Source organism: Prionailurus viverrinus, chromosome B1, assembly GCF_022837055.1.
Source record: "Prionailurus viverrinus isolate Anna chromosome B1, UM_Priviv_1.0, whole genome shotgun sequence".
NCBI classification, from domain to species: Eukaryota; Metazoa; Chordata; class Mammalia; order Carnivora; family Felidae; genus Prionailurus; species Prionailurus viverrinus.
Genome location: NC_062564.1, coordinates 149,625,024 through 149,913,381, shown reverse-complemented (window position 1 = coordinate 149,913,381; position 288,358 = coordinate 149,625,024). Strand labels below are relative to the sequence as shown.

Genomic DNA, 288,358 nt, shown 5'->3' with positions numbered 1-288,358 from the left:
GGTGCTATTCGTCAGTATCATCTTTTCTTAACACCTCTACCAATAAAACTCAGGAGATAAAGCTTCCAACCCGTAAGTTATAAGTCAACCTATTTATAACCCTCATCAACTAAAGTTTAAAAACATATTTTTCCCAAGATATAGCAAAAGAAAACAATTGTCTTATATTTTAGAAACAACAAAATATCTCAATAATACCCTTAATCACTTCTTCAATTTATATTTGTAAACAGACTTACAGTTTATATAAATATATTCAACAACCCTTTAGTGAATGTTTAGCTTGTGACTTTACTATGCTAGCAATTGGGAAAAAAACAGAGGTAGGATACACTGTCATTTATGGACAATTAAAACAAATTATTTATGTATCAATGCATAATCCATAGTGGTAAGAAATACAAAAGGTTAAAAAATGTGCTTTGGTTTTCAACAGAAGAAGACAACATAATGAATACAATAAACAAATAAATACATGAACTTTCATGACTTAAGACTGTGACTTTCCTCTATATTTCCTTCTGTCTATCCAGAAATGTGAATGTATATAATATGTGACATAAAAAAGAAGGGGTTGTTAAATCAGTGGGAAAAGGTAATCTGATCTATGAAATGGTATTGAGAGAACTAGTTAGCTAGTTCATTACTCCGTCAAATTATATGCCTTAGAAATGTGGCTGTAAGTTCTACGTAGGGAAAAGTCAGTAGAAGATGTGGGGATGGTTGTTTAATAGTTGTACCTGGAATAACTGGGAAAATAATATATTTATGGAAACCAGATATTAAGCTCTCTAAATAGATCCCAATATAGAGAATCCCTGCTCTCCATTGAAGTTCTGAGAAAGGACATATGAGGAAAAGATAGAAGCTAAAACAACTTTATTATTGATTGAAACCAAGTTCATGAATTTAATTTTTTTTTTATGAAATTTATTGAAAAATTGGTTTCCATACAACACCCAGTGCTCATCCCAAAAGGTGCCCTCCTCAATACCCATCACCCACCCTCCCCTCCCTCCCACCCTCCATCAACCCTCAGTTCTCGGTTTTTAACAGTCTCTTATGCTTTGGCTCTCTCCCACTCTAACCTCTTTTTTTTTTTTTTCCTTCCCCTCCCCCATGGGTTCCTGGTAAGTTTCTCAGGATCCACATAAGAGTGAAACCATATGGTATCTGTCTTTCTCTGTATGGCTTATTTCACTTAGCATCACACTCTCCAGTTCCATCCACGTTGCTACGAAAGGCCATATTTCATTTTTTCTCATTGCCACGTAATATTCCATTGTGTATATAAACCACAATTTCTTTATCCATTCATCAGTTGATGGACATTTAGGCTCTTTCCATAATTTGGCTATTGTTGAGAGTGCTGCTATGAACATTGGGGTACAAGTGGCCCTATGCATCAGTGCTCCTGTATCCCTTGGATAAATTCCTAGCAGTGCTATTGCTGGGTCATAGGGTAGGTCTATTTTTAATTTTCTGAGGAACCTCCACACTGCTTTCCAGAGCGGCTGCACCAATTTGCATTCCCACCAACAGTGCAAGAGGGTTCCCGTTTCTCCACATCCTCTCCAGCATCTATAGTCTCCTGATTTGTTCATTTTGGCCACTCTGACTGGCGTGAGGTGATACCTGAGTGTGGTTTTGATTTGTATTTCCCTGATAAGGAGCGACGCTGAACATCTTTTCATGTGCCTGTTGGCCATCCGGATGTCTTCTTTAGAGAAGTGTCTATTCATGTTTTCTGCCCATTTCTTCACGGGGTTATTTGTTTTTTGGGTGTGGAGTTTGGTGAGCTCTTTATAGATTTTGGATACTAGCCCTTTGTCCGATATGTCATTTGCAAATATCTTTTCCCATTCCGTTGGTTGCCTTTTAGTTTTGTTGGTTGTTTCCTTGGCTGTGCAGAAGCTTTTTATCTTCATAAGGTCCCAGTAATTCACTTTTGCTTTTAATTCCCTTGCCTTTGGGGATGTGTCGAGTAAGAGATTGCTACGGCTGAGGTCAGAGAGGTCTTTTCCTGCTTTCTCCTCTAAGGTTTTGATGATTTCCTGTCTCACATTTAGGTCCTTTATCCATTTTGAATTTATTTTTGTGAATGGTGTGAGAAAGTGGTCTAGTTTCAACCTTCTGCATGTTGCTGTCCAGTTCTCCCAGCACCATTTGTTAAAGAGGCTGTCTTTTTTCCATTGGATGTTCTTTCCTGCTTTGTCAAAGATGAGTTGGCCATACGTTTGTGGGTCTAGTTCTGAGGTTTCTATTCTATTCCATTGGTCTATGTGTCTGTTTTGGTGCCAATACCATGCTGTCTTGATGATGACAGCTTTGTAGTAGAGGCTAAAGTCTGGGATTGTGATGCCTCCTGCTTTGGTCTTCTTCTTCAAAATTCCTTTGGCTATTCGGGGCCTTTTGTGGTTCCATATGAATTTTAGGATTGCTTGTTCTAGTTTCGAGAAGAATGCTGGTGCAATTTTGATTGGGATTGCATTGAATGTGTAGATAGCTTTGGGTAGGATTGACATTTTGACAATATTTATTTTTCCAATCCATGAGCAGGGAATGTCTTTCCATTTCTTTAAATCTTCTTCAATTTCCTTCATAAGCTTTCTATAATTTTCAGCATACAGATCCTTTACATCTTTGGTTAGATTTATTCCTAGGTATTTTATGCTTCTTGGTGCAATTGTGAATGGGATCAGCTTCTTTATTTGTCTTTCTGTTGCTTCATTGTTAGTGTATAAGAATGCAATTGATTTCTGTATATTGATTTTGTATCCTGCAACTTTGCTGAATTCATGTATCAGTTCTAGCAGACTTTTGGTGGAGTCTATCGGATTTTCCATGTATAATAACATGTCATCTGCAAAAAGCGAAAGCTTGACTTCATCTTTGCCAATTTTGATGCCTTTGATTTCCTTTTGTTGTCTGATTGCTGATGCTAGAACTTCCAGCACTATGTTAAACAGCAGCGGTGAGAGTGGGCATCCTTGTCGTGTTCCTGATCTCAGGGAAAAAGCTCTCAGTTTTTCCCCGTTGAGGATGATGTTAGCTGTGGGCTTTTCATAAATGGCTTTTATGATCTTTAAGTATGTTCCTTCTATCCCGACTTTCTCAAGGGTTTTTATTAAGAAAGGGTGCTGGATTTTGTCGAAGGCCTTTTCTGCATCGATTGACAGGATCATATGGTTCTTCTCTTTTTTTTTGTTAATGTGATGTATCACGTTGATTGATTTGCGAATGTTGAACCAGCCCTGTATCCCAGGAATGAATCCCACTTGATCATGGTGAATAATTCTTTTTATATGCCGTTGAATTCGATTTGCTAGTATCTTATTGAGAATTTTTGCATCCATATTCATCAGGGATATTGGCCTGTAGTTCTCTTTTTTTACTGGGTCTCTGTCTGGTTTAGGAATCAAAGTAATACTGGCTTCATAGAATGAGTCTGGAAGTTTTCCTTCCCTTTCTATTTCTTGGAATAGCTTGAGAAGGATAGGTATTATCTCTGCTTTAAACGTCTGGTAGAACTCCCCTGGGAAGCCATCTGGTCCTGGACTCTTATTTGTTGGGAGATTTTTGATAACCGATTCAATTTCTTCGCTGGTTATGGGTCTGTTCAAGCTTTCTATTTCCTCCTGATTGAGTTTTGGAAGCGTGTGGGTGTTCAGGAATTTGTCCATTTCTTCCAGGTTGTCCAGTTTGTTGGCATATAATTTTTCATAGTATTCCCTGATAATTGCTTGTATCTCTGAGGGATTGGCTGTAATAATTCCATTTTCATTCATGATTTTATCTATTTGGGTCATCTCCCTTTTCTTTTTGAGAAGCCTGGCTAGAGGTTTGTCAATTTTGTTTATTTTTTCAAAAAACCAACTCTTGGTTTCGTTGATCTGCTCTACAGTTTTTTTAGATTCTATATTGTTTATTTCTGCTCTGATCTTTATTATTTCTCTTCTTCTGCTGGGCTTAGGCTGCCTTTGCTGTTCTGCTTCTAGTTCCTTTAGGTGTGCTGTTAGAGTTTGTATTTGGGATTTTTCTTGTTTCTTGAGATAGGACTGGATGGCAATGTATTTTCCTCTCAGGACTGCCTTCGCTGCGTCCCAAAGCGTTTGGATTGTTGTATTTTCATTTTCGTTTGTTTCCATATATTTTTTAATTCCTTCTCTAATTGCCTGGTTGACCCACTCATTCGTTAGTAGGGTGTTCTTTAACCTCCATGCTTTTGGAGGTTTTCCAGACTTTTTTCTGTGGTTGATTTCAAGCTTCATAGCATTGTGGTCTGAAAGTAAGCATGGTATAATTTCAATTCTTGTAAACTTATGAAGGGCTGTTTTGTGACCCAGTATATGATCTATCTTGGAGAATGTTCCATGTGCACTCGAGAAGAAAGTATATTCTGTTGCTTTGGGATGCAGAGTTCTAAATATATCTGTCAAGTCCATCTGATCCAATGTGTCATTCAGGGCCCTTGTTTCTTTATTGACCGTGTGTCTAGATGATCTATCCATTTCTGTAAGTGGGGTGTTAAAGTCCCCTGTAATTACCACATTCTTATCAATAAGGTTGCTTATGTTTATGAGTAATTGTTTTACATATTTGGGGGCTCTGGTGTTCGGCGCATAGACATTTATAATTGTTAGCTCTTCCTGATGGATAGACCCTGTAACTATTATATACTGTCCTTCTTCATCTCTTGTTACAGCCTTTAATTTAAAGTCTAGTTTGTCTGATATAAGTATGGCTACTCCAGCTTTTTTTTGGCTTCCAGTCGCATGATAAATAGTTCTCCATCCCCTCACTCTCAATCTAAAGGTGTCCTCAGGTCTAAAATGAGTCTCTTATAGACAGCAAATAGATGGGTCTTGTTTTTTTATCCATTCTGATACCCTATGTCTTTTGGTTGGCGCATTTAATCCATTTACATTCAGTGTTATTATAGAAAGATACGGGTTTAGAGTCATTGTGATGTCTGTATGTTTTATGCTTGTAGTGATGTCTCTGGGACTTTGTCTCACAGGGTCCCCCTTAGGATCTCTTGTAGGGCTGGTTTAGTGGTGACAAATTCCTTCAGTTTTTGTTTGTTCGGGAAGACCTTTATCTCTCCTTCTATTCTAAATGACAGACTTGCTGGATAAAGGATTCTCGGCTGCATATTTTTTCTGTCTAGCACCCTGAAAATCTCGTGCCAATTCTTTCTGGCCTGCCAAGTTTCAAAAGAGAGATCAGTCACGAGTCTTATAGGTCTCCCTTTATATGTGAGGGCACGTTTACCCCTTGCTGCTTTCAGAATTTTCTCTTTATCCTTGTATTTTGCCAGTTTCACTATGATATGTCGTGCAGAAGATCAATTCAAGTTACGTCTGAAGGGAGTTCTCTGTGCCTCTTGGATTTCAATGCCTTTTTCCTTCCCCAGTTCAGGGAAGTTCTCAGCTATGATTTCTTCAAGTACCCCTTCAGCACCTTTCCCTCTCTCTTCCTCCTCTGGGATACCAATTATGCGTATATTATTTCTCTTTAGTGCATCACTTAGTTCTCTAATTTTCCCCTCATACTCCTGGATTTTTTAATCTCTCTTTTTCTCAGCTTCCTCTTTTTCCATAACTTTATCTTCTAGTTCACCTATTCTCTCCTCTGCCTCTTCAAGCCGAGCTGTGGTGGTTTCCATTTTGTTATGCATTTCGTTTAAACGTTTTTCAGCTCCTCGTGACTGTTCCTTAGTCCCTTGATCTCTGTAGCAAGAGATTCTCTGCTGTCCTGTATACTGTTTTCAAGCCCAGCGATTAATTTTATGACTATTATTCCAAATTCACTTTCTGTTATATTATTTAAATCCTTTTTGATCAGCTCATTAGCTGTTGTTATTTCCTGGAGATTCTTCTGAGGGGAATTCTTCCGCTTGGTCATTTTGGACAGTCCCTGGCGTGGTGAGGACCTGCAGGGCACTTCCCCTGTGCTGTGGTGTATAACTGGAGTTGGTGGGCGGGGCCGCAGTCAGACCTGATGTCTGCCCCCAGCCCACCGCTGGGGCCACAGTCAGACTGGTGTGTGCCTTCTCTTCCCCTCTCCTAGGGGCGGGATTCACTGTGGGGTGGTGTGGCTCGTCTGGGCTACTTGCACCCTGCCAGGCTTGTGATGCTGGGGATCTGGCGTATTAGCTGGGGTGGGTAGGCAAGGTGCACGGGGGGCAGGAGGGGCAGGCTTAGATCGCTTCTCCTTAGGTGATCCACTTCAGGAGGGGCCCTGTGGCAGCGGGAGGGAGTCAGATCCGCTGCCGGAGGTTTGGCTCCGCAGAAGCGCAGAGTTGGGTGTTTGCGCGGAGGGAGCAAGTTCCCTGGCAGGAACTGGTTCTCTTTGGGATTTTGGCTGGGGGATGGGCGGGGGAGATGGCGCTGGCGAGCGCCTTTGTTCCCCACCAAACTGAGCTCTGTTGTCAGGGGGCTCAGCAGCTCTCCCTCCCTTTGTCCTCCAGCCTTCCCGCTTTCCGAGCAGAGCTGTTAACTTATGACCTCCCAGACGCTAAGTCGCGCTTGTTGTGGGAACACAGTCCGTCAGGCCCCTCCGCTTTTGCAAGCCAGACTCGGGGGCTCTGCTTGGCCGGCGAGCCACCCCTCCGCCCCGGCTCCCTCCCGCCAGTCTGTGGAGCGCGCACCGCCTCGCCGCCCTTCCTACCCTCTTCCGCGGGCCTCTCGTCTGCGTTTGGCTCCAGCGACTCCGTTCTGCTAATCCTCTGTTGTTTTCTGGGTTATTTAGGCAGGTGTAGATGGAATCTAAGTGATCAGCAGGACGTGCGGTGAGCCCAGCGTCCTCCTAAGCCGCCATCTTGCCGAAAGTCCCATGAATTTAATTTTATGTTTGTCAGTCAAATAGGCTTGTTAATACTGGTCTCAAAACTAGGCAGACATAGTTGTGAGTAATTCTGAACTGGGGTAGGTCTATAGGTCTATATGGTCTACAGGTCCAATAGGGGGGTGGCCTATACCTGGAGAAGCAGAGCAGAATACCTTAGTGGCCAGAATAACAGTCAGAAGGTGAAGAGTGCAGCAGAACAGTGCTTGCTTAGTTCTTTTCCCCAAATTTACTAGTTTCATGACTTAACCTCAGCTTTAGAATCAGTAGAGGAGAGAGGCCTTGAGTTAAATATCAGAACTCTTTTCACAGAAAGAAAACACAAAGAGGAGGAGATGCTTCCTACTAATACTCTTTCAATATTTGTTCTCTTTATTCCTTTGGCTTAATCAATCAACTATGATCAACTAGGGATAATGTCATTTCTCTTGAATGATATTAGCAGTTTAAATTTTTTTAAGGTTCATTTATTTGTGAGAGAGAGAGACAGAGTGTGAATGAAGTAGGGGCAGAGACAGAGGGAGATACAGAATCTGAAACAGGCTCTAGGCTCTGAGCTGTCAGCACAGAGTCCAACAAGGAGCTTGCACTCATAAACCACGAGATCATGACCTGAGCTGAAGCTGGATGCTTAACCAACTGAACCACCCAGACACCCCGAGATTAGCAGTTTAATCAGGACTGTCCTGGTGACACCTTTCCAAAGCCACTCCTCCAATACCAGTCTATCCTTTGGGACTGCTGGTCAGTAGTTAGATTTTGCCCTTAGAAACCTGTGAAATTATCCAAACAGCACATTAAGTCAACAGAAAGGCCATTCTATAATTTACTCCATATTCTATTTCTCAGCCCAATTATGTCCAACCCTATTGATCATCATCAGGTTATTAGAGATTCTGCAATGAAATTAAATGATACAATTAGGATAAAGCTCCCCAAAAATTCTAAAAACTGCTAACAGCATAAAAATATCCCAAATTGGACTATATTCTCACTTCTTTTGTCAGTTTCCTAAGAGAAGTTAAAGGTTAAACATTAAATCCCATTGCAACTCCAACTCCAAAGAAACAGAATTACCAAAATAAAATTTTCTTTCTTTTCTGAAATAGAAGTACATAATCCAGGGGCAACTGGGTGGCTCAAGACGGTTGAGTGTTAAACTTTGGTTCAGGTCATGATCTCACAGTCTGTGAGTTCGAGCCTCACATTGGGCTCTGTGCTGACAGCTTGGAGCCTGGAGCCTACTTCGGATTCTGTGTCTCTCTTTCTCTCAGCCTCTCCCCCACTCGTGCTTGTTCTCTCTCTCTCTTTCTCTCTCTCTCTCTCAAAAATAAATATTAAAAAAAATTCTTTTAATATTTTTAAAAAAATTTTTTAATGTTTTTATTTATTTTTGAGACAGAGAGAGACAGAGCATGAGCAGGGGAGGGGCAGAGAGAGAGGGAGACACAGAATCTGAAGCAGGCTCAAGGCTCTGAGCTGTCAGCACAGAGCCCAATGCGGGGCTCGAACTCACAGACCGTGAGATCATGACCTCATGAGCTGAGGTCAGACACTTAGCCTACTGAGCCACCCAGGCACCCCTTAATGTTTATTTTTGAGAGAGAGACAGAGCATGAGTGGGGGAGAGGCAGAGAGAGAAGGAGACACAGAATCTGAAGCAGGCTCCAGGCTCTGAGCTGTCAGCACAGAGCTCCACGTGGGGCTTGAACCCACAAACTATTAAAAAGAATAATAAAAAAAAAGAAGTTCATAATCCAAAGCCCAATTTCTCTCAACTTGGAATTCTCCTGAGTCACAGACAGATGGATTCTTAATAATTTAGTAGATTCTGGGGTTCTATTAGCAGTTGCAGCCTAAATTTTGTCATTAGAATGAACCTAATTCCTTCAGGGTCTCAGAAAATCTAAAAAAAGTTTCTGATATGCAGCAGATTAAAAAGTTTGAAGAGTTAGTAACATATAAAATAATATCACGACCCTGCCACCATCTATACCACATTTAGAAAAAAGACTATTCAGCTCACCTGGTTAAGTGTCTGACTTCAGGTCAGGTCATGATCTCAGAGTTCGTGGGTTCAAGCCCCCCATCAAGCCCTGTGCTGACAACTTGGAGCCTGGAGCCTGCTTGAGATTGTGTCTCTCTTTCTCTCTCCCTGCCCCTCCCTCACTCATGCTCTATCTGTCTGTCTCTCTTTCAAAAAAAAAAATAAACATTACATAATATTTAAAGTAAAAAAAAAAAGATAACATTAAAAAAAAGGGGGCACCTGGGTGGCTCAGTCGGTTGGGCGTCCAATTTTGGCTCAGGTCATGACCTCACAGCTTGTGGATTCGAGCCCCACATCAGGCTCTGTGCTGACAGCTCAGAGCCTGGAGCCTGCTTCGTATTCTGTGTCCCTCTCTCGCTCTGCCCCTTACCCGCTCATGCTCTCTCTCTCTTAAGAATAAATAAAACATTAAAAAAAAAAAGGAAAAAAAACTATTCCCTAAGGCAATTATTCCAGGCAATGTTGAGCTACTGAACCTCAATATTGAGTATTCATCAAGACCACAGCAGGAACTCAATGGTATTCAAGGAAAAGAGAAACTATTCCTCGTTTTAACCTTTCCAGGGTGCCAATTACTTTATGCCTGTTGCCCAGATACCATGTGAGGTTTTCAGGATTCTTCAGAGCAACAAAACCAATATATGTATGTAATGTATGTATATATGTCTTTATATTCATACATATACATCCAACGATATATATATATATATATATATATATATATATATACACACACACATTTATGTGGGAGGAAGTTTGGGTGATTGTAGGTATGTGGGTGTGTAAAGAGATTTTTTTTAAGTTTATTATTGTTTTTTAGTAATATCTGCACCCAACGGGGGCTCAAACCCATGACCTTGAGATCAAGAGTTGCATGCTCTTCCAACTGAGCCAAGCAGGCGCCCCTGAAGAGATTTATTTCAAGAAATATGCTCACATGATTTTGGGGGCTGACTAGTCCAAAATCCATAGAGTGGGTTGGCAGACTGAAACTTAGGCAAGAGTTGATGTTGCAGTCCTGAGTCTGAAATCTGTAGGTGGCCTGGGGAACAGTAGGGTAAGGTTTCTATGTATAGTCTTGAGGGCAGATTTTTTCTTTTGGGGGGGGTGGGGAATCTAGCTTTTTGTTCTTAATGCTTTCAACTGATTGAATAAGGCCCACCTACATTGTGAAGATAATCTCCTTTACTTCAAGTCAACTGATTAGAAACATTAATCACATTCCAGAATACCTTCACTGTACCATCTAGACTAGTGTTTGATCAAACAACTGGGCAACATAGCCTAGCTATGTTGACACATAAAATTAACTATCACATCATGCCCTGTATACTTAAATTAAGCTGTGAACAAACTCCCAGAAAGATGTTGGTTTTGACACAAGATTTGGTATATTAGAGAGAGTTGAGTACATGAAGGAATCCTAAGCTTCCTCTTATTAAATAAGTCAATAGCCAACATAAAATCATGCCATGGGAGGAGGGTAGCCCTCAGTTTGTGTTCAGTACCAGATGGGTCCAAAGTTAGCTTTTCTACAGCTCCTCTGTGGCCCTAAGCATGGAATAAAATTTGGGTTAGTGATTCTGTTGTCTAGATCCTGCTAGAACCTGAGTTTTAAAATATCTGCTTTCTAGAAGCTGATTTCTATAATAACAAGGAATATAACTTCTTTGCAGTTTAGAAGCAACAAATACTCTTCTGCCAACCATTGACCAAAAAACATTAAAGGATCTTTTCTCTGTCTGGAATGTTTGTCTCAGCTGCTCCAATTGAGGAAAAGCAGGGCCTGCTAAGAGGTCTCAGAGCCATACTTTATTAAGGTGCTATTGTTGGTGTTCTTGTGTATTTGTGCCTATAACTGAGTCTTTGAGTCTACTGAGACAAAACAGAAAGTTCTGCTGTCATCTGCAAACTCTGTCTCGCAGACCTCCATCCATTCTCTGAGGCTATCCATTTGGCCGCCTTTGGCTTGGATCCTCTTCTGGCTCTTACCGAGGCTGCTCTCAAGGAATATACCACCTTTGCCCAAGACCTGCTTGAAGAAAAAACAAAAAAAACAAAAAAAAAACCACTCATTTAAGGTGAAATCCTACATAAGCTGCAGTTATCTATAAGGCCACTATACCATATGATTGACACCAAAGTTACAGGGGTCAAAACTGGCCCAGTATAACCCTTATTAAAACATCAACTTCAAAAATCTTTCCCTTTATACCAGAGATTAAGGACAGAAACAAATGCCCTTTTTATTCCAAAAACCTCTCCTCATGAGTGTTTTATCTAATATTTTGTTATTTCATTTTTAGTGTTCTCAATCCAAGCACAATTGGGTCCTTTACAGACCATCGAAGGCTACTCTTCTTGGCTCAGCTTCTGTACAATATTAAGAAACAAAATAAATGATTAAAGATGATGCAAGAATATTGCCATTATTATTGACAGAGGAGAAGCTGGAAAATATGACTTTAGGTCTTAGCCAAAGAGAATTACTAAACCACAGATTTAGGCAGAATTTATCTTTAAAGAAAGAGTACATGCCCACTCCCAGAAGAGAGTAGCAATGAGCAAAACATGCCAGCCCTTCTCTCCAAATTACTAGTTAGATAAGACACTTCACCTCTTCAGGAGCAGAATGAATAAGGGAGTAAATAGCAATTCAAAATTAAAACAACGAATCTCCTTTTGCTTTGAGCAAATCTCAGAAGTACCCTCATTATCATGGAGCAATTAATGATCATCTGTTCACATCCCCCCTCCCACACCTGCCCCAGTCGTTCATTTTTTATCATTTTGGGATTTTGGCCAGACCGGCCTGAGAAGGGGCTTCCTGGTGCTTAGCTACAAAGCCTGAGAATCATTATTGTTAGTGGGAATCATGCAGTGGGAGGAGTTCGGCAATTAAGATATATCTTGGTTCCTAGCACTGCTAAATCCTTGGAAGGGTGCTATTTGAACCTAATTCTAACTGCGTAGTTAAAGAAAAATGGATTTTGTGAAGAAAATATCTGCAGAAAAGGATATGGTTAATGAGCTCTATTGGAATAAAATAAAGGGTCAAATAGGTCTTCAGGGACCATCTGCCAAAAAGAACTCACAAAGACCTGAGGCATAAACTGTAAGCACTGTATGACATTCCTCAAATTGTTTGTTTTTGTTGTTATTCTTGTGAGCCCATTGTATTATCAGTAAAAAAGGGCACAGACAAATTGGGTTTCAGGTATCGATTTGAGAAATTGCAGGTAAGTAGTAACAAAAACAATAAAGTGAGAATGTTTGGTACACTCTGCAGGCAGTTACTAGAGACAGATGACAAGGTATATAACAGATGGTGGCAATTTAAAAAATCTGTTATTAGATTTCTTTGATGAAGAATTACTTTGAAGATGATATTTCTCTAACTTCAGACTTTCCTCTAATTCTAAGCCTAAGACTAATTATGAACTATTATTATAAAAGAAAGAAGTAGTGAGAAAGGAGGGTCATGAATTTACTGTGGGTTGGGTAGGTAGAGATTTGTTTAGTAAATAGTTGTTTTCCTCTTCTATATGCAGTCTCCAAATTTTCTTTGGAATAGAAGTCATGTTTTCATTGTGGAAGTGTTAGCTAAGAAAATAACTTCAGGCCTCAAGTGCTTTCAGTACATTTGTTCTATGACAGATTAGTTAAGGAAATAATTATTTCCACATATCTTTGGCAAATAAGAACAAATTCATAAATTGTCATGTGCATGATCATGTGAATCTGAGTTTCCATATCTTAGTTATTTTCTTTCATAGTAGTTCAGAGTTGAAATTTATTCATTTGAACATCTTAATTCTTAGCAGTGGTTGGCCTACCTTCTGTCTGAATGAAATTATTTTACAAATAAGAAAATAGATAAGCCTATGAATTAGAACAAGGCATACTCTTATTATACTAATCATTAGACTTTATTATTACCTGCCAAAACATAATGTGACTATGTATATTTAAAGCTGAAAATATTTTCTTGAATATCTTAGTTTTCTCAGAATTATTTGAATGGGTAGAGGTGGGGGTGTGGTATTATGGAGAGCCAGAAAAAATATTCTCAAACATTCTATTCTGGATATGTCTATGGAGGGAAAACATTTCTGGAGTTCTACCATAAAAGTATTCATTACAGAATGATTAGACTTGTTAAATTAAGCAATAAACCTTTTAGATGAAGAGTAGAACATCTTAATGACCTGATATTAATCAAATATTCTTACATAGGACATAACTATAAGGGAAAAAATGACAAATTAGATTATATCAAGATAATAATACCAAAAGATACCACTAAGAGACCAAAAGTTAAGTCACAGAATCAGGGAAGATATTTGAAGTACATATAATAAAGGAAATATAACCAGTATGTGTATATATACACACATATATATATATATATATATGTACATATACACACACACCTATATACATCTATGTGTAAACATACTCAACACACACTCATAAATATAATAGACACACAGTATCTTTCAAATCAATTTTATTTATTTATTTAGTTTCAAGTTTTTATTTAAATGGTATTTAGTTAACATAGAGTGTAATATTAATTTCAGGAGTAGAATTTAGTGATTCATCACTTATATGCAACACTCAAGTGCTCATCACAAGTGCCCTCCTTAATACCTATGACCAATGAGCACATCCCCTGCCCAACTTCCCTCCAGCAACCCTCAGTTTATTCTCTATATTAAAGGTCTGTTTCTTGGTTTGTCCCTCTCTCTCTCTTCTCTTTTTCTTTCCCCTAGTTTCATCTGTTTTTTTTTTCTTAAATTCCACATATGAGTGAAATCATATGGTATTTGTCTTTCTCTGATTGACTTATTTTGATTAGCATAATACACTCTGTCTTTAGACAGTCAAGACATTGAAAATAAGTAAAAGATTTGAGCATGCATTTCATAAAAAAAAAGGATATTAAAATGACCAGTTAACATAAAAAGTTACTCAACTTCACTAGTCAATAAGGAAGTGTAAATTATAACCACGGCGTGATACAAACTCACCAAAATGACTAAAATGAAAATTACATAAAATAAGTCATGGGGAGAATGTGGGACTGAACACCAGTAATGTAATTGAAAATTAGTATAACTACTTTAGAAAAATCTATGTGGTATTTTTTAAACCTGTGAATATCATATTTAACTCTTAGGTTAAATTCAAGGAAAATACACCAAAAATATGTCTGCCAAAAATATGAACAAGAATGTTCATAGCAGTAGTATTTGTAAAACCAAACAGGAAACTCTTTCAATGCCATCAAGGGCAAATAAATATTGGTATATTTCCACAATGAAATGTCATATAGTAATGAAAATGAAAAAAAAAAACTACTAGTACAAGCAACATGGATAAATCCTCCAATTATAATATTGAGTGAAAATAATCAGAAAGCCAAAGAATCTATATGTATCATTCCAATAGTATAAATTTCAAAAAAAGCAAACCTAACCCGTGGTGTTGGAACTCAGGATTGCAGTGTCATTGTGGGGAATACTGACCGGAAAGGGGTCCAATGGAGGGGAAGGTCGGTATGCTGTTCTTCTGTTTCTTGAGTTGTGGATCTAGTTACCCAGATGCGTTTACTTGGGCATATTTATCTGGATACTTAAGATTTGTACATTCTTCTGAATGCATGTTATGCTTCACAAAATGTAAAACTGTATTGACAGCTGAAAATTCACATATTGCCATAGAACTTCTGTAACACTAAACACTATGCCTTCCCTAGTAGGCTGCATTGAGCTTTATTTTATATCTATTTACTTTATGTCTATTTGTTATGTATTCCTGCCTTTTTCTGATTTACTTTCCTTGGGTATTGGCTTTGTTGTAGAAATCCAGTGTACTTCAAGTATAAGACCTCAAAATATGTCCATAAGGACAATTCAGGCAAAACAATGTAAGAACGGAGTTTTCACACATACCAATCTGTTTAGAAATTTAGCTTTTAACCAATGGAAGGAATAACATTCATGAAATAAGCAAAAATTTTAATGAAATGGAATTTGCACCAATTATTTAAGCTAGTGAATAGGTCACACATTGAGCAAACTGTCCTGGAAAAGTTACTAATTTCTTTTATTTTGAAACAGCGCACATTTGGCTAAAGGTCCAAGGTAGAGCTGTCTAATTCACTAAAATTCCTTCCTCCTTTCCAATTATTTTAAACCACTGGTTTTAAGTTTTATTTGCTGAATTTTTTGCATTTCCAAATAGGAATCCAGTCAGTACAAAAGAGTATCTTGATAGCTGTTATCTCTCTCTTTCTCTCTCTCTCTCTTTCTATCATCTATCATCTATCTATCATCTGTTTATCATCTATCACTACCTGTCTCTATCATCTAATCTATCCATTTATTATCTATTTATATATTATATATCTCTATCTATCTATCATCTATCATCTCTCTTCTATCTTTCATTTATCACTACGTCTTTATGCATCATCTATCTATATCTCTCTATACCTATTATCTATATATCTATTTATCTATTATCTATCTATCTATCTATCTATCCATCTCCATATATACCTATAATCTTTCCATCTGGTATTTACTTGGAAAACACGAATAGCTCTTCATCACTTGGAAATAGCAATAGGTAATATGGCCATTGGTTTACCTTTGACGTTTACATAAAATGTATAATCTGAAACCACTATCCAGGCTATCTTAGAATCTCTAAGGAGAACCACAAGAATTTTACTTTCTTTACAAATGCTTGAATTTCAGTATGCTCAAGAATTTTGGTACTCCTGCTCAATAGCTTAAAAGAAAAGAAGAGATATAGAGGGTACAAGTTGCAAGGAAATATTTTGTCCTTTCTCCTCCTTCTCCTCCCCTATTCAAATTTGCACGAGAAGTTTCTCCACAAGATTTATGACAGCTTGTTTTCTTCCTCCCTCAATAGGAGAGAACAGGACAGGGTACGGTCAGTCCTCATCTTATGAATAGACTGCATTACAAAAACTATCGTATTAGTTATGTATTTGGACTCTTAGTGAGCTTTTAAATCAACACTCAAAGCACACAGTAATTTAGTTGAACTTGAGCTATGCTGATGCCATCTTTTTAAAAATGATAAACAAATGCCAATTATACCATAGTTTATCAGAGAAAAACATTCACAAATCTAACCTTGCCCGGGTTTGCAGGCAGTGTCCCTGCAGCAGTAGGTCTCTGAAAGTGGACAGAGCTTGGAACATTTACATTGTAAGCTCGGACATCTTTACCTGAATACATTTATGTTAGTGCTTTGAGAGGTCATCTCATATCTAATACCTGAAGGAGATTATTTATATATAATTCTATGTAGTGTCATATAATTGTTAAGAATGACATTTTGGAGTAAACCAGACTTAGATCTATTCCTAATTTAAAGTTTCAGGTTTCTCACTTTATTTTCTTCCAGTTTTATTAAGAAATATTTGACATGCATCCTTGTATAAGTTTAAGGCATACAGCATGTTGGTTTGATTTACATACAGTGTGAAATGATTGCAGTGGGTTTAGCTAAGATCCATACTCTCATAAAAAGAAAAGAAAAAGATAAGAAAGGGGGAAAAAAGGAGGAAACATCTCCTTTGATGAGAATTCTTAGGGTATACTTATACTTTTTTTTTGACAACTTCCCTATTTATCACACAGCAGTGTTAGACATAGTTTTCATGCTGCACATTATATCTCTAGCACTTCATTATCTTATAACTAGAAGGTTGCACCTTTGACCACCTTCCTATAATTCCCTTTTCCACTACTCTTTGTCTCTGGTAGCCACCAGTCTCATCTCTTCTGAGTTCCCCCCCCCCCACTTAGATTCTTTTTTAATATGAAATTTATTGTCAAATTGGTTTCATACAATACCCAGTGCTCATCCCAACAGGCGCCCTCCTCAATGCCCATCACCCACTTTCCCCTCCTCCCACCCCCCATCAGCCCTCAGTTTATTCTCAGTTTTTAAGAGTCTCTTATGATTTGGCTCCCTCCCTCTCTTTTTTTTTCCTTCTCTTCCCTCCCCTCATGGTCTTCTGTTAAATTTCTCATGATCCACATAAGAGTGAAAACATATGGTATCTGTCTTTCTCTGTATGGCTTATTTCCCTTAGATTCTTCATATAAATGAGATCACACAGTATTTGTCTTCTCTGTCTGACTTATTTCACTTAGCACAATGCCTTCAAGGTCCATCCATATTGCTACAAGTGGTAGGATTTCCTTATATTTTCTTGTTGAATAATATCCCATTATCTATATATATCTATATATATCTATCTCTATATCCGTATCTCTATCTCTATCTATCATCTATCATCTATCTGTTGCATTTTTTAATTTGTTCATCTGTTGATGGACACTTAGCGTTTTTCCATGTATTGCCTATTGTAAATAATTCTCTCCTATGCTTTCTATGTTTTGGCTATTGTAAATATCGTAAAAAATGTTTATTTTATATACATGTACTATCACCTCTTTATCCGTTAATCTATCAATGGACACTTAGGTCATTCCCACATTTTGGCTATTGTAAATAATGCTGCTTAGAATATGGGGTACAGATATTTTTTCAGGTGAGTTTTTCTTACCTTTGGATATACTCCCAGAAGTGGAATTCTTGGATCATATAGTAGTTCAATTTTAATTAAAAAAATTTTTAACTACTTTAATTTGTGAGAGAGATAAAGAGGGAATGAGCAGGGGAGGACTAGAGAGAGAGGGAGAGAGAGAATACCAAACAAAGGCTCTGAATTGTCTATGCAGAACCTGATGTGGGGTTTGACTTCATGAACCGTTAGATCATGATCTGAGTCGAAATCAAGAGTTGAACACGTAACCAACTTAGCCACCCAGGCACCCCTCTATTTTTAAGTTTTTGAGGATTTTCCATACTGTTTTCTGTAATGGTTTTTTACCAATTTGCAATCTCACCAACAGTGCATAAAGTTTCCCTTTTCTCCACATCAACACCAGAGTTTGTTATCTCATGTCTTTTTGATAATAGCCATTCTAACAGACATGAGGTGATCCCTCATTCTTGTTTTCATTTCCATTTCCTTAATGACTAGTGATGTTAAGTAAATTTTCATGTACCTATTGACATTTTGTGTATCTTCTTTGGATAATGTCTATTCAGGTGCTTTACCCATTTGTTATTTGCATTATTTGGTCTTTGTTTGTCTTTGCTATTGAATTATATGAGGTCTATATATGTTTTGGATATTCATCCTTTATTAGAAAAGTGGTTTGCAAATATTTTTTCCCATTCTGTAGGTTGTCTGTTCACTTTATTATTTCTTTTGTTGTGCAGAAGTTTCTACTGTGATGTATATCCATTTATTTATTTATTTATTTATTTAGTTGCCTGTGCTTTAGGTGTCATGGTCAAAAAATAATTACCAAGACCCATGTCAAGGGTCAAGGGTCTTGTTCTTTTCTTCTAGGAGTTTCATGGTTTCAGTTCTTAATGGAAGATTTAATTTATTTCAAGTTAATTTTGTGAGTGGTGTAAACGTTGGGTCCAGTTTTATTCTTTTATATGTGAATATCTAATTATCTCAGCACCATTTATTGAAGAGACTGCCTTTTGTCCATTGACTATATTTGGCTCCTATGTCAAATATTAGTTGACCATATGTGGTTGGGCTTATTTCTGGGCTGACAATTCTGTTCCATTGGTCTCCTTGTCTGCTTCAATGCCAGTATCATATTGTTTTTGTTTGTTTGCTTTAAGTATTTTGTAAGATTTTCTTTTATTTAAAAGATTATTCACAAACTGCCATACCCATATATTTACTTTCTGACATACAGCTGAACGTGGAATTCCATTCTCACATTTAAAAGTCAGCTGGATTGCACAGTTTAGATGAATTTGTTTTGTTCTTAAGCTTTCCACATTGAAGATGTAAGTAGTCATCTGAAAGCATCAGGTTTGATTACAACCACATAATACATGTCTTTCTTAAGTATTGGTGTTACACAAATGGTTCTTATTTTGGAAGGAAAGGTGGCAGGTAAAGGAGGGAAAGGAGAGAGAGTTCATAGTTGCTGAGACCTCAGGACAGAGACACAGTGAGAGAAGCCAAGGATGCCAGCTAGTGAGGACAACTCCCTAAGCACACTGTTAAGCAGGCTAGGGGACCTTGTAGCACCCTGTTCCCCTCCCACTGTCTGGTCTCTTCCACTGGCTCTAGTTGCTGGCTGGCCCTGAACTACTCTCAATTGGAAGGACTGGTACTCGGTGCAGGACCCAGGTTGTTCACACACAGGCGTTGGAGCTCAGAAGCAACGGCCCAGGCCCTGGCCCTGGGTATGTGCCAAACACAGTGTGTAGGAACAGGCAACCGTGTCCTAAGGAGGAGACCTGGTGACTTATAGCCTCTGAAGGCTCTTGACAGCTCTGCAGAGTAAAATCCTCAATTCATCAAGTGAAACACTAAAGTGCCAGATTTTAGGCCCATTTTCATTATAAAATTCAGGGAGGGTGGTAAGCACAGCATCTCACTGTTACTTACGCCAAGGAACAAACAGATAAATGCAAGGCAGAGACGGGGACACACACATGACAAAGGTCTGAGGAGCGCCCGTGTCCTCACTGCGAGCACAGCCTCTGTCATCCGGTCCACCTTTCCTGAATCCAAAGCCACTTTTATCTTGTTTTGTGTCTTCTGCAATGTCCGCACGAAGTGACTGATCACCCAACCATGCACCATCATGTGTCAAGCCTTCATTATGGGAATCCACCTCATCAAATTCTACATAGCAGAATTTGTCTGTGTTTTTGTCTCTGACTAGCAGTACACTCCTTATTCTGAGATCCTTAAAGATAGCATCTGTGTCGCCCTGAACTGTATTAAAAGGTAGATTTCCTACATATGCTGTGTAGCGGGGCTCTGCGGGCATCTCCTTCTGGCTATGGGAACCATGGCCACAAGCACTGCTGCAGGACCCTCTGCCGTGCCAGAGCTACTGTAGGACCTATCATGGTAGCTATCACCAGAGTCTGCCATTTGCCTTCTCCTCTGGGAGAGGAACCAGTACCATACTGTTTTGATGACTATAGCTTTACAGGATAGCTTGAATCAAGAGGAATGATATCTCCTGCCTTGTTCTTTCTCAAGGTTGCTTTGGCTATTTGGAATCTTTTGCAGTTTCATATAAATCTTATGAGTGCTTTTTCTGACATCTGTAAAAAATACCATTGGAATCTTGATAGAGATTGCATTGAATCTATAGGTGGCTTTTGGTAGTATTGACATTTTAACAATATTAATTCTTCTAATCTATGAATATGGGATGCGTTTCCATTTATTTGTATCTTTGATTTTTTTTCATCAATGACTTATAGTTTTCAGCATAGATATCTTTCATTCTTCCTAGAAATTGAGACTATTATTATAATTACTGGAAAGAAAATTCTTTCAATATCAGATGGACTTCAATTCTTGGCTTTCAACAAATAACAAGGAAGGAGACTCAATAAAGTTGTCATCCAATAGATTATTAACATTTTAATTTTTTTTGATGATTTTTGATATTTGATTTTTGTCAGATAAATCAGAACAAATGGGATGTATATATATACACACACACTACAAATGTACATGCATATATGTGTGTGTTTGCATATACATATATATGTATATATAATGAGATTTATTGCAAAAAGTTGATTTGTATGATTGTAAAGCCTAGTTAGGCAAGTCTGAAATCTGTAAAGCAGAACTTCAGACTAGAAACTCTAAGGCAGGAATTGATATTGCACTTTTTAAGTGGAACTTCTGAATTACTTCTTCCTCAGGTATATCTCAGTTTATCAATGAGAAGCTCCTTTACATAAAATCAACTGATGGTAAAGAAGATATCCAGATGCCCAACAAACACATGAAACGATGCTCAATGTCACTGATCGTCAGGGAAATACAAATCAAAGCCACACTGAGATACCACCTCACCCTGGTCAGAGTGGCTAAAATGAACAAATCAAGACTATAGATGCTGGCAAAGATGTGGAGAAAAGGGAACCCTCTTGCACTGTTGGAAGGGATGCAAACTGGTGCAGCCACTCTGGAAAACACTGTGGATGTTCCTCAAAAAACTAAAAATAGAACTACCCTATGACCCAGCAATAGCACTGCTAAGAATTTATCCAAGGGATACAGGAGTGCTGATGCATAGGGGGCACATGTACTCCAATGTTTATAGTAGTGCTTTCAACAATGGCTACATTGTGGAAAGAACCTAAATGTCCATCAATGGATGAATGGATAAGGAAGATGTGGTTTATATATACAATGGAATACTACTTGGCATTGAGAAAGAATGAAATCTTTCCATTTGCAGCAACATGGATGGAACTGGAGGGTATTATGCTAGGTGAAATAAGTCGGTCAGAGAAAGACAGATACCATATGTTTTCACTCATATGTGGAACTTGAGAAACTTAACAGAAGACCATGGGGGAAAGGAAGGGGAAAAAATATTTACAAATAGAGAGGGAGGTAGGCAAACCATGAGACTCTTAAATACAGAGAACAAACTGAGGGTTGATGGGGGGTGGAGGGAGGGGAAAGGGGGTGATGGGCATTGAGGAAGGGCACTTGTTGGGATGAGCACTGGGTGTTGTATGGAAGTCAATTTGAAATCAGTTACAAAAAATAAAAATAAAAAAAATAAAAGGAGTCCTTATCCCACATAATGAAGATATTTCATTTTGGGACTTCACATAATCTGTGTTCTTTTTTTGTTGTTGTTTGTTTATTTTTGAGAGAAAGAGAGGCAGACAGAGTGCAAGTGGGGAGGGGCAGAGAGAGAGAGAGAGGGAGACACAAAATCTGAAGCAGGCTCCAGGCTGTCAGCACAGAGCCCGACAAGGGGCTTGAACCCCTGAACCGTGAGATCATGACCTGAGCTGAAGTCAGATACTCAACCGACTAAGCCACCCAGGCGCTCTGTCACATAATCTATGTTCTTTTGGGAATATTCTTTTGTAATAAAAATGTTATTTTTATTAAAAATTTCAAAAAAACAGTCAATTGATGGTAGATATTAATCACATGTATAAAATACCTATTCAGCAACACCTATATTCATTTGATGAAGTAGCTGGGTAGCATAGGCCTATCTAAGTTGACATATAAAACCGATCATCGCACATACCAACCTCAGTAAATTAATATTATCAATATAGTGTTGTGTTAAGAAGGTGTCTGAGGCTACAGTTTAATCCAGCAGAGAAAAGTGCCTTAATCTATTAGTGCAATACATATATATGCTATGTTTGTTTAATTTGTGTTATTTAATGTGTATTGAAATAGATTGTGAATTTGCAAAAGAGAGGTTTACAAATAAACCTTATTGGATGAGTTCAAGTGACTCTAATGTCATCATGCAGAACATGGAGCTTGCACTAGGCATTGTGGAAGCACTAAAAGGTGAAAGCCAGTACTTGTCATCAAAGAACATAGCTTAATTTGTTGATAGGTAGGTAGCTCCAAAGGCATAATGGTGTTTAGGAGAATACCTCTTTAGTAACTGTCAGATAAATTATCCAGGGGACAAATACTAGAAGACTCGGATGGAAGGAGAAGTTTCTTTGAGAGAGAACGTGGCAAGAGAAATGTTTATTGAAATGAAATTAGTAAATACACTTTAAAAAAAGAGAAATAAAATTAGAATTGGGCTTTTAATCTAGGGAGGTGGAAATATGGCATCCTGGATGTTTGTGGGAGTGAGGTTGGGAGGAGAAAGGCATGATGTGAACAAAAGCACTGGTGCAGAAACACAAAGAACATTCAGGCACTGATGAAAACAGTTGGATTATGGAAGCATAAGGCCAGGATAGCCATAGTTTTAGAGTTTTAGAATATGGAGGAAACACGAACTGATTAATTTTACAGAATGAGAAACTAAAATCTATTTCTTTTGTTTTCTAAAATTTAAGCATTTCACTAAAGGAAAATCCATGATTAAAACACAGTTCCCTTGGGAGTTTTTGTGGCTCTTTTCTTTTTATCAATAATGGCAGTTTTATAATAGGCACCTACTCTGGACAAGTGCCAGTACTTGCTTTGAATGCCACAGTGAAACAATATTTGTGGACACATTTAGTTTCTTGGAAAACGGTCTTTGATTGATTAGCAAGGGGCCAAGGATATGAAAGTAATCTCATCCTTGCCAGACATCTGCTATCACTATCCCTGAGGTATGTGCTTAGGTAAGAGAAAAATAGAATGAGATTATTCTAATTTTTTTTTTGTTTGAAAATTGTATGGATGATTGTTGAATAGGAAAAATAATGATAAAAGCATTATTTTAGGAAAATTAACTTGATGGCAGTTTTTAAGTGATTTTAAAAGATATCAGGCACTTCTGAAATTGGAATTCTAGTAGGAGTGTTACTCTGTGGTGTGAAGCTTGAGTTGATGAGAGAGTGAACAGAGTTCTGGCATTTGGATCAGAGGCAACACCTGTAAGAAAAGTAAATGAAAATCTAAATTCAATTTGTTTCTCCACTCTATATCCAGTGCCTAATAAAATACCTGGGGCATAGTTAAAGCTTACTTAATTTTTTAAAAATTAAAATCCAGGTACAGAAACTTATTTCCACAAAGGAAAACTAGGGAAAATAGAAACTATCCTATCCTGCTAGTGAAGGCAGTCAGTGTAGCCGATCTATTACCCAGATTAAAGACTAGTTCAGAAAGACACATTTTTTATTCAAAAATAGACCATATAATCCAAAGCATGTATCACATTAACTGATTAATAAAGATAATAAATCAAGTAGATCTGTGATCGGCTTTACTTTTGTGTTGTTAAGCATATTCTAGAAAGCTGAAACTAGTTCACCATATCCCTAGGTATTCAAGATTAACTACTACTAAACATATTTCTAAGGAACATACAAAAATAATTTATAATACATATTATAATAAAACTATCAAAACAACTATTTCCAAAATCATATATATATCACTCCCAGGAGATTTGCAGTTGCCATTAGGTAAACAGTTTGCTGGGGCTAGGGAGGAGAGCAGTTACATGCCTGAGGCTCTATTCCCACTTCAGAGGCTGATGGTAGCCATTTGCCTATGAAGGCAAAACACCATCACCCAAATTATTGGAGCTGTCTCAGTCATGGCTCAGCTCCAGAACTCTTCTCCAGAACAAGTAAGACCCAGGACATTCTCACCAAGCATGAGTTTGGGAGATTGGGCCTGGCATGCAATTTGTCACATGCTGATATTATCTGCAGATAAAAGATCTTGCTGCACATGGAGATATAGATAAGTACATCTAAGGCAAAGCTGGAGTTGAGAAACAAATGTCCCAAGGAAGCATTTTATCAAATAGCCCAAGCTGATGGGCATAGGTGTTGGATGGTACACAGAAGGGAAATGGGGTAAGAAGGGTATAGTGGAAATTCAGAACAGAGTCTCCCTTTGGTACCAGTTTGATAAATGCCACATACACACACCAAAAAAAAAAAAAATCACAAAATGAAGTAACTGAAATTCCTGAATGCTGCCCAGAGCATGGCAATAGACAATTCTCAGCCTTGCAGTAGAGACTGTTGAGGTTGGGGAGGACTTTGCACAGGAAGCAGGTTGCTGCCTCAGTCCAGGCTCTCAGAGCAGAGCTACAGTTCCCATGGAAGGGTCTTAGGGAGACCAGTATAGGCCTTTCACCTATGGAGACCCAGAAATTGGATCCTCATCAATTAAAAATTTGTATGCTTAGAAATTAGGTATAGGAACAACATTTCTGAAATCTGAACCACATCATCTGGGACATGAACTATGTTATCCAAATAGTGGCACTGTGAGAAGATGATCTATGTTGTTCAAGTTGTTCAAGGAACAACTTGAAACCCGGAACACAGCAATGGAACACAGTGTCCTGAGTCAAATTTTCAACAAAGGGAAGCTGGGGCAGAGCTAGAAAATATAGTTTCAGGGTGCAAATAGCACTTCTTGGACCATGTTAATAGGGAGGGGAACGGAATTCTCAGCCACAATATATAGAGATTGAGTAGGATAAGTACTTTGCGGCTCATACTAGTCTAGGAAAAGGCAGGAAGATCCTACAAAAAGGTAACAATTGGACCTAACTTTAGGGAATTTGGAAGCTCAGAGTCAGGAGTGAAACTGAGACCTGATTAATGACGCTAAAAAAAAAAAACCATTTTAAAAGCACATTTTCTCCTTTATAAGTCCATTTGACTGCCCAAGTAAAGTCATAACTGCCCATTTTAACAAATTACAGCTCAGTTCTTCCTCCTTCAGATTGGCAGTGTAGGCTCTTTAAATCTCTGTGCGGAACTGAAGTGCAGTTCCAGACATTTCCTTCTTGTAAATGGCATCAAATTTCTCATTTTGGGCCACTGTGAAGTAATTCTTCCAGTCACCTGCAGTCCCTAAAAATAAATAAGAAAACATGAAGGAGTAATATATTTCCAATATGAGGGAAAAACTAATGTATACTAAAAGAAAAGGTTAGAAAAGAAAGACTTTCCTTGTATTTGGATACTTTAAAATGTCAGGTCTCTTTTATCGGTAATTCCTTCCATCTAAAAAGGTGGCTTACAACTAAACAGAACCTGAATTTTTTTGAAGTATAATTGACATCCAATATTAGACTCGTTTCAGCGTACAATATAGTGGTTCGACATTTCTATCCATTAAGAAATGATCAACATGATAAATGAAGTTATCATGTTATTACAATATAATTCACATTCCCTATGTTGTACTCTGCATCCCTGTCACTTATTTATTTCATAACCAGAAGTTTGTTCCTCTTAATCCCCTTCATTTATTTCGCCTATTCCCCCACTCCCCTCCCCTCTGGCAACCATCAATTTGTTCTTTTATTTATGAGTCTGTTTCTGGTTTGTTTTGTTTAATATATTTTTTTTAATTTCACAGTAAGTGAAATTGTACGGTATTTGTCTTTCTCTGTCTGACTTGTTGCACTTAGCATAATACCTTCTAGGTCCATCCATGCTGTTGCAAATGGCAAGATTTTATTTTATTTTTTATGGCAAGTAGAATTCCATTGTATGTATAAACCACATCTCCTTTATCCCTTCCTCTATTGCTGAACACTTACATTGCTTCTATATCTTAGCTATTGTAAATAATGGTGAAATGAACATAGGGGTGCATATATCTTCTCAAATATATGGTGGTTATATTTTTAATTTTATTTTTAATTTTAACCTCCACACTGTTTTCTGCAGTGGCTACGATTTACATCCCAACAACAGTGTACAAGGTGTTCCCTTTTTTCCACATCCTCGTCAGCACTTGTTATTTCTTGTCTTTTTGATACTAGCCATTCCAACAGGTGTAAGGTGATATCTCATTGTGGTTTTGATTGACTTTTAAAGATACATTCTGAAAATGATTAATTTTCTTGTCTAAATTTACAGGCTGTACAATAGTTTCCCGAACGAGATTCTTTTAGTGTTTCTGTTTGTCATGGGTCATAAGGTTACTACTGGGCATTGGATCAATGGTCAGGGCAGATTTTATCTCATGAATTAGTTTTGGAAACTATACAAAGGACTGGTCATCAGCAAAAACAATCCATGAACTAGAAAGTTGATAAGTATAATTTCCCATGAATTTATAAATGAAGATGGTATGACACCTGGAGGATCCCTGCTTTCCCTGAGTTCATTAGTCTTATACTGTATTTGAAGTTTAGATGAAAAGAATAGCATTTAAAATCAAATATATAACATCTCTGAACCATTTTTACAAAGCTTTTGGGATACAAATTTACATTTATTTCTTATACTTGGATGCTTATAAATATTTATTTGGAAAATAAATTAATTTTTAAATTTTTTTAAAAGTTTAACATTTTTGAGAGACAGAGAAAGAGCACGAGCAGGGGAGGGGTAGAGACAGAGGGGGTCACATATTCTGAAGCAGGCTCCAGGCTCCAAGCTGTCAGCACAGAGCCTGACGCCGGGCTTGAACTCACAAACTGTGAGATCATGACCTGAGCTGGAGTCAGACACTTAATCGACTGAGTCACCCAGGCGCCCCCCAAAATAAATAAATTTTTAATGTACTACAAATGTGCTTGGAGATAAACATCTACTTTTGCTATTTTATAAAATATGAAGTATGTCCTATTGAATTGCAAGCTACATTAACTCATGATGACTTGATGAAGATTTCAAATCCTTTTATTGAAAAACATCCCCCTAAACAAGGTTTTTCCCTGGTTATTATACTTTGTGTTCTATGTTCACTCACTATGCTCTCTAGGGTTAAGAGCTCTTTGAAATGCAAGAGTAGTGTATATTTGGAACAGTACATCTGTAAAGATGCCATTAAAAATAAAAAGCACGGATTAAACAATAAAGAGTTATATATAAAGTATTCCAATGATCTTGTATTTTGAGTATTAATTATATATTATACATAAACACATTTGCTTCACAAGAGTAAGGGAAGTATAAATTTTTTTGACACCATAAATGCTGGTCGAAGCCCAGATTTTTCTGTTTTATTGTGATTTGGGACATAAGTATGAACATTGTAGATCATCTATCCTCTCCATACTACTTTTACTATTGTGTAACTAAATTATGACCTTGACTTAGACAACATGGCATCCTTCAAGACTGAGTGCGCCTGGCCCTTTGTTTATACATCAATCTGAACCCTGTTTAACATCCATTTACATGCATGCCTCTTGCATTGCATTATAAGCCTCTTAAAGCAGATGCATGTGTCATTCATCCATGCATGTTCTAGAGAATACATGCTGCATTCAGGTGTTCATGAAGAGTGTTTCCTATACGCAAACGAATGAATAAATAAGGATTCTTTAAGTGTCTCTTGAGTGCATGAATGAATAAGTGGATAAACTATTTAGACTAATAAGACTTGTTGCTTTTTAATGTATTATTTATGATCAGAAAAAACATTCCAAATGTTTACATGTCATTTACCATAATCCTCCCCCAAAATTTATGACACAGAGCTTGTTACTTTCTCCATATTTTCAGTGATGTAGCCAGACCTTTGGCAGATCGATTCAATGTATTCAAAGTCATAGATTCAGGGAGTGGAATAACCTGGATAAACACCAGATCAATCTGCCCTCAAAGAATATGGTTTTTTGTTTTTTTTTTTTACCACTTCCAGAGCAGATGTAAAGACTGACTCTCCCATTAGACCAGCATGCACTCTTTTCTGTTTGAAGTTGGAGAAACATAGAATCCAGTTATGGAACTTATTTCATCTACCTCAATACCCTAACGAGATATCATGAGGTGGTACCAATTTTCATACGTCTGGGAATAAAACTCTCTTGCAAGTTACATTCAGATAATCCGACAAAATGACAATTTGCCTTATTTAGTAAAGGAGTATTTTTTTCAGATTTTTTTTTTTCCTTTCTGCCAGCAAAATGTGTGTATGTGTGCATGAGTCTTTGTTTAGACACCACTTACAATGAAAATTTTACTTTCTAGAGGTTAGGGTTGAAAAGTTAAATGTAATGCTTTTGAAAATAAAAAATAATTTGAAAACACCAACACTATTTGCTATTTTAATAACTAATAGAGAAAAATGTTTTAGAAAACAATTTAACCATGTAAGTCTTTGAAAATCAAGGGTTTTCAGCCACATGTTCATACGCACAGTACATTTTAGGGTTGTGTTTACTTCCTAGCACACTAACTGTGATTTTACCCCTTTCCCTCCCACTTCAATAAAGAATATTGAAAATAGAAGGTGACGTTATTAGGTGGATAACTTCTCAAATTTGTTTGTTAAAAATTTGTTAAATGCATTATTTTTATCACTAATAAAACATCTTTTGACACAAATCCTGTACAAGAAGCCACAAGCTAAAAGATTTGCTTCATTGGAATCAATAGTGAATGCCATACTCCTCTCTTGTCATCTTTTTAATTTAAATTTAGATTCCATGTTTCCTATAATTCAGATGGTATTTTTAGGGAACAGAATATTCCCATAGGGTAAAAAAAAGTCCTTTCTCCTGGTGGATCCTTAACAAAGTGACCTCCGTTTTCTAAGTGATATGGGGTAGATGGTTCTGTATTGAGTGACGTTAACCAATTACTGAGGAAGAGAGGGAGGCCTATGCCTATTTAGGTAAAGATTCAAGATTTAAGAATAAAAATTTTGGAATGACTCACATGAGAACTGACAAAACTAGTCCCATTTAGTAGCAGAGTAAATAGGAGAAGAAATACACATCAAATACCCAAGGTATTCAGATAACAGGTTTATAAGCATTATTCCCTCTGGTAATTTCTAATCTAGTTCAACAACTTTTTGTGGCAGGTATTTTTAATGTCCTTATATTACAGATAAAGAAATTGGTGCCCAAACTGGCTAAGTAACTTGTTAGAGATCACAAAGTTAATCCTCATTTCAGAGTAATTCATAAGAAAGTGAAAAGGGAAATTCAATTCAGCAAAATACTTACCTTTACGCATAAAAGAGGATTTGCTGTGATCCATCACTGTACTTGGTATGTGTGTGTAATTCACCAGAGGGTTGTCTTTCATCATTTCAAATGAGGTGTGATGGATGATCTTATCCAAGACCTCATCATTCAAATTCTTCTCTAGAAATCTCATAATCTTCTTGACTTCCTGCTTTGGATTCTATCAGTGGGTAAAGAGAGACATACCCAAGAAAATGGTTAACACATCATTAACATAATGTGAAAACTGTAATATTTATAATTTGTTTTCTTAAGTCTTGGTTCTGAATATTCAATCCATATTTTTTTGGGTCATCAATGTTTTTTTAAATTAATCATGAAAATGAAAAAATCAATAATTTATGTTTGGGAAAAATAGGCTAGAAATATTTTGTTTATTCTAAATTTCATATTATATTCATTTATATCAAAAGTAAAATAAGAACAAAGCTTGGCTAAATAGTAACAATATATGGAGGAAAAAAGCAGCTATTTTAAGTCAAGTTGTAATCAGATTTGAACAGTGAAAGTTTGGGGACCCAATAGTATTTTTTTATTCTTCCTGGCTTTATTTATTTGTTCTTAATAGAAATTCCTTTCTTGTTTTTATTTTTATTTAAAAAAAAATTTTAATGTTTATTTGTTTTTGAGAGAGAGAGTGAGCTGGGGAGGGGCAGAGAGAAAGGGAGACAGAATCCGAAGCAGGCTCCAGGCTTTGAGCTGTCAGCGCAGAGCCTGACAGGGGGCTCGAACCCACGAAATGTGAGATCATGACCTGAGCCAAAGTCCGACTCTTGACTGAGCCACCCAGGCACCCCATCCTTTCTTGTTTTTAATAACAATATTTAAAAATAAAAATAATAAATTCATGAACAACTTCAAGTATGTTTGCCTTAAAGTCTTTATACCTTCAACCTTGCTTGGATATAAATTATCAAAAATAAACTCCCATGAAAGCGCAAAGATATCAAAACTTAAGTTATTCGTGAATAATTGAGGATAAAAAGAACAAAATTTGATAAACAGATCACTTTCCGGATTCTAATGACATAAATTTAATATTTGTAAATTTAAGGGAGCTAAACTAAACTCTATATGGGTATGTCTAGAAATACTTTGAGAAGGTGATAGCTAAGCTGAGTTGAAAAAGGGAGTCAGAATTCACCAGGATGTGTGGTCTGCTGAGATGTTGGAGAGTGCATTTCCAGTAGAGAAAACAGTCAAAACTTTTGGGGGTATAGGGTCTCATAATATGTTGAAGGAAGAAAAAAAGGGAAAGAGGTTGAAGTTTGGTCTGAGCTGTTCATAGGAGTGAGAGAGGGCTTTAAAACTGGAAAGATAAATTGGGGTAAAACCGAGAAAGTCCTTGGATGTCCTGCTGAAGGATTTGTACTTTTTCTCTTATGCAGGGAAGCAGCAGCATTTAATAATACGTCATTAACTGTATGTGTGTTCATGTACATACATATGTACATTTTGGCAGGGAATTCCCTACAAGGGAAGGTCTGGCAATGTTTTAGATGTCAGACAATGAGAGCAGAAAGAGATGACTAATTAAGGGATGCTTGGAAGAAGTAAAAGGTCAGAAATGATGATAATGGAAACAGGGCCAAAGAAAAGTTAATAGTGGTGCTAGGAAAACCACAGATGGACAGACAAATAGAAAACAGTTTCTATTAGGGATTCAAAGTGTTTGGAGAATAATCTGGCCACTGCCTAAATATCAATGAGCATGTTAGTTTATAGTGCAGTACAAGTGAAAGCAGGGTGCTGGCTCCTACAGAATCTCCTTCTGCTGTATTACTCTTTCACCTCATTGGTTAAGAATTTATGCAGATGCTCATAAACCTGATGTAAATTACTGGACCTCTCTCTGAATTTTATTACTGATATGCAATTATGATTTTGTTCTATTGTTGATAGAATAAACTTCTTCATATAACATTGTCTAAAAATGACTGGTATGACAGGAGAAAAAGATCATCTATTAGTACTATGATTGTAGCACGTTTGAGTGGAATTAAAAATATGCTTATATTCATATAAGATATAAGATATGCTTATAAAGCTGATTGGGTCGGACCATAAATCAGTATGAACAAGTGGGTTTGAATAACACATTTTAGCTAAATAAGGAGATACATGGTTAACACCAAAATGTCACGTAGAGGACAAAATGCTGTCAGACTCAGAATTTGGATACCAGCCCAGCCCAGAAAATGTACTTCCCCATCCCTATGGAGAAAAAGGACTATATTCAGAAGCTAAAATTGATCCTTTCATAAAGTTATTAAGGGCTACGCTGGGTCTAGGAAGTGAAGAAAGATAGAACAGAAGGACAATTTTCTCTCTTATGAATTCATGACTTAATTCTGGCTAATCAAACATTCATGGGATAGTGTCACTTTTTAAAAGTGTTTTCATCAGACCACTTCAGTTTCACAGCTGCATATTACCAGCAAATTGAAATAAATTGCCTCAAGCCCTGTGTAAGTGGACAATAGTAAAGCTTAGACCATGAATTCTCTATGGGCTGCAAACAGATGTGATGGAAGATGGGAGCCTGGGCAGAGCAGAAAAATTCAAAGGACTCTTTTGGTTAAAATGTGAGAAGTACCCTGAGGCATTTTCAGAAATACTTGGATCAAGGGAAATTTTACATGGGGCAGGATTTCTGTTATAACAAGTAAAGTTTTTGTCTCTAAAAAGCTTGTTATTACTGCTCATTCATTTATTTATTCATTCAAATAATCAATTATCCATACAAGTTATCCTATGAGTCCCTCTGTATATGTAAGGTGCTATATTATGTACTGTGAATGCAGCCATGAAAATGATAGATATTGTACTTTCCATTATGAATCTGAAAGGCTAAAATGTATCCTCATTTTTATGTCCAGGCTTTTTCAAATAGAGAGACTTGGTTTCCACATATTTCTCAGGTGTGTGTGTGTGTGTGTGTGTGTGTGTGTGTGTGTGTGTGTGTTTGCCTAATTTAAGTAAAATAGCCTCAGAATAGGGCTGGAACTATGCAGTATTTGAAGTAATAGTAGTTCATACAGGAGACTACATGAATGCTTATGAGTCTCCAAACTAAGAGGGATATAGTAAGAGAGAAAAGGAGAGGGGTACATTTCAGAGTTATAATAGATAGGTCATATGAACCAATGAGATGCTCACAATAGAGTGGAACCATATCCACTATATGGAAGCCAATGAAGACAATATATTTTCAAACTTGAAAATTAATGGACAAATGACATCATTAACCAAAGAGAGAATAAAAGGAGAAAAGGCTTACGCGTTGGAGAGAGAGAGAAGCAAAATGAGTTTAGTTTTGAATGTGTTAAATTTGAGGGTCATTTTAATTAAAGCATGCATCTGAATTAGGGTGGAAGTTAAAATGGGGTTTTGGGGGGTCATTAGCACATAAATAGTTTTGGCAACAGCGGGCATGGGTATGGTCACCAAAATGTAGCAAGCAGCTTAAAAAACAAAACAAAACAAAACAAAACAAAATTAAGTGATAGAGATCCACAGGAAAACCAGAAGAGTATGATAACTTGTTAAATGTAGGAAAGAATTTCAAAAAGAAAAGGTGCTCAAAATAAACACAGTGGTGAAAAAGTATGAGAAGATAAAAATGTCATGGATTCACAACTAGAAGTCACTAATGATCTTAGAAAGATTTGAGTAAGCAGGCATGGAGAAGAGGCAAAATAATTGTAACATTTTTTTAGTCCATAGATTAAGTTGAAAATATATATTACCCCTTGGCCCCAACCCTTTGGATGTAGTGGGGGAATTATCCAGAATGAATTTCTATTTACCTCTTTCATATCTTCATAGTGCAAGAAAAGTATTGGGTGTTCTTCCTTTTTCTTCCACCAGCTCTTAACATGATTAAACCAGGAACCATAGGCCACTAATACCAGAAAAAACAGTCTATTACCACAAGCATTCATCAAATTAAAGATTTGTTTCTAAACAGTAAGCCAAACTGTACAAATGTTTTGTGGAATTTAGTAATCAAGGGAACTGAATATATAAGGCCAATTAAAAAATAAATAATTATGAATGTACAATTAGATTTTAAAAATAGGAAGTACAAAGTAAATGTAAATTTCAAATGAAAGTGCTTTCAGCTCCAGTGGGTTTTACTTAGCCTCGGGTGGAAGAAAACTATCCTACTAAGTACTCATATTAATTATTTGTCTAAGTACTATTTATGTATAACAGATCTAACTAAAGATATGGGCATGTTAAGCAATTTCTATCATAAGCAGGAAATGAGAATGGATTTCTAACAACTGAAAAGACATTGGAGAAAATTTTCATCAAGCCAATGTAAAACACCAAATCTGTTTATTGATGTCATAGTGTGATATTATATACAGTTGATCTAAGTTTTTTAAATGCTATTTAAATATACTTGTTACTGACTTTGAAAAGTATTTTGATAAGAAAAGCCATACCAGTAATGGTTATTAGTATTATTAAAAATAAAAAAAATTATGTATTAATTTCAAGCCCAAGCCTACCTACCATTTCCAGTCATGAACTTCTCCAGGTATTCTTGCCAGGTGCCAGGGACAGGTTGCAAATTATTCATTAAGTCAAAATGGTAATATGAAACTGCAACATCCTTGGCATTTCGAGCCATATAAATCATCTGTGGGAAAAAAAAGGAAGGAAACCACATGGATTTGAAATCCATGGAAATTAATAACAGGAAAACACCAGGGCAAATTAATGAAACAAAAGTCTGGTTCTTTTTAAAAATCACAAAATTAATGAACATCTAGCGAGGCTAATAAAGAAGAGAAGACACAACTAATATTAAGGAAAAAAACAGGCCGTATCACAACAAATCTTACAGCCATTAAAATTATAAGAGTATGAAAAGATGTTACACATCATATGTCATCAGGGAGATGAAAATTAAAGTGACAATGAGATATCACTCCATACTTATTAGAATGACCAATATCCAGAAAGCTGACACCAAATCCCGATGAGGATGTGGAGTCAGTGACAGGAACTCTCATTCACTGCTGGTGGGATTGAAAAATGGCACCTTTTGGGATGAGCACTGGGTGTTGTATGGAAACCAATTTGTCAATAAACTTCATATATTAAAAATAAATAAATAAATAAAATAAAATAAACCTTTTAAAAATTAAAAATAAATAAATAAATAAAATGTTACTAAAAAAAAAAAAAAGAAAGAAAGAAAAATGGTACCGCTACTTTGGAACACACTTCGGCAGTGTCTTATAAAGCTAAACAATACTCTTACCTGCAAGCCAGCAATTGCACTACATGGTATCTACCCAAAGTTGAAAAATAAGGCCCACACAAAAACCTGCAAGTGGATACACATAGCAGCTGTATTCATAATTACCAAAATGTGGAAGGAACCAAGATGTCTTTTAGTAGGTGAATGAGCGAACTGGAGTATATCCAGACGATGGAATATTATTTGGCACTAAAATGAAATGAGCTATCAAGCCATAAAAAGATATGGAAGAACCTTAAATGCATATTGCTAAGTGAAAGAATACAATGTGGAAAAGCTACAAACTGTATGATTCTGACTATATGACATTTTAGAAAAGGTAAAACCATGGAGGCAATAAAAAAGATCAGTTGTTGCCAGGTTGAGAGGAGAAGGGGATGAACAGGTGGTGTATGGAAGGTTTTTAGGGCAGTGAAACTACCCCATATGATACTATAATGGTATATATATGTATGTCATTATACCTTTGTCCCAATCCATAGAATGTACAACACCAAGAGTGAACCCTAATGTAAACTATGAACTTTAGGTGATAATGATGCATCAATGTAGGTTCATCAGTTGTAACAAATGTCCCACTCTGGTGGGAGCTGTTGAAACTAGGTAGCTATGCATGTGTAGGGGCAAGGGATATATGGGAAGTCTCTTTCCCTTCCACTTAATTTTGCTGTGAACCTACAATTGCTCTAAAAATAAAGTAGCTATAAAAACACAGTCTGTTCAAAGAAAGAATAAGAGAATTATAAAACACTTTTCATTACAAAACTCAACAACTTAGAATTCCTCACACATCACAAACCAGTAAAAATCAGTGAGGTTGAAATAGATACTCAGAATAGCCCCACAATTATTGAAGAAATTGAATTTCAAATTTAAAACTTCCCCGGAATCAAATATTCAGGCACAAATGTTTTACTGGAGAATTTTACCAAATAATCAAATAAGAACTGACATCTTTATGTTGAGTTTTGGGAGTAGGCCAGAACATCTAGAGACCGCTGGGGAATAACAGTAGCAATAGTGTCCTGAGATGGGGATCCTGTTGCTATCTGCCTTTGGCAAACTTGAATACATAGGTTTAGATTGAAATATATGTATTTTTTATTTAACCACTTTCTTATGTAGCTCAGTTCTCATAGTGACAACTAAACAAAACATTTGAGCAATCACTATTTGTGTGATTAAAACAATAAGGTCACATTAAAAAATTGACTTGCATGGGAACCTGGGAGGCTCAGTCAGTTAAGTGACCAATTCTTGGTTTTGACTCAAGCCATGATCTCACAGTTTCGTGAGTTTGAGCCCCACATCAGGCTCTGTGCTGATAGCGTGGAGCCTACATGGGATTCTCTCTCTCCCTCTCTCTCTCTTTCCCTCCCCCACTCACACCATCTCTGTCTCTCTCAAGAATAAATAAATACATTAATTAATTAATTAATTAATTAATTAAAAAATGTTGGCTTGCAATGTGGAATATACCTTGCAGTTGTTCTCCCAGAAAGACTTAGGAAGGAGATCAATTGGTAGATGTGTCTTCACAAGCCGGGGTGAGGGATTCTTCTCTAATTGTTCTATTCCTGGGAAAATTTAGTTTGGTACAGAGATACATTAAAGTCTTCAAGGAGCCTGCATTTCCTGATTTTCTACAACCTGTTAAAATATTTTTGAGAAGTATATAATGCTGCTAGATTTTAAACCAATCACAGATTTTATTTATCTGGATTCTAAGAGGCAATATTGCATCATGGTTAAAGGCATAGTTCTGAGGTGTTGGAATCCTAAGTCTGTCACTGAACTCATCATGAGACATTTGAAAGTATGTTAGTCTCTATGTTTCATTTTCTCCACCTCCAAAACGAGGGGTAATAGTATTGGATTTAGCAATTTGGAGTTTTATCATACCTTGCATTATTATAAATAATTACAAAAATATTTTCTGTATCTCAAAGAGATATCAATAACTAGTAATTCTCACATCAGCTATTATGGTTTAGACAATGTTATTTCTGTAGAGCATCTGCTGTTGCACCTATGTTTTTATTATTTCCTTTATGTGTCATATGTATATATATGCAAAATGAAAATGTTGTGTAATTTTTAGGTGTTAGCTGGACTCACTAAAGTCATACAACTAATATGTGGGAAACCTGGCTTCAAGTCTTTGTATAAGGGGTATGTGAATTTCCCTGAGATGGAAAATATCCATTTATTTTGTATATTCAGAGCTAGGAAGATCTCAGCACCCTGTATCTCACTACTTAAGTGACTTTGGTCAGTCTGAAGTCACTTCTGGGGTAAAGGCACACTCAGAATTCCTGACATAGACTAGGAAAGGCTGGGCTTATACTTTTAACTTACTATTCTTTTAATGCACTCAGTGGCTTTACCATATCCTAGATATATCTGTTAATGATGCTATTTCCTGTTCAGTCACCAACACTTAAAATCTCAATTATTGTTGTCTCCTCCTTCAGGTTTAATATCCAATAAAAAAGTCCTTTGCATTTTTTCACAATATTACTTATACCCAGTCTAACCTCTAGATTACCTGTTAATCCTACATTATCTTCCCACCTTTTGCATACAAGGCACACCTGCTCAAAATTGCAGCTGACTTACTCATTCAAAACAATCTTATGCTTCAGTTGTTTACAAAAAGTTATTACATATGCTAAAAAGCCACTGCATCTCTATTAAAACATCCTTTTAAAATGTTCTGTGTAAGGTTTATTTTTGTTTTATAGTTTATTACTTGTCTATTTATTTATTGTCAGTTCCCATGCCTCTTCCTCATTCCCACCCCAAACACACACACTCTAATGGAGATCCCACAAGAGCAGAGATCTAGCTTGCTTTGTTTACCAATGAATGTTGGTAGAGAAACATGAATGTCTGTAGAGAAAAATGTATAGCACATAGTTGTATTAGGAAGAATCTCTTAATTTTAATGTGGATAGGGTTGGCCAACTTAGGAAACAAAGATCAAGAATCTTAGTTAAATTTGAATTTCATGTAAACAACAGACATCTTTTAGTGTAAGTATCCTCCCTCTAATATTTGGGATATACTTATGCTAAATAAAAGAGCTATTTATCTGAATTTCAGATTAAATTTGGTATCTTGAATTTTATCTGGAAACATTACTTATACACCTACAAAATTCACCAAGTATTTCATTATGCTAATACTGACCTGATAGTGACAGTCACCTTACAAAGCATATAGAAATGAGAAATCATAATCTTCCATAACTCATTATTCCTCAATGCCCATGACATGAACTCTTACGTTTGTTTCTCTTATGAAGTTTTTCCCATAGCTGTTGTTCCTTTTCACTCCCTAACTTCCTTAAAAGATTTCTCAACCTCTAGGTTGTAATTGTTTTACCACGTAAGGTCCTTTAACTGAACCCTTTATTGCACAAATGTGAATGTGGGGAATACGTAATGACATTACACATATTCATATTCAGGCTCCAGAGTCCATCTGAGTGTCATTTTACCCTCTATTACCTGCTGAACCTCACCTACTCACTCTCTGGTGATGCTACAAAGCCTCACTCCCTACTCTTAACCCCCATCTGCCATTAGTCATACCTGAGTCTCCCACCCTGATTATTCTGATTCTATTGCTTTTACATTTCATACTTCTTTATGGCTTTGGAGTCTGATCTCACTCTTGAACTCACTTTGTTTGCTTATCCCAGAATAACTCTTTTAGCACCAAGATTCAGCATTTGCTCTGACTTCAGGCAACCACACAGAAGGAATGACACCTTCCCTATTGGTTCTTCTCTGCTTGTGGAAGTAACTAACTCTGGTAGGATAGAGAATTTGGATTTTGCTCTTTAAACTGATATAAACATTCACCACCATACTTCTGTCTTTCTACGCCAGGTTTCCAGCAGCATTGGAGAGCTAGGTCTCACTTCTTAAGCCCTTCTCACTTGCCCACAGGACATCATACTCCTGAACCTCTCTTAGATCACTGAGCATTTCTTGAAAACTGCAAGCCCTTCTTTCCCCCTTTCATTGTTGTTGTTTAATCCCTGGACTGTACCAAGGTCTTTTCTGCATCTAGGACTTCATACCTACTATTTCATCACCTGAAATGTGTTTTCTCCAACTATGTGCATGACTTTATGTCTCATTTCAAAGTAGAGTTCCTTAAATATCTGAGCTAACATAAACTCTCTTTTATAGAGCCCTATTCTTTGGATACATGAGCCTAATAATATTCACATATTATTATTTACTTTTTTAATAACAGTATTACTATAAACTCCTTGGGAATAGGGTATTGATTAACTAATCATTTTATAGCCCATAGCACAGTGCATAATTCTTTAGAAGCACTCAAAAAATATTTGTGGAATGAAAATGAATTGTATTAATAATAAATTTTGTGTTTGACAGGCATTGGTACTTTACTTATTTAACTACAGCAATATCCTAAATTATGAGCTTATTAATCCAATCTATAAGATTCTATACAACAAAAGTAAAAAAAAGATAAGGAACATTTTTTATGTTATCAACCAAATTTTTAGTTGGTTTCTACAACAAAATTCTTTCATCTTAGGCTATCATACCTGGATATGCAATGTATTAAACTACAGTTTCTCTATATGTATTGGTGATTGTACTGCTTGCAAACTTCCATTTTATGGCACCGAATTGACTCCATTTTCTTTGAATGGAAATTGCAAATATAATATTTAATGTGTTGTATAAATAATACTACCAAAATATAATTCCCAGCTGGTTTAAAATTACCTGAAGTTCTTAGTCCAGGGACGGCCATTTCCAACATTGGAACTTTAACTGTTATAAAATCCCGCTTACATTTTTCAACATCTCCATTATTTACAACCATGTCCACAATTTCACTAACCCAAGTGGTACCTGCGTTGAAAGGCAACATTTTGTATAACTATTATTGAATCTGGAGGGGAAAAGTACATACAGGGAGTTTGCCATCTTAAAGCATTCTATTAGAAACTTAATTCTTCTTTCTGTGCCCCAAATGCTCATCCAAAATATACTCAAAGCCAATGGCCAGACTGACTGACAGGAATAATAATTTTATTTAGGATGATAATGATTTTATTCATTTATTTTTTTAAAGTTTATTTACTTTGAGAGAGAGAGAGAGAGAGAGAACAAGCAGGGGAGGGGCAGAGAGGGAGGGAGAGAGAATCCCAAGCAGTCTCTGCACTGTCAGCATGGAGCCTGATGCAGGGTTCAAACCCACAAACCACAAGATCATGACCTGAGTCAAAACCAAGAGTTGACGCTTAACTGACTGAACCACCCAGGCACCTTTAGGATGATAATGATTTTGTAGAGAAGCCGATTTTCAGGAAACAAAGGCTAAAGTCAGATATGTATTTGTCAGGCTATAAAACTCACCTGATTTGGGGTAAGTGGCTATCACGATGTCATCGGGTCTGCTGTGGAACTGTTCAATCTTTTCCCAGTTGTTTGTAAATGCATAGACCATGGGACAGCCATGAATCATCTTCAGGTTTTTTCTCATGACGTCGTTCGGGGAAGTCATTTTTATACCAGGTTGTACAAATTCTTAAGATATTGCTAAGACAATCCAGTCTTGGGAAAATAAAGAAGATAAAAATTAGAAGTTGAGTAGCCAATGTTATTCTTAAGACACTGTTAGTTGATACAGAGTGAAATTGGCCTTTAACACACTCAGTGTTCAGAGATCTAAATACAAAGGGCATTTTTGTGGGTGTAAAGCTGTAGATTGCAAGAGCAGCAACTGGCTCAGTGACAAGCAGGACAAAGGTCTTCACTGGAAGCCTTGGAAAGAAATGAAACAGCACATCTTAGAACTGGAAATCAGATTTTACAGAAATATACTAAGAATTATCTGGACTTAGGGCAAGATAAATCTAACACTCATCATTACACTTCAGTTGTACCTCATTTTTCCTTGTAGGAAATCCATCATCTTTCTTACCTTTATTCTTCTGTACATAACACCTCTGCTTTTTTGGTCTGCTTCTAAGATTTTCTTTTTTAATTTTTTTTTTTTGAGTATAGTTGACACACAATGTTACATTATTTGCAGGTATGCAACATAATGATTCAACTTCTCTGTACTTATCTATGCTCCCCACAAATGTAGCTACCAGCTATCACTGTACAATGCTATTAAAATATCATAGACTATATTCTCTATGCTGGGCCTTATATCCTCGTGACTATGATTTTCTTTTTTTCTATCACTGGTTTTGAGCAATTGAATGATGATATGCCTTGGTATGGTTATTTTCACAGGGAGTATGTGTGCGTGTGTGTGTGTGTGTGTGTGTGTGTGTGTGTGTGCGTGCATGTTTTAGATTTATTGATCTTCTTGGAATTATGGGTTTACAGTCATTATTTCTCTCGTTCTTCCTTCTGAAACCTCAGGCCATGTAAAGTTATTCATAGCTCACTGATGCCTTATTCATTTTAAAAAATTCTTTTCTCTCCTCGTGTTTCATTTTATTTATTTATTTTGAGAAACAGAAAGCATGAGCAGGGGAGGGGCAGAGAGAGAGGGAGAGAAAGACTCCCAAGAAGGCTCCATGCCTTCACCACAGAGTCCCATCCAAGGCTCTATCTCACAAACCATGAGATCATGACTTGAGCTGAAATCAACAGTCTGATGTTTAACTGACCGAGCCACCCAAGCACCCCTGTGTTTCATTTTAAATAACATCTATTGCTACGCCTTCATGGTCATTGACCTTTTCTTCTGCAATGTGGAGTCGATGTTAATGCCACTTATTGCTTTTTTATCTCAGACATAGTTTTCATCTCCAGAATATCATTTTGGAAATGATTATACTTTTGTTATCTCAATTTCTTGAGCATATTGAATACAGTTAAAATGATTGTTTTAAGGCCATCATTTGCTAATTCTAACATCATGTTAGTTCTAGGTAGTTTTCAATTGAATAAATTTTTTATTATGGTTTCTTTTGTCTGCTTCTTCGCATGCCTTGTTTTTGTTTTGTTTTGTTTTGTTTCATTTTGTTTTGTTTTTGGATGTCTGCTCTTATCTTCTTGTGGCCTGGGGATTCCTTCAAGGCAGTCATCTGGAAATCACAGGGCTCAATTTTTTTCCTGTTACTCCATCTTGCTTAGGAGCTATGATGGTTAACTTTATTGATCAACTTGAGTGTAGCATGAGATGACCAGATATTTGCTGAAATATCATTCTGAGTATTTCTGTGAGGGTGTTTTTGGATGACATTAATATTTAAATTGGTATATTGAATAAAGCAAATTGCCCTTCTTAAAGTTGAAAGCCTGAATAAAACAAAAAGACTGGCCCTCCCCCAACTAAGAGAGAATGCTTCTTGCCTGATAATCTTTGAACTGTGACATCAGCCTTTTTCCTGTCCTCACACTGGAACTAAAACATTTACTTTTCCTGAGTCTGGTAACTGACAGCTTTCAAGCTAAAACACTATCAGCTCTCCTGGTTCTTAGGCCTTCTCCAGTCTCAGACTGGAATTAAATTATCAGCTATGCTGGATCTCCAATTTGCCAATTTATCCTGCAGATCTTGGGACTTGTCTGACTGTAAAACCTCATAAACCAATTAGGTATAATAAATCTATATGTATATGTGTGTGTGTGTGTGTGTGTGTGTGTACATAATGTACATATAAAAAATTCCTTAGTAAACTGTTTGATGTAACTATCCTAATCATAATCATACTAACAATACTAAATCCAAATTAGAATCTCATTGCTCTGTTAAGTCTTCAAAAAAATTTGAATCCTAGGAGCAGATTATATTATTATTCTCTCTTCTCCAGAGAAACAGAACCAATATTTTATATATATAACATATATCTTAATATATATTAAATTATATATAAAATATGAATTATATATATTATAAAAATTAATATTATATATATATAAATTTATTTGTATATAATAAAAATATATTTATATATATTTGGAGAGAGAGAGAGAATTCATTATGAAGAATTGGCTCATGCAATTATAAAGACTGACAAGTTCCAGGACATGTAGATGGCAAACTGAGACTCAGGATAACCAATGGTTTAGTTTCAATCTGAAGGCCAGCAAGCTTGAGACCCAAGAACAACCAACGCTTCAGTTTGAGTGTGAGGGCAGAAAAAAAAAAAAAACAACTGATGCCTCAGCTCCAAGGCATTCAGGTTGTATGAATTGTCCCTGACTCCCTGGAAGAGGAAGCCTTTTTGTTCTATTTAGGCTTTCAACTAATTGGATAAGGCAAATTCACATTAGAAAGGGCAATCTGCTTTATTCAGTCTACCAGTTTAAATGTTAGCCTCATCCACACAAACCTAGTATACCTCATACCCTCACAAACCTAGTATAATGTTGCCCAAATATCTGGGCTCCCTGTGGCCCAATTAAGTTGACACATAAAATTGATCATCGCAGAGAGCTACTCACTAAACTTTGTTGAAGGGTTTTTTTTTTTTTAAAGTATATTTATTTATTTTGAGAGAGTGCAAGTATGTGCATGCAGGTATGGGTAAAGAGAGGGAGACAGAAAGAATCCCAAGCAGGCTCCACACTGTCAGTGCAGAACCTGATACAGGGCCAGAACTCAGGAACCGTGAGATCATGACCTGTGCCAAAGTTGGATGCTTAACTGACTGAGCCACCCAGATGCCCCTTTGCACTGAACTTTGTAAATAAAACTCTAGCTTTGCTTTTACTACTGTTTCTCATTTTACAACCCTCTCACCCCCCATCCCCACAGAATGTAAAAATCCTAGAAATGGAAGGAAATGTAAAACATAGAAGTTATAGGACCCTTGGAACTTATTGTTCCATTTATTTTTGAGACTTGTAATAAAAAAATAATACATAGTATATATTACACATGAATAGAGTTTGAATTAACAATCTGAATTATATAGTATCTTAGAAGAACTCTTATTGTCACTAGCAAAATAACTATAACTAGACTTCAAAGATTGCCAACTAGAGGTTCTTAAATGGATTGATATATACATATATATATATATAATTTTTATCATGTAAATATTTTGTAAATAATTTAGTGATTCCAAAATTCCTTGAAGGAACTTTAGACAGTGATGAAGCTTTCAATATTTACTTGTATAATAGGAGCTACACACAAAATCACTAATTTAAAAGCTACCTGCTGCTTAAACTGTTATGCCTAAAATTAATTTGTATAGCAAGAAGTATGTTTTTGATTAGGAAAAACTTGTTAATACAATAGCCTGGTGTTTTAGAGGTAATTCTTCCACACATCCCTGAAAAATAGTCTAGAAGAGAGAAATCTGGACAAAGATTTCTTCATTTTACATTATAAGACATGTATTATATATCGTAATTTTATATCTTATAATTAATAGGTATGCACACAAAATTAGTGTGTCTTTTTGTCTCCCCATAAAGGTTGTTACTAAATCATGGGCTTGTCTTTAAATATATGGTATCTTGGGGTGCCTGGGTGGCTCAGTCGGTTGAGCGACCAACTTCAGCTCAGGTCATGATCTCATGGTTTGTGAGTTCCAGCCCTGCGTTGGGCTCTGTACTGACAGCTCAGAGCCTGGAGCCTGCTTCTGATTCTGTGTCTCCCTCTCTCTCTGCCCCTCCCCCACTCATGCTCTGTCTCTCTGTGTCTCAGAAATAAATAAACATTAAAAAAATTTTAAACATATGGCATCTTATGCTAGGAAAACAGTAAAAATAATCAGGATTTTTCATCTTTATTACTGCTCATAAAGGAGCTGGGTCCTTTGGAGGCCTGAAGAACAGTATAATGATGGAAAAGCAGAGGTTTAGTATAAGTAGACACATGAATTTAAGGCAGATGAGATCCTAAGATGAGATGCCGATAAAAGCTGAGTGACCAGGGCATTTTAAGAAAACTATATTAAATATTCCATATTAATTTGTTGCCTTCTCTATGCTTCTCAATCATCTTCTATTTTGTGGTAAATATCGATGGTTGCCTTAGCAGTCCCTTGTTAGTGCAGGAACAGAGTCTAGTAGAAGAAATTCTCCAGCATGAATTACTGTGGAATAGGTCAGCAGCCCCAAGAAGGGAACAAATAATGTTGTCGGTCAAGAACCCAGCAGAAGCAGGAAGTAGAAAGGAGTGAAATAGATTCTATAAGCTCTGTACTTGGAGTGAAGTAGATATTGAGTGAACTGAATGAGTTAATGATTAAAGCTGCATGTCCCACTTAGAATCTTCTAAGATCTTGGGGGTACTGATACTTCCTAATTTGGATATACAGGAATGAGTGACAGCAGAAGGCAACATAATATATTTGGATATTAGACCTGAGTTTCACATAATAAATGAAACAGTTTTCCCTAAAACGTTTTGTTCCACTAATTTATTAGCCAATTATTTCTGCCCAGATTATATAAAGGTAACTATTGATCCCAAATATCATTCGAATGCTTATATATTTTGAATTAATTGAGGAAAGTAAGTAAGGCTCTCTTTTTCTTCTTTGGTTCCACAATAGAAAATTCAGTAGCACTATAACCCCGCTACCAGCTCTTATTATGCATATAGATTATTATGGGAAAGCAAATAAATACTGAGGACACAGCACCCCCAATTTTGTACTGTCTGCTACAAATCATGTGGACAAATTCGTTCCCCACTTGGTGGGTGGTTAATGTTATTTCATACGTTTATAATATCATTCCTGGGTCCATTCATGTCTTCACTCATTCTTTTTCATTAAATCATTCATTTTGATTCGTTTGTTCTATTTTTTAAAATATTTATGTAATCAATTCACAATTGCTATTCAAATACAGTTCATGTACAAGCACCATGTACTATAGGCATCACCTAAGAGCTTGTTAGAACTGTAGCATCTCAGGCCTCAACATAGAATCAAATTTATATTTCAACAAAGTTAAATTGTAATTTGTATGCGCAAGGTAATTTGTATGCACAGTAAAATGTGTAAAGCATGACTTTAAACCACTTTTAATCTACTCTCTAACAATATAGGGTAGATATAAATGATATATCAAACTGAATTCACGTCTTGTAGAAAACAAATTGTATCGACTGTGCTACCCACCCCAATGGTGAGTCTCACTTTCATTCTGTGGAAGAGACTAAGTATCAAGTGCAGAGAGTCTGCTCAAAGACATACCACATGCCACTCTGGTGAGTGGCAACCAGAAACAGACTTTGGTTTATCTCATCCAAATGAGGGTGTTCATAATTTGTAAGGAAATTTTTCTCTGACAAAGCAGACTTGCCTCCGACCAGAACCTTAAGCTATTAATGCTGCAAAAATGTTGTCAGAGAAGCATGTATATGAGTAACAAGATGAAAATAAAGCAGCTGATTCTGAATACATACTAGTCACATCTGGAAAGTGGGTGTAACCAATTCAGGAATCTAGGACTAGTAGTCCTGAATTGCACTGCCTTTGTGTGACCCATGGATAATGATGAATTCAGAATTACAGGGGGAGATGGATGCAGTGGGGTCAGGTTGGAAGACATAACGTAACTAATGTCACTGAGCCTGATACCCTGGAAGGTGGTTTATGAATGATATTTAAAATTATAAAAATTAGTTTATAAACATCTTTTAAATCCTATCAGAAAGTGACATACAATTTTATGTGGTTATATATGATAGTCTACATGACATGACAGGTCTTCCTACTTGAGCAATAGGGAGAAAATTACAATATCTAGATTAGCTTTTAAAAAGATCAATGGTAGGGGCTCCCAGATGGCTTAGTTGGTTGAACATCTGACTCTTGATTTCGGCTCAGGTCATGATCTCAGGGTCATGGGATTGAGTCCTGCCTCGGCTCTGAGCTGGGCATGAGCCTGATAAAGATTCTCCCCTCACCCCCTTCTGTCTCTCTCTCTCTCTCTCTCTCTCTCTCTCTTTCTCTCTTCCTCTTGCCCTTCTCCTCTCCTCACCCATGTGCTATCTCTCTATCTCTCCCTGTCTCTCAAGAAACAAAAAAAGAGACCAATGGTAAAAAAGAGAAAAATGAAAAACAACTCCCCTCTTAGGAGAAACTAACTGAGATAATTGACATTAAAACTGAATGGTTCTTTTAATGAGAAAAGAATATTTGTTTCCATTTGTTTCACCCTAATGAAATCCAACTTTATTCCCCTATGAGGCATGCAGTTTCATAAGAAGACCCCCAATCCTGGCATGCTTCAGAAAAGTCCAACTGACCCTAGAAAAAGAAATGTGATCACGGAAAGCCCGAGAGACTGTGCACAGCATCAACAACAATACTGAGTTTCCTGTGGGAAAACTGGAATTAGGCAACAGCATTTAAATTGCAAACATGTGTTCAAAACGGAAATCACTAAAGAAGCCCAATGCTTTATGGCTGCAGGACAAAAACTTCAAGACAAGAAATTTTAAAAAGCAAATTTTACCTCACAATTTAATCTCCTTTTTCAGTGTTTATTTTCAGTCAGTGGTGCTGGCACCGAAAATAACCCTGGGAGCTGATGGTAGTCCCAGGATGGCAGGGCGAGGGAAGCCTGGGGAGGCTCACTTCTGAAGCCAGGACAAAAGCAAGTTCAGGATTGGCTCTGCATATAGTAGTCAGTGACTTTACAGGCAGTTAAGATACAAAAAGTTTGAACTACACACACATTCACACACACAGAGGCGGGCACTGCTGTTTCAACAGCTGACAGAACCAGGAAGTGCGGAGAAGGAAATGGATCAGGGTGGTGACCAGAAGTAAGCACAGTCAGATTGCCTGGATTTGAAGGTTTCCACAGGGTTTCACAGGGTCTGAGAGAAATGCCTAGGGGAAAATCTGAAGCATCAGTGTATGTAAGCCTGTTGCTCCTCTTACAAGAATGTCTTCTAACAATTTTTTAAAATGCTTATTTATTCTTGAGAGATAGAGACAGAGCATGAGCAGGGGAGGGGCAGAGAGAGACACAGAATCCAAAGCAGGCTCCAGGCTCTGAGCTGTCAGCACAGAGCCCGACGTGGGGCTTGAACCCGTGGACTGCGAGATCATGACTGAGCTGAAGTGGGACACCTAAAGGGCTGAGCCACCCAGGCGCCCCATAATAATTTTGATTATGATGAAAAGTTGTGTGTTTGTGTGTGTGCTTCATCTAAAAGCAACGTAAGTTTACAATATCGCAGAAAGGGCAAACATATACAAACATTTACTGACAATGAAATAACTTCGGGAAGCAGAAACAGGGTAGAACTGATGGTTTCTGTCACTCTAATTTCTACAACTTCTCAGCATTTTATTTTTATATGCTGAGTCACTATACACAAAGAAGGATTAAACAAGAAGCCATGTGTGGAGGGAAAGAAACTTTGCCCCAGAAATAGGCTCCTGCTCTCTACCCTTGTTATCTCAACCACTCTGTAAGATTTGCTTATAGTCTGCTTGCTGTAATCAATCCTTTAGTTAAGTCCACTTAACAAGATAGATCCAGCTATAACTGCCAAGCCTTTGTCCTGGAGATTATACCTATGTAGTTCTGGGAAATCAAACAGCCTAGAAGGAAACTAGCACATTTCTTAAGACCCTCCATTTTACTTACAGATTGTTAAGGACATTTCATAATTTTTTTCTTTTTTTCTTTTAGAAAGAGAGACAGAGAGAGAGAGAAGGTGGGGAGGGGCAGAGGGAGAGAGGGGCATTTATATTTGGCCCTAGTCATGATCGCCAAACTAGTAGAAATGATATTTTAATTTTTTACAGATATTTTGATAAACACCTGGATTCTCAAAATATTATAATGCCAAATATGGAAGTTAAATTGGTTGGAAGTTTTAATCTGATATGTATTATTTTCCAGTTTGATTCAGCCAAATTTCTGAAAAAGATTCAACTTGCTGAGTCATATCCCAATACAATGGTATTTCAAACGATTGAAATAGATTGTAGACAATTTTGTCCTTATATTTGTTACTTTAAAGACATTTCTTTTAATTTTAAAATACATATTATGTAGCAATAAAATTTTACATAGGTTTTAAAATGAAATATAATATTTTAAGGAAATTTTATTTTTGATTTGGGTTCTACTTCTGAACCTGTCTGTTTTCCCCTCCCCACACTTAGGATCACATTTACCTTTGTCTTTTGTTAAAGATCTTCAACATTAGCTTTGAGAAGGGATGACAAGTCTGGAGTAGCAAAAGCAAATGTCTATGAATAGGGTGACCTATAATTTATCATCCAAACCAAGACACTTTGGAGACAAAGGTAAGACTATGAATAATTATGTAGGACAAAGGTATAAACTGAGTCTGTCCCAGACAAACTGGAAAAATGAATCGCCCATACATTAATAGACAATTTATTATTTTTTAAAATTATTTTCTTATTTTTTTTTTTTTTATTTTCTTATTTTAAAGAGAGAGAGAGTGCAAGTGGAGGAGAGGGGCAGAGTGGGTAGGAGACAGGGAGAGAGAGAGAGAGACAGAGAAACAGAAAGAGAAAGAGAAAGAGAGAGAGAATCATAAGCAGGCTCCATGCTCAGTGCAGAGCTCAACACAGGGCTCTATCCCATGACTGTGAAATTATGACCTGAGCCAAAATCAAGAGTCAGACGATCAACTGACTGAGTCACCCTGGCGCCCCTCATAGACAACTTATGAAATAGCTTGAGATTAAGAAAAACAACAATTCACGAAAGATAATACTTTGTCTCTGTAGTGGGTGAGTAATGTGATGATGATGCCGGATCCAGCGTATTTTTCCATGCAGAAAACGAGGGCAAAATTTTTAGAGATCTAGATTCTTCTTGTAAAAGTGTCCAAATGATAAATGCTCAAGTATGGACAACTAACCACATGCACCAATTAAAATAAATACAAACACTTTTGTATGACACATGGCAAAGAGTGCAATTTGCAAAGTTTGGCACTAGGTGTTAATTTCAGAAAAACTCTATTCAAATGTGTATGGATTGCCTGGCAACTACATTATCAATGAACTCATCAAACTCTAATCAGTATATATTAATTCAAAAGTAACCTAAGTCAGAGATTCTTAAATAAGAAGCAAATATTGGAGGGCTTCATAAAACACAGATTCTTGAGTCCCAACCCCCAGTCTCCAGGATGGAGCCTGAGAATTTGTAATTCAGACAAACTCCAGGATGATGCTGATGCTACTGGTTTGAAAGCATGCTTTGAGAATCATGAATAGAAATTTGCTCTTGCTTTCAAGGAGACACCAATATTCCAGGGTCAATTCTTCCATTAATCTATCTATCCATTCATTTATTTATTTAGTTTCCAAAACTATCATATTCCAGATACTATAACAGGGAAAGAAGAAAGGTATTGTGTTTGCCTTGCTGATTTATAAATCATTATTGATTTGGGGCATGCTTAACGTCAGTAGCTCAAATTTTACCTATGAAATTCAGAGATTCTAAATGATTTGGCTAAGGGCTTATCAATACTGGGTAACAAATCAGCTTCAGAAAACAACTTATGACTTCCAAGTCATGTAAGCTTAACACATAAAATAATAGAGAAGGAAGAGAGATTAAGAAAGACTTACAGGGTCACCTGTGTGTCTCAGTCGGTTAAGTGCCTGACTTCGGCTTAGGTCATGATCTCATGGCTCGTGAGTTCCAGCCCCACATCAGGCTCTCTGTTGTCAGCATGGAGCCGGCTTTGGATCCTCTGTCTCCCTCTCTCTCTCTGCTGCCCCCAAAATAAAAATACACATTAATTTAAAAACAAGACTTACAGAAAAGATTCACAGTGAATGTATTCCTTTTTCTTTGAAATTGGTCCTTTGTGTACATCAACCAGTCTAAACAGAAGTAATTAAGAAGTTTAGATTCTTTCAATGTCATTCTCCAGTAAAATAAATAAATAAGCAAATAAATAAGCAAATGAATGAATGAATGAATGAATGAATAAATAAATAAATAAATTCTATGAGGTGTTATAGAAATTAGAAAATTAGTTTATGGCAGGTGAGAAAAAAAAAATTGAGAGGAACTTAACATTTTAAAATATTTGCTTTTTGTAGGGTGCCTGGGTGGATCAGTCGGTTAAGCATCTGACTCTTGATTTCAGCTCAGGTCATGACCTCAAAGTCGTGAGATCAAGTCTGGTTTCGGTTCTGGGTCGGGTTCTGTAATGGGCATAGAGCTTGCTTAGTATTCTCTCTCTCCCTCTCCCTCTGTGCCCTGCTGCTTGCATTTTCTCTCTTTCTCTTAAAAGTGATAATAAAATAATAAATAAAATATTTGCTTTTTTCTGTTTATAAAAATAAAGAGGCATATTGTAAAATAATTCTAGAAGATATAAGAAATATGAATTTAAATTTGTTCTAAATTTCACATACAGAAACAACTATTAATATTTGGGTATTTAAAGAACATTCTAAAAGTTTTGCACATTTTACCCCCAAAATAAAATTATATTATATATAACAGTTTTATGCTGAATTTCACTATTAAGTAAAATTATTTCTTCAGAAAAATTTTTAGAAGCAGAATTGCTAATCAGAAGTATGTAATTGTAAAGTCTCTATCAGTTTAAATTCTCATCAACAGAATACCAATGGACCTTTTATTCATTCTAGTGACTTGGAAAAACTTTATGGTACTTTATAATCTTACATTCAAAAATGATCAGTTATCTCATTGTTTTAATTGACATTTTTAAAATTATATCAGAGCTTGACTAAAAAGCTTGACTATACTATCTCGATTTAATGTTGCTTTTAATGGGGTGGGTAAACTATTATTAATCTTTTCCTATTTTTCTATTAAAATATTTATGTTCTTGTCATTTTAAAACTCTGTATATGTTAAGGACAGTAACCATTTTTCTTCCATAAATAGAACAAATATTTCCCAAAGTTGTCATTTTTTGTGGCATGCAATTTGCCTTTGCATAATAGCTTGGCATTTATTAATAAATTTTAGTTTTTTTATTATCTTATAAGAAGATAATTTCCGTGAAGACAGAGAATGTGTCTTATGCTTTTGAAAATAGCAGCTACGTGGATAGAACTGGAGGGTATTATGCTAAGTGAAATTAGTCAGTCAGAAAAAGACAAAAATCATATGACTTCACTCCTATGAGGACTTTAAGAGACAAAACAGATGAACATAAGGCAAGGGAAACAAAAATAATATAAAAACAGGGAGGGGGACAAAACAGAAGAGACTCATAAATATGGAGAACAAACTGAGGGTTGCTGGAGGGATTGTGGGAGGGGGGATGGGCTATATGGGTAAGGGACATTAAGGAATCTACTCCTGAAATCATTGTTTCACTATATGCTGACTAATTTGGATGTAAATTTTAAAAAATAAAAAATAAAATAAAAAAATAGCATATGCAAGGCAAATACAAAGAAATGATAAATACATACTTTCTTTTTATATTTGCATTGGTATGGAAAAGGGTCTCTAAATTTTCACCACAGTCTTATAATGACCACAGTGCATGGTATATCTTACTGCATGTTTATAAAAATAGTAGCCTCAGATTATGAACCTAGTAATACTGAATAAATGCTCTAATTTTTTTAAAGAGCAAGTTCAAAAATGGAAAGTGGGAAGAAATGTTGACACTCGAAATGATATTTTTGTGATATTTAACTCAAGGCAAAAGAGATGACAGTTTTTCTCACATTATGATTTTTTTTAGTTCCCTTCTACACTTTGAGGACATTTGTTTTTATTTTCCTTATACGAGTGTGCAATTTACTATCCTAATATCTATCTATGTTCTCCAAATGTCATTGTTTTTATACCAGTGGTTTCTGCATGCATATTTTTCTCATTTACACTACTTAGGAATGTGTGAGTCCAAAGGAGAAGCCAATCCTTTTAGTAACTTTTGCTTCCCTACAAATTCTTGAGCAAAGGGCCATCTCTCTCTTTCTGTGATAGAAATAATGCTACGAGTCATTTCCTTGAAATTCCTTGTGTCATCATAGCTCATCTACCTAAGAAGGCAGGGACTATGGTGGAGATGAATCTACTTCCCTCTGTGAAGGCAGGTTACACGGACATATGTCACCAAAATGCTTTCTCCTCATTTCCTTCTTCCCTCATCTGAATATTGACATCCCTGTATGCCTCAGTCATCTTTAATGAGGAAGAAGATGACAGTAATGAAGGGTCATTATTGGGTAAAGAAATATCCACAAGAAATATGGGTGCTTGGGTAGCTCAGTTGGTTAAGCACAGGGATCTTGATCTCAGCTCAGGTCATGTCGTGAGATCAAGTCCTGCATGAGAGTCCATGTTGAGAATGGAACCTGCTTAAGATTCTCTCTCTCTCTTTCCCTCTGCCCCTCTTCCCTGCACGTGCTCTGTCTCTCAAAATAAAAAAAGTTAAAAAATTAAAAAAATAAAGAAATGTCTACAAGAAACAAAAATTATTGACATTGAAAACTAAATGAAAATATCCAAAAGTGGGCTGGGAGAATCTGGACCTTCTTTCTTTAGATGTCTTCAAAAGCAAGAGTTCACTTGTTTAACCCTAGTTCAAACTCCTTCGATGACAAAACCTAGAGCTTATTCCTCTTCATAAATGAATTGTCTTTCAAGTACACCACGTTGTGCACTGTAATATGAATGACCTGGAATTGTAGAGTGCACAACATAAAGAACTATATTTGCTGGTGCTATAGACTAGCGACCCTTTGAATGCACTTGCTAAATGTTTTGATGAATGAAAGGCTTTTAGATTTATGTTTATGTTTATGTTTATCGTTAATTTGGCCCAAAGTCCAAGTAATCATCCTTCAATGAGACCATAGTACAGCAATGAGATCATGAACTTCAGTATCTGGAAGATGAACGAGTTCAAATTCTTCCACTTACGTGTTGCTTGTGGGGTATACTCCACTGAAACAAAAGTGAGCACAAAAGTAAATTCTCATATATCACTGCCACCAATCAAATATAGTCTCTTCTTCCTCAAGAAAGGGAAGTTTGTTTAATTAAGCAAGACAAGGTTGGGGCTGTGTGTATGGATACGTATTTTTTTTTCTTTTTCATTGTTAGTAAAAGTGAGTTTACAGAACAATGGAAAGTGAATGTCTCAGCACCAAAGGTTATAATCTTGGGTGCTCCAGGAGTGTTTAGTTTCTTAGTTGCCAAAGAGAAAAGCCGTGTTTGATAACCATGGTTTTTGTACATGATCCTGGCTTTCCCTTGCTCCTGAGAAGGAAATAAAACCTACTACCTGATTTCCAGTCTCTTTCCCATCTAGCCACACTCCATCCCACCCAACTTCAACACACACACACACACACACACACACACACACACACACTCATGCACTCCTCTCTAGGAAGAAATGGAAGACAAGAGAGCTGCTTTCCTGGGAACCAGTCCAAGGCTCATACAGTCTGACTCACAAAAATACAAAGTGGGTAATCCCACTCTTGGGATTAACATCATAATGCTAAGGTATTGAGTTGAAGACTTTCCCTCCTTTTACTCCAAGTGGGGGAGAGAAGCCAGTGGAAACACAGGTTGGCTCTTTACTCCTTCAGGCCTGGGAAAGGTGAGCAGCTGCTTCCACTGTCCATACTTCTGTCTGTGGTTTCCATTTCCTGAAAAAAGAAACAAAAGCTCTCTTAAGGAAATGAGCCTTTGGCCTGAGACCTTACAGCTGTGTCAGCAAAACATAGAAATTATATTTTCTGTTTACATGTAATTTGCACTTCAATATTTCAACCTTTGCCCATCATTTCTCCTTCTCTAATCTCTACAGTGCTGGAGACACCCGCCCTGTATCAGAACCTTGTTCACCCTCAGCCTGAGAAAGTGTGTGGTTGGGCAAGAGTCCCTGTTGAATCACTGATGAATATTTAGTAATGCCTGTTTTAGATTGAGAAGTAGTTCTTTGGATATATGTCAACAACTTTGTCAAAAATCCTATATAACCAATTTTTAAAAACATCTTTAGAAATTATAATTTCATAGCTGAATAAGTTTTTAGAAAAGTTTTCTGCTCCCTCTTAACCACTTACCTTGTAGATTTTTATTCAACTTGCTCTTGCAAATAATTGCTATCATTTACTGCTTTTGAAGAAGTTGTATTGTTAATACTTTTAGGAGTCTTAACTTTCATAACTAGATGAGGTAAACATATGAAAGAGCAACTAGTCTAAGATGTTTGCTTTATGACTCTTTGAAATGCAAAACAAATGGTTGCTTTTATTTTACCTTCATGAAATTATATATATATATATATATATATATATATATATATATTTGTTTTATAGGGTATAATAATGACATTTTCACTTCACTTTTGATAAAATTAAAGTGATCTTATATGCTGTAGTTATTGAACTTTGCAAAGTTCAGATTAGCTTGAGATCTGGGAGACCCTTTTGGGTTTGTATATATCTAAAGAAATAAAGAGCTTAATGTCATGTTATCTGGATATACAGTATTTTAATTGACATAGAAAGTTGAATATACACCTATAAATATCTGAATGTACTCAGAAAATAAAGACATTCCATCAAGAAGTAAATATGGAATGGTGATTCAAATTTCGGTAAATATAGGTGGCTCGTGTATTTGCTATTCTTGGTATCATTTTTAACTTTTCCTGAAGAGCTGTAACTCTCTGGGACAGCCAGACTACACCAAAAATCTGTGAAGGGGAGAAGTATAGAAAGTGTAGATTGGTGAATTACAACTCAAACCCTCACCTTATGCACATTGTCTGTGTGTCCTTTGTCCAGGATGTAATTACCTCTGTTTTGTTGTATCATGACTTTAGTTTTAAATCCCTTTCACTATCTGGTCTACACCATTTTCAGCCAATCATGTTAGAGATTTAGGGCTGAAAGTCAGAACTGAAGATACTTTCTAACCTAGTCTCTGCCCCTTTCTATCAGGAGAGCCTGGAAGCATTTAAAATTTTTCCAGTGCCAATTTTATAATTTATGAAGCACTAACTTTGGTTAGGATGAGGTAGGGTTGTGTAGCAAAGCAGAATTGACTAGATTCAAATACCAGTTCTATTGGACATTAGGGAAGCTACATACTATTTTTGTATTTCAGTCATGTCTTATGTAAAAAGGGGATAATACTGAGCTAAATTCATAAAGATGATGTGCAAATTTCAAAAAGCATTCTTGAAACACTTAGTACCATGCTCCAGTGGTAGTCAGCACTAATGCAAGTATGAACTTATTATTTCTCCTGTGTTCACTTCCTAATTCAATAGCAGGACAGGCTGGAACAATGAATATGGCCTCTGAGCAGTGCCTAGACAGAAATGAGCTATTTTACTGAATTTTTAATAAACCAGATGCAGTTATGCTCAGTTTTGTCCACAACAGGAATAACTTTATTCCCATGGAACTGCCAACCATAGCTGGCTTCCCCCTCAATGATGCTACATCTCCTTTGCTTTAGAGGACAGTTCCTAGAAATTATGTTTTATGTTTTCCATTGTGTTGTCTCAGAAAGCTCCCACTGGACACCCGGTATTGCTACTATGTACCTATATTTGCAACTAAAGTGTCAGTGTGTGTTTGAATTCTTCCCCTTCTCTGGTTTTCTTACTGTCTTCTTTTTAAAAAAAATTTGTTTTTAACATTTAGTTATTTTTGAGACAGAGAGAGACAGAGCATGAACGGGGGGAGGGCCAGAGAGAGAGGGAGACACAGAATCCGAAGCAGGCTCCAGGCTCTGAGCTGTCAACACAGAAACTGATGCGGGACTCCAACTCACGGAGCTCGAGATCATGACCTGAGCCGAAGTCGGACACTCAACCGACTGAGCCACCCAGGCGCCCCTTTACTGTCTTCTTTTATCAGCCCAACCCCCAAAACTCACACGCCACAGGCATCCACAGGAACCATTGCTCCCTACGCTGTTCACATTTGCTCTTAACAAATTTGTTCCCAGGAATTTTGAAACCCCCATAGTGCTTGGGACATAGAAACTCTTACTAAAGAAAGACACTGCTATAAAAATTGTAACTTCTGTTTTATAGATAATTCATTTGCTCTCCGAAGAAAAATCTACCATGGTTTGCTGAGTTAAAATATGGTCTTGATGTACCAGGTCTGTTAAAACCTTTCACAGATCTCTGACAAGGTGATGTAAGTGGAGCGTGCTTAACAACGCAAGTTATTTGACCCTCAGAACTATACAGGCACAGATGTCATTCTTTTTGGAAATTGTCTTAAATGAGGAGTGTTTGTGGTTTGAAAGTGGAACACAGCATATGGCATCATAATTATTAGTAAGAATTCATACTCGTTAGAACTTGGGCTTAATATAAAACCGTTTCTTTTCTTTTCCCAGTTTCTTTCCCATTGCATACTAATGGAGTGTGGTTTCATGGACACATTTTTGGGAGTGTTGTTTGCTGTAAAAGAACCACCACAATCCACCACCAAACTCCACAGTGCCGAAGCCACGGCTGCTTCACATCGCACTTCTAAAGTTTTGCATGGTCCCTGTTTTTCAGTTTTTTGGCCAAGAATGCATAAAATCTTTTACTTGGTGCCATTTTGTAGTAGCCTCCAGTCACCAGCAGCTGTTTGGAATCAGAAGGAGAAAATGAAAACACAAACCAGGGTTTTTAACTGTGGCAAAAGAATATTCAAAGAACCCTCTCTATGATAAAACAGAATTTATTGCAACAAGTATTGCAGAGCTAATGAAATCAGGGAAACCCCACAATGAAAGATGTTTCTCTCTGGTAAGACTGTGAGTTGATAACGTTAATAACACCTCATTAGAATTTGTTACCATAAGCCTTCACCATGTGGGTCCGCAATCAAATGTGCATGATCTACATAGACCTGCAAAGTATTAAAGCTGCAATAATATTATCCCAAGTTAGTAGTGGCCACTGATGCCTGAGAAATGCAAATACAAATGTTCTCTGATGAATACCGTTCTAAATATGGGTCTTAAAGCTGCAATAATATTATCCCAAGTTAGTAGTGGCCACTGATGCCTGAGAAATGCAAATACAAATGTTCTCTGATGAATACCGTTCTAAATATGGGTCTTTCAGGATTCCAATATATAAAGTTCACACAATTATTATCTCCCAATAAAATTCCACAGTACAGGAGGAAATAATCCACTACAAAAAAGAGATTGTGGAAACAAAGTTAATGGGATATAGGTTTTTCAACATATTAAGGGTTGATTTTATCACAGAGAGTTTAAATTAACTATGATAAAATATTTTAAGAAATAAAATAGCAATACAAATTAAACTATCAAAATGATTATGCAGCTAGAAGAAAACACTAAACAAAATTTAAAAAATTAAAATCACAGAAATAAAAAAATTAATAGATGGGCAAGCAACAAAAGAGTAAAACTGAACAACACTAAAAAACTGAACAGTTCTAAAAAAGAATCAAAGCAAGAGACAATGAGAAAGGAAAGAGGAAGAGAACGCACATGTAGAAAATAAGATAAAATGGGAAATTCTAACATATGTGTAATAAAAGTTTGAGAATGAGAAAACAGAAAGAATAGGGGAGATCAGTTCTTTAAAGAAATTATGGGTGAGAATTTCTAGAAATGATGAAATCCGTAACTTCCCAGGTTCGATACACAACATATTGCAGACATGATACATTTTTTAAAAAATTCCAGTTATAAAGCTGCAAATATAAAAATAAAGAAAATATCTTAATTTTCTTAATGTTTATTTGTTTTGAGAGAGACAGAGTGCCAGTGAGGGAGGGGCAGAGTGAGGGAGACACAGAATCGGAAGCAAGCTCCGGGCTCCAAGCTGTCAGCACAGAGCCCAATGGAACACGAGATCATGACCTGAGAGGAAGTGGAATGCTTAAGCGACTGAGCCAGGCAGGCGCCCTGAAGAAAATATCTTAAAAGCAAGAAAAGAGATGATGTGTAAAGAAATAACAATTGGAATGCCAGTCAAATTCAAGAGCAACAATAAAAACTCGAGGCTGTAGAATAATATACTGAAGCACTATGAGAAAATATCTGTGCAATTTGAATTGTGTGTGACAAAATAATTCTTTAGGAGCAAAGCCAAATTAAAGACATTTTATGTCTTTAATTAAAAGCTAGGACTTTACCACCAGTGGAACTTCACTACAAGAAAAGAATAAAAGAAAAAAAATATATATATATATGAAAGAGAATTAAAGAATAAAATTTGAGAAGAAAGAAAGCAATCCTGGTAGAAAGTTCTGAGGTTCAAGAAGGAATGTTGAGAAAGCATGATAGTAAATATAAATAAATTCTAATTGTATAAAACTAAAAAAAATGTGAATCATAGGATTAACAATATATGGGGCAACTTAAATACAAAATTAGCATATTACTTGAAGAGATGAGTAGACTGTTATATAGGAATCTAAGTTCCTTCTATTAATCAGAGGTCAAGTTTTTGATTATTTTTTATGTCTTGTTAATTAAACATGAAAAATTTTGTGAGAAGTTACTAAAATAATAATAATGATAATAAAGCTTCTAAGCCAGTAGAAGTGGAAGCAAGAATAGGGAAAAATCAACCCAAAATGAGCAAGAAATGAGGAAAAAAGAGAAAGGAGACAAGGAAGGAGGAGGAAAAAGAGGATAAATATAAAGTATAAAATAAAATAGCAGAAATAAATCCAAATGGATCTGCAACTGTAGTAAAAAAAAGGATTAAATTTATCATCAAAATACAGATGATACTTGTCATGTTGAGAACTGGGAGTTATATATAAGTAATGAATCACTAGATTCTATTCCTGGAAACAATATTACACTATATGTTGGCAATCTAGAATTTGAATAAAAGTTTGAAGAAGAAAAAATAAGAAATAATAAAATAGTGAAAAAAACAGATTACTAGATCAGGAAAAAAAATTCAGTAAAAGTCTTTTCCAATAAAATACCTAAAGCGTAAAGAAAGAGTAAGACTAAAAGTAAAAGGAAGCTAAAGATATACTTGCAAAATGCTAATCAGAAAAAAATTTTTAGGCACCTTAAGATCAGGTAAAACAGACTTTAAGAACCCTACCATTTCTAAGGAAAAGCAAGTCATTGAATAGTGATATAAATTTTATTTTAAAATTGCAAGTTACTGGACACAGACCTTACTCCCTCTATAAAAATTAACTCAAAATGGATCACAGATCTAAATGTAAAATGCAAAATGGTAAAACTGCTAGAATATAGCATGGGAGTAAATCTAGATGACCTTAGGCATGGTGACAACTTTTTAGGTATGATACAAAAGGCATAATCCATGAAAGAAAGAATTGATAAACTAAAATTTACTAAAACTAAAAATAGAACTACCCTACAACCCAGCAATAGCACTAGCAGGAATTTATCCAAAGGATTCAGGAGTGCTGATTCATGGGGACACATGTACCCCAATGTTTATAGCAGCGCTTTCAACAACAGCCAAATTATGGAAAGAGCCTAAATGTCCATCAACTGATGAATGGATAAAGAAAAATGTGGTTTATATATACAATGGAATACTACCTGGCAATGAGAAAGAATGAAATCATGTCATTTGCAGCAACGTAGATGGAACTGTAAGGTATTATGCTAAGTGAAATAAGTCAGTCAGAGAAGGACAGATACCATATGTTTTCACTCATATATGGAACTTGAGAAACTTAACAGAAGACCATGGGGGAGGGGAAGGGGGAAAATAGTTACAAATAGAGAGGGAGGGAGGCAAACCATGAGACTCTTAAACACAGAGAATAAACTGAGGGTTGATGGGAGATAGGGGGGAGAGGGGAAAATGAGTGATGGGAATTGAGGAGGGTGCTTGTTAGGATGAGCCCTGGACATTGTGTGCAAGTAATGAATCATGGGAATCTACTCCCAAAACCAAGAGCACACTGTATACACTGTATGTTAGCCAGTTTGACATTAAATTATATTTAAAAAAAATTTTTAAATTTTGGTCTTTGAAATACTGTCGAAAGAATGAAAAGACAAACCAGACACTGGAAGAAAATATTTACAAAAGACACATCTAATAAAGGACTATTCTCCAAAATATACCAAAAAACTCTTAAAATCAAAAATAAGTAAACAAACAACACACCCCCACACAAATGGGCCAAAGGCCTTAGCATACACCTCACCAAAGAAATTATACAAGTAGCAAATAAGTATATGAAAAGATGCTCCACATCCTATGTCATCAGGGAAATACAACTTAAAACACCAGTGAGATGCCACTAAAAATGATTAGAATGACCAAAATCTGGAACATTAAGACGTCAAATCCTGGCAACAGGAACTCTCGTTCATTGCTGGTGAGAATGTAAACAGCACAGCCGCTGTAGAAGACAATTTGGCAGTTACTTAGAAACCTAAACATACTCTTATTATATGGCCCACTAATCCACACTCCATGGCATTTTCCCCCCAAAAGTTGAATATTTATGCCTTCACAAAAACATGCACAGGGGTGTTTATAGCAGCTTTATTCATAATAACCCAAAGCTGGAAACAACTAAGATATCCTTTGGTAGGTGAATGGATAATTAAACTCTAAACAATAGAATATTATTCATCTGTCAAAAGAAATGGGTTACCAAGCCACAGAAAGACATTGAGGAAAATTAAATGCTTATTACCTAGTGAAGCGAGGTAATCAGAAAAGGCTACATACCATATGATTCTAATAATCTGACATTCTGAAAATGGTAAAATTCTTGAGACAGTAAAAATATTGGTGGTTGGCAGAGGTTAGTGGGGAAGAAGGGATGAATAGGCAAAACAGGATATTTAGGGTAGCAAAACTACTCTGTGTGATAATGGATACATTAATATGTGTTTACATATAACTATATACATAAATTATGTATGTTTTATATATTTTATATATAAATATTATACCAAGTTTGTATATAAAATACAGTCCATTTTTTCTTATCTTAAAAAAGTAAATCTGGCTGTGATTATATTCGCTAAAAATTTTCAGGAATTCTCCCATACATTTTGTTGAAGGTATAAACCCTTTTATTTTCATAAATGGGGTCTTTCTTAAAGTCCTTGGTTGAGATAAAAAATTTAATATTTTTCCACTTTCTTCAGCATACTATCTATGGGTTTTTTTTTTCCATTTTGAAAAATAGAAATACAGGACATACTAATGGAGAGGATTCATAAGGTTAGTTTATTTTTGGTTTAAACTGTTCAAGGAGTCACATATAATTCTATACTTGCTCAAAAGATAAAACATTTACCTCCCTAAAGAATTGGAAGCAATGCAAGATAAGTTTCCATTTCCCTCTTTGGATGCCGTAGTCTTGGCATATACAAAATGGAATTCTCTCTCTCTCTCATTATCTCTCTCTCTCTCTTCCTCTCTCCTTCTCTTCCTAGCTTACTAATTTTTAAAAACTATCTTAACCATTTCTTTCTTTGTCTTATTTAACATTTAATATGGGGGGCACCTGGGTGGCTCAGTCAGTTAAGCGTCCCGACTTCAGCTCAGGTCATGATCTCATGGTCAGTGAGTTCGAACCCCGCATCCCGCACTGTGCTGACAGCTCAGAGCCTGGAGCCTGCTTCGAATTCTGTGTCTCCCTCTCTCTCTGCCCCTCCCCCGCTCATGTTCTGTCTCTCTGTGTCTCTCAAAAAAATGAATAAACATAAAAAAAAACATTTAATATGGAAATTCTGATCTACATCTATTACTGTTTGATTCTAATAATTCTCGCCACATCTTCCTGGTCCGTATCTTTTGACATATAGACCAGTGATAGTTAATTGCTTAGAAAGTTGTAACTTATAAAATTCTAAAGAAAAATGCCCCTCTTAGGGCACCTGGGTGGGTCAGTCCATTAAACCTCCAACTTCAGCTCTGGTCATCACCTCTCTGCTTGTGAGTTCAAGCCCCGAGTGGGGCTCTGTGCTGACAGCTCAGAGCCTGGAGTCTGCTTCAAATTCTGTGTCTACCTCCCTCTCTGCCCCTCACCCACTTGCACTCTGTCTCTCCCTGTCTCAAAAATAAATACACATTAAAAAATATTTTTAAAAAAGAAAAATGCACCTCTTTCCTTCTAGAGATAAAAACAGTGCTGACAGGCAATTTGTACTCTGTCTCTCACAGCTGAAAGAAATATCTTATCAGAATTTCTGAGATATTTAATGTCTGAACAAGACAATGTAACACTTAATATGTAGTCCCATGTCTCTCTTTGATTTATTCAGTTGTAAGCTCCCCAAAGACAAGAGCCATGTGCTCAGCATTTGTTTGTTTCTAACATGAATAGTGTAGTGATAGAAACATAGATCCATGTGTTCATGAATTGGTTGATGGAAACCAGTGAAAACCAAGCATAGAAAAGTGTGGTTTAAAGAAATAGTCCCATTTAGTGATTCCTTAAAGTTCTGTTTATATATATGGTTTTAATTTTTCTGAATATTGCCATTCTGAATAAGATATGTATGAATTTAAATCATATATGTTTTTATTCATATTCTCCTTCCATAGGAACAGCTCCACTTTTTCCCTTTATTTCTTTGGGCTCTGCATAAGCAATAAACATCCTAAAATATTACCTAGGTTGGTACACACACATATTATTATAACATTGCATAATATAATAATATGGCACTATACTTTTATAGTTAATATAATTATTAACATTATTATATCATAGTATAATATATAATATTATATGGTTACTGAATTTATAAAACAGTTCACACTTTATAAAATTATTTAATCAACTAGAATAGGTCTGTTTATAATTACATATCAGGAGGTTATTAGTTTGCTAAATTAATAGCATAAGGAAAGTGACTACATCTTTCACTGCAACATAAAAGCAACCACCTACAGTCTTAGTCTTGAGTATGCATTCTTTTTCATTTTATTTTTAAAAGTGTCATGTGAGTGTGTCTAGAATAGTATCAGAGCAACTGTCTTATTTGTTTCAGGTGAATGTAAGATACTCAAAGTATAAATACCACATTTTAAAAAAATCTATTCACTTATTTCGAGAGAAAGAAAGAGCACAAGCATGAGCAGGGGAGGGGCAGAGAGAGAGGGGCAGAGAGAAGCCCAAGCAGGCTCTGCACTGTCAGCTCAGAGCCCAACATGGGGCTCAAACGCCATGAACTGTGAGGTCATGCCCTGACCTGAAGTCAAGAGTCGGATGCTTAACCGACTGAGCCACTCAGTCACCCCACTACCACATTTTAAAATAAAACCTAGGAACATGCATGCCAAGTTCAATTACTCAACTGCTAATTTCAATAAATTGAGATCTCCTCTCTTCAAATTAGAGCTCTTGATGGTTATTATAATATTAGAATAATTGAGAGTTGAAAAGGACCTGGTTGATGAAATTATAGTATAGTATTTATCAATAAGAAAACGCTTCACATCATTTGAAAATCAAATGGTTTACATCAAATGTAGATTTTAGGTAAGTGCATTTGAACTCTTCCATTTCAATTGAGTGCTAAAGATAGACAGTATTTACTACCTTTATGCCCAAAGTGTTATTTTTATACTAAGTCAAGAATTACAAGTGCAGTGCTAATGTTTTCTGAATCAAAATACGGGCAACGTGGTCTGAAAATTACCTGTATGTCCATGACAAAAAGAAGGCAAAGTATCTGAAATGAGAGACATTATGAAAATTCAGCTTATGTAGTTACTGTAGTTCATGGTGTGGTTTTCCTTATCAGAGCATGCATGCCATGTTTATAGTTTCAGTACTGCATTGAATAGGAATTACGTTTTGTCTACATTTGCATATCGACTATATTTTTTAGAAATCTGAAGTGTGTCCGATTCTCTGCTGTTTTTCTCCAAAAACAAAATGAAACAAAAATTCCCTGGATGCCAAAGTATTTTTATTTTTCTTAGTGTTTTATTTATTTTTGAGAAAGAGAGAAGGTGAGCAGGGAGGGGCAGAAAGAGAGGGGGACACAGAATATGAAGCAGGCTCCAGGTTCCAGTCTATCAGCACAAAGCCTGATGTGGGGCTCGAACTCACAAACTGTGAGATCACAACCTGAGCCAAAGTTGGACGCCTAACCGACTGAGCTACCCAGACGCCCCTGGATGCTAACATATTTTAAGCCAAAAATAATATCTTGATTCATTCAAAATACAATTTTAAATCTTCATTGAATAAAGGGAGCACAGAACATAGAGGATATTGGCAGAAATTTGAAATGACCACTTGTTCATTTCAATGACATGTATTGGAAAGCCGGTGTTGGTCATTTGTATTATAGAACAAATCTCATTACTTCTTAAATGTATGATTTGGGGAAAATAACTTAAATTCTTTGTGACTTTCTCTATCTTTAAAATAGTCATAATTGGGGCGCCTGGGTGGCTCAGTCGGTTAAGCATCCGACTTCAGCTCAGGTCACGATCTCGCGGTCCCTGAGTTAGAGCCCTGCGTCGGGCTGTGGGCTGATGGCTCAGAACCTGGAGCCTGCTTCCGATTCTGTGTCTCCCTCTCTCTCTCTGCCCCTCCCCTGTTCATGCTCTGTCTCTCTCTGTCTCAAAAAGAAATAAGCGTTAAAAAAAATAAAATAAATAAAATAGTCATAATTATTAAGACTATCTATAATGTGAAGAAAGGTGAGAGGCACTTCAAGATCTAAGGTAAGTCAAAATAGAAAATAAATATGGATTAAAAGAAGTTTGAAAACTCAGTTTGTGGCATCTAATACATATTATTTTATTATTAAATTGCTACTATGTGTATATATCACAGTAAAAAAAGTTAAAAATAAAATCCAAGAATAGCTATTATTTATTCCTACTTGAGGTTTTTTGAAGCAACGCAGTTTTTCTTATTGTTTCACAATGCATGAAATTTGAGAACTTCTGTTATTTTCCTCATCAGAGAAGATTTTCAGTGATCTTGGTAAGTTTAACTACATCTGAAATAGCTGGTGGTCATGAAGTGCGATTAACACACAATGGCAGGGATTTGAAAACATGAAAGAGGGAGAATACAGAATAAGTCAGAGAGGAATGTGGGGATAAGAGTTAATAAAAAAGGATCAGAAACCACATTGGCCTTTCTTTATGCCTTTACAGAATATTTGTTATGTGTGTACTGATAGTTTACTGACTATGAAAATTGGGAAAAATTAGAATACCTATTTTAAAGAATTGAATGAAGATCAATATGTAAGTGATGAATCATTAAATTCTATTCCTGAAACTAATATTACACTACATGTTATCTAACTATAATTTAAATAAAAACTTGAAACAAAAAAATTAAATTAAATAACAATGAAAAATAAAGAATTGAATGCAGATCAGTTAAAGTATAGCCATGTAAATTGTATAGCACAGTGCTTGGTACGTAGTAAGCTGTCAGTAAATATCAACTACTGGTATTGTAGCTATTTCTTATGTTCTTACAATTATTTCTCTGTATTTCCTTCCTTTTTTAATGTTAATTTTCTTATTTATTTATTTATTTATTTATTTATTTATTTTTAATTTACATTCAAGTTAGTTAGCATATAGTACAATAATGATTTCAGGAGTGGAATTCAGTGATTCATCTCCTACATATAACACCCAGTGTTCATCCCAACAAGTGTCTTCCTGTGGCCCCTTGTCCCATCTCCCCACCTACAACCCCTCCAGCAACCCTTAGCTTGTTCTTTATATTTGAGTCTCTTATGTTTGTCCCCCTCCCTGTTTTCATATTATTTTTGCTTCCCTTCCCTTATGTTCATCTGTTTTGTACCTTAAATTCCACATATGTGTGAAGTCATATTATTTGTCTTTGACTGACTAATTTTGCTTAACAAAATAACCTCTAGTTCCATCCACCTTGTTGCAAATGGCAAGATTTCATTCTTTTTGATTTCCAAGTAATACTCCATTGTGTGTGTGTTTGTATGTGTGTGTGTGTGTGTGTGTGTGTGTGTGTGTGTATATATATATATATATACCACATCTTCTTTATCCATTCATCAGTTGATAGACATTTGGACTCTTTCCATATTTTGGCTATTGTCAATAGTGCTTCTATAAACATTGGGGTGCATGTGGCCCCTTTGAAAAAGTACACCCATATCCCTTGGATAAATACCTAGTGGTGCAATTGCTGAGTCTTAGGGTAGTTCTATTTTTAATTTTTTGAGGAACCTTCATACTGTTTTCCAGAGTGGCTGAACCAGTTTGCATTCCCACCAGTAGTGCAGAAGGGTTCCTCTTTCTCTGCATCCTCACCAACATCTGTTGTTGCCTAAGTTGTTAACTTCAGCCATTCTGACTGGTGTGAGGTCATAGCTCATTGTGTATTTTTTTCTTAGTGCTAATCTGGCTTAAATTTCTTTGAACGCATATAAACTATAACAGGAGACTACTACTGATTGATATACTATCCAAAATTTAATCTATAGTAAACCATTCTAGAGTAATACATTTCAGTGAACTCTCTGCACAAAAATGTCATTAAGCTTATATTACACTGGTATCATTCTAAGCATGTAACAAAGAGAAATTAAAGCCTTTTTAAAGTGAATATTTTGGTTCTAATCCATCCATCTTGAAGACTGTCCTAAATATCTTCTTTGCAAGTCCAATGACCCAGAACTTGAATTAAAAAAAAAAAAAGCAATGAGGCATCACCCAGGTCAGTCAGTTAGCACCCAACTCTTGATTGCAGCTCAAGTCATGATTGTACAGTTCATGAGTTCAAGCCCCCCATCAGGCTCTGTGCTGACAGTATGGAGCCTTCTTGGGATTCTCTGTCTCCTTCTCTCTCTGCCCCTCCCTGTTTGCTGTCTATTTATCTCTCTCAAAATAAATAAATAAACTTAAAAAAATAAAGCAGGTATGTTTATAGATTTTAAACTTCATTTTATTATTTTGTCTTTAAGAATAGTAAGAACATTAATTAATTAAATCATAGAGAATTGATTTTTTTATATGTAGACTCCAAAATTCTTTGAATATTCTATTACAAAACACTACTATTAGTAAGTAAAGAAATATTTCATGCAGAATTTTTTTCACTAAATGTTTGAAGGGATTTTTTTTTCTAATTTAAGGGTTAGGTAAAGGAGTTGGAGAAAGAACAGTATTTCTTAAATCTCTGAACGAAACGACAGTGTAGACCCTTTCATTTTCTTATCATATTCTTTTTCAAATCTCTCATACTGGGCTACAGTGAAGTGATTTTTCCAATCTCCCAAAATACCTGAAAAGAAAGATAAAATGACAAATTTGAGACATCTATAAAATTTCCTTCTTAGATCAGTTTTAATTTGAATTACTATATATATATATATATATATATATATTTAATTTAAACTCAAGTTAGTTAGCATATAGTGTAATAGTTATTTCAGGAGTTAAATTCAGTGATTCATCACTTTCATATAACACCCAGTGCTAGTCCCAACAAGTGCTCTCCTCAATGTCCATCACCCATTTAGCCAATAACCCCACCCACTTCCCTTCCAGAAACCCTCAGTTTGTTCTCTGCATTTAAGAGTCTCTGATGGTTTTCCTCTCTCTGTTTTTATCTTATTTTTCCTTCCTTCCCCTATGTTCATATGTTTTGTTTCTTAAATTCCAAATATGAGTGAAATCATGTGATGTTTGTCTGTCTCTGATTTATTTCACTTATTTCACTTATTGTACTCTTTTGTATCCTTTGGATAAATACCTGGTAGTGAAGTTGCTGTGTCATAAGCTAGTTTTATTTTTATTTTTGAGGACCCTCCATACTGTTTTCCAGAGTGGCTGCACAGTTTGCATTCCCACCAACAGCATAAGAGTGTTCCCTTTCTTCACATCCTTGTCAACATCTGCTGTTTCCTGAGTTGTTCATTTTAGCCATTCTGACAGGTCTGGTTTTGATTTGTATTTCCCTGATGGTGAGTGATGTTGAGCATCTTTTCATGTGTCTGTTAGCCATCTGGATGTCTTCTTTAGGAAAGTATCTATTCATGTCTTCTGCCTATTTCTTCACTGGATTATTTCTTTTATGGGTGTTGAGTTTAAGAAGTTATTTATAGATTTTGGATACTAATCCTTAATCAGATATGTCATTTGCAAATATATTTTCACATTATGTGGGTTGCCTTTTAGTTTTGTTGATTGTTTCTTTCACTGTGCAGAAGCTTTTTATCTTGCTGAAGTCCTAATAGGTCATTTTTGCTTTTGTTTCCCTTGCCTATGGCGACATGTTGAGAAGAAGTGGCTCTGGCTGAGGTCAAAGATGTTTCTGCCCATTTTCTCCTCTAAGAATTTGATGTTTCCTGTCTCACGTATAGGTCTTTCATCCATTTTGAATTAAGTTTTGTGTATGGTGTAAGAAAGTGGTCCACTTTCATTCTTCTGCATGTCACTGTACAGTTTTCCCAACACCATTTGCTAAAGAGACTGTCTTTCTTCCATTGGATATTCTTTCCTGCTTTGTTGAAGATTAGTTGGCCATATATTTGTGGGTCCATCTTTGGGTTCTCTGTTCTGTTACACTGACCTATGTTTTTGCACCAATACCATATTGTCTTGATAATTACAGCTTTGTAATACAGCTTAAAGTTCAGAATTGTGATGCCTCCAGCATTTGGGGTCTTTTGTGGTTCCATACAAATTTGAGAATTGTTTGTTCTAGCTCTGTGAGGAATGTTGGTGTTATTTTCAAAAGGTTTGCATTGAATGTGCAGATTGCTTTAGGTAGTTTCGACATTTTAACAATATTTGTTCTTCTGATCCAGGAGTATAGAATGGTTTTCCATTTCTTTGTGTCTTCTTCAATTTCTTTCACAATCTTTCTATAGTTTTCAGTGTAAAAAGCTTTTACCTCTTTGGTTAGGTTTATTCCTAGGTATTTCATGTGTTTTTTTTGATGCAATTGTAAATGTAATCAACTCCTTGATTTCTCTTTCTGCTGCTTCATTACTGGTGTATAGAAATGCAACAGATTTCTGTATGTGGATTTTGTACCCTGAGACTTTGCTGAATTTATATGCCAGGTTCCAGCAGTTTTTTGGTGGAGTTTTTCAAGGTTCTCCACATAGAATATCATGTCATCTGCAAAGAGTGAAAGTTTGACTTCTTCCTTGCCAATGTGGATGCCTTTTTTATATGTCTTTTTGTTGCCTGATTTCTGAGGCTAGGACTTCCAATACTATGTTGAACAACAGTGGTCAGAGTGGACACCCCTGTCATGTTCCTAACCTTAGGGTGAAAGCTCTCAGTTTTTCCCCATAGAAGATAATATTAGCTCTGGGTCTTTTGTATATGGCCTTTATGATGTTGAGGTATGTTCCTTCTATCTCTACTTGGTTGAGGGTTTTTATCAAGAAAGGATGCTGTATTTTGTCAAATGATTTTTCTGCATCTATTGAGAGAATCATATGATTCTTACCCTTTCTTTTATTAATTTGGTGTATCAGGTTGATTTATTTGCAAATATTGAACCAGCCCTGCAGCCCAGGAATAAATACTACTTGGTCATAGTGAATAATTCTCTTAATGGACTTCTGAATTTGATTTGCTACTATCTTGTTGAGAATTTTTACATCCATTTCATTAGGGATATTGGCTTCTAATTCTCCTTTTCAGTGGGGTCTTTGTCTGGTTTTGTAATCAAGACAATTGGTTTCACAGAATGAGTTTGGAAGTTTTCCTTCTGTATCTATTTTTTGGAATTGTTTGAGAAAAATATATACTATTTCTTCTTAAATGTCTGGTGGAATTTTCCTAGGAAGCCATTGGCCCAGGATTCTCGTTTGTTGGGACATTTTTGATTACTGATTCAATTTCTCTGCTGGTTATGGGTGTGTTCAAATTTTCTATTTCTTCTTATTTCAATTTTGGTAGTTTCTATATTTCTAGGAATTTGTCCATATCTTCCAAATTGCCCAGTTTGTTGGCATATAATTTTTCATATTATTAGTCTCACAATTGTATTCTGTGGTGTTGGTTGCAATCTCTCCTCTTTAATTCATGATATATCTATTTGGGTCCTTTCTCTTTTCTTCTGGATAAGTCTAGCCAGGATGTTATCAATTTTGTTAATTCTACCACACTTGTATTTTTAAATCTTTAACTTTAGAACTCCATAACTCCATCCCTCACTCCCAAACTCCCAGGCCTCCTTAGTTTTCCAAAATACCCATGGATTTTTCCAGTACCTTATATAAAGAAATAATCTCTCAAATAGCTTCAAGAAACGTCACTGGAAGAAAATTCAATGTCTCACAATCTTTATTCTTTGCCCTCAAGAGCTTTGTTAGCAAAAAATGATGTCTAACATCATTTAAGCTGGCTACTGACCACAGAAAAAATTGTAAGGCATGTGAAAAATATCTAGAGAGTTCACACAAATGAAAGGCATTCTTCTGACATAGCAATGGATGCCAAGACTCATGTTTATCAATGTATAGGCTCTTGAGTAACCATTTCTCATTAGAAGGTCTGTCTTACACGATAGGCTTACAGGAATTACAGAGTTTATTTGCCACATATTTCCCCTAAGTTTTTGTTGCTGTTGTTGTTCCTAATTTTTTCTTGTCAGCATACTCAATCTCTTTCCATCTCTTACAGTATTGCTCTTAGCTCTCCACCTATCTATAATGTAATTAGCAAACTAGTATATGATTTCTCACCCTTTCTCATGAAGGGAGATATGGAATGATCCATACGAACTCCTGCTACAGTGGTATAATTTGTAAATGGATTCTGCTTCATCACATCAAAAGAGCTGTAATAGAGGATTTTATCCACAGTTTCTTCTGGCAGATCTTTGTCTAGAAACTTTAACAATTTCTGAATTTCACGCTTTGGATCCTAAAAAATTATAAAATAAAAGAATTATTTCAGGTAGACATAGTCATGCAATAGGCAATGTATTTAATAAGGTTCTACATATCTCAATGCAATTGAGAAAATGATTTTACATTTTTATGTGTATGTTTTACTTTGCTTTCCAAAGTACATGTCCTATTCTTGGTTATGCCAGGCAATCACCTGCTACAAGGAAGATTAAATTCTGTTTCAAAAAATGCAAGGGGCGCCTGGGTGGCGCAGTCGGTTAAGCGTCCGACTTCAGCCAGGTCACGATCTCGCGGTCTGTGAGTTCGAGCCCCGCGTCAGGCTCTGGGCTGATGGCTCGGAGCCTGAAGCCTGTTTCTAATTCTGTGTCTCCCTCTCTCTCTGCCCCTCCCCCGTTCATGCTCTGTCTCTCTCTGTCCCAAAAATAAATAAAACGTTAAAAAAAATTTTAAAAAAAATGCAAAAAAAATTGGGTTAATATTCAACCTTTCACACTCAAAAATAAAATTAACCAGTAGAATAACAAATGGTAATAAAGCAAGCTACTATTATCATAAGGTATAATTTTCAAAATTTTGATCTCCTTTTTTAAAGCGTATCTAACATCAAGAATAGATTACCTATCAAAAATTTAGAGAAGAATTAATATCTATCCTTCTCAAACTCTCCCAAAAAAGTAGAAGAGGGAGTAACACTTCCAAACCAATTTCACAAGGTTAGCATCACCCAAATGCCAAAAACAGATAAGAACAGCACAGGAAAATAACAGACTAACATCTCTGGTGAATATCAATGCAAAAATACTGAACAAAATACTAGCAAACAAAATTCAAATGCACATTGAAAGGTTTGTATACCATGATCAAGTGGATTTATTGCAGTGATGGAAAAGTAGTTTGACATTAGCAAATCAATGTGATATACCACATTAACAAAATGAAAGATAAAAATCATATGATCATTTAAAAAGATATGGTAGTAGATGCTATGAAAAAAACAATAGCAAAAGAGACTTTTTAAAAGTTTATTTATTTATTTTAAAAGAGAGAGGGAGCAAACATGCAGGGTAGAGAGAGAGAGAGGCAGAGACAGAATCCCATGCAGGCTCCATGCTGTTAGCACAGAGCCCAACACAGGGCTCAATCCCATGAACCGTGAAATCATGACCTGAACTGAAATCAAGAGTCAGACGCTTAACCGACTAAGCCATCCAGGTGCCCTGCAAAAGATACTTTAATAGATAAGACAAGGTGAAGTATTTGACATTATGGACATGAAAGAACTCTCTGGAGAGTTAACATTTAACTTAAGACATGAAGAATGAGGAAAAGTTAATTTGAAAATAGTGGGGAAAAATATTTCAGGCAAGCTCACTTAGTGAGAAAAAGGTGATTCCAGAAGAGGTTGGAGAGATAGATAGGGACTAAATAATGCTGAACTCAAAATTATCTTAATGATTTTGTATTTCATGTAGGGACAGAAACCACTGAGAGATTTGAAGAAGGGAGTGGGCATAGTCTGAGTTTTCAAGAGGATCATTTTCTCTGAGTGGACAATAGAAGCAAAATGAGGTACTCCAAATAAGTCAAGATAGTTGTCTGATCTAGTGCAGGAGGCAGTAGTGGTAGAAAAATAGGGGATTGAGTAAAATATCAATTTTCAAGGTGTAATTAATAGGATAGTGGATTGGTCATATTTATAGATCAAGAAGAAAGGAAAATGTGATATAAAAAAGATGAATCTTAGTTTTCGTTAAAAAGTAAAAGAGAAATTGTACTGTAGTTGCCTCTTACCTCTTTCATGTCTTCATAGAATAGGTAAAGAATACGATAATCATTCCTCTTCTCCCACCAGCCCTTCACGTGATCATACCACGCACCAAAAGCCACTAAATTGAAAGATACAATGTTTGGAAAATTGAAACCATTTGCATAAAGAACTGTTACATATTATTCCAAGTCATCATTATCAATACAAAAGCACTTATCAGTTCAAGAAATTGGGATGATAGGGTAATTACTTCTGTTTTCACTAAATTTACAATCTACTTGGAAAGGAGTGGCAGGGAACTTCATAGAAGAGAGGGAGAGAAAATGATAGGGGTGGAGAGGTTAAGAAAAGGCTCTGGAGAAAGAAGAATGTATTTGGATCTAAGAGGAAAAATTGGGCTTTGAAAATAGTAAGAATGAGTAGACATTATATGGACAGAGAATCATCCAAGCAGTAGCAGGAGTAAAAATTTGCAAGACACCATTGAGATGTACTTGCCTTGAGAAGAGAGTTTTTATAGAAGAATGTTTGTATGAGAACTATATGTAGAGCTACTACTATTGGCATAAGTATGTTTCCCTGAAAGACAATACACAGGTAGAGAAACAGAGCCTTAAGGATAAAATCTTTACTCAAGAATTTTCAGTCTATGTAATAAAAATAAGGGACTGGTAGAGAAAAGAGAGCCTAAGAAATATGTGTAAAATCAAAACAATACGATGGCTGCACAGCAAGGGATGAAAACAATCGTCACTAAGCACTAATGAAACAAGACTAATAACTGAAAAATCTGTGTTACATATTCCCTAAAAGTTCTTAAAGGGAAGAGATGACTATGTATTCGGCTTCTTCTATAGTCTTTCTAATTCATTAGTAGAGTGCTGGGCACATATTAGTTTTATAATAACAGATTTATATTTGAACTTTCTATCTTCTTGCAAAAAGACTTTTCACTATGGGGAGCCTGGGTGGCTCAGTCAATTGAGCCTCTGACTTCGGCTCAGGTCATGATTTCACGGCTCGACAGTTCAAGCCCCCAGTTGGGTTCTGTGCTGACAGCTCGGAGCCTGAAGAAGCCTGCTTCAGATTCTGTGTTTCCCTCTTTCCCTGCACCTCCTTTGCTCACACTCTGTCTCTCTCTCTTAAAAATAAACATTAAAGGGGCACCTGGGTGGCTCAGTCGGTTGGGCATCTGACTTCAGCTCGAGTCATGATCTCACGGTTTGTGAGTTCGAGCCCGTGTCGGGCTCTGTGCTGACAGCTTGGAGCCTGGAGCCTGCTTTGGATTCTGTGTCTTCCTCTCTGTTCTTCCCCCACTCACACTCTGTCTCTCTCTCTTTCTCTCAAAAATAATACAGATTTTAAAAAATTTAAAAAATGAATAAAAAATAAACATTAAAAAAATTATTTAAAAAAAAAAAAGACTTTTCACTATAGAACACCTTGAGCAAAGTAAGAGTTGAACCCACCCTTTCCAGTCATGAATTTATCCAGGAACTCTTCCCAGGTGCCAGGCTCTGGGTGCAGTTTTGCCATCTGGTAGAAATAATAGTAAGACACAGCCACATCTTTAGCGTTTCGTGCCATGTAGACCATCTGTGGAGAGATATGGCAAATCATCATTTCATTTATATTTTTTAATATTTTGTAAACTTGCTTGTCTTGCGAGAATGCTTATTTTCTCCTATCAATGTCCTGATCTCAGCATTTATATATATATCCTGACATGGAATATTCACAACTATGTATTGTTTAACGCAAAGATTTGGGCCTTCACACCCTATTTCTCCTTAGCTTTTGAAAAGAACATCTCTTAAAACACAGAAAATCAAGTATAATAAGAATTATAGTAAATGTTATATTAACAAAAATGAGCTAATATTGTTCTCAAATTTAAAATATTATTCTATATCACTTACTAAAACATGTAAAAAGAAACAGAAATTATAAAACTTATAGAAAGCTAAAGTAAAATTTTTAAAACTGAAAAAATGCCCTATTTTAAAAATTTTTTTTTCAACGTTTTTTATTTATTTTTGGGACAGAGAGAGACAGAGCATGAACGGGGGAGGGACAGAGAGAGAGGGAGACACAGAATCGGAAACAGGCTCCAGGCTCTGAGCCATCAGCCCAGAGCCCGACGCGGGGCTCGAACTCACGGACCGTGAGATCGTGACCTGGCTGAAGTCGGATGCTTAACCGACTGCGCCACCCAGGAGCCCCTAAAAATGCCCTATTTTTAACTGAAAATAAATTTTTACAAGGATACATTTAATCAATAATGATTAAACATTCTTCATTTTGTTCATGACCATGGATACATAACAATTATTGCTGTTTATAGTGATTTGCTGTGAGATTAAAATTTATTTTATGTATAGAGTCCTAAAGTCTACTTGAAAAAAGAAATTTTGAACATATTCTCCAAAAGAAATGACATTATTATGTCTCAGTGTTAATTGGATTTTCAGGGAAGTCCACTGAAATCCATAATCCTACTTTTCCCCTGAAGTACATCTAATAATCCTGAGGTCCCAGCCACCCATGCAGTAAACATAACTCTAAGGGAAAATGCATTCAGGAAGAAATTTCATTTTCTCTAATTAGAATCAGCTTCCTTCTTCTCTTCCAATTGATGGGAAAAAGAAATGGGAAGTTTTATAATCCCAAGTCACTGATAGTAGTTCTCATATTCTGGGGCAAGGAGAGAGAGAGAGTAAAAAGAGGTTTTTCAAAAGATTGAGTATAGAGTTCTAAGAGTTGAGACTATTGCTGATCCAATTTCTTGAGATAAACATTTCCAATAACTTCCTATTTCAATAGCAGGAGTATATGGTAACAAATCAATCATTTTATTCTATCATCATGTAAGTTCTTTAGTGCGGACTGTTTCCACTTCCCACAGTGTAGATAGAAGGCCATCCTGAAGATATGCCCCAATTCTCTTAATACCAAGACCATGTGTTTCTGGGAACATCTAAGGATTTTTACCTTTGGAATTAAGATGATAAACTATATCCTTGCTTTCTTATCATTTTTTGTTTTAATTAGAGTTTGAATAACAAAGAAAGTCACACATAAATGCATGTACAGACTTATTTGTATAAGCTCAATAGTATTCATAGGAATTAAATAAAATAACATGCTCTTAGATGGCAGAGAATGTCTTATTTGTGTTTGCATTTATAATGACAATTACAATATTGGTACATACACAGTAGCACTTCCATAAATGTTTACTGATTATATGCTTATTGAAGAATTTTGCTTACAGGTAGCTGAATCAGAACTGCAAGGAGAAATTAAAAATTTATAGTCAGATTTCAACATCCTTCTCTCTATAACTGATAGAAAAATATGAAAAGATGAGAAATGTGATTCTACATATATTAAAAGAATGTTAAAGGAATATCATGAGCAACTTCACTACAAAAATTTGACAGCTTATTTTTTAAAAATTTTTTGAAGTTTATTTATTTATTTTGAGAGACATAGAGAGCTAGTTGGAGAGGGGCAGAGAGAGAGGGAGAGAGAGAATCCCAAGAAGACTCTGCACTGTCAATGCAGAGCCCAACAAGGGGCTCGAATCCATGAACTGTGAGATCAAGACCTGAGCCAAAACCAAGAGTTGGACACTTAACCAACTGAGCCACCCAGGTGCCCCCCCCCCAATTTGACAGTTTAAATGACATGGACCAATTCCTTACAATGCATAAGCTACCAAAGATCATGTAAAGAAAAGTATATAATCTGAATAATACTAAGTCTATGAAATACATTCAATTTGCAGTTAAAAATCCTTCCAGAAGAAGAAAATTCCAGGCTTAGATCGCTTCACTGGTGAATTGTACAAAATATTAAGAATGAAATAGTACCAATTCCAACCAAACACTTCAGTAAATTGGAAAAGAATAAATACCTTTCAATTCATCTTATTAGTCCCTATAGTACCATAGGAAGGGGTTATTCCCTAATGATAAAGACATTACAATGAAAAGGAAAGTAGAGTTCAATATCTCCCAAAGATACAAATTATTTTTTAAAAATTAGCAAGTTGTACTCAATAATATGACAACACCAAATTAATACATATCATAAATGAATACAATCAATAATTAAATATAAGATATGCAAGGTTGTTTTAACATTTAAAAAATCAATTGGTGTAATTAATTAATCATAGTAACAGACTAAAATAATGGAAAACTGTATGATTGGTCTTTTTTTTTATGTTTATTTTTGAAAGAGATAGACACAGTATGAGCAGGGGAGTGGCAGAGAGAGAGGGAGACAAAGAATCCAAGGCAGGCTCCAGGATCTGAGCTGTCAGCACAGAGACCTACACAGGGCTCGAACCCATGAACCAGGAGATCATGACCTGAATGAAGTTGGATGCTTAACCAACTGAGCCACCCAGGTGCCTTCATATGATTTGTCTTAATGGGTCCAGAAAAAAATCATTAGACAAAATCTAGCATGCATTCCTGATAAAAACTCAGCAAAGTAAATAGAACAGAACTTCGTCAGCCAGGTAAAGGGCATATACAAAAAACCTACAGGTGACGTCATCATACTTCGAAATGAATTTTCTCTAAGATCAAGAGCAAGACAAGCGCATCTGCTCTCACCACTCTTATTCAGTATTGTATTAGAGGTTTTATCCAGTTCAATAAGGCAAAATTAATAACAATAATAATAAGCAAAAAGCATTCATAAAAAAGAAGTAAGAATATTTTGTATTTTTTATTTACTAACAGCATGAGCATCTACATAGAACAATGAATGGGACCTACAAAAAATCTATTAGATCTATTAAGTGAATTTAATAAGGTTTCAGGATAAAAGATTTATGCCCATATACCAGTAACAAACATTCATAAAATAATGCTAGTGTGTGTTTGTGTGTGTGTGTGCATGAGGAAGACAGAGAGAGAGAATTACTATTATATGAGAAAATTTAAAAAAGAACATCTTTCTTATAGGTATTAGATATTTAGGTCTAAATGTGATAACTGAATCAATAAATCCAATACAATTAAACAGAAGAGAAAATATCTTCATAACTTTGGGGAAGGCATTCTCTTAAACAAATATACACACACCAAAAAATAAAAAAATAAAGAAAAAAACTGATATATTGACCAACTCAAAATTAAGAACTTCTTTAAGACATTATTAAGAAAAAAAAATAGAGTGAATTAGGATATAAAAAAATTCAATGATCTCATCCAAGGACTTGTATCCAGAATATATGGAGAATTTCTACTTTAATAACAAAAAAAAGAAGCACTTATAGGAAGAAAAAGGCCAAGGAACTTGAACAGACACCTCAGGAAAGAAGATATTTAAGCTATGTAAAGGTGTTTCACCTAATTAGTCATTAGGGAAGTAGGAAAACCACAATGAGATGCCACCATACATCTACTAGTAGAGCTAAAATTAAATATTTTTAGGTATATTTTAGGTTGATGAGGATGTAGAGTAACTTTAACTCTTGCACTACTGGTCAAAGTGTGGATTGGTCCATATGTTCGAAATATCTATTGAAGCTGGATACATGTATACACTAGATCCAGCAATTCCATCCCAAGATATAACACCAAGGAGAAATGTGTACACACACGTGTAATGAAAACTTTTGTTAGAATGTGAATTGAAGCGTGCCTGGGGGGCTTGGTAGGTTAAGCATTGGACTTCAGCTCAGGTCATAATCTCCCAGTGAATGAGTTTGAGCTCCGCGTTGAGATCTCTGCTAACAGCTTAGAGCCTGGGGCCTGCTTTGGGTTTGGTGTCTCCCTCTCTCTGCCCTTCCCCTGCTTACACTCTGTCTCTTTCTCTCTCAAAAATAAATAAACATTAAAAAAAATAATAATCTGCATTGAAGGAGTGACTGAGTCTTGATTTTGGCTCAGGTCATGATCTCCCCAGTTGTGAGTTCAAGCCCCACACTGGGCTCTGTGCTGACAGCGTGGAGCCTGCTTGGGATTCTCTCTGTCTCTCTGCTCCACCCCCACTTGCTCACTTTCTCTAAATAAATAAATAAATAAACAAACTTAAAAAAAAAAAGGATGTGCATTGAAGTACTATTTAATTACTGACAACTAACAACCACCAATAATACTGTGGGTGAGTAGGTTATGAAATACTCACATAGATGTAATGGAATGCCTTATATCAGTGGTTCTCAAACATTAGCATGACTCTAATTCACCTTGAGGTCTTATTAAAACTCATATTTCTAGACCTCATCCCTATAGTCTTTGATTCAGTAGGTCTGAGTTGGGCCTGAGATTTGCTTCTCTAACATGTTTCTTTTGTTCAAGGTACCACATTTTGTGACATATGATATAGCAGGCTACATTAAAGAAAACAAAACAAAAACAAGATAACAAACATGATAAGAATTGAACACACAAATATGGTGTTAAATGAAATAAGTCAAATATTCAAGATTACATACGTTCTTATTACAGACAAAACAGGCAAACTAATTTATGGTGAAAACATTTAGGATAGTAGTTACCTTTGAATACAGGGATTGTTGCCCAGAATGTCAAGAAACAGAGTTTTTGGGTGTTAGTAATGTTCAATTTCTTGATTTGGATGCTGATTTCATGGGTATGCTCACTTTGTAAAAATTCATCAAGCAGTATGCCTAGGATTTATGTACTTTTCTAAATGTTATACTTGAGGGGTGCCTGGGTGGCTCAGTCGGTTAGGCTTCCGACTTCAGCTCAGGTCATGATCTCACAGTCCGTGAGTTTGAGCCCCATGTCAGGCTCTGTGCTGACAGCTCAGAGCCTGGAGCCTGCTTCGGATTCTGTGTCTCCCACTCTCCCTGCCCCTCCCCTGCTCATGCTCTGTCTCTCTCTCTCTCAAAAATAAATAAAAACATTAATTTTTTTTTAAATGTTATACTTGAATTAAAATGGTTGTTTAAAAAAGGAAGCTTAACTGAATCCACATCCATATATGTGTGTGTGTGTGTGTGTGTGTATGTATATATATATATATATATACATATACACATATATATGTGTGTGTATGTATATATATATATATACACACACACATACATATGTGTGTATATATATATAATTATAAATCCATATTTTTAAATTATAATTATATTGAATTCATGAATAAACAGTTATTGGGTTATTTAAATATTAAATAGTTGTTTGAGTATTTACATATTAGATATTTATTTGAGTATTTTAAGTATTTATTTAAATACTTAAATATTAAATATTTAAAAGTAGATAGTGAGTGAAGGGATTTAGACAGAAAAACAGGCATTTTAGAGAATAGAAAACCTGAGAGAGTCTCAGTGCTTGGGCACTAAGTCTACGTCTATTTATCTATGGCACTGGTGTCCACTGGTGTTTTTTTCAATCTTTGGGGTATAGGGATCACATTATTATTTTTGCAATTATTTATCCAGGGGTCGCAATCGCCCATCGTAATTTCTGCATGATTAGTAAAAGAAATTTCAACACAAATAAGGATTTGTTTTCTTTAAAATTTGCTACCTTGCAGTTATTCTTCCAAAATGAAGAAGGGAGAAGTTGAACAGGTAGGTGTGTTTTCACTAATCGAGGAGACTGCTTTTTTTTCAAATCCTCCACACCTACAAGCACAAAAGTTAAACTATATTATAAATGTGGAATCATAAAGGTTAATGGCAGTGTAATCTAAGATTTTGTAGACATTAACCCCACTCATTATATGGCTTGAAATGATTATATGGCTATATGGCTTCATATAAAATCTGCAATGAGATCAAAACTGATAAATTCTGGCTACTTATGTGTTTTATTTCACATGTATTACAGTCAATAACTGTCTGTAATATCCTCAGATACAGTACCTCGATGAGGTGGAAACAGCAACAGGTCCATGTCAAGATATCCAAATTTTTCCTTCATTTATCTTTCTCTTTTTCTTATTTACAATATGGGGAAATTGAACTAGAAGATTTCAAATTCCTTTTCCAGCTTTCTTATATTCAAATTACAAGATTAAATTGAACCTTGAGGCTCATAACTAACACAATTTTAATAATGCATTACCATCCATTGTTCTGTTCCTTGAATCTGTAAACATCAGCTAACAAGAAGTAGACATGATTTTATATCTAATCAAACACTGAATTTTCTGTATATAATGATTGTACAACATTTAAATGTTGAAGACTTGCACCTGTGCTATTAAGAAAAAAGTATTCTCATCAAAATCTCCTCTAACACAGATATTATCTTTGGGTGCAAGAGGAGTATAATATTGGTATAGCCGCATTCTTACTCTTCTATTATAGACACTTATGAGTCAACTGTCCAAGTTCTGTCTATATCGATTCTATCATGACTCCTTCAGACACCACAAAACAACAGGGGGATTTATTGCTATGGGGAAAAGAAACATTAAGGGAAAATACCATTATCCAGTCCAGGAATTATCAATTCCATGAATGGCACTCGTTTGTATATTGCATTCTGCTTGCATTTCTCCACATCCCCATTATTATAGATCAAATCCAATATTTCACTGATCCAGGTTGTTCCTAAGGGGGAAAAAAATGGAACAACTTTACACTTCTCTGTCAAAAACAGTATACGAGAGTCAATGGAGGTAGAGGAAACAGAAAGGTGCTCTTCATTCCCATTCCCTTTCTCTCTTCTCCCTTTTATAGGAGACACCACCATCTATTTGAACATATGCATATGTATTGTGTATATGTGTGTGTGATGTGTGTGAGAGAGCAAATATGACTAAAATAATTATAAAGTAAGTTGTTAAAAGTAAGTAAAACATGGATAATGTAAAAGACAGGAGGTAAGTTATGTAGCAAACCCTCCTGAGTGGAATGGAGAGGGAAGTGGCCAATTTCGATTTGTACGTTTCTTATTAATATTAAAAGATATTACTAGGCTTTGGGACTGAAGAATACTTGAGGTAAAAATGTTCAACATTTGGTGGAGGTGTGAAGAGAGGATATAAAGATAACTTTGTGAATTGTGTCTGTGGTGACTAGTGTGCTACTCATAAATAGAAGACAATACATCCTCACTGAGCAGAGTAGATCGAGTCACTCAGATCTTTATGAGACTACAGATGGTCCCCTACTTATCATGGTTTGACTTATGATTTTTTTTTGAGTTTATGATGGTGTGAAACTCAGAGGCATTCAGTAGAAACCCAACATTGAATTTAAAATTTTGATCTCCTGGTCTAGTGGTCAGCAATACAATACTCTTAGATATCTACAGATACTTGCCAGCTGGACAGTGAAGCTTCAGCTCCCATTCTGAATGGGGGTAAAAAACAGATTCCCTTACAACCAGTCTGTACCTAGGCAACCATTCCATTTTTCACTTCCGGTATAGTACTCAATAGATTACATGAGAAATTCAGCACTTTATTACAAAGTAGTTCTTGTGTTGGATGATTTTGTCCAGTTGTGGGCTTTGTAAGTGTTCTGAGCACATTTAATATAGGCTAGGGTAAGCTAGTGGTTTAGGGGTTTAAAATACATTTTCAACTTATGATGCATTTATAGGAAGGTAAAATTATCACAAGTCTGTATGTAAGGATATTTAATCGTCTAAACCATTCAAAGATCAGTTTCTTGAGGCTGTGCTAAAAAAGCAAATACGGAGCGTGTGCATAGCTCAGTCAGTTAAGCGTTAGATTCTTGATTTTGGCTCAGGTCATGATCTCATGGTTCATGAGATCAAACACTGGATCAGGCTCTACATTGACAGCCTGGGGCCTGCTTGAGATTCTCCCTCTCTCTCTCTCTCTCTCCCTCTCTCTCTCTGTCCCTCCCCTGCTCACTCATGCACACACGCTCTTTCTTGAAATAAATAATTTTTTTTAGAAAGTAAATATAAGTTTGGAGAAAAATATCTTCTTAGCTGTTCCCATCCCTTTCCTCTTTACCAAATGTGCAATAAATGATAGTCTTTAAATTGAATAATCATGGTTAGAAACTAAAAATTACATTAAATGATCTATGCACTGCATAGACATTGGAAGTTTGACCTGCACTGTAGCAGAATTCTCGGACAGAGAATCGTGACACCGAGGCATTTCTTTCCAGGAAGCAACTTTATTCGTGCCCGCATGGCTCAGTTCGGTTTTTACCCAAAGAACTGAGCCCCCAAATGCCACGTGGTGTAGTGTTTTGTATATTTTTTATTTCTTTGTCTCCCATATATGGTAACACACTAACATACAGTCTGATGAAGTGATCTCATGCTACAAGGTTGTGAGCGATGTTGTCACCTACGTGTATAGTCAGGTTGTCTTCAGTTTTTGGGTTTTTTTTCTTTCTTTCCTTAGGTAGGGAACCCTACCACATTCCCCCCTTTGATGCTCAGATCCCTCTATTTTGGGTCAAAGAGCATCACCTTGGTTTAGAGGTTTATATTTCCGTAACATCATTACATGAGTGGCTGTCTTTTTTAAAATCGTGGCCTCAGTGAAACGGGAGACAGACTGTACAACAAGAGGAGTTAAGCAAGGTAGGAGTAAGCAACTTCCCAGAATTAGGAGGATAATTTTTATGAGAGTTTTGAATCCCTGGAAAGTTGAAAACCATCCTCCAAATAACTCCCTGGAATTTTAACTGTTCCGGGTCTGGATGGGGACATGAGCCATGCTTCTCATTTGATTTGTGATCTCCTCTATGACTTTTTCCTCCTTATCTGTCTGTAGGCAGCAGTTGCTTAGGTCAAACTTTTTACAAACACCTCCCTCAGAAGCAAGCAGGTCTGGGCAATATTTTGAGTCCGAGCAATATTTGATAGATAACATTGCACATTTTGGTTTGCTGCTTGGCTAGTAACTTAAGAGCTCTGGGAGTTTTACTGGTTATAATTTTTATAACTGCTTGTAGTCTGATTATGTGGTTTAGCATGTAAATGGGAGGGCAGTAGCACCAGGACACATCCTCTCCCTAGTGGCACGGCCATAATAGTGGATTATATGCTCGGGAGGCCATTTATTATATTTTTAATCGCCTATTTGTAAGGCACACCACTTCATTTAAGTCGCCCTGTCCCCATACACTTTGACCACCAAATGTTTCCCTCTGGCAAGTGGGAGCAGGAAGAAAGATGGATGAATAGTTTCCAGCACATATGACCATGCCCAGATTGAGGGAAGTACTATATATAGGCTGTCCTCCCACATATCTAGTATAGTCCACCTGTGGCCCACCATTTGATGGCTGCATGACATTGTCCCAGGTCTCTCAGAGATAAGAGAAGTTAGACAAGGGGTGGGGATCTGGCTCAAGGGGATCTGGGGCCCCCCACTATTGGGTTTTTCAGGCAGTTGAGTTATAAAAGCTTTGGCCTAGGCATGTGAAGTATTGAACAGAGATGACGATGAACTTTTTCCCCACTAAGCAAGACAGTTTTTTTTTCCCAATAATTGAGCTTTTGAGGAGCCAAACCCCGACAGTAGGACTGGGGTACTTTGTTTTACTCTAAGGTTTGTGGGGATCCACTTTTCTAGTCTCTTATGGCCATCGTTTTCCCATGTTGGTACCAACAAAGGATACTATCCACAAAAGGAAGGTGAGTGCTCACAGAAACCTCTCACCACATTTCCAGCCGGCCAGACCAGACTCCGCTGATCCTACAGCACAGAGTAGAGCAAGAATCACAATAATAGTGAGAAGGCATGACAGTGCATCAGAGTAAGGAAACAGATATAGAAAATAAGGACAGTCTTTTGTTCCACTGGACTGTCGATTCCTCAAGCTTCTGCCATGTGTAGATTAGTCAGCTTCCAGAGTGACTAAAGCAGGGCTGCAGTCTCCCAGAGCCTCTAGAGTTGCAGATTGCTTCTTCCATATGGTCAGTTTACATGGCATTGATGGATCAGCTCCCAGGAGATGCTGGCTTCACTCTGCTGTAGTGAATGCAGAGACCCACTTTGGCCACCTTTACTAAAGTAGGGGTGGACAAAATGACAGTGAACGGGACCCTCCAGGGGGCTTTCAGGGGGTGGACAGTTTATTTCTTTATCTATATTGCATCTCCCGGTTTAAAGGGGCCAGTGTCTGTGGTCAGACTCACAGGTAATCGCTCCCTGACCCAGTGGAGTAAGGTGGTTAGGGTACAGCCAAGGGCTCGCATCTGTTGCCTTAGATTGGGTTAGGTTGTCTACCTCATTTAGATCCCTCCATATGCACTGGATAATGGGGAGAGGGTGCCCATAAGGGATTTTATAAGGGGAAAACCGCATCTGGTTCTTCAGCCTCCCATTTGTAGCTGCAGTCTGCCTCCTGAACGTCCCTTATCTCTCCCTGCCTAATGTTAACCCTTTCCCTATTTATTTCTTCCCTGGAATAGGGCCTGTAACTGCTGTTAGAAAACAGGGATGATGACTGCTCTGGCTTCTTCAAGCTGATAAGGGATGGTGTAGGGGTTCAGCAGTTAGAGTCTACCCAAGGGTCAGTCGATTGGCCCACAATATAGTTCTACAGGAAGGATGGCAGGCATGAGGTGGCATAAACATTAGCAGACATAAAGAGAAAAACACACAGTAAAGATTATACTGACCTACAAAATGGCATCTTAAGATAATGTCCCCAGGTCCAAAACCTGTCAAATAATCTAGGAGAGACCCTGACTTTGTAAACAATTTATGTCAGGGAATATCTTATAACCCAGGTGATGGAAAAGCAGGAGCAGTAAGTGATCAATGGTGGATCTATTTCCAAGAATTTGGTCCTAACTAAATCAAAATATTTTTTTAAAGCATCTAATGCTTGTGAGGTGTTATTTAGAGTTTTGCCACATATAAGCAGACAGTTTGCTTTACTTTGAGGTGTAAAACTTTTCCAAGATCCAGAAGTTCTACTAGAGAAAGAGTCAAGGCCACCATTTACCATTATTAATTTACAAATGTTTAGGTAAGCCAAACCTGGGTATTATTTACAAAGCAAAATTTTTATTACTTTTTGTGCCTTTTTTCTCCTGCAGGGGAAGGCCTTTACCCAATTAGTAAAAATATCAACCCATACCAACAGATGTAGGAAGTCCTTTGACCTTGGCAATGAGTGAAACCTAATTGTCAGTGTTTTCTGGATAGCCTCCAGTTCCTTGATTGCCTGGGAGAGCAAGTTTGTGGTTGAAAGGATTGTTTGTAAGACATACTTCACAGGCTGATACTACTTGGTAAACTGTCCTTTACAAATTTTTTCCAGTAAACATCCTTTGGGCCTTTTGATAAGTCCCTCCCTCACTGAAAGGCCTGGTGCTGTGTTTTAATGATCTTTTAGCTCTATGAGCTTCCCTGCTCTGTTTGTAACCATTCCAAGAGCTGGAGACAGTGTCTATGATTCAGACCCCATTTTATTTTCTTGGGAGAGTAGGTAGGGTTGAGTCTCCTTTAATAATTGATATAGCACACAACCTATTTTCCTGACCCCTGGTGTCTATAGTCTACAATATCCAGTAATTCCCCAAAACTCACATAACTGTTTATGTGTTCTGGAGTTAGTACACTATAGTCTGTAGTTTAGTTGTAATGTTTCTTCCAAGCAAGGGAGTAAGGTTCTCTGGTATTATCAAGAAAGAATGAAAAAAAAATTAGTTTTCCCCATATGTATCCCAGAGGCTGAGAGAAAATTTTAGTTATGTTTTCTGGAGATGCTTCTAATCATCATGGTGCATTTCGATAGTGGGCCTGGAGTGGAAAGGAGGACAGAAGAGGTAGCTTTGGTGTCAAGAAGGAAATCGACTAGTTTTCCTTCTATATTCAGAGTTACCCAACATTCTGGGTTTCTGATAGACAGTTGGTTTAGGGGAGCCACCAGGAAGAGCCCCAGACCCCATCAGTCCCTTCCAGGGACATTGGTTATGTGAGCCCTCACAGATAGAGGTCCCTGAGAGCATTCAGATCTCCAGTGATTGTCCCACATAAGGGGCATGGCTTATGGGGTTTTCGTTTTGATTGTCCCCTCTGAGGACATTCTCATTTTTAGTGCTCTGAACAGCCATATAAATGGCACTTGGTGCCAGGACCTCGGGAAGTTCAGTCTGACATAGTATGTAAGGCCACAACTAAGGCCTGGGATTGGTGTTTTCTGTTCTGTTTTGTTTTGTTTTAAGCTTCCTTTTCTGTTTTTTTTTTATTCTCCTCTTGATCTTGGTTGTAATATACCCAATTGGCAGCTCATAAGAGCTCCTTCAGGGTGCCTTCCTGATCAACAGTCAGTTTCTGCAGTTTTCTCCGAATATCTGGGGCCAATCTAGTGACAAATTTGTCTTTTAGAAACGTCTCAGTCTCAGCGGTGTTAGAGCCTCCCTTAACCTTTCCAGGAAGGCCACCAGGGTTTTATCTTGTGTCTGTAAGATAGTGGCTAATTTATCATAATTCCAAGGTTTAACCTTAGACCTCCTGACCATACACAAAAAAAAATTTTTTTAAGATTTTTTCTTCACAAACCTTTTACAACTGTCCTTTGCTTTTAGATTTTGACCTAAGCCCTTTTCTTTCCAAACAACCAGTCTCATTTAACAAAATTACTTTTTTTTACCTTTAACAAAAAATGTATTTTTATTCCTTATATATTTTTATACATCTATTCTTTTACATACAGTGTTGTCTTCCTTATTTTCATCAGTCTTAACTACATTTAGCAGAATTTTAACTCTTAGAAGCCTTAGTCACCAGTGAAAACTAAGTAGTAACCAGTAATGCAGGCTGCCCCCCAGATGGTACAGAAGCAGGAGGGGGATGTGGTGGGAAGGCAGAAGAGGTGAGGAGCTAGCAGAAAGCAGAAAAAGACAATTCCTAGATTTAAATCTTGTCAGCTCAGACAAGGGAGCAGCCTCCAGGTTTCTTTTGTTTTCCACCAGTGGAATAAGGCAATGTCAGTACAGAGAAGACAGGGAATTTCCCCAAAACAAAGGAGTTTTGGCAGCTGCCTGGGAATATTTCTTAAAGTCCCCGTTCTAAGTAGAATAACCAGAGACTGTTGGCTCTAATTATCATAGTCATTGACCCAGGAAACGAAGGAGACACAAGTCCCCATACATAGTCACATGGTGACTCCAACCTGCCACGCCAGCGCCCAAAACCTTAGAGTTGGAGCTTCATTCCTCCTCCCTTGCGGAACTACTAGGGCAAGTCTGGGAGGTGATCAGGCTCCCCTTCTGCCTCTTAGTGGCAGGTCTGCCAAGATGAACCCCAGGTTCTTACCAGTCTGATGGGTGGAGTTCCCCCAACTGGTTCCTGGACCTCACGGGTTCGGTTGTGCTCACACAGGGTCCTGACCCCGGAGCGCCGGGACAGGTTAATCTCCTGTGGATCGAGGTGCACGCTGATGCCAGGGGAGCTCACCTCTCCTGGCGCTCCAAGATTAGCATCCTGGGCAGCAAGGGAGGTGGAAAAGCACCGTCTCCTAATCCCAGGTGAGAGCCCCCAAGAAATGTAGCAGGGTTCTCGCACAGAGTCTTGACGCTGAGGCTTTTCTTTCCAGGAAGCAACTTTATTATTGCCTGAATGGCTCAGTTGGGTTCATACCGAAGAACAGCCCCCAAACGCCACGTGGTGTAGTTTTTTGTATATTTTTTACTTCTTTGTCTGCCATATATGGTAACACACTAACATGCAGTCTGATTAAGTGGTCTCATGTTACAAGGTCTGGAGGGATTCTTGTCATGTACTCCTATAGCCAGGTTGCCTTCAGGTTTTTTTTGTTTTGTTTTTTCTTTCCTTAGGGAGGGGACCCTACCACAGCGCAAGGATGCACCTTTGGGTTGGTTCCATAATTGAGAGTACTTTCGGCCTCCTTTTTAGTTCTTTCTTATAGACAATTCTTTCTGCTTCTTGTCCCTGAATCATGAGTATGAGACTCTCTCATCCATCTAACACAGACAATTACAGTGTTAAGAAAAATGCAGGGCGCCTGGGTGGCGCAGTCGGTTAAGCGTCCGACTTCAGCCAGGTCAGGATCTCGCGGTCCGTGAGTTCGAGCCCTGCGTCAGGCTCTGGGCTGATGGCTCAGAGCCTGGAACCTGTTTCCGATTCTGTGTCTCCCTCTCTCTCTGCCCCTCCCCTGTTCATGCTCTGTCTCTCTCTGTCCCAAAAATAAATTAAAAAAAACGTTGAAAAAAAATTTAAAAAAAAGAAAAATGTGAGTCAAATTAATACTATCCTTGAAAATTTTGTTGCCTGATCTGGGTTAGGCTTAAGCAAAGATTCATGGGGGAAGAAGAGACCTAAATTCCAAAATATAACACATTTTATTTCCTGTCAATGGATGATTCAAACTGTGGCCATTGAGATCTGACGGAAAGTACTATTTTTGCTATGCTTAAAATGGGAAATGTTTATTTTCCATAATTTTTTTTTAAAGCACATGATTTGCCCCATAGAAGGAATAAGTTAGCTTGGCTTCTCAAAATTTACAGGGAACTGATATATTAATAACATTAAGACACATTTTCAACAGCTTGTAAAGGGAAAAAAAATCAAAGACAAAACGTGACCACAGAGTATTCAATTACTTTACATGTAGCCAGCTAGCCACCTAGCTTTCACTACGTCAAAAGAAATCCAGCTTCAAAAAGCACTTTCACAAATGAAGCACTGTATGATGGTGCCTTCCAAAGATCATCCGAATGGTTTTCTGCTTGTGAATATATTTTTTTAAATAGCAAAAACAAAAGATCATGTACATTTTTAGTAATTGCCCTACCTTTTCTAAACTTGTGCCTCAACCAGGAAATGCAAAGTAGTTTTCGTTCCAAACAATTCGGGTCTGCTAAATTGCTTAGAGAGCAATGTAAGTAGTAAGAAGAAAGAAAAAACTAGCTTTTGCCAAAATAGGCTTGTTTTCTATTCCTACAAAGGTCTGTATTGTACATTTGTTTGTTTTCTGATAAGAGCTCTTTGTTCTCATGCAGTGTTTATAATTTTGGCATTAGAATCTCCAAAAACTCAGGTGTTTCCTTCCAGGCTTTTTTACATAGCCCTATGAAGTAATTTCAACATTTATAAAATAAAGAGAGAATTAGTAGTCAATGTAATTATTAAAACCTTCTCATTCTCAATTCCTTTCAGAAATGAAGCAGAAAGGGTTGCCAGGGTGGCTCAGTCAGTTAAGCAACCAACTCTTGATTTGGGCTTAGGTCATGATCTCACAGTTTGTGGGTTCAAGCCCTGTGTCAGACTCTGCTGACATCAGCAAAGAACCTGCTTGGGATTCTCTCTCTGCTCCTCCCTCACAAAAAAATAAATAGATAAAGTTATATATATATATATATATATATATATATATATATATATATAAAGAAATGGAGCAGAAATATAAAGGAAAGTTGACATTAGAGAATTTAGCAATTGGAACACTTGATTGATTATGGGCTCAAGTAAATTAAGTGGATAAAGGCAATAAAAACTCATTCTCTGATATTTCTCTGTATATCTATCACTGGATGAATTGGAAGACTGTCATAAAAACATCTGGAGAAATAAAAATTAGTGATTCTTATTGAGTCATGTTAAGTTCTTTTTTCTGAGATCAGAGAAGGTCAGCAGCTTTTAACACTGAGGTCAGCAGCTGTTTAACATTATAGCAAAACATTTCTAAATGTGTTGAAAATAATAATAAAGTGTTTAAAATAATAAAATATTTTACCAAATATGTTTAAAATACTACAATGAATAATGTAAACATTAAAATGCATAGAAGGAATATAAATATGTAAATAATCTAATGTACCTAAATCATTTTAGATATGCAGTTTTCATCATTTTTGTTTGGATTTAAAAAGGAAAATAAGACATTAATTTTCCCTCCGATTAGCCCCTACTCAGTGGCAGATCTTTCAGAATCGAAAGTGAGTTTTATCTGATTTCAGACAAAACTGTCCCAGCAACTGCTGCTGTGTTCCCTTCACTAGTGATGAGATCAGTGGGCTTACACATACAGATCGATAACCAATCAGCGAGTACAAACAACTAAAAAGATCTTACCGGATTTGGGGTAGGTTGAGATCAGAAGGTCATCTGGTCGGGCCTCAAATGACTCCACCTGGGACCACTCCTCAGCAATACTCCAGAAGAGGGGGACACCCTGAACATCCACTAACTCCCTCCTGAAGATATCCAGCTTCTTGTCCATTTTTCAGAAACTAGATTTTAAACAAAAAGGAACATGTTAAGAAGTATTTGTTTTAATAGCGGTAATCAAAGTAAAATAAATTGGTATTTTATTAAATTAGTATTTCATTACTGTAGATGCAGCAGCTTTAGATCACATTACTGTGCCTTATGAATCAGTGGAAGAAAAAAAGTATTATAAAACCTCATAGGTCTTACACTATTTATTTCATATGTGCTGTTTATACATTAAATACCATCAACATGTTCATTGGACAATTGAGGCCGAGATTTGTGGGATGGATAGTAAAAGTACTGGGCTTTGGAGTAAAGGGAGAGTAACCACACCAACCAGGAGACTCTGACCTGAACTGAAATCAAGAGTCCAATGCTTAATTGACTGAGCCACCCAGGCTGTAAACTAGAAACTGAAGAGTGGCCTTAGGTAGTACTTCCCTCCTTTAAATTACTAGATGAGACTGGCAAATGATTCCATCTAAATTGTGTTTAACAGACCACAAGAATGAAAGTATGTATAGAGGGAGGGCGGGGAAGAAGAAAGGAATGACAACAAAAGACTGGGTGAAAGAAACAAGCTTGGGGTAGGTGTAGCACTGGAGATACATCGTTCCAATGCACTTTGTAACACCAGTGACATCATGTATAGTTTTATATTCTCAGCATGGTTCTAATAAAGGTACTTTTATCTCTCTTTAGCTATCATATATAAGTGGAAGAGCTTGAAATATATCCTAAGCACTACTCTGAAACATATTGTTGTTTTCCCAATTTAGCATGAGCCTAAGGGGTTATTTTTCTTTGTTTAAAGTGCTAGAAAAACAGAGACTATGTAACAAGCGTGGGTTTATCAGGTTTCCTGAGCCCTCCGGCAGCTGCCGAACTTCTCTTCAAGAATCGGATCCGGAGTCAAAGGATATAATTTAACCTGTTCCTTTTCTCATGTGCAATTTCTTATCTTTTTTTCCTTTTCAAATCCTCCTCACTCCACCCCTACCCTGCCTCATGCAAATACTTTTTATTTTAAAAGATTATAAAGTTATAGTATACAAAGTCAATATATAAAAAACACTTGTGTTTCTATATGCTAACAAACTATCAAAAACAAATTAAGAAGACAATCCATTTATAATTGCATCAAAAATAATAAAATATCTAGGAATAAATTTAACCGAAGAGTAAAAGAACTGTGCACTGAAAACTATTAGACATTAATGAAATAAATTTAAGAAGACCCAAATAAATGGAAAGATATTTTGTGTTCATAGATTGTAAAAGTTAATGTTGTTAAAATGTCCATACTACCCAGAGTAATCCCAGCTATGTTCTCCACTCTGTCAAAGTGTAACAAAGGACAAAGTGTACAAGTTCTTGCTTGGCTAGCTACCAGGTTTTTGTTTGATTCCTAGAACAAGGTGTTATTATTTTGTTACTTGTTTTATTTTGATTTTCACTACCCTTGTACATACTAACATAAAGGACAATGTTGTGAGAGCAAAATTAATTAATTCAAAAGTATCGATTGGATATTATTGTTTAATATCTGGGACACACTGCATTGGAGAATCTAACTACTATAAAAACTTTCAGCTATCTTCATGGTGCTTCGAACAGAGTGGGAAAGAAAGACACTGATCAAACAATCATAGCAATAAGTTGAAATTTTCATTGATGGTAAGTGCTATGAAGCAGAGATATATTCCATAAATAGAGGGAAACTGACAGAATCAAGCTGCTGAGAAATGTTTCCCCTGAGAAAGGAGCAAGTGTTAATTTTGAGAAGAGAACTTTCCAACCAGGAAAGAGCACATTGTGCAAAGACCCTAAAATGGGAGAGAGAAGGCTAGAGTGTTAATGAGGTTGGAGTGTGTAAATACTTTGCCAAATTATGTTGTAAGAAACTAGAGACTTCAGGATTTTTTCTGTGTGATTAAATGTGTCTGGGATATAACTGCGTTTCTGTCTGTTCTCCACCAGAATAGGAGAATCCACTGACCCGCCATTATGCACAGAGTTAACAATAGTTCTGACCTAGTTTGAAAGGATGGTAATGTGTTAGTGGTTCTGAGATGTTCCTGAACATCATGGGGGAGGAGTATATACTTAAATATTATTATTATTATTATTATTATTATTATTTTAAATGCTTATTTTTAAGAGAAAGAAAGAGAGTGAGAGCTGGGGAGGGGGACAGAGGATCCAAAGTGGGCTCTGTGTTAAGAGTAAGTAAATATTATTTTTTTATTATTATTTTGGTTTTACCAAAAGTCTTAGGATTTATAAATACCCTAAAGTTCCAATACAATAGATAGTATTAAGTTGATTATTGTGTTTGCTATACCTCAAAAGTAAATTTATGACAGCACTGGGTTATGATTTGATGGTATTGGTACTACTATATTTCCTGTCATTATTTGCAAACTTTTGTGGATATCTGCCTGTGAAAAGAAAGAATAAGAAATGTAAAGTTTTAAAAGCTCATAGTCATTGTCCACCCTCCTCTGTTTCTAAATAACAAATTCTGATTTTTTAAAAAGTAGTATTTGCTGGGAAGTATTGGGTACCTTTGGTACTATTTATAGTTAAGGGCCAGGGCAGAGAAAATGCTATGTGTTCACAATACCTTTACCTCTTTCCAAGCACAGAGAGTATTTTTTAGTCTCCCTTGAAGTTAGATTGGGAAGATGTGACTAAGTTTTGGTTACTGGGCTGTGGGTGACGTAAAACTTTTCCTTGACCCTCCAGTCCTTTCTTCCATGGCCAGGGAGCCTTTCTAGTCTGTGTGTTCAGATGCCTAGTCCTGCCATGATTGAGGTGATCTTCCCACCTTTCTTTAGACCATGACAGGAAAAAATAATTCTTCATTATGTTAAGCCATTGATATTTTAGTGTTGTGGGTTTTTGTTTGTTTTGTTTTGTTTTGTTATGGTTGTTGTTGTTTTCCTATAGTATTGTAGCAGGATTCTCGTACAGAGAGTCATGACACCCAGGGTTTTCTTTCCAGGAAGCAACTTTACTCCTGCCGGCACCACTCAGTTGGGTTCCATACCCAAAGAACTGAGCCCAGAATGCTAGGTGGCGTAGTTTTTTGTGTATTTTTTACTTTTTTGTCTCCCATATATGGTAACACACATACTTGTAGCCTGATTAAGTGATCTCATGTTACAAGGTTGCGAGGGATGTTGTCAGGTAACAAGGTTGCCTTGAGGATTTTTTTTTTCCTTTCCTTAGGGAGGGGACCCTACCACAGTACCCCCTTTGGTGCTCAGACCCCTCTATTTAGGGTCAAAGGGCATCATCTTGGTTTAGAGGTTTATATACACTGTCCTCCCACATATCTAGTATAGTCCACCTGGGGCCTGCCATTTGATAGCTGTGTTGACATTGTCCCAGGTCTCTCAGAGATGAGAGAAGTTAGACAAAGGTTGGGGAATCTGGCTCAAGGTGAACTGGGATCTCCCACCATTGGGTTTTTCAGGCAGTTGACTTATAAAAGCTTTGGCTTAGGCATGTTAAGTATTGAACAGAGACGATGATGAACTTTTTCCCCACTAGGCAAGACAGATATTTTTCCCCCAATAATTGAGCTTTTAAGAAGCCAAACCCCGACAGTAGGACTGGGGTATTTTGTTTTACTCTAAGGTTTTTGGGGATCTACTTTTCTAGTCTCTTATGGCCATTGTTTTCCCATGTTGGTCCAACCAACAAAGTATCCTATCCACAAAAGGAAGGTGAGTGTTCACGGAAATCTCTCATCACATTTTTAGCCAGGCCGGGTCGGCCTCTGCTGATCCTATGGCAAAGAACAGAGCAAGAATCATAATAAAGAAACTAGGTGTGACAGTGCATCACAGTAAGGAAACATATAGAAAATAAGGACAGTCTTTTGTTCCACTGGACTGTCGATTCCTCAAGCTTCTGCCATGTGTAGATTAGTCAGCTTCCAGAGTGACTAAAGCAGGGCTGCAGTCTCCCAGAGCCTCTGGAGTTACAGGTTGCTTCTTCCATATGGTCAGCTTGCATGGCATTGATGGATCAGGAATGCACTCCCAGTTTCGAGATGCTGGCTTCACTCTGCTGTAGTGAATGCAGAGACCCACTTTGGCCACCTTTACTAAAGTAGGGGTAGACAAAATGACAGTGAACGGGACCCTCCAGGGGGCTTTCAGGGGGTGGACAGTTTATTTCTTTATCTATATTGCATCTCCCGGTTTAAAGGGGCCAGTGTCTGTGGTCAGACTCACAGGTAATCGCTCCCTGACCCAGTGGAGTAAGGTGGTTAGGGTACAGCCAAGGGCTCGCATCTGTTGCCTTAGATTGGGTTAGGTTGTCTACCTCATTTAGATCCCTCCATATGCACTGGATAATGGGGAGAGGGTGCCCATAAGGGATTTTATAAGGGGAAAACCGCATCTGGTTCTTCAGCCTCCCATTTGTAGCTGCAGTCAGCCTCCTGAACGTCCCTTATCTCTCCCTGCCTAATGTTAACCCTTTCCCTATTTATTTCTTCCCTGGAATAGGGCCTGTAACTGCTGTTAGAAAACAGGGATGATGACTGCTCTGGCTTCTTCAAGCTGATAAGGGATGGTTTAGAGGTTCAGCAGTTAGAGTCTACTCAAGAGTCGGTCGAGTGGCCCACAGTATAGTTCTACAGGAAGGCTGACAGGCATGAGGTGGCATAAACATTAGTAGACATAAAGAGAAAAACACCCAGTAAAGATCATAGTGACCAACAAGATGGCATCTTAAGATAATGCCCCCAGGGGCGCCTGGGTGGCTCAGTCGGTTGAGCGTCTGACTTCAGCTCAGGTCACGATCTCACGGACCGTGAGTTCGAGCCTCGCGTCGGGCTCTGGACTGATGGCTCAGAGCCTGGAGCCTGCTTCCAGTTCTGTGTCTCCCTCTCTCTCTGCCCCTCCCCCGTTCATGCTCTGTCTCTCTCTGTCTCAAAAATAAATAAACGTTAAAAAAAAAAAAAAAAGATAATGCCCCCAGTTCCCAAACCTGTCAAATAATCTAGGAGAGACCCTGACTTTGTAAACAACATATGTCAGGGAATCAATCTCTTAACCCAGGTGATGGAGAACTGGTGGCAGTAAGTAATCAATGGTGGCTCTATTTCTAAGAGTTTGGCCCTAACTTAATTAAAAAAAATTTAAGGCATCTAATGCTTATCAGGTGTTATTAAGAGTTTTGCTGAGTATAAGCAGACAGTCTGCTTTATTTTGATGTGTAAAACTTCTTTTTTTTTTTTTCAACGTTTATTTATTTCTGGGACAGAGAGAGACAGAGCATGAACGGGGGAGGGGCAGAGAGAGAGGGAGACACAGAATCAGAAACAGACTCCAGGCTCTGAGCCATCAGCCCAGAGCCTGACGCGGGGGTCAAACTCACGGACCTCGAGATCGTGACCTGGCTGAAGTCGGACGCTTAACCGACTGCGCCACCCAGGCGCCCCCATGTGTAAAACTTCTTTAAGAGCCAGGAGTTCTACTAGAGAAAGAGTCAAGGCAGCCATTTACCATTATTAATTTGTAAATTTTTAGGTAAGCTAAACCTGGGTATTATTTTATAAAGCAGAATTTGTATTACTTTATGTGCCTTTTCTGTCTTGTAGGGGAAGGCCTTTACCCAGTTAGTAAAAGCATTAACCCGCACAAACAGATGTTGGAATTTTTTTTTTTTGACTTTGGCAGATGAGTGAAACCTAACTGTTAGCCTTTACTGGATAGTCTCCAGTTCCTTGATTTTCTGGGAAAGCAAGTTTGTGGTTGTGAGGATTGTTTTTAAGACATACTTTACAGCCTGATAGTACTTGCAGAACTGTCCTTGACAATTTTTCTTTTCGTAAACATTCTTTGGGCCATTTGATAAGTTTTGTCCCTTCCGAAATGAAAGTCCTGATGCTGTGTTTTAATAATCTTTCAGCTCTGTGAGCTTGGTAATAGTAATTGCCCTGCTCTGTTTGTAACCATTCCAAGGGCTGGAGACGGTATCTGGAAGTCAGACCCCAGTTTATTTTTGTGGGGGAGACTAGTAGGATTGAGCTCCCTTTAATAACTGATAAATCAGGAAACTATTTTTTTGAACCCTGGGATCTACAGCCTACAATATCCAGTAATTTTCAAAAACTCACGTAATTGTTTATCTGTCCTGGAGTTAGTAGCACATAGTCTCTGATTTAGTCGTAATGTTCCTTTCTAGCAAGGGAGTGAGGCTCTCTGGCATTATCAGTAAAAAATGAGAAAAAATTAGGTTTCCCCATATACATCCCAGGGGCTGAGAGAAAAATTTGGTTAGAAATTTTTCAAAGATGCCTCTAATTATCATGCTGCCTTTGGATAGCTGGCCTGGAGTGGAAAGGAGGACAGAAGAGGTAGCTTTGGTGTCAAGAAGGAAATCAACCAGTTTTCCTTCTATATTCAGAGTTACCCAATGTTCTGGGTTTCTGATAGACAGTTGGGTTAGGGGAGCCACCGCGAAGAGCTCCAGGACCTGGTTAGTTCATTCCAGGGACATTAGTTATCTGAGCTCATAGATAGAGGTCCCTGAGGGCACTCAGATCTCCAGTGATTGTTTCCATACAAGGGGCATGGCTTATGGGGTTTTCATTTTGGTTGTCCCCTCTGAGGATGTTCCCATTTTAGTGTTCTGAAAGCCATATAAACGGCACTTGGTGCCAGGACCTCGGGAAGTTCGGTCTGACATAGTAGGTAAGGCCACAACTAAGGCTTCATATTTCTTTTCTTTTCTTTTTTTTTTTTAAAGTTTCCTTTTCTGTTTTGTTTGTAATATGCCCAATTGGCAGCTCGTAAGAGCTCCTTCAGGGTCCCTTCAAGGCCAACAGCTAATTTTTGCATTTTCTCTGAATACCTAGGGCTGATTGAGTGACAAATTTGTCCTTTAAAATCATCTCAGCCTTAGGGGTGTTGGGGGGATTCCCATATATTTAATGAGAGCCTCCCTCAACTTCTGTAGGAAGGCCATTGATCTCCCCATTTTATGTTTGTAAAATAGTGGCTAATTTAGCATAATTTAAGGGGTAAGTCTTAGATTTCCCTTTTTTTTTTTTTTTTCCAAACCATCTGTCTCATTAAGAGTCTGATTTAACAAAAGAATTATATCTTTCCAGGTCAACTCAAAAACATATGTAATATTCTGAAAAGCCTTTATATACTTACCCAATCAGATCTCCTTTTATCTGTCTTAAACCTTGTAATGTAAAGGGTTCCCCACCCCACCACCCTCTTTCCTGCCTGTAGGACCTTGGGCATATGGACTGTGACCAAGAAAGATTTTCTTGATTGTCATAGGGTGCATTAAGTCTATTATGGCCCAACAATAACTCACATATCGATTATTGCCGTTGAGGGAGGGGCTTAAAGAGCCAAAGTCAAGGTCTATTCCCCTGCCTTTTCCAACAATGCCCACGTAAATATGCTTCAGCCATGTGGATATCCATTTTTGGCATACAATGGGCTAAGTTTAGTAAAATGGCTCCCATGTATCTAAGTAAAAGCCCTTTATATTATCCATGCCTCATATGGCAGAGGCATCCATTCTTCTGCTAAACAGAAACAACACAAATGTGGAGGATTTGGAGGCTGGCACCAAGAGTATTGCCATTATTTCCCCATTCTTTGGATCAAAGGAGGAATTTTAATCTTAACCCTGTGTACTTTCAAAATCCATTTATTTTAACCTTAGTCCATCCTGACCACACAAAAAATTTCTTTTTAAAGATTTTCCTTCACGAGCCTTCTACAACTTTTCTTTGCATTTAGATTTTGTCTCAAGCCATTTTTCTCCAAATAGCCAGTCTCATTTAGGACAAAATTACTTTCTTTTACCTTCAAAAAAAATACATTTTCATTTTTTATATCTTTCTTTTACATCTCTTACTTGTCTACATAGAGTTGCTTGTCTTATTTTTACCAGTTTTAACTACATGTAGCAGAATTTTAACTTCTAGAAACCTTGGTACCAGTGAACTAAGTACTGACCAATTGTGAATTCTATGTTACATCAGAACTTTTTTTTTAAATGACAAACTTATGAATCCATTAAGTAGAAAGCATGCTTTTCAATAGTTCCAAATATCCTTAGTTTTGTTGTTTTTTTTTTTTTTTTTTCTGCAACAAGTCTGAAGCACGAACCTACATCTGGTAATTAGTGCTTTCACCTCTTATCTCATTAGATATCCAATGAATTCAATCTCATTTTATCATGCAAGCAAAGCTTTAAAGTTTTAGGTTACCAAAGACTTTGAAAGCTATCTTAACAATTACCCATGAAAGCTTTGAGACAGACAAAATTAACCATCACTTTAAGTCATCCTTTTGTTAACAAATTGGAACAGAGATAACATGAGCTTATTTGACCTACAGCAAATCTAGGTAGAATAATTTTTTTTTAATGTTGTTAAACATTGTCTATCTCAAACCAACAAACTTAAATTAGCTTAAACACTGAATATGCTTTACTTGAGTCCACTTAAGACAATTTGTTCCCCATCGTTAATTTTTACCTGGAATGTTAGTGGGGAAAACTGTCTTCGGTGGTCTTCACTTCTCAACATTTAGGGTGGGAAGAGGAGTTGATGGTGCCTGAGGTATTGAGGAGCCAGTTATGCAGGCCTCCCCCTAGGTGGTGCAGAAGCAGGAGGGAGGGAAGGGAAGGCAGAAGAGACAAGGTGCCAGCACAAGGCAGAGAAAGAGAATTCCCAGTTTTAAATCTTGTCAACTCAGACAGAGGAGCAGACTCCAGGTTTCTTTTGTTTTGTTTCCCACCAGTAGAATTAGGCAGTCCATGTCAGTCCGGAGAAGACAGGGAACTTCCCCGAAACAAAAGGAGTTTCGGCAGCTGCTTGGGAATATTTCTTAAAGTCTCCGTTCTGAAGTAGACTAACCAGAGACTGTTGGCTCTAATTATCATAGTCATTGACCCAGGAAATGAAGGAGACAACAAGTCCCCATACATAGTCACATGGTGACTCCAACCTGCTGCCCAGCGCCCAAAGCCTTAGAGTTGCAGCTTCATTCCTCCTCCCTTGTGGAACTGCTAGGGCAAGTCTGGGAGGTGATCAGGCTCCCCTTCTGCCTCATAGGGGCAGGTCTGACAAAATGAACCCGGGTTCCTACCAGTCTGACGGGTATTCTCTGAACTGGTTCCTGGGCTACAAGGGTTCCATTGGCACACACAGGGTCCTGGCTTCCGTACGCTGGGAGGGCTAGTGCGCTGGGAGGGCTAGTCTCCTGCGGATCGAGCAGTCCTCTGGTGCCTGGTGAACCCCCTCTCCAGGCGCCCTGAGGTTTGCATCCCTAGTGGCAAAGGAGGTGGAAACGCACCATCTCCAAATCCTGGATGAGAGCCCCCAAGTAATGGAGCAGGATTCTCGCACAGAGCATCATAACACTGAGGCTTTTCTTTCCAGGAAGCAACTTTATTCCTGCCAGCACCACTCAGTTGTGTTCGTACCCGAAGAACTGAGCCCAGAACGCCACGTGGTGTAGTTTTTTTTATATCTTTTTTACTTCTTTGTCTCCCATATATGGAAACACACAAACTTGTAGTCTGATTAAGTGATCTCATGTTACAAGGTCTTGAGGGACTTTGTCAAGTAGCAAGGTTGCCTTGAGGTTTTTTTTTTTTTTTCTTTCCTTAGGGAGGGGGCCCTACCACAGTAGAGTCTGTATTGTACTATCCAACATATTGTGGCTACTACAGGAACATTCTCAATGAAATATCTACTCTTATGGAGCCAATGTGGAGTTTGATAAAATAAGAATAGACATACTATATGGAGATAAGTACCAAGAAGAAAAATAGAACATGGTAAAGTGATAAGGAATGAAGAATTAAGTAGTAAGAGAAAAATGATAACTAGAATTCATACATAAAGGACAGATAAATGAGTGGTCACACCTGAAATGTGATAACTTCAAATCTAGTGTCAGCATTCTTATCTACTCTGTAAACACCCTCGATATGTGACTTACACGTATTAGTGTCAACATCACCAGGCTGACAAAGACTTATATATTCTGAACATTTCTATGAATGTCTTGACTGTTTGACAAATTCAAAACGTTTAAATCTGAGGCCATTTCTTTCCTCCTAAATATGTTTTCCCTACTGTGTTATCTAGGCCCTACCTTAACTATAAATCTTTTTAGAAAACTCACACATAACAACATGAGAAAGCTCCTCTCTACTTGCTATAGATGGGATGCTGCCCAATTCATGAATCATTTAAAAAATTAGATCTTAAAATTTATTCGGTTGAACTTTGTTTCCTAACTGATTTGGTGGTAGCATTGGGATCAAAGTGAACTTCTTATTTTTAAGTTTTTAGTTTTAGTTTTGTAATTTTTTCGTATGTATTTATTTATTTTAAGAGAGAGAAAGAGACAGAACATGAACAGGGGAGAGGCAGACAGAGGGGGAGGGAGAGAATCCAAAGCAGGCTTTGCACTGTTAGCACATAGTCCGATGTGGAGCTCACACCCATGAACCATGAGATCACGACATGAGCGGAAATCAAGAGTCAGATGCTTAACTGACTGAGCCACTCAGGCTCCCCATGGGATCCAGAGTGAACTTCTGATAGCATTTGGGGGGCAACAAGAAACATAGGTATGATGCCCCACAAGCCCTTTGAGTCCACTGTTTTTCTTGTCCTTTCTGAGGGCTCCTGGTAAGTCTTGGTTTTAGCTCTGTTCTTATATTCAAGCTACTTATCTAACTGGATTTCTGACAGGAGGCTCTCACAGAGCAGAACACCAGTTCTTAGCTCTTGGTTCAGTCCACAAGTCCATGTTGGAATCCCTTCCCCAGTTCCAGTCCAAGGTCCTTATTTATTAGAGTTTGCTGGTTGAATCGTTTCCCAATTTCCTGTCCAGAGTCTCCTGAAGGGCATCTGCTGGTTAAGCCCACGTTGGGGTTTGCTTGTGGTATGCACGGGGCCTTCTCTTGACCAGTCCAGAATGACATGTTTTGGTTGCTGCAGGTGTATTAAGGTGCACATGTTTTTTTGTCTTGTTTTATGTAAATAAAAGTTATTGGTAGCATGGATCTTGGAGGCCAAAAAGCTGCAAAAATTAGTGGGCATAGGTTGAGGATTTAAGAGCTGTTAGAGCACTCACTGCCTAACTCAAAGACTCTGTGTTAGGATAAATTTGTCACAGAATGAGTTAGGTTGACACTAGGTCACCAACCAACCTCAAGAAAGTTTCCATGCAATGAGGCACACTGCAAAACACTTCACTAAATCCCAACCCCTTGACAAGTCCCTCTTAAGTATTAGTTTGGCTCCAAGAAACCCAAAACCTAGCTGAAAGAAATGGGATCCTCTGTATATAGAGAATTGAGTGTGCTTCCTTCCAGCTCACCTGCTTATTTTATGTCTAAGAACGATAGTTCCAGAATGTTCCAGATGTCTAGCAAGATGGAAAAATATTACTAAAGAAAATGTGGAAGTAAAGTGGCCATACGTGGATCGTTCCAATCAGATAAGATGATTTAAGAAGCTCACTTGAAAGTAAGGGTTCTCAAACAGAACTGAATACCTCTTTTAATTGGCAAGCAGAAGCCTCCACAAGGCTAAAAAAGTTCAAAATAGTTTCATTAAAAGATTACAAAAGGCTAACAATAAATTAAAGATGTAAGAAGTGCCTGAAACAAAAGATTATATGACTGACTTAACTCCTGCTGCTCCCCCAGTGTGATCCTCTGTCTGAATTGTTTCTCCTGAAGAGACTACGTAACTATAAACAAAAATCTCAGCTGATGGCCTTACAGACACCCCTAGATCTGCCTCCAAAGGATAGCTCCTATATGGGCCCCTCCCAGACAGGACAAAACTGAGAGATTTTTCAGGTATAAATGGTTACTTTTTTCCTTGAAACAACTAAGGGAAGACTCTGGCAAATACCAGAGCCAATAGAGAGGATCTTTGAAAAACCAGTAGAAGCCCGCCAAAGGTAAAAATTCTTACCAAAATCAGTTCTTCCGAGTCTCTGTAGTGCCCGCTAAAGATTGCAAAATGCAGTGTTACATTGACCCTTCCTTTCAAAATCCAAACCCATTGCTTTTGAACCTTTCTGTCCCAGGGACAGCCTTGGCCTTCTCATTGGTCTCATTTTGCATAACTGTGCTTGGCTTTCTGCCTGCCTGTTACATGCAAGGTTTTGTTTTGCTTTGCTTTGCTTTTTTCTTATTTTATAAGTGACTCTGGATTTTGAGAAAGTAATATTTTTTTTCATTCTCTTTAGGGACCCATCTGACACCTGATGGAGGTTATTCAATATTGCCAGAAATATTTAAAATTAAAACTGTGTACGCAGAGGGAAAGAAGCAAATTGAAGATAATATAATTGGATAAGTGAATCAATCCATAATGTCAATTAAGTTACCACCCAATTCTTCGAGGGATTGAGAAAAACTATCCTTAACTCACAAATCCTTTTGCAAAACAAAAGTCAGCTGTGCAGGCGATTCAGAATTCACCTATTCCTTTACCATTGGAAAACTTTCCCTGTTCCTAAGGCTTCTGAGTCCCAGCCCCGGGTTTCTAGTCCTCCCTCATCCTGCAGGGACCTTCCATGACCCTCCAGGTACCTCACTTGAGGTTGAGTGTTGCTGCTTTTACTGCTGCACCAATGCCCTTGGCTGGCCCCTGAACACCTTTGTAGTCTGTTTGCTGAAGGTGGGAGACAACTTGACTTGGCGGCTTGGCTTGACTCACCAGCCTGGGTGTTCCCACCTGCCCCTGCTGCCCAGTTGTGGCTGTAGCCACAGATAAAAACCTTGTTTCCCAGGAAAAAACAAAACAAAACAAAAGCCTTCCCCTTTTTATCTCTAAAGGCTTGTAAAGCATTGGCCTTAAGAAATTAAAGTGCTTCTTGGAAGAATATCGGTTCTTTCTCTGTCTTTTGAAGTTATACCTCTTATTATGCATTTAAAATGTAATGGATGGGTTAAATGGGGAACCAGCATAAAGGAGGGTACTTTTCGGGATGAGCACTGGGTGTCATATGTAAGAGATGAATCACTGGGTTCTACTCCTAAAGCCAAGACTACACTGTACATTAAGTAACTTGAGAATAAAAAAGAAATAAGGTCTACGTGTCTGTGTGTTTGGGTGTATGTCCACTCGTATATGTTGTAAATATGTGATATGTTTCTACCTCTGGATGGTATTGCTAAAACTAATTTCTGAAAGAGTTCTATTTAGTTGGTTTGAAGACAAGTGCTTATAAGGATTTGGTTTTCTAAACCTCTCAGAAAGATAGAAACTAACCTACATGTTTTTTTTTTTTTTTAAGTTCACATGGTCTGGGAAAATATTTGATATAAAAGTTAGTTTAATGTTGATGTTTTAATTGAAACAGACATGTCTTTAGACGTTTCAGCATTAGATATAAAACTTTCATTCCACCTGGGTTTACTAGTGAAATAAGTTCATATTGTCTCTTACAAGGTCTGTCAACTACACCAAAAGAACAGACTGGAATAATGGCTGACTTTGTCTAATATTTAATGAAGTTTTTGTAGGTAATTCAAATGTAATTATTAATTTTAAATGTTTATTTTTGAGAGAGGGAGAGAGGGAGACAGAGCGTGAGTGGGGGAGGGGCAGAGAGAGAAGGAGACACAAAATGTCAAGAAGGTTTCAGGCTCTGAGCTGTCAGCAGAGGGTCTGACTCGGGGCTCAAACCCAGGAGCCCTGAGATCACGACCTGAGCTGAAGTCAGACGTTTAACTGACTGAGCCACCCAGACATAATCTTTTTAAAAAAATTTTTAAATCAAATATAATTACTAATAACAAGTCAATTAAATAGATGTAAACAAAATGTCCCTTGAAATATAACTTCCTCTGGAAGATAATTATAAGTCTTTGGAAACTACTTAATATTCTTCACACTGGTAAAAGTCAATGTTAGTCCATGTTAACCTAAACCAAACATTGGCTTTCATGCCTATTAATGAGTTAAAATAATGAAATATTGTACCTAAGGATATGATGTGTCTTAATCACAAAAAAGTTAATATTAAAATCACAATAATCAATACATTATTCCCCTAGAAAGTAATAATATTTTGATATTCAGATTCTTTTTTAAAAGGCGTTTATTCTGAGACAGAGAGTGGAAACAGAGGAGATGGAAAGAGGGAGAGAGAGAGGGAGAGAGGCAGTATCCCAAGCTGCTCAATGTGGAGCCCAACATGGGGCTGGAACTCAGCAAATGTGAGATCATGACCTGAGCTGAAATCGAGAGTTGGACGCTTAACCAACTGAGTCACCCAGGTGCCCCGATATTCAACACACCTAAACAGGACAGATTTTATGAACTCCTTTTTAAATGTGTAAAGACTAAACTATTTTAGCAATAGAAATGCTGTATTTGTGGGGCTTTTCAAAGCACAGCATTGGGAATCTGAGGTGTGGCATTTGAGCTGTTTCACAAACCAACCGTATAAACCTGAGTTACTTACCTCCTATTTCTGAGCCAAGTTTTACCTGTCTAAAAAATATGGGAAATGCACAAAATGGTCACTCTGGTTTGTTTCACCCCTAACATTCTCCAATTCTAAAAATTTTTTTTTAACGTTTATTTTATTTTTGAGACAGAGAGAGACAGAGCATGAACGGAGGAGGGGCAGAGAGAGAGGGAGACACAGAATCGGAAGCAGGCTCCAGGCTCTGAGCCATCAGCCCAGAGCCCAACGCGGGGCTCGAACTCACAGATCGTGAGATCGTGACCTGAGCTGAAGTCGGACGCCCAACCGACTGAGCCACCCAGGCGCCCCATCACATTCTCCAATTCTAAGTAAAATGAATATTCTCTGGTTACCAACTATATGTTAAAAAAAATTTTTTTTTTGTTTTTATTTTAGTTATGAGAGAGACAGAGTCTAGCAGGGGAGGGGAAGAGAGAGAGGGAGACACAGAATCTGAAGCAGGCTCCAGGCTCTCAGCTGTCAGCACAGAGCCTGACGTGGGGCTTGAACTCACAGGCAGTGAGATCATGAACTGAGCTGAATGAAGTCGGCGGCTTAATCTACTGAGCCACCCAGTGCCCCCCAACTATATGTTTTAGGTCATAACAGTAGAAACAAGAAAGGAACATGTTTACCACAACACTCCTCTACTGCTGAAAAATTCTGTTAGGATACTGCTAGTTAAAATGCTGCTTTGCTTTTATCAAACTTCAAAGTGTACATTTATAAAAGCTTCTTATTTATAAAATCTCAAAAATAATACATACAATATTCTGTATTTTTCATATGACTTTTGGCAGTTTATGTCTGTAATAAATTATCCAATTATGTGCCTTTTGACTGTTGTCTTTTGTTTGTTTGCTGTCTACATAGAAATGAGCCCATGTTCTTTTCCCACACACTGTATCCTATAAATGATCTTAGTTTATGTTATCAAGTTTAGTTGGCTAAGATAGCATGGATTAACACCAAGGCATAATACATGAAAAATACTAATATTTATGAGCATTTATAGTCATTATAATTTTCATATTATATATCTCCACTTGACTTAATAATAGCTTTGAAATTGATATATCATTGGAAATTTTCAGAGTTTATGCAACCTGCCCTATAACACAAAACTTCTAAATGGTAATCAGATTTCACATCCTGGAAATTAACTCATCCAACAGTGAAAGCTCTCAGCTTTGTTGCTGGAAAGGCCACTGCTGGAAAAATCTAGAACTTACCAACTATGTAGCTTTGGGCAAGTGAACTTTTTTGAGGAGAGAATTCTTCATCTGACCAGATAGCATCCATTTCATAGAATCATAGTCATTGTGTCAATGTCATTGTCATAAGCTCATAAATGAAACTAACTGGAATTTAAATAAAAACTTGAAAGAATATCATAAATGAAATAATGTGTATGAAAATGCATCATGCTACTGGGTGTTCTATGTAAATGATGAATCTCCAAATTTTACTCCTGAAACCAATACTACACTATAGGTTAACTAACTTAAATTTAAATAAAAACTTGGAAGAAAAGAAAAAGAAAAAGAAAATGCAGCACACTGTCGGGCATGTATTTCTAAAAGTGTTATCATATGGTCACCATTTATACCATCATAATCTCAAAATTCACGCTTTTTAAAATTTTAACACTGTCTCAAACCAGAAAAAAAATACATTCTCTTTCGTCTAGAGAACTATTCTCTATCTGATTCAGTCCCACAAAAAAGAGATAATGGTCTAAGTTTTTATATTTAATCTCTGCTTTATAATCTCTCTCTTTTTTTAAACGTTTGTTTGTTTGTTTGTTTATTTATTTGTTTATTTATTTATTTATTTATTTATTTTTGAGAGCTGGAGCTGGGGAAGAGTAGGGAGTGAGGGAGAGAGAGAACCCCAAGCAGACTCCATGCTATCAGCACAGAACCCAACGTGGAGGTCCAACTCAAACCGTGAGATCATGACCTGAGCTGAAGCCGAGACTCAGATGCTTAACTGACTGAGCAACTCAGATGCCGCTATAATTTGTCTTAAGCAAGCCATTAGCTTTAAAAATGCTTAACAACTTTAGTATTTAAGTGGAGATAATTGCAATTACCTGTTTCCTCCATCTCATACAGATATTCGCAAGATGAACGTACCCTATTATTTCATATCCTCAGGCAATTCTTTGTACATAGTCAGGAAGTAATGGATGCCATTTGCTACCAGGCACTATTATTGTCAGGGTCTTTTAACGTAGGTATTTTATGGTAAAGAGTTAATTATATTCTTCGTCTGGCATCCCCAGGGCCTTGTTAAATCCAGAAAACAGCTCTCTAATACCTAGCAATGGAAGAGATTGGTGAGATCACTATCTCAGTTCCTGAAAGTATATACAACTCTGCTTTATAATAGGGCCTTCTTGTTTGTAAGTGTAAATGATATACATGTTAGGAATAGTATAACAAGCATGTATCTTCATTGAAAATAGAATTGTGTATGTCTGTGTTTGAATGTGGGTTGTTTTTTTCTTTAACTTGATTTTGTCTTTCTTTCTTTAAAATGTGGCTTTTCTGTCACCATGGTGCTGTATGATTTCACCTAAAAAGTAGGAGCTTTGGATTTCTCCTGCAGAGAAAAAGGCAATATTTGGCAGAGTTGGTTAGAAGGTTGAGCAAATGTTTCCTGTTTTGTACGATCAAAAGTAGGCAAAGGCAGATGGAAGAAGGTGGGGAAATAAACATTTATGGAGCACCCACAATGGATTGGAGCCAGTTTTCAAAAGGCCCTTTCAAGTGTGATTCTGAATAATTTTTGTAAATTTTTTTGACTATATTGTCTTCATCTGTAAAATGGGAATTATTTTATGTCTCATCGCATTGGATACTTGTAAGAATTAAATGAGTAAAGTACTTGGAGCAATGCTTGACATAGAGTAAAGATCAATAAAATATTAACCACAAAAAATTATAATAATAATTTACCTTTCTAGCAATATATGAAATAGATATTATTTACCCCTATTTTCCAGAAAAGGGAACTGAGGGTTGGAGATGTTATGAGAAATTCCCAAAGTCAAACAACATGTACATAACGAAGTGAAGGATCATAACCCCAGGCAGTATTTCTCTGACATCAGCCCTGGTAACATTTTTCTAGATGTATCTCCTTAGGCAAGGAAAATAAATGCAAAAATAAACTATTGGGACAACATCAAAATAAAAAGTGTTTGCTCAATAAAGGAAACCATCAAGAAAACAAAAAGGCAACCTATGGAATGGGAGAAGATATTTGCAAGTGATATATTCAATAAGGGGTTAATATCCAAAATATATAAAGAATGTATACAACTTAATACTTAAAAAAACAAACCAACTGATTAAAAAATGGGCAGAGGACCTGAATGCTTTTCCCAGGAGGACATATAGATGGCCAACAGACACATGAAAGGATACTCAACCTCACTAATCATCAGGGAAATGCAAGTCAAAACCACAAGAGCTATTACTTCACACCAATTAGAATGGCTAAAGCCAAAATGACAAGAAACAACAAGTGTTGGTGAGGATGTGGAGAAAAAAGAACCCTTGTGCACTGCTGGTGCATCCATTGTGGAAAACCATATGGAGTTTCCTCAAAAAATTAAAAATGATCCAATAATTCCACTACTGAGTCTTTTACCAAAGAAAATGAAAACACTAGTTTGAAAAGACATATGCTTATTCCCTCCTATGTTTATTGCAACATTATTTACAACAGCCAAGATATAGAAGCAATCTGTGTCCATCAATAGAAAATGGAATATTTCTAAGCCATAAATAAGGATGAGATTGTGCCATTTGAGACAATATGGATGGACCATACAGTGTTCTATGCTAAGTGAAATATGTCAGAGAAAGACAAATATCATATGATTATACTCAAAAGTGGAATCTAAAATAAAAAAGAAGAAGAAACAACAAAAAGCAGAATCAGATCTATAAATACAGAGAACAAACTGATGGTTGCCAGAGGGGAGAGAGATGCAGGGTTGGGCAAAACGGTGAAGGGGAGGTGAAGATAGAGGCTTCTAGTTATGGAATGAATATATCATGGGAGTAAAAGGCACGGCATAAAGAAAACAGGCAATGACATTTTAATAGAGATGTGATGGGACAGATGGCAGCTACACATGGTGAACATAGCATAATGTGCAAGTTTGTCAAATCACTGAGTTGTACACCTGTGTATAAAGTAATGTAACACTGTGTGTCATCTATACTCAAAAAAATAATACACAGATTTATGGATTCTGGACACCATCCTGTTCCTTCTTTGTTTTTTGTTTTTTTTTGTTTGTTTTTCAGTTGAATAATTAATTGTCTTTAATTTAATATGAAAACATTTAAGGATTTTTAAATAACTTTTTAAATGTTTATTTATTTTGAGAGAGAGAGAGAGAGAGAGAAAGTGAGGGAGAGAGAGAGAGTGGGGGAGGGGCATAGATAGAGAGGGAGAGAGAGAATTTTAAGCAGGCTCCCTGCTGTCAGCACAGAGCCCGATATGGTGTTCAGTCTCACAAACCAAGAGATCATTACCTGAGCTGAAATCAAGAGTTGGTTGCTTAACCAACTGAGCCACTCAGGCACCCCAAAAACATTTAAGGCTTTGAATTTGTCACTGGTCAGTTTTGGCCAAATCCAAGAGGCTCAAATATTTCCAGTTTTCATTATTTACTAAATAATTTGTATTTAATTATATGATTACTAACCCAATAGATTATTATAAAGAAAATGTATTTGATTTGGCTTTAATTTGCAAATTTAACTTGTCTCATTTTACAATTTTTAATTAGATTCTCTATGTTAGTTTGCTGGTTTAGAGAATTCAAACATCATAAATTTTATATTTTACATTTGATTGTGATCAAAATGATCAAAATGATCATTTTGTGGCAAGTTGTATTATCTATTGGTAGTATAAGATACATCTATTGGTATATCTATTAGTGTCCATATTTAGTGTATATATGTGTATGTATAAATCTGTATATATATGTAAATGTGTAAATTTATATATGCGTATATACAAATGTATTCAATGTCAATATATTTTTGAATCTTCAAAATATTTTAATATCTCTCAGATAGATTAATGTTGTGTAAGATTTACCTCTGCATATCTATTTCTATCAATTTCTCTCAAAACTTTTAACATACACAGTAAATGAGTTTTTCTTCTTACTCTGAAAGTATGCTCTCTGAACTATAAAACTGTGATTGTGTTCATTATGGAATATAATATTTATTAACATAGATTTAGCTAACTCTTGATCTTTTTTGTTTTGAATCTATCTTATTAGACAATAACACTACTTTTTCTTAGCCTATATTTTTTCTCTGTTTCTCAATTCATCCTTTTAAAAATCCATATGTGTGTGTATATGTATATATATATATATATATATATATATACATATGCACACATATGTTTATTCCCTTTTAATGTTTAAACCAATTTGAGCACTTTGGCAACAAAAGTATTTCATTATTCTCCTTTAAAATATGTTTCTTTCTTTCTTGTCCATCTATAATTTCTATGGGTACTGTAACTTTTAGCACAACCTTCTTTGGAGAATAAGATACAAAATTCAATGTCTTTGAGAAATAATGATATTTATATAGGCTGAAAACATTGACTTCTGCTAACTTGACAAAACTGGAGTTAGATTAAGCCTTAAACCCACATTGACAAAGGCAAAGTGGCCTATAGTGGGATGAATCAGACCTAAAGAAAATTACCTGGGCAATGTCAGATCTCTTATCACCAAACCTTTTCCAAAACAAAGAATTACTCTTTTCTAGGAAAGATTAGTGTTATTCCACTGTTCCTCCTCTCTAAAATCTATTCTCAGGATGTGGTGCTATGAGATGCAATGAGATGAATGTACCTGTGTATGTTCTGCCAAAGCAAGTGCTAGATGTGTGCATTGTGAAGTTTCATAAAGCTTTAATTTTTCCTAGAAGGAGATGACTTTAACTCAGGTGTGCATCTTCAATTGTGACGTCTTAGATTCTTCCCGGACACACACCCTTGAAAGTATTCTTCAAGTTTTAAAGGCTTTGGATAGCTACTTCCTATTGACTTTTGAAATCAGTTCCAAACTCTTTCAAGTTTATTTCTGTCAAGTTTCAGAACACAACAGGAAGTTGTTCTTAGATGCAATGAAGAAGGATACACTTGCCAACATTCCAGAGAAAACAAAGGGTCTAATTGTTGCTGAAAATACCCTCTGCATACTCTGAGCCATCATGAAACACTAAATGAGTCATGTGGCCCCAAATGAATTTTTTTTTTACCATATAAAATACCTCTTCTAGTATATCTGGAAATTTAGGCATCTCATATGATCATACAGCCTTCAACTATATTATCCCCATTTTCAGTCGGGAATATAGTGATTTTAAAGTTCAGTATAGCTTTATTCATGTTGATAGCTAATAAATCTATTTTAATGGTTTAAAATAAAATATAATTTTGGAACATTTTCAGAACATTGGCTTCTAATTTTCACATCTTGAAGAAAATATTTATATCTTTCTTTTTTAAAAAAAACGTGATTGTAAACATTTATGCATTGAAAAAACCTGTATTGACTGGTCATAGGCATTAGCCCAAATAAATTAACCTGACTTACTAGAATCATTTTAATTTCAAATATTTAGGTTTAAAATGTATTAAGCTCTTTTCATCAGTTGTTAAAATACAATGCTAAATAATCTCATTACTACAATAAACATTTAGTGATATCAAGTGACTTCATTTATTGAGGTTTTCTGTACTAATGTGGGGTTTTTTAAATATTGCTTAAATAATAAATCTAAGGTAAAAGTCAAAGGGATATAGAAGAGACCATTCTGAAGTAGTTTTTCATTAAAGTGACAGTAGGAGAGTGCGCATGAAAAAATAATCGTGTTTCAAAACCTTTAGGAAAGTAATAAATTTGTAGAAACTGAAGAACACATTACTGTAGTGGTTCTCTAATTTAAAGATAAAAAAGATCATATATGCATTGTAGTGAAACACATGCCATATAGTCAAATTATTTTTGAAAAAGGAAATAAAGGCAGTCATCAATGGAAAACGCATTTATCTAACATCTATACAATACAATTCTTTGGTAATTTCAAGAAGTACAAAAAAGCAGACTTGTATCTTTACCTAGATCGGATTTCCATATTCTTACACACAGATTTTTAAAGAATTCAACCAAGTAGTTGAGATGTTCCTTTGAGATAAATATTCCTTCTAGATAAACAGAAATACTGAGGTGGAAGATTAATAACCTTTAAAATTAGTTTTAGCTTTACAAAGTTAAAATTAGTAGAGCAGACTACCTCTGCAGACAATACAATTTTAAATATGAAAAATAATGCTTGGAATTTATGATAGAAAATCTGGACCTAAGAATCCCCAGATAGTTCCCATTTCACAGCAAAACATCCATATGAGAATTTCCATTTCTCATTCTCTAATTTTTCAGTTGTTAAATTTAGTTTTATACAAAATATTGACACTTTAAAGAGAGAGTTGATAAATCACTTACCAGATGGTTGTCTTGAGGAACTGGAGGCCCAGAGTTTGTTTCTACAGAAATTGGTTACTGGAAATTTCCCTCTATATATTGTTCAGTCAACCAAGATAATCTGTCTTATGCATTAGGAAGAAAAGATGAAATCTGTAGGGCTATATGAGGTTGATAATTAGCTGTACAAAGTCTATTTATTACCAGTTTAAGTATTAAATGCTTAAGAGAAGGCTTTTTGTTGTTACTTGTGGTGGTAGATAGATGGAAACAAAGAGCCTGTGGAAATCCATGGAATCTGGAATGAACACTATCCAATAATTATGCGTAGTAAATGGAGGCTCTTTAACTTTCGCTTTTAATTTCAGCTATAAAAGCATAACACGGATGCCATTTCATGGCTCCAGTGTTTTTATTAGAAACCCTCGCTTAAAGGTGATTTATTTGTACCTCTAGAACTGCATGGGCAAATTAGACCAGCAGGAACATGTTCCCTGTGTCAGGCAGGGCAAAGGGAAAAGAACATGAAGCCAAGAAGAGTTGGAATATCTTCTGTTCCTTAAGTGAAGCCCTTACCATCCAGAGCCAGATCTGTATCACTTTTTTAAGCCCTGGGCCAATAGTGGTGACTGTGGTAAAAATTCTGTTTCCAAATAGAAAAAACTGATTTGAAACTCGTCATTTTCCACATGATCACCTATATATGACATGCTTCCTTTTTTGTTTCTAGGTCTTGAAATCATGCTGTTAACACAGGGCAAAGTTATTTAGAGCTCTGAGTTTATCAAACTGTACAGAAATGGAATTTGAAATTGCAACCTCTCATTCAACAAAGTATAAAGATGTTTTTTAAACGTTTATTTAGTTTGGGGGGGGGGGGAAGCACAAGCAGAAGAGGGACAGAGAGAGAGAGAGAGAGAGGGTGAGAGAGAGAATCCTAGGCAAGCTCCACACTGTCAGCACAGAGCGCGTCCGGGACTCGAAACCATGAACCATGACACCATGACCTGAGCTGAAGTCAAGAGTCAGATGCTTACCCGACAGAGCCACTCTGGTGCCCCAAGATATAATTATTCTATATTATCATCCTCTGAACATCCAACCGTTCCTTTGGCTCCAGTGGGAAAATCTTGATTAAGGATTTTATCTTGTAGTCTGCTTCAGGGAAGAAACTAAGAAACAACCTGAATGTCACACTGCTACAGAATTACAGGAAGGCAACACATCTGGAGAAAATTAGATACCATTTATAGATTAATCTGAACAACAGGGGAAAATATTTCTAGTTTGCCTCTCCACAGGTCTTGCAGCTAGAATATGATGCTCAGGCTCTTCTCATGCCTCCCTTGCATGAGATTGAAGATTTATGTTCCAGAAAAATTGCAACTTATGGATTCAGGACCTAGTGTTACTAGATATAGCTGAAGAAAGCATGCCATTAATGAAAACAAGGGAATTCAGGGATGAGACTTTTCAGGTTAGTTTGATTGAAGGATGCATCCCACTTAATTTGACCTCATGAGAAAGGTCCAGGGAAATAATCTGCTTAACTTTATTCTCCTCTCTTCTTCAGATTTCCTGTCAAATAGAAGCCAGAGAGCCCAAAATCCTGTTAATGTAATTCATACACTTTAACCTCCCAAGGCAGAAAACAGGATGGAACCTGGATGGGTAAATGAAAGGTATCCAGCCTAGTAAACTTGCCCCATTACTCAAAGGGTTTACTTTCCCAAGCCGTAATTATTATTGGTCTAAAAAGCATTGTCAAGTTGATTGCTGAAACAGTATTTTAAATATTCTTTTCTGTAGGGATACATTTTATAAATAAATATTGTTTAGAAATAAGTTTTAAAAGTTTGCATGATATTGTGCATATATATATATATATATGCCTCCAAATGTATGTGTATATCTATCTATCTATCTATCTATCTATGAGAGAAAGATAGAGAGAGAGACATACATTAAAGATGAATTATATATAGAATGAGACTATAAGTGTTTGAGGGTTAGCAGCAACACATCAGTAGATTTCATCAATACTACCCTGATCAGATAAGACTGAAACTTAGGGCAAGATATCTCAAAACATAAATCTCTAGTTTCTTATAACTATGTTACTATGTATGTAGTATGTACCCTGAATGATCATTTAGGTATAGATCAGTTCAATGTTTTTGTCACTGTCAAGGAGTCGCCAACAATTCTGACACTTCAGCCCAAACATTGGGACTCTCACAGGCCTTCCTGCGAGATGAGAATGAATAACTGACTGAGTTTTAGGTTATGGCAGGGAGTTAAGAGCAAAATTGGGAGTTCTTGAGCTCTTCATCATACAATTCTTCCTGCAGGATTTCAAATCAATGCCAACAGTTTTGATAATAAAGGGCTGTAAAAAGTTGAGAGAAGGCCATGGGAGTTGATTATACTAATGTGGGCAAATATTCACTGTCCTGTACTTTGCCTTTGAAAGCAGTATATTTTCCTGCCCAATAACTTTGGACTTAAGCCGTGATCTTTGACCAATTACATGTGAGTAGAAGTGAGAAGATGCCAATGATGCTTTAAGAGACATTGTATTTTACCATGGATCTCTTGTTCTTTTTTTGTCTACCTTGAGAGTGAATATGTCCCCTAAAGGAGCTGCTCCTTCAGCCTGGGCCCCAAAATGAAAAACACATGTGTCAAAGTCTCAGCCTGTCTAAAGCCTGAAACCATGTGGCACTCAAAAGCAACACAAACAAGGAATAACCCTTTGTTGTAGTTAACAAGAAGTCTGAGATTGTTTCATTTCTTAGTAAAGCTGACTAATACAATTTCTTTTCATAAAACTTCCCTAAATGGTGGCTAAGTTGGAGACTAGTTTAATATTTTCCCTATAAGCAGTTTCTCTAAAGTGTCTATAATAAATATGGCCCTTTGTAGACAACTTTGGTTTGGATATTCACAGATTTGGACAAAAGTACTAAAAGTTTTAGTTAATGTTCAATGGTTTCAAGAATTGACATAAATGAAAAAAATATTTTCATTGGCAAATGAGTAAGGAGTTTCTTTTTTCAAACTCCTGCTAATAACAAATATATATATGTGCCTAGGTAGACATAAGATGCTTGACTTGCATGGTTGTTGGCAGGATACCTCAGCTCCATTGTAGCCAAAGACAGATGATCTCTTTTTTTTTTTTTTTTTTTTGGCCATAAGGGTCTCCCCATGGAGCTGAGTATATTTATGTCATGGCAGCTTTTTTTTTTAATTAATTTTTTTATTTCCAGATACTAAAAAGACTTTTTTTTTAAAAAATTGAAATATATTTGACATATAACATTATATTAGTTTCAGGTGTACAACATGATGATTTGATATTTGTGTATATTGCAAAATGATCACCACAATAAGCCTACTTAACATCTGTCACCATGCAGAGTTACAAACACAGTTACATACAAAATTTTTTCTTGCGATGAAGACTTTTAAATAACTTTGAAATATGCAATACAGTATTATTATAGTCACCATGTTGTACACTACATCCCCATGACTATATTATAAATGGAAGTTTATACCTTTTGACTACCTTCACCCATTTTGATTACCCCCAGCTCTGCCTCTGGTAATCAGTCTGTTCCCTGTATCTATGACCTTTTGTTTTTGTTTTTGTTTGTTTATTTTTTATTTTATTTTTTTAGGTTTCACATATAACTGAGATCATATGGTATTTGTCTCTGTCTGAGTTCCTTAGCATAATGCCTTTAAATTTCATCCATGTTGTCACAAATGGCAAAATTTCATTTATTGATGAAAAAAATCATCAACAAAATACAGAAAAATAAGATACAAGCCAAGACAACATTGTTTATTTTATTTATTTTATTTTTTTTTAAGTTTTATTTATTTTTGAGACAGAGAGAGACAGAGCATGAACGGGGGAGGGGCAGAGAGAGAGGGAGACACAGAATCGGAAGCAGGCTCCAGGCTCTGAGCCATCAGCCCAGAGCCTGATGGGAGGCTCGAACTCACAGACCCAGAGATCGTGACCTGAGCTGAAGTCTGATGCTTAAGCGACTGAGCCACCCAGGTGCCCCAAGACAACATTGTTTAAATAGCAAATAACAATTCTTCTTCTCTTACTTTTGTTTTTGTTTTGTTTTACTGGCAAATATCACATTCTTTAGAAGTTTTAAAGAGTACAGAGCTTACATTCATTGCATTGTATATATAGGGCAGAAAGACCTCTAGAGCATAAATATTTCAAATTGGCTAAAGACATTCAAGCATAAATAATACTCATTGGGATTATTTATAGACATCTAGAAATCAGTCCAGTTCTTCCCAAAACTTATATTAGACTAAGGTAAATTCCAAAGTAGGCCATTTTTCAGAAAATAAAAGAAAATACAAAAGGTATAGTTATGCCTCCAAATGTATTTATTCTTTAGTTTTTTCTCCCAAGGTCTTCAAAGTCCATGCACAGTTATTAATGTGTATTTTATGCATTAATATGTATTTAAGCATATGCACATACTAAATATACTACTAAATGAAAAAAAAGTAGCCATAAATATAAAGAATTTGAACTGTCTATGTTTTTTGATATTTAACTACTTTTATTTTTTGGGGTTTTTTAAAAAATTTATATATTGTTTAATTTACATCCAAGTTAGTTAGCATATAGTGTAACAATGATTTCAGGAGTAGATTCCTTAATGTCCCTTACCCATTTAGCCCCCCCCCCCCAACCCCTCCGGCAACCTTCTGTTTGTTCTCTATATTTAAGAGTCTTTTATGTTTTGTCCCCTTCCCTGTTTTTATATTCTTTTTGCTTCCTTTCCCTTATGGTCATCTGTTTAGTATCTTAAACTCCTCATATGAGTAAAGTCATATGATATTTGTCCTTCTCTGGCTGACTAATTTCACTTAGCAGAATACCCTCTAGTTCCATCCACGTAGTTGCAAATGGCAAGATTTCATTCTTTTTTATTGATGAGTAATATTACTTGTATATATATACCACATCTTATTTATCCATTCATCCATTGATGGACATTTTTGGTTATTTTTAACTCGACAATTCAAACTGTGTGTTCCTACATCATACACATAGATCATAGATTTGTAGTAATTTATAGGTTATATATTTGTGCAATATTTGTAAAAAAAGGAAGAAAAAGAAAGAAAACAAAAAAGACCATAGCCTGGACAAAAATCTTGTTTTTATATGAACATTTCAATAATCATGTGAATCTAATCATGATCCTTCATATGATTCCTTCTCTACCAATCCAAAATTTGAAAAAAGTGAGGAACAATGAGAAGAAAGCTTTAACCTTAGATATATTAAGAAAACCCTTCTTAGATTTCAGTTCTTAACTTTAGAGTAGACCCTTTCATTTGCTGCTCATAATGTATATCAAATTTCTCATTCAGTGCTACTGTAAAGTGATTCTTCCAGTCTCCTGCAATCCCTGCAACAAAAGAGAAAACATAGTAAATATGTTGTCCAGCCAGAATCATGACATTCTCTAACATTTATTATATTCATTAACACCTAATCAAATTTTATTCTTATAATATTCAATTATAAAAATAAAATATATACCATAAATAGTATATATATATACACACACACACACACACACATTTGAGCAAAGAAATATTTGTCCTGATTATTAAAAAACAAATAAAATCCAGCAAATTTCTTTCTCTGACTCTTCTCTCTTGTGCTACTTTACTTAATTTTTCTTCTACACTTTCCTCTGAAATGACGGTACTTCTAAGACGAGATCCACGTTTTACCGACTCCCAAGATATGAAATATCATCTTCAAACTAAAACTCAAATCCAGGCTTATGTCTCCATATCCAATTGCCTATCTGATATTGCCACTTGGATTCCATATAAGTGTCTCCAATTCAACTAGTTCAAAATTAAATGCATTTTCTTCCCACAAAACTGTGTTTCCTTTGTGTAATTTTCCATAACCCGGTTAATGACAACACTAGGTATCCAAGGCAAAAATTTGTAAGTTGTCCCTCAACTAATTCTAATTCTATACTCTTATTCAGAATTTTTTCATATCCTTTGCTTCCTCTCAATTTTTGCTCCTGCTGATAGTTAAGCTTCTCAACATTTCCCAGCCTTGTGTTATTGCAAGTCTAGCAGGCTCTTTTGTTTTCCATTACATCCAACCCTCCCCTGGGAGAAGGAGTATCTTAAATTAGTAGTTCCCTTGTCCCCTTAGCTCAAGGAGGTCTAAACTTTCATAATTAACCCAAAAAGATAGAAAACATGTGTCCTGAGAATTGAGTAGGGTCTGAGGTTATAGCAGTATGCAGCCCTCTACAAGCATGACTACTATTTTAAGTCCATCATTTTATCTTAAAAATACACATGGACACTATGAAAAAGAAGACTGAGATTATCTGAGAACTAAACAATGAAAATATAATCCATTTGTTAACTCTCTTTTCAGGGGCTCTCTCTTGGTGCCAGTGGCGGGTTTGCTATTCCTATTATTTTAAAAATTCCTGACCCTCTCACTGAAAGTTTCCTTCAAAGAGCAAGATTTTCTCTATTCTGTTCTGCTTCATATATCAGCAAGACCGATGTCCCAATACTCTGCATATTCTATATGCCTTTGGATTTATAAACTGACCATATCTCATCAGATAATTCCTCCTCTCAATAGAATGTCACCTCATTGTATTTTGATATTTTTGGTTAAACAAAGCTGTATGTGCCACAAGTGTTTTGAAACTTAATCTTTTAAAACAACTTTAATAAGGTGAACTGATATACAAAGAACTATACACATTTATTGTGTACAATTTGATGAGTTTGTATATTTGCCACTTGGTCTTGAAAAATGTTTACCACTTCGTGAAGGTAAAGTTCATCGTTCCAGGCTTGTTTCCTCATCTCAAAGTGAGGTAACAAAGAAGTTTTCTTGAGTGTCTAGTTTGAATTTAAAGAGAATTAGAATTTTAAAATCATATACATTTATATAATGTACATGGCGCAGCACCGAGGCCCACAGACTTTATAAAGGATTGCTAGTAGGTCTGGTATTAATGCTGGTACTAAGGTTGGGGTGGCTGCTAGCCTTTCTTAATATGCTGCAGATACTAAGTAATCAATAAGTAGTAGCAATTTAGTAGTAGCAGTAGTAGTAGCAGCAGAAATACTAATGTTTTAATGCCTCTATAGAACTGGTAACTCAATACAAAAATCACTCAAATGTAAAACAGCTCTGAAGAAAACAAGCTGGGTCCACAGGCTAGAATAACTTCAACAGGTGTTTGCCGGTAACTATTTCAACTTGTGACTTCCTATAGCAATCGGGGCAAATTGCAGGACTAGCTCACCCTTTCTCATGAAGGGAGAAACTTTTTGGTTCATGATTTCTTCTGGTAGTGTTGTATAATTGGTAGATGGGTTGTTCTTCATCTCCTGGAATGAAGTATGTTGTATAATCTTGTCCACAAGCTCTTCTGATGGCTTCCTTCCCAGAAATTGTATCACTTTTATCACCTCTTTTCTGATATCCTAGAGAAAAAAAATATTTTGAAACTTTAATTACTAAAGTTAAATATATTGTTATTTGGGTTGAGAGAGAGAGAGAGAGAGAGGTAGAGAGAGAGAGAGAGAGAGAGAAAACCTCTTTTTTCCCACTGACATTGGCTTCAAATTAGGTTTCAAGTGAAAAAAAAAAAAAAAACAAAACACTTCTTGGAGAAGTGGAATTTTTTTCTAACTTCTCTAGGCATTATTATTTTATCCATAATGTAGATATAAAAGATGCTTCAAAGATTGTTAGAATCAACTAAATTAGCTCATGTTTATAAAATATTTTTTATAGTTCTTGATGTTTATTTAGTACATGCTCAATAACTATTATCTAACAGTATGAATATACACTCTCAAAGACTATAGTCTCACCTATAACAGATTAGCTTTTGGGCTAAAAATATGTACACAGTTTTCATTTTTCTCTAATTTATTGATGTACATACTGAGAAGCAAAGTAAGCAAAAAGATTAAGAAAAATTATAAAAACTCAAATAAGATGGAACATCAGATGTATATGAACGAACCATAGCTATAAACATCCCCATTCCTATGTCACTCTTATAGTGTGCCCTACCATCCAGGAAAACCATCCAATGCAACTATTCGCAATACCAACTATAACGCTTATCTCTGGTGTATAGTTCCCTTTACAAAGAATGCAATTTTCAAATTCTCTGTTCTAAATATTACAGCTTGCCTGTCAAGCTTCAGCTCAAGTATCACCTTCTTTGGGATAATTTCTTTGGACTAATCCAATTTGAGTGCGATAACCCTATTTTTGCTCCTATAAATTCCCATATAAGTCTTTATTCTCATAATTTTATTTACTTGTCTATCTTCTACCAAAAAGTTTGTATATATATATATAATATTAATATATCTTATTCTCTTTCTACTTGATACATTGTAGAAACAAAGGAAAACTAACTTATTCATTCTTAGGCACCTTACTGATTCAAATTTGGAGGAGACTTCAACATGGTCATTATCAACCAAAATAGGGAATAAGTGAACATAGACCCTGGGGTGGGAAGGTTGAAATGGTTAGATTGGTTAATAAATTTTTTGTGTGTGAGTTTTAAATTTACTCTTTTCAATATTCTAGTTATAGAGCATAATATTAGGCAATATAATAAACTACATATCATGGTTGTTTCTCTTTTTCAAATTTGTTATACTGTTAAACTCTATAAAGAAATAACACTTCAGTTTCTAAAACATTATGTATGATTTTATTTTAAATTTGTTCTGATCAAAACAACTCTAGAATTTTTGCAACATGGATTTTAATAATTGTACAAAGATGTGAGCAAGAAACAATTATTGATTACTTTCTTGGTGCTAATAAAGAATGAGAGAAGAAAAGACATTTCTCTTAATAAAGAAACCCGGGATTTGTCTATTTTTGCAAAAATTATTTGTGTACATTTGTGCTTCAACCTACTACTCAATTTATGGAATAGAATACTCAAAATTTCTAGAGTTCTTCCATTTGCAAGTTTTGAACTTCATTCATTCCACTTTCCATTTCCATAAACAACAAAAAACATCAACATAAAACCTGCCGTTCTAAAACTGATCTAATCAACCCTGTGCCTTACTTAATAGTTTTCAAACATACACATATTATCCACAGGCAATATATGATTTGGTTTTGCCCAATTGATGTGCATATTTGACGTTTACTCTTTTTCATTCTGATATCATACTTAATTGTAGGACAAGAGCATATATCATGATTCTTGAGCCTATGTATATTTGGGTTGTTTCCAATTTTTATAGTTATGGAGAATGCTGCTTTGAAGATTATTGCACATATAACCTAATGTACACAAACCAGAGTTTCTCAAGAGTATATACGTAGGCATTTGGGAGTGTTAAATCATGTTTGGTTGCCCTTCTTAGATCATGACAAATTGTTTCCCTAGTGTTTCTTATCTTCTGTATCTTCTTATACTTCTATCAGTAATATGGTACTTCTCAATGGTCCACATTAACTGACTTGTTAATTGTCAGTTTGGTGCGTGAAATGCCATCTCATAGTGACTTTTATTTTGTGTTATCCTGATTACTAATGAAGTTGAGAAAAAATACACTATGAGGAAATTTGAGATCATCATACTTTTGCATATTGCTGCTCTGACATTCTGTTTATTTTCTTCTTCTGGAAGTTTGAGTTGATAGATGTGGGATCGTATCACTATCCCACATATCTATCACTCTATTTTTAAAGTATTCTACTCATCTCATTGTAGTACATTCTATGTAATTTCCTCTGCTCCATTTCCACTTCACTAACTCACTATTTAGCCATGTTCTATCTGTTATATGAACCATCTCTTAATTTTTTAATTTTTAAAAATTATTTTAGAAATTCTATTTTGCTATTTTTTTCAAATCTGCTGAGTCAATTTTAGTAACCTTTCTTTGTAAAATATTTTTCTTCTTTTATTTCTTTAAACATATTAAGAATAATTATTTTATAGGGTTTACCTGATAATTCCAACACCTATAGATTTGGAGGCAGTTGACACTTCTTGTTCATCGTGATTCCTTATGTGTTCATACCTGTGTGCGTGCGTGTGTGTGTGTGTGTGTGTGTGTGTGTGTGTGTGTGTCTGTGTTTGCTGTTGTTTTGTGAACTCAAGTTCTTTCAAATTTTATCTTTGGTAATTTTTTGAGCCTCGGTTTAAATATATTTATTCACAGAAAAGTTCTATTTAATAGCTTCAAATCTGTGTTTATGTATCTGAATTATTATAACTTTTGGAGATGCCTGAATCATCTATTTAAAGACATATTTTTGTATCTAGAGTCTTGTCAAGTGTTAATATTTTAGAAACTATTAAGTTGCCCATATGTTTTCTTTTTTAAAAGTGTTTAATTCCAGTTAGCTAACATACAGTGTTATATTAGTCTTAGGTGTACAATAGTCCATAGGTTTTCAATTTCTCACCTCCTTCATGTCTTCATAGAAGAGAAAAAGCACATGTGGATTCTTCCTCTTTTCCCACCAAGATTTTGCGTGTTTATACCAGGAACCATAAGGCACTAAAGTTAGACAGAAAAGCAATGTAAGGGCATAGTATCATCTCTATAAAGCTTGAAAATGAGTATGTAAACAATAGTAACCACAAATAAATATAAATAAATGATCATGGAATGAAAAATAGAGGTCAGTCACAGATCTTAAGCAAATTTCTCTGCAGCAAGAGAGGCAAAGTATGTTGAATAATCCATGTACAGAAATACATTCTAGACTTTCAACATTATGACATGGTTTATGACATGGTTTATGGTTAATTATCTGATTAACGATTCACAGCTTATAAGAGCATTTTTGAAATATGTGCGTGTGTGCGTGCGTGTGTATTTGTGTATGTGTGTGAAATCAAGTTGTCAGTGAAGGGAGTTGAGTTAATGAAACTATTAATGATCTTATAATGAGAATTCAGTCTAGGTTGAAATTTACTATTCATAAAACTAGCTTTTACAATTAAAGCCGGTAACTATATAACTTTTTATTATATTACTAGCAGTTTATATGGTAGGGATGTTTTCTTAGGGACTCTTAGTGTTATTCTCATTTTTAAAAAGTTAGAAGACTTTTTTAATTTATTCTTGAGAGAGACAGAGAGACAGAGAGACAGAGAGACAGAGCACGAGCAAGGGGAGGGGCAGAGAGAGAGAGGGAGACACAGAATCTGAAGCAGGCTCCAGGCTCCTAGCCTAAAGTGGAGCTCCAACCCATGAACCGTGAGATCGTGACCTAAGCCAAAGTTGGATGGCCAACCAACTGAGCCACCCAGGCACCCCCAAAAAGTTAGAACATTTTGAAGATGATGTGATTTGCTCAAAAGTGGTCTCTCTTCCCTTTTCTTTTCTCATGCATATCCCAGTGTTTCACCCAATAAAAAGCTGACCAAATAATATAATGCTGTGTGAGTCAATGCTGTGTGAGACAAGACACTGCTTTGCATTGTCATTGTCCACCACTTCTGTCCTTTGACTCTACTGACAATTGTTCTTAACATAAAATATTGTATATATGTCTTCATATGTATATGTATATGTATATGTATATGTATATGTATATGTATATGTATATGTATATAATTGGATAATTGGATGATCTTTTCATCCAATTTGCAGAGGTACAACATTATCTTTCTCTAACTTACAATATGGGTTTTGACCATCTTTAGACATATGTTTAATTTGTGATGGTTTAGCATAAATTTTTCCAAAATACAGCAACAAACATAAAGTACATATATTCCACTTTTATTGAGTCAATATTACCTTCTATGGATATAAAGACATTATTACCTTTTTTTTTTGCAATTATTACAACAGGATCAGAATGGTCTTCTTTAGAAAATACTAGACTCTCTTGAATCCTTTCTTCCTCAACTTTAAATAGTTGCTATAGTCTGGAGTTAATTAAAAGGTAAAATTTCCCATAATTTCTGCTCTAATAACTCTTGTATGGTTCTGAGAAATCTAGTTAAAACATTCAGACTGTACCCTGGATGAAAAGAAAAAGAACTTTGTAGATACTCAGATTTCTTCGTGAATGCTCCTCCAACAAAGCACTTGAAATTTTCCTTGGAAACGAATGGGCACTCTCCCTTTTCTATTTCCTTGCCTCCTTATTCAATAGAGTTGTAATGCTATGAGATACTTTTTCTAATAAAAAGAAATGATACAGAATTGGACAGTGAATCTCAGTCTTAGAGAGGAAAATGGCTACCTCCAACCTCCAAACACACTTTTATATATTTATTTTTAGGAACTGAACTGGAGTGTCCAGAGTCTGCATTTTCCATCCACATCTGGAAACACTGTGCTTGCTCTAAAATTCAAAGTCTTCTAGAATTTGTTTTAATTAAGGATCAGAGAAGATAGCAGACCACAACAGACAACAAAAATATTTGCTCAGAGACGTCATTTGTCTTGTATCATTTACCTTGAAAGAATTCCAAGTAAAGAAGGTGTCTTACCTTGTCCATCCATGAATCTCTCCACAAACTCTTCAAAAGATCCAGGATCTGGATGGGCATTTACCATTAGAAAGAAATAATAATAGGAAACAGCGACATCTTTGGCGTTCCGGCAAAGATAGATCATCTAAAAGGATGACATTATAGATTACTTCACTTGATTTTTTTCAAACATAGTCTCATCAAGAAGCATTTATCTTTCCAACTACAAACATAATACATATTCATTGTAAAAAGTATATAAAATATATAAAATTATAAAGAAGAAAAATTCAATAACCTGAAGTGAAAGTATCTTTTTATTCAGTGCCTGTTCTCACTTTTCATTTGGTATGCCATTTTCACGTATAATAACTCATTTTAATGTCACAAATGCAGTCTTTCATGCAGTCTTGGAGGGAACAAACGTATTTAATGGGGGTCTATTTAAATGCACATTGATCACAGTGAAAATGTAATCTTCACTAACATCGTGTTGAGTTTCTGTACTACATGCAGAAGAAACACCAATCGGAAAGAGCAGTCAGGAAGCCTTGGTTAATTGCCAGTCTGGCACTAAAAAGTTCTATCATCTTGTGCAAAGCACCAGTTTTGTATATAAATTTTCTATCCAGTAAGCAAGTGAGTTGCGTCTGATCTTTACAGTCTTTTCTAGGTCCAGTACACAGTGCTGCAGGAAAAGATCTGCAAAAGGAAACTTCAGCATTCCTGTGGTCTCCACTTCTGCCCTCAGGAACCTGAGCCTTGCCATCAGGGAAGGCTGTTCATGACTCTCCACTGTTTACTGGATTTGATTGGCCTCACTAACTTTTCTTAACTCTTCAAGTTTCTACATTTGCAAACAATTTTAAAGATTTCTTGTAGTATATTCTAAGAAATATGGCTCTCATTTTTAAAGTCCTGCTATAAAAAACCTCCAATTACTGCAGAAAAAAGGTGAATTTTCTTTTCTTATGAAAGCTATCAATAGCCATATTGAACTTTTCCAATGTAATGTAACACTCTCCTTCTTGCGTTTTGCATACTAGCTGAATAGAACTCATTGCCACTGTATGCATGAATTTACTTCAGATCTTTACCCCTTGCATTTCTTCATGCTGTTCCCTCTGTCTTGAATATTCTCTACATCTCAAAATACTATCCATATTTTAAATCTTGGTTGCAGGTCTTCATGAGGCTTTTTATTTTCTCAGATAGGGGGTGGGGATAACAAAAGCAATCCCTCTTCCCCCTAAACTCCCATTTAGTTTATCTTATCTTCATTTTGACAGATACTATTCTATACCCCAAAGTTTTTGCCATGCATGCTATTCCTGTCTTGGAGGGAAATCTAGATCTTTCTAAAAGATAGGGCTTTGCCTGTATCACTCTCCAGACAAAGTTGCTAGTTTACCCACAATTCTCTTGGGATCATAATCCACTTTAAAATGCTATACTTGAAACACCCCTGTTCCTGTGATACTTCATACCTCTCACAATGAAAGCTTGTGGTGATTCCCTTGCTTTAACTGAAAATATGAACATCTGCCTCATTGTATTACTCTCCATTCCCAATCTTGTCATCATCCAGTGTAACTTTAGTATCTGTATGCATGAACCATCTAATTCACTCAGTTCTAGTATTCATTGATCATTTCCTTTAGTTTACCACAGCTAACCACTTTTATGACCAAATCACAAATAATGTCAGCACCCTAAAGGTTTCACTTCTGAAGACCTATGCTGGAACATCATGTTTTCTTCCAAGAAATTCCTACTCCTTCTTTCTTCCTTATCAGTTTTTCCCAATATATCTGTCCTGAAACAATTCCAAGGTCTGAAATTTATTTTCCTCAATGTTTCTTTTATGTGTCAGTTTGACCCCCTTTCCTCTCACTTTTTAAAATTCTCTTTTAGCTTCTGGTTCATCACTGTAAATACACTTTTACTCATAGTCCCAATCAATCTATCTTCTTGTCCCCCAGTGAATTACCTCAGAAATGCTCAGGACATGATTCTATCTAACTGTTTGATTGATGTCTGAGATGATAGCCAGTTTTGTGAATGCTAAATAGTTTAGTGAAGACTAAGACTATTGTAAATGGATTGTATCTATTTTCATTTGAGACCTGAAGGGGCCACAACCCATTCTCCAAAAGAAAAAGAGGTAACTTGGTCAAATCTCTTGAAAAAATGGTGATTGCACATCTCCCGAAAAATATATAAATGGTCTAATGAGAGAAACTTTATGTAATGAATGATGTCAGCAGGATGTACATGTTCCATCTAGGATTGCTTTTGATGAAAGTTAAACAACAAACAAGAAACTAGAACCTTCAGAATTTTGGACCATGGATCTCCAGAAAAATGTCAAACACACCAGCTATCATTAGAGTACAAAATAGAAATGTTTCCTGACTGTGATAAACCCCCAATTTTGTTATTACAACTGCGCATAGTACTTTGATATCTCATACTTGTAGCATATAGGGTTGTGGTATATCCCAAAGAAAGCTAGAAAGGTGTTGAGAAACAGCATCAATAATCCAAGACGTAATGTTTTAGGGTTATATATCATTCTCTGTAAAAACCAAAACTGATCACGTCAATCATCAACTCAAAATGTCTGTAACTCCTCATTACCACCAAATAGAGTCCAAACTTCCTAACTTAACTTCAGTGTCTGTTGTGATCAAGCCCTAGCTTATCTCCCTTCATTTATCCAGCCAATGTGTATAGTCAACCTAGCAACTGAAATGAACTTGTTTCAGATCATCATTAGGGGTGCCTCTGGGATTGTATAGACTAACTCCAATACATCTTTTAAATATCAGCTGAGATGTTACTTGTTCTTGAATACCTGCCTTACTGTAATATCTGGGCCAGAATTCTCTTACTTGACCTGTGACACCTACTGCATCGTCTGCTTATTTGTCCCTTTCCCCCAGTGGACCATGTGATCATGAAGACAAGGCTTGCACATGTATTATTAATCCTTACATTGCTGGCATGCAATAGATACTCAGTAAATAATTATTATATAATACTTGTCTGGTTTATCTTTTTCTAGTTTGCTTGAATGCCTCAACATGCCAAGTACAATTGTTTGCAAAAAGGAATACACTCAATACAATCATTAGTAACAAATACAAAAGTAGCTACCATTTACCAAATGTTTATAATATACTAGATACCGTGTTAAGCACTTAACAAGTATTATTTCACTTAATTCCTATAACAGCTCCACCAGGAAGATGCTATTATTATCCCCTTGCAGATGAATACCTTGGAGTGGCTTGGAGTTTACCTGTTTTTTCCCAAATAACCTCTAGAGTTGGAGTTGAAATATAGACTCTAACTACACTGACCTTAATCCATATTTATTAAATATCTGTAGGTTCCATGAAAGAACAAATAAATGTGTATAAGACACAAGATGTTACCTGACTTGATCATTGCAAAATTATTTTGAGTTGGATGACTTTTTTTTAATGTTTATTTATTTTTGAGAGAGAGAGCCTGTGCAAGGCAGAGGAGGGACAGAGAGAGAGGGAGACAGAGAATCTGAAATAGGCTCTGCACTGACAGCAGAAAGCCTGATGCGGGGCTCAAACTCATGAACTGTGAGATCATGATCTGAGCCAAAGTCAGATGCTTAACCGACTACAGCCACCCAGGTGCCCCGACTTGGATGAAGTTTTAAGAATACTAGACTCTGGTTACCTTACAGTTATTTTCCCAAAATGAGGCTGGAAGAATGTCAGCTGGCAGATGAGTCTTCACTATTCTAGGAGATGCCATCTGTTTTAATTGTTTTACTCCTGATTTTTAAAAAGTTAAAGGTTATATACAACTTCCAAAATTATAAATATTTATGTGGATTTTACAGATATTTTTAAAATAGAAGTAACTTTAAGATTCTATATTGTATTCATAGTAATAATACATACTCACTATGATAGAAGTTTACATAGAGGAAATTATAGAGAAAACAACAAGATAAGATACAATTTCACCATATTGGAAAAAATAAGTATTAATATTTTGGTGAGCAGCCTTCCATATAAATGCAGTTGACCTTTGAACAACATGTGTTTGAACTTCCCAGGTCCACTTATATATGAATTCTTTTACAGTACAATACTATAAACGTAATTTCTCTTACTTATGCTTTTGTTAGTAACATTTGCTTTTCTCTAGCTTACTTTATTGTAAAAATACAATATATTAATACATGTATAACATACAAAATATGTGTTAATCGACTGTTTAAATTATTGGCAAGGTTTCTGATCCAATAGTGGCCATTAGTAGTTAAATCTGGGGGGAGTCAAAGTTATATGCAGATTTTTTTATTGTGTGAGGGGTGATCATCCCTAACCTCAGCATTGTACAAGGGTCAACTGTATATCTCTATGCCCAGTCTCAGAGCCATCTAAATACCACACATGCAGACAGAATTTTTAGTATCTTCTAACTGATTTTTCTTTAACATATTATATCGAAACTACAAGGAACATAGGCCAACCTAATTTTTTTAATGATTTCATAGTGTTATTGTATCACATTAAGCTATTCCTTTTTTTGATTAACGCTTAAGTTGTTTCTAATTTTTCACAATATTTAAAGAACCTCTGATGAATATCATTTTGTATATATCCTTGAAAATTTACATATATTTTTCTAATGTTTAAAGTATTATCACATTCAGCCATATAGGGATAAATGCTTACATATTACTAGACTACTGAAGGCATGTAAAAGCTATCCTTATTTACTCTATATCAGACAAATGCTATACCATAAACTCTGTCAAGATTTAAATTTAAATTTATGTACTCTCCATGTAGAGGACATCATACTAATTGTCACTCTTGCTTCCTCTCTCTTTTCTTGCACCTGCTATAGCCACACTTTAAAATATATGTAAACAGCTTTAAACATCTACTTAAATATTACCATTCATCAGCTCTTCTCTTCTGCACTCCAAGAAAGGTATTCGATTAAAAATGACATCTTCTTTGCATTTTTCCACATCACCCTCATTGCAGATCATGTATACAATTTCACTAACCCAGGTTGTACCTGTAAAAATTAGACAAACCTTAGTGTCTCACTGACAATGCAGGGCTGATGATGCAGGTAGTGGATTTATAGCTGGATAAAGTAGGAAGGTACCAGTGCAATATTATTTGAAAGATAGAACAGCCACAGAACTTGGGGCATCTGGGTGACTCCATCTGTAAGCATCTGACTCTTGATTTCAGCTCAGATCATGATCTCACGGTTTGTGAGATTGAGGCCCATGTCTGGCCCTGTGCTTGGGATTCTCTCTCTTCCTCTCTCTGCCCACCCTGCTTGTACTCTCTCTCTCTCAAAATAAATAAACTTAAAAAAAAGAAGCATTAAAAAAAAGAATTGCCACAGAATTCAAGAAATATTTCTTCTAATACTTACTGTTGTAAGACCCAAAAATAGTCTCAAGAAATAAGGATGAATATTGTAGGAAGACACGCCTATGGTAGGAGTCCAAATTTGTCCATGATTAATTGGGACATTATGCAAGCTGATAACAATTTGGGATTTAAATTTTTACATCTAAAAAGTAGGGAGGCTTGATTTATCAAAATATTCCTGCAGGGAAAGCATTGTATTTAAACATTATCAGGAAAAACAAAGAAGAATAAGACAGTTCCTTACCTCTAGGACAAGTTAACAAAAAATACGCTTAAGGCAAATAAAGTCATACAAGGGAAAATAATACACAACTGAATGCTGAGCTTAATTCAAAGAAAGAAAAGATGACTATTGGAGTATGGAGAAAGAAAGCTTTCAGGTAAGTTTTGAAGAATGGACTAAATGCAGGTGGGCTAGAAGGAAGAACTGAAAGAATTGAAGAAGCCAGAGAGCATACTCTCAGAGTCTCCCACATCCACATATGTGCTATTCCTTCAGCCTGGAACCCTCTTCTATGAGCTAAACTTCTCATGTCTTTGCTTTGCTCATTCTAAGAAGCCTCTGAAAGGCTCCAAGTGAGGTGCTCCTTCTATATGTTGTCGCAATACCCTACTGGACTTCCTTCACCCAAAGCGGTTTCATACTGTATTGTATCTGCCACTTTATTTATATTTACCATCGGATTATAAACACTGAGAGGGTAGAGATTAGGTGTGTTTTGTTCACCATTATATCTCCAGTGGCTAATATCACACTTGTCACATAGCAGGAACTCAATAAATATTTGCTAAATGAATAAATGAGAAAACAGAAAAGGAAAACTCATGCAAAGAAATAGTGAAGAGGCAGGCCAGTGAGAATAATCAGTCCCTACATTTTTTGGAATAATGTGAGTAAGGAGGTGTCATTCATTCATTCATTCATTCATTGTTTTCAACATATATATTGAGTACAAGGTTGTCACTACGCTAAATGCTAAGAATACACAATTAAATAAGATATGGTCACTATGCTGATGTTACAGGAAGATTTAGACTACCTTTTCTGTCTAATAGATATCTGTAAATACTGTGCCAAAATACAAAACGTTAATTTTGAAAAAAGAAAAAAAAAGTAAAGAGACTTGAATAACAGAAGATACACTGAAGCACGCTTTAGCCACAAACTTTACTGATAGCTTCTTATGCCTCAACTTGAGTCCCCGTTCAGAGGATACACAAAAGAATAGATCGAATCCTTGCCTTCTAGTGCTGAGATGTGCTTTTGAGAGTTGCAAACAATGCTTGATAATTACAACACTTCTTTTTTCTTAAGATGCTGTAATACAGATGGGTACAGGAATTCAAAGGACTGCAAAGGAGGAACATTTAACTCAGTGTGCTGCTGCTGCTGTGATGTTTCAACAAGAAATGCCCTCAAGACAACATGAGAATTGAACTTAGCCTCAACACATTATTGGCATTAGTTCACTGGTTTTGTGAGTCAGAGACTGGTTCTACCAAACAGAGCTGTCTTTTTTTTTTTCAATCAAAGGTCACATACTTAAGAATAATATAGTGGTGAAGAAAAGAATTGGAAATAGATTATAAAGCCTAAATTGAAGAAGAGATAGGTGGGGAGGAGGCTGCCAAGGCAAGCAGACAGCAAGCATAAAATTCCTTGTAGTTCATACTAAAGAGTTTGAGCTTTTGATAAGTTTTAGAACGGCAATGTTGTACACTGAGCAAGAGAGTAAGATTATCAGGATTGTGTTTTGGAAGAATTCCTCTGGTGGAAGGGTAAAATAACAATGGAGTGAGAGATATTTAGTGCTTAACATATGTAAATGTTTAAATGTAGCAACCAGAGAAGTCTGGATCAGATCTTCCTAATTTCTAAAGATCTATGGCTGTAAAACTCCAGAACTATGAGCTAATTTCAGGAAAACAAAAAAAAAAGATGTTGCTTAAAAAAGGAGTTTGGGGGATAGCCTTAAAGAAAAAGAGCTTTAGCTGAAAAAGAATTTTTTAAAAGTTTGCAAAAATTGCTTATACTTTGTTTATGTGATGACAATAATGGCATTAGAAAAACACAGTTGGTAGTTTAAATTTTTAGTTATGATTCTATATTCATCCATTTATATTACATAATTTTCTAAAGTGGCCAACCATACCTATCTCTCAATGTGCTACTCAGGTTATAGGTACAGATTGTGCTCTTAGAATACAGCTATGATATTCCACTTTTTCTATGTCTAAACTACTGTATCTTTCACATGAAAAATGAGTATGGTAGAAGTGAACAGCTTAATATTTACTATTCAAGGTGGGTTTGTCATTTCTAGGTGAAAAGAGAATGACATTGACATACTAAGGAGACTTACCAGATTTAGGATAGGTGGCAATGACAATGTCATCTGGTCTTGCCTGGAATGTCTCCACATCATCCCAATGTTTTATAAAATCTTTATACATTAGAATTCCATGGATTTTGCCAAAGTATTCACAATAGTCAGAAGATTTGGAAGAATCCATCATAAAGCGGTACACTAAAAGAAAAAAAATGTATGTTTTCCACTTTATATATACTTTAAAATATTTTAACATTAATAATAGCTCTAATTGAGGTTCTATTGGGTGTCTAGCATTTCTTAGCTATTGAGCATTTAAGGTAAAAAGCATATTGAAGGAGAATATAATATAGTCTTGGTGCTTTAAGAATCTCTACTATTAAGAAGGTAAGTCTAACATATAAAAAGAGTAAGAAAGTACAAGGCACTATAAAGTGTTTAACTACATTAAAATTATATTTATATACAATATTTGACATAGAAAATTCCATGATGAAGGATAACACAAGAACACTCTATTTCTGTACAAACTGATGGGGTATATAAAGAGATGAATATACTCAAAATACAACAATATTTTGGTAGATAATCACTCTGATTAAATATGTATACATTAAATAACAATAAAGATTGATGGTAACATTCGATAGCTATTGCCATATAGCTTTCTTAGTTCCTGAATATGTTTTATTTAATAAAAAAATTCAAATGCTCAACAAGTGTATATAAAAGAAAATAAAATGAATGAAACTGTAATGGATATTTCTAAGACATGGATTCCTGAGGGAATAGAAGATTCCTCTGGGAACTCTCACATTACTTTTAATTTTCTCTTTCACTTGATTAGTAAAGTAGTGGATATTCCCATTGAATGACTTGTCTGAAACTTAAGGGTAAACAAGATGGTTATCACAGATAATTCATTTCCTGATTCCATGACAACCCATTTTGTGTTCAGGGTTGGTCATAGAATTTTTAATTAAGCAAACTTTCCTTCATTGACTCAACTTCTTCTACTATCTTTTCTTCTCCATTCTGTTTGTGATATAGCATCTCAACAAATTTCGTCCGTCTTTGATATTAGCCACTCTAGATCTCCTTTTTATTCATCTGTGTGAACCAGACTAATGCAAATCCACCATGATGATGTCTCTGTGACCTGAAGCCTTCTTGAGCACATCACCTCCTACCCTTAAGTATACCCTTGGGGCAAAATGTCCTTGATCCACTCTGGAGACATGACTATGACACACACTGATTCTTAAACATTCTCCTCTTGGATGGTCCCCTAGCAGTGCTCCCAGCCTGTAGCGTTACAAAAGCAAATCTTAAGGGAGGTGGGGTTACAGAGAGCTACTTGTCTTGTGCGGCCCAACATACTCTTTTGTCCGTAAGTCCTCTTAATAAGCCATTTCTTTTTTTTTCAATATATGAAGTTTATTGTGAAATTGGTTTCCATACAACACCCAGTGCTCATCCCAAAAGGTGCCCTCCTCAATACCCATCACCCACCCTTCCCTCCCTCCCACCCCCCATCAACCCTCAGTTTGTTCTCAGTTTTGAAGAGTCTCTTATGGTTCGGCTTACTTCCACTCTAACCTCTTTTTTTTTTTTCTTCCCCTCCCCCATGGGTTTCTGTTAAGTTTCTCAGGATCCACATAAGAGTGAAACCATATGGTATCTGTCTTTCTCTGTATGGCTTTAATAAGCCATTTCTTGTCAAGCTGGACTTGGCCTTTTTCTTTGGTTTTATAGTTCCTTCAGTCTTTGGAAGTCATTTTGCATATACCTCCCTCTCATGAATCACTCTTGCTAAAAGCTGCCTGATACACTTATACATTTGTAACTGCTATGGCTTTTATTGTCTTTTTCAGAGAGCTTGTAGTATAACAGGAGCCTTCTGGAGGTAGCAGTTCTTTTAGCCACTCAATGTGTTTCCTTCAATATAGAGAATCCCAATTCATGAGAGATGCATTATAAAGAGAAAACGAGGGTCACCTGGGTGGCTCAGTCTGCTAAGTGTCTGACTCTTGATTTCAGATCAGGTCTTGATCTCATGGTTTGTGAGTTCGAGCCCCACATTTGTCTCAGTGCTGACAGTGCAGAGCCTGCTTGGGATTCCCTCTCTGCCTCCCCCTCACCCCGCTTTCTTTCTCTCTTTCTCAAAATAAACAAATAAACTTAAGAAAAAAATAAAGAGAAAAATGAAATTGCAATTACCATGATAAATGGATTCACCTAAAATAAGAAATACCTGATGGTAAACTTTTAGTAAGAGAAGTCTTACAAACCAAATCAAATGAATAGACCATTGACTTCTAAAGGCTATTTCCAGTCATGTTTTCCCCACTATATTTGTAGCCTGCACATTACAGATGGAGACTTTCAGATGTTGCCTCCTAACTCCCAATCACTAGCACCTGGCACTAATTCCATGGATTCAGTCCCTGTGATTTCCCTCATTTTTTTCCTTTGCACTCACTGCTGTCCTTCAGAACCTATCCAACTATTGATTGAATATGAAACTGGCTTTCCAACTGGCTTTCCTATAAAAAGTGAAAATCTCTTCTTTCTACAACCGCCAGTAAAAGGAAATGGATATTCTTTACTAGGCATTTACTTTGTGCCAGATATGAAAAGTTTTATTTTAAAATCTTATTTATATGCCATAAAATTACATCAAAATTACATCATTACATCATTACATCATTAATTAGGTTAAGTCTGTCCTGCATCAGACTCCTTGAAGACAGAAACCATATTTTTCTTACGCAAGGAAGGGCAAAAGTGCACATTTTTATGTATACATGTAAATGTGCATATTTATTTATTTATTTATTTATTTTGTCAGAGAGAGACAGAGAGCAAGCAAGCAACCTGGGGGAGAAGCAGAGAGAGGTGAGAGAGAATCCCAAGCAGGCTCCACACTGTGAGCATGGAGCTCCATATGAATCTCAATCCCACAAACCATGAGATCATGACCTGACTCAAAATCAAAAGTCAGATGCTTTACAGAGTGAGACACTCTCAGGCACCTGAAATAACCTTATTTTTGATACATAATTGGTGAAAAAAATTAAACAACATGAAGAAAATGAAAGTGCCTTCTTTATCCAAACTAAAGAGATAATCGCTCCTAATACCACGATATTTATGCTTCCAAATATTTAATTTTTTTTAAACGTTTTTATTTATTTTTGGGACAGAGAGAGACAGAGCATGAACGGGGGAGGGGCATAGAGAGAGGGAAACAGAGAATCGGAAACAGGCTCCAGGCTCCGAGCCATCAGCCCAGAGCCTGACGCGGGGCTCGAACTCCCGGACCGCGAGATCAGGACCTGGCTGAAGTCGGACGCTTAACCGACTGCGCCACCCAGGCGCCCCTATGCTTCCAAATATTTAAATGTATATAAAACCTATACACTTATGTACCTAATTTAATTTGTATTATTATTATTTTTTTAATGTTTATTTATTTTTGAGAGAGAGAGAGACAGAGTGTGAGTGGAGTAGGGGTAGATGGAGAGGGAGACACAGAATTCAAAGTAGGTTCCAGGCTCTGAGCTATCAGCGCAGAGCCTGATGAGGGGCTTGAACTCACGAATCTCAAGATTATGACCTGAGTCAAAGTTGGACGCTTAACTGACTGAGCCACTCAGGCACCCCTAATTTGTATTATATTTTACATTCATTTTGTACTCTATTCTTTCACTATATAATGTGAGCATTTTGCTGTTAATATATAAATTCTGTTTTTATTCTTATAAATTATACATAGACGTCCATAGTATGGGTGTAATATAGAAAATAATTCTTTTTTTTAAATGTTTTTTAAGGTTTATTTATTTTTGAGACACAGGGAGAGAGAGCACGAGTGCGGGAGGGGCAGAGAGAGAGGGAGACACAGAATCCGAAACAGGCTCCAGGCTCCCAGCTGCCAGCACAGAGCCCGATGCGGGGCTGGAACCCATGAACTGTGAGGTCATGATCTGAGCCAAGTTGGACACTTAACCGACTGAGCCACCCAGGCACCCCGAAAATAATTATTTAATGATGGAAATTCTTGTTTTTCCCAACTTTTTTTAGATATAAGTAGCACTCTAATGAATGTCTCTATGTTTTTCACAATTATCTTCACAGTGACAATGGAATTGCCAAAATAAAAGGTATATTGTTAAATATTTTTTAATCACTAAAATTATACCAATTTGCACACTATATGAAATTGCTTATATTCTCACGTGCTCACCAGTATTTGCAAATTATTTGTTGTAATCTTTCACAATTGAAAATATATGTTTTTAAAACTGTGTTTCAGGGGTGCCTGGGTGGCGCAGTCGGTTAAGGGTCCAACTTCAGCCAGGTCACGATCTCGCGGTCCGGGAGTTCGAGCCCCGCGTGGGGCTCTGGGCTGATGGCTCGGAGCCTGGAGACTGTTTCCGATTCTGTGTCTCCCTCTCTCTCTGCCCCTCCCCTATTCAAGTTCTGTCTCTCTCTGTCCCAAAAATAAATAAACGTTGAAAAAAAAATTAAAAAAAAAAATAAATAAATAAAACTGTGTTTCAGAGATATTTTATAACTTTTTGTTTTCATCTTTTATAAATTTATTGGTTATTTTAATTATTTTGATCCATCTTGTCTATCCAGGCTGTTACTTTTTCCTAACTGATTTTTTACCTAGTAATTTACTGTTGATTTTATATTGAAAGTATGGCTTATTTTTCTGTTTTATATGCCAGTAATATTTAAACTCTTTTAATAGTGTTGTATAGAAGTTTATTGCTCATAAAATCAAATGTGTCAAATTTTTGCCTTATGTTTGATATGGTGGCGTAAATATTTCAATGTGTTCATATAATGAGAAATACATGTGTTAAAAGTTTATATATTCATTTTAATTTAGATGATTAATATGTACATAACAAAGAATAGAATATAATTTTAAGAGTGTGGGCCCTAAAGTAGACCACACTGCTTATTTTTTTAATTGTTTTTTAAACTTTATTTATTTATTTTTTTAAAGCAACAGAGTATGAGTGTGAGCAGGGGAGGAACAGAAAGAGAGGGAGAGAGAGAATCCCAAACAGGTTCCATGCTGTCAGAGCAGAGCCCAGTGTGGGGTTCAAACTCACTAACTATGAGATCATGACCTTAGCCAAAATCAAGAGTCAGATGCTTAATGGACTGAGCCACCCAGTTGCCCTTAGACCACCTCATTTAAATCCTTGCTGTGCTATTTGAAATTATATAATCTTGGCAAATTATTTCACCTCAACTGAAGTATAAAGTCCCATTATAAATGCTTAATAAGCATGAGTCCGTATTGTTATTGTGTCAAATCCATACTATAATAGAGCGTAGAGAGCAAGATGGAGTCTGTCATGTCACGTAAGAGCCTGTGTCAAGCAATGACAGAAGCGGTTAAGGGTACTGCAGCCCAGCCAAGATACGGCCTGGACCAGCATCAGCTGACACCCAGAACTGATAACAAACAGAAGCAGAGGAGGTCTGCAGGGGGCCCAAGACCCTTTCAAAAGGGGAGGATTTTTGCAACAAACTGTCAGACTCTTCAGACATGACCCTTCTATGTCTGACCACTTAAAAAAGTCAGCTGCCTCTGAGGGCTCTGCCTGACTGATTTCTGAACAGAACTGAGGTCCTTTACCGCTTGAACATAATAGGCAATACGTGTTGGATGCTGACCTGGACTTGACCGAAGCTCAGCTTTGAAGCTTTGACTGATTTTGCGTTTGGTTCATTAACTGACTTCCCACACCCTTCTGTTGCCTTGTTGGTTGTGTAGTGTGTCTTCTATTCTTCTCTGTGTGCTGTGTAAGAAACCAAGCTTAATAATATGGTGAAATGACATTCAGTTTGGAATCCTGAACCTGCTTTATGATTATGATTAACTTTGCCTTATGATTCAATAAAGCTGACAATGTGGAAAGACACAACTTGCATGTGTGCCTTCACAGCCGGCTCATGACAAGGAGCCAGACACTTATGACCTTCTAAGTTAGAAACAGTACACATTACGTGGTAATCTCTCCTTTCAAATCAGGGAAAATATGTGTTGTCAAAATTCCCAAGAATATACTTCGGAAATATAAAATTATCTGGCAAAACTGATGATCAGTTATCTGTTTTCTCACTGGGGAGAGTAAAATCTGTAAATATCCAATGTGACTTTTATACAATGTGACTTCTAGGTGTTTACTCCACTAAAGTTCTTTGGGACAACCCAGTATAGCATTTACTTCATTTCGGCCTCAGATTACACACCAGAAGAGAGACAAAATGAAAATTTTTTTCAATTGTTGTTTCTGACTCAAGAATGGCTTAATGTATGTTTTGGAAACCACAGAATAACACTAGTCCTGCATGTTCTTACTTAAAAGGGAAAAAAGTTCCAGTTCCTATTGGCAAACTCAACTCTTTCGTAGACCTCTCTCTCAAGTATGTTAGATGTAATCTCACCAGAATTATGACATTTTGATTAAAAACCAATTTTGTTAATAAATCACCTTGTTCCTTAAACCTTCTTTGTTGTCAGAAAATAGAACTCTTTCACTAGAAGAGATGTGTATAAAGGTGTTGCTTGCCCAACCTACTGATTTGTTTATTAATGTGAACAACTTTCTCGGTATTCTGCCAAGTTTGCAAAAATTGGCTTACAGTCAATTGGGAGTAGCTGATATATCATTCGGCACTTGGCTGACTTCTAGCTGCCCCTTCATGGTCAATTTTGGTCTCAGGGTTAAGTGAAGAGGCATATAATAATATCTATTTTCTTGTTAACTTCTTTTGGTAAATTATCTCTTATCACAATGTATGGACTTACCCTCTAGATGATCTCTTCTTTCTTAAAAATGTATTTCAGTTAGAAATTGTCAATTTTATTTTCTAACTCAGTATAAAGATTATTGTGGTCTAGAAACACCAACAAAAAATTGTTAAAACTGTGATTTATAAATTCAGTTGAATTCAGAAAGAATTTTTCTTTTTTTTCCTCTTTTTTCTTCTTTTCTTCTTGTTTTCTTTCTCCCTTTTTCTATCCTCCCCTCTTCCATCCCTTAATCTGACTCTCATTCAGCAAATAATCTCTGTGAGTGCCTACCTCATTTCCAGACACAGTGTTAAGTGCTGAGCAAACTGTGGGCAGTGCAGATGTATAGGGCTTGCTCAATCCTCATCATCTTCTGCTTACTTGGATTTAGGTAAAATGGCCAAAAGCAGAGAATATCCTTTTCTCCATCAATCTACCCCAGCCTCAGCACCATGTCACAAAGCAGATGCTGAAAAATACTTGTTAAATTTAATTGCTAGATCAAATCTCTCTGGGCTTTCCAATTTTAATTAAGGACTCTTAGATAAAATAGGTACTATGCTGCCAAAAATCTACCTGTCAACTATTTACTAAGGACTTGGATATATGCTGTATTTTTTCTGACGTATCTCACCTAAAAGTAATGATAATATTTACAAGGCCCATGGTACTATGAGACTGGTTCTGACATATTTCACAGAAGTGATCACCAGACTAGAAGTCACTCTTCATTTTAACTGTTTCTACTCTGCTTGCTCTGTTTCCTTATTAATGAAATGGATAACATGTCCAGCATTCAGGACTTACAAGGTAACTATGATATTGTAGTTTTGTGTTAAAATTATTTAAACAGAAAAGCATTATGTAATGCAAGATTTATTTTTAATGACAAACAAGGGACTTAAAAAGGCTTTAACATGCTTTACATTATAAAGTAACTAAAGTATTAATATAGACTTTATTCTCTCTATATTTCCTTTTTTAACAGTTTTGTGATATATAATTTGCCCCTAAACTTTTTATATCTAAAATGTTAATATTAATATAGGTAATAAAAATAAAAATACAACCTGTCCAGATGATCCTGGGAAGGAAACTGGATGGTCCAATTTAGTTTTGTTTAAACTCCACTCAGGTTTTAGGCTGCCAAAAAAGATGAGAACCACTTATGCATTTGGGATGTTTCCGGTAAGCTTTTATTCTCCATGCCAGAGAAGGAGGCGGAGATAAATTTGGTGGGTTGGTCTTCTGGAGTCTGTGATTCACTGGAGTATCACAAATACGTATACATACCAGCTGATGCACTTAGCCAGAGTCATTCTCATTCATACAGAGATGTTAAAAAGCCTCTGCTGTTATTTTTCATTTTTGGCTCACAATCAAATTCCTAAATTTGCCAATAGCAATCAGTGGGTGGGGGAGAGGGAGGGAGAGGAAGTGACTGGGAAAATGAAGGAGAAAGGGTTTGGAGAAAAAAATATATGAGAACTTGAAAGGGGGGGTCCTTTATTTACTCACTGGCAAATAATAAAATGAGGTTGACCTTCAAAAAAGTAAACTTCCTAGAGGAGTGAGAGAAGAAAAAGAGAAGGAAAAGACAGGAGGGCAGTGAGGACCCTGGATCGGGAGACCCAGCTTCGTTTCCTGAGAACTGTTTAAGAAGGCTTTGTAGTACCTGGTTGCGTTCTAACAAGCCAACTGGAAAACACATCCTGCTTAAGATCTTTGCCTTTTGGGGCGCCTGGGTGGCGCAGTCGGTTAAGCGTCCAACTTCAGCCAGGTCACGATCTCGCGGTCCGGGAGTTCGAGCCCCGCGTCGGGCTCTGGGCTGATGGCTCAGAGCCTGGAGCCTGTTTCCGATTCTGTGTCTCCCTCTCTCTCTGCCCATCCCCCGTTCATGCTCTGTCTCTCTCTGTCCCAAAAATAAATAAACGTTGAAAAAAAAAATAAAAAGAGATCTTTGCCTTTAACTCTGAAGCAGCCCTGAAAACAGATGACAGCTAAGGAAAGAATGTAGACATCACTCACTTTTGAGCTATTATTTTAAAATTCTCTTTACTCCCAAACACACACTTAACGTATACTGTGGAATTTCCACGTAAAGTTAATCATTAATCTCAATGCAATTTAGATAAGAGAATGCAAAAAATAAAAGGTCAAAGGTTTGTGCAGCCCAAGAACCCTTCACCTTTCTTCTTTGCACCTCTCCGCACCTGCTTTGTCTTCAGTTGAGGAGATTCTTCCTTGCTCCTGCCCCTCTACCCTCACCAATACCTTCAAACCAATTAGTTTCAAACCTGATTACTTCTCATTTGTCTCTTGATTTTAATGAGATGGCATATCCTCTGAAAGGCCTTCCGTGACTCTTGCAGAACTGAATATGCTTTAGAGTCACCTTCAAACCCTATACTGTCCTCCGTAACACTTTCTCCACTGTGCTGAAATTAAACTTTATTTGTCCTGCTTCCTTATTAGCACATAACTGATTTAGACACAAGGTTTTCACTATGTCTGGCATTCAGCAGGCTATGCATTGAATACATATTAACTGAATGAAAGTGGCTAATGTGTGCAAGGGACATAACAAGCTAAGAAAACCATAGTCCTTAGTTATAGACGGCATTCATACCTAGCCCTACCAAAGCTAAAAAAGAACAGATGAGTGGTTTCTGAGAAATGAGGCTTTTCATGATAAAAAATCAAGGTACAGCAGGAATAATCAGAGACTCAAATTTAGATTTTATATTACTTGGTTTTGTGTAGTTGGTCATTTTATTTTTTTGTATTTTTTGAGTTAGATAAAATGTATGTGTTAAAACATTTAATTATTAAATATACAAATTTAATATAGACTATAATTTTTAACCTTGTGGCATAGTTTAATTTTTTAATTATTTTTGTTTAAGTTTATTTATTTATTTTGAGAGAGAGAGGGAGAGAGAGAGACAGAGAGAGAGAGAGAGAGCATGAACAGGGCAAGGGCAGAGAACGAAGGAGAGAAAAAATCCCAAGCAGGCTCTGTGCTGTCAGCACAGAGACTAACACAGGGCTCCATCTCATGAACCGTAAGATCATGACCTGAACCGGAATCAAGAGTTGGGCACTAAACTAACTGAGCCACCCAGGTGCCCCTATTATTTTTTAATGATAAAGATCTGTGAGACTTCCTTTATTCTTTGCCAAAAATAATCTTTTATTCAAAAAGTCAAGATACAAATACAAGGTAACCAGAATAGGTTTAACTTTCATGCTCTCTCTCTTATCTTTCACTTGTAAACGAGTGGTTGCAGGGATGTTCAAATGCTTCTAGTCATGTGATATTGGCAAACTCTAAAGGCCAAAACAGACTGAAGCCTTAGAAAATCTTGTAAATAAAAAGAAAACAGAAAGGACATAAATAAATAAAATCACAAATTAAAGAGGAGAGATCATAAACAATACCACAAAATATAAACAATTATAAGAGAATGTTGTTATGAAAAATTATATGCCAACAAATTGGGCAATCTGGAAGAAATGGAAAAATTCCTAGAAACATACAAACTACTAAAATTAAAACAGGAAGAAACAGAAAATTTGAGCAGACCCATAATGAGCAAAAAAAATTGAATCAGTAATCAAAAATCTCCCAACAAACAAAAGTCCAGGGCCAGATGACTTCCCAGGGGAATTTGACCAAACATTAGAAAGAGTTAATACTTATTCTTCTGAAATTTTTCCAAAAAAAAAAAAAAAGAAATAGAAAGAAAACTTCCAAACTCATTCTAATACTCATTCTACAAATCATTACCTGGATTCCAAAACCAGACAAAGACCCCACTAGAAAAGGAGAATTATAGGCTTATATCCCTGATGAATATGGATGCAAAAATTCTCAATAAGGTACCAGCAAATTGAATCCAACAGTACAATAAAAAGAATTATTCACCACTATCAAGTGAGATTTATTCCTGGGCTTCAAGAGTGGTTCAATACTCACAAATCAATCAATGTGATTCACCACATTAATAAAGGGAAAGATAAGAACCATGTGATCCTCTCAATAGATGCAGAAAAAGCTTTTGACACAATACTTTTTGATTCTTGATAAAAACCTTCAACAAGATTGGGATAGAGGGAACATACCTCAACAGCACAATGGTCATATATGAAAGACCCACAGCTAATATCCTCAATGGAGAAAAACTGAGAGCTTTTCTTCTACAGTCAGAAACAAGACAAGGATGTTCACTCTCACCACTATTATTTAACACAGTATGGAATTCCTTGCCTCAGCAATCAGACAAGAAAAAGAAAAGACATCCAAGTTGGCAAGGAATAAGTCAAACTTTCACTATTTGCTGACAACATGATATTCTTTGTGGAAAACTCAAAAGATTCCACCAAAAATTGCTAGAACTAACATATGAATTCAGTAAAGTTAAGGTTATAAAATCAACATACAGAAATCTGTTTCATTTTTATACAACAATAATGAAGCAGCAGGAAGAGAAATCAAGGAATCGATCCCATTTATAATTACACTAAAAAGCATAAGATGCCTGGGAATAAACCTAACCAAAAAGGAAAATGCAGCATTATCAACAATAGTCAAACTATGCAAAGAGCCAAAATGTTCATTGACTGATGGATGGATAAAGAAGATGTGGTACACACACACACACACACACACACACACACACACACACATTCCACACAACGGAATATTATTCTGCCATCAAAAAGAGTGAAATCTTGCCTTTTGCATTGATGTGGATAGTGTTAGAGGGTATTATGCTAAGTGAAATAAGTCAGTCAGAGAGAGATAAATACCATATGATTTCACTCATATGTGGAATTAAGAAATGAAACATGTGAACGTATAGTAAAGGCGAGAGAGAGAGAGAAACCATAAGAGACTTTTAAAGATAAAGAACAAACTGAGGGTTGATGGAAGGATGTGCGTGAGGGATGGGCTAGAAGGGCGATGGGTATTAAGGAGGGTACTTATAGTGAGCACTGGGGGTTGTACATAAGTGATAAATCACTGAATTCTACTCCTAAAGCCAATATTGCTCTGTATGTTAACTAGATAGAATTAATTTTTTTAAAACATTTACTTGTTTTTGAGAGATAGTGACAGACAGAGCATGGACGGGGGAGGGGCAGACAGAGAGGGTGACAGAATCTGAAGCAGGCTCCAGGCTCTGAGCTGTCAATACAGAGTCCCACGTAGGACTCAAACCCATGAACCATAAGATCATGACCTGCACCGAAGTCGGATGCTTAACCAACTGAGCCACCCGGGCTCCCCTTAACTAAATATAATTTAAATAAAAATTTGAAAAGAAAATCTTGTAAATGATGAGGATTTACTTGCTGATCAAAATAAAACAATAGGCAAAATGGCCACCTTAACTAATCTTCATCCTTCTCCATGATCAATGAGTACAGAAGTTACAAAATGATTGAGTCCTTGGCCTAAGCTTTCCTTCTGTGTATACTCATTCTAGAAAAAAAAAAATCCTACATAAGCACCTATTTTTTTCAGTGTTTATCTTGACCATTAGAACTTAGGCACAGTTGATATTATACCACTGTCATTCTCCAAAACACTGAAAACAAATATGAGATTGGCATATCTGTGTGACAAAAAGCTAAGACACCTGTTGTTCCTTATTTGTGACCACTGAGCTTTTTGTTTTCCTTCTGAATCACACACTTATTTCTTCTGGGTGGAGTTTGAGGGTCTGTTTCATAAATGACAAGTTTTCAACACTAATTGTGAGAAAATAGGTGGCAGTGTGACTTTTTTTTTAATTATTATAATTAACAGACTTTATTGAGGGATGCCTGGGTGGTTCAGTCGGTTGAGTGTCCGACTTCGGCTCAGGTCATGATCTCGTGGTCAGTGAGCTTGAGTACCACATCAGGCTCTGTGCTGACAACTCAGAACCCGGAGTCTGCTTTGGATTCTGTCTCCCTCTCTCTCTGTTCCTTTCCCACTCACGCTCTGTTCTCTCTGTCTCTCAAAAATGAATAAACATTAAAAAAATTGAGCAGATTGTACAGAGAGGTCTGATACAACTCTTCTCCCCTGTATAGTTTCCCCTATTTATGAACATCTTGCATTAATGTGGTATGTTTATCAGAATTCATGAACCAATATTGATACATTAGTATTAAATAAGTCCATAGTTTACATTAAGGTTTACTTTTTGTATTATAAATTTCGATGAGTTTTGACAAATGCATAATGTCACATGCCCAGCATTACGGTATCATTTGGAATAGTTTCAAACCCCTAAAACCTCTTGTGCTCTACTTAACAATTCTGTGTCCCCTCCCCTGAACTTCAGACAACATTGACCTTTTTACTCTGTCTGTAATATGTAGTTGGAGATAATCCACAGAATATCATGTAGTTGGAGTTAAACAGTTATGTAGCCTTTTCAAACTGGCTTCTTTGACTTAGCAATATACATTCAAGGTTCTTCCATGTATTTGGTGACTTGACAGCTAATTTCCTTTTATTGTTCAGTATTATCCAATTGTCTGAATGTTACCATAGTTTGTTTATATCCTCACCTATTGAAGAACATCTTGGCTGCTTCCAATTTTGCTATTATGAACAAAACTGCTATTAATTAACATTTATGTGCAAGTTTTTGTATGGACATAAGTATTTACCTCATTTGGTTAAATACTTAGGAGTTCAGTTGGTGGATCATATGGTAAAACTACATTTGTAAGAAACTAGCTTTGTAAGAAACTTTCAGTATAGCTGTACTATTTTGTATTCCCACCAGCAATGAATGAAAATTACCATTGATCCACATTTGTCACCAACATCCAGTGTTCTCAGTTTAGGACATTGTGTGCTATAGTGTCACAGACTTCAATTATCTCTAACATCCTTGTTTTATCTCCACTGTTGTCTCTCCCTCACCTCATTTATGAGACAGGAAGGCCAGAGGGACTGTAGTTGAGTATTTCCCTTCTTCCAGGTTAGATAAGTCTCTGATAATATCTTTTTCCATAGTGCGTAAGACTTTGTGGTGGAGAACACTCTACGTTTATCTTTAAATGGTTATTTCCCCCCTCCCTCTGCCTGAAGCTCAAGGGTATTTTTCTCCATTTATTATTCATGATAAGCTAGTGAGACTCCAAGAAATAAAACTCCCAAAGCATGGAGCCTTTCTAAGATGGAGCTCCCAGGAGTTTTTAAATCTTAAACTAATCCACACTCAGTCTCCAGCATTACATCAGTTGCCATGTAATTTTTCCTATCAGTTACAGGTTCCAGTGGCTTCTACTCTCATTTGCTCTCATTCTATGCATGCTGTCTCTCCAGTTTTGGGAGGTGCAGTCTTCCCTGTGACCTCCTTTCTCTAATAAATCTAAGAAGAATTGTTGATTTCCAGTTCAGTTTTTGTCATTGTTGCAAGGATGAAGGATGGTGTGACTGATGCTCTTTCTACGTCAAAGCTGAAACCAGGGATATGACTGCTTTAATACATTGATGTAGCCTCACTTTTTCATATTCCTCAAGTTTAAAAAAAGTGATTACAATAATCTCTCACTCATGAAAAGTCCCCGGGAATCTTAACACAAAAGAAAGACATAAGCACTAACTTCTTAGTAGCATTTATTTGAGCATACGGGTACTTTGAAATGCTGGATGCTTGAATGTCAGGAATTTTAAAATAATTTGCATCTTTGTTTAATCTTAGTAAAAGAAATCTTGAATTCATATTTTGTCAATATCAAATTTATTAGTTTATCTTTTTATTGTCACTCCCATCAGATATATTCTTGCTATCCAATTATTAGTTAGCTTTAATGCTAAAAACAGGAGTTCTCAGCCTATAAATTACATTGTTAATTCCAAATTAGATTTATCAAATTAACAACCTTGTACATTTTTTTAAATGCTTATTTATTTATTTTGAGAGAGAGAAAGAAAGAGAAGAGAGAGAGCGCATGAGCAGAGGAGAGGCAGAGAGAGAAGGGGGCAAAGAGAGAATCCCAAGCGGGCTCCACATTCACCACAGAGTCCGTCATGGGGCTCACAACTGCGAGACCATGACCTGAGCTGAAATCAGGAGTTGGCTGCCCAACTGACTGAGCAACCCAAGTGCCCCCAAAACCTTGTTCATTTAAAAAATAATAAACTACATGTAAAATAGACTATAATTCATATTCTTTTACTACCTGTGCCATCATCACATAATTAGTATAGTATTACTGTATCTTTTTTTTTGAAATTTTATTTACTTTTGATAGACAGAGACAGAGCACAGGTGGGGGAGGAGCAGAGAGAGAAGGAGACACAGAATCCAAGGCAGGCTCCAGACTCCAGGCTCCGAGCTGTCAGCACAGAGCCCGATGCGGGGCTCGAACTCACAAACTGCGAGGTCGAAGTTGGATGCTCAACCGACTGAGCCACCCAGGCGCCCCTGTATTACTATATCTTTAAAAATGGTACTGACAATTTTGTAAAGACTTTTGAAAATCCTCATATTATGACCTAATTTTTTGTGAATCCCTTTATTTTGTGGGAATTTCTTTCTCTTGAATTCAAGCAAGTATCAGCTGGTGGGAAAATTGTGAAATCCTATTTTTCTCTTATTGTTTTCATTCCTTTCCTCCTCAATGGGTCTAATTCTCGAAAATGATACCGATATGTAGGTTTAAGTTGTTTCATTTTACCCCTTCCTGAACTCTCTACTCCAAATCCTTTGCAAATTAGAAAACATTTTGGAAAACTATTAATAGTATATGTATTTTGTAGTAAGTCAACCTTGTTACTGGTACCATGTTAACCTATGTATAGCAATTGGGCTCTTTCCTTACTCATGCATCTGTGGCAACAACAATGACAGGAGGAAGAAGAAATCGTGAAATATACAGAATACCTACTATATGCCACTCAGTTTATGTGTAGTTATCTGTGATCATCACATTTAGCATATAGATTATGTCTTGGAATTATATTCTGAGACTTGGTCAGCAGGTGGATACTGGAATGATGATACTGTGATACTGGATACTATAAGAAGAAACTTCAGGGTAAAGAGAAGGAGAATATGGGCTAATCATAAACCCTTTCAAGAAAGTATATTCTTCATTTTAAACTGATTTAGATTTGAATTAGATATCTTGATAAAGTAAATGATAATAATGACACATCAGATAGACAGAAGGTGCTAGGACAGTGGAATTGGGAGAGCATGGTGTAATAGGTAATATACATGTGGGTATCAGGAGTCAGGAATTGGAGAATGAGAGAGTTGGTGGTATTCTAAGAGTCAGGCAGTAATCAATAGCCGCCAGACAGGTTAAGAAAGAGCTAAGGAGGTTGGTGAGATGTTACTACCTGCAGCTCAGAAGCAGGACTAATTTCCAGAGTGACAAAAAAAAAGCAAGTCTAGTTTCTATATGAGAGGAAATTAGATGAAGATTCTGATATGTGAAAAAAATGAGAAATCTGGGACATAAGGCAGGTGTTTGGTCATAAGAAAAAGTCACTTACTTGATTTGTTAAGCTGCTAAATCATAGCTAAATAATGATGATAATATCTAATGTTTCACAAGGCTTAATGCATCTCAAAACTATGCTAAGTACTTTACATAGATTATCTCATTTCATCCTTGCAATAACCTTATGAATTAGTACTATTTCCTCATTTTAAGGCAAAAAAAGAAAGAGAAAGAAAGAAAGAAAGAAAGAAAGAAAGAAAGAAAGAAAGAAAAAGAGAGAAAGCCAGTGAGGTTAGTCAAGTTGTACAAATATATAGCCACTAAGTGGCTGACTTGGGTTTTGAACCTAAACCGACTAATCCAAGAATTCATTTATAAACCCCTGTGCCAAAGGACTATAGCAACTGAGTACCCCCAATCTCCCTCACTATCCTTAGCTTTGTCCCTCCACTTCCCACTTCCCCCTTATTCCTGGCAGGATTGGCCTCAGGGAGTTAGAAGATGTCACAGCTATGGAAACCAGAAAGATTTAGGCCAGGTTGCGCCTGGGTGGCTCAGTTGGTTCAGTTACTGACTTCAGCTTAGGTCGTGATGTTTATGAGTTCGAGCCCAACGAGCCCCACATCAGACTCTGTCCTGACAGCTCAGAGCCTGGAGCCCGCTTTGGATTCTGTGCCTCCCTCTCTCTCTCTACCCCTCCCCCACTCACACTCTGTCTCTCTCTCTCTTTCAAAAATAAACAAAACATTTTGTATTCTTATGGGACTTCTATCAGATTCTTGTTGCTGGATTTCTGTGCTGATACATAAGAAATCCTTTTGTGGGGTGGGAGGATATTGTTTTTTAGATTTCTCCCAATTGCTTAGTTTAGTCCAATAATTCTCAAGCCTGGTAGCACCTGGTAACATTTAAAGACATTGACTTGCTGCATCATGTCCTCTTTTTCTTCACTAGTTCTCTCTCTGATGAGATCACCTAGTTAGAATTCAGTCAGTTCTGAAATGGGCAAGATATAGCATCAGAATCATTCTCACCTACCAAGAGGGTTTTGCTTCCATGTGCAGAGACTTGGGTATAATACTTATTTTTGAATTGTCCCTCAGGAATCTTTCTTAGAGTCAACAATACCAGGGGACTGGTACTCAAGGGGCAAGTACTAAAGATCTAAAGTCACAGAAATAGCTTATACTTATGCTTGTCCAGACAGCTGTGGATTTCTGTTCTGTTCTGCACTCTGCGGTCAGCCCACTTTCTACTACTTCAGCCACTTCTTAGGAAAGGATTCCATCTTGAATCTCAACCCATTGTCTACTTCCTCAATTGCTGATAAGTTTTGTAGTTAGACTCTTGAACGGTCAGGGACAGAGCAGAAGGAGGAAAAATGGTGGTAGATTTATAATTTATTTATAAGAAAGTATTCCCCTCTCTACCTGTTATAGGTTTGATTGTGTCACCAAAATAGATATTAAAGTTCTAACTCCTAGTACTTCAGAATGTGACCTTAGGGTCATTACAAATGCAACTAGTCAAGATATCTTACTGTAGTGAAGAGGGGGCCCTCAATCCAATATGAAAATGTCCTTATAAGAATACAATGGTAAAGATAAGAGGGAAGGACTCCATGTGAAGACAAAAGTGGAGACTGGAATTATGGACTACAAGCCAAAGAACACGAAGTCTTGATGGATGTCACCAGAAGGTAGGAAGAATCAAGAAAGATTTTTCCCACAGTTTCAAAGGAAGCATGACCTGTTGACATCTTGATTTTGGACTTCTGGCCTCCAGAACTGGGAGAGAATAAATTTCTGTTCCAGTTTATAGTCCTTTGCTATGGCAGCCCGAGGTAACTAATGTACTGCCATTGCTAGTTGCTGGTAGAATCTTGTCCTCTACTCCAATGATCTTAGAATTGACCATGTAACTTGCATGTCCACTTGAATGTGAGCAGACATAACATAGGCTATGTCTGAACAAAAGCCTGGAATATCTGTATGCGTTTTGGACGTCACTCTTGCTCTAATCTTTTACTATAAGAACATAATATATGTTCATATATATATATATATATATATATATATATATATATACTGGATAGTACTTCTTCTTTCACCTTCATTCCCCCAATGAGAAGACATGTGAAATTTAGCAGAGCACAGCTATGCCATAATTGAGTTGCCAGCCTCAAGCAGCATGAGCAAGAAATTACTTTTTCTCAGTGTAAGTATTGATGTTTTGCAGTTGTCTGTTCTTTCAAAAAAAAAAATGCCAACTAAAAAAGGAATCCTGAAAATAAAGTTAAATTTTTCCAAATGATCCCATCTGATTAAATAAATAATAGTCACATCAACATAGGTCATGTACGTGATGTAGATAAAGGGAAGAACACTGCATGTTAGTTAAATACAGAAGGCCCTAATCTAGTAGTTACGTGTGTTTACACAGATTTGAGAAAGAAAATGTACTTCTATAATACATTGACATTTCTTCTTTTAGCTAAGAAATGTAAGGCATATGTACTTAGAAGTGGGAAGCTATAAAAGGCTATGAAAGTTCAGGACTGATATTTTGAAGATTGGGCAACAGCAATTAATCCAATACTTACAGCTAAGAACATGGGAATATCAAGGTCAGATTAATATTTCAAAAAAAAGCATTTACTCAGGCAGTAACGGGGAGAATGTTCTTTCTCAATTGTAATCATGTAATGTCAAAAAGAATCCCCAAAACCAGAAACAAATCTGGACTTAGTAAGAAGGGACTTTATTTGAAAGAATTATTGTAAGGGGTTAGGAGGTCTGGCGGGGGCAGGGGAGGTACTATTGCAATAGGGAGAACGTTCTGACCATGAGATTAGTAAGCATTTTAAGAGTTAAGTAGGGTAAATACAGTATGATGTTATATGTGGAATTGAAAAGTTGAACTCATTGAAGCAGAAAATAGAATAGTGGTTACGTGGCTGGGGCGGGGAGGGCTGGAAGGTAGGGGCCAATGGGGAGATGTTTGTCAAAGGGTACAAGCTTCCAGTTTTCAAAATGAATGAATTCTGGGATCTAATGTATAGGATGGTGACTATAGTAAATAGTACTGTATTGTATATTTGAAATTCGCTGAAAGAGGAGATCTTCAGTATTCTCACCATACATACACCAAAGGAGGGATAACTATGTGAGGTGATAGAAGTGTCAATTAGCTTGATTGCGGTAATCATTTCACAGTGTTTATTTATATCACATCATCACATTGCACTCCTTAAATATATACAATTTGTATTTGTCAGTTATGCCTCAGTAAAGCTGAGAATGGGGGGAGGAGTCATACAACAGGGTTTTTCTTTCACACAAAAAATCAAGGAGGCTGGAAAGAGTCATGCTTGGTGATATGGGGTGAGAGGGTGGGAATAGAAGATCAGAGAATGTTTAGCCTGAGGCCAGCCTATCTATTCTCAGAGTGAGCTCTTGTTAATTGATTCAGATTGAGGGTAGAAGAAAGTTCAGAGTCCTGGGGGATGGAGGGAATCTTAACCAAAGTCTAGTTAACAACTATTTTGTTCCTACTGATTAGCTGGACAACCAGTTCAGCTGATCATTTACATGGCAAAGAATAGGAAACTGGAGAGTCTGTGTCTGGCCCTGCCCTTAAACAAGAGGGCATCTTTGCATTTTATCTTAGTCCTATGGGGAAGAGTGTCTCTTTGCAATAAGCCCTTCTCCAAGACACAAAACTGTGAGGAGATTCCTTCAGCCTCCCCTCTTTTCCAGAAACTTGGGGTTTAGGTACAGTTCAATATTGTCAGCAATGTCACAAAATTGTAAATACACTGACATAAGGAAAGAAATGTAGTTATCTGTTCAAAAGTTCACGGAGCCCTCCATAGAATACCATACAACACAGGATATTGAATGAGAACAGGCCAGATCCTGGGGCTATGCTTACTATGAACTGAACGATGCAAGGTAATTATTTTCACTAATATTTCTTAGTATAAAATACAATAACACTTATCTCCCCTACTAATGGAAAGGAGCAATTATTATTAAAATTTTTGTAAGCTGAAAAGCATCACACATGTTATTTTAATATGAGTAACATACACATTAACTGAACAAACGAGTGTGGGGAGTATGAGGGGTTGGGAAGAGCTCCATGTTCTCTCTTCCCTAGTTAGAACATACTGCCTTCTCTGCCCTATGCTTGCTTCCACATCTTGCTCAAGTAGAAAACAAATTAAATTTAACCTGTCAAAGATAGTAACTTTGAATTCTCTGCTGTCCAGTATTTATCAAAAGCCTGGGTGTGATAAGCAATATTTATGGAAAGTTGTTTGAAGGGAGTGGATTATATCTGTTCCTTTGGAGATTTAAAATGTTACCCCTGGATTAAGCCAGGCCATCAAAGAGCTATGCACTTAGACTGAATTATTTTAGACTGAATGCTTTATTAGCTAACTTAGGAAAAATTGTCATGTGTCTGAGTTTGTGTCTTCCTGTGTAAAATCATAGAATCCTTCAATTACTCAAGCCTTAATTTGCATCTTTTTGTAGGTTTCATGATTTTTTTTTTCACAAAGTCTTACATTATTCCAGCAGTATGGGTAGGTGTATTTCACCTTTGTTGTTCTTGCCATTATTGTCCTTTTGTGAATAGCTGCTTTATTTCATTATCTCTTCTAATTGGTGGTTCCATGATTATTTACAAGTTCTTGCACTGACAGTTGCATGTCAAAGTCAGACTTTCATCTTGGAAGGTAGAAAGTTGATGGTGGTTACTAAGCAGTCACCAGTGCGTATTCTCCTTGCCCTTCTTCTATTTACTTCCTCACTATCATATTTGGCCAATCTTAAACAAGTTGGCACCAAATGTTATACGGATTTCCCACACATTTACATTTTAATTTAAAAAGGCCTACAGAGTCATTGTATAAAAAATTAGAAACCAAAAATATTTTAATAGATGAAATAAAATAATCAAAAAATAATCTTAGAAATAATCTATTAATTAAGTCTTATTCTTTTGTGATATATTGTAGAAAAAGAAGGCATATGAATACATATAAAAATTTTAAACTTTGAGGTTTTTGTTTGTTTTTGTTTTTTGAGAGAAAAAGAGAGAGAAGGGGAGGGACAGAGTTAGAGGGAGAGAGAGAATATTAAGCAGGCTCCATGCCCAGCACAGAGCCTGATGCAGGGCTCAATCTTATGACCATGAGATCGTGACTTGAGCTGAAATCAAGAGTCAGATGCTTAACCGACTGAGCCACCCAGGCACCCTAAACTTTGAGTATTTAGGATCTTACTTAAGTCTCACTATTTGAGAACTTTTTGAAAAAAATTGATGCAGTGTCACTATAAAAAGAAAAGGTCCCTGGTTAATTAATTATATAAATACCAGCTCTTTGAGTGTAAAATACCAGCTCTTTGAGTGTAAAAACTGTATCTTTTCATTATTTGAATTATTTTTTTTATTCATGTAGTACATTTCTATATGAAGAAGTAGAGAGAGTGCCTGGCTGGCTCAGTCAGTAAAGCATGTGACTCTTGATCTCAGGGTCAAGAGTTCAAGCCCCATATTGGGCATGGGGCCTGAAAGAAAGAAAGAAAGAAAGAAAGAAAGAAAGAAAGAAAGAAAGAAAGAAGAAAGAAAGAAAGAAAGAGGAAGAAAGGAAGAAAGAAGAATTTACTGTTGAAAACTTTGTGCCACCTGATCAACTCCAGAATTTTCTGAGCCTTTAGGCCATGCTAATTTTAAAGAAAAAATTATTCATGAAACTTGCTAAAGACTGTAAGGCAGACACAGACTTTATTCAGGACTATTGCAATGGGTATGGAGATTACTGCACTAGGGTTTTGCAGTAAGGGAGACAGATTGGGCCCAGCTCCCAATACAGCAAGGAAAGACGGGGATTTAAAAGGAGCACTATGGGAGAGGGGGTCAATAGATGGAAAATTACTAAGAGGGTAGAATGCAATTCCTTGCTAAAATGACCAAAGAAAATTCTGGCTGAAGGTAACCAGCACGATCAGATATCACCTTAGTAGATAGACGGTGATAGTTTGGTCAGATATTGAGAATGATCAGATATTGAGGATGGGGGTTTCTTACTAAATTGACTTAGAAGGATTCCTGCCAAGACTAGATGCCACAAGCACTGAGATGAAGCCCAAGACCAGGCCTCGTTGAGCAGAGGGCTCACAGGAGCCTGACTGAAGTTTGGTCAAGGAGAGTCTTTGTTACCGGCAGTACAGGATCATTCTGCTCTCACATACCAGTAACTGCAACTAGATTCACTAGGCAACATTATTTCATTTTTGAATTTCTAGCTGGGGGCACAATAAAAAACAAAAATGATCAGAAAATTTAAAGGTAGTCAATTCTATTAGTTTTCTGTTGTTTTTTGAGAGGGAATGAATCTAAGGTTCATTTGTTGATGCAATTCAAAAGATTATTTAAAAGCTAATTCAAGAAACCATTTATGAGCATCAGCTAAGTACCAGACATCATATTAGTCACTGGACACACATAGTGTGATCAGAGGTAGATACTACCTTCAAGAAACTCACCCTATGATAACACTAGCAGAAAGTGTCATTTATCATAATGGCAAAGTACAAAGGAGTACAGAGAAGAAGAGTAAATGTCTTCACTCTCCTCATCCTTGATCAGTTACACATAAAGATTTTCATCAGCAATGCCTAGTTTTTGAGACGAACTTGCTAGAACTTGGTAGAGGATAAGAGGGTTTTGATTGTTTTCTCATTTCAGGGTATTCCTCATATCAAAAAGGAGATATGAGGCTCAGAATGTAATCATTTGTACTAAACACCACCTCAGCAAACTAAGACTTACTACCTAAGCTAATTGTACTTTCAACCCTGCCCCCTCCCTGGAATGTAACTCTAACCAGTCAACCTGGAATTACCTTGTTAGCACTGGAATTATCACTTGTTAGTAAGGTTACCCACTCCATAGGCCCTCCATTCCTCTTAGGAAGGCAACCTTGCCTGAAACAATACATTATTTGCAAATAGTTTCCTTTTTCTGCCCCTTTTCCACCTTTAAAAAAAAGAGGGAGAAGAACAGATACAAGATGTCTAATGACTTAGTACTAAAAAATAGTGATGTATATATATTGAAATAAATTTTCTTCAGGATATTCTTGAGTGACAAAAATGACAAAAACTGGGGGAAACAATTCATACAATGTGTTCTCCTTATTGAAAAATAAACAAAAACATTATATGTTTCTTAATATATGTATGTGTCTTAGTATATATATACATACAAGTAAATATTTGCAAATTGATCTCTAAAGGCCCTCTGAAAAAAAGATACAAAATTGAGTGGCATCAAAAACTGGCTTTGCTTTGCTTTATCTAATTGTTTGGATTTATATAATGTAATGGTATAGATTTGAATGTGGGGGTGTATATTAGTGTATTCCCTGGGAAATTAAGAAGAACTTGTAGACAAGATGGAATAAAATTACTCAGCAGAAGAAAAGAGAATAGATAAAAAGATGACTAGATGGAAGTACACTAGAGAAAATATTTTTATATTTTGGTTGTATATATTTGGTTACAGCTTTCTGAACAAAGAAATCTTGGACATAGGTCAACAAACAAGGTTTGGAAGTTAAAAGATGGCTGAATAGATAGTTAGAACTGAGATTAACTCTCCCTTGGATTTATGTGTTTACATTTCAAAGTGGAATAGAATCAAAATCTGGAATGGGGAAACTTTCCTGGGTTTGCAAAACTTCAGGACTTTGGGTCTTTTACATTCCAAAGGATAAGTACCTTGAAACCCTCTTCTTCCTTTCCCAGTTATAATTTGTTTAGACTGGGGAGACTAAACTTCTTTTCATCTCTCAGGACCAGAGAAGGTTGACATGTATGTAAACTCCCAAATGCTTACTTTTTGTGGGTTCTTCTCCTGTAGAAGGAGAAATTGCCTTTGCATTTGCAGTCTATCTTGCTCATGTCACATTGCTTCAGGAGAAAGGCAGAGAGAAGGGGCAAAGGGAGAATAGGAAGATTATCACCATAACTAATAGTACCTCTGATCTCTGCTATAGGAATTTCACATTTACTTTCAGATTATATAAACAAATATAGGTATTAAAAATTTATAACAGCACCAATATTCATTCTACTGAGAGTACAACTTTTGTGGCAAGGTTGAAGTGGCTGTCTCCCAGCTGGTTTTTAATATCCCATCATTTTTAGTACACAGATGGAAAGACATTATTTTCACTTGATTCATTTCACATGTACTTATTAAGGGCATAGTGGGCACCCAAAAATAGGCCTAAATCCCCACAATCTGTTGGGATGAGGCAGACAATAGACAAATAAACCAGTAAACATTCAGAAAGTCAAATAGTGATTAGCATTAATTTCTAAACTAAGGAAGGATAGTAGGGTGTAGGGTGAGGAGTTTGTTTTAAATATGGTGGTCAGGTCCTTTTGGAGGAGGTAGCATCTGAACAGAGATCTAAATGAGTTGAGTGAACCAAAAAGGTATTTTGGGGAAGAGCACTCCAGAAAAGAGGTCACAGCTAGTGTAAATGTGCCAAGTCAAGGACGTGCCAAGTATGTCTTAGGGAATAGTGAGGTTACTATGGATCTAGGAGAAAAAGGGACAAGGGGGAAGTGAGGTAAGAGAGACGGGGAGCCAGATGGAAGGTTATGCAGCCCACTGCAACTTCTTGGGCTATTCTGGGAGAACTCATCACAGGGATCTTAACAGAGGACTGAGAGATCTGAAATGCATTTTATTTTATTTTATTTTATTTTATTTTATTTTATTTTATTTTCATTTTATTTTATTTCATTTTTTTACAAATTTTTAAAATTTTGTTTTTAATGTTTATTCATTTTTGAGAGACAGAGAGAGACAGATTGTGAGCAGGGGAGGGGCAGAGAGAGAGCAAGACACAGAATCTGAAGCAGGCTCCAGGCTCTGAGATGTCAGCACAGAGCCAGACGTGGGTTTCAAACCCATGAACTGTGAGATCATGACCTGAGCTGAAGTTGGACACTTAACTGACTGAGCCACCCAGGTGCCCCTCTGTGAAATTTTTCTGTAAACCTAGGAATTCTTTTTAAAACTTGTCTATTAAAAAAAAAAAAAAAGGGGGCGCCTGGGTGGCGCAGTCGGTTAAGCGTCCGACTTCAGCCAGGTCACGATCTCGCGGTCCGGGAGTTCGAGCCCCGCGTCGGGCTCTGGGCTGATGGCTCAGAGCCTGGAGCCTGTTTCTGATTCTGTGTCTCCCTCTCTCTCTGCCCCTCCCCCGTTCATGCTCTGTCTCTCTCTGTCCCAAAAATAAATAAACGTTGAAAAAAAAAAAACAAAAAACTTGTCTATTAAACAAAAAGTAGCTTTGTAGAGATTCAATCACAAGTGATAAATTTTTTGTATTATTTAAATTTATTACCAGTTACTATGGGTGATTTACATATGTTTTTGAAAGTCAGTGTATTTTCCAAATGCAATAATAATAAATATTAAATATCTTTGCTCTCAAAATAGAGATTAACATTGCCAAATTTTGTTCTTCTTTTTTTTATTTAATTTTTTATTTTTTTAAATTTACATCCAAATTAGTTAGTATATAGTGAAGCAATGATTTCAGTAGATTCCTTAATCCCCCTTACCCATTTAGGCCATCCCCCTCCCACAACCCCTCTAGCAACCCTCAGTTTGTTCTCCATATTTATCAGTCTCTTTTGTTTAGTCCCCCTCCCTGTTTTTATATTATTTTTGTTTCCCTTCCTTTATGTTCATCTGTTTTGTCTCTTAAAGTCCTCATATGAGTGAAGTCATATGACTTTTGTCTTTCTCTGACTAATTTCACTTAGCATAATACCCTCCAGTTCCATCCACATAGTTGTAAATGGCAAGATTTCATTCTTTTTTGATTGCCGAGTAATACTCCATTGTGTGTGTATATGTATGTGTGTATATGTATGTGTGTATATGTGTGTGTGTGTGTATATATATATGTCTGTATATATACATATATACATATACATACATACGTATGTATGTATGTATATATATACATATATATACATACATATATATATATATATTTGGGGTCTTTCCATACTTTGGCTATTGTCGATAGTGCTGCAATAAACATTGGGGTACATGTGCCCCTTCGAAACAGCATACCTGTATTCCTTGGATAAATACCTAATAGTGCAATTGCTGGGTCATAGGGTATTTCTATTTTTAATTTTTTTGAAGAACCTCCATGCTGTTTTCCAGAGTGGCTGCACCAGCTTGCATTCCCACCAACAATGCAAAAGAGATCCTCTTTCTCCGGATCCTTGGCAATATCTGTTGTTGCCTGAGTTGTTAATGTTAGCCATTCTGACAGGTGTGAGGTGGTATCTCATTGTGGTTTTGATTTGTATTTCCCTGATGATGAATGATGTGGAGCATTTTTTCATGTGTCGCTTGGCCATTTAGATGTCTTCTTTGGAGAAGTGTCTATTCATGTCTTTTGCCCATTTCCTCACTGGATTATTTGTTTTTTGGGTGTTAAGGTTGATAAGTTCTTTATAGATTTTGGATACTAACCCTTTATCTGATATGTCATTTGCAAATATCTTCTCCCATTCTGTTGGTTGTCTTTTAGTTTTACTGATTGTTTCCTTCGCTGTGCAGAAGCTTTTTATTTTGATGAGGTCCCAGCAGTTCATTTTTGCTTTTGTTTCCCTTGCCTCTGGAGACATGTTGAGTAAGAAGTTGCTGCGGGCAATATCAAAGAGGTTTTTGCCTGCTTTCTCCTCGAGGATTTTGATGGCTTCCTGACTTACATTGAGGTCTTTCATCCACTTTGAGTTTATTTTTGTGTATGCTGTAAGAAAGTGGTCTAGGTTCATTCTTCTGCATGTCGCTGCCCACTTTTCCCAGCACCATTTGCTAAAGAGACTGTCTTTATTCCATTGGATATTTTTTCTGGTTTTGTCAAAGATTAGTTGCTCATACGTTTTTGGGTCCATTTTTGGCTTCTCTATTCTATTCCATTGATCTGAGTGTCTGTTCTTGTGCCAGTACCATACTGTCTTAATGATTACAGCTTTGTAGTATAGCTTGAAGTCTGGGATTGTGATGCCTCCTGTTTTGATTTTCTTTTTCAAGCTTGCTTTGGCTATTCGGGGTCTTTTCTGGTTCCATAGAAATTTTAGGATTGTTTGTTCTAGCTCTGTGAAGAATGCTGGTGTTACTTTGATAGGGATCACGTTGAATATGTAGATTGCTTTGAGTAGTAGCGACATTTTAACAATATTTGTTCTTCCTGTCCAGGAGCATGGAATCTTTTTCCATTTCTTTCTGTCTTCTTCAATTTCTTTCATAAGCTTTCTATAGTTTTCAGTGTATAGATTTTTCACCTCTTTGGTTAGATTTATTCCTAGGTATTTTACGGTTTTTGGTGCAACTGTAAATGGGATCGATTCCTTGATTTCTCTTTCTGTCACTTCATTGTTGGTGTATAGGAATGCAACCAATTTCTGTGCATTGATTTTATATCCTGAAACTTTGCTGAATTCATGAATCAGTTCTAGCAGTTTTTTGGTGGAATCTTTTGGGTTTTCCATATAGAGTATCATGTCATCTGTGAAGAGTGAAAGTTTGACCTCCTCCTGGCCACCTTGGGTGCCTTTTATTTCTTTGTGTTGTCTGATTGCAGAGGCTAAGACTTCCAATACCATGTTGAATAACAGTGGCGAGAGTGGACATCCCTGTCTTGTTCCTGACCTTAGGGGGAAAGCTTTCAGTTTTTCCCCATTGAGGATGATATTAGCATTGGGCCATTCATATATGGCTTTTATGATCTCGAGGTATGCTCCTTCTATCACTACTATCTTGAGGGATTTTATCAAGAAAGGAGGCTGTCTTTTGTCAAATGCTTTCTCTGAATCTATTGAGAGGGCCATATGGTTCTTGTTCTTTCTTTTATTGATGTGATGAATCACGTTGATTGTTTTGTGGATATTGAACCAGCCCTGCATCCCAGGTATAAATCCCACTTGGTTGTGGTGAATAATTTTTTTAATGTATTGTTGGAGCTGGTTGGCTAATATTTTGTTGAGGATTTTTGCATCCATGTTCATCAGGGAAATTGGTCTATATGTCTCCTTTTTAGTGGGGTCTCTGTCTGGTTTTGGAATCAGGCTAATGCTGGCTTCATAGAAAGAGTCTGGAAGTCTTCCTTCCATTTCTATTTTTTGGAACAGTTTCAAGAGAATAGGTGTTAACTCTTCCTTAAATGTTTGGTAGAATTCCCCTGGAAAGCCATCTGGCCCTGGACTCTTGTTTTTTGGCAGATTTTTGATTACTAATTTGATTTCCTTACTGGTTACAGGTCTGTTCAAATTTTTCTATTTCTTCCTGTTTCAGTTTTGGTAGTGTATCTGTTTCTAGGAATTTGTCCATTTCTTCCAGATTGCCCATTTTATTGGCATATAATTGCTCATAATATTCTCTTATTATTGTTTTTATTTCTGTTGTGTTGGTTGTGATTTCTCCTCTTTCATTCTTGATTTTACTTATTTGGGTGCTTTCCTTTTTTTTCTTGATCAAACTGCTTAGTGGTTTATCAATTTTGTTAATTCATTCAAGGAACCAGCTTCTGGTTTCATTGATCTGTTCTGCTCTTTTTTTTTTTCTTTTTGGTTTTGATAGCATTAACTTCTGATCTAATCTTTATTATTTCCTGTCTTCTGCTGGTTTGGGGTTTTATTTATTGTTCTTTTTCCAGCTCCTTAAGGCGTAAGGTTAGGTTGTGTATCTGAGATCTTTCTTCCTTCTTTAGGAAAGCTTGGATTGCTATATACTTTCCTCTTATGACCGCCTTTGCTGCATCCCAGAGGTTTTGGGTTGTGGTGCTATAATTTTCATTGACTTCCATATACTTTTAAATTTCTTCTTTAACAGCTTAGTTAGCCCATTCATTCTTTAGTAGGATGTTCTTCAGTCTCCAAGTATTTATTACCTTTCCAAATTTTATTGTGGTTGATTTAGAGTTTTATAGCATTGTGGTCTGAAAATATGCATGGTATGATCTCCATCTTTTTGTACTTACTTAGGGCTGATTTGTGTCCCAGTATATGGCCTGTTCTAGAGAATGTTCCATGTGCACTGGAGAAGAATGTATATTCTGCTGCTTTAGGATGAAATGTTCTGAATATATCTGTTAAGTCCATCTGGTCCAGTGTGTCCTTCAAAGCCATTGTTTCCTTGTTGATTTTTTGATTAGATGACCTGTCTATTGCTGTGAGTGGGGTGTCTCCTACTATTATGGTATTACCATCCATGAGTTTCTTGATGTTTATAATTAATTGATTTATATATTTGGGTTCTTTCACATTTGGCACATAAATGTTTAAAATTGTTAGGTCTTCTTGGTCTATAGACCCCTTGATAATGATATAATGCCCTTATGCATCTCTTGATACAGTCTTCATTTTAAAGTCTAGATTGTCTGATGTAAGTATGGCTACTCCAGCTTTCTTTTGTTGACCATTAGCATGATAGATGGTTCTCCATCCCCTTATTTTCAATCTGTAGGTGTCTTTAGGTCTAAAGTGGGTCTCTTGTTAACAGCATATAGATGGGTCTTGTTTTCTTATCCATAATGTTACCTTATGTCTTTTGATTGGAGCATTGAGTCCATTGATGTTTAGAGTGAGTACTGAAAGATATGAATTTATTGCCATTATGATGCTTGTAGAGTTGGAGTTTCTGGTGGTGTTCTCTGGTCCTTTATAATCTTTTGTTGCTATATATATATTTATATATATATATATACACATATATTACATATATTACATATATTTATATATATATATATATATATATATATATATATATATTTTTCATCTTTTGTCCCCTCAGAGAGTCCCCCTTAATATTTCTTGCAGGGCTGGTTTAGTGGTCACTAACTCCTTTAATTTTTGTTTGTCTGGGAAACTTTTTATCTCTCCTTCTATTTTGAATGACAGCCTTGCTGGATAAAGAATTCTTGGCTGCATAGTTTTCTGATTCAGCACACTGAATATATCCTGCCACTCCTTTCTGGCCTGCCAGGTTTCTGTGGATAGATCTGCTGCAAACCTGATCTATCTTCCCTTGTAGGTTAGGGACTTTTTCCCCTGCTGCTTTCATGATTCTCTCCTTGCCTGAGTATTTTGCGAATTTGACTATGATATGCTTTGTTCATGGTCGGTTTTTGTTGAATCTAATGCGAATCCTCTGTGCTTCCTGGATTTTGATGCCTGTGTCTTTCCCCAGGTTAGGAAAGTTTTCCACTATGATTTGCTCACATAACCCTTCTACACATATTTCTCTCTCTTCCTCCTCTGGGACCCCTATGATTCTGATGTTGTTCCCTTTTAGTGAGTCACTGATTTCTCTAATTCTTAAATCGTGCTCTTTTGCCTTAATCTCCCTCTTTTTCTCTGCTTCATTATTCTCTATAAGTTTGTCCTCTGTATCGCTCATTCTGTTCTGCCTCGTCCATCCTTGCCGCCACTGCATCCATCCGTTATTGCATCTCATTTATAATATTTTCAATTTCATTCTGGATATTTTTTACTTCTTTTATTTCTGAAGAAAGGGATTCTAATCTATTTCTGACTCCAGCTAGTATTCTTATTTTCATGATTCTAAATTCTAGTTCAGACATCTTGCTTGTGTCTGTGTTAGTTAAATCCCTGGCTGTCATTTTTTTGTGCTCTTTATTTTGGGGTGAATTCCTTCATTTTGTCATTTTGAAGGGAGAAAAGGAATTAATGTGGTAGAGAAATTGAAATTAAAAAATTAAAATGAAAAAATATTAAAATTAAAAATTAAAAACACACCCACACAAAAATTGAACAGATGATGTCAGATCCTAGGTGTGTTTGGTTTGGGTGTAGAAAGTGGTTTGACAGATTAGAGAAACAAACAAACCAAAAAAACGTGGGGGGAGAGAAAAATAAAAAAGGAAATTGTTTGAGAATTTGAAAAAATGAATACACTAAAGTAGACTAAAATACACAAAAGTAGAGAATATGGTAGAAAAAATTATAGAAAATATTTTTAATAAAAATTAAAAAGAAATATGAATTTTTTCATTTTCTGTATTTAAGAAAAAAGAAAAGTAACAAAAAGAGAAAAAAGATAAAAAAAGAAAAAAGGAAAAGACAAAAAAAAGAAATATTTTGAAAATTTGAAAAAGTGAATACACTCTAGTAGACTGAAACAAAATGATGGGAGTAAGATAGAATTTGAAAAAATTTACATAAAAGCAAAAAATAAAGTAATAAAAATTAAATAAAAATATTTTTAAAAGAAATTGAAAGTAAAAATGAAGTTTTTCTCTTTCTGAATTCAAGAAAAAGAAAAAAAATGAAAAAGAAAAAAAGAAAAAGAAAATAAAGGAAATTGTTTGAAATTTTGAAACAGTGAGTACACTGAAGCAGACTAAAATAAAATGATGGAAGTAAAGTAGAATTTGAAAAAATTTACACAAAGTAAAAAATATAGTAATAAAAATTAAAGACATATTTTTAATAAAAATTGAAAATAAAAATGAGTTTTTTCTCTTTCTGTATTCAAGAAAAAGAAAAGAATTTTAAAGAGAAAAGGAGAAAGAAAGAAAAAAAAATTGAATAGATGAACCTGCTAATAGATTGAAGTAGGACTGAAATTGCTTTGTTTTCCCCTAGAGGTCAGTCCTTGTAGCTCTTTATAGTCCATAGATTAAGCCGGCCGTGAGGTTCGTTCTTGAAGAGCAAAGTTGGCCTAGTTGGGCAGGGGTCGGTGTAACAGCTCCGCTCTCCCCTAGATGGCACTGCTAGCCTACTGGGGTGGATTGTTGCAGTGTTCGTCCGTGCGCATGCGCATGCGTGGGAGAGGTGAAAAATGGTGCCATGCAGCCACCCAGTCTGTTCTCCAGGAAGAGCAGTCGTGCACCGGTCCTCCGTCTTAAACTCTCGTCCACTCCCTGCTTTTCCATTCTCTGTGACTAGGCCCCAGACAGTACCTCTCTCCCAAGTTTTGTCTCAGATGCGGCTGTTTTCCCTGGCCCCTTACTTCAGAAGGACTGCGGCTTTGACCCGCTACGCCCCTTTGCGGAGGGTCTCACCGAGCGATGGCTGAATGAGCAATGGCCAAATGTCAGCTGCACCCAGGAACGACTGCTGGATCCTGCTGTTGCTGGTGCCCCGAGACTGCAGCCAGGTGCCAGCCCTCCCCCACAAAAAATCGCGAGACAGTGTAGCCTCAGCGTTTCAGGGGCAATGGAAAATCGCAACAGACATCTGACACCAGGCTTCACCCTCAACAACCTTGACCCAGGACCAGCAAATGTGGCTGCCTTCCGGGGTCTGCTGGGATCAGGTGGCTTCAACAGTCTCTACCAAGTGTCCTTCCAGCAGTGGAACTGCTTTTCCCCGTGTGGCCCAAGAACCTCCCGGACCCCACTCTGTTCCTGGGGATTCACCTTTCCCAACAGAGCACCACCAGGTATCGAGCTGCGGGGTTGCAGCCTTTGTGCTCCCTTTGTTTACAATCTTAATGGAATTTAAACCCTCTCCTTTCTCCTCTCTCCTTTCTCCTTTCTCCTTTCTCCCTTTTTAGTTTAGTCCCTGTGGCTGTTTCCAATTTTCCACTTTCTCTCCAGCTGCTTTTGGGGAGGGGTGCTTTTCCCGTATGCTCCCCCCCTTCCTCAGTCTCAGTCCTCTCTCCTCCCGCAAAGTGGTTCCCTAACTTTTGGGGCTTCTTGCTTCCCCAGTTCAGCTCTTCGTGTCACGTACCTGCTGAATTCTGTGGTTCAGGTTGTGCAGTTTGTTGTGTTAATCTTCCAATTGGTTTTCTAGGTGTGTAGGATGGTTTAGTGTTGGTCTGGGTGTATTTCACAGATGGGAGACACACAGAAAGCTTCCATGCTGTTCCGCCATCTTGGCTCCTCCCCCAAATTTTGTCCTTCTTATTGGAAGGCTTGGTATACACTAGAAGATGTAACTGAATTTTGAAATATTCATAACATGTTATATGAATGTAAAAGAATGTTTCTTAGACATTCTGCCATGATATAACCAATCTTTCATGTAAATTCATTTTAATGCATTAAGATTAATGCAATATAATCTTAAGTAAAGATGTAAAATAGGATTTAAATTACCCTTTATTTTAAGAAAATGGTTTAAAATACAATAAATCAATTTATCATGTTCAGAGCCATTTCTGTGTTTTATTATTAGCATGACTGATTAGAAAGGGAACAGTGTGATTTGTAGAGTTGATGTTATTTTTAAGACATTAGAAATATAAGTGAAACATAATTTTCCTGTTCAATTTTTATTTTTCCATCAAAGATTTCTTGGATTACCTTAGTAAAAATGTGATGAACTGGTTTCATTGAAGATATGTATTTTGTATGATTTATAAATATATTAGTGCTCTATTAGTGGGTGGAAATACATGTTTCCTAAAACTGTTTTGTTTATTTTCATTTCTAGGATACACTAAAACAAACTATTATCAGATCATAAGAAGACTTGAACATAAAAAATAAGTATCTCAATCATGTTATCAAACACAGAGAACTCAGTATTTTTAAGGAAATATTTGTACTGTATGTAATAAAATTATTCTATATAATAAAATATGTAGAATAGGAGCACCTAGGTGGCTCAGTTGGTTAAGCATCTGACTTTGCCTCAGATCACGATCTCTCATTCCATTAAGAGTAGAACCATTGTTAATAATCTGGCCTATCATTTTGCTAGCCCTGATTGTCTTTTAAAAATAAAAAGATATCAGATTTATTCTTTTTCTGAGGTTTACTAGGAAAACATACTCACCTAATAGTTTTCCCTCTCATTTTTATGAGACATTACCACCGATTTATATTACTAGCTAACATAGATTGAATGTTACCATATGCCAAGTACTATCTCAACCCTCGGAAAACTCTATCAAGTAAACAGAATTATCATCTACATTTGGTATGTAAGGAAATAGAGTCACAGAAATGATAGGAATGCACACAACATCCTTCACCTAGAAGGTAAGAGAGCCATGATGATTGTCCCAGAATTCATACTAGTTGTTTTACTAAATAATATTCTAAAATTCTTTTTTATTTTGTTTGTTTAAATCAGGCTTATTGAGGCATAATGTATAGGAAGTAAAATTCACTATCTTTTATGGGCCAGGCTCTGCCCTTAATTCGTTCTTTTCCTTCACAAATTTCTCAAAGTGGGATCCCCCGACTAGCAGTATCAGTGTCAGTGTCACCTGGGAACTTGTTGGTCTTCCCTAGTCTACTGAATCAGAAACTCAGGACGGGATGAGATCCAAAGCATGTTGTCATATTTGCTAAAGTTAACATCAACAGTGATAAATCATGTTAGTAGTGTACATCCTTGAAATGCTGAAATGAAAATAGCACTTGACCTGTGTGCTGCTCCTTCCCAAAACTCATGACTCCACTCTAATGATGAGGAAACATCAGACAAATGCCAATTGAGAGACATTCTACGAATAGCTTGAGAGTTACTCCTCAAAATTATCAAGGTCATCAAAAAGGAAAAAACTGTTACAGCCAAGAAGAGCTATCAGAACAGCTCTTCCATAGACATAGGACATAAGAACTAAATGTAATCTGGTACCTTAGATAGAATTCTGGAACAGAAAAAAACACACTAAGTAAAAACTAAGAAAATCTGAATCAAATGTGGACTTCAGTTAATAATAATGTATCAATACTAGTTTATTCACTGTAACAAATGCATGATACGAACACAAGATGTTAATAGAAGAGAAAATTGGGCACACGGTATATCAGAAATCTATGTTCACAATTTTTCCATAAATATGAATTTTCTGTTCTAAGATTAAAAGGCTATTAGACAATTAATGACATAATAATTCAACTTAAAAGTTAGAAAAAGAATAATATATCAGAATAAACTCTGCATATGCAGAACTCAAATACAAGTAAAAGCAGAAAATAAAAGAGTAGTTAGAGCAGAAAAACAAAAGCAAACAACTTTTTTAAAAAAAATAAAGATTAAAATTGAAGAAATCAAAGCAAAATGAACTAAGATAAAAGTATCACATATATAAACCATATTGCAAATGAGAACAACTGATATATAAAATGAAAGTGATGAAGACATCTACAAACACCTTTGTTTTTGCCAGTAAATTAAAAAATACATGAAATGGAGACATCTCTGACAAATATGATTCTAATCAGCAAGAAATAAAAAGAAAACATCAATAACATGATTTTGACTACATTTCATTAATGATTATTGAATGCTATATAATAACATTAAGAAATGTAATAATTTAATAAGCAATTAAATATGACTATAGTCTTTAAACTTAAGCTATTTAGTATTTTAGAGAAAATAAGTATCAGATTTGACAGTTTCAGAGGTCTATTAAATATTCAAAGAAAAAATAATTGCTAATGTTTTAATTTCTTTTTTAACTTTATTTATTTTTGAGAAAGAGGGAGAGAGTGGAGGAGGGGCAGAGAGAGAGAGAGAGAGAGAGAGAAAGAGAGAGAAAGAATCCTAAGCAAGTTCCATGCTGTCAGCACAGATCCCAATGCAGGACTCAATCCAATGCCTCTGAGATCATGACCTGAGCTGAAACTAAGAGTTCAAGACTTACCTGACTGGGCAACCAGGCACCCTGATGTTTCAATTTCTGAAGGTGTTACAAGTGATATTCTCTTTAGTTCCAGTAGGAGGAGGTAAAACTTAAGGATTCTTAATGGAAGCATCAGAGAAGAAACATTGAAAGCTAAGAGGAAATCCAGACTTCAAGATTTATTTTAACTCCACACACTTTTGTGAAAGATGCTACAAGTCTTGAAGAGGTTCCAAGTTTTGCTTTTCAGGTTAGGTGTTTTCCAACCATTCTAAATGAAAATATTTAAATTTTGTGTCCGGGAAAGAGTTGTGGTAGCAAACCAACGTTAAATAAATGGACTGGGGCACCTGAGTGGCTTAATCAGTTAAGTGTCTGACTCTTGGTTTTGGCTCAGGTCATGATCTCAAGGTTTGTGAGTTTGAGCTTCTCATGGAGCTCTGCACTGATAATGTGGAGCCTGCTTGAGATTCTCTCTCTCTCCTCTCTCTGCCTGTCTTCCACTCATGCTCTAAATAAATAAATAAATAAATAAATAACTTAAAAAAATAAATTAATGGACTAAGGAAACTACAAAGTACTGCCACTTCTCCTTTCCATTTCCTTATCTTCCTCTTCTCTTTCTCTGTCTCTGTCACACACACAGACACACACACACACACACACACACACACACACACACAGCCCAGGGAGACTAAATCCCCTCTCTACCCTATAGATTTGAGAAAGGACAATAGATCTATTTTTATTTTGATTCCTTTCTTTTCAGAAGGATATCACCTTTGATCGTTAGGTGGCACCAAAGAGCAACATAATATGCTTAGATAAATAAATAAAATAAAAGGGAAAAACTGAATAGGTCCTGCAATAAATTATCTTTAATTGGGTAGGCAGGGACTCGATATCTGGACTGAAATAATATTAAGCAGACTTATTAAAATTTTCTGAAAAGTAACCTGTCAAACACTAAAGATCATAGCAAAATACTTTAATACACATAACCCAATACATGAATACATACAATCAAATATATGACCTTATCATAAGAATTATTTTATCTTTTCTGAAAAAAAATATTACTAATTTTATTTGTCTAGACATTTGTATCAATGGATCAGATCCTAGATATTTAAAATCATTAGGTACTAGACCTCAAAATACTCAAATAAATTTATTACCTACATACATGTCCTTATTTGTTTCCTTGAGTTTATGTCAAGGCTATGGAGTTAGGGATGAATAGCTAATTCAATTGCAGTTCCATTTATATTTTAAGTGCTGTAAGTTGCTGATGAAACAATAATGTCTGTCCTTGTCCTCAAATAATTCATAATCGAGAAGGGAAGATAAATGTGTAAGTAGAAATTTAAAACATGGTGCCAATATAATACAATGCTGATTATGTGGAAATTAAACACTGTCCAAAAGACCTCAAAGAAAAGTCACTTAAACAGTTGAGGGGAAGTGGTGACAAAGCAGGGGTAGGCCAGGAAGAGCAGGGATGTATTGAAGTATATAACATGGAAATATTCCAGGTGAAAGAAATAACATTCATAGGGATGGAGGGGTAAGAGCTTCATGCATTCTTGAAAACAAAAGAAGTTTTCAGTGGTTGTATTCTTCAGAAAAGGATGAGTATGCTGGTTGGTGAGAGGTGGGGCTAAAGAAGGCAGCAACACTCATATCATGCAGGGATTTATAGGTGAGTTTAGGTGATTAATGATTTTCCTATAAACAATGGGGAGCCATTGGAAAGAAGGGTTTTAATAAGACACCACGATCAGCTTTGCATTTCTGAGACTTGTTGGGCTAATGTGTGGAACACAGAGCAGATAGAAACAATATTCAAGGCGGTGACAAGAGTGAAGAGATGACTGTTCTAGTGAGATGATGGCAGCTCACCTAGAAATAGAACATTTGGTAGGTAGACTCAAAACCATTTAATGCTAGATTGCTGGCTGGAAAAGAGACAGAGGTGTGTCTGAACTGAGCAATCGAGGGAATGATCCAGAGAAACAAGAGCTAGTATCAGGCAGAAGGTGATACGCTCTTTTTAGACTTACTGGGTTTGACATGCATGTAAGGCTTTCCTGATCTTTTCCACAGAGTTCACGGTGTCAGTGAAGGGCACTAACATCCATGCATGTGTTATTTTCCTTACCCTCTATATCCTTGCTGCAAAGTTCAATACACATAATGAAGTCTCTTTAATCTGTCCAGTTCTTTCCATCTCCACCAACCCTCTTATTTAACATTATCATATCCTATTTGGGTAACTTCTGGTCTACCTGCTTTCACTCTTCCGCTACTGCATTCTCTTCTCTTCTCTGAAGTCAGAGTGAGCTTTTTAGTACATACGTCTGATCTTGTCAACTCCCACCATAATCCTCCTTAAAGCCTTTCAATAGCTTCCTGCTGTTCCCAGGGTTAAGTCCAGATCTTTAAACTGGCCTACAAATCCCTTAATGGCCAAGTTCATATATCATATATCACCTTCCTGTTTCCCATCTCCCCTTCTGCTCCACTTCAACAAACAGCAGGTTGTTTCAGTCCTCAACTGCATCTTGATCTTCCCTCAACAGGTTCTGCATGTCATGCTCTGTTTTTGCCAGAAATGCTCTTCGATACTCATTTCAGCTCTCCCATTCTCTTGACTGCAGCTTTAAAAGTGAGCTCGTCAAGGAAAGATGCTTTTACTGGCCTGTCTACATCAAGCACTTCTTTCACAGCACCCAGAGCACAATGCACTTCTCCTTTGTGGCACTTGTCCAAATTGCACTTTGCCACGTATATGCTGATCATGTCTCCTGATCCACTAAGTGTCAGGTTTCATGAGGACAAGACTGAGTCTGATTTTAACTCATCTTTCAGTTTCTAGAGCCTAGGCTGATGTTGGCATGTGGTGAACACATATTTCTTACTTGTGGAATGAACAAATGAAGCAGAGAGGTACAGAGCATAATTTAGATACAGATATGGAGCTTACGAAACAAGTCTGCATGGTCATATGATTCAGGTGTCTTTAACATAAAAATAAAAATTGCAGTCATGGGATCATTTTAGAGTAATTGCAGGGTGGAAAAGAAAGAAAGAAAGATAGGAAGGGAGGAAAGAAGGAAGAAAGAAAACCAAGACTGTATAGATCACTATTCTCAGTTGCTGACATAAAAACTTATTCTGTGTTTAAACAGGAAAGGGATACAAACACCGAAAGATTTTTTTAAAACTTTTTTAATGTTTATTCATTTCTAAGAGAGAGAGAGAGAGAGAGAGAGAAAGAGACAGAGTGTGAGTGGGGGAGGGGCAGAGAGAGAAGGAGACGCAGACTCTGAAGCAGGTTCCAGGCTCTGAGCTCTCAGCACAGGGCCCGATGCAGGGCTTGAACCCACAAACTATGAGATCATGACCTGAGCTGAAGTCAGAGGCTTAACCGACTGAGCCACCCAAGTACCCTGAAATATTTTTAGTAATTTACAGAATTTGGTTTAGAGATCCAGGCCTGGCACTAGACAGAGCAGTGCTAAAACCTACAATCAAGGTATTTGTAAGGAAATACTGAAGCTTACTCAGATCATGCCAGTCCCCTGAGGACTGGTAGTTAGTATACATGATGCTGGAGAATAAACACCAGAAGGTCTGCCAGCAAAGAACTAGAGCCCTCAGCCATCATATTAAGAAGTTAATTCCCCCAGATACCTGCTTCTTCATGTTCACTGAATTTCCAATTATAGTACTTTGAGAGTGGATGTGATGGGCAGAACCTAGGCCACACGCTTCACTGTAGTAGCAAGGGAGGCTCACAGAGTAAATTTTTAGGTTTAGGTTTCTACCTTCAGAAGATGAAGAGTCATAATATGAGAAATCAGCAAAATACAGAGGTAGCATTCCAAAGAAGTTGAGTACCACTCACACACAAGAAATATCTACTATAATGGCTCAGAAAAAAACCCTGAAAATATCAATATATAAGGGACGGTTAAGGAAATAGAGCTAGCAAAAGAAACCAGCGAGAGAAGAGGAAAATCAAAAGGATGTTTTCTTAAGGATAACATATGAACATTTGAAAATAAGAGAATCAGTGGCATCAAATGTTGCACAGAAAAGTAGCAGGATAGACTAGGAGTATCCACTGGGAATTGGCCAGAAGGAGGTCATTAGTGACCCTGGAGAAGGCAGTTTTGGGGGATAATGAGGCAAAGTGCAAATTATGGTACATAAAAACCTAAGTGGGAGGTAAGAATGTAAACAGAGTAAGTGTAGGACATTATTTCAATAAACTGTTGAAGGCCTAGCAGTAGAATATGGAATAAAGAAACCTTTGTTTTTATTGTTTCTTCCAAAGAATTTACGGTTCTGGAAAAAATAAGTAAATGGCCAACATAGTGAGGTAAGTGTTGTGATAAGGAAGGGATGAGAGATTAAGAATACAGAGGAGAGGCACCTAAATAGCCTTAGGGATTATGGATGGTTTAGGGGTTTAGGCAGGAGAGTGACAGTTTCATATTTAAGATTAGAAACTTCACTGTAGCTGCAGTATGAAAAAGTCAAGGTTAGTCCAGCAAATGGAGGGAGATGGAATGGGTGTGAAGATTACATTGAAGAGAATGGAGAGGAGACTGATTTGCAAGACTAAAAAAGTAGCTCTGATGTAACTTGCACTTAATGGAATGTAAGGGTTACCAAAACATGATGAATCAAATACACCTTGGCCTAGACCCCTGGGAACATTCATTGTTAAGAAGAGTATCATAAAGGGGGCGCCTGACTGGCTCAGTGGGAGTAACATGTGACTCTTGATCTCAGGGACATGAATTCAAACCCCATTGGGTATAGAGACTACTTAAAATAAATAAATAAAAATTTTAATAATAGTATCATAATAGACACAGTTTTGCTAACCCAGTTGATAAATATAATACATTATTTCTTCCTTAAATTCCCATTTATTTAACACTCCATATAGTTGTATTAAGATGCAATTCCCTTTATTTCAAGTGAATAATTTAATATTTGGCAAAATAGTTCCCAGAATGTTTCAAAGTCTGGTATGTTTTTTAGCACAGTCACCCAATAATTCAGGGGGGTTGGGGGGAGTACTATTCATTTCTAAGAAGAATGGTCAATGTCTATTAACAAACTGGATAAGAAAAGTATGTGTCCTTGAGTAGTTCAGTTGTAATAGCTTTGTGTTTGAATATTTTCTCCTTCTACTGATGAAAAAAAGTTGCTACTGAAAATACAGTCATTAAATACCATGGTAGTGTTAGCTCTGAGACTGTGTATCTGGGTCCAAATCCTGGATCTGCCACTTTCTATTTTGTCATGGGCAAATTGTTAAACCTTTCTCAGACTCAAACTCTACATCTATACACTAGACATAATTTCATAAGGTCCTTATAAGGATTAAAAGGCATAATTTAGGGGCACCTGAGTGGCTCAGTCAGTTGAGCTTCCTGCTTCGGCTCAGGTCATGATCTCACGGTTTGTGAATTCGAGCCTCACTTCGGGCTCTGTGCTGACAGCTTGGAGCCTGTTTTAGATACTGTCTCCCTCTTTCTCTGCTCCTCCCCTGCTTACGCTCTTTCTCTCTCTCTCAAAAATAAATACATAAACATTAAAAAAAATTTTAAGACATAATTTGGGTACAGTACTTGGAATTTAATTATTCAACAAATATCTATAATTATTATAGTAAGCAATCTAAGTTTTTTTTTTTTAGGTGCATGGAAGAGAGTATAATATAATTATTAAAAATCTTGGAGTTCTTTCTGGGAGTTAAGATGCTGGAGTAGTAGGAGTGGGTATGCTTGCTTTTTCCCTTGAACACAGCTAGATAAATATAAAATCACTCTGAACACCAGGGAAATCTATCTGAGGACTGAGAGACAAACTGCACAACTAGTGGGAGAAAAGAGGCAGCATAGTAGAAGGTAGGGGGTGCACAGATGTGATTTGGGGGAGAAAAGAATTGCCAGTGTTGCAGAGGGGAGGGAGACTGGATGAGGGAGAGAGAAGAGAGAGAGACAGAGACAGAAATAAAGTGAAAGAGAGAGAGAAAGCAGGGTGCAGGGTGTTGCACAAGAAAAACATCTCTCCAAAATCATCGATGGAGGAGCTGATTATCACAAGTTTTTACATGCAGCAAAGCCCCAAGCCTGGTGGTCATAGAGGTGCTCCTGGGGAGAAGGAGGGCAGAGGCCTGGGAGCATATAGCATGGTCTGAGGATCCTCTGGTTCACACTGGGAGAGACTATTCCCCTTTCTAGAGTGCAGTTGGGAAAAGATACAATTAGAAAAGGGACAAAAGAGATGGTGGGTACCATTGAGCTGCCCCATTCATTAGCATAGGAGCAGAGGCAGCTGCTGAGGGCAGCTACCTGGACTCTGACCTTTTGCCACAGAATAGAGAACCCAGAAATGGGTTCTCAGAATAGAGAAGTCAGAAATGGACCCACAACTTTTTGGTCAACTAATCTTTGACAAAGCAGGAAAGAATATCCAATGGAAAAAAGACAGTCTCTTCAACAAATGGTATTGGGAAAACTGGACAGCTACATGCAGAAGAATGAAACTGGACCACTTTCTTACACCATACACAAAAATTAATTCAAAATGGATTAAATACCTCAATGTGAGACAGGAAACCATCAGAATCCTACAGGAGAACACAGGCAGCAATGTTTTTGACCTTAACCAGAGTGACTTTTTACTAGACATGTCGCCGGAGGCAAGGAAGACAAAAGCAAAAATGAACTATAGAGACCTCATCACAATAAAAAGCTTCTGCACAGTAAAGGGAACAGTCAACAAAACTAAAAAGCAAACTTCAGAATGGGAGGAGATATTTGCAAATGACATATATGATAAAAGATTAGTGTCCAAAATCTATAAAGAACTTACCAAACTGAACACCCCAAAACAAATAATTCGGTGAAGAAATGGGCAGAAGACATGAATAAGCCTTTTTCCAAAGAGGTCATCCAGATGGCTAACAGACATGTGAAAAGATGCTCAACACCACTCATCATCAGGGAAATACCAATCAAAACCACACTGGGATACCTCCTCACACCTGACAGAATAGCTTAAATTAACAACACAGGGAACAAGAGATGTTGATGAGGATGCAGAGAAGGGGATTCCTCTTACGCTGTTGGTGGGAATGCAAACTGGTGCAGCCACTCTGGAGAACAGTATGGAAGTTCCTCAAAAAAGTTAAAAAGAGAACTACCCTATGACCCAGAAATTGCACAACTGGGCATTTACCCAAAGGATACAAAAATACAGATTTGAAGGAGCACATGCACCCCAGTGTTTATAACAGCATTATCAATAACAGTGAAATTATGGAAAGAGCCCAAATGTTCATTGACTGAAGAGTGGATAAATAAGAAGTGGTAAGTGTGTGTGTATATATATATATAGGCATATATACATACACACACACACACACACACACACACACACACACACACAATAATTGAGTATTACTCAGCCATCAAAAAGAATGAAATCTTGCCATTTACACTGATGTGAATGGAGCTAGAGTGTATTATGCTATATGAAATAAGTCAACCAGAGAAAGGCAAATACCATATGATTTCACCATGTGTGAAATTTAAGGAACAAAACATATGAACATAAGGGAAGGGGAAAAAAAGAGAGGGAGGCAAAGTATAAGAGATCTTAACTATAGAGAACAAAGTGAGGGTCGATGGAGGAGATGTGGGTGGGGGGTTGGGCTAAATGGTTGATGGGTATTAAGGAGGGCACTTGCAATGAGTACTGGGTGTTGTAAGTGATGAACCACAAATTCTACTCCTGAAACCAATATTACACTATATGTTAACTAACTAGAATTTAAATAAGAAAAACAACAAAAATAAATAAATAAAAATAAAAATCTCAGGGATTTTGCTAATAAAACTTCTGATACACACACACAAACACAAGTGATTATTATCAATATAATATCTATATCTATAAAGACCATACAAATGTTATATAAATATAACACAGACATACAAATTATATGCATATATATATACATATAAATAAACCTAAATTACTTTAATGCCTAGTACTAACAGTCTTATAGAGACATAAGATTTACCTTCTCAACACAATATAAATATCTACCTACTGATTTGTCAATCAAGTGTCTGTTCTGACTGTACTCTGTTCATCAAGATTTCCTGGATATTCTAACTGGAAATATATTTTCTCTCTTCTATGAAGTGATAACATCTCTTGTAATGCTTATCTTTTTCTACTTTTATTTCAGCTGATGTTGTGCTCATCTACCTCCCTTCCTACACTCTGGTCTTTATAAAGATAAAGCTCATATTTTAAAGTATCTTTGCCTACTCTGTATTAGCTGTATTAGCTAGTATAATATTTTGCACATGCTGGATCGTTAACAAGTATTTTTGAATAGATATTAAGTAAATAACACTTTAGTGGTTGGGCTTTGTGCAGACTCTAATTTCTATGGTGCTAGGCAGTTAACAGCAAAAGGAAATGAATGAAGCAGGCTACATATACTTTAAAAGGGTGTAATGGTAAGTGTGTTAAATCAAAGTGCATATCCTGTATAAAGCACATATAGCCCAATTTCTGTCAATATAGCCCAGTAAAAATGAAGACCAGTTTTGTCAAGTTATCTGATATATCAAGAAAGGCTACAATTACTGAACTATGTATGAAAGTTTTTTTTTTTTTAATGTTGCAAACATTTAAATGTTTCAAGCAAAATAAAATATTCTGCCTTTGGGATACTAGTTGGACATCTCAGATACTGTAAAGTGTGCCAAATAAGCCAGTCTCAAAAATTTATCTTCCTTATTTCCTCTCCTGCTTTTCCTCCTATAAATCTTATTTCTGAGGTTCTTTTCTTCTAAATTCCCAAATCATTTCACATATTAAATTCCCCTCTATTCACATCTTTGAGATTTTTGAGTCTGAGTCCAAAAGGCATATGTAAGCGTATTTAGGAATGTCATCACCATTTAGCTATTCACAAAATCAAATACCCGATCTTTAAACAAGTGGTTACAAAAGGGGAATTTGAGGATGAAGCCTCAAGAGATCAAGGAAGATTTAGGATCATCAGCTGAATTGGGGGGGGGGGGAAGGGGGGGTTGAAGCATAGTACAAATTTCATCTGGATAGTAAGGGGAAAGGGCCAATGAGATCAGAAAAAAAATACATTTTAAGATAGAAGAATTGGGTCCAAAAGCAAAAACTTGGTGAAACTGATTTCTTGTTTTTTTTTTTTAATCTTTTAATGTTTATTTATTTTTGAGAGAGAGAGACAGAGTGTGAATGGGGGAGGGGCAGAGAGCGGGAGACATAGAATCCAAAGCAGGTTCCAGGCTCTGAGCTGTTAGCACAGAGCCTGACTTGGGGCTTGAACTCACAAACTGTGAGATCATAACCTGAGCTGAAGTGGGACACTTAACCAGCTGAGCCACTCAGGTGCCCCAGGTGAAACTGGTTTCTGATTGAGACTGCCAGGGGCCTCAGTAGCTGCTTTGTGGTTCCATGCTAGCCATTTACTTGTCACATACTTACTGGTAAGGTATGATCAATGGTTGCTAATTAGAAATTTCAACCATATTTAACAATCCCATTTGTTTAATAAATATTAAATATAAAAATATCACTTTTAGAATTATGTTTTCAGAATGGAAGTGTTTTTTTCTCATTATGTAAGCAATTGATCAGTGCACGCATTCATATCGTGAGACATCATAGCATTATTAATTATCTATCATGATCAACATTTTTCTGTGCCTCTATTTCTTTTTCAAATATTAAGTAATTAAACATAATTTTTTTTCTGAGCTTAATTTGCCTCAACATCCTGAGAAGGATAAGTATTAATAAGTTTTGCCAAATTATATTTTTAACTGTCAGAACTGATATATCAGTATTAGCTGATGAGTATCAAAATTGAATTCTATTGCACTATATAATTCAATTAGATAATAATTTTCTAGCCCTTTCCTCTCCAATATTTTGATTCCAAATTTAAAGAGCCCATGTGAAGTGATTACTCTGCCTTTAGGCTACAGTTTAATTCATCTATATTTTAGTTTCAAAGAGTGGCATGTTCTTATTCAGATTTACACATTAATCTTGGCTGAAAATAGATATTGACACTGTGGACCTCATGCCACTGAAATGTGCTTAGCAAAGAATTTCCTGGTTCTAAGTCTACCTTTATTTAAATAATCGCCAGTTAGTTAAGAACATTTCCAGGAAATGCATTGTATTTATTTTCCAGGCACTTTATCTGTGACATCTACATTTCCTAATGCCTCATTTTAACCTTTTTTATTATTTCAGACTCATGAATGGTTATATGCCAAAAAAAAAAAATAAACTCTTTTCATCATATCTATATTTTAATGTTTTTAAATAAAACTTATATAATTTATAAAGAAATATCCACAACAACATATTTTGAGATCATAAAGTAATTAATGTACTCCTGAAATTGTACATATTAAACACTAACTTTAATTTCTTAAGTTTTCCTTTAAATTCCAGTTAGTTAACATACAGTGTAATATTAGTTTCAGGTGTACAATAGAGTGATTCAACACATCCACACATCACACAGTGCTAAACACTATTTAAATCAATAGCATAAGTAAGAAAGAGAAAGTTAAATTTGATTTCTTAGGATAAGAATAGTCTTGTAAGGTATGGTGTATCAGTAAAATGCAGTATAACCTCTATATTATTTAAGAATCTCTAAATTAACATTTGGTCAACATGTTTTTTTTCTTTTAACTATTGATATTCTATTTATTGGCTACATACTGTAGGTCAGGCATTTTTTTTTTTTTTTTGGAACTTGGGTTACATTAGTGAACAGCGCTGGCAAAGATGCCTATCTTGTGATATTTCACTTATAAGAATGTAGCAGAACATAAACTTTTAATACACAAAACAAAAATTATATATTACATTAGAATATGGTACAGGCTGCTGAAAAGAAAGGGAAAGAGAAAAGAAAAGGAAAGGAAAGAAAAGCAAAGAAAAGCAAAGAAAAGGGAAGGGGAAGGGGAAGGGAAGAGCACAGCAGGCTGATGGGGACCAGTATGGCGAAGGCCTCGTTGTGAGATTAAGGTGGCTGCCGCAGGGGAAGCATTTGTCAAATGGCAAATGTAATTCTCTTTGCTACCAATTTATTCATTACTTCAGGTAATAAAGTATTTCTGTAAAATTAGGTTTAACACCAGCATAAACAATGTTTTCTGAAAGAATAGATTTGATCACATGAACACATACTTCAAAGGTTATCACTTTTATTTTATTTCTGAGTTTTAGAATTAAGTACACGTATTTGAAATAGTATTTGTTTGGTTTTAGATAAATACTAGTGGGTTATTCCTGTTTGTAAACCACCCTAACAAAATCTGAAACCTAATTCTGAGTGGCAAATTTTTTGGCCAATAGATCAATTAAAATTTTAATTATGATATCATCAGTTGGGTTCATGCCTGTGGTTCCCCTTTTTATAACAAAGTAGTTAAATAGTTTTTATAGAAAGCTGCCTAGAACTTTTAAAGATTATCAGGGATTACTTCTCTTATCTTCTTATTATTTGTTGTATCTCTTCTCATCTTATTTTCCTACTCTGTCTCTTCATTGACTAATACACATACCAAGTTTCAGACTTCATTAAATGATTGAATCATTGAATAATTCTGGTTGATAAGAATGATATGCCCTAGAGGAGGAAAAAGACGTGAATAGCTATTGTTTGCACAGTAATATCATATTTGCTTTACACCTACAAGCTCAAACCCATAATTATAGATTAGAAGTTGCTGTCTCTGATACACAAAAATCATGGTATATCTCAATCCAAGAAATGTAATACTCCGAAGTTTTTAATATATTTATTTCCATATATTTTTTAGAAATATTGTGTCTCTGTTAGATGTAACATACTTTGAGGGTTACAAGCATAAATAATAATGTTTAACCTTTCAGGGAAAGAAAGAGAGAAGAGAAGAAGAAGGAGGAGGAGGAAGAGAGGGAGGGAGGGAGGGAGGAAAGACAAGGGGTATTATGAAGTGAGGCTACATAAAGTATATCATTACAGATGCTACAACTCCTTAAATACCTTAATAGAAGTCCATTGTACTATAAAAGTTGAAAGTGAGAATAAGCTACTTCCTACTGAAGTAATCAGGGACGGTTTTGCAAATGAGAACACTGCATTCTTCAAGAGGAAAGGAGGAGTGAGGAATAATGAATTAAAAGTCACTGAGCACCTCTGAATTGGTGATATATTTCCAGATCTTTCATTTTATTTTATTTCCCTTCATCTTTATAACAACGCTAGGAGTCTTTATCCTTGATCTCTACTTCTCAGTGGAGATTCATGAAATCTAAGTCCCCAAAGTCACATAGTAAGTTTTCTCCTTTCAGAGTCTATTATTTTCTCAAAGTATCTTAAGAAGACACCATAAAATCACAACCTGTGTCACCATAGGAAATTGAGACCCCTCCAGAATATTGCTAATGGTTTTTCTAAACCTTTTTAAATCCTCATTCTGAACTGCTACTCCTGGCATCGACCCTGCTGATTTCATCAAAACTTCTTTACGTTGGATTCTTCTTACTATGTTATTTTTGTCCAAGCACAAACACATGCTTCCTCTGCTCCCCAAGATGTAAATTACACAAGGCTGTTGATTTAGTCAGAATTTCCTCACCACTTAATAATATCAGAGGGGACTACAGTACAGGAGAAAGAAAAACAAACAAAAATGAACCCGACATCCATTAGTAAATGCCAATGGAAAGTCTTTCACAAGACTTCATTCTTCCTGACCCCAACTGTCTGTCATATGTTATAGTTTGCCTCTTTCGAAACCAGAATTGCTGATATCCTATCATATCTAGCTAGATTCAAGGTCCTAAGGGACCTATGTTTTTCACCAGTAACAGATATTCTTTTACATCATTTTACAAAACAATTAAACACCTCTTTAACCTAAACTCTATTATTCAAGATTTTGCTAAGATTTTACAAAACTAAACAAACTAAACATGTTTTTAGGAATGACAAAAAAAAGAAGAAATGTCTGCACTTAATTTATATTAAAGACAACTTTTCAGGGCACCTGGGTGGCTCAGTCGGTTGAGCGCCCTACTCTTGATTTCAGCTCAGCTCATAATCCCAGGATTGTGGAATTGAGCCATTTGTTGGGCTCCATTCTCTCTCTCTCTCTCTCTCTCTCTCTCTCTCTCTCTCTCTCCTTACTTATAACACCAAGATTTGGAGATGAAATTGTATTCTTTTAATTCAGCATAATGTACACAAGAACACAAAAAGTCAGGTTTAACTTTTATACTTTACCCTTTCCAAGTATATGCCAACAATGTGGTCTTTGTCTTAAATACTCAAAACTTCAATGAAGCCTCTGCCATTGCTGCCTATTTTTTTTTGTTAAACTAAAAAAATTATTTATTAAATTCAAGATAGTTAACATACAGTGTAGTATTGGTTTCAGGCGTAGGCTGCTTTGAGAAAAAAGAAAACACTGATAGTATAAAAAAATCCATATTAGATTCAGGTATTGTTAAATTACCTTTCTAATGTATATATGACAATATATCTTTCTAATGTATATATGAGAATATATGTGTGTATATGCGTGTATATATATATATATATTTTTTTTTTTTCCTCAGTGTTCTTTGTGAAAAGGGAAGTATTAGGACTGTACCATCCAGCCTAGACATGTATGCTTTTGGTCCTTGGTTTTCATAAGATTTCCCAATTTCAAGATATTAAAAATTATTAACTAAATTCCAAATTAAAAAAATTAACTAACTCAAAATTTGTGGAGTCTGAATTTTCTAATGGTGCAAAATTTAGTGTTTTGGCAACCCAGGTACATTTGGTAGATCACAAATTTTTTTCTAAGAAAAATATGATCACTATACAATGTTTTTTGTATTGTGTAAGTTTGCAGGTATTACTTTCACAAGGAAGATCAGCATTATCTCTATAATATTTGCCAGAAAACTGTTTTACAAGTTAAAAAATTTTCCATAAAAGGGATTCATAACTTCTAATCTACAATTTTTGTCTATGTAACATAATTTTATTGCTATATTATATAAATATAATGCAGAATAATTATACTACTATGATAATATCATATAAAATTCTATTACTGTTAGAATATTACAGCTGGAATGGTCTTCTGAATACTAAATTTAAGGGACAAAATATGAGTCTTAGGACATTAAATTTCTATAAGCAGTCAATTTTATCAGATATAGTCTTTTGACCTTCTGTTCTCAGGGACTATGATCTGAGTATTTTAACTAGTCGTATATTCAGGTGTTTGTTCATTCAGTCAACAGTAACATATTAGTTGAATCTACTTGTATAGTCATTGACATTTGTTGACCGATTACTGATTTGTTTTTATTACCATCAGAATTACAATTTCTCTCAGCTATGAGATAATACAGTCTATAGACTAAACAGATCCTGGAAAAGTAAAGTTCTAGGCCATATCTTACAAATTCTCAAATTCTCTGTAGTCTATACTACATTTGGATTATAGCATGGCCAAAGAATACTCTATGTCTTGGAAACCCTCAACTTGCTAACTAAAACTTTTTTTAGCCCACTGGGGGATTCATCATTTTATTTCAGAATAGTCAGTGAAAATGTATTTGACCACAGGGGAATGGACAGTGTAAACCACTGAGGAGCTGGGAAATCAGTATAAAAACAGAAGTCTGTGCAGAACTTGTAACAACGGATGAAATGATGTAATAATCAAAGTAAATAATTTATTTTAAAAACTATGATGCATCAACAAGGTCTCTTTCTAACTATTTGTACTGGTATTTCTCCAAATTTTCAAGAACCTGTAATTGGTAGGTCAAAATTAAAAAAAAGAGTTCCTTTCTCAAATATGTTTTGGAAATACTACATTGTATACCTTTTCTCTTTGAGATTTGTAAAGCAGATTAGTGAATTAAAGGATCTGAAAACTTTTTCAGTTAAAAAAAAAAGACTTTGATAGTCATCTTTAACCAACACTTACCAAATATATTTGATCACAGATTTATTTTTAACTTTACCTGGTAACATTTTACAAAGTGTTATTTAGTTTAAAAAGTGTATATTCAGAGTTATCAATTGAATTCTGCAGAGAAAAATAAAAGTAACTTCCTCAAGATGGTTAGAAAACCACTGATTGTTCCACAATTTTAACTTTTTTAAGCAGGATTTTTAGAAATAACCCTGACTACGAGGGAAAGAAGGCCCTTCTTGTGGCAAAACTTATAAGTTTCTTAAAGATTATATTTAGTTTCTCATTTAATCTTCACGGAATTTGAAGAAAACCCCATGTTACAAAAATTACTCTCACAGTTACAAGGATAAGAACAACTTTCCATAATAAATGTAATATATAAATACTGTTTTAAGTGATTTCTTTTCATAGATTTGAAAAGTAGCCACATTTATTCAAATCAAAGCACTTCCTGAGCAATTTTTCTTTTGAAATCAAAAGCCATAGGACACCTGAATGTCTCAGTCGGTTACTCTTCTGAGGCTCAGATCATGATCCCAGGATGATGGGATCAAGCCCTGAATCCAGGCTTGATTTATAGATTACAAATATAAAACCACTAATTATTTTATTTCTTAGTACAGTTGAGATAATCTCTTTCTATGTTTGAGTAGGGCTTATATTGTGTAAACCATCAAACTTCCAGTTTTAAATAGCTCTCTGAATTCCTTTTGGAGATATTTCTTTCCTCTATTATGTGTAGTCTTAGTGTGAAAGCATGTGCACATACTTGATTTTCTCACTATGGAAGCTCAAAGAACAAGATCCTAATTCTTCATGCTTTGTTATAGCCAACATGATCCAAGCTGGATAATCAGAACTTCTTACCTGGAATTGTGAATCTTGACTGAATAACCCAAAAGTGATAAGTTTATACATTTTGGTCCAACTGCTGTACAGGGGTCAGACTATTCCACTAGATGGCCTTGTTGTACTATCTTCCACCTTAGTGCTACTTGATCACTTAACATTAAATTATCCTTTAATTCTGAATCCTCCTCTTCAATAACCTTATTTTCAATGTAGCCAGAGTCAGTTTCAGGGATTTGTAACCAAGAATCAAATCTTCTGGTGTTTGAAAACTTTCTGGCTCCCTAGTTCTATAACAAACACAGGGAAAGTTAGATGCAGAGACCATGACTATGGTCCTGGAATTAGACACAATGATGAAACTTCAAGTTAGACACATTTCTAGTCTTTCTCTGATCACATAGGTGGCATTATTTTGTCAATACCACCCAACACTGACTAACTTCATTATGCCAGGATGTCCCATAACAGTATACCCCCCTACAAACCCACACAATCCAACCACTTCCTTCTGCTACTAACCTGTCAAAACCTTTCCCTGCCCACCACATTCTAGGTGCCCTAAGGCTCTCATTGGCATAATTCTAATCTTTTCTAAATTGCTTATTGTAAAAAACAAAACAAAGTTAACTGCATACAGACAATTAATCTATATCTTGATAGGAGTGATTAGTTGAAACATACTATCTTTACCAAGATACAGAATTTAAAACAGGTAAAGTTGTGAGGCACCTGGGTGGCTCAGTTGGTTAAGTGTCTGACTTTTGGTTTCAGCTCAGGTCATGATCTCACAGTTTGTGACTTTAAGCCCCATGTCAGTCTCCATGCACTGACAGCTCCAAGTCTGCTTGGGATTCTCTCTCTCCCTCTCTCTTTGCCCCTCCACTGCTGTCTTTCTCTCTCTCTCTTTCTGTCTCTCTCTCTCTCTCTCTCTCTGAATAAATAAATACATAATTTTTTTTAAAATTTGAAAAAGACTCTTTCCCTGTCTCTCCCCTGTTCGCATGCTCTCTCTAAAAAAATAATAAAATTAAATTAAATTTAAAAAAAAACAGGTAAAGTTGTGATGGGGGAGGAGGGAGTCCCTTATTATGCCACAAAATCATAGTAACATAGGACTTGCTTATTTAAAATACATCTTTTGTTTGTATCATAAATTTGAGATTTTTATGTATTTTCAGTACTAATCTTAACATTTCTATATTTATAGATTCCTTCATTCAGAATTTTGGATGGAAGAGAGTAAAGTCACAAAATTAAAACAACTGAAAGTAATGCAAAAAAAAAAAAAAGAACAAAAAAAGGACTATAGGCTAACCAAATGTGATGATAGAATAAGAGGGGGAAAAAAAAACAGAACTAAAGAAGGTAAAAAAAAATAAAGGAGAGCCTTTTCACAAATATAAGTTCATTGCCCATTTAATCCTTTTTAAAAAAATCTCCTTTATTTATTTCTATCCCTATTTTCTTTTATCGTTTCTTTCTTCATTTTGGGAATTTTCCTATCTAATTTTTATTCATACTAATGTACAAAACAATTAATGTAAATCCAAAGGCCATGTGGTCCCCCAAAACTTGACTTCTAACTGACCAAAATGTGATAAAATTATCAATAAAACTGAAGACCTTGATTCACAACTTTTTAAGAGTTTTGATGACTTTTTTGAGTGATTTCCTATTTAAACATTTTATTAAATATCATTAAATTGTCAAACTTGCCATGTTGATTTCTAGATGCCAAGAGATTGACAATTTCCTGAATTGTATTGAAAAACCCCCTTAAAGGGTACCTGGGTGGCTTAGTTGGTTAAGTGTCTGACTCTTGATCTCAGCTCAGGTCTTGATTTCAGGATCATGAGTTCAAGCCCTGTGCTGGGCATGAAACCTACTTAAAAAAAAAAAAAAGGAACTAAGAAAGAAAAAAAAAGAAACAGTAAAACCTCTTTACTCCATTATTGATTTGGTGGTGTAATATCAATAATATTTCAAAACACCATAGAAAATTATTTACATGACAGTTAATCATCTTCCAAGGTAAATTTCCTTTAGTCAGTGAAAACGAGCTTTGGCATTCTAGTCAGGTGGTGCCTTCAGTCTTGTGTTTTGCTACTTCTCTCATTATTTTTCCTTTATTTTTTTTTCCAGAGTGGTTCATCAGGGAAAAGCTTGATCTCATTTCTGATGGTTTTTCTGATATTCATCTCCTTCCTTGTTTTCTTCTTTCCCAAAATCAAGAGCCCGAAACAAGATTTACAAAGTTAGCTTGCTTAAAAAGTTTCCCTGAGTGGACTCTTAAGTACTTCAAAAATTTTCAGAAATTTTGAAGGGTCTTATGATTTGATCTTACTTGTAAAATAAGGAGACAGCCAGCTACAGAGATACTGGCAGAAGACTAGACTCCTGTACACACAACAATCACAATAGAGTCTAAACATCTACACTGGGTCTTCCCCAGTTTTTACAGTGCTTTGTGAAGAGGGGCGAGTGATAGCTGCATACACAGTAGGTGTGTTACAGGGGAGGAATTCCAAATTTTAGGAACTCAATGTTTTTTTTATAATGAGCCTGATATTTATCCTGGAAAGAGCTATTATATTTATTATAACTGGACAGTATACAAGCCTGCCCTTTATTCTGAAAGAAGACTTACTAAGATGTTTGCTATAAAAACATTCTTGAAAAGATAGTTCAGAATAAAGGCAGCCAGTGTCTCTATTTGCAAGACATTCAGAAAAGCAAGAGATCCAGGGGGTACTGTCTCTCAGTATTTGGTAAATACCCACAGGGAGTGATCAAATGCTTCTGGGAAGATACTCATTCTGACTTTTCCTCATTTTTTAATTAGTCTTTATTTTTAACTTTATATATTCTTTCCAAAATGAAATCTAAATTTTAATACTGATTGGCGACAAATATTTAAAGGGAATTATTTTGTTATACATATAGCCCTTACTCTCAACCTTTCTTCTATTATATAAGAAGGGTAAAAAAAATAAAAATAAAAAGATAATGTAAAGAAATAAAGAGTGTTGCTTTTTTTTTAAGAGCAAAGAAATGAAAGCATGGAAAAATCATTGTCCTTATATTTGTATAAGTTGGTAAAAAACAAAATTCAACCGAATAGATTTGAAAATCTAATTGACTTAATGAGGTGATTTGTCAATGGGCAGTATTCCTTCTAGCAAGCAGAGACGACCACTGCTGAACTAAACAAAAGAGGTTTTTAAAGGTAAAGAGAGGGCGAAAGAAAGAAAGAAAGAGAGAAAGAAAATAAATTGATTGGCAGTGACAGGAAGGAGTCTATCAGTAAATTTCTTAGTACTGACCAGGAAATTCCATGTTGACTGGTTAGTGGTTACGTTCCTGGTTGACGGTTGAAACTGCAGTTACGTTACATATAAGTCTTGGTTTGTGGACGTGGTGCCTTAACTTAAGTAACCCCATCACCCATCATGGGCCGATGGTTTTTCATTTTTCCACAAAGTTAAGATTACATCCTATATTACCCTCTCCCTAAAATGTGAACATGACATTAAAATAAGCCTTTGGAAACAACTATTATGCTTAAAAAATTAATATTTAATAAGTTTAAATAATATATACAGTTCTAATTTTAAGGTAAAGATTCATATGCCACATGTTGTATATGAATGCTAATTTAGGTAAAAATTGCCCAAAATTTTTTGATGTTTTTTATCAAATTTATATGTTGTGCTAGAGAACTTTGGTAGTTACTGCTTTTCTGAGTTAAAAAAAAAAGACACTATTCTAATTTTATATCATAAAACAGATATTTCATTGTTTTGAAGAACTCTGGCAAACTATGCAACCTATCTGAGATGAAGGCATTTTTAAGACTCATATTGGATGTACCACAGAAGAGCCATGGTTTTTGTTTTTTAACCGAAGTATGATTAACATACAGTGTTTTATTAGTTTCAGGTATACAATATAATGATTCAACCATTCTAGACATTTCTCACTGTTCATCAGAAAAGCCATTGTTTTGTAGATGATGGATGTTTCTCTTATTTTCAGTGACATATCTTAATACTTTCCAAGATGACACAATAATTTCAGGGCAAATGAAATGTCCTTGACCTATGTCTTTAGTGTTAACTGAAACAAAAATAAAGCTGACTATTTTGACTTCCGGTTTTGTCCTCAAAATTAGTAACACAGAATTAAATGTAAAGAAGGAAAACATGGAAAAGAAACTGATATTACAAGCATAAATTTAAAAATAAGAAAGCTAGGATTAGAACTGGGTGTGAGGCCAAACCCACTGCCTCTGAAGGTTTAGGTGCTTAGGATTTTTCCCCTTGGATTCAAGAAAAGGTATGAGTTTTCAACCACAAAAACGTGAGTTTTTTTTAATCCATTACAATAATCTACATTTATTATATAACTCAGTAAATATAACAATATGAAATAAAAATACATATTTTTTAATTTTAAAGACAACAAAATTAGAAAAAAGAAGCACCATTCAACAAAATTTTGATTTGTTTGATTAAGCACTGAAAACATCTCAACATTAAACCTATTGTAACATTAAAAGGCAAATTGTATTTGTGAAAACATGTCCACAAAATTAATGATAAAAGATATAGTTATGATTAAATAAAAACCTACAAAAATATAAAAGTATTCCCCAAGGGAAAGACAAAGGATATGAAATAATTCAAATGAGTAGACATGGACAATATGCATTTGGAAATAGCCAACCTTCCTTATAATAAAAGAAATTCAAATTAATATTAATATACAACTTTTGCCCATCAATTTAATAAATTAGCAAAGTCATTAACCCCAAAATTAAATGAAAAATATTTGATATAAACTCCTGGCCTTGGGGTGCTTGGGTGGCTCAGTTGGTTGAGCATCGGACTCTTGATATTGTCTCAGGTCATGTTCCCAAGGTTATGGGATCAAGCCCAATATAGGGCTCCACGCTGAGCATGGAGCCTGTTTAAGATTCTCTCTCTCTGCCCCTCTCCCCACCTTGCTCTCTCTCTCTCTCAAATGAATGAATGAATGAATGAATGAATAAATTAAATAATAAATAAATAAATAAATAAATAAATAAACTAAAAAAACTCCTGGCCAAACAGGCACTTTCCAACATGAATTCTGCTTTTATAAACTGAAAAGTGTTTCTGAAGAGTATTTGGAAATGTGAATCAAAGATCAGAAATATTTATACTCTTTGATTCAGGAATTTTCAAGTCTTCTTCTAGAAATATATGCTAAAAACATTGCTAGAGAATGTACAGTAAAATTCATGTACATGTATACATGTCACAACCATATGTATAATAGCAGAAAACAAACTTTGAAAATATAAAGCCCCTTTAAGGGTAGCTAAATAAATTGTAACGTATTAATAAGATGGAATATTGTGGAGTCATTATAGAAGATTACATAGAACATGGTTTTTCCATCTGTGGTCCATAGAGCCTTAAAAGAGTCCTAAGGAAAGAAAAGGAAAATATTCCATCATGTGGGGAACAATTCCAACCAACTATATATATATATATATACATACATATACATATATATATATATATATATAGCTACAAATAGCTATTTATAGCTATTTATATATTATATATATTATATATATATTAAATATATAGCTATATAATTAGCTATATATAGCTAAAAACATGCTTCACATTTTTTGCCAATGATTAGGTATCTTTGGCATGTGGGTTAATGAATTGTTTATCTTTTTCTTTTCTCTCTTACTGATTTCTCAAAAATTTTGTAAATATTTTTGTAAATATAGGCTTACAGGTGTAAGCCACCTGGGTGGCTCAGTCAGTTAAGCATCTGACTCTTGGTTTTGGTTCAGGTCATAATCTCACAACTTCCTGGGTTCGTGCCCTGCATCAGGCTCTGTGCTGGCAGCATGGAACCTGCTTGGGATTCTCTCTCGCACTTCCTCTCTGCCCCTCTCCCACTTGTGAAATAAGTGCTGTCTGCCTCTCTCAAAGTAAATAAACTTTAAAAAACAAAATAAAATTTTGTAAATATAGCCACTAAACTCAAATAGCCACTAAACTCAAATCTGCAACTGTCCTACAATAAATGAAGGCTCTGACTCAAACTCTGTATCTCAGCTTACAAGCTGAATATCAGAAACCTGTAAAACTGACTTCAGGGTTTCATTAATCTACTTGCTTATGAGAATTTAAAAAACAAAACACAGAATAACCGTAAAGCTCTTTGTTGGATTCTTATCTAGAGCACAGAAAGTCTTTGGGGGCTATATTTAAAAAAATAAATAGGAGGGGGCACTTTGGAATAAGATAGCCTGGTTCAAGCCAGATACACCATTTTTGTCTTAGCCCAAGTAAGTTGTGTAACTATTGTTATCCCTAGTTCCTCCATCTCTAAAATTGAAATAAAAATAATTACTTCTTTGGGTTGTCATGAAAAAATCTTTATAAGGAGGAAATCTTTAAAAGGTGCTAACACACACTGTATGTTAACTAACTGGAATTTAAATAAAAGATTTAATTTTTTTTTTTAAAGTGCTAACACAGTGCCTGGACCCTGACTTATTAAAAGTGCTCAACAAATGTCAGGCTGTATTACTGTTGGAAGGATCTAACTGCATTAGAAGACTGGCACTACATTTAACAGTACACAGTAGTGAATGTTCTTCCTTGTCTCCTCAGCAACGTGCTTGGAAAGGAAAGAACCTAAAGGCCAGAAACAGGGCATGTGAATTGTTGGAACAGGGAGGCACCCAACTCCTGTGTCCTCAGAGAGCTTGTAGGCAGAGGAAGAGGAAGGCCCCGGAGGCACTTGGGCTGGAACAATCCATAACCATCCTGATCTGAAACAAGAGGAGGTGATGACATCCAGGAAAGAGCTGGGGTGGGTAGGGTGGGCAAAGGTGAAGAACATTACAGAGCTTCATCGCCAGACCCAGGGAGAGAGTGCCAGCCTTTCAGGCTTCTGCCTTCCTCATCAGAAGAAGAATTTCCAGTTCTCAATATCAAATCCAAATTTCTCTTTGTACTACATAGCCTTCCATGTTGTGCTTGCGGCACAGACAGTTCAACACACCTCCCCACCTTCATCTGTAATTCACTCGCCCTCTTTTCTCACTTCCCCACTTCCTCGGCTCATACACTTCTACTCATCTTCCAAGACTCCTTTCCTAATCTTTTCATGTTGAAGGTAGCACCTCCTTTTTTATGCCTTCAAAGTTCTTGTATTCCTCAACAACTGTAGCATTTTTCAATATATAAACTTTATTAATGTATAGATTTAAGGCACCTGGGTGGTTCAGTCGGTTAGGCATCTGACTCTTGATCTTGAGTCAGGTCACGATCTCACCATTCCTGAGTTTGAGCCCCATGTGGGGCTCTGCTCTGGCAGTTTGAAGCCTGCTTGGGATCTGTCTCTATCTGCCCCTCCCCTGCTTGCACTGTCTCTGTCTCTCTCAAAATAAATAAATAAATAAAAATAAACTTAAAAAATATAATAACATTTTAAAAAACGTATAGCTTCGTCGTCCCAACAGAATTATTTTAGAGTTTGAATTCCTGCATCCACTTGTTATTAACACTTCCCTCATCTGTAAACTTCCTTCTCGCTTCTCAACTTTCCAAATCTTACCCAAATGTTAATAGTAATTTCAAATTCTTGACTAGCTCAACCCATTAGGTGCCATCTGTCCTCTGGATTTCTATTGTACTTATTGTATCAGCCGTCTAGAGGTTAATTCCTAAAATAATTTCTACTTCTTAAATTTTAATGACTTTACATGTGCCTCTGTGGATCTTTTCCACTATAGTACATCCTTCATTGTTGTAATTTAATCACTGGCCATGTCAACAATCCCCAGCTTGCTATCTCTTCTTCTTCACTTCCCTCAGAGTTCTCTCTCTTGGAAACGCTCCAGCTCCACAGCCTCCTCACAGTCTCTTTCACTGTGTCTACAAAAATTCAGTAATATTACTAGAAACCCCTTCATCTCCTTTACTTCCAAAAAGACAGAAATTTGAACCTGAATCTTCTCACATAAAAATACCCTCTAACTCCTGCAAGTTGGGGAAGGTGTCCCTTCCCTGTTGCCACCTGTATCTGGAGGTCCACAAGAGGAGAAGGAATGGTCATTCCACCACCACTTCCATTTCCTGAGGACTTTCTGCAGGGACTGTATTCTAGGGGCCTTGTTACCTGGAAGTCCTGTTAGTCTCCAGTTGGACCTCTTCTTCATCTCACTGCTGCCATCTACCGTCCATCAGAGTCCCTAATGCTATCCTTGTGCAGAGGGTTCTTCTTTCCATCTTTAAACCTGTCATGATCCTGGGTGGCCTATATTAGTGCCCACACAAATAGTCCAATCAAACTCCTGACCTCTCTAAAAGACTTTACCTAAAAATAGGTCTGACAGAGAAAGACGAATACCATATGATTTACTTATACTCTTAACAGAGAAACAAACTGGTGGTTGCCAGAGGGGAGGGAAGTAGAGAGATGGATGAAATAGATGAAGGGGATTAAGAAGCACAAACTTTTAGTTATAAGATGAAGTGATGGAGATGAAAAGTACAGCATAGGAAATATAGTCAATAATATCATAATAAGGTTGTATGATGGCAGATGGCGACTATGCTTATGGTGGCGAGCACTGAGTAAGGTGTAGATGTGTCAAAACACGATGTTGTACACCTGAAACTGCTATCACATTATATGTCAACTATATTTCAATAATAAATGATAAAAAATGACTTTACCTCACTTCACTCATTAGCTTCTTATTGTCATTAGCAAGAGCTTCTTTATCTTTAAAATTTTTCAATTCTATGAATATATTCCATTTTACTGATGGATGGCTTACTAATCTGTTTGGGAAATTATGGTTCTGCTAGGTGACAATGTCTGTTAAATACATTATATATCCCCATAAAAACATTGTTAGACAAGGACATACAATGATTAGACCCAGGAAGGTGTATCAATTATGAAAACTGTGTTCTGTCAAGTCAGAGGAAGGTATATTTCTGATAGGCAAAACTCCCTTTACACATCAGATTTCACAGTCTTTTAGAAAGAACTCACTAGGTAGCATTTAGATAAATGTTAGCTTAATTTTCCCATATGTCTTGAGTAAGTAAAATGTCATTAGTGGCAAAATGAATGAATTTCGGTTGGAGGTATCGAGAAGGTGGTAGAATTGGACCACAGAATTGGACACTCAGTTGACTGAGCCACCCCTCCTCAGTGCCCTGGTTGTAATTTTTAATAAATCATTCTTATCATTGTAAAATATAACTGTTTCCTATAACACAGACAAACTGTTGCTAATAGAACATCCTACCTACACAAAGAATCTAGGGTGAGGTGAGAAAATTCTTTATTCTAGACATTGTTATGAAGGTAAAAATCTCATGGAAATACGATTCAGAATTATTTAGCATCTGTTTTTGCTATATATGTTACATGCCTTTACATGATGTTAGGTACTTTTTTATTTTTTTATATGCAAAATTTCATCGTTGGTAAGTTTAAAGGAGGAGACTATATATTACATTTTCAAACCTCCTAGTTCCTTGCTGGTCAAAGTGTATCCCATGGATCACCAGCAAGAACACTACCCGAAAATTTGTAAAGAATACAGGATCTCAGGATCCATTTCAGATCTACTGAGCATGAATTTGAAATTTAACAAGATACCCTAGTGATTCATAAGTACATTAAAAGTTGAGAAGCACCTTCTAATTCACTGTGTTCTGTGAAAATATACAATAGTATACAGCATTTCATTAATAAAAATTCTAAGCTCTCTTCTCTATTCCCTTTTCATATCCATTCCCAAAAGTTCTTTAGTTGTGGTCACTATTAGAAGTTTTGTCTTTACCTTTTCATACATTTTCTACGCACATATAAACATAAAGATGTCATTCATAAATTCACAAAGTTTACAAATCTATGAAGTAAGAGGATAATTTGGGCACAAAATAGTTGAGGCTTTTATAAAATCATATTCTAATAATGATAATTTTAAATGAGCACCTTGCTTCAGGTACTGCAGGTATGTAATCTCATTTTTTTCTCACGTAGGAAGTGGATGTTATTAAACAAATGAGAACATTGAGGCACAATGATTTACCCAAGATAGTAGCAGATTAATGAGTGCCAGGATTTAAATTGACAGTGTGACCCCAGGGCCTTGTTTGCAACCACTGCATTAAAGCACTTTACTCCAGTTGTGTGTTTTATTTCAGAACATACTAAAGAATTAAAAAGGAGATTTTTTCTAGATACGAACCCAAAAGTAAACATTGATTCCATATTCCCAGTAATGTCATATATTCATAATAGACAACAACTCCCTGAAAAGGACTCTTATTTTATTTCTGAATTCCAAGATTCTATTCATACAATACCTGAGAGTAGTTACCAAGCATCCATTGTGAATCTTCTGTTAGGTTCCAAATGACGTGTGGGTTTCCAGAGGAAAAAAAAAAAAGTATCTTTCACATTTCTTGGTAGGTTTCCTTCTGGAAGGTTAGCTGTTAGTCACATAATTAAAGGACACTTTCCTAGAAGAGTCACCAGTCATAAAACCAAACATTCCTGAAAGAATTATGACAAACTAATTTTGAAACTTTATGTTCTGAATTATTGACAGTCTCATACAAAATGAGTCCTTCAAAGAAGGTGTGAGTCTGGACCATGACATGCTGCAACAATATACAAAGCCTTGCATAGTAAAGTTTACCACTTAACTTTAATTTTTCAAAATCTGTGTCATTTAATGGCTACTGACATTTCTCTTCATTTTTATGCTAATTAGTGTTTCTAATAAGTATGAATTCAAGAAGGAAATAATTTTTCCATTATCAAAAAACTAGAAAACAAGAAAGCTTTCTCTTTAGTTGCCCCTCATCTACCTATTTCCATTTTCTTTTGTTTAGGGATTCTGTTGGAATTTCAAAACCAGTTGTGTGATATCGTTAGAGTGGTCATGCCACAGTGTGCCTAAAATAGTCCTAGTTTATGTCTCTTTTTCTATTATAATTACTGAGAGCATAACTTTTCATTATTATGAATGTTCCTTGTTGAATGATCAAATATATGTTCACCGTCCATGTGACTCTATTGCAATAGAAAATTGATAACCAGGTAATAATCTCATTTCTTTACTCGTGGGGCAAAGGCTTATCTGACTATAAATGACCTAAATATGTGTTTCAAATTTGAGCTTTGTTTTAATGGCTGGAACTGAACAAATTTAACTGGTAAAGCAAATGAAAAATATCAATATAAAGCAAATGAACTTAGGCTAAAATTTTGTAGGACTTGGCATTGCACAAATGTACGAAACATGAAACTATCTTTTCTCAAGTTATAGGAAACAGTTATATTTTACAATGATAAGAATGATTTATTAAAAATTACAACCAGGGCACTGAGGAGGGGTGGCTCAGTCAACTGAGTGTCCAACTCTTGATTTTGGCTCAGGTCATGATCTCAGGGTCATGAGATCAAGCTCAGTGTTGGGCTCTGCACTGAGCATGGAACTTGCTTGGGATTCTCTTCTGCCCCTCTCTCTGCCCCTCTGCAACTCATGCTTTCTCTCTCAAAATAAATACACATTTAAAAAATAAAAAATAAAAACTACAACCTAGTAACTTTCTTCAATACCTAATTCAGACAAAGTGGAGATTAATCCTTATCTATAGAGGATTATAGATAGAAAAATTGGGATTTTGAGTTTTTGAGAAATCTCATGATACATACACAAGTTCACTAAGAGATGGCTTGTTTAATGATGCAGATTAGACACTTCTAAAAGCTTGATTGTCTCCTTTTGATGACAAGTCTTATTATTATCAAACATTTCTAAAAAGTATGTTCCCAGTCTCAACTGTTCATAGGTACTCTGGAGATCCTGTTCAAATCTCTATTTTTGGACTATCAAAACTATTAAAATTATTTGCTTTTTGTGTGTTGAGTACCCACCATAGTACTAGGCCAAGGATTTTGTCTTCCTCAACACTTAAAAAAAAAAATTTTTTTTTAAATTATTTTGAGAAAGAGAGAGAGAGAGAACAAGCAGGGGCAGGGGAGGGGCAGAGAGAGAGGGAAAGGGAGGATTTCAGTCAGGCTCCATGAACTCAGAACACAGCCCAAGGTGGGGCTTTATCTCACAAACCATGAGATCATGAGCTGAGCCAAAATTAAGAGTTGGACGCTCAACCAACTGAGCCACCTAGGAGTCCCTTATCTTGCTCAACTTTTATATCCACAGTACCTTGTCCAGTTCCTTCATCTCTGTGAATAAATAAGTGAACAAAAAATAAATAAACAAAAGAAGATACAGTCGTTTTTTTATAAATTACAGTAGATTTTTATATAGTGTAATTCTAAGGGGTAAAATAAGTCATTCTGGATATGCTATCTAGAAAAGACAAAAACAAGGCACTATAATGCAGTTAAAGATGCTTGCATGAATCGGAGTAGAGGCATAGCCATTTTATTGCATTTCACCTTACTGTATGTTGAAGATATTGCATTTTTTTTTAAATATTGAAGGTTTGTGGCACCCCTGACTTGAGCAAGTCTATCAGCGCCATTTTTCAAACAGCATTTGCTCGCTTCATGTCTCTGTGTCACATTTTGGTAATTCTTGCAATATGTCAAACTTTTTCATTATTATTATATTTAATTGCTGCAATTTAGAGATAAAGCTTAAACAGATGAAGAGTCGCTTCTTATGGATAAGCAAAGAAAGTGGTTTCTTGAGATGGGATCTGCTCATGGGGAAGATACTATGAAGATTGTTGAAATGAAAACAAAGGATTTAGAATATTAATAAACTTAGCTGGTGAAACAACAGCAGGGTTTGAGAATATTGATTTCAATTTTGAAAGAAGTTCTACTGTGGATAAAATGCTATCAAACAGCACTACACACTACAGAAAAATCACATATGAAAGCAAGAGTCAATCGAAGTGGCAAATGTCATTGTTTTCTTATTTTGAGAAACTGCTACAGCCACTCGAACCTTTGGCAATCACCACCTTAATACGTCAGCAACCATCACTATCCAGGCAAGACCCTACCCCAGTGAAAGGATGATGATTCACTGAAAGGTCAGGTGATGGTTAGTATTTTTTAGCAATTAAGTATTTTTTTTTAATTAAGGTATGTACATTGGTTTTTAGACATAATGCTATTACACACTTAAAAGACCACAACTTCTATATATACTGTAAAATCAAAAATTCATTTGATTCACTTTTTTACAATACTCAGTTAATTGGGGTGGTTTGGAATCCAACCTATAATATCTCCAAGGTATGCCTGTGAATAGAAAACACTAGTAAGCTGTTAAAATTGATATAATGTAGTCAGCAAGGAAGATACTATGTAGAGAGGTTCAATATGGAAAACCAATCTCTCTGATTCCCATTGTAGAAAGCCTGACCCACTCTGGAATTTCTTTTTAATACAGAATAATGTTCCTGTCACATGATTGTGAATAAGATGTAAATATCATTATAGTATTTAAACATTTTTTAATAAATGGTATGTTTTTTCCTTATAAAAATGCAGTTATAATTAACAGTATTTTTAAAAAACCTTCTCTATGTATGGAAATTTTCTTCAACATATAGTATTTTTTTCTAAAATGTGTGATGCAAGTTCATTCTAGGATTAAAATTGGGGATTGGAGAGAGGGACTTTGTTTGTTTTTAGTTTTATTTACTTTAAAAGATGGAAAATCAGAGGTATGATTTATTTTTTGCAACATTTAAAAATTTAATTCTTCAATAATTATTACTTTTAGTTAAACAATCTAGTAACTAAATTAATGTATGATATCACAACTAGAACTTCCAAAGCAAAGGAAATAAAAAATGATGTGATGAAGTTAACATGCCACCAAAATTTATAGGATAATTACATTTCCTTTTTGGAAAAAGAAATCAGAGCATATACAATGTAAGTACCCCACAAAGTGAATAATTAAAATAACTAATGTATGACAAATTGAGTTTTAAAAGGTGAAGTAAATCATGAATTCTTACCATGACCTAGCATGTTAACAAAAGTTGAAAAATTTTGAAGACTCTAATTCATCCCGAGAACTTTCTTTATAGGCATTGGATTTTTCAAAAGATAAAAAGAGAATTTTACTTATATATTAGTCTTTCCAATTATTCACTTAACAGACAATCATGTTCCTATAATAACCATAAAGTTGGATATGTTTGCATTTTAATTTTGAGTAATGACATTCCATTTCCTCTATAATCTGTTATCGGAGCATGAATCACTCCTTTGTTGGAAGCTCTCCACAGAATTTCTTGGGAGAGAAATTGAACTGAAAATGAATTTCCTATTTGAGAGAATTCTTAGAATTTAAATAATCTATTGGTTGAACTGAAACCACAAAATTAGCATTTTACTAATCACTTGGTTTAAATAGCTGTGGAGCAAAGACATCTGCCATCACCTTGATCATCAACCCAGGTTGCTTCTTCTTCCCAGGCTTGAGCTCAAGGTATTGTGTTTACATATCACAAACTTACTATGATTTCACACTGTCTAATCTTTCTTTCTTTCATTTTCATTAAGATGCATTTGTAACTTTTCTATGTGTTTGCAAATATTGATACCTTCTTATGATTTAATGGTAGTTTAGAATGCATTTGCAAATTTTGACAACATTGATCTCAGAGATTTTGGTGAAAACTTACTATAGCTTTATAAAGATCAAATAATTTTTTTAAGACTTGGTAACTAAAATCTTATATATTGAAAAAGTAGGTACATAATTTCAAGACACTTTTGATGACGCAGTTTGAATTATTTTGTCCAATTCCGTGGAAAGTAGCTATGCAAAATAATTTCTGATCTTTTTAATTACTATAACGTTTCTGGTAGAATGTTTCACGACCATTTTTATTTCATGTCACGTGACTAATAAAACTAATTATATAAAGAATACATCAATGTTAGACACATAAATGACTACTTTTGTAAAGATGTTTAAATTTGGCTGTTTGGAAGGATACAAATGGGTAAAGATAGTAAACTCATTTTGGGCTTATAAATATGCCTTCTTTACTAATGTGTTTAGATTCAACAGTTTGTTTTTAGATTCAACTGAAGCAGTATATATAAAAATGTCAGTATTAGTTTGTTGACTAAGGCATAACATGTATAACATGATTTTTAAAAATAATTTCCCCAGAAACCATTTTTCTACTACATACAAATGTCAGTAGTTACAGATTCTTGCAGTTTGATAGAACTCTGGAAATCAAACATAACAAGACATCTGAATCTTATGAATCTGTCCAATCATCTTCATACAGTCATGTCATGGATAGATCAGTGTAGTCAAACATGAAGTGAAAGCTAGATTTTTTTTAAATAACTGATGGAGATTAATAACTTCTACAAATGCACTGATATCATTTTTCACAAAGATTCCAAAAGAACAGAATGCTCTAAAATAGACTTAAAGGAGAGATTTTCAAAAAAATTCAGATAAAATATGGGGCGCCTGGGTGGCGCAGTCGGTTAAGCGTCCGACTTCAGCCAGGTCACGATCTCACAGTCCGTGAGTTCGAGCCCCGCGTCGGGCTCTGGGCTGATGGCTCAGAGCCTGGAGCCTGTTTCCGATTCTGTGTCTCCCTCTCTCTCTGCCCCTCCCCCGTTCATGCTCTGGCTCTCTCTGTCCCAAAAATAAATAAAAACGTTGAAAAAAAAAAATTTATAAAAAAAAAATTCAGATAAAATAAGTTAGTTTATTACTCATTTAGCAAATCTGATGATCTAAGAGGAAAAGTTTGGGTTTTTTAAAAATTGTATGTAAATATTGATAATCCTTTATTCCTCAGACAAAACCATATACCATACCCAAAAATCAAATTTTTTCTTTTAGAATGTTAGTGGATGAAAATATTGGTCAGAAATTGATATTTCTTAAAATAAGCACTGAGCAAGATAACTAGAATCATAAACTAAATTTATGTTAAATAGCAAAATTAAAGATAATTAAAATACCACTCCTCAAATGGACCTATTTTGTCATAAATTTTCCTTTTTTGGAAAATCAAGGATTTCTTTTTCATGAAACAAATTTTATTATAAGACCTAACTCGTTTTTATTTTGTTCTCTTACCTAGGCCTTGACCACCATGAAGCTCCTCATCCTTACCTGCCTTGTGGCTATTGCTCTTGCCAGACCTGTGAGTACAGTAGAGAATTTAGAAAGTTTCAGATTCTTGTCAGAAAGGATCTTATATCTTATCAAACATGAAATATGGAGAATAATAATCTTAAAGCATGGGATGATCTCTAATTAGTAAAGTCTTGGTATTAAAACTATGGTAATATTTCACAAGTCTTAAGTCCAAATCCAATGTCTGACTTGAAATATAAGCACTACTCAATAAAAAAAAATTAATAAAAAGTAAAAAAAAATAGTTATTGTACAACATAATAAATAGCATCAAAGAATGTAATTAGGCTCTTTCCCTTGGTCCATTATAGAATTAGCGTATTTGTAGACATATAATAGGTGCTGTATTTCCTTATCAAATATAACATAAAGTCACATATTCCAGTGTATTTTACTTTTGGAAATGAAGGCAACCTTCATTTGAGATAGCTGTGGCAACAAATATTTGCCCAAGGTATAGAAAACAAGGCTGATTCTTCTGATTCAGAAATCAAGTTACTGTGGTCGCTGTAGACCATGAAACTAGATAATGTAAATTATTTTTCTTCTCAAAAATAAAAAGAAATGCTATTCTGTTAGTTACGTGAAGCAAATGTTATTCTGTTTTCTTGTGATGTGTAGCTAATGAAGGAGGGAGGAATAAACAAGGATGACCTGGAGGGAAACTCATCAAGTAATGATTTGAGATATTTGGACATCACAACCATCAAATAAATATGGAAGCAAAAGTTTCTGAAGTGCTGGCACATTATTCTATTGATGAGACTCTTATTCTCTAAATCCTTATAAGGATAATGAGTAATCACCAGTAACTCAACTTCTTAACCAAGAGAATTTTGTTTATGCTACACTCTAAGCACCAACAGAAAGAAATCTCTGACTTTGAGTTACAAAAAAAGATCCAAGTCCCAGGAATGTGTCGTGGGAGTAGTTCTTATCTTGTCCTTACAAATGAAATGAATGCAAGTTCCTCAGAAAACAGATTCTACATCTCCATTCCCAAGAAAACATCAGAAATGTTTATGCTATCATTTAATCAAACTTAGCCTTGTCTCCAGAGTCAAGGTTCGGATTGAGAAAATCTTTTGTATAATTAAATTGATGATAAAAATAAAATCCAGACAAACAACATTTAATTAGGAAAGCATACATTTTGCTCCACAAATTTGTAATGCTTTAAAATCACCTTTAGAACGATCGTGTAATAGTAGTTTAGAAAACTAAATAACTTATTTATCATTCTGGATTAATTTAAACTAAGAATTTTTTTTTAGTCTTTTTACATACTTTTCCCAATTTTCTGTCGTATTCCAAAGAGAGAACATAATTAACCTATTTTGTTTTGATATTTGTTAATTAAATAGTTATAGTTACTTTTTTCCCCCATTTTGCTACCAGGGAAACGTGGTTTCAGATAAATTTAGCTATTAAAATAAAAGCCTTGCTTAAGTAGTAATGTTTAAATTCATAGTACATATTTATTGTGAAATTACTATTATTGTATTTTGATTACTTTTTCTTTTGTTTTGTTTACAATTCACTATTGTTTTTCACAGAAACATCCTCATAGACAGCTAGAACTCGTTCGAGTGAGTATTCTATTCTGTATTCCAAGAACTCCCTCTAATTATATAATGTAAGTGATGATGTCTTGATAACACAGACTCTACACCTGTTCTCTTCTCTATAAAACAGTTTCACATTCACTGTGATATAATAAACTCAGTTCAAGTGCTGAGAAATTTTTATTTGTTTTCACAAACTTTCTTAGAGAGGTGGGCACATGAACTTACATAAATATTTATGGTTAATACAAATCTTAATATTCAAGAGAAATAATTAAACAGAATATGTTAACATGATCTATTTTAATGTATTCCTGCTTCTTTCTCTTCTACTTGAACTCCAACATGTGATTTATAAATTGGTCTCATTTACACACTGGATCTTCAATTAGATACCTGTACCTCACGTTTTTGCAAGAGTCATTACACCTCCACTCTGCCCACTAATTGAACTAATAATACCTTTTAATTTATTTTTTTATTCTTTGCAGAATGAACCAGACAGCAGAGAGGTAAGGCTCTTTCTCTACCCCCGGCTCCCAACTTTTTCTGTTAGCTATGATGAATGATGAATGTCTTCCTGCTCCACTTTTCATTTGCCTTCAAATGTATCCAAGTACTCAGCTACTTGGATTACTCTCTCAAATCTCTGTTTTGACTAAATCCTTATTCAATTCTTCCTTCGACATTTTGTTAAGCACAGACTTACTAAGTCTCTAAGCCTAGTAAAAAGAAACAACCAAATAGGGTGTCTCCTTTAGTTTTAAAAATTAGATTATAAAATTAAAACTAATTATCTTTTCTTCTACCTAAGAAATATGCTGGCTTACCTAATTAAAATTGAGAACTTGTGTTCAAATGGACAAACATGCTCCTTTTTTTGGTATGTTTTTCATTTTTTTTAAATCATTCACACTTTAATTCTATAGGAGCTTCTCAAAGAAAGACAGGCTCTCAGGTTCGCTCTCGTAAGTATTATCCATTTATTTTTCTTAAAAGACAAACACATTTTTCTGGGAAATGTATTTTAATTTTAGTTTATAAATGTTTTTTTTTCACTTAGCTTGACCAAATATTTCCTTCATTAAGTCACCCAGGCACCCACAAAGAATATTAAAGCCAGATGTTCAAATATTAAAAAGCTACATTAAATTTTAATTTGTGCTTATGCATTTGCCTCTTTGTAAAACACTTATGCTTTCCTTTGCATAACCTAGGTAGAATATACAATTTCCATACGTATTATGGATGGAACATTCTGTCTCTAAACAATACTTCTTTATGTATTGTATTTTCTATAATTTAGTGACTTAATTGTCAAATAAAACACAAATAGAAATTTGACTTCATGACCACTATTTAAAAAGTTGATAGGCAACCCAACTTTGCCTGACTGGTTTTTAACATGACTTTTCTTCTTTCTCTCTTCCTCCATCCCTCCTTCCCTCCCTCCCTTCCTTCCTTCTTTTCTTTTGTAGCTTACACCAAGAGAATTAAGACAGGTAAGGAGATCTCCACAAGATACATCATAAAGTTAACAAACAGATGCAAGTGTTGTGCTGTCCACTTCTTTATTGCCTCTTATGGAAATAGACACTAGGTTTATTGAACCAGACAGGTAAGATCGAGATAATTCAGAACTATGACTGAAATAAGATAAAAGATAACAATAAAATATAGTGGGACAACTTTTTATTTTTTTTAATTTTTATTTATTTATTTTGAGAGGAGAGAGAGAGGGAGAGAGAGGGAAAGCGTACCCATGAGTGCAAGTAGGGGCAAGGGGGAGAGAGAGAGAGGGAGAGAGAAAATCCCAAGCAGACCCCACACTGTCAGCACAGAGCCCGAAGCAGGGCTTGATCTCACCAAATGCAAGATCATGACCTGAGCTGAAATCAAGAGGTGACTCATTTTTTATTATTTTAAGTGCATATTGCCATACAGCTTAAGCAAAGAAAGCTTAGCAAAAATAAACTGATGTTAAAAATGACATATCAAGAAATATTAGTGCATTCATGAGAAACATATTTATTTTTTAATTTGCAGCAGCACAATGCAAGGTACACTTTCTTACAGATGTTCACTCACTTACATCCCTATTCACTAATGTTGTTTCTCTTTTCTTTTCTATCCCTAAGGAACACCTCAGTGAACTGAGCAGGGTAAGGAACACCAATGGTATTTAAATTATTTTAAAAGTTTGTCCTTTCAAAAATATATTTTACATGCTACCCTTTATTGATTTCAGCAAAGAGAACTTCTGAGAGAAACACAGAATGATGAACCCAAGGTACCAAAATTTTTCTTTAAATAGTGTGGCCAAAAAAAAAAATGTATTCTTGCAGTGGGAAAATTATTTAAGTTTAGAAAAAAGAAGTTTTTCTATGGCATTTATAGTTTCTTAGAACTTTTCAGACATTCAAAATGTGACTTCTGCTGAGAATTCTAAAGAATACTGATTTTATTGATGTTACTTTACACCTATGGGGAGATGAAACATTAGTATGAATGAATGGATGGATGAAGGAAGGAAGGAAGGAATGTGTGCTTGCATGGATGTGATTGTGGACTGGCCAATTGTTTGAACTTATCACCAAAGCTGAAGAAATGCTTCATTCAGGGTACTATATATAGCAATATATCTGCTCCAAGGATGTTTTACATAGTCACAGTTGATGATTTGCTTTATTTAAACATGATTTTTAAAATATGAGTTGTCTACTAGATTTTTAATAGATTTGGTATAAAGAGACCACACAGGTGCTCAAAATTTATGAGATAAATATATCTAACTATCCTTCATACCTGAATGATTATCTTTTCTTGGCAGAATAAATCAACTGATGTATGATCTTTTGTTTTAAAGCTGTTAAAGCTAATATAAGGAAAATTGAAGAAGTAAAAACATTCCTTTTACATACCCACACAAAGTAAATAATTCTAAGTCAAAACAAAGACAGATATTTCTAATTCAAGAAAAAAAAAGATATATCACGCATTGGCCAGAATTAGCTGGATAATTACACCAGCACTCATATTTTCAGCTTAAATTTTATTGATAATGTCACTATATTGCTATGGAATATAGAGGGAGAAAATCCATTTTGCTTAAGTATGTATGTGTCATTGAGCCAATGGTTTGTGCACTTTTATTTACCACATGATCTTTAATCCGGTGCTGCTCTTTACCTTGAAAAAGCCAAATTAAAAAAAAAAGAACATATACTGGTTAAAGTAAAATGTAGAATTATTTACATTGGTTTGTCACAACATATAAGAATCCAAAATAATTTTTATTAAACTCTGAAATGCAGATTTGGGAGGTAAATCCTTTGGTTAACTCAGGCCAGGGTAGGCAGGCCTTTTTATTTTCCTTATAACTTGGCTATTGCCTCAATTTTCTATTTTCTTTGCTGTCTATTTTTATTCAGCAATTGTTATTTTACATTTGAAACATAAAATTAATTCTTTTTTCTTTTCCTAAGGGACATGTTATGGAAGACCTTGAGGTAAGACATTCTACACTTTTATATCACACGTAGTACACACTATATGCTTTGTTTCATGCAAAACTATCTTCTCAAAGTGAGCAAGATTAAACTTCTCAAGTGCAAGAATGTACAATGTCGTGCCAGATAAAGTTAAAATTGGAAGAGGGAATATGTCATTTGTATGATGATCAGTGAAAACATTGCTTATTTATTAAAATAAAGAGTAAAAAGCAAAATGTGCATGACTGTTAACAAATGGAACATGAGGCTCCAACAAAAGTCTTACCTCTGCCATCTTGGGGTATGAGCTTTCTCAATGTTGAGGGCAGTACTTGGGTAGAAAGAATTAATTGCAGCAATCACTGGGGATCACCGGGGATTGGCTCTGCTACCCAATCTAAAAATGTGGGAAAAACATGTAAGTCCCTAATAATCAACTCTCTGAAGAGATGAATAGTCTTTTGAATATTAGAATCAGTCTTTTAAAATTTGCACTTCAATACAAAAGTTATATCCATATATAAATATAAACATACATGCCTTAAAAGGAAACTACATATTTCAAAGGTAGATGTTTTAAAAGCTAATATAATTTTAGGTCCATGCTGAAATTGGTTATTGCATTTTTTTTTATTTAAAAATTTTTTTTTAACATTTGTTCATATATGAGAGACAGAGAGCACAAGCAGGGTAGGGGCAGAGAGAGAGAGGGAGACACAGAATTGAAGCAGGCTCCAGGCTCCGAGCTGTCAGCACAGAGCCCATCATGGGGCATGAACTCACAAGCTGTGAGATCATGACCTGAGCCGAAGTCAAACACCCAACCGACTGAGCCACCTATGTGCCCCAATTGGTCGTTGTATTTTAGTGTTTCCAGTTTATTCACTTCAAAATAGCCCCAAAGGTGCATGAGAATAAATGCTTAACTCTGGGTAGGTCAGCTCAATGGGGCTTTTTCTTCAAATTTCATATTTATCACACACAAAAAATATCCATATACATTTTGCATTCTACTCAATCATATACCTGTGTTTATTTTACTAAAAAATGTTTTTTTTTAAGTTATTGGGTAAGTTATTATCCTCTTCTCTCCATATATTTTAAATAAAATTGACACTTCAGAAAATACATTATATTGGCCCTGAAGCTTTTCATATCACTCATTTCAAATCTGAAACCGGGAGTTAGCAACCCAAGAGGAAAGTGTAGACCTAGTTTCCTTACAACTCTAAAAATACCAGGGTCAATGACACTCGTTTCCTTTCTCTTAGCAAAGGGAAGCTAGCAGCAGTTCATCAAGCGAGGTAAGTGATTTTGATGTTAATTCAATATCCCAATTAGTTAGAAAACATTTATGAAAGCTTGTTGAACCATGAAGGTTACATATTTCATAAGGTCTCATTGTACAAGGTGCCATATATGTAACTCTATTCCAATTTTAAGATGTGAATATCACCCCAACAGATGTAAGAAAACAACTCTTTGTCAGAGACAAAATGACAAGATTGTTGTTGGCAAACAATGGTATCTGGCTATCTGTGGTGCCCAAACATTTTTTCCCTAGTTATTTTGCCCTTTCCAGGTTTCATATTTATTGAAATCTACCCATATTAGTAGAACTCAATCTTGTCATTAAAAATTACAATGGTGGCTATGTTTCTAAATCAATTATGTTAACATGTCATATTCTGTGTAGAAATCAACCCATTCGGGGTTAATTAATTACACATTCTTTGCCCCTTGTTAACCTAAAGAAAGAAAAAATAGCAGGCATAGAAGGTGAGGAGGTCTTTCTCTTAACTTTGGGAGACCTTCATCCAAACTACAAAATAAGACCAACCCAAGTTTCTGTGAATTCACTAAAGGTGAATATTTTATATCCATCTTCAACATTCTGAATAATCTCCCTGCTGAAAGCAGTGAGAAGAAAGGGAATCTTGAATACAGTATATACCTCAAATTATTCACCTTGTCTCAGTTATGCAAAAATTTGTTGTTAAAATCAGTTAACCACAGTTATTTAGTAATAGTGTTTGGTTAATTAGCATTCTTACCTTAAATGTAAATTAATGTCATAAAATTAAAAGTGTGCTTGTTTCTATTTTTTTGAAGGAAGTTGTTCCCAATAACACTCAGGTAAGAGTTATTCGTCAAATTTAAAATATAGTAATATTACCCAAGATATGCTACAATATGCATATACATATATGTGTATGTATACACACACACACACATATATGTTTGTTATTATTTTTGTTTTTTAGCAGAAGCACATTTCAAAGGAAGATATACTCTCTCAACGCTATCTGGTAAAATTTCATTATGAGCTTATCAAAGGCAAATGTACCAAGAAATGAGTAAGAATGTTATATTGATAAATTGTTCTCTTTCTCATTATCTGCTAAAATGTAATCCATAGTAAGTAGTCTGATGGATTCTAGATAATGACTGCTTCCTCTCTGAAAATAAAATTAATGAGTTTTTTAATTCCAGGTTGTTAATACATGCTTTAAGTTGAATATTTGTACTGTATAGTCTGCTTTGGATCTGAATAGCCTAGTATTTAAATGACAGTCCATAGATTTGGCCAGACTTGAGTTTGCCGCTAAGCTTTGCCTTTTACCAGCATGTGATGTTAGTTTATTTATCTGCTATAAGTCTATAATCTAATTTCTAAAATGACAATGATAATAAATATTAAATGATATAAAAGCAGCTAATATAATCCATAGTTCAAAGTAAATGATCACTAAATGTGGCCAATGTCAGAAGCATCATCATTTTTTCCCCCACTTCATCTAATATTTTGATTTCATTTGACCAAGTTTAACAGCTTTGGTCAGAAAGCAGAAATCATTTTTAATTTTCTTAGTATTCTGACACAAGATATTATATAAGTAAAATTGCCTGAGTACTCATATCTGATTGTATTTTAATTTATTTTAACTTAAAAATAAGTTAAGAGGCACTTGGGTGTCTCAGTCAGTTAAGTAGCTGACTTTTGATATCAGCTCAGGTCACGATTCCAGGTCGTGGGATCTCAAAAATAATAATTAATTAATTAATTAAATTAAAAATAAAAATAAGTTAAGAAAGCAGTTTTCTAATATTTTAAAAAGAAATAATTCAATTAGTACAAATTATCTGTTGTAGAAATAACACTAAAGTAAGATTAATAGTTCCTCATTCTTTACTTCTAGAAAAAGCATTTTAGGATTCTAGCTTCATTACTTAAGAATGATGGGGTTGGACTGAATGGTATCCAAGCAACTGAGAATGTTTTTTCTTTTGAATAGGAACAGCTTCATAGACTGAGCAAATACAATCAACTGCAACTGGTAATAGTTTATTTATTATAATACAAAATTGTATTCTGCAGAATTTAAAATACATTAAATTTTATGTTGGGTGCACTTCTAAAGATGTACTCATTTTTTTCTCAGGAAACTATTCTAGCCTTGGTAGTTAACAATAATTGAAAAATTATTCATATGACTGCCTGTATATTTACTATCAAAGCCATTTCTTTCTATTTATGCCTATACTAATGCTGTCTATTTTATCCATAATTACTAACCAAGGAGAAATTTACTTTGAGTAAATTCTACACCAAATCCTCTTATAGTCTCTGATGATACATTATATTTAGGACTTTATCATGTATTTATTTTCCCAAATTCAGTGCTGTATGGAGACTCCAGAGACATTCCTATTCCTGCTCATGAAAGCACAGATATGCCAAATAAACTTTCCATTTAAGGAAACAGTATAAACTCTGTAGGAGGAATCAGGAGTCCTAAACCTTCCAATTGTTTTTGTCAAATCTCTCTAAGAATTGTCAAGTTGAACTTACTGTCCCTGGACCTGTTTCCTTATGTGTGAAATGGAAACATTCTTCCTGGTGTTATTTTGAATATTGGATTATCAATCTCCTACTCAGCGAGCCCTAAATCTGGCTTGTAGCAAGTCCAATTTCCTGCCCTGACCCTTCAGACTCTATAAAATTTGCTTTGTTCATGAGACTTTTAACAACATTATGAAGGTCTCTTATCAAGATGTACGTTCGAACTATAATGCCATAAATTGCTTTTATGCTAAAGCATATCAATAGATCAAAAATATACCCATCAGCACAACCTTCTTAACACTATTTAGTTTTGATCCTTTTGATTTTTATAAAGTCATTCGCTTGGGAGGAAAAAAAAAACCAAAAACCTTTACTTTTAGTTGCAACAAATCAACTTAATTAAGACTTTAGGGAAAAGGCCCTGTCATAATTTAGTAAAATTATATTTTTCGTTTTCTTCTGTTATCGGTGTAGGAAGAGGATAGCCAATAATGAATTTAATTTGGGCCCAATTGTTACTCTTATTTGGTGTCTAAGTTGCTTATGTTTAAAATAAAGTCCAAATAAATTTAAATATATCACTAACCCCCCCCCCCCCGGAATTCACCATTACTGATCTGAGAAATTACAGGAATAATGTTTTATTATTTTAGGTATATGACTAAGCTGTTACCTCCACAAATATTATTACTATATTGGTCTTGCTCATAATGTTCATTGTATTTCATAATGTTCATTGTGTCCTCAGTGGCTAGCATAGTTATCATAAATTAATAAAGTCAATATACTAAAACAAAATATTTTCTCTTTCCTAGGAAGCTCTCCGTGACCAGGTAAGATTATTTATTAAATCTAGACTATTTTAATTTTTTTTAAAGTTTATTTATTTTGAGAGAGACAATACACTTGCTTGTTTGCATGTGCAAGCTGGGAAGGGGCAAAGAGAGAGGGAAGAGAGACTCTCAAGCAGGCTTTGAGCTCTGTGCTGAGCCCTACACAGGGCTCAATCTCATGACTGTGAGATCATGACTTGAGCCAAAATCGAGTTGGATGCTTAACTGACTGAGCCACCCATGCACCATTTGAATATTATTTTTCTAAAGTTACAAATTAAAAAGTGTTTTTATACTTTGTCATCTTTGTCATAATTCTGGCATATAATGCAGTTTATCCTAAATTTCATGGATGATGATATATTCTTGGTACATTGAAAAATGAACGTGTTGTACCAGAAGATGTCTAAGTAATTTAGAATGTACTATATTTCCTTTTATACAGCAACAACTGCGCAGAGTGACTGAAAACAACCACATCCAATTGGTAATATTTTGATTAATAAATTACAGAGTAATGATATACTGTGAAGTTTAAATATTTGTGCTTTTAAATAGCTTCACACTTTGAAGGGGTTGTTTTCTTCTTCAGAAGTTATTTCTCACTCCCAACTTCTGGGACAATTTATATTAATTGACAGGGGAGATTAGCACTACTTGTCACTAGTCTTTGGAAAAGGAGCTGCTTTCTGCTTTTTGTCTCAGCTGATGTGGGCATTGTATTTATAATCATAAGCACTATGAAGTGTTAATCTCCATGGTTACATTAATTTATCTTTTAACATATTTCTTAATTTTATATGTTTATGCCCATAGTCCGATTCTAAAATCCAATTTATATTTAGGAATCTCAAACTCTCAAACTAGTTGACACACTTTTCTTTTGAATAAACCATCTGGAGAGATACTGAATGTCTCTGTAAAAATACTCTCTGATCCTGTTTTCTCATCTGTGAAATGAAGTTGTTAGTAATACATAGCAAATACCAACCTTTCCCCTGCCCTAAATTCCATTGTTCCACAGTTTTCCTAGGGATTCTGATTTCATTTTTAAGGCAGTAACCAGATACTATGAACTATGTGCTGCCATAACAATTCTGATTCTGGTGAACAATAAGGTCAGTTCCATATCAGTCACGAAGCCCCCCAGTCACTACTTGCCATTTAGCGATTCTTAATAAAGATGGTTGAGGATGTTCCATATGTCTTAGAAGAAATTACCTCTAGGAAATACAATGGACAAAATTAGTGTCAGTTCCCAAATCTCTTACATGAAAAGTATTTCAAATAGGTTGTTTCTTCCACCTTTGAAGTTTTATTCAGAATCTGTAATTCACATTCTCTTTTTCTTTCAAAGATCTCACCGAGTAATTATCTCTTGTGTTGCTAACAGCCATGTCTGAAATGATTGGAATGATTCATTTTCAGAGATTCAAAACAGCAATTGTTCATACATTGTTGCTTCTCAATGGGCTTTCCTTCTAGCCTTTCCAACAATTCTACCAACTTGATGCTTATCCCTATGCTGTGTGGTATTACCCTCCACAAGTCATGCAGTATATTGCTTACACACCATTCTATGACGTCACTAAACTTACGGCCCCTGAGAACACTGAAAACGTTGGTGTTGTGCCAGAGTGGTAGGTAAGTTCATTTACCTAAATATTGATGTTCTACCAAAGGAAATAAAAGAAATTCACTTACAGAACCTACCATAGAAACAGGTTTAGAATATTCATGGCAAATCAGTGTTCAGTGACTTATGTGAGAGTTTTCTGAAATGGAAAATTGACAATACTTTCTGGTATCTATGGCTAACAGTCCAACAGTCAGGAACATTTGGAGCAGCGTTATCTATTCTATAAGTGAAACTCATTCTTGATAAGGGTAGAAAAAAACTTTTCTCCAAATTAAAACTATAAAGGGTTCTGATATAGAACTCAGTTTTTTTCTTTTTGCACTTTTACTAATCTTCAAATGCCTTCCTTTGGGTTATACCCATGATACACATAACAATAGAGCACAGATTTTGGTATCCAATAGTTCTAAATTCAAATTCTGACTTTTGATTACTTGAAATAAGTATAAAAATGCTTATTTTAATAACTCTGAATGTGATTAAATATAATCATCTTTGCAAAGTATAGTGCTGGGAAAATAGACACAGCAAATAAGTAGTGGTCATTTTGGGGGCGGGGCTAAGAAAATTTTATTGCTGACAACCTTGATCACATAATTTTAACAATTTTTATTCTTTCAGAAAAATTAAAAATTCTCAGAAACTCCACAATTATGGTACTTGGTAAGTTTGCAAATTACCTGTCTAACCATTAATCCCATTTTCATTTGAAGACAAGGTAAAAAGATATGATTGTAGGCTGTAAGTTTTTTTTTTTTCCGCTGAAGTCTAGTTCCTTCAGAACACATTAGCACTTACAGAATTAAATTGGCTTAGTAATGTGCAAATTTTTGTTTCCTGCTCATACTATATTTAAACAGCAACTTAAAAAGTTACCTAACTTTAACTAATATAATTTATAATATTGGGAATCCTATACAAGTATAGGAGTTTGTATGTTACTAACATTCTATGAAGATGTGACATTGAGACTCAGGTGAACCCAACAGTTGTATCCTATTCCTTGTGCTCACTACAGAAGAAATCCTTAGCAAGTCACCTAGTGAAACCAAATGATTGCTTGTCAATAGGCAAACAGACTGAAAAGTCAACAGATTTGTTTTAATTACCTTCTCCCACTTGATTGGAGCTTTTAAATGTGTGTGTGTATGTGTGTGTGTGCACTTCCCTTCACAATGGTGGCAACTTTCTTTCCAAAAGATCAAACTAAAGAAAATGATAAAACTCTGACCCACATGAAAACTTTTTATTCCAGTTGCCTTGCCATATCTTTTATATTACTTCAAAAGAAAATACTATCTAGTAATAAATTATTTTCAAAACTTAAAAATCAGGAAAAATGGATATATATGTCAGCCACAGGAAAGCACAAATAACATTGTAAGCTTTATCTTAAAATGGAAAAAATGGAAATTAAAATGTGCATACCATAATAGTGTGTCTTCAACTCAAAATATGTAGTATGGCTAACCACATATTTCCTTTTCTCTTTACAGATGTGACTGAAAATTCCATTCTCTAAATTTCGCCTCTATCGTGTAGAACCATCCTAGCCAAAGGATTCGACTGTTATTTTAGAATAGGACAATCCCAAATTGAAGGCAGTCTTTTCTTCTTGAGTTCTCTACTGTGCATTAGATAGAATATCATCATTTTCATTAAGCTAAGTTTTCCTAACAGTTTATTGTCTAAATTTCAGTTACATCATGCTGGTGTGAAGGCCACTGAATCAGAGGGTATTGAAGTCTTTACTAAGTTTCTGTGATGGAAATTTTGTTTAAAAAGTCTTTGAATTGCTTCTTCTGTAAGTGCCATCATTTCATGTAATTGTGTGCAGTGACTGAGATTTTTCTTTTTCTTTTCAATAAATTATACTTTTAAGGCACAGTCCATACTTTCTGTCATTATTCCATTCAGCAACATTTACATAATCCTTTTCAGAGTGTGTATATAATATTTAGTTTTCACTAAATTTTTCTATGATACTTTCAATCACATTTTAATGAAAAAGGTTAAAATGTCACTTCTGATTCTGGCAAATTATAAACGAGGTTCAAAATCTTTCACTTGAAGTCAGTTGTTTATAGAATATTTCCCATGAAGAGTGGCTGCAGAGAGGAACAGCAGTGTGGCATTTATTTGTGTGTCAACTGGGTACTTGAACAACCTGGTGATGCAATTAATTTATGCCACCAGGACCTGTTTGTACTCAACCCACTTGATTATAGCTGAGTTTATATGTAGGTAGATTAGATCATTTAAGAGGTCACCTTAGTACACACTGTCACCTAGTAGCCATGGTGGCCTGTTCAATATCCTTCAGAGCCCAATGAGGAGTTATTTCTTGAAATGACAATTGTTACTTGCTCTGATATCCTAAAAGCCCCAGGTGAGATTTACTTTTCAGGGTATATTTCAGGTTTGCAGCCAACGCAACACGTCATGACCCTTTTAGAACTACTGTATTTATGAGATCCTAACATACAAGAGATAAGGCCTCTTGTGGCATGCCCTAAGCCATCAACTGTTCGGCATCCTACCAATAATATATATATTTTATATGCATAACACCCAAAGATGAATTTTTTGCCTTGAAAATGAAAAGAAAACCAGTTAGCATCGATTCTTCTGACTTCTCTCTGTGTTAAGAAGTACATGATAAAAACACTTTGTTTTTATCTGGAGGTTTGCCAACCTACTCCAACTACTGAACCTGCAAGAAATTAGTGGAGAGTACAGGCCCTTGTGTTTTCATAAAATGTGTCTCCCAGCTTCTTTCGTCATGTTATTTCCCAAGGCTTCAAGGATACTTGATATTTCTCATGTCATGAATCCTATAGAAATAAAGTCATCAATTTAATGAATGCCCAGTGAGCCATGGAATAAGACAATCTTGTTTCCTGCAAGCTAAACTGTAGTACAAAACTAGAGTAGACTTGTCCTTAAAATTGTCCTATGAGATAGAAGCCTCTGTTCTATAAGATTAAAGCAAACTGTTGCTGGTATTGCTTTCTTCTTTGGTTTTAAAGGCAAAATGAAGGGCAAAAATGTGAATATCAAGGATTTATGTGACACCATATTTAAAGTACCACCTATAAGGAAGGTGGAGAGGATGGGAAAATGGGTGAAAGGGAGTGGGATATATAGGCTTCCAGTTATGGAATGAATAAATCAAAGAGTGCAACACAGAGAATATAATAACTGGTACTGTAATAGTGTTGTATGTTGACAGGAGGTAGCTATACTTGCGGTGAGCATAGCATAACATATAAAGTTGCCCAATCACTATGTTGTACACCTGAATAAAATACACTATGTTGTGTACTTCAATAAAAAATAATAATTTAAAAATGAATTGTCACCATCTTGTTAAATTTGCTATAATATATTGTTACTTTCCAAGAAGCTATTGAAAAGGCCAAATGGGAAATCAAATAATGAAACAATCCACTATCCTAACATCTTTTAGTTTGTTTTTTTTTTAGTTCATCTATTTATTTTGAGAGAGAGGGAGAGAGAGAGAGAGAGAGAGAGAGAGCAAGTGGGGCAGGGGCAGAGAGAGAGGGAGAGAGAGAATCCCAAACAGGCTCTGTACCATCAGCGCAGAGCCAGATGCAGGACTCCATCTCACAAACCATTAGATCATGACCTGAGCCAAAATCAAGTCAGACGCTTAGCCAACTGAGCCACCCAGGTGCCCCATCCACATTTTTTACTCTTTAATAGTTGCTGCAATTTCCCCAGAGATGCAAAATCATTATTTTATTATAGAAGAAGTTAGAATGGTTTCTATTCAGTACTTTTTTTACCTTATTACTCTATACATCAGGGAGGTAATATAGGGATTAAACCAGTTTCTAAGTATATCTATTCTAAATATACACTCTGAGCAGAGGACTTACCATTAATGGTTTGGACTAGGTTTGAAGGGAGACAAACTGTGCGGGCAACATCAAGTATTACTTGACTCAAATAAATTTCAATATGAATCACAGATCATCAGGAGATTCTCCATTGTAAGCAATGAGTGGTAAGACACAGAATGGATCTCAGAGTCTGGAAGAAGATCCACTAGTTCCCTTTTTTTATGTAAGTGCCCAAAACTCATAGATCAAAGACAAGGACTAGGATTGGAAATATGATATTATAGTAAAGTCCCTACAGAACTTTGACTTTTCTTACTGCAAGTGTTACAGATCCATGTTAATTCTTATTCAGAAATTGGGGTGGATCATCACTTTCTGTTGGTAGCTTATCCAAAAATCTGTTTACCAGACATATTCTGTTCACCAAAATATTTTTATATTTATATATCAAAAATAACCCTGATGAAATTGCTATTAAGTTTTTCCTAGGGATATATTGATTAGCTTCACACAGCCATCACTCTGGTTTGACCATTTTTCATACAATAATTATCACCACCACCACTTCCTGACTAAATCTCTAAAAATGTTAATTATCTCCTTGCTTCAGGAATTTACCTACTATCACTTTGTTTTGTGACTGGGCTCCTTTCATCTACCTTAAGGTCAGAAATCCAATTTTAATTACTGTGAGCCTCCTAATAGAATGCTCGGTCCACTATAGTTAGGGAAAAAAAGACTTACAAAAGTCCATTCTTTCATTATTATTTTAAATTTATTTTAGAAATAGAGAGCACACACAAGCGGAGGAGAGGGGAAGAGGGCAGAGAGATAGGGAGAGAGAATCTTAAGTGGGCTCCACTCTCAGTGCTGAGCCCAATGTGGGACTTGATCCCACAACTGTGAGATCACGACCTGAGCCAAAATCAAAAGTCAGACACTCAACTAACTGAGCCACCCAGGCACCCCATAACAGTCCATTCTTTAAGAAAAAGGTTAAAAAACAGTCATCTATGCATTGTCTGTAGAAATGGGTAAGTGGTAGGTCCTTAGAATTAAGCATATCTATCTACAGATATTTTTTTAATGTTTCCCTTCGTAATATGGTTACCAAACCTTCTAGAACACTGCAGATAACACAAATAAGTGTGAAAAAAGGTTAGGGGAAAAATGATGCTAATTGTGAACTAAGTATATGTCTTCTTTTGCCACTCCTTCAAATCCATTGTGTGATATATGTCACACAGGCATATATCAAGTGTGACCAGATATTGAGACTCATAAGAGAAACCAGAGATACAAATTTTGTGTAAAATTTTCTGATTTTTAATATGGCCTAGTTTTTTTCTTTTTCTTTTTGGAGAGAGAGAGAGCACAAGTTGGGGAGGGGGTCAGAGAGAGAGTGAAAGAGAAAATCTTAAGCAGACTCCATGCTCAGTGTGAAGCCTGATGTGGGTCTTGATCCCATGACCCTGGGATCATAACCTGAGCCAAAACCTCAGAGTTGGATGTTCAACCAACTGAGACACCTAGGCTCCCTTAGTTTTTTTAAATGCAAAACACACGGTCCCCTTTTCTTTGTTGACCACATCCAGCCCCTACAACACTAGTTTATGTACTCTACTGTACATTAAGGAAAGAACTTGCTAAGTTTTTTTTTTATTCTTACTGACAGGCCATATCAAGGATGAAGCAACAGTGAGAAGCAGAAAATTAAGGCCACCATCAGCTATGGTAAACAAAGAAATCATGATTTTATCATGAAAAAGAAACACAGTGAGATCTTTAGGATCATTTAGGAGTTAGGGGTCTAAATCTTTCATATCTTCCAGTAGATTTCATTTTTTCCTAATAATTGGTATTTCACTTTCCTAAATTTCACATGAGACCTACAAGCTTGTGAATTTGTGTTATTTTAATTACTATAGACTGAATGTTTGTGTTTACCCTAAATCCATATGTTGAAACCCTAATCTCCAATGTGATGGTAGTTGGAGGAGGGGTCTTTGGAGGCAACTGGGTCATGAGGGTGGAAACTTCATGAGTGAGACTAATGCCCTTATAAGAAAAGATGTGAGAGAGATGAGCTCTCTATCTCTCTCTCTGCCATATGAGGATATAGCAAGAAGGTGGCTATCTGCAAGCCAGAAAGACAGCCTTCACCAGATGCAGGATCTGCTAGCACCTTGAACTTGAACTCCCAGCCTCCAGAACTGTGAGCAATTTTTTTTTTAATTTTTTTAAGCCATTCAGTATATGGTATTTTGTTATGAAGACCTGAACTATAAAAGACCCACTATCATAGAACCATGACATACAGGAATTTTGTTCTGTTTGGTCAGGAATATCATGGTGCCAGTGACATATGTAAACATTACCTCAAATTAATGAAAAAAAAAAAGGAATTTATTAGCTCATGTAACTAAAAATTCCAAGAGGGAAGTATAGTTGTATTTAGGAACTTGAAGGTGGTCACTCACCATTTTGTTCATCCTTCACTTTCACTCTTCTTTGGACTGATTTAGTTTGCAGGAGATAAAAAAGACGGTTTGCTCACATCTCAGAGCTTCATGGTTGTTCAGGTCCTACATCTGGAAATGACTACACTGTAGCTTCCCTGAGTATTCACACATCAGCAGAAGAATGTTAATTGGCTCTGCTTGGAACAAGGACCTCTCCCTTTGGGTGTTATGACATTCCTGGCTTGGAATATATCCTCACTTTTTTTTAATGTTTATTTACTTTTGAGTGAGCGCGAGCAGGGGAAATGCAGAGAGAAGGTGACGGAGGATCCAAAGCGGACTCCGCAGTGACAGCAGCAAGCCTGATGTGGGACCCATGAGATCACGACCTAAGCCAAAGTTGGATGCTCAACTGACTGAGACACCAAGACACCCCTATGCTCACTTTTTTTTTTCACTAAAATCTTCTTCCTACACACTAAGATACACCAAATTGCAATTGTAGAAGTTGAGAATTAAGTCTCGAACATTCTTCGGGCTTTCATCGTTTAAAAACTTTTTTCTTCCCTGGGGGGGGCTCGATTCCAAGTCTTCCCATTTGCAAACTTTGCTTTCCATAATTTCAGTAATGCAGAAATTTTTCGGTTCTCCATTTTTGAAATAATTCTGTCAAAGCTTTTCAAATAGTTTCTGAACAGCAGTAACCAAAATCTGTATGCCTCATTATATTAGTTTCCTGCTATATAACAATGGAACACAAACTGGGTGCCTTAAAATAGCAGAAACTTATCCTCTCCTAGTCTGGTGTCTAGAGGTCTGAAATCAATGCGTGTTGGTATGGCCATGCTTCCTCTGAAGGCCCTGGAGATCCTTCCTTGTCTCTTTCCAGCTTCTGGTGGCTGTTGGCAATCCTTGGCATTCCTTAACTTGTGGCTGCATCTTGTAACTATTTAACCCCAATTTCTGTGTTCATCTTCACACAGCTATATTTCCTCTGTGTATGTCTGTGACCAAGTTTGCCTTTTCTTATAAGAAGAGTTTGCTTGGAAGCAATTATAAATTATGTAAATATATGCACCTTAAGTAAATGGAGGTGAATAAAGATGCAAAGCAATTCAAGCACCGCTTCACTACAAGTTGAAGGCTATTCAGCAGGTATGCTTCATCAGCACAAAAGTTTTCTCCAGAAATACTGTGTATAACACTGATTAATCCCAGTTGGTCTGGATGACTGTATGCTTATCTCTAGAGTCACTGGCTGTTGGCCAACACTATGGTATTTAATAACGAAAGGCAAATGATACCATAGAGATATGTCTGTGAGTTGCTTTGGGCAGGATACATCAGCCTGTCAGGATTGTTTAATAATAATTGCATCTGGTTTACACCAGGTTTCAGTGGAATCTAGGAGTTGGGGAGTGAAATGGGGCTGGTTTTCAACAGGTATGACTAGTCATGTAGCCAAAATGTGCCTGCAGGACAAGTTTTTTGTAAAAGACCCTCACGACAAGTGGTTTTGAGCTTCCTGGTACTGAGATGCTTTGCACAGCCTCCATTAGTGGTTTAAGATCTGGAGATAAAGCATATCCTGTATCAAGCAGTGGAAGGACAAATAAGTTGCTCCCCAGATCTTAGCACTTTTTCACTGCACATCCTTTCCCTGTGTTGCTGTCTTCTGTTTTTCCCTGTAATAAATCTGTTTTTATTACAGTGGAAACTGAGTCCTCTAAATCCTTTCAGCAAGCAATAAAAAACTTCACATGATTATTATGTAATTAACAGAGGCTGCAAAGAACCACACCACTGAATAATATACAGAGGGAAAAAAAAGCAGGAATTAATCTGCAAGTTCTCTCCCATCTCCTGCATTCCATTTTTCAAATTTCACCATAGTAGGGTCTAAAACACATTTTACAGTATCATTATGCAGCCACTCCATAGCTTTGGAGGACACCAGGTCTATTGCCATAGAATGGAATGGTATTTAAGTCCAGAGGCAAAGAGGTGATTCTGCACCAGAGAAATCCCCACTTTTAGGGAAAAAGAAGGTAGGCAAGACACTAATAAAGAAATACATGATTTTACATTTAATATACATTTAAATTTTTAAAGCAATAAACAGCCATATAGAAAAGCACACACATCAAAATGTATTATCACAAAGAACTCATCATCCAGATTAAGGAAAAGAATATCACTAAGCATCTGAGAGCACCACTTAATGTTCCCTATCAAGTTCTGCCTCCCCTCAGATAACTACTATCCTAACTTGTTGCACTAGAAATCAATATTTTGTAGATTCCAATATATAATATTTATGGGGTGTCTGTCTACTATCATCCAGTCTTCCTTATATAAAATTCATTCATGTTGTGCCATGTAGTAGTAGTTCATTCATGTTAATTGCAATGTTCCGTTCTTTGTATATCACAATTTATACAAAATAGTGTCGATTCCCATTAGTGTTGATTTGAATTTTGGATATTAAGAACAAGGTGCTAGGAACATTGGGTACATATTTTTAGTGCATATGTATATATATGCATTTTTAGTGTAAATACACACACACACACATATATATGTATTTCTGTTGGGTATATACTTAAGGTTAAAATCTCTAGTCATAAGATATAAAGATGTTTATCTTTGACAAAGACTGACACAGGTTTCCAAGATGCTCATGCCAGTTTACATTTACATCAACATTGCTTAGCATTCCTATAGTTTGTTTTTTGCCAACACTAGATATGGCCAAATTTCTTTTTTCATTTTAATCATTCAGGTGGCTGTATCGTGATATTGCATGGTAGCTTTTAATTTGTATTTTCCTGAGAACTGGTGATTTTGAGTACCTATTAATATGTTTATTGGCTATTAAGAAACCTTCTTTTGGTGAAGTGCTTATTCAAGTAAGTCTGTTTCCTTTGTACTAGTGTATCACTTTTTTTATCTTACTGAAATATGCCCAGTGAAATTTGAGCAAGTCAGAGACTGGATCCAGATGAAGAGTTATGCTTGTCCATGCCAGATTTGAGATATTAATTATATAATTAGGTGTGGAGACCAAAAAGGCAAGTTGAGTGCATGAATTTGGAGCTCAGCAAAGAATGCTTTTGAAGATGTACATTTAGAAGATTTCAACCTATGGATGGACTTAAAGCCATGGAACTAAACATATCAGCCAGACTAAGGCTAACCCTTAGGGTACTCCAACCCTTAAAGTTTGGAAAGAGAAATGCCGGAAAGGAGACTGCAAAAAAAATAAATACATAAATAAAGGCTAGTGAGTTAAGAAAGAAAGCAAGGGTTTGATGAGTTTAAGATTTCAAATGAAGAGAAGTATGATATTTAAAAAAAAAGCAATGATCAACTCTACTAAACACTTCTGCGAGGTTGGGTAAAATGAACACAAGAGTAGCAAGAAGAAAGCTGTTGGCAACCTAGGAAAAAAGTGATTTCTAGAGGGACAAAACCTTGACGGGGGCAGGTTAATGAGACCATAACGTATTCAGTATGGATAGTTCTTCTATCATAATTGTCACAGAGTAGTCTAAAGAACTGGGAGGAATTTGGAGGTATATTGTTACAAGATGGAATTTTCTTTAAAAATGAAAGATATAGCATAAGTTTGACTTACATTTGATCCTTAGGTAAGGAAAACAATTGCTAATGAGTCACTGGGTAAACTAAAAGGGATGGAATTGAGCGTACAAGTGTAGTTGTTGGTAAAGGAAAAATTCATTGCAATGAAACAATTACTCTGCCATCAGAGAAAGTGGATATCAGACCTTCATATAAGTCTTACTTTCTTGGGCATTACTGGCCCAAACCATGTAACCCAGCTCATTCTGACTGTGATACTGGCTCTTGCTTCTCTGGTGTAAATGAAGTCAGTAATGTGGAACCATACAGAACAATTATCCTGTAACAGTGCAGTACACTGATCAGATTAAAACTTCATTAAAAACCTTTGAGTTGCCTATTTTACAGATGTGGAAATTGAAGCTCTGAAGGACTTTCACAGCCCCACTTAGCTACCATTAACAGCAGAGCTGTGAATCAGCTTTCTCATTTGAAGTGTTTTTTTGCTTAGAGTGACTATAACATTTAACATTCGATGTTGGTTACTTTAGATAGTGAAAGTCACAGGTGTACTAGTTTAACTGTGACACTAGGTGTAAACCAAGACTTTCCAGAACCAAAATAGGGTATGATCACCCTATCCTTTCCTCCAGTTTTTGATATTCTTTACCATTCAACTCAAAGCATTCTATTCAATTTCAATTTTCCCACGGCTATTTTTAACACCAATAATCCTTGTTTTGTTGTGTTTTATTTGGTTTTGAGAGAAAGAGAGAGAGGGCATGTGCGCTCATGAGCAGGAAAGGAGCAGAGAGAGAGAGAGAGAAAGAATCCCAAATTGACTCCACTGTCAAGGCAGAGCCTGACAGGGGGCTCAATTTCACAAACCATGAGATCATGACCTGAGCTGAAATCAAGTCTGACACTTAACCAACTGAGCCACCCACTTGCCTCTTAACACCAAAATCTTAAATTAATAACAATCTTAAGGGTAATTAAGGCTTGAAAAATTATAATAAAGACAGGAAAACTTAAATATGCCTAAAGGATTAATTTATTGAAATGACTGGTTAGGAAATAGAGTCTCAAATAACAAGCACAATTCCAGAAACTATTTTTACACATATTTTTCACATACTTATGGTATTTCCAACTCAAAATTAAACTTCTATGGTATTAGTGAATTAAAATTTGGAAAATGTAGAGTTTATGAGCAAATTCAAATTAAGATGAATAACATACAATACATAAATAAATAAAAGAATAAATTTTCATTTTTTCCATGTAGATTCAAAATTATTCACTTTTGGTAACGATGTAAAGATTGAAAGGATGTCACATTTCCAGTTGCAGTCAATTCTGTAGAATATAAAGCAAATATAGAACTAGTTATGTTATATGACATAACTATTCATCCCTCCTCATTTGTAATTTTGGTGTGATTAATTTGTAAGAGAAATTTTGTTACAAGTGCAAAATATTGAGGTCTACCGAGGAGGCATATAAAAATTCCGATATGATTAAATATCAGCCCACTGATACTTAGACTAGACTAGACTAGTCTACCATGATTGCAGAAATATTCATATTTTAAGAATCCCAGAGCTATATTCTCTCCCTTTTTTAAACCTCACACCTGGAAAAATTCATTTTATTTTGATTCATGAATTAAAGGATGATATGTAAATTTTAAGTGAGATAAAAACAATTGAAGTTACAACGCCTAAGTTAGAAATGAGAATGAAAGAGATCTTTAAAAAAATCTCAAATATATTCACATAAAAGTAGAAGCAATTATTTTCAGTTTTTATAAAAATGCTGATAACCAAACATCAGAATATAGGCACTTGAACACAAACCAGTCAAAACTGTCTATAGCACATAATGAAACTTTTAAATTCTTTGAAATAAAAAAGATACAAAATATCAGGTCAGTAGATAATGATCAACCGTTGAGACATCCATGATGCTTTTATCATTAATAAATAAGTAGGCATATTGATAAAGTTTGTCACTATCTTGGACTTATACAGTAGAATGAAATATAAAAAGATATTAATGAAAATAATCAGTCTAATCTGCAAACTCCCAAAACTTACCAAAAGTAAGGAGGGGACATTAACTTTGAAATTCTCTTAGACCTTAAAAATTAAAAAAAAAAATTAAAGAAAGCAAAATAATTAAATAAAAAATTCACATTTATGCAAAGAAACAGATGCTTTTCCTAAGAATTCGGAGTGATAAAATAAGCATCTCAATTATTTACCCTCATATGTACATATATCAAAACAAGATGTGAAAAAATTCTGCACCTGCAGAATAGATGTGCACAAGGAAAACTTCAAAATTGTAGAAAATAATAAACCTTTTTTATTCCAAGCCCAATCAGATTATCAGATTTAATTCCAGCTTTAATAAACCTTAATCCTCTACCTAAATTCTCAACAGATCGATTAAATCAGAATCTCCAAAATAATTTGTTCCCGATGGTATCTTCTACATCGAAGATCAGAACAATTATATCAGAATCTATGTGGGTAGGCCTAGACATTGGGATTTTGGAAAGAAACAGTCCTACAGATAGTACTATTGTGTTGCTAGGGTTGAGAATCATTGATCTAAACAATGTGCAGTTTAGATCTATTCATTATTCATTTATTCTTTCATTGTAGAGCTCTCATTTCCTCTATCACTATATTTAGGTCATAAGTGAGACAGCAGAATTATTAAGTTTGGACTTACAATAACGGGATTGTAAGCTGGGGCAGTCACAGGTTGGGCCTCACGGGTGGCATCCTGGTACAGCAGTAGGGTTTGCACGGGCATGTCTCTCTGGAGGTAGGGCACAATTTGCTGGGGAAAAGGCATGACTTTGGGCTGTGGGATGGACAGCAGTGGCTGAGGAGTTAGCATGGTAGTCTGAGGAAGAGGCTGGGGGATCTGGTGCATCAGGGGCTGGAGTAGAGACAGAGGCAGAGGCAGAGGCAAGTGCAGACTTTCAAGATCAGGGAGATTCACGATTTGGCTGTCCAAAGAGGGCACTACTGGAGATTTCAGAATGGGCATCACTTTGTGCCTGGGAAAGATGGTCTCCTTAACTTTGGGGATTTCCATTATTTCAGGCTGAAGGAAAGGCAGCACCATAGCAGGCTGAGCAAGGGGAAGGATGTTCTGTGGAAGAACAGGGTAAGGAATGGGCTCAGCATAAGGATAGACTAGAGGCTGTGGCTGGAAAACGGGGTGGATTTTATTCTGGCGTTCCTCCTGGAAAGAAGGAAAAGAATCTTTGAGTCCATGATTCAGCTATAACTGTCATTTATGATGAATTAACCTCTTGTCTTTTGAACACTCATAACTGAGTGAAAAGAGAAAGAAAATCTTTTACTGATCTTGGTTAAGAAATTATTTTCAGTCAGGTGAAGACTACTGAGTAAAACGCTCATTGAGGTATTTCTCATTTACTCCCTTTCATAGGTGAATCCACAGATCAAACTGAAATCAAGTTTTGGAGATTTCAAGACCTGTTTCACCTTTTTCTGAATTGCCTAGATAGCTATCCACTTTGGTCTTCATAAGTATGGACTTTTCAACATAATGTGTTCATAATACAGCAAATTGTTTTCACATATGAAAGATCTATTTAAAAAGACTTAGAGGGATAACTCCAACGTTTATTTGCTGTGGTTGTTTTAATGGAAATGAAATCTTAATTTATGGCTTAATTCAAGGAGTTTCTTACACTAGTCACCTTCTAGCACTACTTCCCTTGGTAGAAGGTAGTTATTTTGAGACTTTCAAGAGGCATCAATTTGTGAATTCATTCTGATTTAAAAATATTTGGTGTAAGTTCCAAACAATACAATTTCACTAATAAAATAGAGAAGATGAAATATTATTATTAGATAAATATGTTACCAAATATGTTACCATATGTAATTCAATTAAATGAAGAATTTTATGTTGTCTAAGAAAATCTTTAATTTTAAGCAAGCTCTACTACTTAATAACTGTGTGATATTGTCAGATAATTGTGTACTCAATTGTTCTGTACCTCACTCCTTTCATCTGTGTAATGGAAATTCTTTGAAGAACTTCACCATTCATAAATGTTAATATAAAATGTTAATATAAAATGAAGAACTTCACCATTCATAAATGTTAACATAAATGTTCATAAATGTTAATATAAATGGTGAATGTCATAAACTTCACCATTCATAAATGAACTTCACCATTCATAAATGTTCATAAATTCATTCTGATTTAAAAATATTTGGTGTAAGTTCCAAACAATACAATTTCACTAATAAAATAGAGAAGATGAAATATTATTATTAGATAAATATGTTACCAAATATGTTACCATATGTAATTCAATTAAATGAAGAATTTTATGTTGTCTAAGAAAATCTTTAATTTTAAGCAAGCTCTACTACTTAATAACTGTGTGATATTGTCAGATAATTGTGTACTCAATTGTTCTGTACCTCACTCCTTTCATCTGTGTAATGGAAATTCTTTGAAGAACTTCACCATTCATAAATGTTAATATAAAACATACAAAATATTATATAAAATCACTGAATATTCACTGTGTGTCAGCTCATCAAAACTGTGGGGTTATGAATGTTCTTGGTTTACAAATAAGAAAATTAAGTACAGAGAAACTTGAGGCCAAGGGTATACAACTAATAAATGTGTCATATTGCCTTCTTGTTCTCTTTCATCCGAATATCCATCTTGAGACTAAGGGGAACCTAGTTCCCCACTTGGAAATATGAGTAAACCAATAATTACCCTTAGGTTTTGATTCTATACTCTGCATATTAACTCTGAGTTTGAAAAAATGCATTTATGTCTTAAAAATATATTGACTGTCGGAATTTAATTTCCTCATTGGCATTTATTTTATTATCAGTCTTTAGAGTGAACACATACATATTTTGTGTGTATTAGATTCCATAATAACTTTAGAAATATACTTATCACAAATAAATTACCTGTCTCTGCTGCTGCTCCTCACGTTTAAGATTCTCAAGTTTCTGCTAGAAACCAAATCACATGTAAAGAAATGTTACCACCTATAAAAATTAAATGTAGGAAATTTTGAAAATAAGTACACTTAAATACGAAGGTGTTACCTTGTTGATGTGTGTAATAGATTCCTTCAGAAAGATAAAAATAAAATTAGGTTTAGTTTCATGAATGCTTCTTATTTGTCAATACAAATCAGAAAATGACAACATGTAATAGGTTAACATGTACACCTTGTTTGATAATAGTAAAAACTCAGGATAATTGCTGAAACTTGTATGTTTTGCTGTTCTGCATAAGCTTGTTGTATAAAAGACGGATGAATGCAGTTAAATAAGAAAAGAAAATTAGTGAACATAGTGCAAAAAGAGGTATTTAATAGATGCTAATTTCTCTCTATCACCACACTCCCTTCCTAGGACAACAAATGATCTCTGTCACTCTATCTGAGTCTAAAAGAATCATATTCATTGATAACATGAATTTTATCTTTTAATTGTTTTAATCATTCTTAGTTTACTTACTATGTTTACACTTCAAATTAATCATAAGAAATAAATATCCCCCCTTAAGGGTCCGTTAACCTTGTAGAGAGACCACGTATACTATTTAACTAATAGGTAATGACATATCACGGTAAATACCTACCTGACTCTCCACGCAGATTTAGGACTACACTACCTCTCACTGCCTTTTACTTAATATAGTGACTATTGCATTACAAAATATGTCCATTTGCATGTCTGCTCACACACTATGTTGCAAGCTCTTTTTTATGGACATCCCTGTTTTCAATTTGGACCGCAGCTCCTAGTCAATAAATATCAATAAATATCAGAACAGTGAATAAGGCACTCAATAAATATCAGAACAGTGAATCAGGCCAGTGTAAAAAGAGCTCAAGACAGAAAAAAAAAGTGCACAGTTCATTGAAAAAAAAAGAGGGGGTCACAATGACATAATTTCAAGTAGTCAGCCAACTTAGAAAGTGCTAGTAGGATACTGAATTTTCCAGATATTTATTCTGTCCATAAACATTTACAATGGAAATTTACTTCAAAACTTATGTCAGAACATAGCTGCATTATTAACCTAACTGTCCTAATGTACCAAATAGAAAGATAACACAGCATTTTACTGTTCCAAGACTGGGAAATTGCCTCTGAAAACATTGTCTTACCTCACTGCTTGAAAGACTTTCCACAGTCTGTAAAGGAAAAACAAAAAATAAAACAATCGATAACTATTGCAGAATGTTAATAATTTATGGTTGGAAATTTTTTTTCTGAATAAAAATATCTTACCTCAGTGGATACAGTGAGTTCTTCCTTCTGTAAAGGAAAAATAAAACACTACTTTGGTTTCCATATGTAACTCATCGCTAAACATTTTTCCTATCTAATTTTTATCTTCTTTATGCAGCTATTTCACAAATTTGAGAAATAAAAAATGCTATATTGAGAGACTTAGAAGGCCATTGTTTTTGTATTTTATGTTTAGTAACTTTGTTAACATATTTTTATTTTACATGAATCAACAGTTTTTGATGGGCAACAGAAAAAAGTTATTTTCATTTGTTTTAAACACTTTATTATGATTACAAATACATTTACGATTATGATTATTGCCTGATAGTCCATCCTATCATTGTCTTTGGATAGATACAGGTAGAAGTGGACCCAGTGCCCTAAGATAAGAGCTACACGTATTTTATCACTGGAATAAGATATATTTATCTAGGTTGTACATGCACGCCATCATATTTGTGCAATATTATTATTGTCATTTTTATATCTGGTTCTTTTCATTTTGTCTCTTTGCTAATAAGTCCACTTGCTTTTCCCTAAGGAAGAGGTGGCACAGTGATAAAGAAAGCATTTGGCCCAGATTTGTGCCCCTACTGCACACTGCTGAAATACTGGGTGAATGTCAAAACAAATCTGTTGGAATTCTGCTTTATTCATATTTTAAAAATGTTGTTGATGTTATTCTCTACACATAGGCAGATAGTCCATTGCAATCTTAATTATTTAGACACTTTCTTACCTCTCTTGCAAGAGCAAGAGCCACCAGGCAGGCGAGGATGAGGACCTTCATGGCTATCAAGTCCTGTCAATGGGGAAATGAAGGAATGGTAATAGATTGGTCAATCTATTTTCTTATTTAGCTAGGGTTACTTTCCTGTTAATGAAACTAAAGATAATATGTAATAAAAATCTCTGCATTTTAGGGAAAAATACTAATAAAAACTTTATCAAGGTCAAAATCTCCCATGGCTCCTTACTCTTACATATTATTTTTATACTTCATGGCTAACTGTTCAGATTTTCTCACCTATCACCTCCACCCTTTCTCACTCATTTTCATCTCATTCACAGTACTATGGGTTTCTTGTGGTTTTTTTGAAAGACAGAAAAAAGTTATAAGTACTAGAAAAAAGTTATAAGTAATTACAGAAACATTTATTAATTGATTCATTTGTTCAATGATATTTATTTAACACCTTTTATTGCCAGATACTGTCTAGGTGCTGGGATTGTATCAGTGATCAAAATATTAAGATCTCAACCCTGATAGATCCTCAGTTCCATTGGGAGGAAACTGATCAAAGAAAATATATGCAAAGATCATATTTTAGTTTTTACTTTTTTTTAGTGAACCAAACCATTTCCATGAATATTTGTTTTAATCATATCTCATTTCCAATAAGACTGAGATTTCATTTGAGCATTTCCTTTATTTCCTCCACTCATCCAGATGCCCCACTGATTGGTTTGTTTCTTCTCGATTTATACCCACTATTCAGTCTTCATCCCTACATATCCAATAATGCCTCCTCTCCTTTGTGACGCACAACTTTAGAGACAATACACTATGCTTTTTTTCTCCCTGATTTCTTGATGATTTACCAAAGTATCAGGTCCTCTTGCCCAATCCCCACTCCAGGCTACCTCTTCTTATAGTACAACATATATGTTAACACTTTTAACCAAAATGTACTAAATGCCTGATGTTGTTGCATTTCTATAATTTCTTGTACAAAACAATGTTTGTGCTACTAAGATAGCTTGACATACAATCTTCAATCTCAGTTATTTAAACTAAACTTCTGAACTAAAAACATTTCACGAAAAAATTCCCTAATTTATCTGCAAAATATCCTTTCCAACATTTGAAGGCTGAAAATTATTCTCTTTATTCAGGAAAAATATTTTTTTCTAGATATTGCTCATGGGTACTATATAACTCTTCATAATTTTACTTTGCTAAGAGCACCATAAGTTTCCAAATAATTTTTTTTTAATTTTCAGGACTCAAAAAAAAGAATATGGTACTCCATTAGAGATCGTTATGTATAGGAAGGATCTCATTTCATTTTCTGTATTTTATAATTAACATTTTATATACCAGTTTTTTAGCCAGAACTTCATTTTGACCAATCTTATTCAAATCTTCTCTTTGTTTTTGTTTCCAAGTCATCTCTGTCCCATTTAGAATTTTCTTACAAAATAAAACATTTTCTTTCTTTACTTAATTCTGTATTTCATATGCCTATTTTAATAATATTTTGAACTATTATAGACTAAATGATCAACGGGCAAGTTGACTACTCTACATAAGTTTGAGGAACACCCACTTCTAAAAAAGATTTATAAACATCTCAAGTAGTGCACATCCCGAAACAACTCCTGAAGTTTCTTGACTCAATGTGCCACCTCTAAAATTGCTGTTGGATAAAGGTTACCCATTAATTATTCAGATCCCCCTAAAATAATTTAAATATATTTTCTTTTATTGTTGTGGTTAGAAGATTTATTAATTCAAGAAATAGATTTTTTAATGTAGCCTGTGAACTGGCTTTGGCCCAAAAAAATAGTAATCGTCATTACTACATTTTTTTAGACTCATAGAGCTTATGCAGTCATAATTTTTACCAAATCGTTATAGACATTTCTATTTTTTTAACCTAAGTGTTGTAAATAGTGCCAGTACTACTTTAAATATGCTTATTTTAAAGACTAAATTTTAAGCAATTATTTTCTTCATATATCTCAGCCTACTTTGAAATAAAGGTGAAAAGAGGATATATCAAATTTATATCTGAAATTCTTACCTTTTTCCAAGGTGGAGGACAGGAAGTGAAGGGGAAGCTCAGTGGATGATGGTCTGTCTGCTTCTGTGGTGGCTTATATACTGTATTTAGTGGTATGCTAATTTTGTGGTTTGAGATAAAATCAATAGTGAGCTTCAATTCCAAGTAGTCCACATGATTGGAAAATGATTTCTGCCTATTATCTATACCCAGAAATTCTGGGGATCATCTTAACAAGGGAGCAATTCACAATTCAATAAAGGAAATCTGTCCAGGAAATGTAATTGTCTAATAACTGAAACAATAACTGGAAGACAGTGAGTCTCTGGCCCAATTCACAAGTCATTGTGGATGCAATTAAATCTACTTAGCCCTTGGTAGGTCCTCATGATCTCAATTGTAGGGGAATTCTATATGAACATCAGAGATATTCAGGGTCTTCACAAAGGCCATAATTTCATGCTAACCTGAACAGTTATTAGTGTTTTATGCTGCAGTGGAGAAACTGACAAGATACCAGTCCATGATGATAGCTTGGTCATGTAAGGCAAACTCCAGGACTACTTGATTTGGGAAAAACAAATCATTCACTTGAAACCAATATTCCATACACAAGAGGAATAAAATTTCCTCTGTAATGAAACATCTCAGAAAAAGAATCTATCTGAACAGCTGGTATAGTTAAAATCCTTGGCAAATCTGTTAACAAAAATATTACAAAATGTCATGGAGACTTATTTACCTGATAAATACTGATTACCTTTTTCTATTTCAGGCATAATAATAGCCTTTATTTTTATACGTAGTATCACCTCTAGTCCAGGCACTGTGCATTTTGCAGACATTATCTTGTATAATCTCTACAAAAGCTTCATGGGGTAGTTCTCCTCTTCACATTTTGATTAAAGAAATGGAGACAACAAAAGATTGAGTAACTTTCTCAAAATAATATTGCTTGTTAATGGCAAAGGTATAATTTAAAACTACTAGATCTGTCTGACTACATTTATTTCTATTTGATCATATGCAGTGCCCATGTTTTAACTCCCTTTGTAAATTCTGTTATAAAATTTAGCAATCGGGCTTCCTGGGTGGCTCAGTCTGTTAAAAGTCGGACTTTGGCTCAATTATGATCTTGCGGTTTGTGGGTTCGAGACCAGCATAGGGCTCTGTGCTGATGGTTCAGAGCCTGGAGCCTGCTTCAGATTCTGTGTCTCCCTCTCTCTTTTCCCCTCCCCTGCTTGTGCTCTCTCTCTCTCTCAAAAACAAATAAATATAAAAATTTGAATAAATAAATAAAATTTAGCTATGAATGTAGCATATGTGGTTAAATGTGTAGAATTTATTTATGCCTGAATTGGAGAAATGGGGCACCGGAGCTGAGTGTGGACAGGAGAATCTGGTTACTAAAGAGCTGCTATTTTAGTTAGACCTTAAAAGAATAAGTAGAATTTTAAGAGAGATTAACTAGGAATAGGGGCGCCTGGGTGGCTTGGTCGGTTAAGCGACCGACTTTGGCTCAGGTCATGATCTCACGGTCCGTGAGTTCGAGCCCCGCATCGGGCTCTGTGCTGACAGCTCAGAGCCTGGAGCCTGCTTCCGATTCTGTGTCTCCCTCTCTCTCTGCTCCTCCCCTGTTCATGCTCTGTCTCTCTCTGTCTCAAAAATAAATAAACGTTTAAAAAAATTTAAAAAAAATGGGAATAAAGTATTTTGGCTGAAGGAAAGACAGGAGTTTGAAGAGAAAAATACCAATTTTGGTAAGTTCTGTACTTCAGGTTACACAGAAGGAATAGAATATAAGTTACCATTGAAGGGGTTTGATGGAGTCAGATCACAATGTCTTTGAATTTCAATCATGCAGTGTGACACAATTCACTAGAAATGAGGGAAGACACTAGATATTTGAAACAAGGAAGAATTGTAAAATTTCTTGAATTTTATAACTTTATGACAATATCTCCAGTAACCAGTAAAGGAGGTTATTACAGTAACATGTTATTACCGTAGTATAAGACAGACAGTACGACGATGTCAACTAGAAAGATGGTACTGGGTATCTTAGGCAATGAGAAGACAAAAGTGTTGTTAAAATATGAGAAATGTGAGAAATCAGGCAAATGAATAGAATATGCCTGGTGATTGAAAAGTTAGCTCCGTTGTAAACCAAGATAAGAAACCAAGCTGAAATTAGAGGGTTAAATCTTGTACATGAAGCTTGAAGGTGTCCAGAAGGTATTGACAGTTAAATATGCTCAGAGAAGTCATAGGTATAGTCATAAGTACATGTGTTGCCAAGGAAGGCAATAAATGGAGATGAAACAGAAAAAGAGGAAGAGGTCAGATAAAGAAGGACAAAATATCCTGGGCTCCTAAGGATTATGAATTTTATTCTGTAGACAATGAGGTGGAGAGTAACATTTAGAGAGTAACTACTCCCAGAGTTCAAACACTAACAGCACACATTTATTCAAATAGGACTGCTCAGGTTTTGGGTTCATATTTTTGGCAGTAGGCCAATGTTTGTCAGCTAATGTTTGTGGAAGAACAGAAGATAGAAGGCAGAAAGGAAAGTGAAGCACAGAGAGGAGCAGGGTTTGCACTGCAATAGTCTGAGGCACACCACAAAAGTATTTAATGTGTACCTACTTACAAGAGCAGTCTTCAGATTTCTTTGCCTCTTTAGTGGTTGATGTTCATAATGTAATTGTCTAATTGTATTTAACGCTACTTATTTTTACAGTGTTGTTTTCTTATCATTGCCAACAATAGATATAATCAGGACTTAAGCACAGATAGATGCTTTTTAAAGTGAACAAGTAGAATATAAGCATAACTCTACATGCATTCATATCATGCTACATGTACGAGGGAGGGAAATACTCCTGATTGTCATATATGTTTTATATTGCTTGGAAAACTTAAGTCAACATCTACTGTGTATTGGAATTATTTAGCTAATATTCATTCTAAGATTATGTTCATATTGAACCAGGATGAAGGTGTGGAAAGAAATAATGAAATGTCCCCACTGTCATAGGTCCAAGTGAAAAAGGCCTTGGCTGCCCAGGGTGCCCTTATGTGTTAGTCCTTGGTTGCCAAGGCCATAGGCAAAAATGTGTAATTTCTAAGAAAAGGAATAAAAAAGCAAGCATGCCATACCCACTAAACATTTCCTTTTTATTTTCTCAGCAATATGCTGTACATATTATGCAATAAATACAGCATTTTCTTATAACTCTTCCTCACCAATTTTGAATTACTTTAGTCAGTATAGTTATGGACTCAGATGGACCAGAAAAGTAGGCAAGTGATCAAGGAAATCACTAACAATACACTAGAGAAAGAGGCTTGCCCAAGGGAAAATTGAAAAGCCAGAGATTTAAGATAACACCTGATGCCACTAGCCAGTAAGCATCAGAACACAAGGACAAGTAAGGAGCCAAGTATCATGTGGGCGATCCAAGCCTTCCCAATGCATAATTTAACAATTGCCAGTTACTTAAAGTAAAATGAGAATTTCATCCACTGAAATCTTATGTAGCAATCATGAGCGAAGAGCAAGCTATAATAAAAACAAGATGTTCTAGGACTATTTGTTATAAACAGAATTTGTTCAGCTAAAGTTCTTTCCTATATTGGGCAATGAATCTGAAATATGCAAGCATGAGATCTGGGTGAGGTGCAAAAGTCGATAGCTGAAGCCATGTAAATAACATCCTCAAGAAAGAAAGCAGATCAACAACAACAACAACAACTACAACAAGAGGATAAAGAGTACAGTAAAGGGACCAAAAATGTTCAGAAAGTAAGAACTGGGAGAGACTCTAGATATCATTCATATGATATTTTAAATATATTTTACAAACAAGGATACTTAGGATCTGAGAATTTGCATTATTTGCTGAGGATACTACAGCTATTTAGAGATAGAGCTGGTACTAAAAAACTTTTTCCTGAGTAATATTTGAGAAACTGTTTAATAACTTCCAAAACATGGTCGGGGGGTGGGGGAAGGAAATAAAATAAATAGTGCAGATTTGTATAATGATCCAGGTTTATGCACAATATAACATATAATTGATTAACCCTGACAATTTATTAGGTAAAAATAGATATCTTAGCATTATTTATTTAGATGGAGTATTTTAATTCTCCCCATGAGATTATTCGAATATAACAAAAAACATATTTAATTGAAATATAGTTATTAAAATGTATTTTAAAAAGTTACTCAAGAATCATAAAATAAGAACAATGTTCTCTAAGCTGGCAGACATCATGGAAGCATAAATCCCAAGGTGCTGATTCACAAAACATATCCTTTTTTTTTTACGAAACATATTCTTAATTCTAATCACTCTTAACTTTACATTCTGGGCAGAATAACTCTTTTTTTTTTCCTTAAGTTTATTTATTTATTTTTGAGAGAGAGAGGAGGGGCAGAGTGAAAGGGAGAGAGAGGATCCCAAGCAGGCTCCGCCTTATCAGCTGGAGCCTGACATTGGGGCTGGATCTCAGGAACTATGATATCATGCATGACCTGAGCCGAAATTCAAGTCAGATGCTTAACATACTGAGCTACCGGGGCTCCCCTGTTTGTCTGTTACTCTCGAGTAGTTATTCTTTTTTTTTTTTTTAATTTTTTTTTCAACGTTTATTTTTATTTTTGGGACAGAGAGAGACAGAGCATGAACGGGGGAGGGGCAGAGAGAGAGGGAGACACAGAATCGGAAACAGGCTCCAGGCTCTGAGCCATCAGCCCAGAGCCTGACGTGGGGCTCGAACTCACGGACCGCGAGATCGTGACCTGGCTGAAGTCGGACGCTTAACTGACTGCGCCACCCAGGCGCCCCTCGAGTAGTTATTCTTGCTCTTAGCAAAGCCAAACACTACACTTGCTCAGTAGACCAACCCCTCCTACTAACTCAAGGAAATAGCATTGCATTCCCATTCTCCACTCTTTGATACATCCTTGCCAACCTTCTGCCATTTTTTTCATCTTAAAAAAGAACACACTCCTTCCCTTGACCCCATTCCTTGGTAACGCTACCCGTTTCTTTCCCGCTTCTTTTCAGGGGTTCAGGGTATAATTTTTTTTTTTTAATTTTTCCACACTTGGTATCTCCAGTTGCTCTTCTCCTTCATCTTTTATGTTTCCTTATAATCAGACTTTCACATCTACCAGTCCACAAAGACTCTTAGCGAGGTCAGAATTGACATTTGTTTTTCTAAACCCCATGGCCATTTCTAGGGCTTCCTCTTACATGTGCTATCAACAGCATTTGACATTTGTGACACTTCCTTCATTTGGATACTGGGTCACTACACTCTTCTCATTCTTCTAACTTTTGGCAACCCTTTTTCAGATTTACTGATGGTTCCTTCTCATTTACAGGACACATGATGGACAAAGGCTCTAGGAATCAATTCTTGGACTTCTCTATTGTCTGTACTCACTTCTCTGTTGAACTTATCCAGGCTCCCATTATTAAGCTTATTAAGCTCCCAAATTTAGCTGCAAGCCCAACCTCTCCCTTAAATTCCATACTTGTATATGCAATGGATTAATCACCCATCTCCCTGAATGTCTTAATAGGAAATGTTAAACAACATATCTAAAACTGAGTTATTGACCTTCCAAAAATTTTTCTGCTCTTAAAAGCTTCCCATTCCAAATGCTTCTCTGCCATTCCTCGGTCCAAAAATTGCTAGTCATCTTTTGCTCATCTCTCTTTCTTTTTCACACCTACATTTGATCCATTAGCAGATCCCTTGGGCTCTATTTTCAAATGGTATCCAGAATCTGACACTCTCATGACCTTCATTGTTACCACTATGGTTCAACCCAGCATTATAACTTGCTTTATAGGAGTAACCTTCCAACTGGTCTCACTGCTTCTTCCCTTCTGCTATTTTCAAATGAGAAGTCAGGGTGATGCTCTTAAATGCAATTCATAGTATTTCACTTTATTACCATACATTCTTCCATTGATTTCCTGTCACTCCCAGATTAAAATCCAACATCATTAAAATTTCCTAAGATATCTTACTTCATCAGCCCCCCTGATGCTTCTTTGATCTTACATTCTATATTCCTCATGTACTTCCTGTTCTTGCCCTGTTGGCCTCTTTGCTATTCCTTGAGCTCTCTAAGCGAGCTGCTGTGGGAGATGGAGGAGAGAAGCATCAAAGGAAAAGACTTCAAAAGGGAAGGGCTGGAGAATGTGCAAGGCCTTAGGACATGTTTACACAGTTGAACATGGCTGCGGCTCATAAGGAACTCCTAGAGCCATTAACATTGTCAAGGGCCAGATCCTCCTTCACACATGACCCTTCCTAGTATTATAAAAACCAATTAACTCGAAATTCAACCTTGAAAAGCTAAACCACTAGATTGATTAACACACTTGCTTAGCTGACTTTATGCACGTAGTCTTTAGCAGTCATCCTAATAAAAAGAAGCTTCATTCTGGAGTCAGGGCCTCGTTTCCACTGGAGTATGAGGACCTTCACTTAACTGCACTTTGTTTGCAGACTCATCTTTTGAGACTCTGGCCATACTCCCTGCAACAAGCTGCCACCTAAGAGCTTTCCACCTGCTGTTTTCTCAGCCTGGAATTCTTAACCCAGATGAACACATGGACCACATCTCTTCTCTTTCTGTACCTTAAGTCCTTACTTACCTTTTCCATGAGGCTTTTCTGGCCCTGTTACACAACACTCCTCCTGATACTGCCTACTCCATTTTCTTTACTTATTTTTCTTCTTAGCATACAACGTAAATACTATACATTTTACTCTTTTAATCATGTGGGTTTTTTGCTGCCTGTCTCCAATTATGTGTTTGTGTAAACCTGTACACTTACAAATTTGTATCCCCTTTAAGAAAATGTATTTTCATGAGAGCTCTATCTCAAGAGCCTAGAATAATGTATTTTCATTTGAATATTTAAATAGTTTATGTAATGAATTTAAATATGTATAATTAAATAGTTTAAATAACTGTTACATGAGTGAATGAATGAATAAATCTATGTTAGTGACTAAAATACAGCATCAATGCAAATACTCTGTTAATGAACACACCAAATAAGCAATGACTATACCTTTTTAAGGCTTAGAGGATATTTCCACAGAAATATTGAAATTTCAACTTTGTTTTGGAAATGCAGAAGTTCATTAATCAGAGGATGTGAGCAGAAGGCATTCTCTGTCAGTGGTACATTGCAAGTCTTGAAGACATAAAATTATAGGATGTTTTCAGGAAAATCATGGATGAGGCATGAAGTGAGGTCAGAAGTATCTCCCAGGAAAGATATGGAATGGCTTGAATGCTCTTTCAATATCTTCAATATTATTCTGTATGTAACATAAAGCCACAAATACACACACACACACACACACACACACACACACACACATATATATATATATATACAGTAAAATGACTTGGTATATCTGTTTGTGCAAAATAATTCTGAGAATAATATGATAATGATCTGGCAAATGTTAGGGGAAAAGTGGAAAGGTCAATCAGGAAACAAATGATAATTATCCAAGAGTGACATGAATGAGCAAAAGTCAGTTGAATGCAGAAGTTATAAAGCAGAAATCACCAATGTATTTTTTAATTAATTAATTAATTTTTATTTATTTATTTATTTTTTGTTTGTTTATTTATTTTAATATGAAATTTATTGTCAAATTGGTTTCAATACAACACCCAGTGCTCATCCCAACAGGTGCCCTCCTCAATGCCCATCACCTGCTTTCCCCTCCCTCCCACCCCCCTAATCAATCCTCAGTTTATTCTCAGTTTTTAAGAGTCTCTTATGGTTTGGCTCCCTCCCTCTCTTTTTTTTTCCTTCCCCCCCCACCTTGGTCTTCTGTTAAGTTTCTCAGCTGGGGGCAGACATTGGTCATATTTGGAAGTAAAGGGTGGGAGAAACTAGTGATATAGCTGAAGAAATAGAGAATTATGAGATAGTATTTGTAGAATGTAGGATGAGAGAACTTGATAGTATGTCTTGGGAAAGAAGGACCAATGAAAATTAAGTAGCGATTTAGAAAGAAAGGGGCTAAGACAGAAGACTTAGAGGAGGTATTAAGAGCAAAACTACCCAAGAGAAATGACTGATCCAGACCTTCTCTCAAGTTCCAGAAATGAAGAAGCATGGCTATCAAGCCCCAATATAATTGATGGGGATGAAAATTGAATAAGACCGATTTCTTGCCCTCGAGAGACAATGCTTTTTAAATAGATTCATACAAAACAATATGGACTGATAGGAAGTCATAAAAACTGAAAGGCAAAACAATATGATTTATAGGAGATATAAAAATCAGAGACTATATAAATTACATAAAATTTATATATAATTATATAAGTGATATAAAAAAACAGAAATTTTAGGAACACATGATAAACCACTTTAAATTATTCAATGGCTATAAATAACCTATAGAATAGTAATTGATCTTCAGAATGTAATAATGTGTGGTAAAATTTTAAAATCCTTCTACATAAAATGATTAGGGATTTTTAAACATCTTTATACTTAAAAGTTAATTTTTAGACTAAAGATACCACTTAGCTTGCCAAAATGACCCAGTCTCCAGTAATACAGAGACACAAGCAGTACTTTGGCAAAACCCAGCCCTTCAATATGTTTTGTCGATGCACACTATTTTGAAGCATGTTTTAAGTAGTTGGCAACATGTAAATATCAGAAGTTTCATATTTTTAAAAATCAATACTTTTGATTCATCTCCTAAAAATAATTTCAAGGGTCTAGCAATACAGAGCACTAATTCTTACACGTCAAAAATTGGCTGGAGGTGAATATCAATTGTTACGTTACTTTCAACAAGGCTTGAACTCCAGAAGGTCAAAATCCTTATTTTATCTTACCTTTTGTAGATCTAATTCTGTTTTAAGTTTTTTATTTAAATTTCAGTTTTTTAACATACAGTATAATATTAGTTTCAATTATAGAATTTTATGATTTTTCACTTGCATACAACACCCAGTGCTCATCACAAGTGTTCTCCTTAATGCCCATTACCGCTTTAGCCCATCCCCCTGCCCATCCCCCCCCCCCCCCCCAGCAAACCTGTTTGTTCTCTATAATTAAGAGTCTGTTTTATGGTTTGCCTATTTCTTCTCCCAACCCCTCATTCATTTTTTTTTTATTTTTTTTTTTAATTTTTTTAACATTTATTTACTTTTGAGACAGAGACAGAGCATGAATGGGGGAGGGTCAGAGAGAGAGAGAGGGAGACACAGAATCTGAAACAGGATCTGGGCTCTGAGCAGTCAGCACAGAGCCCGACGCAGGGCTCAAACTCACGAACCGTGAGATCATGACCTGAGCCAAAGTCGGCTGCTTAACCGACTGAGCCACCCAGGCGCCCCTTCATTTGTTTTTTTAAATTCAATATGTGAGTGAAATCATATGGTATTTTTTTCTCTGACTGACTTATTTCACTTAGCGTAATACACTCTAGCTCCATCCATGTTGCTGCAAATGGCAAGATTTTATTCTTTATATGGCTGAGTAACATTCCATTCTGTATATATATATACCACCTCTTCTTATCCATTCACCAGTTGATGGACACTTGACTCCATAATTTATCTCTTGTTGATGCTGCTGCTATAAACATTGGGGTGCATGTGTCCCTTCAAATCTGTATTTTTATAATCTTTGGGTAAATACCTAGTAGTGCAATTGCTGAATTGTAGGATAGTTCTATTTTTAACTTTTTGAAGAACTTCCATATTGTTTTCCAGAGCGGCTGCACCAGTTTGCATTTCCACCAACAGTGTAAGAGGGTTCCCCTTTCTCCACCTCCTCCCCAACATCTGTTGTTTCCTGTGTTGTTAGCCATTCTGACATGTGCGAGGTGATATCTCATAGTTTTTGATTTGTATTACTCTGATAATGAATGATGTTGAGCATCTTTTCATGAGTCTGTTGGCCATCTGGATGTCTTTGGAAAAATGTCTATGTCTTGTTTGGAAAATGTCATGTCTTCTTGACTGGATTATTTGTTTTTTGATTGTTGAGTTTGATTAGTTCTTTATAGATTTTGGATATCTAATTCTGTTTTACTCACTTACCTGGTGTCTACAGTTCCTTGAATTTGTATTTTCTGATTTAGCATCTTTCACCTAAATAATAGTATTTTCTATTATAAACATTATTAGTAAACTTTACAATAACACATACACACATATTGTATATATTGTCAACATCTTACAGATGTAAAACTTGAAGATAAAGATTATTTTTTCAATCTACAGTGCTAATAATAGTGGATAGGAGTCCTATTCTATTATGTGGCTTGTCATTCAGGCAGACAAGTGTTTATAATTGGTAGATGGCTACCAAGCTTTAGTTCTCCATTCATTCAAATAATGAAGTACACTAATATTTTAATAGGGATATAATTTATGACATATCCAAATGTTTTTGAGATACATGTTCAGATAAAATTAGAAAATACGTTTGGGAAATTCATTTTGCCTGTATCCAGCTAAACTTATACACATAAGAAATTGAGGCCAAGAGAGAATTAAGAACTTCTTTGAAACACAGAACTAGATCATGGCAGAGGTGAGTCTACATGAAAACAGAATGTTAATAATCAATATACATATAACATTTTCATTTCCTATTATCATGTTCTGAATCATCCTGCATGAAACACTCCTTAGAATATGTGGGTACACATATTGGGCAGAAAAATAATAGGTGATCATAGTATTTCTTAGAATCCAGATGGGTTACTGGTATTTTAAACCACATAACTACCATATTAATAGAAACAAGGTTTCAACAGTGGTGAGATTATCCACTGCTCAGGCTTTTTGTCTTCCCTTTAGAAAACAAGATATATTTTCATATATCCTTTCTCTCACATTTTTTATCTGTGAAAAATGTATATACAACCAAATAATATTATTTAGCAGAAAAATACAAGCAATATTTTTAAAGGTACTAAAATAAGATATATTTCCAAATGTTTTATTTATTTATTTTGAGAGAAAGAGAGAAAGAGAGCAGGGGGGAGGGTCAGAGAGAGAGAGGGAGAGAGAGAATCCTAAGGGGGCTCTACATCATCAGCTCAGAGCCTGATGCAGGGCTGGATCTCACAAACCATGAAATCCTGACCTGAGCCAAAATCAAGTGTTGGATGCTTAACTGACTGAGCCACCCAGCCACCCCTAAAATAAGATATTTTTAAGAATGTTTTTTTCTAATTAGCACAATACTCTTATTAACCATTCTTTATCAGTTTTTCTTTAACAGGATTGACAAATAGAAACTGGAAGCAGTTTATTGTGTCAGTTTTATTTTATTATTATATTCTAAGGTCTTGCTTTTTGATGGTAGGACATTCAAAATGATTACTTTAGAAGTTTAGGAAACTTCTTATCTCTAAAATAGTGAAAAATAATCCACCTTGCATTATTCTTGTGTAGATAATATACATACATGCCTAGCACAGTGTCTAGAACGAAAGCTGTTAGGGATTAGAAGTTTTGCGTTATTTTTTTTTAAGTTTATTTATTTATTTTTGAGAGTGACAGAGAGTGCACAAATGGGGGAGGGGAAGAGAGAGAGAGAGAGAGAGTGTGAGAGAGACTCCCAAGCAGTCTCTGTGCTGTCAGCCTAGAGCCCACTGGATCACATGAACTGTGAAATCATGACCTGAGCTGAAATCAAGTGTACCTTACTGACGTGAGCTACCCAGTTTCTCCTTGTTTTATTTTTTAAACTGACATTTTGAGAATATTTCTTTCTTACTTAATTTTTTTTCTTTTCTATCTATCATCTATTTATTTAAAATTTTTATTTAAATGCCAGTTAGTCAACATAGAGTGTAATATTACTTTCATGTGTACAACTTAGTTAGTCAATACTTATATACAGCACCCGGCGCTCATCACAACAATGTCACTAAGAAAATATCTGTGAAATACTAAAACAAATAAATTCAAGTGAAATAAATTATATCTATGGCTAATTACCTAGTTAAAAGACATTAGCTCAAAGAATGTTCATCTTAGAAACCAAGAGTTTAGGGGTGCCTAGGTGGCTCAGTTGGTTAGGCATCCAACTCAGGTCATGATCTGAGTTCAAGCCCTGCATCGGGGTCTGTGCTCACAGCTTGGAACCTGGAGCCTGCTTTGGATTCTGTGTGTCCCACTCTCTGCCCCTCCCCCAACTCATGCTCTGTCTCTGTCTGTCTGTCTGTCTCTCTCTCAATATTGAATAAATTTAGAAAAAAAGTAAAAAGAAACCAAAAGTTTAAATTGTGTTTTATTTTTAAAATTAAATAGAATTTAGGTTATGCATAAATAGATAGACACAAGATAGCAATACATGCCAAAGATATAATCTTGCCATGAAAATATCTGAGTGTGTATCAGAATTTTGCAATTTACTAGCCATGTGGCCTAATAAAAATACAATTTATCTGAGCTTCATCTTTCTCAGATGTGAGAAATTCATACAAATTACTGAGTACTTAAGTAGGTAAGAGATATGAAAGTGCTTTATACATAAAAAACTCTATCAATATAATAAATCATTCTATTCATAATCATTCTAAAGATTATAGGAGCAACTCAGTCCCTTAACCAACAGGGAACATGCTTTCCCCTCCCACCTCGGCTGTTCACTCATTTTCCTCACAAGGTCTCATGTTGCTCAGTGCTTTTGCGACCTCATGCATTCTGTATCCATGCATACATTTTGAAGGCCTTTGGCACTTCCTGAAATGTACAGCCAATTCAAAATTAACATTCAGGATTTGAATTCTATATATAAACAATGTGGATAAAAAAAAACAGTATTAGGGGTACTTGGCTGGCTCAGTCAGTAGAGCATCCAACTCTTGGTCTCATGGTCATGAGTTCAAGCCCCACATTGGGTATAGAGATTACTTTAAAAAGAAAAAAGAAAAAAGAAAAATATGTTAGTAATTCATCTTTCACAGAAATCAGTAGGTTTACTCTTCTTTTCTCTCTGTCATACTTTAACCATTCTCTTTTTTCTTTTGATTCCAGTATTGGCCTCCATCATTTCTGTTCATGACATCTTTTTATTCAGCTAAGAACACGATGAAGCCAGTAGCAGTTATAAGATAAGGAGATGTAAGAACAGTTTTTGCCATCATTTTCTAAGAATTTAGTGATAATGTTGGATTTGTTTGTCAAGTATTCACATCAAGAAAATTATTTCAGCTTTCATTTCACTTCTGTACGAGAGGAGATACTTGCTAAAGGTTATTAATTGGAACATAAATGATAAAACACGTTTTTCCCCTTGAAGAAGTTACTATTATGTCTAAAGTAGTTCAGTGCCTTATGGCACATTTGCTCACATACCATTCTCTATTTAAACTATATGACAAGTTAATTAACTTTATTAAAATCCCAAGTGCCCAAGCAGTTGCAAAAAGAAAGAAATAGGATTTACTCCAAATATAGAAGTTTGAATATTTATATAGTAAACAACTTTGGAAGTGAACACACCTCAACTAATGTTCCCCCCGGTCAAGTATTTTGAAGGTCTTTTCCCACTGAATAAAAATAAAGCAAACAGAACAAAACAAAACCCACAGAGATCCAGTTTGGCTTTATGAATGAACAAAAAAATAATTTGTTATCTTTTTTATTTCTATCTAGAAGAACACAGAGGTCCCCTCCTCTACTGAGACAAGGAACTTTATCAGCAAGCCATACAGTATCCTGGCATCGAGTAACAGAGACTACAACCTGTGAGACTCCACACTCCACAGAGCACAGCAAAGAGGGGGAGGGAACACCAACAACACACGCTTCTAAACGTACCAACTTGTGTTCTGTCAGAATCCTCAAAATTTTCCCCTTTAACTTTTTGGAAGTCATTTAATAGTAGTGATGTGTTCATTTGAGCCATCATATTAAATATACCTTGGAAACAGAGACAAAGTGGATTATAAAAAAAGACTCCTGTCTTTCCCGTTCCATTAAAGAGCTAATCCCGATATCACTGATATTGGTATTCACTCACTTTCATACTAAATGCATTATCTCTAAAATAAAGGAAAGCAATTTGAGGAAAAATGTAAAAATTGCTCCCAAACTTGCTGTTGATTTGCAAAAAGAGCTATAATTACTCCCACTAGGACTGAGCCTAAGAAGAGAATGAGTCAGCTATCCAGAATATAACAAGTTAGTTGCCTAGAAGAAATTTCACTTTACACTATTAAAAACATTGAGTTTATAATATAACCAAGTTTACACTAAATAGGCAAAATATTTTACCTTAAACAGCTTTCATTTGTTGTTCTCAATTCTGTACACTTTTGGTTACAATTTTGTGTTTTCCTATCTACTATTTTATTTTATACCAAAGCATACTATTCTGGCATTTCTATATACTACAGTTTGCTCTTAAATCAAGAGTTAAATCAATACTGATTTTTATTTCTTTACAGAAGGACATTCACTTCACATTCCATTAGTTACAACACCTTGACTTGAATAAAATATAACATGAATTAAAAATATTATTCTCACTTTTGGCTGGATTTAAATTAAGGTAAAAGGTAAGAAGTCCATCAACTGATGAATGGATAAAGAAGATGTGGTTTATATATACAATGGAATACTACTTGGCAATGAGAAAGAATGAAATCTGGCCATTTGTAGCAATGTAGATGGAAATGGAGAGTATTATGCTAAGTGAAATAAGTCAGGCAGAGAAAGACAGATACCATACATCTTGACTCATATGTAGATCCTGAGAAACTTAACAGAAGACCAAAGTTACAGAGAGGGAAGGAGACAAACCATAAGAGACTCCTAAATACTGAGAACAAACTGAGGGTTGATGGGGGGTGGGGGAGAGGGGAAAGAGGGCACCTGTTGGGATGAACACTGGGTGTTGTATGGAAACCACTTTGACAATAAATTATATTTAATATAAAAAAAGAAAACAAAAATAAAAAAATTTTAAAGGGTAAAAAGTATAAAAGACAAAGAAAATTCGAAAACCAGGAATTTTTGGCAGGTGACTGGTCACTCAGTTAAGCGTCCGACTTTTGATTTAGGCTCAGGTCATGATCCCAGCGTCATGGGATCAAGCCCTGTTCCAGGCTCCACACTGAGTGTGGAGATTTTCTCTCTCTCCCTCTGCCTCTCTCTCCCACTTGTGCTCTCTTTTACTCTCTCTAAAAATAAATGAAATGAAAAAAATTAAAAAGAAAAGAAGAAAACTGGGAGTTTTTGTCACATTTAATTAATTTATTCATTTTACTTTAGATATTGTCTTTGATTTATAGTCAGAAAGGCTGAGCAACAATATTTCTTCAGTCAAAGATGCTATGCATGTTAGACAGAATTTCTGTAGGCTGGGGTAAGAATCTTGATTCCTCCACGAAACAAATCTTTATTAATAATTTTGTTAATAGGGCCAGAAAATGTATTTCTACAAGGCACACAAATACTTGCCCTTCATTCTTCTTTCCCCTTTTTTCTTCCCACTGCTCCATAGATTTTGTGTTTACTTCTCATACATTTTCCATAATCTGTAAGGCAGTTGTTGGTAGCTATAGCCTGTAGGTCAGAACTAATAATTTTTTAAAAATATATTTAAATGGTTGAAAAATGTCAAAAAAAGGATAAGGTTTTGTGATGCGAAAAGCATATGAAATTCAAAGTTCAGTGCCTATAAACAAAATTTTATTGGCACATAGCCATGCCTATTCTTTTCCATATTGTCTGTAATGACTTGGTTTTTATGCTATGACAGCAGAGTACATGGCAGACACCGTATGTCCTACAGAGTATGAACTATTTGTTATCTAGCCCTTTATAGAAAAAGTTTGCTGACTCTGCTCTAAGACAGTCATATTTTTTTAACTGAGATTTTTCTAATTCTACTTCCGGAGATGAATTTCACTCCAGATGAGTTCCACTCCAGATTTAATAAAAAGCTTTTAAATATTTTACTTTTTGTAAATATCTACATGTTTCCTAAGGGGGGAAAAAAAAACGAAACACTGTGTTCATCAGAACTGCATAGAAGTCTGTGAACTTATATAAGTTTAGCCTGTTGTCTGAAGCTACTCTTCCACGTGGGAAGAACTAAGATGGCATACTTATTTTTGGCAACGGTATATACGTCTGTATTTGCCTAAATTATTGTATGTAGATGTGTGCATAACTTTTTTGCATATAAACATACCAATTGAAAATTAAGGGTTTTTTTCATTAATAGTATAGTCTGGCATCTAAACGATAGGGGTAAACTTAAAACACTTACATTTTTTTAGTTATGAAGACCAAAAAAAACCACTTTTTTTAGGTTTAATTCCTTGAATAAATCAGTTAATGGGGTTTATTCTTGCATGGCTCCACTAATCATCTAACTTCTCAAGTTTTCTAGAGCAATGGAGATCTTGTCATTGAGTGGACTTCATTACTGTAAGCTTCTATTCCTCCAGCTTGGCATTTCAAATGTTTGCCATATGCATTTCCTATCTAGGCTATATTTAATGAGTATTTTTAACTTAACATTATTTAAATGGCTTACTTTCCTTTTTTTTCTCTTATTTTTTAAAGAGAGAAAGTGTGAGCAGGGGAGACGAGCAGAGGGAGAGAAAGAGAATCTCAAGCAGGCTGCATGCTGAGCCATGCAGGATCCAGGGTGAGGAGCCTGACATGGGTCTCAATCACATGACCCTGGGATCATGACCTGAGTCAAAATCTAGAGCCTGGCGCTTAACCAGCTGAGCCACACAGGTGCCCCTAAATGGTTTAAGTACTAACTATATAATTGTAACTCAAGTCACAAATTTACTAGGTAGTTATATGTATAATATTTTAATACACATTAACCTGAACATAAAAATTTTTTAAAATCTTTTTATTCATGTGCTGCCCCAAATCTTCTTGTAGATTTATTTGTTCATGAAACATATATTTATAGAGTATATACTACATGCCAGACATGACTCCAAGCCTCTGAAGATACAACAGTCCACAAACTGACAAGATTTCTGTCATTACAAACAGTAATGAAGTGATTTTTCAAAAAGAATGAATTTATCTTTTTATGATACAAAGATATACTGTATAACAAATGCTACAGGAATAATAGTTCTATTTTTTTTCTTTTTTTTAAAGTAACCCCCAAAGATAGATGATGTAGTAAGACATTTCTATTTATGAAAATATTTTAGAAGTCTACATATAATTTATATATTTAAAATCTATTTGTAATATTTATAGTATTGTTAATAAGGTAGAGAAAGGTTTTTAAATTGCCTTAGAAAGAGAATTACTTCCTGCCCCCTTCCCGCCAAATACATTCCTTTGCAATTGTCCTGAATTCCTTCAGTTACAATCCTTCCACTAAAGGTAAGGTGTTTATTATTTCTTCTCCCTTTCTTTCCAAAAGTAGTTGACAATAGTTAAATAAACAGATTGTATTGATTTTCTGTGCTAAAAGTATAATCCAATCTTCGCTTTTACTTGTTAATCATGAGAGAAATTTCAAGTCCCTATGATATTTAACAAATAATGCTAAGATTTCGATTTCCCCTGGCACCTGATTTTTAACTTAAAAAAATTCTTTAAGGAACCTTCTAGAAGCTCATCTACTGAGGTAAAACTTCTTCAAAGTCAAAGAACCAAAAAATAGAGATATAGTACTTATTCCTGTTGTTGTGTGGTGCTCTGTCGCTAATTTTCAGCTAAACCAAACTTGCAATCAGGAGAAAGTAATGCAGAAGCTATTTAAGCCACAAACACAGAATCAGAGTTGATTGGAAGACTGGAATTAGCTGTCATAGCTATATTCTCAGTATTTCATATTCAATGTTTGTTTTATTCCCTGGTCTTTGGCAATATGTATCTAAACTCTGACTCTGAGCTTGTGCCAATTAATGGCAATTGGCTTCACCACTTTCTTACTATTGAATAAAAGAGTGGGTTAGTGGTTGAGCTGCTTATGCAAACACCTGGAGGAGAAGTCGCCAGGTGGTTGAGCACCATTGGAAAGGGTGTCTCAGGACAGACCAAAGTCTGTGATCTGTGTTTAGAGGCTTCCTGTATAGAAATTAGTGAACACACTTTATCTTTCTTCTAATTTGGAGGCCTTAATCTGAGAATTCATGGCCATAAAAGGCTAACAGTTGTCACCTTCGAAACGACATGCATTTCAGCAGCTCCAGACCTCCTTTTGCTCATTTATTTCACCCTACCTGCCCCTGTGGGTATTAAACATTGTCTGAACACAAATGTAGAATTGATTCTGACTTTAAAACACATTTTTGTGTCATTTTCTAAATCCAGAATAAGGGTTTAGATAATGAAGATTTTAATATGTTTAACTATTAGTAATGTCCATATTGAATAAGTTTGGCTTTTATTTCTGAATGGAGATGGTTTCTGATCATTGATAAGTATTTGGGAGAGTATTTTGTTGCAAGTACTGATATGCCGATGAAGTTAAGTTGTTCCTTATTGTTCTTTACTAAAGAATCTGAAGAAATAGTCACTGAGATAATTATTTTTCATTCAATAAAATCAATTTAATATTGTATAATACCTTTTTGTGTGTTTTTGTAGCATGGGCTTTTTTATTCTTAGCAGAAGCTTGATCTGAGAAAAGCACTACCTAAACCAATAACTTCAGTTAAAAGATTTTACATCTGTTTCCAGATGACCAGTGACCTGTCACTTACTTTTTCCTATATAATCTCTTTAATGTTCATAGTTTTCACTATAATCAATAATCAGATTACTTCTAAATCTTAAAGCCCACTCTTGACCTTTTCTTCCCAAATTTAGAATACCATATTAAACACTCTATCAGCAGTCACCTTTTTCCTTGTCTGTTTCACAAAGATCTCTCATTCTGCTGAGGCTACTATAAAAAATACCATAGACTTGATGGAGCCTGGGAACTTTGATATCAGGGTGCCAGTAGGATTGGGTTCATGATGCAAGTCCTCTTCCTGGCTTCCAGAAAGCTGCCTGTCTCTTCACATGGTGGACAGAAGAAGCTCTTTTTCTTCTTATAAGAGCAATAATCCCATCACGGGGGCTTCACCCTCATGAACTCATCTAAACCTAATTATCTCCCTAGGGCCCTACCTCCTAATACAACATATTCGGGAGTAGGGCTTCAACATATCAATCTGGGAGGAAACAAACATCCATAACATAAGGTGAACCCCCAAAGGCAGCAGTAGGAGATTGTCACTTTGTACTTCCAATGCCCAGGAGGTTTTATGTTATCTAGTAGGCAGTCATACATTGTTCTATATTTCTCAGTTGCAGTATTTTTTATTTTAGTAATTCATACAGGAATATAACAAAAGTTTTTTTTTGAGTTAAATAAGTACACGTCATGGCTTATGTCATAGACTGTTAACCATGTTTTCATTGAAAGGGAAATGAAAGAGGAGGAGGGACAGGAGGAGAAACAACAAGAGAGAAAGGAAGAGAAAGGGAAGGAAAATTCAGCACAAATACCATCATAAATACCAATTCACAGGTTGCATCCTTATGCCACCAATTTAATGCCACACTTGTGATATAGCAATAGCTCTTTATTGATATTTCCCTTGTAAATGTAAACTCTGGCATTTTCAAATGGTATGGTTGGTTATAGAGGAAATTACATCTGTTTTACTTAACTGTAAAATATCAGGACATGTTCTGGTCCATCAGTATTCTAAAATGACCTACTGTCTCTGGAGGGTGGCACCATAACTAACACAAGAAGGCTATTCTGGTGCTTAGAGTCTACCTTCTTGTTTCCCACTGTCACACATAATCCTCACACTTCCTATTACATTAAGGCAGAAAGTGATGGGTGGAATAATGCCTACATTTTGATATCTGAATCTAACATGTGTTTTTAATTGTAGGTTTTAAATGTATATATTTAAATGTGCATAATTATTAGCATCTATTTCTTTTCATTACCTGGCAGTTTGTTGTTGTTTCTGGTGTTGTTTGGTATTGCCTTTGGAACATTAGTTCACTCTTTGTTGATGAGGCCAGGAATTTCATAGGTCTATTAGGTTAGTGCCTCATGACATTGTTTACATGAATCAATAAATACATAAGTGAGGAAAGAAAGTGAGACATGGAGGGAGAGAGAAAGAAAAGAGGAAAAAAGGAAGTCATATGACAATCCCAAAATGAATAAGCAGGGCTTATTTTTAAAAATCAGACTTATTTCAATACTTACTAAACCTTGTATATCTTTTTCCCATTGAGAATATACTAGAGTTGGATGTGTTTGCATTTGACAAGAGACCATGTATCTATGACGCTTAGAAATCGGTGAAAAATATAACAATGATTAATTGAATTTGACTTTAATTCTTTTTTTTTGGTCTTAATAAAACTCATATTTTGTATACTACCCAGAGAATAACAATACTTTCTGACTGAGTTATTCAAATATAGCATACAAGATTTGCATGAAATTTAAATAAATATTTTCTTAAAACACCTGTTAAAAATTAAAAGTTAAGTTTTATTTATGGGATCAAGTCTATAGGAAAATAATACATTTTTATTATTATAAGCCTATCATGCAGTTTTTCAAACTTTATGGTACCAAATAATCTCCCGGAAAAACTGTTAAAATGAGATTCCCAGTGCACCTCTGAGATTCTGAGTCTGGAAAGAGGGACTAAAAAATTTGCATTTCCAACAAGCTCTCAGGTGGTGTCCACACAGTCCCACATACCACACTTTGAGTAATAATAGACTGGGACAAAGAACTTACCTAAACTTTAAAAGTTATTTTCTGATATTCAGTTCTGATTACACTGAATTAATCAACTAGTAGCAAAGAGGTGAATTTTTATAAAGTTTGACTAGAAACTGGTGAAAACAGTTTTTCCTTCTATCTAATGTAATCTTATGAACACATGGCTTCCGTTGAGGAACATGGGCCTCTAGAGAATCAAAGTAAGTAAATCAAATTTCAAAACATATTCCTCTGTTTGCTATGTGAGCTATGTAATACCAAGCTTCTAAGGTAATTTGATTTGAAAATAAGAATTGCTTTATTATACAATTCTCAAAAGACTACTGAATTTTGGCAACATGAATTCAGACTTAAAATATGCCAAAGTCAACAGAATAAAAGCACATTTTAATAATTTGTAGGAAACATACTTGAAATAAATGATGACTCCTATATTATTATGCTGGTTATTACCACTTACTGAAAAACAGATAAACTTTTTTAAAAATTTTTTTTCAACGTTTATTTATTTTTGGGACAGAGAGAGACAGAGCATGAACAGGGGAGGGGCAGAGAGAGAGGGAGACACAGAATTGGAAACAGGCTCCAGGCTCCGAGCCATCAGCCCAGAGCCTGATGCGGGGCTCGAACTCACGGACCGCAAAATCATGACCTGGCTGAAGTCGGACACTTAACCGACTGCACCACCCAGGCGCCCCGAAAAACAGATAAACTTTTAATAAGATGGTATCATTTTTGGCATAGAGTTGTTCCATCTTGGACACGCAATAGTTGAAACAGGGTAGATGGCATTCTACAGAGACATTTTTACCATTTCAATTCATTTCCACACTTGGTTTACTCTTGCATACATTTCCTTTTGTCTTTTTCACATATGCCTAGACTAATACTAGGATTAATATTTGACAGGTCCATTTGTTTCCTGGTCATCTTCTTAACAATCTTCTATTATAAAATCACCATGTTCAGTTTATCTTGGTTTCTGTGGAGACAGATTTTGGGCATTATTTTCAGTACTATAATATGATCTCATATTTGACATGATTTAGAAAAACAAATGGAGGATTTCAGTGTATTTAAATACATCAGTCCTCAGGAAAAGGACATCATACTCTTAATTAAGGCTTGAGAATTTTGGGTTCTCTGACTTTTGAGTCTCATCTTGGATAACAGGTAATATATTCATGGACAATCAAATATCACCTGATTCTAATCTTTTGTTTGTTAGAATAAGCTGAAAACCATTTATAAAATGTATATTACTCATTGATAATTTTTTCAAAAAAAAAATTTAAAGAAGTAATGACCTGATGTTGGGATCTGAAGGTGAGTTCAGGATTTCAGTGCTTCTGAATTAATAGCAATTATTGTACAAAGAGAATGGTGTGGAAAATGGAGAAGATGTGCCCCATCATTTCTGCTGGTGGGATTTTCTAAAATCTATTTTATTTCTTTGACTAAATATATGACATTGACTTTGTTAATAATTACTTTGACCTTTAACTTGAAGTTTAAATGTTATAAGAAAATGTTGTATTGAGTAGCATCAGCTCTCTTTTTTGCAAATGTGTATTATTTCAAAAATTTAAAAATAGACTCTTAATAGTAGAGAACTACCTGATAGTTACCAGAGGGGAGGTAACTGGGGAGATGGATGAAATAGCTGAAGGGGATTAAGTGTACAGTCATCAATGTGAGCACTCAGTGATGTATAGAATTGTTGAATCACTATGCAGCACACTTGAATCTAACATAACACTGTATGTTAACTATATTGGAATTAAAATTTTTTAAAAATAAAAAAAATGAAGCAACCTTTTCAAAGTTACTTTATCCCCAGCACCAATGCATTTTCCATTACCTTTTCATTGTCCAAAATAGTTTCTATTTTTCTGCATAATTAACTCTGTATAATAGGCTATTTTGTTTCAATGATTCATTTTTTATGATATATTTTCATTTTATTTGTAATTTGGCTGAAAAAAATTTGACTGTTTCAAAATTTTATTATTGTGGTTTTAGGGAAATTTTTTTTTCAAAGTCCTTAAATCTATCTATCTATCTATCTATCTGTCTGCCTATGGCATACCAATTACTGTGAATATCTCTCAGTCTTCTACTTTCAATAAAATGCCAGCTCTAAACAACATCAAAAGTTACATTCTATTTTGTATCATCAAATCACTGAACATTTGGTTTAACTAGTAGATGATAGAAAAACTTCACCAAGAAAGATTTAATTTTTATAATTTATCTAATGCCACAGTCCTGAATTAAAGCCAATGTGGCAAAATAAGCAGATAAGAACAAGGAAAATGCCATCAGCCCTGAGTTCTGTTTCATATGTTAAAGATTTGAGGTTATTTATGGGGCACCTGGGTGGCGCAGTCGGTTAAGCGTCCGACTTCAGCCAGGTCACGATCTCGCGGTCCGTGAGTTCGAGCCCCGCGTCAGGCTCTGGGCTGATGGCTCAGAGCCTGGAGCCTGTTTCCATTTCTGTGTCTCCCTCTCTCCCTGCCCCTCCCCCGTTCATGCTCTGTCTCTCTCTGTCCCAAAAATAAATAAACGTTGAAAAAAAAATTAAAAAAAAAGATTGAGGTTATTTAGTAGAACAGTCTCTTCTATCCCTAGACAAAAGTTTTTACCATAATGTTCTACCAAAACTGATGGCCAATAAAAAAAAAGTCTTTGCCCATTATTTACCTTATAGTTTGCAAAATATTTTTACTTATATGTCTTCAATTCAGAAATAAATATCTGCTTTTCAACAGCAAAAGAACTGGGTTCACTTGCATAGAAAGAATTACAAACACATGTCAAATGGTCCCAGATTACATTAATTTGATTGAATAGGATTATTTACAATATTAAATCACTTTTACTGATTCAATTTGTCAAAGTATTTATAAATACTTATCCTGAAACTTCTTTTTAATTATATATTTTTTCTGCCAAGTAACATTCATGTTCTAATACCAGGGTCACAACATCTACACCATTCTCAAGTCAGAAACCTGGCTCACTCTCACTCCTTTATAAAACCAGTCCCTGTTGCTTGTCATTCTACTTTCTAAACATTTCTTTAAACTCTGCCTTAACTCTCCTCATGTCATTCTGTGGGTTCTGTAGTCTCACAACAATCTAAGGGGCCAGTCTGTCTCCATTATCGTCTTCCTTGCATGCTGACCGGTGTCATTTTCAACATGCAAGCCTCTCTCTCATTTGTATTTCTTGGCCAGCTCCCAACATCTCTCCTTACTTATCTTATATAATCTAGCACAGCGTCTGCTTTTGCTTGGTCTGTTCTTCTGGTCTGTTCAAGGTGTCCCTTTTGGGTGTTTCCATAGCACTTACTATTTCCATATCACAGCACTTATCTTTACTTATCAAGGTCCCCACCAGTCTCTAAGTTCCTTGATGTAAGGCAATGTGTTTCAATTGTCTTTGTATTTCCAGTATGTTTCCCAAGGCTTTGGAGCATAGTTTGGTAAACAAATGCTTAACTTGAAAATAAATGAATGATAATTATGCTACTGATTATGCTACTGAAATGCTACTGATTTTCACATACGCTTTCACAGGACTCAGCCAAATATGAAGATCCTTGTCTTTGCCTTTATCATGGCTCTCATGGTTGCCATGATCGTAAGTATATCCAGGAATTTTGAATAATATGGTCTTTGTAGTTATCCAAGGATTCTCCTTATTTCTTGTGTTTTTGCCTGTGTTTGCATTTTCCTTAGCTCAGTTTTATAGATTTTAATGGTTTTATATAGACATTTTCTTTGAATTAACCTAGAAATGTTCATTATGGATTTAAAATAAATCTTGGGTACACACACACAAACATTCTAAACACAGAGAGACACTCAAGTATAATTAGTTTAATGTAAAAATAAAATTTTTAAAAGAACTCCATAAAGTTGTGAGATTGAGAAGCACTTAAATATTATATTATAAAAGACACTTAAATATTATAAGCTCCAGACCAACCAAATGTCCTGCCTATATTGCCATTTACCTGTTTGTCATCAGGTAAATTTGACTTCTCTGAGGCTCTTTCTTCCTCCTCCATCTCCTCCTCATTTCTTTATTTCTTACTCTGTTAACATTAATGGCCTCTTTCACGTTGGTATATTTTGTGTTCAGTTACTGAGAGATTCATTAAGATATGTAATAATACTTCAACTAATCCAACAAGTTCTTATGCATGTTTAAAAAAAATTGGTTAACACAGTTTATCACATAATTTTTAATAAAGGATACAAGTGGGAAAAATAAAAATCTAAGAATAGAGAAAAATATAATACCAGACTCTATGAGCACATAAACATTTGAATGTGAGTAGCTTCTGAGCAACTTAAAACATATCCACATAAAAAATATTTGTTTTGAACAATTCCAAAGCTTAGTTTCTGAATTTCACTCTCATTCACACGTGATAGATTTTCTTCCCTTTTATACACACAAAATAATTTGTACCAGAGTGAATTGATATTAAAATGTAGCAAGTTAATTATAGCAAAAAGTTATTCTTCACTCCTTTAAAGATGGCATTAAACAAAAAAGAAAAAAACTAGTTTAATGTATCAGTTACTAAGGCTTGGCCTCCATGATGTTTAATCATAATTGTGGCAACTAATGCATTTTTATACTCAGAGTTATAAAATGAAGATGTTCACTATTTTTTCTTTTCTTTTCTTTTTTTTCCCCCAAGGGAGCCGATTCATCTGAGGAGGTAAGACACATTTTCATTCACTGGAAAAGTTGATAATTAAGCATATATTAAATTTTTAATTTGTTCTCTATTTTAACAGAAGCATCATTGGCATAAAAAACATCGCCATGTAAGTATTTTCCTGATAATGTGAAAATATGTACAAACATATTTTATATTTTCATCTCCCAGCATTTATTCTATAAGGAGGATCATTACTTATCTCTCAACATATCTATATAACGAATGGCTAAAATACATATTGATTTTATTTTTTTTTTTATGTTGCACTGGTGAAAGACGCAAAAGTCTTGTGCCCTAGTACCATTTAAATGGAAACTCATAATGTCATCCCGAAGAGAGACCAATTATTCCGTCAGAACTTAAGTACCTTAGTCTGGCAAATAATTACTTTGGCTAAAGAAAATTTGAAATTCTGATTCTCTTAAGTATAATATATGCCTACTGGAGAATAGAGGCTGCTAAAAACACATATTATATGGTAAGTTTCCACCTTCTTATTCTTTTGCAAGGTGATGAAGTCTTAAGTTAAATTGACCATGTTAAATAAGTTGAAAAATTTCATTTGTTTAACATTTTCCTTAATGAAATATATCCTTGATATCTCATATTATTTTCACATGTCATATCAATGTGATAAGCTCTCAAAAATTCTTACTAATATAGTAAATAAGTGAATTTACAATAGCACAAAGTAAGACTCCAAAGGAGGGATGAACGATATTTGGACAGAAGTAAATATTAAAGAATATGGGAGTTGTAAGAGACAGCAAGATCACCCAAAGTCAAGAGTGAGAAGTAACAATTCCATCTAACCTCGAACTAGTAAATTCCTCCTTCCTGGAATATTCAAGGATGGTCAAAGTAGGAGGTTGGAGGGTTATTATAAAGAATATGTAAACCTTTTGTGAGTGTTTGGCTGTAAGGAGGGGTCCCATAGTATTATAAAACAACAAAATTATCAACAAACAGTATAAAAAATGTGAATGCTGTATAATTTTTATCTTCTTTTAAATATTTTCTTATAAAAAAGTGAAAACCTGACCAAAAGTTTGAGAAAACAACCATGTGGATGATATATGAGTCCCTACCAAGTTTAACAACCTAAGTTTTTCATCAAAATTATTGTGAAATATTTGCAAGGCCATTGTCTTAATTCTCTGTAATTGTTCCTTTCCTTTTGTTTGTATACAGGGAGTATATTTCCCAAATTGGCAATATTGGCAGCATCCACAATTTCAGAGATATCACAGAGATAAATAACCTTACAATGCTTCCCAGTTGCTCCAGGACAAGATTACAGAGGTAAACTGGGTCTAGTGAAATTCTATATTCCAGAAGTATCAGTGGTGACAGTCTAAATAAGAAAAAACAAAAGCAAGGCATCAAACCCAAAGCACCCCAGTTTAGGAGATGTAGCCTGGTGTAACTCTCCTGAAGGGTAGTTACTTACCTGTTTGCAAAAGAAAACTTCAGTCCTGGGATGGGTAAAGGGCATTTGGGGATGGAAACAGCTGTGTTTGTATCCTGGTCCCGACAACTACTATGTCATGACCTTGAATTATTCCTAATCTTTTCTAAACTTCATTTTCTCATGGATAAACAAGTCTTACAGTGACACTTAACCAGTTTATGGAATTGGTGAGACTATTAAAAGACAAACGACATAAAAGACCTTAATCAGAATTGTCCCAGAATTGTCACTGCAGGCTGCCCTCCCACTAAATCTATGCCTCGATATTGTTTAAACGTTTTCTTCTAAAATGTAGTCTTTGGAGTAGCTGCAACAACAGCGTCTGGGAAATTGTCAGAAATAGAGAGTCTGAAGGCAACCCAGATCTATTGAATCAGAATCTGCATGTTAAAAAGATCCCATTATGATTCAAACACAACAAGTTTCAAAAACTTTGCTGTGGGGATTCTGATAAGCAATTGAAATAGGGACCGATGTTCTAATATAATACCAACAAGGAGAGAAGAAACATTACCAATTTGCTTTTAGAATGACAATTTTATCTAAAATAATATTAAATATTCCAAAATCTATGAAAGATTCAAACTTTCACTATAAAATAAAGCAATGTTTTCTGGAGAAAAATAAGACTGTTCTACATCTCAGAGTTGGAATAGTTCCAAAAGATTTCAATTGTTTTTAAATATACATAGAGACTTCTTTCAAATTGAATTCCCTGTTCCCATTAATGACAGAGCAATGAATCTGAACTAGACTTCTTGAGCATTATTAAGGAATAGCTGAGTAATATTTCAGCAAGGAAGGATATACTAAAAGTATTGTTTGGGAGGGATTAATATGGGTGAAATGAGTAGGCTATAATTAAGCAGAGGGATGGTGGAACTGAAATAGATTGGCAATAGAAAGACTCTAGAGAAATATGAGAAAGGGATCCAAAGAAAGGCAATCAATAGATTTGATGATGGGTTGAATCAAAGACTAAATCAGAGTTTAGATTCCTGGTTCAGGCAAGATGGCGGCTTAGGAGGACGCTGGGCTCACCGCACGTCCTGCTGATCACTTAGATTCCATCTACACCTGCCTAAATAACCCAGAAAACCGCCAGAGGATTAGCAGAACGGAGTCGCCGGAGCCAAACGCAGACGAGAGGCCCACGGAAAAGGGTAGGAAGGGCGGCGAGGCGGTCCGCGCTCCACGGACTGGCGGGAGGGAGCCGGGGCAGAGGGGCGGCTCGCCGGCCAAGCAGAGCCCCCGAGTCTGGAACACGACAAGGATGCCCACTCTCACCGCTGCTGTTTAACATAGTGCTGGAAGTTCTAGCATCAGCAATCAGACAACAAAAGGAAATCAAAGGCATCAAAATTGGCAAAGATGAAGTCAAACTTTCGCTTTTTGCAGATGACATGATATTATACATGGAAAATCCGATAGACTCCACCAAAAGTCTGCTAGAACTGATACAGGAATTCAGCAAAGTTGCAGGATACAAAATCAATGTACAGAAATCAGTTGCATTCTTATACACTAACAATGAAGCAACAGAAAGACAAATAAAGAAACTGATCCCATTCACAATTGCACCAAGAAGCATAAAATACCTAGGAATAAATCTAACCAAAGATGTAAAGGATCTGTATGCTGAAAACTATAGAAAGCTTATGAAGGAAATTGAAGAAGATTTAAAGAAATGGAAAGACATTCCCTGCTCATGGATTGGAAGAATAAATATTGTCAAAATGTCAATCCTACCCAAAGCTATCTACACATTCAATGCAATCCCAATCAAAATTGCACCAGCATTCTTCTCAAAACTAGAACAAGCAATCCTAAAATTCATGTGGAACCACAAAAGGCCCCGAATAGCCAAAGGAATTTTGAAGAAGACCAAAGCAGGAGGCATCACAATCCCAGACTTTAGCCTCTACTACAAAGCTGTCATCATCAAGACAGCATGGTATTGGCACAAAAACAGACACATAGACCAATGGAATAGAATAGAAACCCCAGAACTAGACCCACAAACGTATGGCCAACTCATCTTTGACAAAGCAGGAAAGAACATCCAATGGAAAAAAGACAGCCTCTTTAACAAATGGTGCTGGGAGAAGTGGACAGCAACATGCAGAAGGTTGAAACTAGACCACTTTCTCACACCATTCACAAAAATAAACTCAAAATGGATAAAGGACCTAAATGTGAGACAGGAAACCATCAAAACCTTAGAGGAGAAAGCAGGAAAAGACCTCTCTGACCTCAGCCGTAGCAATCTCTTACTCGACACATCCCCAAAGGCAAGGGAATTAAAAGCAAAAGTGAATTACTGGGACCTTATGAAGATAAAAAGCTTCTGCACAGCAAAGGAAACAACCAACAAAACTAAAAGGCAACCAACGGAATGGGAAAAGATATTCGCAAATGACATATCGGACAAAGGGCTAGTATCCAAAATCTATAAAGAGCTCACCAAACTCCACACCCGAAAAACAAATAACCCAGTGAAGAAATGGGCAGAAAACATGAATAGACACTTCTCTAAAGAAGACATCCGGATGGCCAACAGGCACATGAAAAGATGTTCAGCGTCGCTCCTTATCAGGGAAATACAAATCAAAACCACACTCAGGTATCACCTCACGCCAGTCAGAGTGGCCAAAATGAACAAATCAGGAGACTATAGATGCTGGAGAGGATGTGGAGAAACGGGAACCCTCTTGCACTGTTGGTGGGAATGCAAATTGGTGCAGCCGCTCTGGAAAGCAGTGTGGAGGTTCCTCAGAAAATTAAAAATAGACCTACCCTATGACCCAGCAATAGCACTGCTAGGAATTTATCCAAGGGATACAGGAGTACTGATGCATAGGGCCACTTGTACCCCAATGTTCATAGCAGCACTCTCAACAATAGCCAAATTATGGAAAGAGCCTAAATGTCCATCAACTGATGAATGGATAAAGAAATTGTGGTTTATATACACAATGGAATATTACGTGGCAATGAGAAAAAATGAAATATGGCCTTTTGTAGCAACGTGGATGGAACTGGAGAGTGTGATGCTAAGTGAAATAAGCCATACAGAGAAAGACAGATACCATATGGTTTCACTCTTATGTGGATCCTGAGAAACTTAACAGGAACCCATGGGGGAGGGGAAGGGAAAAAAAAAAAAAAAGAGGTTAGAATGGGAGAGAGCCAAAGCATAAGAGACTGTTAAAAACTGAGAACAAACTGAGGGTTGATGGGGGGTGGGAGGGAGGAGAGGGTGGGTGATGGGTATTGAGGAGGGCACCTTTTGGGATGAGCACTGGGTGTTGTATGGAAACCAATTTGTCAATAAATTTCATAAAAAAAAATAAATAAATAAATAAAAAGACTAAATCAGAGAAGGAAAAAAAAGAAGAAATGGATATAACTTGTCAGAATTGGAGTGGCAAGTAAGAGTGCTGAGCAATATGTCTTTCAGAAAGAGACAGTGCTCTGCTGTTGTCCATCTGTTTCTTGGCTTTTGTTGTTTTCCTTCAGGGAATTTTGCTTTGTGTGTGTCAGTCTCAGTAGGGGATGTTAAAGACAATTTGACTATGTTAAGTTTCTAAGAGAATAGCATCCAAACTGAAAAGACAAGTGGGCTAAAATGTAGAACTAAACCACTGAACTTCAACGGAGAAGTGACAGGAGAGAAAAAAAAACAGACTAGAAATTCATTCAATCAATTTTTCAATATTCATTTTAATTTTTTTTAACTCTCTGAAGTACCAGAAAAAGTATATAAGTAGTTTGGCTAGGAGATTTGAAGACATAGAAATAAAGGAATTCTTTAATAGATTGGAAAGAAACAATTGGAAATAAATACGGTTCCTTGTGTTATTATTGGAGGAAATAAGGGTCCAAACGAAATTCGTGTTCATTCAGGCATGAGCTATTACTTGACCTCATAATGAGTAGCAGTGAGACAGCCACTGGAGATATAAATACAGTTATGCCAGAGTCTCTTCACACCACAGCTCATTATCTAGTTTTAAAGATGGATATGAAAACAAGCAACCATCAGTCACAATATCATTGCATAAAGAAGTGAGGTGATTGGGTGGGTTATTTAGGACTGTTTTACCAGCAGGTCTGTGGCAGCTGGAGTGAGAGGGATCTAGGCAAACAATGAAGATGGCCATCAAGAAACTACCAAAATAATTTAGGATGAGAAATAAGAGCTTGAGGAAAAACAAAGTAATAGAGATAGTAGCAATTTACTCTAAAGCAGAGTCTGACTATATAAATACTTGAGAATAATCTCATCAGCTCTTCCCTGTGGATGATTTTAACTAAGGCACAGTTTTTGGTCAGGGAGCTTGTGTCATGTCAAATCAAACCAAACCCAAACTTAGATAAGGAGGGACTTTATTGGTAACAAATTCCATTGCTTAAATGGGGAGAACACTTATATCTCAGAAATCTGCAAGTGTCTCAAAATCCAACAGAAAAGGCTTTTCTTTCACAGGCTAAAAAGAAGAAAGCAAGGATCAGCAGAAACTTTTGAGGGGAACTTGGGCAAGCAGGGGGAATCCAGTAGGATCTAAGAGAAAGTGTAGTCTATGGTTAGTCAATTCTCAGGATAAGTTGATAAGGGGCACACTCCATCCCTAGCGCTTCTTCAGACTTGGGCCACACAGAGCTCAGAGCGTAGAGGAGGGAGAGAAGCCTGATGAATATGAAATCCAGACCAAGCAAAGGGTAACAAATGGGCTACTGTGAACACCTGCTCATTCACGGAGGAATATATTTAGATACAAATCAAAAAACAAGAAAGCCTAAGGGTATTAGCAATGACTTGGTCTGTCGTTCAAATTTAATAAAAAGAATGTTTCTTTATCCACAGGTTTGGCGGAAAGTCCTATTTTCTCTCTTACTGATGATGATTCTTCTTATTCAAAAGTCCTTTGACCATCTATTTATTAGATAGAACTACCCGCTGTGCTGTTTGTATTATGTTATGTATTATATTGGAATTTTAAAAAATAGTTTGAACCATCAGTAGTTTCTAGCTTCCCCAACAACAACAAAAAGCTATTCTAATCAAATAGTGTTATATGAAATGTACAAACTTGAGGTAAATGATCAATATTTTTAAAAGAGTAGTAATGTTAGTCTCTGAACAATTTGATTTTTCCCTGACTTTGTGCTCTGTATTCATAGCATTATAAAAAAATTTTTAAAAAGGTCATGCATAATAAATTGATTTATCAAGCATATACTGGTTCTCCCATTGTATTTGTTTCTAGGGTGGCCATAACAAATCACCAAAACTGGTGTTAAGAACAACAGAAATTTGTGATCTCACAGTTCTGTTGACAGAGTCTTGCTCTTTCCGACAGCTCTGGGGTACAATCTTTCTTCGCCTCTTCCTAATCTCTGGCATTTGTTGACAATCCCGGAATTCCTTGGTTTGTAAATGCATTATTTCAATTTCTGCCTCTCTTGTCTCAAAGCAATCCTCTCCTGTGCATCTCTCTTCTTATACAGATAATCATCATATGCAGTTAAGGGCTCACTCTGCTCCCTCCAGTAGGACCCCATCATAACTAATCACATCAGCAGTGGCCCATATTTCCAGAGAAGGTCACATTCTGATGTTTTGGGCTTAGGACTTCCACATATCTTTGGGAGAGGGATACAACTGAATCCATACCACCTATTTTTGTTTTGGTTCTCAATAACATTTTTCTGCAATGATTATATGTCAAAACTCATAATATTCTTCACTATGTCAACATTTCTAAAGGAATGACAAGCAATGCTATTTCATAATCTTCTGGGACAATGATTATGGAAGAAAATAGTTTATGACATAGCAATTCACAACAAACCTAGGTGGTTATTTAAGGGGCATGAAAATTGTCTAAGCAATCTCATTTTAGCCTTGAAATCTTCTGTACTAGAAGACATTCCAATTCATGCAATTTGCATGAAATCCCTAGAATACCAATCAAAATCTTTCCTTTAATTTTAATCATATGAATAAGGAAAACTAATGCACATTTAGCAAGTGGCTTGGAAGAAAATCTCAGCTGTGCCCTGGTTGTAAATATTGGCAGCTAAAAGTTTACAAATTATGCTGAATGACAATGTTTATGATAAAATGTTTCGTTCACCAAAATTCATGGAGGCAGCTTCTCTTCCAGAGAAAAGCAGCCCAAACTAAAGGTCAATCCCCAATCCCCACAGGGTTGCACGCAGCAGAGAGAAGTGTGAAGGGCCAAAGACATTTGAAAGGAACAAAAGGAGGGTGCTGGGCCTCAGAGGCTGAGGAAAGAAGGGGAGATAAAGGGAAACTGGTAGAATGCTGAATTGGGTGGGTTGTGTTTGTGTTCTGAACCGCCTTCTGGCCCTCCACCTCACACACTTTGGTATGTAAGGGACTTCTGAAATTTAACAGATCTAGAAGAACTCTTTCTTGTTCTCCTCCTTGAGTCTTAGTGAATTTCACCTTGTCCTTGTACAGATTCTAACCTAAAGAAAACAGTGATTTTTTTTCTCCTCTGCCCTTCACTCTACACACACACACACACACACACACACACACACACTTGCTATTTGTGACCACAATGAAAGTTTTATTTGTCAAATACTTCAAGTACAGTTTGATTCCAATTACATATGTCTCAATGAGGCATTGCTAATAAATTAGGCACTGAGAAATAACTCTGCTTTGTGATTTTCTTTGAAAGGGGCTACTTTCTTTCTTCTTTCTTTAGTTGTAATGTTTATTTATTTTTGAAAGAGAGAAAAGAAGGGGAGGGGCAGAGAATGAGGGAGACACGGAATCTGAAGCAGGATCCAGGCGCTGAGCTGTCAGCAGAGAGACTGACGCGGAATTGAACTCATGAACTGTGAGATCATGAACTGAGCTGAAGTCAGTACCTTAACGGACTGAGCCACCAGGTGCCCCAAAAGGGGCTACTTTCAAGTATGAGCCTTAAAGATTCTGATCAATGGCCTAGCTCTCAAGTAGATTCTCTTGCATGTACATGTTTTTTTCATGTTTTAATTATGACTCTCACTTTCTGGTTACATGATTTTGGCCAAGTAACTAAACCTGTCTGAACCCTATTGTCTCTTGTGTGATGACAACTTAAAGGCATTGCTGGAAAAATTAATGTAATAACATACATAGGCACCTATACAATGCCTGGCAAAGAACAATACTTAAAAGAGTCATTATCACTTTCTATGCTTGAGAACTGAATGCTTTCCCAGAAGTAATTTTATTAAATCTGTACACAATCCTGCTGAAGCAGTATGATTATACACAGAGAAGGAATCCAACACTGAACAGAATTAAGTTATTTGCCCTAAATGACACAATTAGTAAATTGTTAGAGAAAAAAACAATCAATATTCTGGTCCATTAGATTCCAAAGCCCAAGCTATTTATCATACTCCAAGAGTGCCTGTATTAGTTTCCTATTACGGCTGCAACAAATTACCACTAATGTAGAGGTTCAAAACAAAATAAACTTATTTTTTATTTTTAAAACCACTTCATTGGTATTGAAATTGAGATGTAAAAGCTGTACACATTTAATGTATATAACTTGATGAGTTTAGGGATAAGTACACATCCATGAAACCATCACCACTATCAAGACTAGAGACATATGGTTCACCTCCCATTTTCTCCCACCCCCTTCATTATTTATTGTGATTATAATTTTGTGTGCATGTGTGTGGTAGGAACACTTAACATAAGATCGATTCCCTTAGCAAATCAGAATGCTGCATTGCACAGGAGATCTCCAGAACTTGCTTATCAGGCAGGAATACAACAATGCTTTTTGACCATCAGCTTCCCATTGCCCCAACACCACCTCTGGAATCACCATTCTACCCTATGCTTCTATAAGTTTGACTATTTAGATTCTCCAAATAAGTGAAGTCACACAATGTTTATCTTTCTATGACTGGCTTATTTCATTGAGCATAATATCTTTCAGGTCCACCCATGTTCCCCTGAATGGCATGATTTCACTTAAAAAAAAAAAAGGTGAATAATATTCCAGTGTGCATATATACTCCATATTCTTTCTGCATTCATCCATCAAGGCACTTTTATTTGCACATCTTGGCTACTGTGGCTCCTGCTGCACAATCATGCTGCAATGAACATGAGAGTGTAAGTGTCTCTTTGAGATCCTGATTTCGGTTGCTTTGGAAAAATACCCAAAGCGGATTTCCTAGCTCATGTGATAGTTCTAGTTTTTTAAAAGATCAACCACACTGTTTCATTGAGGTATAAATCAAATACTGCATCTTATTAATTTCAAGTCAATCCCAGTAGTATTGCTAGCTCTAATGGCAGTTCTATTTTTAACATTTTGAGGAATCTCCCTATTGTTTTCTGTAACAGCTATACCAACTTGCATTCCCCCAGTGCTCCAAGGTTCCCTTTTCTCCACATCCTCACTGATACTTGTTATCTTTGTTTGTTTGTCTGTTTGTTTGTTTTAATAATAGCCATCCTGACAGAGAACCTTCCAATTATAGCCTTCCCTTTCCATCTCCCACCCTCTGTGATAATGTTGCCTTACATATTCCATTTTATGTGTATTAAAGCATGTACTCTATGTTGTTATTTTTTAGCTAATTTACCTTTTAAAGAATATAAGACATAATTAAGGTGGTTAATATTTAGACCATTTCTGCCACTTCTAATGAGCTTCCTTTGAGTAGTTAGGGGTTTCCAGGGGGTATTACTTCTGCCTGCAAGGATGTCCTTTAATATTTCTTAAAAAGGAAGCCTGCTGGTCATTGATTTCTCATTTCTATGACTATGAAAAAGTTATTTTAACTTCATTTAACAGTTTACTTTCAGGGCACCTGGGTTGCTCAGTCGGCTGAGCTTATGACTCTTGATTTCACTCAAGTTTTGATACCAGGGTCACAGTATCAAACCCACTTATTTGACAGATACTTTTTCATTACTTAATTTTTTTTTACATTCTCTCCTCCTTCAATTTTTTTTCAAAATCAAGTCATTTGTCATTTGCATCTTTGCTGCTCTGGATACTTCAGTAGTTCTGCTTATGACAGTCTTTAAGCAATTTGATTATGATGTTTGATGTAGATTTCTCACGCTCTTACACCACCCATTTTGTTGACCTTCTTAATCTATGGCGTAAAACTTTCCTAATATTTAGAAAATGTCAGCCATTTATTTATTCAAATATTGTTCCTTCCTTTTCCTCTTTGTTACACTTACATATATATTCACAAACGGTTTCCCCAGAGATATTTCAAGGGACTGTTTTTTCTTTTGGCACTCTCTTTTACCATGTTATTTTGGATACTTTTTTGCTATATATTCAAGTTCCTGACTCTTTTCATTTACATATGCTACTACCTACATTCAGTGTACTTTTCATCTTACCATCATGTGTTTCGAATACACTCAGGGTTTCCTCTACTTAAACACATCAGATACAGTTACACTAAGTTTCTTAATAGGCTTGTTTGCTAATTCTATCTTATTTGTCACTGCTGAGTCTGTTTCTATCAATGTAAACTTCTCTTCATTGTGAGTCATATATTTCTTCTTTGCTCCATGCCACGTAAATTTGACTGGATGCCAAGCATTGAATTTTGCCTTTTTGAGAGGGGGTGCTGAATATTTTTTTATTCCCTTGAATGTTATAGATTTATGTTGTGGGTCACAATGAAGCTACCTGTAAACAATTTTTCACTGTAGAGGTTTGCTTTTAAGCTTTATTAGACAATCCAGGCAATTAGAGGCTTTCATTTCCAGATAAATTTACACTTCTATTAAAGCATGTTACCAATGCCAGGTGCTTTACAGGCTATTTCCACCCTGGCTGTAGCTAACCTGGTCTATCTTAGTCCCGTTTGAGTTCAAGGGATTCAAGGGATTGTACAACATGCTCCTTTCTGATGTGCAGCCCCCAGCATCATGGGCTTTCCTCACATGTATTTGTGGTTTTTTCACTATTTACCTGTTTATTTATGTATCTATTTATTTGCTTACTGTGTTAAGCTACTACCTGACTTTTTAATTTTTTTCAATATATGAAGTTTATTGTCAAATTGGTTTCCATATAACACCCAGTGCTCATCCCAAAAGGTGCCCTCCTCAATACCCATCATCCACCCTCCCCTCCCTCCCACCCCCCATCAACCCTCAGTTTGTTCTCAGTTTTTAACAGTCTCTTATGCTTTGGCTCTCTCCCATTCTAACCTCTTTTTTTTTTTTTTCCTTCCCCTCCCCCATGGGTTCCTGTTAAGTTTCTCAGGATCTACATAAGAGTGAAACCATATGGTATCTGTCTTTGTTGGCTTATTTCACTTAGCATCACACTCTCCAGTTCCATCCACGTTGCTACAAAGGGCCATATTTCATTCTTTCTCATTGCCACGTAGTACTCCATTGTGTATATAAACCACAATTTCTTTATCCATTCATCAGTTGATGGACATTTAGGCTCTTTCCATAATTTGGCTGTTGTTGAGAGTGCTGCTATAAACATTGGGGTACAAGTGCCCCTATGCATCAGTACTCCTGTATCCCTTGGGTAGATTCCTAGCTGTAGTATTGCTGGGTCATAGGGTAGGACTATTTTTAATTTTCTGAGGAACCTCCACACTGTTTTCCATAGTGGCTGCACCAATTTGCATTCCCACCAACAGTGCAAGAGGGTTCCCATTTCTCCACATCCTCTCCAGCATCTACAGTCTCCTGATTTGTTCATTTGGGCCACTCTGACTGGTGTGAGGTGATATCTGAGTGTGGTATTGATTTGTATTTCCCTGATGAGTAGCGACATTGAACAACTTTTCATGTGCCTGTTGGCCATCCGGATGTCTTCTTTAGAGAAGTGTCTATTCATGTTTTCTGCCCATTTCTTCACTGGGTTATTTGTTTTTCGGGTGTGGAGTTTGGTGAGCTCTTTATAGATTTTGGATACTAGCCCTTTGTCCGATATGTCATTTGCGAATATCTTTTTCCATTCCATTGGTTGCCTTTTAGTTTTGTTGGTTGTTTCCTTTGCTGTGCAGAATCATTTTAACTTCATAAGATCCCAGTAGTTCATTTTTGCTTTTAATTCCCTTGCCTTTGGGGATGTGTCGAGTAAGAGATTGCTACGGCTGAGGTCAGAGAGGTCTTTTCCTGCTTTCTGCTCTAGGGTTTTGATGGTTTCCTGTCTCACATTTAGGTCCTTTATCCATTTTGAGTTTATTTTTGTGAATGGTGTGAGAAAGTGGTCTAGTTTCAACCTTCTGCATGTTGCTGTCCAGTTCTCCCAGCACCATTTGTTAAAGAGACTGTCTTTTTTCCATTGGATGTTCTTTCCTGCTTTGTCAAAGATGAGTTGGCCATACGTTTGTGGGTCTAGTTCTGGAGTTTCTATTCTATTCCATTGGTCTATGTGTCTGTTTTTGTGCCAATACCATGCTGTCTTGATGATGACAGCTTTGTAGTAGAGGCTAAAGTCTGGGATTGTGATGCCTCCCGCTTTGGTCTTCTTCAATATTACTTTGGCTATTCGGGGTCTTTTGTGGTTCCATACAAATTTTAGGATTGCTTGTTCTAGCTTCGAGAGGAATGCTGGTGCAATTTTGATTGGGATTGCATTGAATGTGTAGATAGCTTTGGGTAGGATTGACATTTTGACAATATTTATTCTTCCAATCCATGAGCAGGGAATGTCTTTCCATTTCTTTATATCTTCTTCAATTTCCTTCATAAGCTTTCTATAGTTTTCAGCATACAGATCTTTTACATCCTTGGTTAGATTTATTCCTAGGTATTTTATGCTTCTTGGTGCAATTGTGAATGGGATCAGTTTCTTTATTTGTCTTTCTGTTGCTTCATCGTTAGTGTACAAGAATGCAACTGATTTCTGTACATTGATTTTGTATCCTGCAACTTTGCTGAATTCATGTATCAGTTCTAGCAGACTTTTGGTGGAGTCTATCAGATTTTCCATGTATAGTATCATGTCATCTGCAAAAAGTGAAAGCTTGACTTCATCTTTGCCAATTTTAATGCCTTTGATTTCCTTTTGTTGTCTGATTGCTGATGCTAGAACTTCCAACACTATGTTAAACAACAGCGGTGAGAGTGGGCATCCCTGTCGTGTTCCCGATCTCAGGGAAAAAGCTCTCAGTTTTTCCACATTGAGGATGATGTTAGCTGTGGGCTTTTCATAAATGGCTTTTATGATCTTTAAGTATGTTCCTTCTATCCCGACTTTCTCAAGGGTTTTTATTAAGAAAGGGTGCTGAATTTTGTCAAATGCCTTTTCTGCATCGATTGACAGGATCATATGGTTCTTATCTTTTCTTTTATTAATGTGATGTATCACGCTGACTGATTTGCGAATGTTGAACCAGCCCTGCATCCCAGGAATGAATCCCACTTGATCATGGTGAATAATTCTTTTTATATGCTGTTGAATTCGATTTGCTAGTATCTTATTGAGAATTTTTGCATCCATATTCATCAGGGATATTGGCCTGTAGTTCTCTTTTTTTACTGGTTCTCTGTCTGGTTTAGGAATCAAAGTAATACAGGCTTCATAGAATGAGTCTGGAAGTTTTCCTTCCCTTTCTATTTCTTGGAATAGCTTGAGAAGGATAGGTATTATCTCTGCTTTAAACGTCTGGTAGAATTCCCCTGGGAAGCCATCTGGTCCTGGACTCTTATTTGTTGGGAGATTTTTGGTAACCGATTCAATTTCTTCTCTGGTTATGGGTCTGTTCAAACTTTCTATTTCCTCCTGATTGAGTTTTGGAAGAGTGTGGGTGTTTAGGAATTTGTCCATTTCTTCCAGGTTGTCCAATTTGTTGGCATATAATTTTTCATAGTATTCCCTGATAATTGTTTGTATCTCTGAGGGATTGGTTGTAATAATTCCATTTTCATTCATGATTTTATCTATTTGGGTCATCTCCCTTTTCTTTTTGAGAAGCCTGGCTAGAGGTTTGCCAATTTTTTATTTTTTCAAAAAACCAACTCTTGGTTTTGTTGATCTGCTCTACAGTTTTTTTTTTAGATTCTATATTGTTTATTTCTGCTCTGATCTTTATTATTTCTCTTCTTCTGCTGGGTTTAGTCTGCCTTTGCTGTTCTGTTTCTATTTCCTTTAGGTGTGCTGTTAGATTTCGTATTTGGGATTTTTCTTGTTTCCTGAGATAGGCCTGGATTGCAATGTACTTTCCTCTCAGGACTGCCTTTGCTGCGTCCAAAGCGTTTGGATTGTTGTATTTTCATTTTCGTTTGTTTCCATATATTTTTTAATTTCTTCTCTAATTGCCTAGTTGACCCACTCATTCTTTGGTAGGGTGTTCTTTAACCTCCATGCTTTTGGAGGTTTTCCAGACTTTTTCCTGTGGTTGATTTCAAGCTTCATAGCTTTGTGGTCTGAAAGTATGCATGGTATAATTTCAATTCTTGTATACTTATGAAGGGCTGTTTTGTGTCCCAGTATATGATCTATCTTGGAGAATGTTCCATGTGCACTCGAGAAGAAAGTATATTCTGTTGCTTTGGGATGCAGAGTTCTAAATATATCTGTCAAGTCCATCTGATCCAACGTGTCGTTCAGGGCCCTTGTTTCTTTATTGACCGTGTGTCTAGATGATCTATCCATTTCTGTAAGTGGAGTGTTAAAGTCCCCTGCAATTACCACATTCTTATCAATAAGTTTGCTTATGTTTATGAGTAATTGTTTTATGTATTTGGGGGCTCCCGTATTCGGAACATAGACATTTATAACTGTTAGCTCTTCCTGATGGATAGACACTGTAATTATTATATAATGCCCTTCTTCATCTCTTGTTACATCCTTTAATTTAAAGTCTAGTTTGTCTGATATAAGTATGGCTACTCCAGCTTTCTTTTGGCTTCCAGTAGCATGATAAATAGTTCTCTATCCCCTTACTCTCAATCTAAAGGTGTCCTCAGGTCTAAAATGAGTCTCTTGTAGACAGCAAATAGATGGGTCTTGTTTTTTTATCCATTCTGATACCCTATGTCTTTTGGTTGGCGCATTTAATCCATTTACATTCAGTGTTATTATAGAAAGATATGGGTTTAGAGTTATTGTGATGTCTGTATGTTTTATGCTTGTAGCGATGTCTCTGGTACTTTGTCTCACAGGATTCCCCTTAGGATCTCTTGTAGGGCTGGTTTAGTGGTGACGAATTCCTTCAGTTTTTGTTTGTTTGGGAAGACCTTTATCTCTCCTTCTATTCTAAATGACAGACTTGCTGGATAAAGGATTCTCGGCTGCATATTTTTTCTATTTATCACATTGAAGATCTTCTGCCATTCCTTTCTGGCCTGCCAAGTTTCAAAAGAGAGATCAGTCCCAAGTCTTATAGGTCTCCCTTTATATGTTAGAGCACGTTTATCCCTTACTGCTTTCAAAATTTTCTCTTTATCCTTGTATTTTGCCAGTTTCACTATGATATGTCATGCAGAAGATCGATTCAAGTTACGTCTGAAGGGAGTTGTCTGTGCCTCTTGGATTTCAATGCCTTTTTCTTTCCCCAGTTCAGGGAAGTTCTCAGCTATGATTTCTTCAAGTACACCTTCAGCACCTTTCCCTCTCTCTTCCTCCTCTGGGATACCAATTATGCGTATATTATTTCTTTTTAGTGTATCACTTAGTTCTCTAATTTTCCCCTCATACTCCTGGATTTTTTTCTCTCTCTTTTTCTCAGCTTCCTCTTTTTCCATAATTTTATCTTCTAGTTCACCTATTCTCTCCTCTGCCTCTTCAATCCGAGCTGTGGACGTTTCTATTTTATTTTGCATCTCGTTTAAAGTGTTTTTCAGCTCCTCGTGACTGTTCCTTAGTCCCTTGATCTCTGTAACAAGAGATTCTCTGCTATCCTCTATACTGTTTTCAAGCCCAGCGATTACTTTTATGACTATTATTCCAAATTCACTTTCTGTTATATTATTTAAATCCTTTTTGATCAGTTCATTAGCTTTTGTTATTTCCTGGGGATTCTTTTGAGGGGAATTCTTCCGTTTGGTCATTTCGGATAGTCCCTGGAGTGGTGGGGACCTGCAGGGCACTTCCCCTGTGCTGTGGTGTATAACTGGAGTTGGTGGTCAGGGCCACAGTCAGACCTGATGTCTGCCTCCAGCCCACCGCTGGGGCCACAGTGAGACTGGTGTGTGTTTTCTCTTCCCCTCTCCTAGGGGTGGGATTCACTGTGGGGTGGCGTGGCCCGTCTGGGCTACTTGCACACTGCCAGGCTTGTGGTGCTGGGGATCTGGCGTATTAGCTGGGGTGGGTAGGCAAGGTGCATGGGGGCAGGAGGGGCAGGCTTAGCTCGCTTCTCCTTAGGTGATCCACTTCAGGAGGGGCCCTGTGGCAGCGGGAGGGAGTCAGACCCACTGCCGGAGGGTGGCTCCGCAGAAGCACAGAGTTGGATGTTTGCGCAGAGCAAGCAAGTTCCCTGGCAGGAATTGGTTCCCTTTGGGATTTTGGCTGGGGGATGGGCGAGGGAGATGGTGCTGGCGAGCATCTTTGTTCCCTGCCAAACTGAGCTCTGTTGTCCTGGGGCTCAGCAACTCTCCGTCCCATTGTTCTCTAGCCTTCCCGCTCTCTGAGCAGAGCTGTTAACTTATGACCTCCCAGATGCTAAGTCCCGCTTGCTGTAGGAACACACTCCATCTGGCCCCTCCGCTTTTGCCAGCCAGACTCAGGGGCTCTGCTTGGCTGGTGGGCTGCCCTTCTGCCCTGGCTTCCTCCCGCCAGTGCGTGTAGCGTGCACCACCTCCACGCTCTTCCTACCCTCTTCCGTGGGCCTCTCGTCTGTGCTTGGCTCTGGAGACTCCGTTCTGCTAGTCTTCTGGCGATTTTCTGGGTTATTTAGGCAGGTGTAGGTGGAATCTAAGTGATCAGCAGGAAGCGCAGTGAGCCCAGCGTCCTCCTATGCCGCCATCCTCCCGCCCATCAGAAACACATTCTTAAAGAACTTCTTTTTTTAACTCCCCACTCTACTTTTTATGTGTATGCTTTCATATTTCACATCTTTTTATTCATATTTTCTTACATCTAATGATCAACATTTCCTTTCCACCTAAAGAACTCCCTTTAATTCTTAGACCTGGTTAGTACTCACAAGCTCCTTTACCTTTTGTTTGCCTGAGAAACTCTTTATGTCTCTTTTGATGGTGAATGTTAACCTTACAGCCTTGAGTATTCTTGGTTGTAGATGTTCTCCTTTCAATACTTTGTGTATTTCATGCAACTCCTTTCTGGCCAGAAAAGTTTCTGCTGAAAAATCAGCCTTATAGACTTTCCCTTGTACGTAACATTTACTTCTCTCTTGGTGCTTTCAATTCTCTCTCACCTTTCATCTTAACATTTCCATTATTATGTGTCCTGCTCAATATCTTGTTCTGTGGGTTTATCTTGTTTGGAATTCCTTGTGCATAGAAACCTGGATATCCATTTCTTTCTCTAGGTTAGGGAAGTTTTCAGGTATTATTACTTCAAATAAGTTTTCTTTCCCTTTCACTCCCAAATTCTTCTTCTGGGACCTTATCATGCAAATGTTCATTTTCTTGATGTTGTTGGTCAAGAGATCCCCTAACCCCTATGCAGATAGGCTTTACTGCTTTTGTGGTTTAGCTGGGCCTCCAGATCTCTCATAACATTCTTCTGCATTTGCTAAGCTACCCTTTTTCCTTCTTCATTTTAGTAATTCACATGAGAATAGACACAAAATAATGTTTTAATGAAATAAGAAAACATCATGGCTTTTGTCACACACTATCAACGATTTCATTGTGAGAGAAATGAAGGACTAGGAAGAAAAATAACATGTGGAAAAGGGAGAGAGAAAATGAATCGAGCAAAATACCAAATCCACAAATACCCATTCATTCTTTGGACACTTATGCCACCAACTGAATGTCACATTTGTGATACAACAATAGCTTTTTTATTTTTCCCTTGGAATTGTAAACTCTGGCATTTTCAAACACAACGATGGTTGGTTATAGAGGAAATGAACACTGTTTTACTTAATTAGAAAGTATCAGGACACATTCTGGTCCATCAATATTCTAAAATGACCTACTGCCCGTGAGGGTGGCACCATAGCAAATATGAGAAAGTTATTCTGGTGTTTAGATTCCACCTTCCTGTTTCCTGCTATTCCACATAATCCCCATGCTTCCTGTCACATTAAAGCAGAAAGTGATGGGTGGAATAATGCCAACATTTTGACGTCCAACCTAAAATATGGGTGAGGCAAGTTTAATTGTAGGTTTGAAATGTGTATGTTAGCATCTATCTATTTGTATTACCTGGCAATTTGTTGTTGGTGGTGTTCTTTGGTATTGCCCTTGGAGAATTTGTTCACTTTTTGTCCATGAAACTATGACACTCACAGATTTGTTAGAATATCGCCTAGTAATATTGCTACATGATGCAATGAAGGGATAAGTCAGGGAAGAAAATACGTGAGACTTAGAAACAGAAAGAAAATACTCAGGAAGGAAGCCATATGACAATTCCAAAAGGAATAAGCAGGGCTTATTTTTAAAAATCATACTTATTTCAATACTTACTAAACCCTATATATCTTCTTTTCTGTTGAGAATATAGCAAATATTAGTTTTGTTTTGCACTTGAGAAGAGGATATATATCTTCAAGGCTTAGAAATCAATGAAGTAGATAAAATAATGTAGATTTAATTCGACTACAATTCATTGACTTAGAAAACATTTGTAATGTTTTGTATACTACCCAGAGAAGAACGGTAATTTCTAATGAGTGGCTCAAATATAGCATAGAAGAGTTAGCTAATGAGTATTTTCTTAAAACACCCGATAAAATTTAAACCTGAAGTTTTCTTTACACGACCTGGTCTACAGATAAATAATATGTCTATTATAATGAGTCTATTACTTGGTGTACTTTCTGGTGCATGAATAGTTTTCTAGAGATACTGTTAACATGAGATTCCCAGGGCACCTCCAAGCTTCTGATGCACTGAGTATGGGAAGAGGGTCTATGAAGTTGCATTTCCACAAGCTCTCAGGTGATGCTAATTCTGATGGCTCCAGGTATCACATGTTTAGTAACGATGGACTAGGACATAAAATCTACAAACCCTAAAATGATTTTCTCATATTCGGCTCTGACTACAGTGAATTATTTAACCAGTAACAAAGAGGTGAATTTTTACACAAATCTACCTAGAGACTAACTGAAGTTTTCCTCCTATCTAGTGTAATCATGTGCACGTGGCTTCCACTGGGGGACATGAGCCTCTAAAAGCTCAGAGGAAGCAAATCAATTTTGGATATACTTTAAAACTTAAAATATTCCAAAGTCAATAGAAGCAAAGCACATTTTAATAATCTGAAGGAAACATAAATAAGTGAAGACTAATTTCATGATGACAGTTGCCACCGTTTAATTAGACAAGGATACAATTTTAATTAGATGGTATCATTTTTCGTATAGTGTTGTTCCATCTTGGACATGCATTTGTTGACATAAGGTAGGTGGCATTCTACAGAAATGTTTTTGCCATTTCAATCATTTCTATGCTTGGTTGACTCTAACATACTTTTCCCTTTGTCTTATTCACAAATGCCTTAACTAACATTGGGATTCTTCTTGAATGGGTCCATTTGTTTCCTGGTCATCTGCTTTACAATCTTCTATTATAAATCATTGTGTTCAGTTTATCTTGGTTTTCTGTGGGGACTGATTTGGGGGTAGTATCGTCAGCTCTATATTGACAGTTCCCTATTTGACACGATTTAGAAAAACAAACGAAGGATTTCAGTGTATTTAAATACACCAGTCCTCAGAAAAAGCACATCATCTCTTACAGCTTCAGAATTTCAGCCACTAACTCTTGAGTCTCATCTTGCATAACAGGTAATATACTCATGTGTAATCCAACATGATGTCTTATTTTAATCTTCTGTGTGCTAGAATAAGTTGAAAAGCATTTATAAAATGTTTATTGCTGACTGATAATTTCTCATAAAGAAACACTTGAAAGACAGAATTAATGACCTGAGTGAGGATTTGAAGGTGGGTTAAGGATTTCAGTGCCTCTGAATTGACAGCAATGATTACAAAGAGAATGATGTGGAAAATGGAAGAGATATGGTCCATCACCTCTACTGGTGGGATTTTCTAAAAGACTTTTAATTTTCTTGGCTACATATGTGACATTGACTTTGTTAATAATGGCTTTTACCTTTCACTTAAAGTTGGAGTTTAAATTTTATGAGAAAATGAACTCTTGAATAGCATCAGCTCTCTTTTTGGAAATGTGTGTATTTCAAAGTTTTAAGTCATCATTTTTAACATTACTTTATTCCCAGTATTGCTTCAATTTTCTACTACCTTTCATTGTCCTTTTCATCATTCAAAATAGTTTGTTTTTCTGCATAATTAACACAGTATAAAGGATTATTTTGTTTTAATGACTCATTTATTTAACCCATCTTACGTTTCTTTGTAATTTGACTGGAAAAAAATTTTGCAATATTTCAGACTTTTATCATTGTGTCCCTTGGGAAATATTTTTCAAAGCCCTGCTCTATCTATCTATCTATCTATCTATCATTTATCTATCTATCAATGCAATACCACTTTCTATGAATGTCTCTCAATCCTCTACTTTCAATAAGATGCCAGGGATACACAACACTAAGACCTACATCCTATTTTGTATCATATAATGACTAAATATTTGGTTAAATCGTACATGATAGAAAAACTACACCAAAAATTTCTTTAATTTTTATCATTTGTCTAAGGCCACAGTCTTGAGTTTAAACCAGTAAGGCAGAAGAAGCAGATAAGGAAGAAGGAAAATTCCATCAGTCCCAAGTTCTGCTTCATATGTTAAAAACGTAGTCATTTAGTGGAAGACTAAATACTAATTTCTTCTCTCACTAGACATACATTCTTAAGGTATGTTCTATCAAAACTGGTGGGTAAAAGAAAAAAGAAAAAGGCTTTACCTATTGTTTACCTTACAGTTTGTAAAATGCCTTTATTTATATATCTTCAATTCAGAAACAAATAACCTATTTCTTTTTCAAGAGAAATAGAACTGAATTTACTTGTATGGAGAGAATTACAAACCTATGACAAATGGTCCCAGATTCCATTACTTTGGTTCAATAAGGTTATTTGCAAGATTACATCATGTTTACTGATTCAATCTGTAAAAGTGTTTACAAATGTTTTCACTGAAACCTTTTAATTAGATTTTTCCCTACCAAGTATCATTCATGCTCTAATATACCAGGGTCACACCATTTACACCATTCTCAAGCCAGGAGCCTGGCTCATCTTCACTCATTCTGTTATAAAACCAGTCCCTGTTGCTTGTCACTCTACTTTCTAAACATTTCTTTAAACTCTGCCCTATCCCTCCTCATGACATTCTGTGGGCCCTGTAATCTCACAGCAATCTAAGGGGCCAGCCTGTCTCCATCACTGTCCTCCTTATGTGCTGAACGAGATCACTTCCCACATGCAATCTTCTCTCTTGGTTGTGTTTCTTGGCTGGCTCCCAACACCTCTCCTTACTTACCCTATAGAATCTACAACTGCTTCTCCTTTTGCTTTACTTTCATGCCCCCATCCTCTTGGTCTTTTCATGCTGTCACTTTTGGGGGGTTCAATAACACTTTACTATTTGCAAATCTCAGCGTTTATCTTTACTTACCAAGGTCCCCACCAGTCTCCAAGTTCCCTGATGTCAGGCAATGTGTTTCAATTGTCTTTGCATTTCCAGTATGTTTCCCAAGGCTTTGGAGCATAGTTTGGTCAAGAAATGTTGGACTTGTAAATAAAGGAATGAATATGCTACTGATTTTCACATATGCTTTCACAGGACTCAGCCAAATATGAAGATCCTTCTTTTTGTTTTTATCATGGCTCTCATGGTTGCCATGACTGTAAGTATATCCAGGAATTTTGAAGAATACGTTTTTAGTGGTTCTCCAAGGAGTCTCCTTATTTGCATTTTCACCTATGTTTTTGCATTTTCCTGAACACGGCTTACTAGATTTTAATGGTTTTATATGGACATTTTCCTTGAATTAATATAGTAAGCTCACTAGGCATTTAGAATAAATCTTGGGTACACAAACACACTAAACTTATATGGACACTCAAACAATTAGCTTGATGTAAAAATAAAAATTTTTAAAAGAGCTCCATAAAGATGTGGGAAGGAGAGGCTAATGAAAAACACTTACATATTATCAGCACTAGACTAACTAATTTTCAGAAGCTCTTACCTACGTTGTCATTTTCTCATGGGTCACCAGTGAAAATTGACTTCTCTGAAGCTTTCTTCTTTCTCCTTCATCTTTCCATCTGCCCCTCTTCTTTATCCTCTTCCTTCCCTCCTCCCTCTCCTCTTCCACTCTCTAACCTCTTTCTTCTCCTCTCTCCCCTCCTCCTTCTCAGCCTCTTCTTTTCCTTCTTCCCCTTCTCTTCTCTCTTGCTTCCTCCTCCTCTACCTACTCCCCCTCCTCATTCCCCTCCTCCTGTTTGCCTTCCTTCCCCTCCTCCTCCACCTCCTAACCTCTTCAGTCTCCTCTCTCACTTCCCTTTCATCAGCCTCCACCTTATGTCCTTCCCTCATCCTCACTCTCTTCTTTCCCTCCTCATTACTTACCTCCTCCTCATTGTTCTAGTCTTACCTTTGTTTCTTAGTCTGTTCAAGTTAAAGTGAGTCCCTTTTGCTTTGGTATTCTTTCTAATTATTGAGAAATTCATTAAGAATTAAGAATACTTCTTCAACTAATCCAACAAGTTCTATTTGATGTTTCTGAAAATGTGTTTATGACATCACAGTGTATCACTTTATATTTATTTGCAAAAGAACAAAAGTGGAAGGAATAAAATTTGAAGAACAAAGAGAAAAACAATACCAGACTCTACTAGCACATAAAATATTTACAGATAAGTAGCTCTTAATCTACATAAAATATATCCATGTGTTTAAAAAAAGCATTTGTTTTTAGGAAATACAAAACTTAGTCTTTCAATTGCTCTCCAAATCTAATTACAGCAAAAATCTACTCATCACTCATTTTATTTATTTTTTACATTCAAGATTTTATTTGAATTCAAATTAGTTAACATACAGCATAAAACATAGTATTGATTTCTGGATTGGAATTTAGTGATTCGGCACTTTCACCTAACACCCAGGGCTCATCCCAGCAAGGGCCCTCCATAATGCCCATCATCAGTTTAGCTCATCCTCCCACTCCCCTCCAGCAACCGTCAGTTTGTTCTTTATATTTCAGAGTCTCTTATGGTTTGCCTTCCTCTCTGCTTCTATCCTATTTTATTTTTCCTTCCCTTCCCCTGATGGTGTTTGTCTCCTCTGATTGACTTATTTCACTTAGCATAATATACTCTAGTTCCATCCTCGTGATTGCAAATGGCAAGACTTAATTCTTTTTGATGGCTGAATAATATTCCATTGCATGGATTTACCACTGTTTCTTTATCCATTCATCAATCAATGGACATTTGGACTCTTCTCATAAATTGGCTATTGTTGATCATTCTTCTGTAAACATTGGGGTGCATGTGCCTCTTTGATTCCGTATTTTTTTGTATCTTTTGTGTAAATACCTAGTTGTGCAATTGCAGAATTGTAGGGTAGTTCAATTTTTAACTTTTTTGAGACACCTCTATCTTCTGTTTCACAGTGGCTATACCAGCCTGCATTCCCACCAACAGTGTAAGAAGGTTCCCCTTTCTCCACATCCTTGCCAGCATCTGTAGGTTCCTGAGTTGTCAATTTTAGCCATTCTGACAGGTGTGAGGTGGTATCTCATTGTAGTTTGGATATGTATTTCCCTAATGATGAGTGATGTTGAACATTTTTTAATCAGTCTCCTAGCCATTTGTGTGTCTTCTTTGGTGAAATATTTTTTCATGTCTTCTGCTCATTTTTTCACTGGATTGTTTGTTTTGGGGATGTGGACTTTGATAAGTGTTTTATACAGTTTGGATACTAGTGTTTTATCTGACATGTCATTTGCAAATATCTTCTCCCATTCTGTAGGTGGCCTTTTAAGTTGATCGATTGTTTCCTTCACTGAGCAGGAACATTTTATCTTGATGAAGTCCCAATAGTTCATTTTTGCTTTAGTTTCCCTCTACTCTGGTGACAGGTCTAGTGAGAAGTTGCTCTGGCTGATGCCAAAGATTTCCTCCTGAGTTCTCCTCTAGGATTTTGATGGTTTCTGTCTCAGTTTAGGTCTTTCATCCATTTGGAATATTCTTGGGTGTATGGTGTAAGAATGTGGTCTAGGTTCATTCTTCTGCACGTTGCTTTCTAAGTTTCCCAACATTGTTTGTTGAAGAGACAGTCTTTTGTCCATTGGATATTCCTTCCTGCTTTGTTGAAGATCAGTTGACCAAATTAGTGAGCATCCGATTCTGGGTCCTCTATTCTGTTCTGATCTATGTGTCTATTTTTCTGCCAGTACCATACAGTCTTGATGATTACAGCTTTTTAATAGAGCTTGAAATCCGGAATTGTGATGCCTCCCACTTTGTTTTGCTTTTGCAACATTACTTTCTACCCCTACTTTCTTGAGCGCTTTTATCAAGAAAGAATACAATATTTTGTCAAATGCCTTTGCTGCATCTATGGGGGGGGATCATAGAATTCTTATCCTTTCTTTTATTAATGTGGTGTATCATGTTGATTGATTTGTGAATATTGAACCACCCTTACATCCCAGAAATAAATCCCACTTACTGGATCATGCTGAATAATTCTTTCAGTGTATGGTTGGATTCGATCTTGTTGAGGTTTTTTTCACCCATGTTCATCAAGGATTCTGGTCTGTATTTCTGCTCTTGGGTGGGATTGTTGCCTGGTTTTGGAATCAAGGTAAAGCTGTTTTCATTGAATGATTTTGCATGTTTTCCTTCCATTTCTATTGTTTGGAACAGCTTCGGAAGACTAGGTATTCGTTCCTTTTCAAATGTTTGGTAGAAGTCCCCTGGGCATCCATCTTGCTCTGGACTCTTGAGGGAGATTTTTGATGACTGACTCAACTTCGTTGCTGGTTATACATCTGTTCAAATTTTCTATTTCTTCCCACTTCAGTTCCAGTATTTTATATGTCGTTAGAAATGTATCCAGTTCTTCAAGATTGCCCAATTTGTTGGCATACAATTGCTCATAATATTCTCTTATAATTGTGTTATGTGGTGTTGGTTGTGATCTTTCCTCTTTCCTTCGTGATTTTACTTATTTGGGTCCTATCTCTTTTCTTTTTGATAATTCTGGCTACGCGTTTGTCAGTTTTATTAATTCTCTCACAGAACCAGTGTTTAGATTTGTTGATCAGTTCTACTGGATTCTTATTGTTTCTACATCATTTATTTCTGTTCTAATCCTTATTCTTTCCTTCCTCTGCTGGTTTTGGACTTTATGTGCTGTTCTTCTTTCAGCTCCTTCAGGTGTCAGGTTAGGTTGTGTGTTTGAGACTTTTCTTACTTCTTCAGGAAGGCCTGATTGCTATATATTTCTCTCTTATGACCAGCTTCGTGGCATACCAAAGGTTTGGGACTGCCATATTTTCATTTTCATTTGCTTCCGTGTATATTTTTATTTCATCTTTAGGTTCCTAGCTAACCCATCCTATCTTTAGGAGGATGTTCTTTATCTTCCATGTGTTTGTGGTCTTTCCAATTTTTTTTCTTGTGGTTGGTTTCAAGTTTCATAGTATTGTGGCCTGAAAGTTTGCATGGTATGATCTCAATCGTTTTTTGTACTAGTTGAGGTCTCATTTGTGATCCAGTATGGGATATATTCTGGAGAATGTTCCATGTACACTCAAAAAGAATGTGTATTTGCTGCTCTAGGAAAATGCTCTGAATATATCTGTTAAGTCTATTAGGTTCAGTGTGTCCTTCAAAGCCATTGTATCCTCGTTGATCTCTTCACTCAATTTAAAGATGTCATTAAACAAACAACAAGAAAAAACTACTTTAGTGTGTCAGTTACTAAGACTTTGTCTTCATTTTGTTTAATCCCAATTATGACAGCTTAGTGCATTGTGACCTTCAGTTTGGAATTATATAATGAAGGTGTTCATTATTATTTTTTCTTTTTTCCCAGTTTGCTGATTCATCTGAAGAGGTAAGACACTGTCATGTAACTGGTAAGCTTGATAAGTAAGCATGTATTAACATTTTAATCTGTTCTGCTTTTAACAGAAATCTATATCTCCTGAGTATCCATACCCTGCAATTCCCAGTGATTATCCAGTAATGTACAAACATTTTCTGTCCCTGAGTATTTATTCTATAAGAAGAATCAATGCTTACCTCTTAAATATATCTATATAGTGAATGGTTATAGTACACATTGATTTTACTTATTTATGATGCACTGGTAAAAGACTCCAAGTCTTGTGCACTAGTAACGACTAAATGGAAACTCATAAGGCCACACAATAGAAGCTAACTCTTCTCTGTACTAGAGTATCTCTGTCAAATATTTGCCTTGGTCAAAAGAATAGCTGAAAATTTAATGATATTAAGTATAATATATGCCTCATGGAGTATAGAGGCTTCTAAAAACACATATGAGGTGGTAAACCTCCACCTTATGATGCTTTGGGACAGTGATGAAGTCATTAGCTGAAGTTAATGGACCATGTTAAATAACAGAGAAAACTTCATTCACTTAACATTTTTAAAAACTATATTTCTTTATTTTGTAAGGGAGAGTGAATGTGAGTGGGGGGATGGCAGAGGGAGACCTAGAGAGAGAATCCCAAGGTAACAGCACCAACCCTGATGTGGGGCTAAAGGTAAGGAACTTGAGATCATGACCGAAGCAAAAATCAAGAGTCAGACGCTCAACCTACTGACCCACCCAGGCGTCCTTAACATTTTTTTAAATGAATGCAACATTGATATCCTTTATTATTTTGACATGTCATATCAGTGTGATCAGGTCTCAGAAATACTTAGTACCATAATAAATAGATTAGTTTAAAATGGCACCAAACAAAAAGAATCAGAAGGAGAGATGAGGGATATTTCATTTAATAGAAGTTTGTAAGGGACTTCTAAGAGATAGTAAGCTTCTTATGACTCAAGAATCAAAAGAGCTCTACCTGATCTGGTATCAGTAACTTCTTTCTCTTTGGAATATTCAAGGATGGGCAAAGTAGGAACTTGGAGGTACTATTATAAAGAATACGGAAACCTTTTGTAAGTGATTGGTTGTAATCGAGGCCCCTGCATGTATTATTATAAACTGACAAAATTGTCAGCAACAGTAAAAATGTGAATCCTTGATCATTTTTACCTTCTTTCAACATTTCCCTCTTAAAAAAGTGAAAACCTATGCCCAAGTTTTAAAGAACAATGAAGTAGATGATACATAAGTTCCTACCAACTTTAACTTTAATCAAAATTTTGAATGAAAATTATTGTGAAATATTTGCACTGTCATTGTCTCAATTCTCTGCTATTGTCCATTTCCTTTTCCTTGCATACAGGAGAGGTATTTCGCACAATTTCCAAAATCAGGACAACTTTATTTTCAACGTTACCCAGTTCCATATCCATAGGAAATCCCTTTTCTATTACATTCCAGAGGTAAGCTGGGTTTAGTTACATTTGATATTCTCCAGAGGTATCAATGGTGACATTAAAACAAGAGAAAACAAAAGCAAGGTTTTAAGTCAAAAGCAGTCCCAGTTTAGGAAATGCAGTAGCTCTCCTAAGGATAATTGTTTATTTAAATGTTTCCAAAAGAAAACTCCTGTCCTGGTATGGTTAAGGAGTAGGGGTTAGGGCTGGGAATACCATTGCTTGCCTCTGGTTCCAAACATTACTGTTTTATGACCTTGAACTATTCCTAATTTTTTCTAGACTTCATTTTCTCTAGGACAAAATGTGATTGTGATGACACTTAAACCAATTCATAGAAGTTGTGAGACTATTAAAAGACATATTACATAAAAGACCTTGATCAGATTTGTAATTGCAGGCTGCAAATTCATTTAATCTATTTTTCAATAATGACTCACTGTTTTTTAATTCCCCAAAGTACTAAGAAATGTAATCCCTTAGGATACAATTAGTTTGGCATAGAGATCTAAAGACATAGTGTGGCAGGATTTTCACACAAAAGTTGTGACACCTAGGCTTTTCTCTCCAGGAAGCAACTTTATTTGTGCCGGCACTGCTCAGTCGGGTTTGTACCCAAAGAATTGAGCCCCAACATCACATGGCATAGTGTTGCATGCACTTTTTTATTTTTTTGGTTTCCCGTACATGGTAACACACAAACATGTAGTCTGACTAATTGGTCTCATGTTACAAGGTTGTGAGGGATATTGACACTTATGCACATCTCCAGGTTGCCTTGAGGATTTTTTGTTTGTTTTCTTTTTTTGTTTGTTTGTTTTGTTTGTTTTTTTAGGGAGGGGACCCTACAACAATAGAAATAAAGAAGCTCTTTCAAAGATAAGAAAGAAGAAATTGTGAATAAATACAACTCCTTGTATAATTATTCACGAACATACGGGTCAAACTGAAATTCGTGTTCATGCAGGCATAGGCTATTACTTGACCACAAAAGGATCATACAGTGAGACAGCCATTGGAAATATAAATACCATTAGCCAGATTCTCTGTACTCCACAGCTTACTATTTAGTTTTAAAAATGAATGTATAAACAATCATCAGTCAGAATATCACTTCACCAAGAAGTGAGGTGACTGCATGTGTATTTAAGACTATGTTACCAGCAGGTTTATGGCAGCTGGAGAGAGAGGAATCTAGATAGACAATGAAGAAGGCCACTGAGAAACTACCAAAATAATTTAGGACAAGATATAAGAGCTTAAGGGGAAAAAAAAACTAATAGAGATGGTAGCATTTACTCTAAAGCAGAGTCTGATTATATAAGTATTTGAGAATAATTCTAGTCAGCTTTTCTCTGCGGATCATTTTAACCAAGGCCCAGTTTTTGGTAAGGGATCTTGTGTCATGTCAAATTAAAGCAAACCCAGACTTAGTTAAGGAAAGACTTTATTCGGAACGGAACCCATTGCCTAAATGGGGAGAATGCTTAAATCTCAGAAATCTGCCAAGTGTCTCAAAATCCAACAGAAAAACCTTTTCTTTCACTGCCTAAAGAGAAGTAAGCAAAGATCAGCAGAAAGTTTTGAAGGGAACTTGGGCAAGCAGGGGGAAACTAGTAGGATCTGAGAGAAAATGTCCACTGTGGTTAGCTGATTCTCAGGATAAGTTGATAGGGGGGGCACCTCCATCCTTACTGCTTCTTCAGACTTGGGCTAAACAGAGCTCAGAGCCTATAGGAAGGAGAGAAGCCTCTTAAGCCTCTAATCCAGACCAAGCAAAGGGTAACAAATGGGCAACTGTGAACACCTGGTTAGTCACAGAGGAATATATTTAGATACAAATCAAAAAACAAGAAAGCATAAGGATATTAGCAATGACTTGATCTGTAGTTCAAATTTAATAAAAAGAATGTTTTCTCTTTATCCACAGGCTTGGTGGAAAGTCCTATTTGCTGTCTTTCATGATGATTCTTCCTATTCAAACGTCCTTTACCCACCTAGCAAAATTTTGTAGCCTGAGTATAATGAATACACCCAAAGTACTTTTAAAATCATGTGAAAAGTAATTAAAACACTCAGTTTTACTTTTATTATGGTATGTAGTATATCAGAATTTAAAAATAATGGAGCCATCAGTAAATTCTGGCTTTTCAAAATAAAAAAGAAGTCCAATCAAATAGTGTTACAAGAGCAACACAACCTGAGATCAATGTTCAATATTTTTAAAGCAAAAGTAATGGTAGTCTCTGAACTCTTTGAAATTTCCCTTTTTTTTCTGTGTTAATCGCATTATAAAATTGGTCTAAAAACTCATCACCCATAATAAATTGATTTATCAAGCATGTACTTGTTCTCCCATTGTATTTGGTTCCATGG

The 288,358-nt window shown here is 35.9% G+C and overlaps 6 protein-coding genes and 1 long non-coding RNA gene across 18 annotated transcripts; 1 reads left to right on the top strand and 6 right to left on the bottom strand.

Annotated features, from left to right (window-relative positions):
- Positions 1–10,751: 10,751 nt before the first annotated feature.
- On the bottom strand, positions 10,752–19,937 carry LOC125164871 (eukaryotic translation initiation factor 4H-like). The gene is given in 4 exon segments (XM_047857610.1): positions 10,752–10,931; positions 16,072–16,166; positions 19,443–19,886; positions 19,889–19,937. Coding segments are annotated over 4 exon segments (768 nt in total).
- A 3,687-nt stretch (positions 19,938–23,624) lies between these two features.
- On the bottom strand, positions 23,625–55,435 carry SULT1B1 (sulfotransferase family 1B member 1). The gene is made up of 9 exons (XM_047857324.1): positions 55,425–55,435; positions 47,155–47,313; positions 40,120–40,317; positions 39,484–39,612; positions 36,188–36,285; positions 33,955–34,081; positions 33,240–33,334; positions 29,410–29,590; positions 23,625–25,345 (listed from the first exon to the last, which is right to left on the bottom strand). Exons 3-9 carry the CDS (start codon positions 40,265–40,267, stop codon positions 25,233–25,235), a joined length of 891 nt encoding a protein of 296 aa, XP_047713280.1. The 5' UTR covers positions 40,268–40,317; positions 47,155–47,313; positions 55,425–55,435; the 3' UTR covers positions 23,625–25,232.
- A 12,276-nt stretch (positions 55,436–67,711) lies between these two features.
- Positions 67,712–113,965, bottom strand: LOC125164574 (sulfotransferase 1 family member D1-like). 8 transcript variants are annotated; one of them, XM_047857386.1, is made up of 9 exons: positions 100,750–100,870; positions 99,930–100,044; positions 91,259–91,416; positions 81,693–81,818; positions 80,788–80,885; positions 74,725–74,851; positions 73,279–73,373; positions 71,320–71,500; positions 67,712–67,895 (listed from the first exon to the last, which is right to left on the bottom strand). In XM_047857386.1, the coding sequence occupies exons 3-9, from the start codon at positions 91,404–91,406 to the stop codon at positions 67,783–67,785; spliced, it is 888 nt and encodes a 295-aa protein (XP_047713342.1). In that variant the 5' UTR covers positions 91,407–91,416; positions 99,930–100,044; positions 100,750–100,870; the 3' UTR covers positions 67,712–67,782. The 8 variants fall into 8 exon arrangements, with proteins under 8 accessions (XP_047713342.1, XP_047713341.1, XP_047713339.1 ...); XM_047857385.1 differs by lacking the exon at positions 100,750–100,870 and adding an exon at positions 100,543–100,734; XM_047857383.1 differs by lacking the exons at positions 99,930–100,044; positions 100,750–100,870 and adding an exon at positions 113,471–113,965.
- A 4,422-nt stretch (positions 113,966–118,387) lies between these two features.
- Positions 118,388–213,073, bottom strand: LOC125164551 (sulfotransferase 1E1-like). 5 transcript variants are annotated; one of them, XM_047857344.1, is made up of 11 exons: positions 212,997–213,073; positions 207,239–207,349; positions 201,837–201,901; positions 141,680–141,752; positions 133,817–133,981; positions 130,957–131,082; positions 129,721–129,818; positions 126,019–126,145; positions 123,972–124,066; positions 120,811–120,991; positions 118,388–118,911 (listed from the first exon to the last, which is right to left on the bottom strand). In XM_047857344.1, the coding sequence occupies exons 5-11, from the start codon at positions 133,968–133,970 to the stop codon at positions 118,799–118,801; spliced, it is 894 nt and encodes a 297-aa protein (XP_047713300.1). In that variant the 5' UTR covers positions 133,971–133,981; positions 141,680–141,752; positions 201,837–201,901; positions 207,239–207,349; positions 212,997–213,073; the 3' UTR covers positions 118,388–118,798. The 5 variants fall into 5 exon arrangements, with proteins under 5 accessions (XP_047713300.1, XP_047713301.1, XP_047713298.1 ...); XM_047857345.1 differs by lacking the exon at positions 212,997–213,073 and adding an exon at positions 140,901–141,078 and having other exon boundaries at positions 207,239–207,334; XM_047857342.1 differs by lacking the exon at positions 212,997–213,073 and adding an exon at positions 139,487–139,611 and having other exon boundaries at positions 207,239–207,334.
- Positions 200,148–215,161, top strand: CSN1S1 (casein alpha s1). Its single transcript, XM_047857347.1, has 18 exons — positions 200,148–200,207; positions 201,841–201,903; positions 203,453–203,485; positions 203,953–203,973; positions 204,391–204,429; positions 204,940–204,963; positions 205,600–205,623; positions 205,710–205,751; positions 206,947–206,970; positions 208,224–208,256; positions 209,065–209,088; positions 209,217–209,261; positions 210,249–210,290; positions 211,615–211,632; positions 212,078–212,119; positions 213,118–213,272; positions 213,893–213,934; positions 214,768–215,161. Coding segments are annotated over exons 2-17 (618 nt in total). The 5' UTR covers positions 200,148–200,207; positions 201,841–201,852; the 3' UTR covers positions 213,894–213,934; positions 214,768–215,161.
- A 10,723-nt stretch (positions 215,162–225,884) lies between these two features.
- CSN2 (casein beta) lies at positions 225,885–230,312 on the bottom strand. Its single transcript, XM_047857609.1, has 6 exons — positions 230,262–230,312; positions 229,520–229,546; positions 229,396–229,422; positions 228,323–228,346; positions 228,182–228,226; positions 225,885–226,445 (listed from the first exon to the last, which is right to left on the bottom strand). Exons 1-6 carry the CDS (start codon positions 230,310–230,312, stop codon positions 225,885–225,887), a joined length of 735 nt encoding a protein of 244 aa, XP_047713565.1.
- Positions 230,313–272,801: 42,489 nt separating this feature from the next.
- On the bottom strand, positions 272,802–288,030 carry LOC125163441 (uncharacterized). Its single transcript, XR_007151464.1, has 3 exons — positions 287,911–288,030; positions 273,208–273,212; positions 272,802–272,813 (listed from the first exon to the last, which is right to left on the bottom strand). It is a non-coding gene; the product is annotated as an uncharacterized LOC125163441 (long non-coding RNA).
- Positions 288,031–288,358: the final 328 nt, after the last annotated feature.

Bases quoted from the DNA above. Each gene is read 5' to 3' on its own strand.
- SULT1B1 (XM_047857324.1), bottom strand. From the start codon at position 40,267: ATGACTTCCCCGAACGACGTCATGAGAAAAAACCTGAAGATGATTCAT. The intron at 29,591-33,239 runs GTAAATAGAAAT...ACCCACTGATAG, and splicing joins ACTATGAAGATATGAAAGAG to AATCCAAAGCAGGAAGTCAA. The intron at 25,346-29,409 runs GTAAGTATTTTG...ATTTATTTTTAG, and splicing joins ATCCTCTTTTATGCGTAAAG to GGACTGCAGGTGACTGGAAG.
- LOC125164574 (XM_047857383.1), bottom strand. From the start codon at position 91,406: ATGGACAAGAAGCTGGATATCTTCAGGAGGGAGTTAGTGGATGTTCAG. The intron at 81,819-91,258 runs GTAAGATCTTTT...TTTCCCCCTTAG, and splicing joins CTCAACCTACCCCAAATCCG to GAACAACCTGGATCAGTGAA. The intron at 74,852-80,787 runs GTAGCAAATTTT...ATCTCTCCACAG, and splicing joins TTTGGAAGAATAACTGCAAG to ATGGTCTACATGGCACGAAA.
- LOC125164551 (XM_047857344.1), bottom strand. From the start codon at position 133,970: ATGATGGATTCTTCCAAATCTTCTGACTATTGTGAATACTTTGGCAAA. The intron at 131,083-133,816 runs GTAAGTCTCCTT...TAATTTTTACAG, and splicing joins TGCCACCTATCCTAAATCTG to GTACAACCTGGGTTAGTGAA. The intron at 118,912-120,810 runs GTGAGCTAGTCC...CTTTTGTTGCAG, and splicing joins TTCTCCCTTCATGAGAAAGG to GGATTGCAGGAGACTGGAAG.
- CSN1S1 (XM_047857347.1), top strand. From the start codon at position 201,853: ATGAAGCTCCTCATCCTTACCTGCCTTGTGGCTATTGCTCTTGCCAGA. The intron at 204,430-204,939 runs GTAAGTATTATC...TTTCTTTTGTAG, and splicing joins AGGCTCTCAGGTTCGCTCTC to CTTACACCAAGAGAATTAAG. The intron at 205,752-206,946 runs GTACCAAAATTT...TCTTTTCCTAAG, and splicing joins CACAGAATGATGAACCCAAG to GGACATGTTATGGAAGACCT.
- CSN2 (XM_047857609.1), bottom strand. From the start codon at position 230,312: ATGAAGGTCCTCATCCTCGCCTGCCTGGTGGCTCTTGCTCTTGCAAGA. The intron at 228,347-229,395 runs GTAAGACAATGT...ATCTTTCTGAAG, and splicing joins AAAGTCTTTCAAGCAGTGAG to GAATCTATTACACACATCAA. The intron at 226,446-228,181 runs GTAATTTATTTG...CCTTCTTTCCAG, and splicing joins AGGAGCAGCAGCAGAGACAG to GAGGAACGCCAGAATAAAAT.